This window comes from Schistocerca serialis, chromosome 2 (genome assembly GCF_023864345.2).
Source record: "Schistocerca serialis cubense isolate TAMUIC-IGC-003099 chromosome 2, iqSchSeri2.2, whole genome shotgun sequence".
In the NCBI taxonomy this organism is placed as follows: domain Eukaryota; kingdom Metazoa; phylum Arthropoda; class Insecta; order Orthoptera; family Acrididae; genus Schistocerca; species Schistocerca serialis.
The window spans coordinates 853,919,676-854,208,033 of NC_064639.1; the positions used below are offsets into that span (position 1 = coordinate 853,919,676).

The following is a 288,358-nucleotide window of genomic DNA, read 5'->3' on the forward strand; positions in this document are numbered from 1 at the left end:
TATAATTATTGATACAGGAATTGTCACCCTTTTTGTAAAATGGTATGACAACTGTCTTTTTGAGACATAATGGAAAGGTTGCATCATTGAAAGTAGCAACAGTATCAAGCCTACCAAAGTAAAGCATTTCAGTTCCAGCAAACACAGTCTCGGGGTTTCTTGACTGTATAACACTATTTATACTTTCATTGAGGTTTCGGCTTTTTCCATAAACACACTTTTCCAACAGTTCAGGTTCTGAAAATAGGTTCTATCACCTCCATCACCGCATCAGGCAGACTATGCTTATGAGAGTACACTTTACCAATTAGCAATTCTTTGTTGTACTCACACCAACTGTTTTCTCCTTTGGGACACAAGTAATGATGGGAGCTTTCATCAACTGAAAAAGCGAAAGACTCTCTTTCTCACTTTCATTGCAATGGGCAGGTGTACCAGCAAGGTTAAGTTCATACACTTGGTTATTATTTTATTGTTTATGGTAAAACACCTACCTTTGTCTTCCCAAAATTTCTCCTTTTCTTAGAAGCTTCAAAGGATTTCTAGTCACTTTACGTTTACCTATGATTCTCCTTCAATAAAACAGAGACTTCAATGAACAGAATTTACTATGAACAATTACAGGATTACAAAAGAGTAAATAAACATGAAACATATGACAATTGAGTGAATGATATATATTTAAAAGTATCACAGGTTAGCCACAACACTTATTTTGTAACACTTATGTGTGATCTGAGGTTTTCCCGGCATTTGGAAATCTTGAAAATTGCTCAGATATTCAGCTGAGCGTCGTCGTCCAAAAGACAAGACATTTTGGCAAGCTGACTTCTTGCCATCTTCAGGATTTCCTGGAGTTCTATTTATTTATTTATTTAATTTATTTTCTTTGCAACACCCTCACAGATGGTGGCGGCTGTTTAGGACTCAACTCCTTCTCAGTCTGGGTTTAGTTGGGGCACCATTTATTTATTTCATGGGGGAGTCCTACCTACTTGGGTTGGTAGTGCTATTCTGCCTCTTGCCGTTTTGTTAGCAGTCTTTGCATAATTCTGTGTGGTGGAATTCCTCATTCTGGTATTCACCTTACAACTGGGGGAAATCAACAAAACCCCAGTCAGGATGGCGCTGGATTTTCTGTTCATGGCAAATTTCTCTTTTTGTTTTGTAGCTGTTACTGTCTTTTCGATAGACAGTCAGATTTCATGCAAATTTCTAAAGTTGGAGATCTGTTCTGTTGGTTGTTCTAGTGGTATGTAGACTTTATTCTGTTACTTATTGAGCTTGGTTCTTGGTTCTAGATTATTCGTACAATTGGGATTTGCTATACTGGCTGAATATGTATTCATATTACGATTTGGTTTCTTGGCTAACTCTATTCCTAAGCTCTGTAAGTGGGAAGATTGGTCAGGCCAGCTATGATGAGTCATTGCACTTCACTTCACTATTTTGTGGGGATGGGAGTTGTGTGTAGCACTTCATTTCACTGAATTCTTCTCTTTCTAACTTTTTAAATTAGCTCCTTATTGTTGGGGAACGTCCTTTGAAGTGAGTGTGCAATAAAGTCTGTGGGGTAAGGGCATCTGTATTTGGTTATTTTAAAGTCATAGATTGCCTACAGATCAGGTCTTTCATTATCCCTTCCCTACCTCCCCTGTTCAGTCCATATTTGACACTTTCGGGTGTTATCTTATCCAGGATTGGTCAGTATTGGTGTCCTCATAGGCTAGTTTGTTTGCCATGGTGTAGTGTAGCTTTCCTTCTAGCCTTAAGTTTTGGCAGTTGAATGCAGCAATACTGACATATTGTGCTTTGGAAGCTATACATAAGCAGGCAACATACTCAGGAATTGGTCTTACGAAAGTTCTATAAGTGTATAGCACTGCTTCTGGACTAGCACCCCTGAGTTTAGTACTGATTAGTTTCACTAGTTTCATCCTTCGTTTGGACTTTATTATCTCGTCTACGTGGTGTTTCCATGTCAGTGCTGAGTCGAGGGTCATCCCTAAATATTTGGGACTCTGGACAGGGTTCACATTCTTCTGTCACATAGTTATGGAGAGGTCATTTGGCTTTATCCTGGCACATTGTGTTAAATTTCTATGTCTGAATAGCAGCAGCTGGATTTTTGATGGATTGGGTTTGATATGCCATTTGGCCATTCATTGTTCTAGCTATGGGATGTATGATGCCGTTAGCTTTTCAGTTCCTCTACCGAATGTGCTGTACACCAGCAGGCAGTGTCATCTGCCTAGAGAGCGAAATGTTCGTTCCTCCTGTTAGAACATGGGATGTCTGCCGTGTACAGGCTGTAAAGCATGGGTGAGAGAACTGCTCCCTGCGCTACTCCTGCTGTGGGACAGCAGGATACCGCCACTGTTCTGTTGGTTATTATAGAGTTTGTGAGGTGTATAAAGTGTGGAGGGAAATTTTGCATGGCCATTTTGAATGCCAGTCCGCAGTGCCACACCTTGTCAAATGCTCGTTCGATGTTTAGGAATAGTGCCAGTATGCAATATGCTGTTTAGGCTGATTAGTCTAATGATAGGGTCCATTGTCGAGTGTTCTTGTTCAAAAAGGTTCAAATGGCTCTGAGCACTATGGGACTCAACTTCTGAGGTCATTAGTCACCTAGAACTTAGAACTAGTTAAACCTAACTAACCTAAGGACATATCACACATCCATGCCTGAGGCAGGATTCGAACCTGCGACCGTACCGGTCTCGTGGTTACAGACTGTAGCGCCTAGAACCGCACGGCCACTTAAGCCGGCGAGTGTTCTTGTCAGAATCCGGCTTGACCAGGTGAAAGAATTTTAAATTTGTTGATAAATTTGTGGATTCTGTTGTTTATGATTATTTCGAATGTCTTGCTTATTGCTGGGAGGAGCGAAATTTGGCAGTAGGAGAGGGTTGATTCAGTGGCTTGCCAGGTTTGTGAATCATAATAAGTTTTGGTTTCTATTCCTAGTTTAAGCACTGTGTTGAAGAGGCGGCTTAAGGTTGGAAGAGGGATGTGGGGCGGAGTAGCTGTAACCGTTTCCTGGTGATTTTGTCCCTGCCAGGTGCTACGTTCTCAAGATCTTCTTAGATTTTTATAGCGAACGCGCCATTGAATAGAGGATCAGTGGTGTGGATATGGACCTCCTTTAGGATCTCACTGAACACTTACGCCTTTTAGTGGGCATTGGCTGCAAGGCCTTGTGGGGCGACGAGAGTTGCGCTGGGAGGTTGCTGCCAGGAACTCCCGTTATTTGTCTGAATGTGCTCCAAAATTTTTCTGGCTCTCTGTGGTTTAGTTTGTCACATTCCCTTTGCCAGCAATCCCCCTCCAGCATTTCAGGTTTTCTTCAACAGAAGAGTTGAGCCTATTCCACTCAGTCTTTAAGGTAGGGTCGCCTGACCTTTTAAATTGCCTCAGCAGTTGTCTCTTTAGTTTTATAGTGGATAAGATGTTTTGCGGCATTGCCTCTGTTTTGTTCCTGATTGTATTGGTGGGGACAGCTTCCTCGATATCCAGCTCATATGCTGAAACTATTTGGTCATTAAAGTTGTGTAAGTCATCCACCGAGCTATTGTTCGTGGTGGGGAATTTTCCCTCTAGACTGTTGACGAATTTTTCCCACTTTGTTTTCTTATACATTTTGATAGTTTTTGGGACGTCAAATTTGAACTTTTTGGAGCCGAGAGCCGTGGTGTCGAATAGAAGGGGAATATGCTTGGGCCAACTCTGCAGGCAGTACAGTAATTCCCCAGGATGTCATTGCAAAAGATGTTGCCTGGCATGGAGGAGTCTACATGACTGATGTAGACAGGGGAGTCATTATGCAGCCACACTAATGGCGATTCATCAGTGAGTTCTTCCAGAGTCCTGCCTTTTGCTGTTGTGATTGTCGCCTAAGACTTGGCCTCTGGCGTTGAAGTCGCCCATTATGATGCATTTGCCATAGAATACTATACAGCTTATGAGTTCTGTGGGGAGAGGGTCGTTGGAGGGTGAATAAAAAGTCGCTACAGTTACTGTGCCGAGTTTTCGCGTGTCTATCCTTATGGCCACGACGTGAAGATGGTTGAAGTGCTCTTGGGAGATCAAGACATACTGCTGGAATATCCTTGTGGTGAAAGATTGCGGCTCCTCCAAGGATCGAACTAGTCTGCTGCGATCTGTGGCATATCATATTTTTTAGTTGTTGGATATGCTGGCCTGCTCTGACCTCTGTGATTCCTAAGATGTCGACCCATTCTTCGTCCACCAGGCCCTGTATCAGAGGCTGTTTCCTGTTGAACCTGCAAGCGTTTACGAGTGCAACAGTGACTGGTGACTACCTGACGCTAGTCACCATCTTGTTGCACAGTTCCTAGGCTGGAGGGGGAGGCGACTGTGGGTGTTACTCTTGGTTTGATTTTGGCGAGTAGTATGTGGCATTTGTTGTTTGGGACACTGACAACCATTTTCCTTCCGAAGAATTGCTCGGGAACTGAGGTCATGGCTTTTGTGATTAGCTCCTGTCTGTCTGGAAGGATGTTGTGGAGAGCAGTTGTGATTGCTCGCACCATGTCCTCCACGTGAATAAGTTCTTCAGTTGAGGTTTCTGGGAATTTCAACTTTAGTGCCTCTGCCTTGGGGGTATCAACACATTTGATTAGTTCTGTGGTTTGTAGTGATAGCAGCTGCTTTGGCCATTGGGGGCATGCGTGGGATACTGATAGGTGTTTACCCCCGCAGTTCGCGCACTTTTCTTCCTCAGCTTGGCATTCTTTGGCGTCTGGCACATTTGCTGCATTTTAGTTGGTTGTTGCAGGCGTCTGTGGAGTGGTCAAACTCTTAGCAACGATTGCACTGGGTGGGTTGGGCTACTCTGTGTGTACATAGTAGTGTAGATGCCCCAGTGGTCCCCGTCGCCTACGGTGGACTGGATGGCCGAGCGGTGACCTCTCCAGTTGTCAGGATGCTAGGAAATGACTGTGGGCGCGTCAGAGACGTCAAAGAAACATTATTAATTCATAACATCCTTATTCCTGCCGAGTACAACGTGGCTTGGTGATATCAACGACCTTCCCCGAGTCCTCGCTGACTCGCAGCGATGACACCAGCTCCGGGCACTTTGACATGCGTAATCATCTTTAATGCCCTTGTACGTGGTTCAATTGGTGACATCTTAGCAACAGATGCACCTCGCGACGTAGAAATATTTACAGCTGTTGTACCCACTGAAAACAAGTTTCCACTAAGTTCAACTGTACGACGTGAAAGATTAATTTTGGCATGGTGTTTATCGAGGAAATCCAGTCCGAGAATCACAGAATGCCCTTGTCCCACAGTTGGCAACACTTCCATTTGCTCTCCGAACTCTACAGTTCCAATCTTAAAAACGAGCTGTGTTGTACCCAATGATTGTAAGTCATTATTCCCTACTCCACGTAATCTATACCTAGTCTTCTCCTACCCACGAGGTCTAGACTAGCAACAGATACATGTGGCCCTGTATCAATCAAAAACTTACATCTGTTATTCCTTACAACACCCATCAAGCAACAATCCGTCTCAGTACTAGTTTTCACCAAACTTCTGTATACCGGGAATGTCTTCCGATGGACGAAACACTCCCGTTCCCGTTTTACGCCTTCTCCTGTTTATTCCCGTTACCATTTTGCTTACTACGACACTCATTCGCCTTGTGACCGTAGCGTTTACAAGCATAGCACTGCGGCTGTCTGCATTGAGACTCCACGTGACCTTTCCTCCCACAACGGTAACAATTCCTCTCCGACGCAAAGATGCGTTTATCATTGCGAACCCTTGTTGCAATGTCCATCTCCTGCTGATGCGTTGCAATACGCAGTGCTGCAGTTAAATCCCCAGGATTCTCCATCCTAACCCTACGAGAAAATTCTGCAGGAATTCCCCTGAGGAATACATCGAGGGCTCTGTTTTCTGCCTCTCGTAGTAACACACGATTCGCATCAGGATTACCTGATAATTCATAAGTCTGCGAATTAATTTTCCGTATCCTATCTGAAAAAGACTCCACTGTCTCATTGACCTTCTGTGTCAAATTAGCTAACTTCTCCCTAAAAAATCCTGCACTATTCTGCTTACCATATCTTTGTCGTAACCCATTTGCCAATTCTTCAAACGTGTTCGCCTTACTAAGCGTCTCATGGTACATCACGAATGTCTTGGCTTCCCCTGCAAGTCGCAAATTTGCCATACGTAACGTAGTTACGTCCAACCAATTGCTCATTGCAGCTGTGGCCAAAACATCGTTAATGAATGCTGTGACATCCTCTGTTGTTTTACCCTAGGAAGGCGTGATCAAGTTAGCTACTGAAGGATATATTGCAAGGTTGGACATTGTTACTGACTTGCACTCACTTGAACCCGTTTGCGACTCTTGCGCCGAACGCAAGGTCTCCATTTGCGTCATTAATTCTACATGACGTAACTTATGCTGCGCATTCTCTTCTAACAATTTTAAGACTTGCTCCGTCAGAGCAGCTGCACTCACTTCAGTACTAATGGATCTTGTTTCCGGCATGATTTGGGCAAATTACCAACAACTTACTCTATACTGAATTTACTCCTCAGAACAATAACTACACTATCTATTCAACTCCTTTGTCACAGTTGAGCGCTACACACAAGAAGACAAACAAGACTCACAATGCACAACTAAACAAAATTAATTCTTCCGCCTTGTTATTGCCCAGCGACACTCTCTACAACTGTGCGCTGCGTGACCAAACCGTCTACAAATTGAACATTCTACTGGTACAAACTTCGTGCATGGCTCCCCATGCCCCGTTTAATTACACACAGTACATCTGACTGGTACCAAGTACGTTTCCCAACTGTTTCCCTTAAACCCAGATAAATCTGCTGTTTCCGCAGGTCTCACAAAGTGCACTCCCAACAAAGAACGTGCATCCATAGTTATTAACAAAAATCGCCTCGTGCACTTACCACTACACCAAATCTGTAGGCGGTGGGCGCGAGGACTTCTGACACCAAATCTGTAGGCAGTGGGCGCGACCACTTCTGACACCAAATCTGTAGGTGGTCCCGGTCGCCTACAGCGGACTGGACGGCCGAATGGTGACCTCTCCAGTTGTCAGGATGCTAGGAAATGACTGTTGGCGCATCAGAGACGCCAAAGAAACATTATTAATTCATAACATCTTTATTCCTGCCGAGTACAATATGGCTTGGTGATATCAACGACCTTCCCCGAGGCCTCGCTGACTCGCAGTGAAGTCACAAGCTCCGGGCCGCATGTCTTGCTAGCGCAGCGCCGCGTGCTGTGACGTATCGGAGGAATGTCCTTACTTCGTACTTCAGCCGCGCGTGGCTGGTGGCATCTGGCTGGCCGGCCGGCTCTACGGCGGACAGCAGGTGGCCTCGGGTTGGGCACGAGAGGTGTTCTCGTAGTGCAGAGTGTACTCTATCCCACCCTGTCTTCTTCCCTACTCTTCCTGATGGCTCGCCCGCTGTGGACGGGCGGAACGGGCTGCAGTCCCCCAGCATCGTCGGGTCACCCTGTTGTGACGGCAGATGCACAGGGCCTAGGCCCCGCACAATCTCGACTACTGGTCGCTGATATAGTCAGCATTGGCGACGAGCGAGTCTGCCGCGATGTCTGCTAATCCTGAGTCAATGATTGACAGCGGCAGCAGAGAGGACCAGAGATGGTACAGTCCCGTCACGTCTGCTGCTGAATGGGCCGCCCTTACTGCAACATCTCCTTTGTAAAGATTAACATGTCGATCACCGAGCTGAGCGCTTCGCAGCGACCCAGTACACATCTAACTGCAAGGCTAACTGCGAGTGCGAGCCTTGTTGCTATCAAAGCTGGTGTATTTAAAGGAAGCACGAGCGATGTCCTGACGTCATGCTCGTTTGTAATGAACGCACTCGTTCCACTTATACTGCTGATTTATCTGTCGTACTCGCCCCTTAGGTGTTCTTGCGACTGAGTTACGTGTTGTTACGGCAGACTTATGCGAAGTTGTGAAATGCAGTACAGCTGATGCTATACCTCTGTCTTGCACTCTATGACAGTCTTCATCTAACACAAACCCGTGTGCTAAGCAATTCTCTCTCGCCTGTTGTGTGTAACCAGGCCATTGCCCCTGCGTGACGACACGTTCCATACATGTGCAATGCTCTTACCTCTTGGCTAACCTACTGCCTCTGGCTCTTGGCATAGACAACGAAACTTTGACAATATTCCACGTTTCCAACTCTTTACTATTCCGCAACACTACAGTAGTTAAACCTGAAGTGGTGGAGGATCAGATCGTCATGCGTGTATTGATCGTGTATAAATACTAGTATCATACTTTTTGGCTTGTTATCGCTTCAGCCAATGACTCTGGTCGCTTTGATAACGGAGTAGCCTTGGAGTTTCCATTCTTCCGTAACTTCGGCGCCCGAAACTTCGCCATCGACGTTTTTGATGACGACAGTTAGGATTGGAGAGCTTGTTTCCCTGGGTAGCCTAGCCTGGTTAGAACTTCGTGGTGGTAGCAGCCTTATGTGCGCCCCTGGAAAACTATTTTTGAGGAATTTCCGCTGTAGGTATTGCTTGAGGTCACTGTGAGCGTTTTTTATAATAGCATCACCCTTTCGCGTCGTGATGACATCGGTTATTTCTCCACCGAGAGCCGTCCTTTTTAGCTCAGATGCTACCTTGGTTCTGGAGATACCTTTTGGGAGGTTGTGTAGCACTACACTCGTGCATTCCTGGTTAGAGTTTTGGTTTGGGATTGTCTTTGTTTTGGTTGGAGTTGGTGGTCTGTTTTGGTATTTCCAGTTGTGGGAGATCGGTAGGGTTCCTTCTTCGGATGGATGGATGGAGTTGCTGCTGGCGACTTCGGCATATGACGCTTTTCTTACGCCATGTGTGGTGGAGAGAATGGGTGGAGCTATGTCGTCGACTTCATCCCTTTCATTAGTGGGGACGTTGGGATTGCTGATGTTTTCAGCTTGGATTGTAAGTGCCCGAGTTTTAGGGCCATTGGGTTTGGAATGCCTTTTGGTCTTGGACAACATGTCTTCAGTGTAGGGACATGTGTTTGAGTGGTGGATGAAGTTGTCTACCTATCTCCACCTGACTGCGGAGAATAGGCTGGTACCCTACTCTGTGCCTTTGCCTCGATGAATCCAGGCTTGTCCGACCACAGTCAGGGCCCTGACTCGCTAGATTCCTTACCTATCAGTCCCTGAATATGGCTGTCTAGAGATGTCACCCACTTCTATGTTCGCCCTAATTTCAGCAGTTATGCTTGCTGGAACTTGTAGGCAGGGCTGCTTTTTAGAGTTTACAGCAATGGCTGCATGGCTGTCGCGATGTGCCAACTTGCACCCTCATGCAGCGACACTGAGACTGGCAGCGGTAGCGGCAGAAGCAGCCACAGCTCACAAAGGCAGATGGGCAGGAACTACAGGGGCAGCAGCTGAAGCAATAGTGTGGCAACACACACACTCTAGCGGTAGTTTTGGAGCTACCTACACAGCTCCAATGGGGATGACAGCGGAGCAGAGTGCATAGACTTCACCTTCATGTGAACACAACAATGATCTGTTTGATCGATCTGATTGACCTCTGATGGATTATGGCTTTATATGAAGTTTACTCCCCTCCCGCAGCCTCTGTCTTGGCACTTCCGCATGGTCCATAGTCTGGTGGGGGTAGCTTGGCGCCAGGTGGTGGGGGAAGCACAGCGCCCCATGACAGATCGTGGACCACAGTTCTTTAGTGGCCATGGCTGCGTGCAGAACACTGCCGTTGTGGTGACAATGCATATTCTTCTTCAGGTGTCCTGACAGGAGCCGATTTTCATGTAGACTGTTGTTGTGTTTTAATCATGTTCAAGGCTGGATCCCAGGCCTTGCTTAACTGAAAACTGCTGTCATTATTTATTAGTTCGTCATGCAGCCTGATCTCCACTGCCTCTTTGAGGATACAGTTCCAGAAGGTGTTTGACAGCTGTAACATTTTTGTGCCGTCATAGTTCACGAATGTCCATGTGAGATGCAGTGCTCTGCCATGATGGACTTGGTCGGCTGTGCATTGTCTGTGCGGCGGTTATGACCACTGCATGTCTCCTGTACCATCCTGATGGTCCGGCCTACATATATTTTTCTGCACTGGCAAGGGATGTTGTAAACGCCCAGTTTCTGGCATCCTTAGTCATCCTTGCCTGATCCTAATTGTGGGGTCCCACCCACTCATCTCTTATAGGGTGCCTAAAGGATGCTGCTTTCTCGGACAGCTATACAACAATTCAAGCAAATCATATTAATGGTGTTTATTACATTAAAGTAGACTGAAAATACTTGACTTTGGTTTACAAGAACATGTTGCAAGCGATTGGCGACATGCAAACAATCAATGTCTTTCGCTGTTTACAATCTCCATGCAAGTAATGGATATGGATCACAAGTCTGGGTCTACTAGTGTCTGTCTTCTACTGTCCGCCAAGGCTGGCGGGAATGGCACTTATATTCTTTTCGTATAGAGGCCGCTCCTGTCGTGGTGCGGGCCAAGTCAGCGAGCTATTGGCTAACGTCATCTCACAGCCTTCTCTGCTCTTGCATTCTTCAGCTTCATGCTGTCGTTTGTAATTACACCGGAAACCCTAATAACGTCTTCATTTTGGCCACAGTGGGTACACCCATGCAGAACGTATTTCAAAAATATTTTAAAATAGTGGTTGTCTTCTGAACGGAGTAAAATATATATCAGTTGAAAGGGGGAAGTCTGTAGATTTTTAAAATCCAAAAAAAGTATAAGTTGAACATTTCATTGTTTGAACCTTCCTGGAGCCCCTTTAAGTGATTACTCTAGGAATATACTACAATCCCTTACGTATCGCTCACATATGGATCATGAGGATAATATTAGAATAATATTTCACACACAGAGGCATTCAAACAATCATTCTTCCTGCGCTCGATTCGTGAACAGAACAGGAAGATCTCTAATAACTGGTACCATGGGACGTACCTTCTGCCATGCACCTCGCGGTGGTTTGCAGAGTGTAGATGCAGACGCGGGAGGACGTCTTACTCGTTGACTGGGTGGTACATGTGGGATCATAGCCGCCTCAACTGCCGCAGCTCCAACTGGTGACGCGAAGTTTTCCAGCCAGTCAGCTTCGTAGGACTTTATTCAGTCTGGTCGCTCTGTGGATCCTACCACGGGTCACGTCATATTAGTGATGGGCTAAACTGCGATTTTCCGATATCAGTGATTTCTGTGAATGCTACTTTTCAGTATCTGTTATTCTTAACTGTGATTTGTCGCAGTTAAGAGTCGCAGTTAAGGAACCTAAGTCGCGTATCCCTCCGCCACTGCTATTTCTGCTACTTCCGCGATTTCTGTGACTTCTGCGATTTCTGTGACTTCTGCGATTTCTGTGACTCCTGCGATTTCTGCGACGTACCACCGTATGAAAAAGTTACATCTGTCCACACAGAAAATTGCATCTCAACAAACCTGTCGTTGGTAAGTATGTTTTACGTTTATTCTTCCGTTGGCTTTAATTTTGTATTAAAGAAACAACTGTGAAAATATTAATAGTGTAATTAATATGTAAGTAGCCGCACAGTACCGTAATAGTTCGTGTTTAGAAAATGAATTCTAACATATTGTTATGTTCATAGGTACCTGAACTACATTTCAATCACTCAGTAAAGTGATAATTCAAAATATCATTGTCAACAGATCTGAAGAAATTGCCAGTCTTTAGACCGTTTTCGTCAGACGAGAGGTTAGTTTCTAAGCGTTTTGATGGACTTAATTACTTCAGTGAGATCGTTCTTGCGAATGTGATATAGCAAATATTAGCAAATGTGATATAGCAAATATTAGCAATCTACTCTGTCAATTATATTGCTAGTAATTAGTGACAGCAAAAATTGTTTAATAATCCGCAGTTCTGACTGATTACTGGTTGCTGTACATATCTATCCACATCAAGGCTGTTGAGAGAGACTCGTGAAGATTCAAGACAGCTCTTAGAGGATTTGCAGTTTAAAAGTGAAATAATTATGAAATAAGTGTGTGACTGATTAAAGTGTTTTATTGAAGTTGTTGTGCTATTTTAAAGGAATAATAAATGTTAAATACATTGAGTGAATAATAAAAATCTCATTTTCCACATGTTAAGCCGTCCTATACCCGTAATTTTCCGCCACTTATTTATTGGTAAACACTTGTTGGATACCGACGTGCCGCCCCCCCCCCCTTTCTCCACAATCTTGGTGTGACACTGACCTGTAACATATCCCGAAGACTACAATATGCATTTTGAGGCTGTTGATATGAAAGTGGGAAGTACAGATCTTCCAGTTAAATCAGGAATAGCTTAAGTGCATTACTTGAAAGTGACACAGGAAAAGCTTACTTATGTAGGTGGTAGTAGTGTCGGCAAAAAGTTCTTGTGTGTGAAGTTGCCATGTAGAACACCAGGTGTAAAACTTTTCTCCCGAGTCTTGAACTGTGTCGGAACAAAAGTGAGGCATTCATATGACTGTTTTCATTTCTCTACTCTTATACAGATGTCTGAGTTCTGCTGTGTTAACATTGCAAAGTCCTGTAGGCATGTGGAGTATTAACCAAAACTGTCATATTGGAAGCAGAATCAAACACATTTGTTACGTTACTTGATATTTTCAGGAGAAAAAGGCAATGTTGCTTCTTATTAATATAATACATTCAGAGTCACAGCAGTATTTGACCAACCATAACTGATGCTGAATGTGCATGTCGTCATATAATATGAAGGGCTTATTTCAATAGTGGTACAAGTCCATTACCTACACTTTTCTGTCTATAATGCTTCTGAAATTAGTGATCCAAACAAACATAAATAAAGGTTCATCTCTAGCAAGAAGCCATATGCTTGAATATTTCTGGTATCTCAACTGCAGATTTTTCAGCACTCATTTAACTTTACGACTCTATATCTCAAAATTAACAAAAATGGACTTGTACCACTATTGAAATAAGCCCTTCATATGCACACACAGCACATCGATCTCGTGAGGCACAAGGCTCTCATAACGAAGTACGTACGTCGGTCAACAGATGACACTAGGAAAAGTGTGTTAACTGCGCTTTTTAGTTGCTACTTGCGACTCTTAGTTGCGATTTGTCACAGAAATCGCAGTTTGACTCGGTAGCGAGTAGCGTAGTATGAACTTTGCTCAACAGATGGCAGTGCTAACTGCGCTTTTTAGTGGCTACTTGCGACTCTTAGTTGCGACTTGTCACGGAAATCGCAGTTAGACTCTATAGCGTACCGCAGAGATGGGCGTAGTACGAACTTTGGCCAACAGATGCCACTGTTAACCGCGCTTTTTAGTTGCTACTTGCGACTCTTAGTTGCGACTTGTCACGGAAATCGCAGTTAGACTTCATAGCGTACCGCAGAGATGGACGTAGTACGAACTTCGGCCAACAGATGCCACTGTTAACAGCGCTTTTTAGTTGCTACTTGCGACTCCTAGTTGCGACTTGTCACTGAAATCGCAGAAAGCAGTGCTAAATTCGACCAATAGATGGCTCACGTCTTTGAATGTGAAATATTACTTGCGACTGCTAACTGTGACTGAAATCGCAGTTAGATTCTGTAAAGTTGCTACTGTGATATCTGTGACTTCTCAGTCACTGCGATTTCTAACAGATACGCGATTTCCTGCCCACCACTACGTCATATGTAATCTGTGGAAGAACGGAGGTGCTGGCGGTTCGACTTAAATGTGAAGATCATATGTTTACGTAAACACTAAACGAATGTTATCGGCGCTGATGTTGATAGATGTTGCTGATTACTGGGCGTGGTAGTGTTGTGTGTGAGAGATTCATTACATACGTTTATAGCATGTGTTGTGTTAAAGAGACAAATAATTTTTGAAGATGAGGACGCACACACAAGCTCTTACGTTAGGTATTCGGAATTATGATGTACGGTCGTTCAGTTTTCTCCGTAGTGTTCAGCATTTTGCTGTTCACGGAATTCACAGCTGCTACAATAACAGAGTACATCACGAAGATATATGCGGCGTCGAGAGCTGAAGTGTGCAATTTAGTTGACTGTTGCCATGCTTCTTGGGAATATGCAAATATTGATCGTGAGTATACCCCTCAGTGTACTTTTTTTGTCAACAGTTCTGTGCGATGTATGTATTCGTCATGCAACTGATATTGTTTCATTTAATTTCGCATGTAGGGACCAGATAGGTTATTTTTGTTCGCATTGAGCCAGTGTGCTGACAACGCCCCCCCCCCCCCCCTCCCCTCACACACACACACACACACACACACACACACACACACACACACTTCCTGCCCCATTTATTTTGTTGACTCATGCCACGCTTTGTGTTAAACTTGCATGATATAGCAATTTACATTTCCCACGTTAACATGGGGTTTTTTTTATTAAAATAATGAGATCTGCCGGCATCGCATTCACGCACATTTTTACACCAGAGATCGTAGGTAAACCGAACCACTTACACAAGTGAAATACACTTAATGCGCCTCTTTATTGAAACAACTTTGTGTTGTAGCAACCCGCCCCATCAGATTCGAAGCAGTTATGGTGTAGAATACGATACAATCCGACTTGTACGAACAGTGACGCTATCAGTCATATGGCGACTGTGCTGTTATGTAGTTACGTTTGTAGTAACTATTAAGCTACCTGGACCTCATGGAGAATATGGGGGTTTCGAACGGGTATGTACTTCGTAATGCTGCCTTCAAATTGAGAATATCAGACCACATTACGATAACAGTACTGTTCTTCAGCAACATAACGCATAACGCGACATGTAAACGTAAAAGAATACTGTAGTCACACATTCATTGGCTTCGCCAACTAACAGCAGCCAACTTCCGTCCTAACATAGACCTTGGGATACGCATCAGATCAGCCTACCAGCACAGCATTTGTTTAGTACTAATAGTGATGGTTGTCAAAGTAGAACAGTTATATTGAAAGCATCAGTTCAATGAATTAGAACATAACCATGTGTACAAAGCCTGAAAAAAATTTATTTTAAGAGTTCTTTTATTCAAATGATCACACCTGTCATCCCTGAATATTTGACCACACCTCCTGTGACACCCTCTATAGCTCAAATGAATTCCACTGCACCATAAAACTACAACTTCTTCCAAAAACTTGGCAAAACTAGCTCAGACAAAGTTCTCAATACCACAAAACTACAGTTTGCTGCAAATAGTGATATAAGAAAGTTCATTTGACCTATACTGCTAGAATAAAGCCCGTTATACAAATAATAATAATAATAACTTTCTGACTTACTCTTATTGAAAACCTAACTTGACGGAAAGAGCCAGAATAAACTCTGTGATACCTTACAATCTAAATTAATCACTAACTGTAATGAAAAGCAAAATCACAGATCCATAAAAAATTCCGTTAACATCAGTTTCCATATACAGTCAAAACGCAGTCATGTTCATAGATTAAACATACATACCATTCCTCTTACAAATGAAGTCTACAAAAGGGGTTACAGGCCACTTCTGTGCAGGACTGAGTGGTGACGGTGATGGCAAGAATGCTGGCCAATGGGAACTGAGGGAAACTAAGTTAACAAGTGAATCACTCTACTAGAATCCATGCAGCTATACTGCAATGCGATAATGTGAAAGCCATGCCGCTTCACAGCGTGAGGAAGCTGGAGACCAGCTGGCAGGTCCTGATGTCTGACCCCTGGAATGCTGAAGCCCGTGACCAGCTAGCAGCATGCAATTGTTAGGCGTGTTGGTCTGCATGCAGGTGGTGCCTGTAGTGCAGGAGACAACTGGAACACTTGCAGAAGATGCCAGCCTTATGGTGGGAAGTTCTGTCTATACAAGTGGCAGCGCAGATGCCATGGTGCCTGTACCAGCTTAGAAGGGAGAGAGGCTGTATCACCCTGCTCATGACTTGCTGCTCTCTGGGCAGGTGTCGAGCTGCTGCTGGAGTGAGCCTGGAAGGGGTCTATCGCTGAAAGGGCACCAAGTCCTGGAAGGACGCGTGGTGCCAGAAGTTGGTGTGGCAGTGGCTGCTGTCCAGGATCATAGATGCTGCTTGCTGCCCCACAGTGAGGCAGTGCCTGTTGTAGCCCCCTCCTCGTTTTGGGTCTGCTAGGCTTTGAATATCTCTACTAAAAATTGACGTTTGTATATACAGGGTAGTGGCTCATTTGTTGGCTGATGCACTGCTTCCACTCATTTTCCTGACAGCATTTCTACAGCCAATTGGTGAAGAAATCACTTGGCCCATCCTGTAAGACTCCTGTCTTACTGCTGTGCTGGCAGGTTTGGGGTGGTGGGCCTGGTCTGTCTCACAATGCGTAAACAGCCTTGTTGCTGTAACCAGCATGCTGACATCCTGCACTCACTGATTTCCCATGGCTTCTGCAGTGTTGCACTGCTACACTTCCACAGAACCATAAAAAAATAGTTACTCCCTGTGTGTGTGTGTGTGTGTGTGTGTGTGTGAGAGAGAGAGAGAGAGAGAGATATCACTGACTTTGGTAAGTAACTATTTTTTGATGGTATATATTGAATTCTTGAGCCAAACCTCCGTCCCCCACCCCACTGAAACGATTGCCAAACACTGTCACGGTGACAATGATACATATTCATCCCTTGACTGAGACACAGCAACGTTCTTTAACTTTCTGAATTCCCTGCAAACATGGCACTTGACATTCTTGGCCAGCAGACCATACAACTGGAGGAACTTTATTGTTGTCACAATACTGTCACCCATTATGTAAGCAACAACCTACTAGCAAATTTCTTCATCGCACCATAACTAATAACAAATACAAAACAAATCCGTAGCGAATAACTATTGACACTACGGTAACTCAGTAACAAATCTCCAAACACCCATTTCTTTAATACAAAACACTCTTTTCAAACACAATCCATTTTTGATATGCCACACAACAGTGCTGTCACATAACAAAACACACTTACATCATGAGTCAAATCTGGCAAATGGTACCACACATTTTGGTTGACGCCACTCTACAGAGAATCTTACTTTTGCTGATAAACTGAACTGTTCATTCAGTAATTCATTCTCTCGGTGTGTTCTTCAGGGATGTGGAAGAAGTCAGATTGTACCATAACAAGCAGAAACGGTCATAGCAGAATACTTTTGTGAAGTATACTAACAAATATTTGTGACAAATGCTAATCTACTTACACTGATAATTATAGGAATTGCTACTAGATTACTTTATGTGGTGTATGTATACATAAATATTTATTAGCATAATAGCTATTTTGAATTAAACCACAAATCTTCCTTTTACACTAATCAGCTGCTGTTGTTATTTAATCTTAAAACAAAGGCCATTATTTTTCAAAAACGTAAGAAAATTGTGTGGGCTTGGCAACTGATTGTAATAAATAAGTGCCATAATACCATTTATATAAGTACCATATGTAAATGTTACTGGAAAGGAAAATGTCTTATGAAACTGATAAAATTGCTTTTGCATTTGTGTGCTATAACTTCTTGTGTAGAAGAGGCTCTCAGTATTTTACTTGGATGTTGTCAGCCCTATGTCAAATTTTGCTAGCCATCACCATGATCTAAGAATTTGAGTTACATTGAATTCAGTAAATATTTGTTAAACTGCATCTAGTATGTTTCACAGTGATTATTGGTTTGAGCTGACTACTTCACTTTTCTTGGGTATGTTTATGAAATGATTACGGAAGTGTTCATTAATCTTTGGCCATAGGAACTGATCCTCTGTCTCCTCCCCCACCCCTTCTTCTTTCCCTCTCAGCCTAAGTCCACTCTCCCCCACCCCTGCTGACACCACCCACCACAGAGTTGTGTGTGTGTGTGTGTGTGTTTTTTTTTTTTTTTTTTTTTTAGGATGTTCCATTATCATTATATGATTGTTTTACATATGCTGTCATCTGTCATTTAGTAATGTTTGTAATCATCGTACCTTACAGTAGATACTTTCCTGTGTTTGAATTTTCAGAGTTGACAACTACATTGAAAAGCAGAGTGTATGGTCAGCATATTGCCATTGATTATATTACAAGTGCATTGAGAGGCCATATTAAGGGGAACAATGAGAAACCTTTGGTTATGAGTTTTCATGGTTTGCCAGGAGTAGGAAAGAATTTCATTGCTAATTTCATCAAGAAAAACTTATTTAAATATGGTGAGGAGGATTCCCACATCTATATGTTCTCTGGAAGACTCCACTTCAGAATTGAAAAACATGTAGAATTATACCAGGTAATGATCAGTAAAATAAATAATTCAGTGTTTTTCTGTAAGAGTTATTTATTTTTCATTGTCACTTGTGCAGAGAATGCTGAACAGCTGTATTGCTTGACTGACACAAAGATGTTCTTTGACATTATAGTGTAAATGTGATGATGTACTAGTTATATAGATATAATAGGTTTGACAAAAAAGAAACAATACTGTTGGTATTAGTAACGAACTAATTGTTATTGCATGTCGAGCTTCATGATCTTGAATTGTGCTCTTGCTGTGGAAAGTTTCATGAATATTGACGGACTTAGTGACAACAGATTAGCAATGTACTAGAGGCACACAGAAATAGAGTAACAAATGCAGATGGATAAAATATTCTTAGTTTTCAAGCCACGTCAGTTCCAACAAAATTCTCAAACTTTCTATGGCTAGCTCTGCCATCATCGTCAGAATTAAAACTACTGACTGCCGGGACTGGCGCTATTTCCCACTTAAATACGGCATAATGCATATCACTTCAGGCAGGGGGAGTTATCTTCTTAGTCTCTGATGTTATTGAATTTAGCATATGTTAAAATTCAGGAGTAAGTAAGAAACACACACTTTTTGTTTTCCCCAAAAAAATTCCTGCCCTGAGATACAGGCCTTCGAAGATGACACTGTGAACACCATTCTCAAGATGTGAATGTTGGAAAAATTTGTAAAATGCTGTATCTCTGTAACAGTTTTAGCTATTTTGTTAGAGTTTTTTTTTTTTTTTTTATTTGGAATATAATTGCTTTATGATAACATTGGTATCCTCCATTTTACTGTCGCCTTTTGAATTTTTTTTATAATTTAAAGATTTTTTTTTTTTTTTTTTGTAAAATGCCAGTCCAGAAAAGTTAGATTATTTTCTGCTGATTAGTACCACGTAGTACTATATTCTCTGTAAAGGAGAGCTTCCACTTTTAAGTTGAACAGTTTTTATTTTAAAAAATCGATTTTTTTTTTTTAACTTTCAAGTGTAATGTATATCTTCACTGAAGTTGTTTCTTACTAATTTCTTTGTTACAATGTTTATTTCTATTGTCTTTGTTGTAGTTATTTCTTATCACTTTCATTGTTGCAGGTATTTCCTAGACTTTGTAGTTCCTTGTCAGTTTCTTTGCCGTAGTTGTTCATTGCAGGTTTCTGTATTGTAGTTCTTCAGTGCTAATTTGTTTACTGAAGAGGCTTCTAAGAAATCTGAGACCATCCAGTGAGATCTGTGTTTTCGTGAGGAATTTGCCAGTTGACAGTTGTGATGTGTTTTGTGAAAAGGACTGTTCGAAATGGCTTCTGACTGGGGCCACAGGAGAGTGAAGTGTGCTGACTGCTTGCCATAAAAGAGCTATATATAAGCCAAACAGAAAAACAGACTTTGTTTAGGTTAGGAATAAGTGTTCTCATTTGAAGATTCTGTTACGAAGTGAAGGTGTTTGCAGTGACAACTTTTTGTGTTCTAAATGTTTCGTCAGAATAACAACAATGATAGTATATGAACAAGGTGAAGCCTCTGATGTTGCAGTGTTGCAGATGATGCAGATTTTCCATCAGAAGAGGAAGAATTAAATATCCTGAATCAGTCAACTACAGAGGTAGGTGTTACTCCTGTTAAGAAAGTGTGGTCAGTGAAGTTGAGTCATAAGCTCTATGCATCAAGAAAATGCAGAGAAATTAGTAAAGCTATGGATGAATATACTACAGCAAAACTGACCACACTCTTCAAAGTAGAAATTCCATCTTCAGAAGAAAATCAGCGAAAGCCCTCTTGCACCTCTTACCAGGAATTTTTCACAAATTTCAATTCAGTTGTTGAATATTGTGCATCCTTCAGAGAAAATATGCAAGTTTTAACTATTATTCCAGAGACATTTTCAAAGAAAATAGTTTTGAACCACATTCATGAATATCAAAGCATACGGTGGACAAATCAAGAAATGTGAGGTCTGTAAAAGGAATATTTGGAAGACGAGATCCCTATTATGGTCACCCTGTAGAAGCAGCTCAAGTTCAAATAGTGCAGTCATTTTATCTGGAAGATAAATGGGACTGTTCTCACCAGAGTGCCAACAAAAAAGACACTGGAACTGTAACAGTAGAAGGTCAAAAAGTTGCGAAAGTGAAGAGGTACATGACTTGCAGTATTAAAGAAACTTTTGCAATTTATAAGAGCAACTGTACAACTTCACCTATTGGAAGGTCAAAATTTTATGCACTACGACCTAAGTGGGTAGTTCCACACCCACCTAGAGATGTCGGTTTATGAGTGTTCAGTACAAATTTTGAACTTTGTGTGGTAACTGTGAAGAACTTACTGGAGCACGTGACATATGACACCTTGGTTTGACATGTGAAGTCATTAGTAGACTGTGATGTAAAGCGAGAGACTTGTTTGTCTCAAGAATGTCGTGACTGCCCTGGAAAGGGAGGACTGTCTTCACAGACACTTTGCCTGGAATATGTAGCAGATAACTCCGCAGAAATTACATATGCGACATTGGAGGCAAATAAACTAATTAAGAAATGTGTTGCCTTTGACACTTTCATTATGAACTTGGTAAATGGTCAGTGAAAGCAGTAATACACCAGCATCTGAAGAAATTGTAACAACACATTGCAGAAGTAAAAGGTTATGTACAGGCTGGAGAACAATGTTTAGTGCTTCACTGTGATTTTGCTGAGAACTGGTCTGTAATTCTCCCACAAGAAGTAGAAGGGCATCATTGTAGTAATGACCAGGTTTCAATTTTTACAGGAATGACAGATTTTCAAAACAAGACCACAAGGGTTGCAGTTATAAGTGATGACACAGGACGTGTCTCAGCACGTGCTTTGCTAGCAATGCACAAAATCCTTCAACTGCAAACAGGAACAGAGAAGATAATCTTTATTTCTGATGGTGCTCCTAGTCATTTTAAGAATCATTACTAGCCGTTTGAATTGAGTAAGTTGCTTGTGCCGACTGACTGGGTATACAGTGCCACTGGTCATGGGAAGGGGCCTCGGGATGGTGCAGGAGGCCTCCTGAGGCACCTTGCTACAAAACATAAGCTTTCCAGACCAAATACAGCTGTGGCTCAGAATGCTGAGGATTTTACGAGTCATAAAATCTTACACATCCACAGCCCTCATTCTTTTATCCAAAGAGGAAATCGAAGAATTCTATGAGCCAAAAAGAGAACAATGGTCCAAACAAACTACTCCTGTGAGAGGAATTCAGAAGACATTTTTGGACTCAAAGTGATGGACGAACTCATATTGCACACACTTTAAAGAGCAAGAAACAAGAAATTTTACTCATTCGGTCAACACCTCAGAAACAGCAGGATAATATTCAGATTCACAACCGGAGAAGGGGGATATGTGTGTGTGTGTGTGTGTGTGTGTGTGTGTGTGTGTGTGTGTGTGTGTGATAGTGACTGGTGGATTGCAGAGATTATAGACACCAGTTATGAGTTAAACGAAATTGTAGTGAACTTTATGCCACCACATGGACTAGCTGCCAGATATAGGTTTCCAGTTGAAGGACAGCAACAACGCCATCAGTGCTCATTTTCTATTCATAATGTTTTGAAGATTGTAATACTCCAGTTCCTATTGGTTCAATAGGAAGGTATCACTCTATATGAAAGGAAGATATTGAACCAATGGAACAAATTTTTAGTTCATTGACTGGCTAATTTCGGTACTAAACAGAGTGCACAGAAGTTGTATAAATTGAAACCTTTCAGTCTTTGGACCTTTCACATACATTTTGGAAATGCTTGAAAAATGAGTCTCTTACTCATCTTTGAAAACCAAAATTATGTTACATAAGGCTAGGTTTTGATTTTTATGAGCCTGTTATGCAATAATGTGGTAGTCGTTTATAAAACCTGTTCAACCTAAAAGTGGAAGCTCTCCTTTTCAGGGAATGTAGAACTATATGGTACTAATCAGCTGAAAAAAATCAAAATTTTATGGATTGGCATTTTTGAAAAAAAAAAAATTCCATAAATTATTTTAAAAAATTCATAATGCTATAGTAAAATAACTTTGACAGATAAATCCAAATGGAGGATTTCTTTGTAATGATAAAGCAATTACCTTTCAAAAAAAAGTCTAGAATTGTTCCAGCGATACAGCATTTTAAAATTTTTTCCAAAATTTGCATCTTCAAAATGGTATGCGCAGTGTCTTCTTTGGAGGGCTGTATCTTGGAGCAGAAATTTTTTTTGAGAAAACAAAAAAATGTGTGTTCCTTACTTAGTCCTTTATTTGAACATATGCTAAATTCAATAACATCCGAGACTATGAAGGTAAGATTTTTTCCTAGCCCAGCTGAATTGATATGGACTATGCCATACCAACAATTACGGTTGCTGGCACCAATCAGAGGGGGCCAAAATGACACATGCGTGGAAGGCGAGTTGGGCAGCTCATAGCAGCTCTGGCCCACTGCAGGTCTGAGTGATGTCAAGTGGCACGAGGGGCCGGCACTACGTTTGAAACTGCTGCTCCTGCCTCCTTACAAGCGTTAAGCATCAGCTGTTGCTTGCTTTCGACATCCAAAGCCCGCCCCCACACCTGACTCATTGTGTAGCCCTGGTCTCTGTTGAAGTTGTTGCTGTTCATTCTAATCTCAGCTGCCTCTTTTGTAACACAGTCAGAGTATGTTGATGCATGAGTCAAGACTATTGTGCTCTCAAACTGCATTTTGTGTGCGTTTTCGAAGCAGTGCTCAGCTATGACCAACTTGTCAAGCTCTCTTTGCTTAAAATGTCTCTTTCTTGGTACAATACTCTGCAACTGTGTGAATTTTCTGGCCTATATAGATGCTGCTGCACTCGCAAGGGACACTGTACTCACCGGGCACACGAAGACCTATGTTGTCTTTAACAGGGCACAACATATCTTGTATCTTGGGGGCGGGCTGGAACACTGGTTTCAATCCATGTCTCTGCAGTATAAGTCCTAACTTGCTGCTCATTGTCCCACAGTATGGCAGGAAAGCCACTGGCTTGGCTTCTTCTGCTGATCCACAAGGCATCCTTCTTTGGTGACACCTGAAAGCATTTGCAATTTCTCTTTCACTTTAGCCATTCTCCCTGAACATGTGCCTCAAGTGCTGCAATTCAGACTGGCTCTGTGTACTAATGTGTTCAGGACCACTTTCTTGTGCACAGAGTGGTGAAAACTACCAGTGTTCAAATATCGATCAGTGTGTGTTGGTTTCGTGTACACCGAATGACCAGGGTGGCCTCCTGCCTTCTGCTCAACTAAAACATCTAAGAATGGTCGCTTGAAATCCTTCTCCATCTCGAATATAAATTTAATGTTGGGATGGACACCGTTCATGTGATCCATGAACTGCTGCAGTGTACTTTCACCAAGAGGGCATATCAGGAAGTCCTTCAACAGAAGTAGGACACACACACACACGGACACACACACACACACATTGCCACTGTTGTCTCTGGGAACTAAGGCCCGAATGCATCAGAGAAGTGAGCAGCAGTGTAGCTGGGGTGGATTGTGGGGGATGGTTGGTTGGTTGTTTTGAGGAAGGAGACCAGACAGCAAGGTCATCGGTCTCATCGGATTAGGGAAGGACTGGGAAGGAAGTCGGCCGTGCCCTTTGAAAGGAACCATCCCGGCATTTGCCTGGAGTGATTTAGGGAACTCACGGAAAACCTAAATCAGGATGGCCGGACGCGGGATTGAACCGTCGTCCTCCCGAATGCGAGTCCAGTGTCTAACCGCTGTGCCACCTCGCTCGGTCATTGTGGTGAAGGGAGTAGCAGGGTAGGATGGGGAAAGATGGTATTGCAATGCTACCATCTAGCGACATGGTGGGTACATTAGGAGCGGCTTCAAGAGGCTGTGCTGGAGTGGGGAGGGGGGGGGGGGGAGAGGTGAAAGGAGAGTAGAGAAGTGGGAAGGAGACAATGTAGATGTGTTGGTGGGATGGAAGGTGTGTGAGGTAGTGGAATGGGAGCAGAGAAAGGACAGGCAGGTGGAGAATAGGAGTAGCTAAAGTTGAGACCAGGGGCATTATGGGAATGAAGGATATGTTTCAGGGAGAGTTTGCACCTGTTCATTTCAGAAAAAGCTGGTGCTGGTGAGAAGAATACAGATAGCACAGGCTATGATGCAGTTGTTGAAGTTGGTCTCATATTATTGTGTGTCATGCTTGGCAACTAGGCGATGCAGTTGTTTATTGGCCACAGCTTGGTGGTTGCCATTCAAGCAGACAGACAACTTGTTAATCATCATGCTCACATAGAAAGCAACACATTGATTGCAGCTCAGTTTATAGGTCACATGACAGCTTTCATTGGTAGCCGCACCTTTGATCGAGTAGGATGAGTAACAACGGGAGTGGTCCTTTGTGGTTGGATGGTGGGTATGTGGGAGGAGGCAGATGATTGCAGAGACAAGGCACAGGAGAGTAGTTTCTGACAAGGTTGGGAACATTATTTCCTTTTTGTGAGACCCTATCTATATTTGGAGGAGGACTGCTTTTCACCACAGATGTGCTGACCACAGGTGGCTCGGCTGTAAGTAAAGTACTTCTAGGTATGGAATGAGTGGCAACTGTTGAAGTGGAAATATTGGTTGTGGTTGGTAGATTTGATGTGGGCAGAGGTATTGGTGTCACCGTCCTTGAGGTGTTGGTCAAAATCAAGGAGGATGGTTTGTTGGGTTGAGGGGGACCAGGTGAAGTAAATGGTGGAGAAGGTGTTGAGTTTCTGGAGGAATGTTGATAGGGTGTCCAATCCCTTGGTCCAGATCACAAAGATGCCATCAATGAATCTGAAACAGGTGAGGGGTCTGGGATTCTGGATGGTTAGCGAGTGTTTTTCTAGATGCCCCCTGAATTGGTTGGCATAGGATGGTGCTATACAGGTGCCCATTGCCGTGCCCCAGATTTGTTTGTAGGCGATGCTGTCAAAGGAGAAGTAATTGTGGGTGAAGATATGGTTGGTAATTGTGACCAAAGAGGAGGTTTGGTTTAGAGTCAGTTGGTTGTTGGTAAAGGTAGTGTTCAGTGGCAGCAATACTATGGGCATTGGGGATATTGGTGTAGAGGAATGTGCATAAACAGTTATGAGCAGGGTATCACGCTATAAAGGAACAGGAACTGTGAAAAGTTGATGAAGGAAATGATTAATTTCTGTTATATAGGAGGATAGGTTACAGTAATAGACTGCAAGTGTTGGTCCATGAGAGCAGGGGTTCTCTCAGTGGGGCCACAGTAACTGTCCACAGTGGGTCGTCATGAGTGGTTGGTTTTACTTATGTACATTAGGAAGCATGTAGATGGTAGAAGTGTGGGGAGTGGTAGGGATGAGGAGATGGGCAGACTCAGGAGGGAGGTTCTGGGAAGGACCTAAGGATTTCTGAAGAGACTGAAGATTCTGTTGGTTTTGTGAAATGGGATTATTGTGGCAGGGTTTGTAGGTGGACGAATTTGTCAGCTGGCATTTGAAAACCATAGTGATGGAACATGTGTTGACGTATACGAGTATGAGGTCAGAATCAGTTTTTAGGTGGTGGATTGCAGTTCTTTCTGCAGATGTAAAGTTGGTAACCATATTGAGGGATTTGGGGCACGATGGTAAGTTTTGAGGTTCAGTAATTCTGGAATGTGAACGGGGTGTGGTTTGGGGCAGTGAGGGTTGATAACAGTTGGAAGGAGAGGTGAACTGAGTTAGGCAGGGTTCAATATTGGCTTTGGGTTGAGTGTGATTGGTTGGGTTGTTGGTGACAGTGTTTCCACTGTAGGGACCGGGAGAAGGAGACAAGGTCCTAAACAGGTCCAGCATACTATATTGTACATAGTACTGCTGCAGGTAAAAAAAGTACATTGTTAATATTCAAGAATCTTCAAACCATTTTGTACTAAAGAAATTGTTATGAATTTAAGAGATTCACAGTGAATGATTACTCCTCAAGCCACATTAACTATTATGTAGTTCATTATAGGAAACACTATTAGTTTCACACCATTACAAGTGCATTCTTGGGTGATGCAATGATTAGCCCTCAAACACCAGGAAGTTATGATGTTCCCATCGAAAATATTGATCCATTATAGCCTGTTGTCAATAGTAAAATTGGTATTAAGCCCCAAAAGCAATATGTTAGACTGAATGGATGGGATGGTTAGGCCATTAAGCAAGTGTGAAAACAGTGACTGTTTGTTATGCTGGTGCTACGGCCTGGTAATTGGCGGTGTTGTACTAGAAGCTCATCTTGGCAAACGTTCATACCAAGTTTGATACCATGAATCAGGTGATTCCCAAGGATTTTTTCCGAGGTGCCTTAATGAAAATCATGAAATAAGTAAAAGCATCCCATAATATGTGTTTGCTCTGGCAGAAATAGAACCAGTAAGGGAAACATCCATAACACAGCTGTTGTACGTCGCGTGCAGCTAAATTGTTCAAGACTCCATCAACCACAAGCAAACCATAACAGCTGCGCTGCAGATGTTTCCTGTAGTGGTTACACGTCTTCTGGGGCAAACACACATTGTATGATGCTTTTACTTATTTCATGCTTTTTATTAAGGCATCTCTGAAAAAAAATCCTTGGGAATCATATGGTTTACGATATCAAACATGGGATGAATTTTTGCCGAGATGAGCTTCCAGTACAACACCACCAATTACCATTCCGTAGCACTGGCATAACAAACAGTCATCATTTTCACAGTTGCTTAATGGTCTTGTCACCCCCCTGTGTTCAGTTTGACATTCACCTTCTGGTGCTTAATTCCAATTTTAATATTGACAACAGCCTATTATGGATCAACATTTTCCATTTGCAACAGAACTGTGGGACATCACAGCTTTCTGATAGTTTGAGGTCTCATCATTGCATCACCTGAGGATGCACCTGTAGTTATGTGAAACCAGCAGTGTTTCCAATAAAGAACTACATAGCAACTAAAGTGGCTTGAAGAGTCTTCATTCACTGTGAATCCCTTCAATTCCAGATTGCTTTTTTAGTACAAAATGGTTTGAAGATTCTGAAATATTAACAAAGTTTGGCTCGATTCCTGGCTGGGTTGGGGATTTTCTGTGCTCAGGATCTGGGTGTTTGTGCTGTCCTCATCATTTCATCATCATTCATGAAAGTGACTAGATTGGACTGTGTGAAGATTGGGATCTCATAGGGGCGTTGATGACAGCACAGTTGAGTGCCCCACAAACTAATCATCATAAACAACAACATTCAGCATGATTGAATGTGGGAGTGGGGCAAAAGATAAGGCCTTTGAAAGGGACTGATACTTCTGTGAGACTAGGGCTGTCGGAGGAAAGGCCGATAAATGTTTCATGTCTGTTTAGGTTCTGGGTTCTGTATTGTGGTGATAGGGAAGTAGTTTTGGAAGATGTGGTAACGTAGTACATCTTTGAGGCAGGGTTTGTTGTTCTATGAGAGGATGTGGGCAAGGTTGCACATGCTGCTTTATTTCCTGGAGGACAAGACTTTATTGGAGAGGAGTTATTGCAAAAAGGTTAGGGTCTGACTTACATGGTTTTGCAGGACTAGTTTGGTGAGGGCTTTGGACTGAGTAAATTGAACAGATGGAGGTCTTTGTGGAAAGAGAGGTTGCAGTCGGAGATGGATAATTTGACTGTCAAGCCATTTGGGAGGATTCCTTGAGGTAGGCAACAATGCAGGAACAGTATCTGGGGCTGGGTTCTGGCTAGGGGCAGAGAAACTTTTCTGTATTGGTGAAGATGCGTCCTAAAGTCCATAAACCCACCCATCCAAGATGCCCCAGAGTGGCCAATTACTGTACCTCCACAGAGAGAATTGCTGCTGTTATGTACCAACTCCTCTGTATGGACCTTTGAAAGCAGTCATGTGATTTACAAACTAAGGTGCAACCACTGTGCCACTTTCTACATAGGCTTCATGACTTTATAAAAAAAGTCAACCATTTCCTCCCCCGACTCTCCACAGTTCCTTCTCCTTTACCACATGGTCACCTGCTTGTCACTGGTGATGCCACAGCCCTCTGCACTAACATCCCCAGTGCTCGTAGCCTTGCCACTATTGAACACTACTTTTACCATCACCCAACTGACTCCAAAACTACAACCTCCTCCTTGATCACCATGACCAACCATATCCTCACCCACAATCACTTCTTCTTTGAAAGCACCACCTATAAACAAATCCATGGTACAGCATTGGCACCCACATGGCAACATTATGAGCCAATCTGGGGCTTCTAGACGAATCCTTGCTAACAACCCAGAATCCCAAACTCCTCACCTGATTCAAATTCATTGATGACATCTTTGTGATTGGGACTGAAGGTGAGGACACTATGCATGTATCCTCCAGAATCTCAATACCTTCTCCTCCATTTGTTTCACCTGGTCCTCCACACACCAACACACCACCTTCTTCAATATTGACCTCCACCTCAAGGATGGTAACATCAGTACCTCTATCCATATCAGATCTACCAACCACCAGCAATACATCCACTTCAATGGCTGCCAACCATTCCAAACCAAGAAGTCCCTTTCATACAGCCTAGCGAGTGTGATCGTCACATGGTTAGTGATGAGCAGTCCCTCTCCAAATATACCAAGGGTCTCACTGAAGCTTTCACAGAGGGAAATTACCCTCCTAATCTCATACAGAAACAGATCCCCCATGCCTTGTCTCTCCAGTCACCTACCACCTCCCACATACCTACTGTCTGGCCACAAGTGAGCACTCCTCTCATGACCCTATAAGTATCTTTTTGTCTTTAACTGCTACTGATGCTGAGGCATATCCATTCCAACCATCGGTCCCATATAACCATCAACTTCACTATGTCTAGCTATATCATACAGTAGTAGATGGTTTACAAGCTGCTGCTACAGCTGATGGTAATAGGGCTCGACCCAGCCCCACTGAAATGGGACTACCATTAGGGTCGCTTCATCCAGTCCCTGGGCCATAGCATCAGTTCACATCGGTGCACCACGTACCTAACCAACCACTAGGTATGGCTGTCTGTCTGCTGGACACTACATGTTAGTCTTTTATTTGCAAGGCAGTTGCTGCCACTTTGCAGAGGCAGCACTCAGCCGCCTCTTGTACTCAGACTGCTGGACCCAAGCGCACTGTTGTATGCTATGCTGGGATAAAAACTGCTGTCTGGGAGACTAAGCTGCCGTCATCAATCACTGTACAAGTTCTTACTACACAGAAAATGCCACCACAACTATTGGGGAGCTAGTTGTACACAAGTCACTGTCCTGCACCCACTATCATGAGACAACCATCGTAGCATTTAGTGGAGTCCACATCTCCAACACTATTACGTACTGAAAGTGCCGCTCTGTGGCCCTGGAGCAGCTATTGCCATTTAGTGGTAATTTATTATTCGCATCTATTGTGCCCCTTGTTAGGCTCCTATACGCAATCTCGTTTCCGATGCCCTACTCACCGCCATTTGCTACACTGCGAGTGGTGGCACTCATGTCATATGTGGCCTGGCCAACCGCAATGGTAACACGGCCTCCCCATTTATCCCAGACTCATGTCACTGCATATATTTCTTCCAACTCGTGTTATTCATGTGGCTCCCACTAGGGTTTTAGGAAACTCTGCCCATATTTTTCTTGATACAGTGGGCGGCAATTCACCAAAATTTTATCCAATGCTCTTTGTTCTGCCTCTTGCAGCTGTACTCTATCATTGCTTTCATTAAACTCATACATATTGACTTTAAGCTTTCTAATCCTGTTCATGAAATTTTCAGTGGACTCATCATGTTTTTGTGACACATTCTTTAATTGCTCCCTGTAATACCCACAGTTATTCTCCCCCCTTAATACCCACAGCTATCCCCCCCCCCCCCCCCCCCCCCGCCGCCCTCTTTCCCTCATATCACTGTACCAAGTCCGTCCTCAGAATTGGAAATGTCTAAGTGTCCCTCATGTACATTTTGGCATCTCCCATCAAACATATCTTGCCCACATGCACACATGCAACAACTGCTCCTCTGACCAACATCCCGACATCCTGGCACAACTTCTGTTAATAAGTTGTCTATAAATGTTAACATATCCTCTCCAGCCTTACCTGAAAACGGAGAAAGTAGGGTAGCAGTACTACTGCCTAGGATGGGTACTGACATAGCAGATGAGGGCCTAGTCTCTCTTCATGCATCTGACTGCTTATGCATCTCTGCATTGTGTGCCTGCATTTGTACCACCTTTTTCGGCAAAGTCGGAAAGGATTCTGTAATAGTAACCCACTCTACTGCTGGTTCAACCATTGCAAAGTCCATCCTCAATAAAAGGAAAAATATTATATGAAAGAAACCAACACCTTTATCAATCACATTTCTTGACACCGAACGCCACTATAATTCCTGTATCTGGCTGCCAACCATGTGCATTCTCTCCATTCACTGGCATATTGTCCACAAGTCATTGCAGATGATTGGGTACATGGAGCACAGTGCCCCCCACATTGCACTGCATACACGTAACTGAGTGCAAACTGCCATCTGTTCCTATATCGTACCACCTGAGATCACTGATTGAGTACCGTTCCAACAGTTGAACCAACCATCCGGCCCTCTCTTCCAGGTGAGTGGACATTGCATAACCAACACAATAACATGGGAAAAACTAAATAATAGTTTCGTACAAATGCATGCTCTCATAGTGGTATCCATCAATTAAATGTTCTCAGGTTTCAAGCTGTGTCAAGTCGTTAACTAGCCACGAGCTTTCAGCAAAGATCTCCTGTGCCATTGTCAAGTGGTTGACTGCCATGTGGATGCTGTTGTCATGTGCATATAGCTGCGCTGTTGCCAGTGACGTCTCTGGTGCTCAGTCCCGCACCATCTATAGTAATGTTTTGGTGGCATGACGACCACTCCGACTTCATCTCCTCAATCACAGAGTCCCATGTCGTACTCAGCTGCAATCCCCTTTTGATCTTTGTTTATTGCAATATCCCAGAAGCCGTTAGTCCATTTAATAATAGAAGTCTTGTCGAATGCAATTAGTGCCTATTTTCCAATGCATATTCTGCTGCAACTGCTTTTTAGAGATAGCTTAGGCAGAAACACCTTTCATGTTCTATGCAGCACTGTTCAATAGTGCAGATAGTCTGACATAAACCGCCCACACCCACATAGCATTTTGTACATGGGGGGCCTGAAGACTGTAGATTTTATGTCTCTTCAAGAGCCCTCTAATCTTCTCTGTTATTTAGCCACAAAATGGTAAAAATGCACTCTTCTTTGCCCCGCTGCGGGTCCGGGGCAAGAATAGGCCCGAGGTATTCCTGCCTGTCGTATGAGGCGACTAAAAGGAGTTTCAACCGTTTCGGCCTTCCATGTGATGGTCCCCCTTGGGGTTTGACCTCCATTTTTCAAAATTCTACAGAAGTACGAGCCTTTTGGGGAAGGACACCTTACGTGGTGTACCACTGGTCCTAAGTGCACTAAGACCTTGGCACTCAGCATTGCACCGGCGTTGTAACCATACCCACTATTCCTCAAATTGGGCCTAAACGCCTGATGGGTTGTCCAAGTTACGCCCATAGTGCATCTCCATCTGCACCAGCGATCATGATGGACTTTCCATGGCACCAGAAATCCAGCACGGTAGCCAGCCCGTTGTGGTGGGGTCGTCATGTACCCTCTAGGTTGTAGCCCCCTGACAACACAGGGATCGTACTGCCGATACCTGAGCTGCACCCTCCCCACGTCGGCCAAGGAGTAGATGCCCGTCTCCTTGGGGCATCAGGACTCCCGGCAAAAGTCATCCTGCCAGGTGGCCCTTGCTGCGGCTGGGTGGCGCCCGTGGGGAGAGCCCCTGGTCAGAGTGGATGGTATTGGGGCGGACGTTTCGCAGATGAAACGTCAACACGTATCAGGTCGCTCTGCGGCCGAGTCTTTCAAAAGAAAAGGTACCGTTTCTAGTTCTGGTTCTCCTGCTCTTTCCCCCTTGGCCACTCCATGGGAGGAGGGACAGGCCCGCCGGCTTGGGGCGAAGTACTTCCCCCGCTATTTGGTCTGTTCTCGAACCGATGGGGGGACATTCGCCACCTCCAAGCCCATGTTCTTTGTTCAGCACATTGAGGACATCTTCGGGGAAATCGAGGCTCTCAGCAAGATGCGTTCAGGGTCCGTTCTTATCAAGACCACCTCCGCCACACAGTCGGCGGCGCTCCAGGCGTGCGACCGCCTATGGGACATCCCAGTATCCATTGTCCCACATCTGGCACTAAATAGGACGCAGGGGGTTATTTTTCATTGTGACCTCCTGCTACAATCTGATGAGGAGCTCAGGGCCAACCTGGAGCGCCAAGGCGTGCATTTCGTCCGGCGAGTCCAGCGCGGCCCCAAAGACCGTCGCATCGACACCGGGGCCTTTATCCTCGCCTTCGAGGGGGACTTTCTCCCGGAGAAGGTAAAGGTGATGTGCTACCGGTGTGACGTGTGACCTTACGTCCTGCCTCCTATGCGCTGTTTTAGGTGTTAGCGCTTTGGGCACATGTCGCCACGGTGTGAGGCTGAGCCCCTTTGTGGCGATTGTGGACGTCCTCTTCGTGAGGAACATACATGCACCCCACCACCTCGGTGCAGCAATTGTCCTGGCGTCCACTCGCCTAGATCCTCAGACTGCCCCGCATATCAGAAGGAGAAGAAGATACAAGAAATCAAAACTTTGGATCGGCTCTCTTATTCTGAGGCCAGGAAGAAGTATGACCGCCTCCATCCCGTGCCATTGACCACTTCGTTTGCCTCAGTAGTGTCCACTCCTTCCGCGGTATCCTCACCCCTATCCTGTCCCCCCTCCACCTCCTCCGCCCATCCGGGGGCTCTGCCTCCGCCTCCCAAATCCCTCCCTTCCAAATCCTCCTCCCCTGTGGCCCCCACCCCCTCTGCCCCAGGGGCCACCCTTCCTCCTCCTCCTCCCCCCACGCCACCTGAGAAGCGATCCTCTTCTCAGGCGTCCATCGGGGAAACGTTCCGGACCCCAGCTTCCGAGGTCCGGCGTTCCAAAATGGACCCCGCGCGTGAGGACCTTCTTCGGGTCCAGCCCACCATCCCTGTGCCTCCTCGGCCTTCCAAGAAGGCCTCCAAGAAGAAGTCTCTATCCCCCTCTCCACCCCGGCGCGTTTCGTCTGACGCTCCATCTATGAGTCGCTGCTCCCGGCCATCCTCAGTTTCGCCGGGATGCGCTGCTGCCAGGCGCTCAGCTGGACTTTCGTCGGCAAATGATGCTGCCCCTCCTACACAACCAGGGACAGCGGCCGCAGCTGGCGACGAGTCGATGGAACCGGATCCGCCTCCCGTCGGTTGTAGCGTTGTTCCCTCGCAACCTGGCCCTCCGCGGCCGTCGAGGTGACCAGCTCTTCCCCCGTCTCGTTCCCCCAACTTTTTGACTAGCGATGGCGTTGTTTCATTGGAACATAAGAGGTATTCAATCTAATCGGGAGGAATTACAACTGCTCCTCCGCCTGCACTGTCCGCTCGTCCTTGGTCTCCAGGAAACCAAGTTGCGCCCGACTGACTGTATTGCCTTTACCCACTATACCTCGGAGCGGTATGACCTCACTCCTGTGGACGGTATCCCAGCTCATGGTGGGGTCATGTTGCTCGTTCGGGACGATGTCTATTACCATCCCATCCCATTGACCACCCCACTCCAAGCAATAGCTGTCCGCATTACTCTTTCTGCTTTTACTTTTTCAGTTTGTACCATCTACACTCCACCGTCATCTGCTGTTAGTTGGGCTGACATGATGTACCTGATCGTTCAGCTTCCCCCGCCATTTTTATTGTTTGGCGACTTCAATGCCCATCATCCCCTTTGGGGCTCTCCTGCATCCTGTCAAAGAGGCTCACTCTTGGCGGATGTCTTCAACCATCTCAATCTTGTCTGCCTCAATACCGGCGCCCCGACTTTCCTCTCGGACTCTACTCATACCTACTCCCACTTGGACCTCTCGATCTGTTCTACCACTCTTGCCCGTCGGTTCGAGTGGTATGTCCTTTCTGACACCTATTCGAGCGACCACTTCTCCTGTGTCGTTCGTCTCCTGCACCACACCCCATCCCCACGTCCTTCGAGCTGGAACATACTGAAAGCTGACTGGGGACTTTACTCCTCCCTGGCGACCTTTCCGGACCACGATTTTCCCAGTTGTGACAGTCAGGTCGATTACCTCACGGCTGTTATCATCAATGCTGCTGAATGTTCCATTCCTCGTACTACTTCTTCTTCACGTCGTGTTTCCGTCCCCTGGTGGAACGAGGCTTGTAGGGACGCTATCCGTGCTCGACGACGTGCTTTACGCACCTTTCGCCGCCATCCTACGTTGGCAAATTGTATTGAATACAAACGACTGCGAGCGCAATGCCGTAGAGTCATCAAAGACAGCAAAAAAGCTTATTGGGCCTCTTTCACCAGCTCCTTTAACAGTTTTACTCCCTCTTCCGTCGTTTGGGGTAGCCTGCGCCGGCTGTCGGGCATTAAGGCCCACTCCTCGGTACCTGGCCTGACCTCAGGTAATGAGGTCCTTGTTGATCCTGTGGCTGTCTCCAACGCCTTTGGCCACTTTTTCGCGGAGGTTTCAAGTTCCGCCCATTACCATCCTGCCTTCCTTCCCAGGAAAGAGGCAGAAGAGGCTCAGTGACCTTCCTTCCACTCGCTGAATCTGGAAACTTATAATGCCCCCTTTACTATGCGGGAACTCGAACGTGCGCTTGCCCTGTCCCGGTCCTCTGCTCCGGGGCCAGATGCCATTCACGTTCAGATGCTGGCACACCTTTCTCCGGCGGGCAAAAGCTTCCTTCTTCGTACCTACAATCGCGTCTGGGCCGAAGGTCAAGTCCCCATGCGTTGGCGTGACGCTGTTGTTGTTCCTATACCCAAACCCGCGAAGGATAGACACCTTCCTTCTAGTTACCGCCCCATTTCTCTTACAAGCTGTGTCTGTAAGGTGATGGAGCGCATGGTTAATGCTCGGTTAGTCTGGATTCTTGAATCTCGACGTTACTAATGTCCAATGCGGCTTTCGTCGCCGCCACTCCGCTGTTGACCACCTTGTGACCTTGTCGACATTCATCATGAACAACTTTTTGCGAAGGCACCAAACGGTAGCCGTGTTCTTCGACTTGGAGAAGGCTTATGATACCTGTTGGAGAGGAGGTATCCTCCGCACTATGCACAGGTGGGGCCTACGCTGTCGCCTGCCCCTTTTTATTGATTCCTTTTTAACGGATCAAAAGTTTAGGGTACGTGTGGGTTCCGTATTGTCCGACGTCTTCCTCCAGGAGAACGGAGTGCCTCAGGGCTCCGTCTTGAGCGTAGCCCTTTTTGCCATCGCGATCAATCCAATTATGGATTGCATTCCACCTAATGTCTCAGGCTCTCTCTTTGTCGATGACTTCGCGATCTACTGCAGTGCCCAGAGAACATGCCTCCTGGAGCGCTGCCTTCAGCGTTGTCTAGACAGCCTCTACTCATGGAGCGTGGCAAATGGCTTCCGGTTCTCTGAAGAGAAGACGGTTTGTATCAACTTTTGGCGATATAAAGCGTTCCTTCCGCCATCCTTACATCTCGGTCCCGTTCTTCTCCCATTCATGGACACAACTAAGTTTCTAGGGCTCACGTTGGACAGGAAACTGTGTTGGTCTCCACATGTCTCTTATTTGGCGGCCCGTTGTACACGTTCCCTTAATGTCCTCAGAGTTCTTAGTGGTTCATTTTGGGGAGCAGATCGCACTGTCCTGCTTCACTTGTATCGGTCCATAGTCTGATCGAAGCTGGATTATGGGAGCTTCGTCTACTCATCCGCTCGGCCATCCCTCTTACGCCGGCTCAACTCCATCCACCCTCGGGGGATACGTCTTGCGACCGGAGCCTTCTACACTAGTCCTGTCGAGAGTCTTTATGCTGAAGCTGCCGAGTTACCATTGACCTACCGGCACGACGTACTGCTGTGTCGGTATGCCTGCCGGCTGTTGTCTATGCCCGACCACCCCTCTTACAAGTCCTTCTTCGCTGATTCTCTTGACCGTCAGTACGGGTTGTATGTGTCTGCCCTGCTGCCCCCCGGAGTCCGCTTCCGTCGCCTGCTTCGACAATTGGATTTTGCCCTCCCTACCACCTTCAGAGAGGGTGAGAGCCCGACACCACCTTGGCTCCAGGCTCCGGTTCATATTTATCTCGACCTCAGCTCACTCCCGAAGGAGGGTACTCCAGCTGCAGTGTATTGCTCACCGTTTGTCGAACTTCGTGCTCGACTTGCCGGTCACACCTTTATTTACACCGATGGCTCCAAAACTGACGATGGTGTCAGCTGTGCCTTTGTCGTCGGGGCCGCCACCTTTAAATACCGGCTCCTCGACCAATGTTCCAGCTTTACGGCCGAGCTTTTTGCTCTCCATCAGGCCGTTCAGTATGCCCGCCGCCACCGCCATTCATCGTATGTACTCTGCTCTGACTCACTCAGTGCTCTTCAGAGCCTTGGAGCTCCCTATCCGGTCCATCCCTTGATCCAACGGATACAGCAGTCCCTCCATTCTTTCGCTGATAATGGTGGTTCTGTCAGCTTTCTGTGGGTTCCCGGACATGTAGGAGTGCCTGGGAATGAGACTGCGGATGTTGCAGCCAAGGCTGCAGTCGTCCTGCCTCGGCCAGCCTCCCATTGTGTCCCGTCATCTGACGTTCGTGCGGATGTATGTAAGAGGCTTGTGTCGTTGTGGTGGGATGCTTGGTCATCCCTCCAAGGAAACAAGCTCCGGGCAGTAAAACCGCTCCCAACTGCTTGGACAACATCCTCCCGACCATCTCGGCGTGAGGAGGTCCTTCTGACCAGGTTGCGGATTGGGCATTGCCGGTTTAGCCACCGCTATCTGCTCTCCGGTGACCCAGCCCCGCAGTGCCCTTGTGGTCAGGCATTAACAGTGCGCCATGTTTTATTGTCGTGTCCCCGTTATAGTCAATTTCGTGTTGTCCTGTCCCTGCCATCTACTTTACCGGATGTTTTAGCTGATGACGCTCGAGCAGCTGCTCGTATTCTGCGTTTTATAACTTTAACTGGCTTGTCCAAAGACATCTAACCTTTTTACTTATTTTATCTGCATCTTTGTCAGGTCCTTCTGGTGTCCCCCCCATCCCCTTGAGTTTTACCAGATTCCATGTGCTCTCACAACAGTGACTGGGCGCTAATGACCTCAGCAGAAAAAAAAAAAAAAAAAAAAAAAACCTCTTCTTTGTGTCCTATTCAGAGACCTTCTGTTTTCATGGCTTAGATGAAACTGCTTGTGCAATTTGAAGTCGCTTAGTTCCCTCAGCAGGTTTTTGGCATTGATACAGTTTCAGCTTGATGTATTAAGCTTCTCAGAACAGATCGTTTCTGCTGGGTAGTGGTAGCTGGTGCAGATACTGATCTGTGTGGGTGGAGTTCTGATAAACGCTATGACCAAGGTGCCCCTTGGATTTAAGGCAGACAAGGACTTCCAGCAATGGCAAGGAACCATCCTTTTCTACTTCCATCATGAATGTTACATGGTAGTCGATGTTGAAGTGTTCCAGGAACTCTTCCAACTTCTAATGTCTGTGAGGCCACATGACGAAGCTATCAGTGATGTAGCGATAAAAAAAAACAAAAAAACCCAAGGCTTTGCAAGAGTCATGACCAAGGCAATGTCCTTGAAATGCTTCATCAAGAGGTTGGCTACAGCTGACATTAATGAACTCTCCATCACGACACCTTTCATCTGGTTGAAATATTTTCCACCATGTAAAAAATATGATGACATCAGGTTATGTTTAAATAAATTTACAATGGTGTCCTCAAAGATCCGGGACAGCAAGTTTAGAGTCTGTGATGGGCACACATGTGAATAGGGAAAAAACATCAAAATTAACAATAATATCTCCTTCTTCAAGGAGTATATGTTTAATGCGATAGGTGACGTCTGCTGTATTCTTTATATGGTGTGCACAGTACCCTACATGGGTCAAGAAGAGGCTGGCCAAATGCTTTGCAAGTCTATAGGTTGGTGATCCCTGGTGCTTACTATAGGTCTTAAATGTGTGTCCTTATATACCTTTGGCAGATTGTAGACTGTGAGTGGTCTGTGTGCCTGAGGGAGGAGATTCCTGGCAATACTCTTCCAGTGATGACCATTTGAGAAACATTGAAGTCTTCCTTACTTGTCTGGATGTTCGGTCCCAAGGCAGTTTTTAGTATGTGTCATCCTCCAGCATCCATCAGATTTTCGCGTTGTAGTCAGTTTGTTCCATTGGAATGGCAGCATTGCCCTTGTAAGCTGGCAGGATGACAATGAGAGGATTGTTGTGGAGAGCACAGAGGCCATCTTGTTCAGTTCCAGTCATGTTTTGTGCTGGCAGTTTGGATTTAAAAAAAATACAGCTCGTATCTCTACGAATTTCTTGTGCTGTTTCACTGGGAAATGTGTGAATTGCTTGTTCAACACCACTTAATATGTCAGCAAAAGGGATGCTTTGTGGTGAAGGAGCAGAGTTAAGTCTCATCTTGCTTAGATGACAAACGCATCGAAGTTTCTTCCTGTCATGTTGATCACAGTATGTTACACAGTTTTTCATTCTGCCCCATGTCGTTGTTGTGAAAGCCAGCTGAATTTGCCTTTCTGCTCTGATGATGTCAATAACAGGTGAATGGCTGAAAGCTCATGGCCATTTGAGTCCAGCAGTTTCCTGGTGAAGTGTATTCTCTCCTGCAGCAGGGTGAAACTGGCACAGTGAAATATTACTCTGGTTACTGCAGTGTCAGTGTAATGGTTAATGATGACAAATCATGGGATAGTTTATTTCCACTCACTACGTTGAAATGAGGCTACCAATTATTGCTCTGTGATGTGCCACTCATTGTTATTAGCGCTTCTTCTGACACCAAATGTAATGGTGTTGGCAATTCAGACATCCATAGTAGTCAAGAAGGTTGCATGTGCACCAGAATGGCATTTGTGAAACTGTGGCTTGCATTCTATTAAGAGCTCATTCAGGATAAACATTCTTTTTTCAGTATTTCTTCCACACCGGCAGCATATGTGGTCTTTCAGTAGCAGTGTGCTACCTCAGCACATCTCGCTGCACAGCAGCGGGTGTGTACATTAGACAGCAGTTTGCTGTGGCCACACTCTGGTGAAGAAAACCCTGTCCTACCGGATATGCCACGCTATGTACAAGCACATGGTGCAGAGCAGCGCAGAATGGAGCAGAGTGTTCATATGTGCACAGTAATGATCAGGTGTGTGCATACGCACGCCATTAAAATTGGAAAACAAGGAACACTGCAGATCCATGCAGTTTGATGTCTACACTGTCTGTGCTGCGCTGCACCAAACCTCTTTTCTTAGTTTCGCGCAGTCTGTTTGGGTGTAACTGCGGACATCACCTGGCAAAAAGCAAGCTCATGCTGGTCTCCATCTAGTTACAAACAGCTGATGAGCCACACTGATGCCTGGTGCTGAGCCCAGAGTCAGTGTTGGACATTTAAACCCTAGGCATGGCCTCCATCTGGTGGCACTGACTTGAGATCTCAAGTAATTCAGTTGTAGCTGGGGGCTTACAGACTGCTGGCTAGCTGATACCACTGCTTGGTGAGGTGGATCTGCTGGATCCCACATCGGACTGACGGCTGGTGCAAAGACAGTTACTGTGTTGGCTAAAGTCAGAAGTCCAGGACATGGTCAAAATACAAGTACAAATGATGCTAATAGCTGATCAATGAGCATTTATAGTTGGTCTGGCCAGCAATGTTTTGATGGGAGCCTGCCTCCTGTCATGCGGGTAACTATGGAAGTGTAATGTTGTGCTGTGGCTTTTGGAAACCCCGTCCGCTGCTGTGACAAAGTGCTGTATTGAAGAATGCTGCAACAGCAGTGTTCTGTTGCCCAGCACCAGGATTTTGAAGGCAGGTCATCTGCACACCCGTTGAGGGGTTGTGAGATCTGGTATGTGGTTGATTGCTGCAACAGTGCATTGTAATGCATACCCAGAAGCAGATCACAATTTAATAATGATCAAGAGTGGGATGAAATTGAAGTTAATCATTAGGAAGAATCAGTGTGGAAAGAAGTAGAAAACTGTAGTGCTAAGGCATTATTAGGTGTGTTTGAAGTCGATTGAGGCTGTAGATACTGCTATAATGAATACCACTGTAGGTGATTCACAGATTGAGTCTAAAAGGACTTTACATCTTTGGAATGATATAGAAATTTTTCGAGATAACCTACAGAATTGGTAGATGTTTCATTTTGTAGCAAACAACCTCAGTTTTGATTCACGTAATGCGTCAGTACCCCATTCTGCCACTAGGAGCACCAGCATAGTGCACAGTTAAAATGGCTTCCTTCACTGGTGCGGAGTGTGCTTATTGTATATTTTGGTTTCATGAAATGAACTCTACAACAACTGTTCATGGTAAATTTTGCACCAGATGTGCTAAAGAACCTCCAAGCAGGCCTACAATTTACTCTTGGCACAAGAACTTTGTTGAGACAGGTTGTTCACAGATTACCAGGTCGTATGCGTGTTGATGATTACGTCGGACATGTTAGGGAGAGCTTTGTCTGCAGTCCACAAAAATCAATGTGACGTGCATCTCGTGAGACCAGCATTCCACAAAAGACTGTTTGGTGAGTGCTGCATAGATCTTGCAACCATAAAGGTTCACAGTGGCACAGCACATTAGTAATTCATATAAGGTTGCTCTTGGGGAATTCTGCATGGAAATGTTTCATTGGATAGGGATGAAGAGACATTCCTCAGTGCATTACTGATGCAAAGAAGGTTGCTTGTGGGGCATTCTATGCAGAAATATTGCATCGGAGAATGGGCAACAAGACATTCTTCAGATATGAGTCAATTTCATATCATTTGCATGGTGACCACCCACAACTGCAGAATATGGGACAGCAAACATCCACATGCAACCCTGGAACATGTTTGTGACAGCCCCAGAGTTAATGTGTATTGTGTCCTTAGCAGACTGAAAGTGTATGGCCCTTTCTTCTTCATGGACAAAACTGTCACTGGTATTGTATATCTGGATATGCTTGAAAACTTTTTAACTCCACAGATTGATGAAGGTGACTGAGCAAGACGGTGCACCACCTCATTTCACAGAAGTTTGAGGTTTCCTCGATAGCTTCCCAGGTCGATGGCTTGGTTGTGAAAGCCCAGTTGCATGGCCACATTGCTCCCCAGACATGACACCTTTGGATTTCTTTCTGTGGGGCTTGTTGAAAGACCATGTGTGTGTTCCTCCCCCTACCAAAGAATTTAGCCGACCTGAAAAATTGAGTCTACGCTGCCATTGCACAAGTTACACTCAATTAATTGCAAAAAGTCTGGGAAGAATTTGATTACTAGTGAGACATTTGCCACATCACAAATGGTAGTCACGTTGAACCAAAATGACACTTGACTTTTTTATGTGAAACTTGAGCTTTTTTGTTTTGTAAAGCCTCTTTGCCAGTTTTGTAATGGCCTTGTCACTTCTGCTGTGGAGGCCGAGTTGCCACTGTTATTAACGTAGGCCAAGTTTGTTAGTTTGTGAAATGGCGTCTGGCACAGTACATTGCTAAGACAATTTCTTCCTGCGATGGTTACACACCTATGCACCAGGGCCAGGTAACTGATTAGGAGAACGGAGGTTCTACAACACTCCAACAAATTAGTAACAAAGCTATACAAATGAGTTAACAAGGTTTACTTATCTTGGTTACTAGATGGGTAATGAATTCTGCAATACTGCTTGTAATATAACACAAAAAATGTCCTCAATGGCTAGGTGCAAATATTCATAGGTAAACTTCACAGTATGTAGCAAATGCAATTTACAACTGTATGTTCACTATATGACATTCCCTATCTAACTCAGCCCTGGATGATGATCTATAATCGAAGTGGGCAAGAGCTGCTCTTCTATCTTCAGAGTAGGCTACACCCTCAGCGCCGCCTGTGGAACTTGCGCAAGTGGCAAGTCCCTATGGCACTGGCACCAGCTCGCATCTTTGTGCATGTGGTGCTTTTGCCCTAGCTGTGTCTTGTTCAGACGACACAGCAGTTCGTTACAAAATGACACATCTACCGATTCTGTAAGTTATCTCAATAAATTTCTACATCATTCCAAAGCTATAAATTCCTCTTTGACTCATTTGTAGTTGAAGAGGAATGAACATCTCTGGACAGGGCAATCACAGAAGCTGAGATACATAAGTAGGCACAAAGAAAGCAACTGTGAAGAAACTTTGGGTAACAGAAGTAACACTTCAGTTGCTTGATGATGTATGGAAACACAAAAATATTCAGAAAAAGGGTATAAGACAGGGATGCAATCTTTTTCCATTACTATTCATTGAAGAAGCAATGACAGAAAGAAAAGAAAGGTTCAAGAGTGGGACTGAAATTCAGGGTGAAAGGATATCAGTGATAATGTTCACTGATGACACAGTTATCCTCAGTGACAGTGAAGAAAAATTATAGGACCTGCTGAAGAGAATGAACAGTCCAATACAGGGGTTGGCAACCATGAAATCCTCACTATCTACTATTGCCCACCAACATATCAAAGGGATGTGCTTCTTTTAAAAATGCAATTACTGTTACATTTTTAACTTTAGGGTACTGTAAAACAAGTATTTAACAATAATAGTTTCTTTCAAAACAAAAGAATTTTATTTCATAATATTTTACTAATATATTTTTATTTGCGTAACACAAGAGTTATCTTATATGTAATGTGGAACTTTAGTAGATGTTCTGTTAACAATGTCCTTGAGATTAGGTGTATAACTTGTTACACATTATCAAATACAGAAGTCCAGGTGTCCCTCAATCAACCTTGTTTTGTGCTTATTTTCAATAAACTTTGTATTTCAAAATACGGTCTCACAAATGTAAGTAGAAACAAACAAGATGTTTATCCTAAGTGCTACATTAACTGATGTAGGGTATTTTTCCTAAGGGCTGGGTTCTGCAACACTTTCAAGATACAAATTATTTTTAAAAGATGTTATTTAAAGTTCAACAGCTGCCCTATCTATGAAGAAACATTTTCAAAGGAAACAGATATACCAGTAATTCAAGGTTAGGCCAAGGGAAATATACAAACTGGGTTACCACTGAAATCTTTTTATAATCAGTAAACTGGCCATTGAAATCATCCCTGAAATTGGAGATCGTTGTTGCATGACATTCTCTATCATAAGGTATCCACTTTCCTCTGCTTGGGTGTTCTGAGTTGAAAAGTATCTTAATTTACATCTTTTATGGCAACACTCCCATAAATGCAATTTAGCAGTAAAATAATTTACTTCAGATATCACATCAGCAGTATGTTTGTCATTACCTTGAAATTTCAAATTTATCTCAGTAAGTTTTTCTGTTAGGTCAATTAAGAAAGCAAAATTTATACCCCAGAGAGGATCTTCAATATGAGCTAACAGAATATTCTCTTCTAGTTCTTGTAAAACAGTTTGATAACCAGTAAAAGACTGTGAAAAGGTTGAAGTACTATTTCTTTACTAAGCCAACACACTTCAGTCTGGAGTAGTAAATCTCCATTGTGCGGTTCCAGTTCATCTGCTATATCTTTGAAAAGTCTTCTTTGAAGAGAGTGAGACCTAATTTCATTGACTATCTTCACAACAGTTTTCATAGTTTCATTCAAATTTAAAAACTTTATACAATGAACTGCTAGTATAAAATATAGTGATACATTAAAAACTGTGGGAAACTTTCATCTCTTCAGCACTGAGCAAGAAAGCCAGTTTTAGAACCTCCTAAGGCTCGAGTGCCATCTGTGGTAATGTTTACAAACTTGTGGATAGGTATTCTCTCTCAGACAGGATGAATTGCTTCTTGGAAAATGCATATATTCATTGTACAAAAACTGGTAACTGAGCAGTGCTTGTTGCATCATCAGACTCATGTAATAGTATTGAAAAATAAAACACTCATCCAAGTCTGTCCTCAATTCAGAAGAAACATCATTAGATATTGTTTAAACTTATCTTGTGACTGTTCTTGACAAAAGTTGAAGGTATTCAACGGCAAACACTATTTCAAGACTCATTTTTAAAATTTTGAAACAACTCATCAGCAGCTTCTCGAAATGCTTCTTTTATGAATTCACTGTCTTCAAAGGGTTTTGCCAGTACATCTGAAACACGATAAGAAGCAAGAATGGCAGCAACACTTTTATCCAGCAGTTTTGTGAACTGATTTTGCTGAAAACTTAATTGATTTGTATGAAGGAAACTTGGCATTCACACAGTTTTGAAATGTCTCCCATGTTTATCTTTTTCACAAATACAATAGCAGCTTGACACAATAAACAAATGCCGTGCCTTTCTTTCTGATACAAAAAAAATTCATGTTGCTATTTTGAATGAAAATGATAAATTTTATGTTTCTTTGATACACCACTCATTATGCCTGAAATCGTTGCGCTGCATATTATATCCTTGATATAAGATTGCATTTGAAGATCTTATTCACAAAATCTCCCTGATGACCAAACATGATCTTTGAGATAACATTCACTTTGTTGTGGTGAATTGTGACAACATTCTCACAAAGTGTGTCATCGTGTATACATGCTCAGTGCTGACAGCAAACACAAATTATTTACAGCACTCTACCTCTCTCCGTTCCACACACTATTACAGTGCAAAAGTTGGTAGTGCACCACAACAGCATGTAACTCACGGACTTGTGGCCAACATCTCTAACTGGTTTTTGCAGATTGCCTGTAACTGCAATGTTGTCTTTCTGGATGGTTGGAGAGACAACACTGCTGTTACAGGTGATCTGCAAAAACCAGTTATAGATGTTGGCCACTGATACAGTGTGTATGTGGATGGTGTGAACCTTCTTGGCACCAGCTAAGGCCTGAAGATAGTGCATTGAAGTGCCAGAACTGGAGCCATACTATAAATGGCTTCATAAGGACAGCTGTAGGTGTTTCATTTTCTTACATAGTGGATGGCCGAAGTCTCCCAGACCTTCGATCACAAAGATGGACATACAAAAACTTCAGATGAGTAGGGTAGCAGCAAGTACTCTTGATGTATGGTTACTTTAGGCCTGTAACATTATCTTATTGTAATGGTAGCTTTATAAGATGAATCCCCAGATCCCCATGTACCGCAAGCAACTACCTTTTGCTGTAGCTGAGCAAACGTTGTCTGGCATTATGTTCTTGCTTCTCTGCCTTCCATGATTCACTTTTGTTGCACTGCCCTTCATCTACAGAGACTGCTATATTGATCCACTGCACCTTCAAAACAGGAAACTTAGTTTGCTGCAGTAGTTTATTTCAGTCAAAGGGTTGATATACTGATGAGCTCACTGTGACTGTAAGGGTTTAGCAAACCTACCTGACATTTATTTTTGTGTTTTTATGTTACTCTGTAAACGCTGTAAGTTATTCACAAAGCTACTATCACTTAACTGGCATCATGTGATGAGATAAATCTGTAAAATAATGCCCAGGATGGAATAATAACAATATGAGAAGGATAGATTGCTACTCAGCATATAGACAGGTTGTGTCACAGGCAGGCATAGTGAAAAAGACTGTTAAATTATTAAAGCTTTCAGACAGTCCTTCTGCAATAGAAAATACACCCACAGTCACTCAACCACAAAACACACAAACACACACACACACACACACACACACACACACACACACACACACACACACACAGATATGGCCACTGTATTGGATAACATCATATAACAAATAAATCACACTCTCCGCCAGGATTTCAGTTATATGTCATTGTGCTCTGAAATGAAGAATATCCTCCCCACCATCCTCCTCAGTCCCTACTCCAGCCCTATTCCCAACCCCTTGCCTCATGCTCATATCCCTGTAATAACCTAAATGTGAGATCTGTCCTACGCATCCTCCCATTACTACCTCCACACCTGTCACAGGCATCTCCTACTCTGTCAAAGGCAGGCCCATATGTGAAAGCAGCCATGTGATCTACCATTTAAGCTGCAAACACTGTGCTGCTTTCTATGTGGGCATAATAGTTAATGGTCTATCTGTCCACATGAGTGGCCACCACCAAACTTTAGCCAAGAGACAGCTGGACCACTAAGTTGCAGAACATGCCATCCAACATGAAGTGCTTCTCTTTAATGACTGCTTCACAGCCTGTGCCATCTGGATTCCTCCTACCAATACAAACTTTCCTAAATTGCCCTGCTCCCACTCCAGTACTGTGCACATCTATACCCCCAGCACACCTACAAGTCCTTTCCCCTATTCACCTACAACCACACCATACTCCACAAGCCACAGAATGGTGTATGGTACTTTTGTACCACTAACTGAGCCATCCAACCCTGTTCTACTCGAGAATAGTGCATGAGAAGAATGATGGTTGGTAAGGCTTTGTATTGGCTCTAATTTCTTGAATTTTCTTCTCGTTACCATTATGCAGTATGTAATATGTTGTCCAACTCTTCCTGGAAAGTTCTCCCTCAAAATTGTAATAGTAAATCTCTCTGTGAAGCACAATGCCTCTCCTGTAATGTCTGGCAATGGAGTTTGTTGAGCACCTCCGTAATGCTCTTGTGCCAGCTGAACAATCTCGTGACAAAATGCACTGCTCTTTGTTGGATCTTCTCTATCTCTTCCATCAGTCCTGTCCAGTAGGGATCCCAGGTCGATGAATAACACTCAAGAAATGGTTGAACAAGTGCCTTATAAGCTACTTCCTTTGTGGATGAGTTACATTTCCTTAAGATTCTTCCTTGAATCTGCACCAGCTATTTGTTTTATGTGGTCATTCGAACACTTAAGATTGCTTTGGATAGTTACTCCTAGATGTTTTATGGTAGATACTGTTTTCAGCAGTTTGTCATTAATAGTGTAACTGTACAGTAGTGGATTTCTTTTCCTGTTTATGCCAATACGTTACATTTATTTACATTCAGGGTCAGCTACCAGAGCCTGCACAATTCATCAATTCTGGGGAAGTCACTCTGCAAATGCATTACTATCTTTCGGTGTTGCTACTTTGTTATAGACAACTGCATCATCTGTGAACACCCTCAAAGCCTATCATACTTCCTTCAAATACTCCAGAAATTGCCTTTACATCTGTTGATTTTGTACCTTAAGAGCATATACAGGGCCTCCAAGGCCCTTGTATGTCTTCATTTTTTAAAAAAATTCTGTAATTTTTGTTTGATTTCAAACTGCTTTCCAGTACTCTTTCACTAATACTGTGACATTCCTCCTATCAAGTCTGAACAAGAAATCTTTTTAAGTTTTTTGTATAATTCAATATGTTTACCCATACACCTTGAATGCATAAGCAGGGCTTCAGAAGCCCTCACACATTTATAAATGTTCTTTAGCCTATATTGTCTTCAACATTTGTTTGGGAGCAGTTATTAATTCAACAATAACTGTAGTGGTACTTCCAGCAACAGGAGTGCCAACAGCAGCAGTAGCTGTAGTAGTAATAGTATAACTAAAAAATAATACACACTACTTTCACATATTGGCGATGTCGGTGTATTATTGATCTTTTTGCTATCAAATGTTTTATTATTGCATAGTATTGTTATCCTGTGCTGCTCTTGTCAGCCTCATTGTTACTGTAGTTTGTTTGTTGCTGCAAGGCCCATATTGTTAAGAGTATGACTCGTTTAGTGCTGCACAAGCTGCTGTTCAAGAGACATGCCTTTTGCTATGGCTTCGACATACAAAGCAAGAGAGTCAGTACGTGCAAATGCAGCTAATTTTGAAAGTGTTGTGGCTCAGTGGTTTGAAGATGATGATTCTTACGAGGAAGGAAATATTTTTGAAGATGCAAGTAGTGAAGAATCAGCGAACGAACCTGCAGATGTGAATACTGAGGCAGATGACAGTCCTTCCGATAATATTACTTCATCAGAGTCTGAAAATGAAGAGCCACTACAAAAAGGTATAGGAGACAACACATACATTAGTCGGAATGGAACGATTTGGAAATTAGATCCTCCTGCAACTTTTCGTACGCCTGTCCATAATATCGTAAAGCAGGTACCTGGTCCTGCCCGTGGTTTGAAAACCTGTAAACATAAGGATGCCTGGGACTATTTCATCTCCAAGTAAATACTAGAGGAAATCACCAACTGCACAAATATTTAAGGCAGAAGAGTGGCTGCTTTACGTGGTAAAACATGGAAAAACATTTCACTTGCTGAAATGGAGGGTTTTCTTGGTCTTTTACTGCTTTCTGGTGTTGCGAAGAGTTGGGAGAGTTGGGATGTCCTTATTAGAGAATTATTCTTGGATGAAAAGGCAAATCCTACATATAAGGCCACCGTATCAGTAAATAGAGTCGAGGATATAAGGAGAATGATTAGATTTGATGACAGGCATACCCGTGAAGCTCGATCTACAGATGGCAAACTTGCAGCTGTTCGCTACATATGGGAACTATTTCTTGACAAGTGTAGAAATAGAATGATTCCCAATGATTCGCTCACAGTTGACGAACAGGTAGTCCCATTCCGTGGAAGATGCATCTTCACACTCTAAACCAGCCAAGTATGGCATAAAAATATTTTGTTTGTGTGATGCTACATCTGCATATGCTTTAGACGGAATTGTTTACACGGGAAGGAAGCCCCATGAATCTATTCAGAAAAATCTTGGATAGAATCTGGTGAAAGATCTTGCTAAAAGCATTGAAGGATCATCAAAAAATATTACTGTTGACAACTTCTTTACTAGTGTGCAGCTGGCAGAAGAGATGCTTCAGAAGCAAATTACAGTGGTGGGAATAATCAAACAAAATAAACCAGAAATTCCTAATGAGATGAAACCATCTGCCTCAAGAGCGATTCATTCCTCTTTGTTTGCATTTAGAGGTGACATTACAATGGTGTTATGTTTCCAAAAAGAAAAAGTATGTAGTTCTCATGTAGTTCTCATTAGCACAATGCATCACGACAGAAACATTGATGAAACTTATGCAAAAAAGAAACCAGATATAATAAAGTTCTGTAATTCTACGAAGGGTGGAGAAGATCAAATGGTGCAGAAAATCCATTATTACACTTGCAAGAGACAAACAAAAAGATGGTCATTTGCATTATGGATGAATATGATGGATGTAGCAAGCAATGAACAGGGAAATTTTATTTTTCGCCCAACATCTGACATACCATAGTGGAAGAAGTGATAAAAGGCGTTTGTTCCTAAGAGATTTAGCAGAGGAAATGGTAAGACCACTACTGGAATTTCGTATTCAGATCCCTAATCTTCCAAAGAAAATCGTTGATGCCATGCAAAGATGTGGTGTTCAAAAGATGTCATATTGCCGAACCAACTGCATGTTTCAGGAAAGAGAAGAAGATACAATTATTGTCCATATAATAAACATAGGAAAAGTGCTATGACATGGATTAAGTGTAAAACCAACATCTGTAAGGAACACAGTGGCATTCTTTGTGCTTCTTGTTTGTCACATGTTGAAAACTAAGAAAAATGCTATTTTATGTGAACAATGAATAATAACTTTTTGTCAAAATATTGCCTATATACATAATATTGTGAATAATGAGTATGTTTTAATTGACGAAATTGGTTGTAATAAATGTTATAAAATGAAAACTGCAACTTATAAGTGAATTAATAAAATTATTTGTATATGTTATGTAAATGGATGTAACTAATAAAAATTCACTCTTAAGAGTTTTTTTCAAAAATTAATAAAATGTTAATCATGCCCACCAGATCCTGTTACGGTATCTTAGGAATCTTTCAATATGACAATAAATTTGACAGAAATAAATTTAACTCCAAAGAATGATTATAGGAAAAGAGGAAAATTTTTAATTAGGGCAGGGCCTTGGAGGCCCTGCATATGCATTCATGTGTGTTTTTGGCACCATGCATCCCGGGGTTAAGAGCGACATGTTGAGCTCTATCTGCATCTGCAAGTAAGTCTTGAATCCAGTCACAAATCAGCTCCAATACTTGATAAGCTGTTTTTTTTTTGTTTTTTTTTTTTTTGTTTGTCCCCGTCCCCCCCCCCCCCCTCCCCCCCGACTAAACGGAAGAGTGGGTCAAGTGCCTTTCTGAAGTCAAGGAACATGGCATCAACTTGAGTGCCATTGTCTACGGCACTGTGAATCTCATGGAGGAACAAAGTGAGCTGAGTTTCGCAGGATCTCTGTTTGTGGAATCGACGTTGATTTTTATAGAGGAGATTTTCATTCTCCAAGAACATGATTCTTGAATTAAAGCTTGTTCCATAATTCTACAATAGATTGATGTCAACGATGTATGTCTATAATTGTGTACATCTGTCCTACTGTCCCTTATAAAAATGGGAATGACCTGGGCATTCTTCCAGTTGCTAGGTATCCTTCATTGCTCAAGTGATGTATGATAAATCACTGCTAGAAGGGGAGCAAGTCCTTTTGCATAATTTTTGTGGACTCTTATAGGTATCTCATCTGGTCCTGACATATTTCCAATAATAAGCAATTTTAGTTGTTTTTCTATTCCGCAATTGAGTATCTCAATATCTGCCATTTCAATGTTCATACAATGATTGAAAGAAGGGACTGTTTTGCAATCTTCAGTGGTGAAACAATTTCAGAAGGCCGAATTCAATATTTCGGCCTTCTCTCTTATCTTCCATTTCAGTGCCAGTATGGCCACTGAGTGAGTGAATAGATGATTTTGACACACTTACTGATTTTACATAAGACCAAAGCCTCTTAGGGTTTGTACTCAGATCAGTTGACAAAGTTTTAATTTCAAAGTCATTGAACACTTCTGTCATTTATGCTTTGTTTAGCTTTTGTTTGTCAGCTAGGCTTTTACTTCTCTTGAATCAGAGATGAATTTCTCTTTGTTTACATAGCACTTTTCTAACGTGACTATTAAACCATGGTGGGTCTTTCCAATCCCTTAAGACCTTGCTCGGAACATATGTGTCGAGGTCATGTTGCTCAATTCCTTTCAATTTTTTCCATTTGTTTTCTACATCTTTGTCCTCATCACCGAATATTTGATGCTGACATCTCAGATACTCCGAAATTTGTATCCTGTGACTCTTGCTAAGCAAAAATATTTTTCTGCCTTTCTTAACATTCTTTGTAAGACCCATTGTCATAGATACTGTCATAGCCTTATGATCACAGATACCTTCCTCTGCGTTAACTGATTTGATAAGTTCAGGTCTGGTTGTTTCCAGGAGGTGTAAGAAATTACCCTCACAAGTTAGTTCTGTAACTATCTGCTCAAAGTAATTTTGGGACTGGACATCAAGAACAATGTCACATGAATCACTGTCTTTGGCACCAGTTTTGGTGCTCATTTTCCGATAGTCCTTTTTTTTGCCTATCTGTGAATCACACCCAAACCTCCAGATCTCAGACACTCAGATTTGTACCAAACACTGATTTAGTTCATGCTGTGTGCTGTCATCCAGTAGCAGATGTGTAAATGGTGATTAAAACTAACACCAGAACTACGAAGTATAGGAAAACCTTATCTGTGAGCTGCGAATGTCAAGATTATTGATAGATGAGTTGGTAGAGCGTCACATCATTGTACTAAAGGTCCCGCGTTCGAAACATACTAATGACAATTTTTATTTAACAGTTTACGCATGAAATTGCTGTATGGGAGTTTATGTGTGAAATTGTTATATGGGAGAACATTTTTTCTGACATCAGAAAGGACGTTTCGGAGTTTGTAGCACTGTTCTTTTGGCAGTCTGCTTTCACTTCATTAGTTGAAAGTAGCAAACCTATAGCATACATTTGTATAGATAACACCACATCTGTGTGTACAAATGTACTGTACAGGTTTGCTACTTTCAACTAATGAATCGAAAGCAGACTTGCAGAAGAAAAGTGCTACAAACTCCGAAACGTCCTTTTAGATGTCAGAAAAATGCTCTCCCGTATAACAATTTCATGCGTAAACTGTTGAAAAAAATTCGCCATCGGTGTGTTTTGAACTCGGGACCTTTAGTACAAAGATCTGATGCTCTACCAACTCACCTACCAGAGATCTTCCCATTTGCAGCTCACAGATGCGCTTTTCCTATACTCTGTAGTGCTGGGGTTACTTTTAATTACCATTTACAGATGTTCTGCTGGACGACAGCACACAGCACAAACTAAATTGGTGTTTTGATTGATACTCTATCGGCACACATCATTTGGTACCGATCTGAGTGTCTGACATCTAGATGTTTGGGTGTCAGCTTCTCCTTTAGATGGTGAGTACCAATTATCCTTTTCATAATATATGGGTATGGATGATATGATTGCTCAACAGAAATTAGGAAAACAATTGCAATGGCAAAAGAAGGATTCAAGAGGAAACAGAAATTACTTTGTGGACCACTAGGCAAAGATCTGAGGAAAAGACTTGCCAAATGTTACATCTGGAGGGTTGCACTGTATGGTGCGGACACCTGGACATTGAGGAAGGAAGATGAAAGAAGATTGAGGCACTAGAGGTATGGATATGGATAAGAATGGAATAAGTGAAATGGGAAGACCCAGTAAGGAATGAAGAAGTATTAAGAAGAGTTGGGGAAGAAAGAAACATGCTGAAAGTCATCTGAAAAAGAAAACGGAACTGGATTGGACATTGTTTGAGGGGAGACTGTTTATTGAAGGAAGGAATAGAAGGAATGGTGGAGGGAAGAAAGGGAAGAGGAAAAAGAAGATATCAAATGCTGGACAATATCAAAGGAGACAAATATTCAGAAATGAAAAGACTGACTGTGGACAGACAAAAGTGGAAGAGACTTAACCCATGACAAGACCTGCGTTAAGGCAGAACACCATACTACTACTACTACTACTACTACTACTACTTTTCATAATATTGTTACATTCCGACCTGGATTTTCCAATGTTTGATAAACTTCAGTAAGCGATACTAATTCTGGGATCTTTTCGTGGATGTTCCTACAGTTTTCTAAAATCGTATTAACCTTTTCTAACTCTGATCTGTGCAGGGATGAACACTCTCTGAGGCTATTGTGGCTAATTTATCAGGAAAATCTTTTTTGATCCCAAGGAAGGGTTTCTCTGATCTAAAAAAGCCCCTTGTGCACACCACATCTACTTTGCTATCTTAGTAACTGCTTCCTGTGTGTAGTGCACACCTGACATATTAAGATGCATACTACAATTCTGCTCCCGATAGCGGAATTCAAGAAATTCACATCCACTACCATCGCAGAGTCATCTGAACCTCTGGTTTAGATCTTTCACTTTGCTCCAAACCAGAGGACTGCAATCAATCCTGGGTGTACGGTGCTACAAATAAACAGCTTAGCCTGCACCTCACATGCAGTGCTGGTTGCCTCCACCAAATCAGCCATCTACTGAAAGGAGCCAAGGATGCCCTCAGAACTCAAGCAGCAGGTGTCATTCGTGCCACATGTGCCACTATGTGCAGCCGGTTGCACCCAGTGCAGTCGATAGCCGATGACAGGGCCTCCTCTGCATCGCTGATGAGTCCTCCCAGCAAACATACCAAGTGCACACTGGCAGTCCATTTCTCTCCTCCTCCTCACCCCTTCTCCCTCACTTTTTCCTGAGCACAGCTTCCTGATGCTTACCCTGTCCCCACCCTGTCCCTGCACACCCTGCTGGGCAGCATTAGCATCTTCCTCCACCTGTACACTACTGTCCCTCCCTCTTCCTGCCTCATGACTCCTGTTACCTCCACCACCCATCCCTGATTGTTGTCCTGTCAGACACAGTTGCAGTCAGGCTCTAGCACCCTGAAACAGTGACCATGTGTGTGGGATTGTGCTTGTATGGATGTGTGTGTTTTCTACTGCAGGAGGAGGACCTTGTTCAAAAGCTTTAATATTTTAGCAGTCTCTTTAATTGCACTTCTCTGTGACTCTATGGTAACTAGCAATATATCCTTTCCATATTATAGATACATAAAAAAACATTTTGTGTTTTTTTAGTGGAAGGTGAGAATTTTGAGTAACAGTTAACTTCTGTTTTCCATGTAGTGTTTTATTCAAAAGTACAGTTATTTATGATGTTTGCTGTACATAACATGGAGTTCAGTTTAATATCAGAAATTACATTTTCCTTGACAGTAAATTAATAGCTAATTACTCTTACAGACAAGTGAAAAGAAATGTCTGAATAATTCCATGTGTTGTGAGAGTTATGTAGAAGAAAATCCAAATTTGTAGGCATTGGACTTCACGATGACCTTTTGATAAAAACAACTCCCTACATATAGGCATAGAACATTTTGATTCCTAAGTGTATTATATTTGGTTTTATGGTATAAACATTATATTCTACAGGAGCAGTTAGCATCTTGGGTCAGAGGCAATGTGAGCAACTGTGCTGCATCACTATTTATTTTTGATGAAGTGGACAAAATACCACCAGGAGTATTAGATGGTATCAAACCTTACTTAGATTATCACAACAACATTGATGGAGTTGACTTCAGGTAAATTTTCTGTGCCATAGTAAGTAACACACTAAACTTCCTGTGGCTCAAGTTATATATAAATAAATGAACATGGTTGTCAAAGTAATATAGTATACTGTATTATGATGCACAGCATCTCTGATAGCAAGTAACATTTTTGTGTCTTGATTATTTTTGGAGTGCAGGAAATTGCTAAGTAGTATATGTGTCACATATAGTGTTCCACACACCGTTGCAGACGAATGTGAAGAAAATGTTGAGATCTCTCTGCCTTTCAACAAGGGGAGGCCACTGAATATGGTTAGTTTGACTGGAAGAGAATAATTTGGTTTGAGTGCCTTCTATCAACTTGATTCTAGTATCAGGTTAGGTTTATGTAGAAAGTTGTGTATCTGATACTTCAACTCTCTCCATTGATGTGGGGATTGACTTCTAATTGTACAGCCTTCAGTGTGTGGTGTTCTGTTGGTTATGTTGTTACTACTGTTGAACAATGAAAGAAGGCAATTTATGGAATGGCCCTTCTAAACCTCCGATGGTTCAAAGGCCCAGGCCCATGTAAAAATGAGCTGCGTGAAATTTAGACTCAGTAGGATAAGGGGATGGGGAATCTCTGACACTTCAAAATCAGAAAATCCACAAAAATAAAACCATCACCTTTGAAAAATATTGCTTCTGCATGTTACACATAGTTTGGGCAGACCGGCTATTGGAAGTGTTTACCTGCTGGTGACAGTAGGCTGTGCAGGCGAACCTCACCGAGCATATTGTGCCACATGTTGTGCCAAGTGCTTAGCTGTTAGCCATCAGTGCCAGCCATGTGTTGAGTTCTTCCTCTGCTCATCTCCACATTCCTCTTCGTCACCAACCACATGCCATTGATTTCTTTATTTGGCCCTCGTTCCAATCTGCTGGAAAGGACTGCCCATCGGTTTCAGCACTGGGCCGTCTTTTTCAGTAAATATTATTATGACATTTGTTACCACTCCACCATGCCTACCAGTGGGGCCTGATTCGTAGTTCTGTCAGCAGGAGGCTCTTGTGTTCGCATTAGATTATACCCCACAGTGAACCCTGTCAGGCCTTCCATTGACAGCACATGAATCCACAACCACCAAGGCGACTGATCTGTTTTTGTGGTGTACCATATTGGCGATCCGGTTGGGTTGGCCAGAGCAGGTCTCTTTGTGCAGGGATTGGGTGCAGCATATGATTTTCCTCCTACGTGATCAGCTCAACGTTGTCCAGGGGGTTGTCATGCTTGCCACAGAGAAGAAATGCTGTCTTGTCTTCAATTAACCAGCATTGCATCCTTGCCTACTCCAGTTGCTGCATGTGTCTCACAGGGGTATGACTCATATGAAGACACCGGTGTGATGTCAGGTCTACTGGCCAATGATTGATTGTGACAATGAACATCTGGTGCATTCTTGGAGGGCTTGTGCACAGAACCAGACTGCACTGGCATGCTAGTTCTCTCCTTGGCCAGTGTTGATCCACCATTGAGACAGAGTGCACATCAATTTTGCTGGCTCCTTTTTTGACCAGCATGTTGCTGTAGGTAGTTGATTCGTTATCCAGTTTTCCATACATAGCCAAGCTGTCCTCCGTGTCATCAACTGCTACAGTTTGCACATTGTTGGTAATTTTTGCCAACAAAGGTCAGCAGTTTGTCTCATGGAAGTTTGATGACTTTCATGGCATGTAATCTGGTTTTTAACCGTGATGGCTACCAGGTGTTGTGATGGGCCTGCAAAAATCGGAAGTTATTTGTGGTGAGTGCTGGTAGGGAGCAGCTGACCCACCACGCAAATAAACTATGCCCATACCCCATTTTGACATCACTGCCATGGTGTGCTGGTGTGCTAGGTGGCAGTTTCAGTCACAAAATTGTTCTTGGTGAGGGCTCCCACTTAAAGCGGTGTGATTCCCCATTGTGGCCCCTTCCTGCACTCCGCCATCCTGGATTTTAATCCACCCTCCTCCTCCTCCACCGCACCCCACCTTCCTTTGCCAGAAGAGGTGGCATAGCCTCCATTGCAGTCAGTGTACACCCCCAGCCCCCTCGCTGCCACAGCTTCCCTGCCTTTCTACTCTTCTGTCAGAACCATAGGCTTTGGCATTGCCTCCTTTGATGGCTGGTCTGCTGTCGGGTTCTCCAGGGGCCTCTTGGGTTCTGTGCTGGAGGTCACACTCAAGGCTGTTAATTTCTGGGGCTGTGTGGTTTTTTCAGGGAGAGGGTTTAGTAACCCCGTCAGACATCAAGATAGAGGCAGATGAGCTGGTGAGCTGGCATGGGTAGCACAGTAGCATAGTGCAGAAATCTGCCATGAAAGGCACATGCGACGCATAGTACGGGCAGACATGTTGGCGGAGGTGTTTAGGTGTGAGTGGCAGTAGGCTGTGCAGGCCAGTGCTTACTCAAGGTTCGTCCACCATGAACCTCACCTGTTATATCATGTCATGTGTTGTGCCATGTGCTTCGCCATTAGCTGTCTGCACCAACCGTGTGCTGAGTTCTTACCTTGCTCATTCTAAGTGGGGCCCAACACTCTGCTTCCAATAGATTGACTCGCGTGATGAATTCATTTCTCTCTTGCATGGTTCTGTTTCCTGGGTATAGTGGAGCACTCTCATGAAATGTAATGAAGCGGCCTTGTCATGCGTGTTCAGACACTAAACAACCCAACTCAGACCGCCACACTAGTGTGTCACCTTTGAGGGAACGTAGCAGGGTTGATGTTCAATGTCATGGCCTACAGTTTGTTTACTGGAGAAAATTATTTACTCATGTGGCACTCTCATGAAATAACTGGAAGCAAACTAATGTCTGTGAAATAAATATTAATTGTTCTTTTCCACAGGTTGTGGGTGTGTAAATTAACCATGTGTCACATTGCCACTCTACTTGTGTGGAGAGTGTTGGTTCATTGGGAAAAAGAATGAATTCTGATACAGTAATTGAAAACTGCATTCAAAAATTAGATCGGTGGTATCAACAATGGAGGCAAGTACAAAAACATGGTGAAAGACAGTTGACATTTTAAGCCAAAAAGAAACAGACTTTGTTCAAAAAGTTGAAGACTTTTTTTACACAGGCCAAGCTTATCCTTTAAATATCGTTACTATTTAGAAGAAAAACGGTTTTTGATCAATCAGCGGTTAAAATGACGGCCCCAGGCTTCATGAATGAAATTGATTGTCACCTCTTGAGAAAGAGAGAACAACATTTCAGTGAGCAGAGGTAGCTGGGAAGTGACGAGAGCAAATTAAGGTCATTTATTTATGGATATATAACAACTGTAAATGCATTGAAAATAAAAGAAAAGAAAAATTGACTACTCATTTAGTGTTGATAATTTTAATCATATTTTGTTCATAGTTTTTTTTCTCAGACCAACTTGTTGAATTGTGACATCAAGATCAAATAGCTTTGAATTGGAGTTACTTTATTTCAAGGAAAATTCACAAATATTGACTGATAACACTGTCTCAAAAATTCCATCACCGCAATTAAAAAAGAAAAGAGGATGTAAAGCAGTAATGACTCCCACACTTGCTGCTGACTTTGATAAATGTGGGATTGGTGACAGAGAAGCAATTCACATACCGACCATTTTGCAGGCAGCAAGCATTCTGCTCACAAGCCCTGGGAGGAAACATATGAGAAAAGGTCAATTTAAAGATAAGAAATTCCAGTAATTACTTGCGGCCGACTTTGATAAATGTGGGATGGTGACAGAGAAGCATTTCATATCATGGTAGCTACAATCAAAGTGCTAGATCAAGGTACTGACCATTTCACAGTCAGCAGGCATTCTGTTCAAAAGCCTTGGGAGGAAACACATGAGAAAGGGATACTAAAATAAAGAACCAATTTAAGGATAAATTGCATACTGTTAGCATAGTAAACTACTACCAGCAATAGCAGGTAACAATATGAGAAATACTTCATATGATTCTTTCAGATTGGATATGGGTGCTAATGACCTTTCTGCCATGCCCCCACATCACATCATCATCCAAATTGTGGCAGATTCTTGGCATGCCTTCATTGCAGTCTGTGACTAGAGTGGAACTGTTTACAGCTGTGTATGTAACTCTCATTGAATGTGGTCTTCAGTCTTATATTGAAGCATTAGTTGTTGACACAACAGCATCAATTATGTGAACTTTTAGAGGTATGCAGGTTTTGATTGAATTATTTTTTTTTAGAAAAATACCTTTTGTTCATACCTCGTGGGTAAAACCAGTCTCAAGTGTTTCTGAGGAAAAAATTGGCCGTAGAAACACAGGTCCAACTATCACAATCTTTCAAAGCATTCAAAGTACTTTGTGCTGAATTGACAATAGTTTCCTCAAAAATTGATGTTTTCTGAAATTTTACATCCAGCATGGTTTAAAAGATACAGAGAAATTTTTTTTATAATATCTACATCTACATCGATACTCCGCAAGCCACTGTACGGTGCATGGCAGAGGATACCCTTTACCCCCTATTAGTCATTTTCTTTCCTGTTCTACTCGCAAATAGAGCAAGGGATAAATGACTGTCTATATCCCTCCGTATGAGCCCTTACACTTTTTTTTTGTCCTTGTGCACAATGTGTGTTGGCAGCAGTAGAATTACTTGGCAGTCAGCTTCAGATGCCAGTTCTCTATGTTTTCTCAATAGTGTTTCTCAAGACGGACTTCACCTTCCCTCCAGGGATTCCCATTTGAGTTCCCGAAGCATCTCCATAACTTTTTCATGTTGTTCTAACTACTGGTAACAAATCTAGCAGCCCACCTCTAAATTGCTTTGATGTCTTCCTTCAATCCAACCTGGTATGGATCCCACTTACTCACACAGTATTCAAGAATAGGTCACACCGGCATCCTATATGTAGTCTCCTTTACAGGTGAACCACTCTTTCCTAAAATTTTCCCAACAAACTGAAGTTGATAATTCGCCATCCCTACCGCAGTTCTCACATGTGCGTTCCATTTTAGTGTAAAATACAGGGCTATTACAAATGATTGAAGCGATTTCATAAATTCACTGCAGCTCCATTCATTGACATATGGTTACGACACACTACAGATATGTAGAAAAACTCATAAAGTTTTGTTCGGTTGAAGCCGCACTTCAGGTTTCTGCCGCCAGAGCACTCGAGAGCGCAGTGAGACAAAATGGCGACAGGAGCCGAGAAAGCGTATGTCGTGCTTGAAATGAAATGCACTCACATCAGTCAGTCATAACAGTGCAACGACACTTCAGGACGAAGTTCAACAAAGATCCACCAACTGCTAACTCCATTCGGCGATGGTATGCGCAGTTTAAAGCTTCTGGATGCCTCTGTAAGGGGAAATCAACGGGTCGGCCTGCAGTGAGCAAAGAAATGGTTGAACGCGTGCGGGCAAGTTTCACGTGTAGCCCGCGGAAGTCGACGAATAAAGCAAGCAGGGAGCTAAACCTACCACAGCCGACGGTTTGGAAAATCTTACGGAAAAGGCTAAAGCAGAAGCCTTACCGTTTACAATTGCTACAAGCCCTGACACCCGATGACAAAGTCAAACGCTTTGAATTTTCGGCGTGGTTGCAACAGCTCATGGAAGAGGATGCGTTCAGAGCGAAACTTGTTTTCAGTGATGAAGCAACATTTTTTCTTAATGGTGAAGTGAACAGACACAATGTGCAGATCTGGGCGGTAGAGAATCTTCACGCATTCGTGTAGCAAATTCGCAATTCGCCAAAAGTTAACGTGTTTTGTGCAATCTCACAGTTTAAAGTTTACGGCCCCTTTTTCTTCTGCGAAAAAAAACGTTACAGGACACGTGTATCTGGACATGCTGGAAAATTGGCTCATGCCACAACTAGAGACCGACAGCACCGACTTCATCTTTCAACAGGATGGTGCTCCACCGCACTTCCATCATGATGTTCGGCATTTCTTAAACAGGAGATTGGAAAACCGATGGATCGGTTGTGGTGGAGATCATGATCAGCAATTCATGTCATGGCCTCCACGATCTCCCGACTTAACCCCATGCGATTTCTTTCTGTGGGGTTATGTGAAAGATTCAGTGTTTAAACCTCTTCTACCAAGAAACGTGCCAGAACTGCGAGCTCACATCAACGATGCTTTCGAACTCATTGATGGGGACATGCTGCGCCGAGTGGGGGAGGAACTTGATTATCGGCTTGATGTCTGCCGAATCACTAAAGGGGCACATATCGAACATTTGTGAATGCCTAAAAAGACGTTTTGACTTTTTGTATGTGTGTGCAAAGCATTGTGAAAATATCTCAAATAATAAAGTTATTGTAGAGCTGTGAAATCGCTTCAATCATTTGTAATAACCCTGTATGTAACAATAATGGTATAATAATAACAATAATGGAAATTTCCCCCCCCATTAACCATGGACCTTGCTGTTGGTGGGGAGGCTTGTGTGCCTCAACGATACAGATAGCCGTACCGTAGGTGCAACCACAACGGAGGGGTATCTGTTGAGAGGCCAGACAAATGTGTGGTTCCTGAAGAGGTGCAGCAACCTTTTCAGTAGTTGCAGGGGCAACAGTCTGGATGATTGACTGATCTGGCTTTGTAACACTAACCAAACCAGCCTTGCTGTGCTGGTACTGCGAATGGCTGAAAGCAAGGGGAAACTACAGCCGTAATTTTTCCCGAGGGTGTGCAGCTTTACTTTATGGTTAAATGATGATGGCGTCCTCTTGGGTAAAATTTTCTGGAGGTAAAATAGTTCCCCATTCGGATCTCCGGGCGGGGACTACTCAAGAGGATGTTGTTATCAGGAGAAAGAAAACTGGCGTTCTATGGATCGGAGCGTGGATTGTCAGATCCCTTAATCGGGTAGGTAGGTTAGAAAATGTAAAAAGGGAAATGGATAGGTTAAAGTTAGATATAGTGGGAATTAGTGAAGTTCGGTGGCAGGAGGAACAAGACTTTTGGTCAGGTGAATACGGGGTTATAAATACAAAATCAAATAGGGGTAATGCAGGAGTAGGTTTAATAATGAAGAAAAAAATAGGAGTGCGGGTAAGCTACTACTAACAGCATAGTGAACGCATTATTGTGGCCAAGATAGACACGAAGCCACGCCTACTACAGTAGTACAAGTTTATATGCCAATTAGCTCTGCAGATGACGAAGAAATTGATGAAATGTATGATGAGATAAAAGAAATTATTCAGATAGTGAAGGGAGACAAAAATTTAATAGTCATGGGTGACTGGAATTCGATAGTATGAAAAAGAGAGAAAAGGAAACATAGTAGATGAATATGGATTGGGTGTAAGAAATGAAAGAGGAAGCTGCCTGGTAAAATTTTGCACAGAGCTTAACTTAATCATAGCTAACACTTGGTTCAAGAATCATGAAAGAAGGTTATATACATGGAAGAAGCCTGGAGATCCTAGAAGGTATCAGATAGATTATATAATGGTAAGACAGAGATTTGGGAATCAGGTTTTAAATTGTAAGACATTTCCAGTGGCAGATGTGGACTCTGACTGCAATCTGTTGGTTATGAACTGTAGATTAAAACTGAAGAAACTGCAAAAAGGTGGGAATTTAAGGAGATGGGACCTGGATAAACTGACTGAACCAGAGGTTGTACAGAGTTTCAGGGAGGGCATAAGAGAACAATTGACGGGAATGGGGGAATGAAATACAGTAGAAGAAGAATAGATAGCTCTGAGGGATGAAGTAGTGAAGGCAGCAGAGGATCAAGTAGGTAAAAAGACGAGGGCTAGTAGAAATCCTTGGGTGACAGAAGAAATACTGAATTTAATTGATGAAAGGAGAAAATATAAAAATGCAGTAAATGAAGCAGGCAAAAAGTAATATAAACGTCTCAAAAATGAGATCGACAGGAAGTGCAAAATGGCTAAGCGGGGATGGCTAGAGGACAAATGTAAGGATGTAGAGACTTATCTCACCAGGGGTAAGATAGATACTGCCTACAGGAAAATTAGAGAGACCTTTGAAGAAAAGAGAACCACTTGTTTGAATAACAAGAGCTCAGATGGAAACCCAGTTCTAAGCAAAGAAGGGAAAGCAGAAAGGTGGAAGGAGTATATAGAGGGTCTATACAAGGGCGTTGTTCTTGAGGACAATATTATGGAAATGGAAGAGGATGTAGATGAAGATGAAATGGGAGATATGATACTGCGTGAAGAGTTTGACAGAGCACTGAAACACTTCAGTCGAAACAAGGCCCTTGAGTAGACAACATTCCATTAGAACTACTGATAGCCTTGGGAGAGTCAGCCCTGACAAAACTCTACCATCTGCTGAGTAAGATGTATGAGACAGGCGAAATACCCTCAGACTTCAAGAAGCATGTAATAATTCCAATCCCAAAGAAAACCTGTGTTGACAGATGTGAAAATTACCGAACTATCAGTTTAATAAGTCACAGCTGCAAAATACTGACACGAATTCTTTACAGATGAATGGAAAAACTGGTAGAAGCTGACCTCGGGGAAGATCAGTTTGGATTCCATAGAAATATTGGAACACATGGGGCAATACTGACCCTATGACTTATCTTAGAAGATAGATTAATGAAAGGCAAACCTACACTTCTAGCATTTGTAGACTTACATAAAGATTTTGACAATGTTGACTGGAATATTCTCTTTCAGATCCTGAAGGTGGCAGGGCTAAAATACAGGGAGCACTTCTAGCATTTGTAGACTTACATAAAGATTTTGACAATGTTGACTGGAATATTCTCTTTCAAATTCTGAAGGTGGCAAGGGTAAAATACAGGGAACGAAAGGCTATTTACAATTTTTACAGAAACCAGATGGCAGTTATAAGAGTCGAGGGGCATGAAAGGGAAGCAGTGGTTGGGAAGGGAGTGAGACAGGGTTGTAGCCTATCCCCGATGTTATTCAATCTGTATATTGAGCAAGCAGTAAAGGAAACAAAAGAAAAATTCGGAGTAGGTATTAAAATCCATGGAGAAGAAATAAAATTGTAATTCTGTCGGAGACAGCAAAGGACTTGGAAGAGCAGTTGAATGGAATGGTCAGTGTCTTGAAAGGAGGATATAAGATGAACATCAACAAAAGCAAAACGAGGATAATGGAATGTAGTCGAATTAAGTCGGGTGATGCTTAGGGAATTAGATTAGGAAATAAGACGCTTAAAGTAGTAAAAGAGTTTTGCTATTTGGGGAGCAAAATAACTGATGATGGTCGAAGTAGAGAGGATATAAAATGTAGACTGGCAATGGCAAGGAAAGCATTCCTGAAGAAGAGAAATTTGTTAACATCGAGTATAGATTTAAGTGTCAGGAAGTCATTTCTGAAAGTATTTGTATGGAGTGTAGCCATGTATGGAAGTGAAACATGGATGATAAATAGTTTAGACAATAAGAGAATGCCCCTTGGCTCTTATAACTACCCTCTGGTTTCTGTACAAATTGTAAATAGCCTTTCATTCCCTGTATTTGATCCCTGTCACCTTCAGAATTTGAAAGAGAGTTTTCCAGTCAATGCTGTCAAAAGCTTTCTCTGAATCTACAAATGCTAGAAACGTAGGTTTGCCTTTCCTTAATCCATCTTTTAAGATAAGTCGTAGGATCAGTATTGCCTCACATGTTCCAACATTTCTACAGAATCCAAACTGATCTTCCCCAAGGTCAGCTTCTACCAGTTTTTCCATTCGTCTGTAAAGAATTTGTGTTAGTATTTTGCAACCATGACTTACTGAACTCATAGTTTAGTAATTTTCACACCTGTCAACACCTACTGTCTTATGGATTGGAATTATTATATTCTTCTTGAAGTCTGAGGGTATTTCGCTCGTCACATACATCTTGCTCACCAGATGGTAGAGTTTTGTCATGGCTGGCTCTCCCAAGGCTGTCAGTACTTCTAATGGAATGTTGTCTACTCCTTTTGTTGTCTTTCAGTGCTCTGTTAAATTCTTCACTCAATATCATATATCCCATTTCATCTTCATCTCCGTCCTCTTCCATTTCCATAATATTGTCAAATTCTTCATGCAGTATCATATCTCCCATTTCATCTTCATCTGCATCCTCATCCATTTCCATAATATTGCCGTCAAGTACATCGCCCTTGTATAGATCCTCTATATACTCCTTCCTCCTTTCTGCTTTCCCTTCTTTGCTTAGAACAGGTTTTCCATCTGAGCTCTTGATATTCATACATATGGTTCTCTTTTCTCCCAAGGTCTCTTTAATTTTCCTGTTTTTGTTTATATGCAATGTTAGTTTGGTACATACGGTCCTATTGTAAACATTCCGGAAGGTTTCATTTGCTTCCTCTAACTGGAGTTCCTGTGTTTTTTTCAGTGACTATAATAATGCTTTCATCAACAGAGTGAACTTTTTTTCCCTGTGTTATACTATCTGGGAAGTCTATGATATATACTAAGAGCAGAAATGGACCCAATACACTACCCTGAGGAACACCTATGTTATATGTTTCTTATCTGACAATTGTTTTACTAAACAATACCAGAGAAGGAAAGTTGCTACTCACCATATAGCGGAGATGCTGAGTCGGGATAGGCACAACAAAAAGATTCACATAATTATAGCTTTCGGCCATTAAGGCCTTTGTCAGCAGTAGACACACATACACACATGCGCACATACAAACACTCACGCAACGCAACTTGCACACACGTCTGCAGTCCCAGAGAACTGAAACCACACTGCGTGTAGCAACACCAGTGCATGATGGGAGTGGCGACTGGGTGGAAGTAATGAGGAGGCTGGGGCGGGGAGGAGGAGGGATAGCATGGTGGGAGTGGCAGACAGTGAAGTGTTGCAGTTTAGACGGAGGGCAGGAGAGATTGTGCGGAGGGGGTAGGGGGGTATGTGGTGGAAACGAGAGAAATAAGAAGAAATTAAAAGACTGGATGTGGTGGTGAAATGACAGCTGTGTAGTGCTGGAATGGGAACAGGGAGGGAACTGGATGGGTGAGGACAGCGACTAATGAAAGTTGAGGCCAGGAGGGTTACGGGAACGTAGGATGTATTGCAGGGAAAGTTCCCACCTGCGCAATTCAGAAAAGCTGGTGTTGGCGGGAAGGGTCCATATGGCACAGGCTGTGAAGCAGTCATTGAGATGAGGGATATCGTGTTTGGCAGCGTGTTCAGCAACAGGGTGGTCCACCTGCTTTTTGGCCACAGTTTGTCGGTGGCCGTTCATGCGGACAGACAGCTTGTTGGTTGTCATGCCTACGCAGAGTGCAGCACAGTGGTTGCAGCTTAGCTTGTAAATCACATGACTGGTTTCACAGGTAGCCCTGCCTTTGATGGGATAGGCGATGTTAGTGACTGGGCTGGAGTCGGTGATGGTAGGAAGATGTATGGGACAGGTCTTGCATCTAGGTCTATTACAGGGGTATGAGCCATGAGGTAAGGGATTGGGAGCAGGGGTTGTGTAAGGGTGGATGAGTATATTGTGTAGGTTTGGTGGATGGCGGAATACCACAGTAGTAGGGGTGGGAAGGATAGTGGGCAGGACATTTCTCATTTCAGGGCGTGACAAGAAGTAATCGAAACCCTGGTGGAAAATGTAATTCAGTTGCTCCAGTCCCGGATGGTACTGAGTTACAAGGGGCATGCTCCTCTGTGGCCAGACTGTGGGACTTTGGGAGGTGGTGGGAGACTGGAAAGATAAGGCACGGAAGATTTGTTTTTGTACAAGGATGGGAGGATAATTACGGTCAGTGAAGGCTTCAGTGAGACCCTCGGTATATTTAAAGAGGGACGGCTCGTCACTGCAGATGCGACAACCATGGGTGGCTAGGCTGTACGGAAGGGACTTCTTGGTATTGAATGGATGGCAGCTGTCGGAGTGGAGGTATTGCTGGTGGTTAGTAGGTTTGATATAGATGGAGGCAGTGATGTAGCCATCTCTGAGGTAGAGATCAACATCTAGGAAGGTAGCTTGTTGGGTTGAGTAGGATCAGGTGAAGCAAATGGGGGAGAAGTTGCTGAGGTTCTGGAGGAATGTGAATAAGGTGTCCTCACCTTCAATCCAAATAGCAAAGATGTCATCAGTGAATCTGAACCAGGTGAGGGGTTTAGGATTCTGGGACTGATGACCTCACAAGTTAAGTCACATAGTGCTCAGAGCCATTTAGGATTCTGGGTTTTTAGGAAGGATTTCTCTAGATGGCTCATGAATAGATTAGCATAGGATGGTGCCATGCAAGTGCCCATAGCCGTACTGCAGATTTGTTTGTAGGCAATGCCTTTGAAGGAGAAGTAATTGTGGGTGAGGACACGGTTGGTCATGGAGACAGGAAGGAGGTTGCTGGTTTGGAATCCATAGGGCGTCTGGAATTTTTTTGTTTTGCCTGTGTCTATCATGACTCAGCATCTCCACTGTACGGTGAGTAGCAACTTTCCTTCTCTGGTATTGTTACATTCCATCCTGCATTTTCCATTGTTTGATTTAATTATTTTACTAAAAACGTATCATCAGCATCCTCTCATTTGCTATCCCTCATTCATCTTGTGCTTCTAGTTTGTTTATAGTATTGTATGATCAGCAGTATAAAAAGTCTTGGGCAAGTCTAAGAATATTCCTATAATACACTCATCCTGAAGATTAGACGGGTAGATCATATAACTAATGAGGAGGTATTGAATAGGATTGGGGAGAAGAGAAGTTTGTGGCACAACTTGACTAGAACAAGGGATCGGTTGGTAGGACATGTTCTGAGGCATCAAGGGATCAGCAATTTAGTATTGGATGGCAGCGTGGAGGGTAAAAATCGTAGAGGGAGACCAAGAGATGAACGCACTAAACAGATTCAGAAGGATGTAGGTTGGAGTAGGTACTGGGAGATGAAGAAGCTTGCACAGGATAGAGTAGCATGGAGAGGTGCATCAAACCAGTCTCAGGACTGATGACCACAACAACAACACCACACTCATCCTTGTTAAAAGCTACAAGTATCACTTCTGTGAACTCTGTAATGGCCAATATTGGGCTTCTGAAACTTAGCTGTGTTTTGTTAAATAGGTTGTATTTATTCATGTAACCCATTAGTCTATCTTTGATGATTAATTCTGCTATTTTTGACCATACAGACAGTAGTGAAACTGGTCTGTAGTTTTCAGTACTTGTCACATTACCTTTCTTTAGCAAGGGCACAGCCTATGTGTACTTTTGGTACTCTCAGAAAATACATGAACTGAAGGACTCATTTACTATATTTCTCAATGGGGCTTGCATGTTCTCTGTGCATGCCTTCAGAACAGAGAGGTATGATGATTTCTTATTTTTTAATTTCTGTTTTGCTGTTCAGGTTTCAAGCTCTGTTCTGGGAAGCATCATTTTACTTGCTGTGTAAGAAATTGCAGGTGCTGCATGTGTTTTAGGACAATTTAATTGCTACTTCTCTACAAAACTAGAGAAATATTCATGTACATAATTCAGCAGTTCCTGCAGATTTGCTGTTATTCTACCCCCATCTTTGATCTCTATCTTATTATACTTGTCTTGTCTGCTTTTTCCAGTTTCTGGTTTTATGACATCCCACTCTATTTTGCTTTTATTTTCTACACTATATGTTATATTGTCATTGAATGATTTTTTTGTAGCAAGTGTTTTTTTTAGTGCCCTTAATAGTATTCTAGCAACTGTGGATTATTGTAGTGCTTTTGTGAAGAATCCAGAAATTTATGTCTCGGAGGAATTTCTAATACCCGCATTTATGCACGTATTTTCTTTAGCTGCTGCTGTTGAAATGGCTTCTTGAATACTTTACAATTTTCTCTGTCAGTATCTTGAAACTGTATTAATTAAAATGGATAAGATTACAATTTTCTCTCCCAACATCTTGAATCCATGTTAATTAAAATGGATAAGATTAAGGGCTAATAATATAATTTCAAAGTAAATAATTCTGGAATATAAGTGATAGCAGTTAATAAAGAAGAGAAAGCCCAAGTCCAAATTTGCATACGTAGCAAACTATCGGAGCAAGTTGACGGAAATAAGATCAATGGGAATGGACAGAGCAAAGCATAAGTCAGAAGCAGAACTGATGATGCAGAAACTGCCTTCAGCAGGAGGGAGAGGAAGAAGTAGAAAATAGCTTCAAAAACCACCAGTCTTGAAATCAGTAAATGGTTACTAAAAGCCTATATTTGGACTGTGGCACATTATGGCTGTGAAATGTAGAGCCTGGAGACTTAGGAAGAGAAGAAACTAATTTCCTTTCATATGTGGTATTATAGGTGCAAGCTCAAAATAAAGTCGATTGACATGATTAGAAATCAAATGGTGTTTAACAGTGGGTAAGAAACGAAGGCTGTGAAATCAGTTGTGCAAGCTCAAAATAAAGTCGATTGACATGATTAGAAATCAAATGGTGTTTAACAGTGGGTGAGAAACGAAGGCTGTGAAATCAGTTGTCAAAAGAACAATGCAACTCATAGGCCATATAATGAAACATGAGATACTCCTGAATGCAATAATAGAGGGATATGTTAATGGAAAGAGACGAAAAAAGATCACAGCTAAGGCACATAGACCAAATTATTAAAGGTGTGGGACATAAGAGCTATGGAGAAGTAAGAAGTTGTTGGAAAGACATGAAGAGTGGATCTCTGATGTCAGCTTAATTGTTACCAGGAGTCATAACTATTGGTATAGAATCACCATTCATAATACTCAGCAATGTATTATACAACAAAACAAGGACAGTTGCCCTTTGTGCCATTATAAAGGGTGCCTCATACAGGACGCAACTTTTTAAATGCCCACAGTTTCTGTTTTAGTTAGTTGGTAGCACTGATTTTTGCAGAGTTATCATTTGTTTTCTTTGTGGTTAGTAATGGAGTGCTTCACACATAACAGCATGTTGTCATAGTGAAAACTTATTACAAATGCAGTGATTACTGTGCAGATACTGTTTGCAAACTCCATGGAACATTTGATCAACGTAATGCACTGAATAAGTTGACTGTGAAGAGACTGACTGCTAAATTTGAGAAAACCATTTCAGTTGTCATCATTAAATGCTCGGGGCATCTTCATGTTAATCAGTCTGTAGAAAACATCACCATTGTGAGTGATAATGTTGCTCTATGTACAGTGATACCTATTCTCCAACATTCACAATAATTAAAAAATCTAACCACAAGCGGTGACAGAACACACACACATAAAAGACTGTTGTAATTGGCAAGCTTTGGGAGCCAATGGCTCCTTCTTCATGCAGAAGGCTTGAAGGGGAAAGAAGAGGGGTGAAGGAAAAGAACTGGAGAGGTCTAGGATAAGGGGTAGATTTCAGGAAAGTCACCCAGAACCATGGGTCAGGGGAGACTTACCGTGTGGCATGAGAAGGAAAGACTGATTCTTGAGGACTGCATTGGATGAGATTTGAAAATTTGAGAGCTTAAAGGAGGAAGACAGGGTAATATGCAGCCAGAGATTACTGCTTAAACATCATGCATGAGTTAATAACAACGAAAAGCTAAGTGCATTGTACGTAACAGAGGTGGGAGGGGTCAGTGAAAAATAGATGGGAAAAACAATGAAAGATGTAGAAAACTAAAACAGAGTGAAGCAAAGAGTAGTTACAGTGAAGAAATGCTGAGAAGGAACAAATTAACATAAATTAAGTCTAGTTGGATGGCAAGTACGAAGGACATGTTGTAGTGCTAGTTCCCATCTGTGGAGTTCTGAGAAATTGGTGTCTGGGGGAAAAATCCAGATGGTGCGTGTGGTGAAACAGGTGTAGAGGTCCCGAATATCATGTTGTAGAGCATGCTCTGCAATAGGATATTGTGAGTTGCCAGTATACACGCCCTGCCTATGCCCTTTCATCCTAACTGATAATTTGGTGGTAGTCATGCCAGTGTAGAAGGTCAAACAATGTTTATGTAACAGCTGGTATATGACTTGTGTTGTTTCACAGGTGGCTCTCCCTTTGATAGTATATGTTTCGCCAGTTACCGAGCTGTTACAGGTGGTAGTAGGAAGGTGCATAGGGCAAGTCTTGCAGTGGGGACTGTCACAGGGGTAGGAGCCATAGGGTAGGGAGATAGATGCAGAAGGAACATAGGGTCTGACAAGAATACTGCGGAGATTGGGAGGGTGACGGAAAGCTATTCTAGATGTGGTGGGCAAAATTTCAGACAGAATGAATATGACACATGTCAAGAAATGGGGATCTTTTTGTTGTAGGGTGATAAATGCGCCCAGCTGCTAGATGGCATACGAGAACAACATTCCTCATCTCTTTAAGGATGAGCACATTTAAGTGCAGTGGAAGTTATTGCAAATAATAAGGAAAACATTCCATTGCAAAAATGTTCTAGTACATTTGTAGCACTGCTGATGGGGGTAGTGTTACTAGTAATATTAAAATTTATTTTTCCCAGAAACATTTGATACATTGAAGTGATATGCATGCTGTCATGGACAAATATTTAACCTGGCACACACTACAGAAACATTTGCTACTAAAAGCTAGCTCTCTCTCTCTCTCTCTCTCTCTCTCTCTCTCTCTCTCACTCACTCACACACACACACACACACACACACACACACACACACTCACTTTCTGTCTATGTCTGTCTTCCTGCCTGACTGTCTGTGCCTACATATCCATCCTCCCTTTGTTAGGTTTACTTTGCTGTAGTGGCCTAAATATAATGGAACTGAGATAGAGAAAACAGAACCTGAGACATTCTTATGCTTGCTTACCGTTTGGACACAATAAGGTGATCCTTCATGCAGTGGTTGTTGAGTACAGTGGGAGGTGTGGCTTGCCTCCTGCTATCTGGGTTTAGTGCTTACATGGGAGCATGGCTGGCATGAGCAGATGTATTGGAGCGCTTGGAGACAAATGGATATCTTACAAATAGTGCCAATTTTCTCCACTACTGGCAGCAGTAGTAAAAAGGGTCAGCTTATTGTGGCCAAATAGTACTAAGGGACGTTGTAGGAATTTCATGTACCTGCTAAGAGAGACCCATGCAATTTAGATAAAACATGTAGACATTATAATTATTTAGCTTCTCCTGCCTTATTTATTGACGGGACATATCATGTGTACTGTCACTTCGTAGTGTTCAGTGGGCACAATATTTTGGCAAGCAATCCTGTTACCAGTAACAAATGCATTGAAGAACTGACTTCCTGGGGACATGTGGGTGATCTTATTTCCACCCGCACGCGTGCACGCAGGCGCGCCCCCCCCCCCCCCCCCCCCACACACACACACACAGCTGCATTGCATATGCAGACCACACATTAAGGCGTGCATCAGCCAAGTCGGTGGCAAAGTTTGTGGTAGCAGCTGCAGATTTGATAAACACAACATAGCTGATGATGTTCCACCAATTTCAGGAGTCATCTCTTTGTCTTTGCTGAAGCCTTCCAAATAAGAACCGAAAACCAACTGTCAAACTGTGACCGCAGCTACATTCACAACAAATCCTTGAAACATGATCTCGGTATAATTAAGGAGGAGAATGAGGTACTCAGGAAACACAACAAGATGGCATCCGAGGCAGGTGGAGCAGGACTGCTGTCACCGATAAGTTCTGTGCAGCTGTCACTGCAAACACCACTGCCGACTTAACTGCCTCAACGCTTTGTGTAGTACACCTATGTGGCCTGTTCTGTTAGTGTTGTTATTTTGTGTGATCTCTTTCAATGTCAGTCAGCTTTATCTAATGTTTTTCCAGTAAATGGATTCCACCTCTAATGTGCAATACCATAATGTCTACAAAATATGCCTATATGCGTATAATAACCTCTTCATTGGAATCATAGTGTCTTTCACCCATCAGCTTTTTTATACGTGAGAGTAGCTCAAAGTCAGAAGATTGTAACTGGGCGAATAGAATGGATGTACACCCAATTTGTACTTAAAATCTCCCAGTTTTCCCATTTTTGCAGGCTTCTTTTGTTCAATATAATTGCCTTTTTTATGTACAGCATAAATTTAATATCAAATTGTATTGTATTGATAACCTAATGCCTTCTTTGAGGCTCATTTCTTGACTAGAATATTTTGCTGTTTTACAGGAATTCAGTTTTCATATTCATCTCTGACACTGGAAGTAAAGCAATTCTAGACAAGATGATAGATCTATATAATAATGGGAGTAAACGTGAGGAACTTAGCTTAAGTGATTTTGAAGAATTAATACGACTTGGTTCCTTCAATGAAAAAGGTAAAGTATTGCATTTATCATAAAAATTTAACAAATTTGAAAAAGTCTTTTATGTTCCATTGTTCCTGATTTCACGTTTAAAAATGTGAAGATAACTTTAAATATAGTGTAATTTTATCTACATGCATTTTTACATATGATAGTCTTTTGTGTCTTAGATAACAGAGTTAACATATCATTAAAACCACACTTATTAAGTGCTGCTGATCGATTGGAAGCTTCATTTGCAAAAATGCCAGAATACGTGTTTCTGCTTTGTGCCTCATAAATTTACTCAAATATAGTTTTGATATTGATTATTCTAGCTTTACTTATGGCGTGGACATATTATTGATGTAGCGTCAATTTTTGTAACACATTTAGCAGCAATTTGACTTTCTTGTTGGCTCCTGACAAGTGACGTTCTTTTCAGAAATTATGGAGGTCACTCTCATTGAAATATCAATAAAACAGGGCAATAAAAAAATTAAAAATTGAAAAATACCCTGACACAAAAAAACCTCTAAAAGTATTGCCCCTTCCTTTAAGTGTAATATAAGAGGTAATACTTTGATACCCAAGCATCGTCACATCGGAGGGATGGTTAAGGAAAAAAAATTATTGCTGGGTATAAGCCTCTTCTGGTTTACAGAAGATCAAAATTGTGCTTTCCAGAGATCGGATCACAACTGGTCAGTCACTAAAATGAACTAGCTCTTTTTCATGACTCAGCACTCACCACTCATTCACAAAAATAAGTGCCTTTTTAATTCAGGTCACTTAACCTGTATTTTTATCAGATTTGGTTCTATTTTGAAAGAACATGTAAAGAAGAGTAATAATTTTGTGTTACGTCCCTAGTAGTTGTCAGATATAAGTGTTTTAAAATTCATCTGCTGTAAAAATTATAAATATCACAACAAAATCGCAAATTTTTTTATGAAGTAGAAAAATTTTAAGAATGACGACTGATTCTTGTTGTATTTTGATACGTTCATTGGAAAAAATATATAAAAATTATAACAACTGTAATTGAAGTGTATCTGCAGTCATCACACAGTCAGTATTACCATATATGTTTCCATAAAGGAAAAATTAATCAGTATTGTCTTTGATCAATAAAATTTGACCCATTTTAGTCAATCTGAGTCTCTTTGTCTTCTTAGTGCACATTTGTCCTGCTTTTGAAAATATTCACTCACAGGCCACTGATGTTGCTGTGATACATAACATTATTAGAACCAGTTTATACAGCACTAGCCACAGCAATTTTCTTGTTTCCCACCAGTTTAAGGGACTGCTGTTTATAGGCAAATTTCCCTCCACTTAATATTTGTCCAGTTCAACAATTGCCGCACTTTCTGGGTTGTGACTTGCTTGAAGCTGAGTAATAGTTTCACTGAACTCCTCCTAGTTTGTAGTCTCATGTGTCACAGTGGTAACTAATTGAGAAATGAACTCTGTTTTTTCTTGTTGAACAACCAATGCAATATCCTTCATGTAGCCCTTCTGAAATGTTTTGTCTTCTGAACTGGGGGTCCAGTAATGTTGCCTGACTAATCAACTCATTGCTGAAGATAACCCCAAAGCACTCTGATAACCCATTAAGCAAATTATCAACCAATGACTCTATTTTTTGCAGATATTCTTTATTTCTATCTCTAAAAGATTTTAGATGCTATTCCAGTAATGTTGACAAGATTTTCATTTTTAAAAGTGAGAATGTTTTCTCTGAGGACACTTCTTTGGTTGCGTCATCTAAAACTTTCAAAATCCTCAAAGCCTGTGGCTCCCAGTCTGTACCTTTTAAGTTTAAGGTAATCAATTTTTCACCTAAAATTGTATGGTAAGAAATTATGGGTCCTTTACTTAAAGTAAATCTTTGCAACATTTCGTAAGTGTAGTTCCATCTGGTTCAGACATTTTGTTGCAGTTTCAGTTGATCTTTTTAAAATTTTCTTGCATTTCAGAAAGTTTGCTTAAAGCAAAAGGTCTCTCCTTAAGAGAGATAACAATTCACTTGACCTTGTCAATGGTTTTCCGTATGGACTTCTGAATTGTGTGTTGCACATTGAGGTTTAAAGAATGTGCAAAGTGTGGGATGTGGAAGTTTCAAAAGCATGGCAGTTAATTTCATATTTGACACATCTTCTGTTATTACGGAAGTGATTTTAAAATTGATATTGTATTTGGGATAACAGACTTTACTCAGTTTGAGAGGTTTTCTGCAGTGTGCCTGTCTTCGAAAAGTGTGCACTCTAAAAGACATGACTTTAGTTCACTCTTCTCATCTATGAAATGTGCAGTGAGTGCATAGAAACTAATGATATTTGCCCTCATCCATGTATCAGACGAAAGGCAGACTGCCTTTGGAGTGGTCAAGTCATTTTTAATTCTATCAAATAACTCATTATGCAAACTGGGCATTAGAGAGTTTGACAATGTTTTTTTGAGTTTGTAAATTGTAATTTGGGCAAAGCATAAAAAGATGTCAGTGAGGACTGTTCACGAGAAATGATTTCTCGAATTTCTGCATCGACTGATGGCGATCTTGATCAGCTTCCTGATCCACATCATTCCAGAGGTATTGTAGGATGCTTTGATGTTAGATATCTCCTCAGGTTTGATGATGAGCGAGAAGTCATGGCAATTATCTGCTGACAGCAGCAGCATTTTCCTTTTTCTTCCATTTCGGTAAAATGATACCAAACATCACTCGTAATTCTTATAGGTGAAGGCAATGTGGATGACATATTGTTGTGCAACACTGAAAAGTACGCTGCTAAAATTAAAATATTTACTATTAACATAGCCATTTTAAATTGTAAAAGCTTATAGCGAGAACAAATATACATGCAGCACATTCTGTAATCAGAAGTTGTAGAGTAGGTTGTAAAGTGATGTGATCTGTAGAATGTAGACCAACAATAGTTAAGCTTACATCTTATACGAAAAGGTCTGAAACAGTTATAGTGATTAAGAAACTAGTGAAGGCAAGACTGATAATATGCAAGGATTTCACTGCTGAAAGATAAAAATTTTGAATAATATGATATCTGAATGTGAGCTACATAGCATGTGAACAAGAGGTGTCAGGATGATGGTGTAGGCAAAGGCTGGAAAAAAGTATTGCAGATGAACTCTAAAGCCTGTGCTTTAGGAGCTATGAACTTTTCTATTCATGCAGCCACTAATTCTACCAGTGTGCCAGTATTGTTACTGTAGAACATAGTTGGCCATCACTTTCAACTCGTTTTGATGAACTCTGCCAAATATTTCAGAATATTGACGTCTGTGTCTTTCTTCTAATGAATGTGGACACCTGGCTCGAGCCAAGCATACTCTCCAGTTCCCTAAGTATAGACTCCCGAGATGAGCAGGTGCAGCAGTGGCTTACAAATGCTTTAACTTATTGCCAACCATGCTACTCACATCCATTACTAATGAAGACAAACAAGTCAAGTATATGTTCATAAATATCATACCCCTTAAGAAAATTTGCCTAATGTGCGTCCTCTACAGATCTCCAGAAGTAGGCGGGATAGAATGTTTCAAATGTGACCTTTCAAAATTTGATCCAACTTTGGAGCATACAAATAATACAAGGAACACTAACATAAATATTCTGCCCTTTCACTGTGAAGTTCAAGTGTGTAGTTTCTCCTTCAAATTAAAAGTATTCCAGCTTGCTAATGCAGCCTGTAGTCCGGTCCCCATACATATATTTGCCACAAAATCCACAAGCAAAGAAATTTGTTCCTGTAATGCCAGCTTACAACATAATATTCATATGCACGGAATAAACTGTGCCAACATACAGAGACTTTAAATGTATCAGTATGCTTGAACTTGCAGCAGAGGCACAAGAGATATTTGAGAGATGACTTCCATACAATACCTGGATGTGAAAGACCAACTCCATGGATTTACTACCAAAGTAACTCTATTACACAATAAATATGCTCCTTCAAAGATCAGAACCTGAAGAGAAAACCTGCACCTTGACTAACAAAAAAGTGAAAACAGTTCATGAATCTCAGAGACACTGCACATTGGGCTTACAGATAACCTCCTGTCCTTATCGAAAAGCTTCTGTGATCGAGGGAAGAGTAGGCAAAGTAGAAGCTGCAGCTGATCCCATTGTCCCAACCAAGGAACTGACCAAGTACTTGACTTTAATGATAACGTTTTTTGAACTGTAAACAAAACACAGACTTACTGATTACTTTGTGGAGGTAAATGATAGTAGTAGCAAAAAATTCTTTCTTGAGCTGACAACGTTGTCGAAAAATCCTTCAGCTCAGCATTTACTGTACAGGATGGAGTCACAGTCCAAATGGTCAAGCTTATTGTTAACCCATTACTGCTCATAATAACTACTGCTCCCTAGACCGCTAGCTCTTGCCTAGAGATCTAAATTCTAAGAAGAGTAGCTGGGGACATTCTGTCTGAGGGGAGAGTGAATGAAAACATCAGAAAAGAACTGAGAATGAAAAACATAACTGAGCGGATTAAAGAATACAGAAACAACTGGATAGATTATGTCGCAAGAATGGAAGACGACATATTACCAAAACTAGTGATAATTATTACCCAGTGGGCAGAAGAACTTTAGGAAGAGTGAGGAAAATCAACAATTTCAACCAAGAGGGTGTAACAGGCAAAGCTTTATATATGCAGAGGAAAGAAGAGATATCATTTTAAAAATATTATGACTTTTTAAGCAACTGATTTTAATAAGTTTTATAATTACATATAAAACTATGGTCTGATGTAAGAGGGGTCCTGAAGGCATTAACTTGTTCAGGTTAAATGAATAAATAAAAAATCAAACATAATATACAGGTTGTCCCAGAATGAATGGTCAATTTCAAGGTTATAACAGGAACGATCATTTGAATCAAAATACTTCATGTGGACATACACCCTATTGTAAATAGTTTCCAAGACAGATATTTAATCGACATTATTACTTATTTTCTTTATTATTGAGTACCTTGTCGTCTTTTACAATGTACCATAGTAGTTTAGATTAAGTCAAGACGAATAATTTGATGCAGGACACTTGGTCTATCAAGTCAGGAAATTGTCGCAAACTTGCTTATCTACACCTTGACACATGCACGTTGCACAAGATTTTCAGCATTCTCTTGTTTCTTCACACAACCTGTAACTCCTTGGAAAAAATGAATAGGACCTGTTTGAAGGAAATTTAATGTAGTTTAATTTTATACTGCAAGAAGTTTTCTCTAGAGGCTGTGGATTTCATGTTGTTTGAGAAAAATGTACAAAACTAATTTTAACTATGTCCCATCTCAGAAAACATTTGGAATAGAACATATGTCCATATTTAGTTTTTTGCTTCAAATGATCATTCCTGTCATATCTCTGAATATTGACCATTTCTCCTGAGATAACGTTTATATATGAGCTGTCATGTATGATTGAAAAATTGTGTGTTATACATACTGTTATATTTAGTATTCTCTACACCCAGAGTAATTAAAACCTTCATAAAGACTACCAACTTACCAACAACAACAACTATAAATGCAACAGACATAGAAGAAGACAAAATAATACACCTAACAAGCTCAGGCAATAAGAAAACAGAAGAGCAACAACACAAGAAGACGACAACTGGAACAAATCAAATAAGAACACAAAGAATAAAGAGCTGAACTCGGATGGAGAGGTGTTTGGTCAAGAAAGCAAGTTGCAAGCTGTATCACTTTGCCAACAACTATAAATGCAACAGACATAGAAGAAGACAAAATAATACACCTAACAAGCTCAGGCAATAAGAAAACAGAAGAGCAACAACACAAGAAGACGACAACTGGAACAAATCAAATAAGAACACAAAGAATAAAGAGCTGAACTCGGATGGAGAGGTGTTTGGTCAAGAAAGCAAGTTGCAAGCTGTATCACTTTGCCAAGAGCACAGAGAATGGAGTGACTACTCAAGTCGCCGTGTGGTCTGCTCCATGTAATCTTGTCTGCAGGAACTAGTTGCCTTGGTGGGGAGCAGTGAGCTAGTTTGCAGTCCGATCTGTAAGAGTGGTGGGGAGTTCTAAGCTAGAGAACTACCTTTCAATCTCATTCCTGAGAGTGTTTGGGAGAAGTGAGCTAGTGAAATGACCCAGGGTCTGATCAACGAGAGTGGTGCGGAGCCTGAGCTGTTGGGAGGGAAGTGATGTCTGGACTGCTTTGCGATACGCACTGACCCCACAGTGGCTGACGATTGCAGCTTTTATAATCTCTGGCAACACATTCCGAGTGTGGCGCTAAGTCAGAGGATAAGAAAGAACAACTCACTCAAAAGTATGTAAACATTTATTGAGATTCTGAAATCTCAGATATTCTTTTGAACTCAAGAGCAGAAACATCATGCTGGAAGTGTTTTCCGCATTAATGTTTTGTACTGAAGCACTTTCGTCTCATCTCCCCCCGGTAGCTGCACGGTCAACACGGCATATTCTGAAACAAAAGGGACTCAGGTTTGATTTCCAGTAGGGTCAAGGAATTTTATTTCACTCAGAGACTGGGCAAAGTGTCGTGTTTACTTTCATATCATCATAATTAGTATTACTGTTGAGATGGCTGAATGGGTACTGCCACCAGGCAATAAATCGAAAAAAAAAAATGGTGCTTTCTTTACTTTGTGTTTTCATGGAAGAGAAATGCTTTATGTACCAGCAAGAAATGCAAATTCACATGTGCATATGGTTTATGCATTTTTTGGAGCTTGGGAAACATTTTCTTAAGGATGTGAGGAGGGGTGCCATTGTAGCAGCCTAGAGTAGAATTTTCATCCCACTCATTACAGCCACCAGAGATGCATTTTGAAATCAGTTGAGCTACCATTCACTTTTTACAAATCATCCGTCATCCACTCTTTAGAAAGAATCAATTCAGGAACAGACTGCCCATTTCTATTCTGCTTGGTGTTATTCTTCCAGTCCTGCGCATCCTGCATTCACACATCACAACAGCTAGTGAAGTTACAATTACTTGTTATATAAAATATGAAAACAAATACGTCTTTAATTAGCCTAACATTGTTAATGAGTAGAGTTAGCTATTTATTTTATATCACATTTTTACATAATTACTTAAGTACTTAGTTTCATGCATTAATTTATCTTATGAGGCCTTGTTCCGCAATGGTTTGATGATAGTGAGCTAACTCACACTTCATTAAACCAAGAGTGCGTGCAGGCATGACCAAGTACAGTGACCTGAAGGGCAGTCGCGTGAGGGCAGGCATCGTTTGATGGGTGTGTCTATATTGCAAATTTTTCAGAGTAAGTTCATTTGGACTTGGACTCAGTGATTAGATATTGTTGTTTTGATATTTATCTACTTTGCCTAGGTAGCTTAGCTGTACTTAAGTGTCATACTTTATCATTTCTAGATTTTATTTTATTTATTTATTTATTTTTTAGTGCCCCAATGCGATGATACTTAGATCAAGATATTACTACTTATATTAAACTTAAAGGGTGCAATGCATAATTTTTTTTTTTTTTTTTTTTTGCATTGTAGAGGTTTTTGTCTTTTTTTCTTAAATTTTTAATTTAAGTTTTATTTCATGATTTTTATACTTTATGTTTCAATAGCAGACACAGTACAATCGACACTCTGTCCCCACGTTCACACAGATACTTTGCAGAGATTAGTATATGGATTAGTATGTAATTAGAACATGTTTAGCTAATGTAGATAACATGAGCAATAAGCAGTGTGGATGATTCTGAATCAATCACAAGAAAGTGGGCTGTCATTGCACTGTTTTGCAGTAGTTTGCATAAACTGTTTGGTAAAAATCATTTGATTTAGTACTGAGAGTAGACCTCAAAATACAACTACAAAAAAGTCTTTGAGAGCATATATTTATCTTTTACAGTTGAGTCACAGTCACCCTTTTTGTGCTTTGTAGGTGCTGAAACGGCCAACTTCAAAAAACAAAAATCATCATTGTTGATCAACTGTAAAAGATAAACATATATTCTCATGGATTTTTATTTGGATCTTTTTGAGCTCTATAATTCGGTACTATGTAACTTGGTGTAGCTCTTTACGTATTACGTAGTGGATATAAAGAGAGCATACTGGTGGAAAAATTTTTATTTACTTTAGCTGATGAAATTTAAATGGCTGCACAGACTTTCTTGGAATGTAGCTAAGAACCACTCTGATTAAACCAGCTTTTAAATTAAAATTAGCCCTTTCATTTGGGAGCTACAAAGCCACAGACAGATACACACATTAAACTTATAAGCGCTGTGTTTGCATTGGGGACTAAAAAACAGAAAAAGTAAAATACAATAAATTGAAGTGAGGAAAAGGTAGGAAAAAAGAAAATGGGCACAGAGAAGTATAATGGTAAACAGAGAAATAAATGAAGATTTACTATTTATTTATTTAATTTTGCAGGAAGCAATACAGCCATTATAATTGCATAAGTTAGAGATTACAATTAAAATTTTTAAGTGTATATTATTTGAGCTATTGGACCATTAATTTTGAAGTTGTCACTCGTTAAGGCCTTAATATTTGTTGGCTAGAAAATCTTAATTTTTGTGAGGTTTTCCTGCAGTTTATTTTGATGTGAAGCATATTTAGAACATCCCAAAATGATATGGTTAAGATCTGTCTTCTTCTGGATGTTTGCTGCATGTGAGACAGTCTATCACTCCAATGCTATAGAGGTATGCAGGGAAACATGCGTGTTTGTATCTTATTCTAATAATTGATGTCACATATCTCCTTGGGAGATTTTTCTGGCTGTACTATGGTTTTCTTGGTATAATGCTTTGCAATGAAGGGAACGAAAAGCCTTTTTTCTGCCGCAATATTTGCCGTCGCAGTTCACGTAGTACGAATGCCTCTCTTCATGAATCATGGAGAAAATCAGAACACTGGAGCTGTGTACATAGCGGGTTCCCTTCTTTGATACTGTCTTTCGTAAGACCAACTACTGCTTCATTATGCTAGATACTTGAGTGCTCATTTACCCCTATTAGGCAAACTGGTCTTTTTTTTATTTTTATTTTTTGTTTTCATTATTAATTCCACCACATCTTAAATACAGCTGTTATTAGCTTTCCACTTTGGATGCTATAAATACTCCAAAGAACTTCTGTTGTCAGTTAGAGTTAATGTTTTGTTCCTTTTTTCAGTTCAAAAATTAATTGCTTTTTTAATCACTATTACTTCTGCAGTGTAAATATTACTCAGTTGTGGTAATGGGAACTTCTCGTCTGTCTGCAACCTAAGGCAATAATATGCACAATAAACTCCCTCATGTGCTTTGGATCCAACAGTATATGAAAAAATCTGGCCATTGGCTTACCAGGTAATTTAGTACATCACTGTTAGCTCTAAACTCTTGACCCATTCTGACTGGCAGATAAAAAAACTTCAGATTGAAGGACAGGATGCTTAATTATGATGTATATTTGAAGCAGAAAATTTTTAGTATGTAGTTATGTGTAGATCTCTTTGGCTTCTATTAGAAAGGCAATAGTTGGTGATTACTTCATTTCTCTTAGGCACTGCTTAATAGCCCAAAATTTAAGTACATTTAGCTTTTATTATATAGTACCAGTACACATTTTGGGGTATTTAAACATACAAAAATTCCATAGCCCATTGTGTGTTAGACCATAAGATAAGATGATGAGAATCGTTCAGTTGGACTCCCTCTACACATGACTTACAGTGCATAAGACATTCAGAGCTTTTTCTGTTTTTGTAACAAAATGATTATCATGTTCAATTCAAGATAGTGCGCTATCCAGAACAAGCCCCAGCACCTTTGCTGATGTTCATACTTAAAAGATCCCGTGCTTACTATATTCATTGATTATCTTTGAAGATTTTGTATAAAGAAAATCACAGAACATTTTGAATGAACAAACTTAGAACTTTCCTCAGGGACCATTCAGGTAGTAGATCAGCTGCATATTTATCCATAAGCAGCACAGTTATAGGCTGATATATGCTGCATACATGCAGATATCATCTGTGTATTGTACCACATGTATAGTGGGGCCAAAAATGTTTTCCACATCTGCTGCAAATAAGCCTTATAAGAGGGGACTTGGAATAGTATATTGAAGTATTCCTTTCCACACTGAGAAGGGTAAGTGTAAACTGTTGTCTTGCTTCCAAATGTAAACAGTTCTATGGTGTAAATAATTTTGAAGAAAACGAAGACAAATATGTGGTACATATAAGTGGTCTAACTTTTGCAAAAGCAAGAAAACATCAACTGTCATGTGCTCTTGATATATCCAAGAATAAAGCTTTAAAATAACCTTTCTCATCAAAGGTTTTTTTGGTGTCCACCATCAGGATACTTAAATTGTCAGTGGTTCTCTCCGTTTCTGAAAGTCATATCGTGACATATGCAAAATATTATTATGTCCCAACCACCATGTGAAACATAATTTGAGCCGGCTGGTGTGACCGAGCGGTTCTGGGTGCTTTAGTCTGGAACTGCGTGTCCGCTACAGTCGCAGGTTCGAATCCTGCCTCGGGCATGGATGTGTCTGATGTCCTTAGGTTAGTTGGGTTTAAGTAGATCTAAGTTCTAGGGGACTGATGACCTCAGATGTTAAGTCCCATAGTGCTCAGAGCCATTTGAACCATTTTTGAGAATGCATTCAGATGTCTTTGCTAAGCATGATGATAAGGCAACTGGGCTATAGGCATTTGCTATTGAAGTATCTTTACTGGGCTTTAATACAGGTACAATAATTTGTGTGGTCTATTCTTGAGGAATTTCGCTTTGTGTCCAAATTGCATTAAAGACCTACAAGAGTTCAGTTTTTGCTGCTGTCGCTAAGGTTGGTATCGTAGGGCATTTTATTTAATCAATTCCAGGTGTAAGTAGAACATTTAAATAATACTTCTAATTCTTGGATTGTAATTGGTTTTGTAAATAATTCACTATATGCCTGTGATTTTTTGTGAATGCTGTTTTTAGACTGCAGTTTTTTATCTTTTTGGTGGTAGCAGTGCAATAATATCCACAAAGTCTTCAATCCAATAGTTTATAAATTTTGGTGGTAGAGTTTATTGCTGATTCTGCTTATCATTGCCCATACTTCTGAGAGAGGAGTATTTATTGCAATCCTTTTACAGTATTTTTCCAAGAAAATTTCTTTTGGACTTTGAGAAATTATTTAGCATTGGCATCCTCTTTCTTATAGTTGCAAAAATTTTCCCATGTACTGTTGCACATGTAGTGTGTAGTTTCCATATCATGGGGGAATTCTGAGTGTTAACGTATAGTTGCTCAATGTCAATTAGAATTTGCTATGTAGGTGCTCAGTGTAAATTAGTATTTGCTGATTTACATTGAGCAACTACAAGTTAACACTCAGAATTACCCCATGATATGGATTGAAATTTCAAATTTCTTGTTGCCTTCTTCTGAGGAATGTAGGCTGATGTGACTGCATTGAGCATATTTATGAATTTAATACAGTCATTATCACATCCTTCTGACAGGTCAGATGTACTAAATTCTCGAAAGACCATTGGTAACTCTTCCAGTTTGCTTTCCTTACATTCCATCTCAATTTTAGTTTGTGGATAACATCAATTAGGGAATTGTTTTCTGATACTTCAATTGGAAAGTGATCAGAGCCTTTTGGATATATGTTAACTTTCCATTCAAATGTATCTGCTAGTGATGCTGAACAAACAGATAAGTCGACAGCCAGTTTTGTCCGATGGGGCATAATAAGCAATGTCGGAGACCCATAACGTAGTTTAATGTAAAAGAACATAAACATATAAAACATAGTTCAATATAAATAAATTAAATTCATCTATTGGATCCAAAATGGCTTTTCTATAGGTGTCATTGATTTCACAGCCCCTTGAAGCATTATGAGCATTCAAGTCTCCTCACATTGTAAATGGTGGCTCTAACTGATTAAGTAATGAGCTGTTGCCATTTTTCGGGGTGCACTCAGCCTCGTGATGCCAATTGAGGAACTACTCGAATGAGTAGTAGCGGCTTCGGTCAAGAATACCGTCATAACGACTGGGAGAGCGGTGTGCTGACCCCACGCCCCTCGTATCCGCATCCTCCTTGGAGGATGACATGGCGGTCGGATGGTCTCGGTAGGCCACTTGTGGCCTGACGACCTAGTGCTTAAAAAAATTCTGTCATTGTCATTTTAGATCCTGACAGACAGTACACTGGGGTTATAGTTAAAACTTGCGATGATAAACATACTTTTGCTGCTACTGCCTGGAAGTTATGTATACTGGTAAGATCTATATACTGTGCAGCAAAAGCCACAGAGGATCTACTGTAATTTCTGTCTTGGCGGAGTACATCATATCCTTTAAACTTAATATTTATTTTTGGTTTGATCTCAACATTTTTCAGAAAAAGCTCATGCTCTGAAGCATCCTTGTTTGAGATTGATGAATGGGAGTTCCACTGTAAAATTTTCATTAACTATTATTTTCTTAACTTTATTAGATAAAATGCTAGCAGTTGCTTGTTATATAGCTGATAAGCCTATGATGCCATGTTTGGTGATAGGGCTTGTCTTCCTCAAGGCCGTGTGTTGGCACCACTGCTGTATAATATCTACACTAGTGACCAACCTGTCGGAACAGACACAAGATCTTTCATAATGCCGATGACACAGTGGTTGCAGCCTGAGGAATAACGTTTGAGGAGGTAGAAATGAAACTGATTGAAACCTTCAGAGATCTGGCAGAATACTATGACAATAACAACCTAAAGCCTATCCCATCCAAAACATAGGTCTGTTTATTTCACTTGAGGAATAGACAAGCTGGGGAAAAAACTGGAAGTAACTTGGAACAGGAAATCAACTGCAACACTGGGAAACCCCTACATACCTCGAAGTAAAGCTCGAGCGCACACTTACTTTCAAAGACCATTGGGAAAACAAGAAGCTCAAAGTCTGCAGCAGAAATAATATTACTCACAGGCTCACTAATAGCACACAGGGAGCTCAAAAAAATTTTCTACATACATGTACTCTGTTTGTATGTTTCTCTGTGGCAGAATATACTGCATCAATCTGGCAAAACTCTGCACACACCAGCTGTGTTGATACCGCTCTTAATGAGACAGGCCGCATGTTGCTTGCCTACAACCATATCCGGTTGACCAAATCTGCATTTTTTAGGCATTACACCTCTGGATATCACTCAAAGAACAGTGACAGAGGTTGAGAAAAAGAAATAGGAAAATTATTCCAGGCATCCCATGTTTGGAAGTGAAGCATCATGCCCTAGACTGAAGTCAAGCAAAAGAGATTTCTTCGAACAACTGCCGAATGGCACTATAATGAAACAAGGCAACTGGAAGTAATAACCAAAACCTAAAGGAAGAACCCACTGCTGGTTTCCAACTACCCTACGAGACATGGAAGACTTTGAACAGATTGCGAAGTAGAGTTATGCGATGCAAACAAAACTTGATGTGGTGGGGCCACATTATTAGAGATGCAACCTGTGAACATGGAAAACTTCAAGATAGTGAACTTCTCTTGGCCCACCTGAAGTTGCGTGAAGCCTGCACACTAGAGGACCTGGTTTCAGCTACAAAGTCTAATGTACATATTGTATTGTATTCTGCAAGTATGTAGCTGTAGATGTATTGTGTTGAATATGTAAATAACTGTACTGTACTGAGATAGACATGAAATTAATAAGTCCAAGAGCAGGTTCCCAAGTTTTTCAATAACTTGTATCTACTTGGCACATCTGAAAAAGAAGTACTGACTGTGTTTTCTTCCTTCTGATTAGGAAGTTTGACACTGTGGGGAATATAGATTTGCTGCAGCTGTTCCTAATGGTAGTCCACTTTGACAATGTACAGCTGAGGATCTTGATGCAGTAGAAGTCACTGGAGGTTTTATTTGTTGCTGAGGCTGCTTTTACATTGTGATCCTGTGTTGTGTGTTAGAAGGACTGGGTAAGCTTCCTCGTCTTCCCTCTGCCACTGAACCATCGCAACTTCAGTGTATGGCCTGCGAGTTACTAGATTCTTAACTTAAATATATAGAACGTTGAGCTCGGCAGAAGTTGTCTATATATGTTTCTGCTTCTTGTATTCTGGGCATCTCTTATGTATTAAGTTATGATTCCCTTTACAATGAACACAAAGATAGGATTTGGATATAGCACTCATCTGCTGAGTGATTGTCGCCAAAATTTTTAGTTTTCTGAGAACAACGTTGACTACTAATTTGCTCAAGTTGTAGACAGCTGAAACATTGTCTAACCGTTGCTACATATGAATTGGATAGATTCCTATTCACTATAAAGTTGACACATTGAGTTGCAGACAGGCTCAACGAAAAGACAGTACACAAGAGCTTTTGGCAAAAGCCTTCTTCACAAAAGGAAAACACTCATTCACACAAACCTGAGCAGTGAGAGATAGTTGCCATGTGTGAGGTTGGCTTGCGTGTGTGGCTGTGTGAGTGTTTTATTTTCTGAAGATCAGTTTGGCCAAAAGCTCATGTTACAGTCTTTTCGTCGTGCCTGTCTGCAATTCAGTGTGTCATCTGTATGGTGAGTAGCAATCTATCCTTATAATAATATTTTTGATAATCCAACTGTCACTTTCCACTGCTTGTTGTTGCTACATGTAGTTGGACTTGATTCTTCATCCTGTATATGCCTATGTATTCCGGCAGGTTCTGGGAATCATTAGGTCAAAGCACAGGTTTCGTATTAGAAGGATGGCCAAGAATTACCATTTGAAACATGCTTACTCATCCTTCTGATGCTGAGAACTTGTATTAGTGATTCTACGGCTTGTGTTAATTCATCATCATCATCATCATCATCATCAGAACAGATCAGATCAGTTACACTGTGCAGGGTTAATCTGTGAGTCAGAGTGGAGGTTAATAACTGTCAACTATTAAACAGCAGAAATTGCGTCAAGTTGCTTTCAGCTTGCATGGAAGTTAAGTCTATTCTAATCATATTTCTCCCTATAGATCTGATATCTGTTATGTTGCTTTGGCAGTCGCTTTCACTTGAAAAACAATTCTTCCCAATGCCATCAGATGCAAGTAGCCATCATTTCCAGCCATTCTCTCTACATGTCTGTGAAAAGGACCTGATGATTTGACTTTGTATCACTTACCCTTGTGTGCCTGTAAGTGCCCGTTTGTGTGTGTGCATGTGCATGTTGGGGGCACTCAGCAGTAGGATTATCAACATTTGATTGTACTTGGATTTCATATACAGAGATTGTGTGTCTGTTACTCTGTAACTAAATCAGCACTGCTGACCACAGGATGTGTTAAGGTCATTATTACATCAATTTTGGAGGACTTTTCATTAAGCAAAGCAGTATAACTGGTTTCTGGTTCCAGTGTTCCAAGTTATTGTAGTGCAGTACCTGTGGAGTCCCTTCATCAGTTTTATTCAGTAATTTCTTTGTTTTTGCATGCTGCTTGTCTTTCTTGTAGCTGTCTCAACAGATAAAGTTTCTATCGCTTGTGCCCTGACCCGCAATGTCGGCAGGTTTGACGTTGTTACAGTCAGATTTGGCATGGTTAGTTTGAACAGGTGGCCGGATGCCCTTCCTGCCGCCACCCTTTCCCCCCTCCGGGACGGAATCAGCGTACCCCAGCTGTCTGCGTCTAGTGTAACTCACGAAATAGTGTGATCGTGTTTCAAATATCTGCGAGTCGTGTAACTGAGGCGGAACGTGGGGACCAGCCTGATACTCACCTAGGGGGATGTGGCAAACCGCCTAAAACCACATCCAGGCTGGCCGGCACACCAGCCCTTTTCTTTAATCCGCCGGGCAGAATCGATCCGGGGCCTGCACGCCTACCCGAGTCCAGGAAGCAGCGCGTTAGCACTCTCAGCTAACCTGGTGGGTTTCAACAGATAAAGTTTGCTTTTCAATATACAGTTTGTGGCATAGAAATTCACATTCAAGGGCTCAGTCGCTTCATGGTTAATTCCCGCCAGGGGGCTCACAGTTCTTTCGTGAGTTCGTACGTGCTCACACGGGGCCCCAAGCTATTGCGGACATTCTTCCTACCCGAACTGCATTTCTTTCCTCGTGCCCCTCCCTCCCCATCCTTGCTCCTTCCCTTCTGTCCCCTCCTTCCCATCTCTCTTTAGGTGTTCTTCCTAATGCTGACCTGGTTTACTGTATTCCTTTAGGTTTTTGTTCCCTTTGCCTTTTCATCCTTCCATTTAGGTGTTTTTGGTCCCCATTTGGGATTTGTCCACCACTTCCACTATTCTCTCCATAACGTGAGCCACTTGAAGAAAAAACCCCTCTCTAGGATCTGTGGCATGGACTTCTCTTCCCCCTCCTTCCCCACTGTACCTCCCCCCACCCGCCTCCTACCCCGCTAGGTCACCAGCATGTGTAGCCACTCCAAGTGGTGGGGCTGTTATGTAACCATCTGGCTGAGCTGCCTGACAACAAGATATTGTATTTCTGATATCTGAGCTGTTACCTCCCCATTTATGCTTAGGAGTGGTTGCTTATTGTTCTGGAGCATTGGAACTCCTGGCAGTGGCTGCTGTGCCAGACAGCCCTTGCTGTAGCTGGGTGGTACATATGGGAAGAGTCCCTGATCGGAGTGGGTGGTATGAGGGTGGATGCATTGCGTATGAAACGTATTAAGCTCCAAAAAAACTGGTAGTTCTTACATGGCCATCTTTTTATTTGGTAATGGATCATTTAATGTTGCTTCTTATGACCCTTCCCCTGCCTACACCCTGGGAAGAGAGCCAGGCTCACTGGCATGGTGTGCACTAGAACTGACAGGGACACCATCACCACCACCAAGCTGTTATTTTTTGTGTAAAATATCGAGGACAAGTTTTGTGGAGTCTTTCAGTAAGATGTTGGGGTTGCGGTTGATCAGAACTTCTTTTGCCACCTTGTCTGCAGCCATTCTAGTTGTGACTATCTTGGCGACATCCAAGTGTCTGTTACTCATTTTTCATAGTGACCTTATCCTTCAAACTAATGAGCAACACCCAGCCAAACTAGAATGACTGGGCAGTCATTTTGTTTGGCATGTTCAGAAAGTTTGTGAGGACAGTCACATCGATACTGGTGCCTTTATTCTGGCATTTGAGAAGGTCAAGGTTATGTGTTATCAGTGTTATGTGAAGCCATATATCCCGCGACCACTGCAGTGTTTTCGTTGCTTGCATTGAGAGCATGTCTTCCCACTATGTGGCGGACCATCTATGCAGTGAAAGTAACACCCACTCCATGAAGGGAGTCCCTGTGTTCCGCCGCCCTTGTGTGTTAATCGCCACAATCATTACTCTCCACACTCATTAGATTCCCCAGTTTATAAGAAGATACAGGAGTATAAGTTCCTTATCATTTATCTTACACTGAGGCTTGTCAGAAATATGACCACCTTCACACCATGTTGATGACATCTAACGCCCTTTCCCTCTCCTCTGTCCTTCGTACCACAGACTTGCCCCCTGTCCCCAAAATTGAACAGTGAGAATCTCTTGTAAAATTTTTCAGTGAGGAAACTTCAAAAAATGTAAGGAACTCTCGCTCATCTAGAGTGTGACCTATTCTAAATGATACAGTAACTAAGTTATATCTTCTTTTCTTGTGTAATACCCTTTCGTTATTTACCATAGCAAATGTATTCTTCCAGAAAGAAGAGTCAGTAGCTCAAAGAATTCGTAGCATCCTAAACAAATTATTTACAGATTTGATTGTGAGATTTATCAGCCCGTGCGCACTACCTACTTCTGGTAGACAGCTGGAATTGAAATTTCAAAAAAAAACAAAAAAAAAAAAAAAAAAAAAAAAAAAAAAAAAAAAAAAATGGAAATGAGGGTATGGCATTGTGAGCTGGGAGTCCCCCATTTTGGGAAGTTCAGCTGCCAAGGACAAGTACTTATTGCATTCAACGCCACTTTGGGCGACTTGAGTGTCGGAAATGGGGATGAAATGACGACGAGGGCAACACAACACCCAGTCCCTGAGTGGAGAAAATCTCCTGCCTAGCCGGGAATCGAAACCGGGCCCCTTGCCATGGCATTCTGACGCGAAGCTCGAAAAATCTGTAGTTACAAAATTTTCTGAAGATGTCAGTAGATTTTTCATAGCTCATGTAGTTAAGAAAAAAAATTCCACTACATGATGACTTCTTAAAAAACTTCGAAGTTATAGGTGCTGGTAGGAAAAGAAAATCATTATTCTCAGTTGTGAAGCTGAGTGAGTTATTTCCTGATGTTCTGAATGATTGTGAAAAAAAAACTGTAAAATTTGAGTTTCAAGATACCAGTTTGGTGACTTTGGAATGGTTGAAGAAGAGAGAGATGCTACTGATGCTGCTTGGTATAAAATATCTGCTACATGTGGTACATCAGGCATTAAAGAAGTATCCATCACTAAGCAAGCTTATGCCTTCATTACTGGTTATTCCTCATAGTAACACTGCCTGTAAATAGAGTTCTTAGTATTGTTAGGAAAAAAGTTCTGAATTTCGATCTAGTTTGAATACAGGAACCTTGAGTGCTTTGATCACCAGTAAAATGAACCATCTATCTTCAGGAAGAGCATGTTACCAAAATAAGCACAGCCATTACCACCGCTATGCATGATCATTGTTGTCATGCTTGCAAGATCTTAATCGGCATCCATCCTCTGCTGTAGTTTCCTCCCTAGAGCCTTCTGTTTCTTTGTCACATGTGTGGGATACATCCACACACTCCCATGTTGTCAGCAGTTGTCTTCTATTCCAGACCTTGCCCTTGCAGGTGGCCTTTGTTCAGATTCATCAGTTCTTGCAGAACACCTCATGAGCCATTTTGTGATGGCATAGGCATTAGCCTCCTAGCCCGCCGTGTTCTTTGTCTGGAAACAGCGGTCTGAAGTTCCCCCCTTACATTTTACCCCTTGTCATATAGAATCCTACAGTGAACCTTTTACTGAATGGAACATTCTCTCTCTCCCTCTCTCTCTTTCTCCTTGCCCCCGATTCAGCCCCTCACCCCTATTCCATCCGCAACCAGTTGCTTCAGTGCCTCAATACTCCACAATCTTCTCCAGCTGTTTAACTGTCTTTGGCACCAAGGCATTTTCCTCTCTCATTCGAGAGACAGTATTGTGATCCTCTTCTTCAGCCCAGTAAGGATCCATTATCTCTTCATAGTTATCAGCCCATCAGTCTGACCAATGTTCCCTGCAAGTTACTTGAACAGATGGTGTTTCTTCAGCTCAGTTGGGTCCTTAAATCTCAGCAGCTTTTATCTCCTTATTAGTGTGACTTTCAGGAGGGACAGTCTTTGATTGATCATCTGCTTCAATTGGAAACTGCAGTCCGGCAAACCTTTTCTTGCTTCTGCCATCTTGTTGTGGTTTTCTTTAATCTTCGTAGGGCCTACAACACAGCTTGGTGCCATCACATCCTACTTATGCTCCATGAATGGCGTCTTTGGGAGCCCCTCCCACGTTTTGCCAGTTCCTGTCCCACCGGTTGTTCAGAGTTCTGGTTGGCACTGCTCTCAGTTCTCTGCAGACCCAGGAGAATGTGTTCCACAGAGCTTCATATTAAGTGTCCTTTTTTTCTCCTCAGTGTTCATGACTTGTGGCCTCTGCCAAACTGTTGGTCACCACTGCTCTATATGTGGATGATTTCTGTATTTGGGCTAGCTCCCACTTGATGGCCTCAGCAGAACAACTGCTCCAGGGTGCCATCTGACACACTTCTGCATCGACACTCTTATCTGGTTTACAATTCTCTTTCATTAAGTCGAGGGCAGTGCATTTCTGCCTCCATACTACAGTCCATCCTGATCTAGAGCTCTACCTTGATGCCCAACACCTGACCGTGGTCTCTTCAGTTCCATTTCCTTTTTGACTGCAAGCTTACTTGTTTGCCTCATATCCACCTTTTGAAGGTTGGCTGTTTTGATAAAACTCCATGTCCTTTGCTTCCATGCCTACACCTCTTGGGGTGCAAATCGTTAGACCCTTCTCTGCCTTTATCAGGCATTACTTCTTCTCGTCCGGATTATGATTGTTAAGTTTATGGATCAGCTGCTGTTTCCAACACTGCTCCTTTTGGACCCCATTCACCATTGTCGTATCTTTATAGCCACAAGTTCCTTTTGCTCTGGCACCATCAATAGTCTTTTGGTTTACGCTGGGATCCCTCCATTTTCAGTTTGGTGGTACTATCTCCTGGTTTCCTATGCCTTGACTATCCACTCTTCCCCTGCTCACCCCTCCTATTCTATTCTGTTTGCGGCTTCAGGACATCACCCAACTTCTGACCCCCCCCAGACCCCCCGCCCCACCCACCCCTCAGGTGGTTTTTTTTTCTTGGACTCCACCATGTTTCTCACCACCATGAAATTTCCATCTCCCCTCCTTGTCCTCTTGCTCACATTCTCTCCCTAGCAACCTACCCCCCCCCCCTTTCCCCTCAACTTGGCTGGTTCTTTGGCACTGGATTTAGGTGGATCTCTTCCGGGATCTGAAAGCCTCCATCACTCCAATGGTGTTTCGTTGTTTATGACACCCACTCTTATGGGAGTTTCAGGATGCCACTGGTTTTTATGGCGATGGTTCTAAATCCACCGAACATATGGGATATACCCTCTTGTCTTCTGTTGGCACAGAACACCATCACTTGCCTGCCATGTGTGGGATGTTTACTGCAGAATTTATGGCCATCTGTTGGGTCCTCTGCTTTATTGAACAGTCCTCCCTCACCCGAGTTCTGTTATGTACAGACTCAATAATGGCGTTTCGGCTCTCACTCAGTGTTTTTCCCACAAATGCTTGGTCTTTGCCATCCATGACCTTCTCGCTAATCTTGGCAATGCTGCTTGGTCAGTTTATTTTCTTTGGGTTCCCAGCCACATGGGTATCCTGAGTAATGAACTTGCCAATCATCTGGCTGGAGGCCGGCCACCTAGGGGCAGATTTGCAGATTTTCATCTAATCCCTTTTTGCCCAATTGTGGGCCAACTCTTTGGGGGGGGGGGGGGGGGGGGGCTACCTTTTCTGTCTAATAAACTTTGTGCAATCGAGGAGACTTCCACCACGCAGCGTTCTTCCCTCTGCCTCTCTCAGTGGGAATCTACCATCTTCTGCCATCTTTGTATCGGCAATACTAAGTTGACCCATGGGTTTTTTACTCCGCAGTGAGCTTCCTCCCCTTTGTAGTTGCAGTGTCACTCTCATAGTGTTCCACATTTTGCTGGACTACTCCTGTCTTTTGGGTCTTTGCACTAAATACACCTTCCTGGTTGTTAGTGGGTGACCCTTGCATGGTTATGTCTGTCCTCAGTTTTCTTCGCAAAAATTGTTTGTCCTTCCAGTTTTAAGTACGGAATTTTCCTCCCGAATTGGTGTCCCTTGGTTAGCATTGGCACTGGATATGGAGACCTTGGCCTTGCCTACACACTGGCCCGTTTCTCCCACCATTTTTCCTTATGTTTTGTCTGGTCTTTTGAGCAATTTTGTTTCCTCTTTTCTTGTGCTTCATTCCCCTGGTGTTGTCCCTGTTTTGTTATGATCATGCTATGGTGTGGAGATCTGGAAGGGATCAGTGGCTATGGTGGTGCCCCAACGTGTGTAGCATTTCTGGGGTGCCCCTGCTCCCCTCTCCCTCATGTTGTCTACTCTTCCTGCTTCCCCAACATTCCTTTCACCTCTTTGTTTTCCTGTTTTCTCTTCCACTTGACTGGACTCTGCTGTTCATGTTGTTCCTTCCTTGGTTTTTGCCACCTTATCTCAGGGGACTGATGACCTCGCAGTTTGGTCCCCTCCCCCAATCAATCAATCAACCAACCAACCGAAAATTCTGGTTAATTAGAGTACAGATTCACTTGCATTTGTGTACAATGTTTCCTGTCCACTGCCCATAATTTGAATGTTTACTATTTGTGGGAAACACCATAAAAACACTACTGCACAGTGCAATAATTGTTAAAATTTGAAAATTTATTTCACAAAAAGAGAACATATGGATTGATGAGAGGTTCTATTTCTATTTTACCTTGGTAGGTCAGAGATCAATAAATTAAGATTTTAAATAAAGTAGGGGAAAATGGAAGTCTTTGGAAGAGAATCAAAAGAGTCCAGTTGACAGAGCTTGGTACTGAGAACACATGATATCTTGTGCAACATGTACCACAACTGCAAGTATGTTCAGCAACAAGTGGATCATACTAATGCAAACATTTCCAAACTTTGGAGAGAGAAACTAGTTGTATGAAGCAACATCCAGTTCTGACTTTGTTGAGACACAGTTGCTCAAGAAACTACTTACCAGCATTTTCTCTCTACTGTATTTCATGTTACTTTTTATGAAGAAATGTTCAGTTCAAACAACTGGCTAATACTGAGATACTGTATGTTATTAGTAACCCTAGGAAGGTAAGTATAATGTTTGATGTGCTAAAGCATAGTTAAGAGTTTTGATTTTGGTATCTTTTGTATAGTTTGAATCTTTCCTAAATTAAATGAGGATATATCTCTCATTGTTAAATGTGTTTTTCTTTTAGGAGGCCTTCAGAAAAGTGACATCGTAAGCCGTTGTGTTATTGATCACTACATTCCTTTCCTACCACTGGAGGTGCAACATGTGAAAAACTGCATTAAAGATGCATTTCATAGAAAAGGTGCTCAGCAAGTTTCAGATGATGACATTCAGTAAGTCCGATGTGGTATTTAAAGAAAGATATCTGTGAACCTTCATCACTGTTTGGTTGACAGCTTGTATGATAATATCAGCAGCTTTTTAGATGTCAGTGTGTGAGAATATTACTTTAAATGATTAATGGAAAATCTCATATAAAGATATGAAACAAATACTAACAAAGAGATAGAGGGGCTGGCCAGTACTTAGCTCAGTACAGCCAATAGATACACAAAACAGAACAGAAAATTTACATTCCTAACTTTCAGAACTTTGTTCCTTCATCAGGGAGGAGAGAGGGGAAAGGAAGGGAAGAAGGGAAAGTGGATTCAGGATCCTTGCTACCCTCCCTGTTTTCCTTTCCCTGTTGCTTCATAACCTGGGTTGTGAGTAACTGAATCCACTTTCCCTTCTTCCCTTTCTTCCCCCTCTCTCCTCCATGATGAAGGAACAAAGTTCTGAAAGTTAGGAACGTAAATTTTCTGTTGTGTTTGTGTATCTATCGGCTGTACTGAGCTGAGGTAAGTACTGGCCAGCCCCTCTATCTCTTTGTTAGAATATTACTTTATCAGACATGTAACTGTTCACAGCAAGGGTGCAGAAACTGGTTCTAAGAGAGGATCAACAGTTGTGAATGTAAAAGGGTTATTAAACTTTGTCAATGATGGCCTTGCTAATTTGTTTCCTTGCATTTTACTTAAACTGACATAGGTAAATCAAAGGAAATAAATGTAAAGTTGAATAGTTTTCTTCATGGGATGTTGTTGTTGTTGTTGTTGTCTTCAGTCCTGAGACTGGTTTGAAGCAGCTCTCCATGCTACTCTATCCTGTGCAAGCTTCTTCATCTCCCAGTACCAACTGCAACCTACATCCTTCTGAATCTGCTTAGTGTAGTCATCTCTTGGTCTCCCTCTACGATTTTTGCCCTCCACGCTGCCCTCTAATACTAAATTGGTGATCCCTTGATGCCTCAGAACATGTCCTACCAACCGATCCCTTCTTCTGGTCAAGTTGTGCCACAAACTTCTCTTCTCCCCAATCCTATTCAATACTTCCTCATTAGTTATGTGATCTACCCATCTAATCTTCAGCATTCTTCTGTAGCACCACATTTCAAAAGCTTCTATTCTCTTCTTGTCCAAACTATTTATTGTCCATGTTTCACTTCCATACATAGCTACACTCCATACAAATACTTTCAGAAATGACTTCCTGACACTTAAATCTATACTCGATGTTAACAAATTTCTCTTCTTCAGAAACGCTTTCCTTGCCATTGCCAGTATACATTTTATATCCTCTCTACTTCGACCATCATCAGTTATTTTGCTCCCCAAATAGCAAAACTCCTTCACTACTTTAAGTGTCTCATTTCCTAATCTAATTCCCTCAGCATCACCCGACTTAATTCGACTACATTCCATTATCCTTGTTTTGCTTTTGTTGATGTTCATCTTATATCCTCCTTTCAAGATGCTATCCATTCCATTCAACTGCTCTTCCAAGTCCTTTGCTGTCTCTGACAGAATTACAATGTCATTGGCGAACCTCAAAGTTTTTATTTCTTCTCCATGGATTTTAATACCTACTCCGAATTTTTCTTTTGCTTCCTTTACTGCTTGCGCAATATACAGATTGAATAACATTGGGGAGAGGCTACAACCCTGTCTCACTCCCTTCCCAACAACTGCTTCCCTTTCATGTCCCTCGACTCTTATAACTGCCATCTGGTTTCTGTACAAATTGTAAATAGCCTTTCGCTCCCTGTATTTTACCCCTGCCACCTTTAGAATTTGAAAGAGAGTATTCCAGTTAACATTGTCAAAAGATTCCTCTAAGTCTACAAATGCTAGAAACTTAGGTTTGCCTTTCCTTAATCTTTCTTCTAAGGTAAGTTGTAGGGTCAGTATTGCCTCACGTGTTCCAGTATTTCTACGGAATCCAAACTGATCTTCCCCGAGGTCAGCTTCTACTAGTTTTTCCATTCGCCTGTAAAGAATTCGTGTTAGTATTTTGCAACTGTGGCTTATTAAACTGATAGTTCGGTAATTTTCACATCTGTCAACACCTGCTTTCTTTGGGACTGGAATTATTATGTTCTTCTTGAAGTCTGAGGGTATTTCGCCTGTTTCATACATTTTACTCACCAGATGGTAGAGTTTTGTCAGGACTGGCTCTCCCAAGGCCGTCAGTAGTTCCAATGGAATGTTGTCTACTCCGGGGGCCTTGTTTCGACTCATGTCTTTCAGTGCCTTGTCAAATTCTTCACGCAGTATCGTATCTCCCATTTCATCTTCATCTACATCCTCTTCCATTTCCATAATATTGTCCTCAAGTACGTCGCCCTTGTATAGACGCTCTATATACTCCTTCCACCTTTCTGCTTTCCCTTCTTTGCTTAGAATTGGGTTTCCATCTGAGCTCTTGATGTTCATACAAGTGGTTCTCTTATCCCCAAAGGTCTCTTTGATTTTCCTGTAGGCAGTATCTATCTTACCCCTAGTGAGATAAGTCTCTACATCCTTACATTTGTCCTCTAGCCATCCCTGCTTAGCCATTTTGCAGTTCCTGTCGATGTCATTTTTGAGATGTTTGTATTCCTTTTTGCCTGCTTCATTTACTGCATTTTTATATTTTCTCCTTTCATCAATTAAATTCAATATTTCTTCTGTTACCCAAGGATTTCTACTAGCCCTCGTCTTTTTACCTACTTGATTCTCTGCTGCCTTCACTACTTCATCCGTCAAAGCTACCCATTCTTCTTCTACTGTATTTCTTTCCCCCATTCCTGTCAATTGTTCCCTTATGCTCTCCCTGAAACTCTGTACAACCTCTGGTTCTTTCTGTTTATCCAGGTCCCATCTCCTTAAGTTCCCACCTTTTTGCAGTTTCTTCAGTTTTAATCTACAGTTCATAACCAACAGATCGCGGTCAGAGTCCACATCTGCCCCTGGAAATGTCTTACAATTTAAAACCTGGTTCCTAAATCTCTGTCTTACCATTATATAATCTATCTGATACCTTTTAGTATCTCCAGGGTTCTTCCATGTATACAACCTTCTTTCAAGATTCTTAAACCAAGTGTTAGCTATGATTAAGTTGTGCTCTGTGCAGAATTCTACCAGGTGGCTTCCTCTTTCATTTCTTAGCCCCAATCCATATTCACCTACTAAGTTTCCTTCTCTCCCTTTTCCTACTGATGAATTCCAGTCACCCATGACTATTAAATTTTCGTCACCCTTCACTATCTGAATAATTCCTTTTATTTCATCATACATTTCTTCAATTTCTTTGTCATCTGCAGAGCTAGTTGGCATATAAACTTGTACTACTGTAGTAGGTGTGGGCTTCGCATCTATCTTGGCCACAATAATACGTTCACTATTCTGTTTGTAGTAGCTTACTCGCATTCCTATTTTCCTATTCATTATTAAACCTACTCCTGCATTATCCCTATTTGATTTTGTGTTTATAACCCTGTAGTCACCTGACCAGAAGTCTTGTTCCTCCTGCCACCGAACTTCACTAATTCCCTCTATATCTAACTTTAACCTATCCATTTCCCTTTTTAAATTTTCTAACCTACCTACCCGATTAAGTGATCTGACATTCCACGCTCCGATCCGTAGAACGCCAGTTTTCTTTCTCCTGATAACAACATCCTCTTGAGTAGTCCCTGCCCGGAGATCCGAATGGGGGACTATTTTACCTCCAGAATATTTTACCCAAGAGGATGCCACCATCATTTAATCATACAGTAAAGCTACATGCCCTCGGGAAAAATTACGGCCGTAGTTTCCCCTTGCTTTCAGCCGTTCGCAGTACCAGCACAGCAAGGCCATTTTGGTTATTGTTACAAGGCCAGATCAGTCAATCATCCAGACTGTTGCCCTTGCAACTACTGAAAAGTCTGCTGCCCCTCTTCAGGAACCACATGTTTGTCTGGCCTCTCAACAGATACCCCTCCGTTATGGTTGCACCTACGGTACAGCTATCTGTATCGCTGAGGCACGCAAGCCTCCCCGCCAACGGCAAGGTCCATGGTTCATGGGATACCACAACCATATATTTGTTGAATATATGGCTGTAATGTTTCCACCTTGCTTGCTGCTTATTCGCCTTATTGAAACTTGAAAATTGGATAGTTTTGGCATTAAAGACATTTTTCGAGTGCAGTCTACAAAAAACAGAACAAAGATAGACCAATTTTATGTTTGGCTTACTGACAGACAAAAACATTTTACGAAAGACAGACCAAAAAATTCAATACTTACAGGTGCCAAAATGTAGTAATACACTGAGGGGAAAAAAATAAAAAATAAAAAAAGGTATAGGCATGTGTATTCAAATACAGAGATATGTAAACGGGCAGAATATGGCACTGCAGTCTGCAATGCCTATATAAGACAACAAGTGACTGACGACTGACGCAGTTGATAGAGTGGTTACTGCTTTTACGATGACAGGTTATCAAGATTTAAGTGAGTTTGAACGTGATGTTACAGTCAGTGTATGAGCGATGGGACACAGCATCTCCGAAGTAGTGAAGAAGTGGGGATTTTCCTGTACGACCATTTAACAAGTGTAGTGAATATCAGGAATCCAGTAAAACATCATATCTCCGTGGCCGTAAAAAGATCCTGCAAGAACGGGACCAACAACAACTGAAGAGAATCGTTCAATGTGACAGAAGTGTAACCCTTCCCCAGATTGCTGTAGACTTCAATGCTGGGCTGTCAACAAGTGTCAGTGTGTGAACATTCAACAATACTTCATCAATATGAGCTTTTGGAGGTGGAGGCCCACTTGTGTACCCTTGGTGACTGCATGACACAAAGCTTTACACCCACCTGGGCCCGTCAACACCGACATTGCACTGTTAATGGCTGGAGACATGTTGCCTGCTCATACGAGTCTCGTTTCAAATTGTATCAAGTAGATGGACGTGTACAAGTATGGAGACAACCTCATGAATCCATGGATTCTGCATGTTGGCAGGGGACTGTTCAGGCTGGTGGAGGCTCTGTAATTGTATGGGGTCTGTGCAGTTGGAGTGATATGGGACCCCTGATATGTCTAGATACGACTCTGACAGGTGACACATACGTAAGCATCGTGTCTGATCACCTGCACCCATTCATGTCTATTGTGTATTCCGACAGACTTCGGCAATTCCAGCAGGACAACGTGACACCCCACACATCCAGAATTGCTACAGAGTGGCTCCAGGCACACTCTTCTGAGTTTAAACACTTCTGCTGGCTACCAAACTCCCCAGACATGAACATTATTGGGCACATCTGGGATGCCTTGCAACGTGCTATTCAGAAGAGATCTCCAACTCGTCGTACTCTTACAGATTTATGAACAGCCCTGCAGGATTCTTGGTGTTAATTCCCTCCAGCACTACTTCAGACATTAGTCGAGTCCATGCCATATCATGTTGTGGCACTTCTGTGTTCTCGTAGGGGCCCTACTGGTGGCCCTACACATTATTAGGCAGATGTACCAGTTTCTGTGGCTCTCCAGTGTATTACCAGATTATTAAGCAGTGGACGTAACAATTTCGAGAACAAGTACATAAGTTGCTGACATCAAAATTAACAATGGAAGTCTACTGAGTTGGTTAAAAAATGGCCTACAGTGAAGGGATAATCTATATTGGAGCTGAGGTCCTCTTATGTTAAAAACGCTTCCATTATCTTATGCTCACGTCCCATCTAGCAGAATTATATTTTTAAATATTTTATGCCAAAGATGCAATAAAAAATTCCTTTCCCCTTCTCCTAAATTTCACCCCACTCTGCAGGCGCATTTGCTGCTTTGGAATGCTGTTTCTACTGGATATTTTTGATACACTTTTGTCCTTTTAATATGCCTATAATAACACAGATGAGGTATGTATATTTCTCTGATATATCTCTTGATGTATAGTCACACTGATTTAAGTAGCTGTATCGGTTTCCCTTGTAGACAGAACTGACAGTCAGTGTCTAAAAATGAAAGGGAGCATGTGCAGTACTTAAAACGTGGCATTAGTTTTGAGGAACTTTCTGTTTTTAATTTTGATGTTCCCATGTTATGTGCTCGCTCTTGGAACTGTTATATGAGCTCTTTAACAACTGTATATCACAACATTTTGGCACCTGCAAGTACAAAAATTTTTAAGTTGTTCTTTGGAAAATGTTTTTTGTATGTCAGTGAGCCAAGCATATACTTGCTGTATCTTTGTTATATTTGTAGACTGAACTTTGTCTTTCAGCAAATGTGTTTATGACAATGGTAGATTAGATTAGATTAGATTAGATTAATACTAGTTCCATGGATCATGAATACGATATTTCGTAATGATGTGGAACGAGTCGAATTTTCCAATACATGATATAATTAGGTTAATTTAACAACATACTTAAGTTAATATAACAACTTTATTTTTTTTGTGTTTTTTTATTTTTATTTTTTTTATTTTTTTAATATTTTTTTTCTTAATTTATATCTAAAAATTCCTCTATGGAGTAGAAGGAGTTGTCATTCAGAAATTCTTTTAATTTCTTCTTAAATACTTGTTGGTTATCTGTCAGACTTTTGATACTATTTGGTAAGTGACCAAAGACTTTAGTGCCAGTATAATTCACCCCTTTCTGTGCCAAAGTTAGATTTAATCTTGAATAGTGAAGATCATCCTTTCTCCTAGTATTGTAGTTATGCACACTGCTATTACTTTTGAATTGGGTTTGGTTGTTAATAACAAATTTCATAAGAGAGTATATATACTGAGAAGCTACTGTGAATATCCCTAGATCCTTAAATAAATGTCTGCAGGATGATCTTGGGTGGACTCCAGCTATTATTCTGATTACACGCTTCTGTGCAATGAATACTTTATTCCTCAGTGATGAATTACCCCAAAATATGATGCCATATGAAAGCAATGAGTGAAAATAGGCGTAGTAAGCTAATTTACTAAGATGTTTATCACCAAAATTTGCAATGACCCTTATTGCATAAGTAGCTGAACTCAAACGTTTCAGCAGATCATCAATGTGTTTCTTCCAATTTAATCTCTCATCAATGGACATACCTAAAAATTTGGAATATTCTACCTTAGCTATATGCTTCTGATTAAGGTCTATATTTATTAATGGCGTCATACCATTCACTGTACGGAACTGTATGTACTGTGTCTTATCAAAATTCAGTGAGAGTCCGTTTACAAGGAACCACTTAGTAATTTTCTGAAAGACAGTATTGACAATTTCATCAGTTAATTCTTGTTTCTCAGGTGTGATTACTATACTTGTATCATCAGCAAAGAGAACTAACTTTGCCTCTTCATGAATATAGAATGGCAAGTCATTAATATATAATAAGAACAACAAAGGACCCAAGACTGACCCTTGTGGTACCCCATTCTTGATAGTTCCCCAGTTTGAGGAATGTGCTGATCTTTGCATGTTACGAGAACTACTTATTTCAACTTTCTGCACTCTTCCAGTTAGGTACGAATTAAACCATTTGTGCACTGTCCCACTCATGCCACAATACTTGAGCTTGTCTAGCAGAATTTCGTGATTTACACAATCAAAAGCCTTTGAGAGATCACAAAAAATCCCAATGGGAGGTGTTCGGTTATTCAGATCATTCAAAATTTGACTGGTGAAAGCATATATGGCATTTTCTGTTGAAAAGCCTTTCTGGAAACCAAACTGACATTTTGTTAGTACTTCATTTTTACAGATATGTGAAGCTACTCTTGAATACATTACTTTCTCAAAAATTTTGGATAAAGCTGTTAGAAGGGAGATTGGACGGTAATTGTTGACATCAGATCCATCCCCCTTTTTATGCAAAGGTATAACAATAGCATATTTCAGTCTATCAGGGAAAATGCCCTGTTCCAGAGAGCTATTACACAGGTGGCTGAGAATCTTACTTATCTGTTGAGAACAAGCTTTTAGTATTTTGCTGGAAATGCCATCAATTCCATGTGAGTTTTTGCTTTTAAGCAAGTTTATTATTTTCCTAATTTCAGAGGGAGAAGTGGGTGAGATTTCAATTGTATCAAATTGCATAGGTATGGCCTCTTCCATTAACAGCCTAGCATCTTCTAATGAACACCTGGATCCTACTATATCCACAACATTTAGAAAATGATTATTAAAAATATTTTCAACTTCTGACTTTTTGTTCGTAAAGTTTTCATTCAATTTGTTGGTAATACTGTCTTCCTCTGCTCTTGGTTGACCTGTTTCTCTTTTAATAATATTCCAAATTGTTTTAATTTTATTATCAGAGTTGCTGATTTCAGACATGATACACATACTCCTGGATTTTTTAATAACTTTTCTTAATATAACACAGTAGTTTTTATAATTTTTGATAGTTTCTGGGTCACTACTCTTTCTTGCTGTCAGATACATTTCCCTTTTCCGGTTACAGGATATTTTTATACCCTTAGTAAGCCATGGTTTGTTACAAGGTTTCTTACGAGTATATTTAACTATTTTCTTGGGGAAGCAGTTTTCAAATGCATTTACAAAAATGTCATGAAATAAATTATATTTTAAATTGGCATCAGGTTCACGGTACACCTCATCCCAGTCTAACTGCTGTAGGCTTTCCCTGAAATTTGCAATTGTTAAATCGTTGACTGAACGTACTACTTTGGAGGACTGTTTAGTATTGCTGAATGGAGCTATGTCATATATTGTAACTAGCTGTGCACCATGATCAGAAAGACCATTCTCAACAGGCTGAGCATTTATCTGGTTAAACTTATCTTGGTCTATAAAGAAGTTATCTATCAGTGAGCTGCTATCCTTTACCACCCGAGTAGGAAAATCAATAACGGGTGTCAAATTGAAAGAACCGAGTAATACTTCAAGGTCATTTTTCCTATTACCCTCTTTCAGAGAATCTACATTGAAGTCCCCACAAATAATAATTTGCTTCCCCCTGTCTGACAGATAGCACAACAAGGAGTCCAAATTTTTCAGAAATAGATGAAAATTTCCTGATGGGGACCTATATACAGTTAAAATTATAAATGTGCCTTTATTTAATTTAAGCTCACAGGCACATGCTTCTATATGTTTCTCTACACAAAACTTTTTTGTTTCTATACTTTTTGCACAATGATAACTTTTGACATATATGGCAACTCCTCCTTTCTCCATATTTTCTCTCATTACATGTGCAGAGAGCTTTTAACCACTTACATTTACCTTATCCATATCAGTAACAATGTGATGCTCAGACAGGCATAGTATATCTATTTCATTCTCAGCTTCTAAATCTTCTAAACAAACCAGAAGCTCATCTACTTTATTCTTTAAACTCCCAATATTTTGATGAAATATACTTACATTATTTTTAATTATACTTTTATGAGAACCTTCCCTTATTCTAACATTTGCAGTGCTCTCTTGTCTGAGTTTCTCATTGTGCTTAGGCCTAGTTCCTATACCAGTGGTCACATGGTGTTCAGAGAGGCAGATTATGTCAACTGGGTTGGGTGACTTTAATTCATCAATGGAATTACCTAGGACTGAGATACAACTTGGTGGAGATAAAATTTCTGGTGATTGGTGAAAATTTATAATTGATAGCTGTGATTGGTGATCCAATGTGCTAGAATTGTGCTGTTTAATTTCTTTCCTAAACTGAAGATTTGTTTCAATCCTGACCTCTCGTAGAACTTGACATCTTTCTGTCTTACCTATCCTAAAAAAGGTGCTGCTCCAACACCTGTAACCACTGGTATTTTACCATTCATGGCAGTGCCTCCCCCCCTTAAATTTCCTGCTATTACCCCAGCCAGTTTCCCCTTCCCTTTCCTGTTGAGATGTAGGCCGTGCCTGGTATAGTCCCACCTACTAAGATAATCAACAGGAACCACACCAATATGAGCCCCCGCACCCGATCCAAGCAGCCGTTCCAACTCCAAATTAACTCTCCCAACAGAAGAGTTCAAATGAGGCCGGTCATGGCGTCTCAGGACAGATACAAATTCAACATTGGTGTGTCTCGATGCTGACGCAATCTTTACCAGGTCACACTCTATACTGTACCCAGGATCTCTGTCGATGCTGTTCCCTGGCCCTCCCACAATAACCAAGGTGTCTTCCCTGGTAAATCCTTTACAGAGTGAACCTAAATCGTCTGTCACCTGATCCAGACTAGCACTTGGTTTGAAAAAATTTGTGACCTGGTATTCTGGTCCTAATTCCTCCTGCAGAAGTTGGCCTACACCTCTGGCATGAGAACTGCCTAACAACAAAACTTTCTTCCTTTTCGATGACTTTCCTACATTCTTTTTCAATTTCCTATTGAAAGTTTGTTGTGTCCTGTCTACACCTACCTCTGCTTGAGGCTCATCAGTTTCTAACTGAAGCAACAGGTCAAACTTATTTTTGACATTCACCACAAAACTGTCAGACTTAGTTCTAGGCCTATTCCTTCTGCTACCTGTTGCCACTTCCCACCTCTCTTTGCCCTTCTCCCTCCTTAACCTGTCCAGATCATTCTTAGAGTTTGTCACTACATCAGCAATAAAAAAGAAGGTGTTTGTCACAATCATATAATGGTTTTTATGTGTGATTTAATTATTGATTATCATTGACAACAGTGAAGGTGTAAAGAGTTCAGAGTACTGCAAGAGAGGGTGAGGAGTTAACAAGATGTGAGACTGCATTGGTGGCTTGGGAATAAATAAACACAAATCTTTATACTGATCTCAGTCTTGGTGACATGACAAATTGCTTTTTAGAGTGGTTGGACAGTGACAGTTTGTTTGTCATCAACTGATAGCATTAAAATGTGCTGTCCATCTTGATACAAAATGTCTGAAATAATAAAGGGGGTGCATCACAGGTATTTTAAATGTACTTAGAAAATTTTTTAATTAATTAAATTTAAAAGTGCTAAGTGACAGGATTTACTCGACTGTAAGACAACGTGTTTGGTCAAATTTATGATTGGTATAGCGTATTTTGAATGTAGCTTTCAAGAATGTAGCTTCCAACATGACTGTTTTCAGATAAACATCACAATTTGAAACATTATTCCACATAGTATTATTGTGTGCTAAGTGTGTTTTGTATTTACTGACATGTTGGTGTTTCCTAAAGAGGAAGCTGGCCAAGATGTTCTTGTTTGACAACAAATGAGGGCTGGCAATGTGCTGTCTACTCATCCAGTTTGTTGCTTGAAGTTAGGTGCTGGAACTGCAAACTAAAAGCTGGGAACTTTCACATTAGCGATCTTGGTATGATGCTGGGAATTCAGTTTATCTGTTGAAAATCAAATAAAGAAATTCTGTTGACTCTGACAAAGTCCTCTGCTCCCCTGCTATCAGAGCCAGTTTAGAGGCTTTAGTCTAGGCCATCCACCCAGGGGACATAGGCCTGCATCAGATGCAGGTGATTGGGGAAGTACTCTCTGACTGCTCCTGGTGCCAGTATTTGTACTCTTCAGTGTTAATCACTGACAAATGCAACAACCAGTCTGAAACATATACTGCGGATGAAATTTTCTAGGCTTCTGTCCAAGTGGCCGTGTTGAAATTCCATGATGTTTTGATGAGTGTCCCTCTTTTCAACTTCTGATGAAGACTTCCCTGTGCCATTCCTCTGTGCTTACATAAGTTCACTACCTGACAAAAAAATGACGTACCCAACAGACTTGGTCGAATGTCACTTAACTTTGCACAGCAACACACGATTGAGAATTATATAAACATTTAGGGTTCCAATATGACAGGTAGTCAAGTGAAAATGAGACAGATGGAAGAAAGCGAGTCAACAGTTTACTCACTGTTTATTATTTCATATTAATCACCACAGCTGTTAATACACGTATCCCACTGTTAGCCAGGATGGTCATTGTCTTCATGGAAAAATGTTTGCAGTTGCTTACGGAACTATAGTTGTACAAGGCGTACACCTTTACATCCTAAGCAAACTGATGATTTACTTTCTTCCTGGCTCCAAAAATATGTAAAATGCATGGGGAGAGATAACGACTCTTTCAAGGATGTGAAATGACTTCCCATCTAAACTTCTGCAGCATACTCAAAACAATCTTGGCAACATGTGGGGAGGCTGGGAAGCCCTTTCCTCCATACAGTCCTGATCCCCACCATATAGGTGGTCTGGTGTCGCACCCTTGTACTTATATTCCTCATATGAATGTGTCAAATGGCCAGTGGTACATGTGTTCAACCTCCACTGTATATTGACTTGAACACTGTCATGATCAGTGGACCAATGAAAATTGAACATTAAACATTGTGTTGATTGAGTATTTGCCTGCTTAGTAGGTACCTTCATAATTGTAACTGAGAAACACAAAATTGTACCATTTTGCAGTATTAATTTATGGGCACCTTATGGAGTTTGAAAGAGCCCGTATCGTGAATCTCCATTTGGCCGGCTGGTCAAATTGTACAATATCGATATGTGTGCAGCATTAAGATGTGACAGCAGCCCAGTATTGGACCTCATGGGATCATGAAAGAAGGCATATTCATCTTCAAGGTTCTGATCTACCAAAAGGGAGGGTTACCGTACTGTGCACCTAGCACATTCTGATCCCTTCACATCTGAACCTGCCACAAGAAACCTAGTAACAGAAATTTTGCATCATTCTGTGTCATCCTACTCCACTGGTCAGAGACTACCAAGAGCTGGCCTAGGGAATTACTGTTCCATGCATTGGCTGCCATTAACATCACAAGACAAACAGCTGCATTTGGAGTGGTGCTGTGACCAGGAAGGATGCAGTGCTGATGAATGGCATTGCATTGTGTTCTGTGATGAATTGTGGTTCTGCACTACCCCGAGTGACCATCACGTGTGAGTATGGTGGCGATTTGTGGAGAGGTCCCTTTCTTATAATGTTTTCGAGAGACACAGTGTTGTTACTCCTTGCATCATTGTGTGGGGAACCATCAAGTATGACTACAGGTCACAAGTGGTACTGGGGGGTAAGGAACTCTGACAACACAGTGGTACCTCAAGGACATTCTGCACCCTCATTTAATACTTCTCATTTGACAGTATCTTGCTGCAATTTTTCAACAGGACAGTGCTTGTTCACACCTGGCATATGTCTCTATGAACTATCTGTGTGATGTTGGGATACCAACAGTTGTCTGCTAGCTTTCCTCAGGAGAGGAGCTTTGTGACACCCTACCCAATTGGATCACAACACATCCAGGCCCTAGGGCAGTGGTTCCCAACCACTGAATACAGTAACATATTAGCACCATCCTCTCCCCCCCCCCCTCCCCCCCACCCCCACCCCTCCTCCTCCCCACATCACCAACATTTATATGCGCTCGAGGCTAACTAAATTTCAGAACGAAAAATAATTTTTCTGTAAGCATGGATTCAACACGTGCCCTGCAGAAATACTGAGCCATGCTGCCTCCATAGTCATCCACAACTGAGAAAGGGTTGCCGGTGCAGGATTTTGTGCATGAACTGACTTCTCGATTGTGTCCCATGAATGTTCGATGGGATTCATGTCGGGCGATGTGGATAGCCTGATCATTCACTCAAATTGTCCAGAATGTTCTTCACACCAATCGCAAACATTTGTGATGGCCCAATGAAATGGTGCATTGTGATCATAAAAAATCCATTCATGTTTTGGAACCTGAAGTCCACGAATGGCTACAAATGTTTTCCAAGTACCCGAACATAACCATTTCCAGTTAGATCATCAGTTCAGTTGGACCAGAGGATCCATTCCGTGCCATCTAAACAAGCCCACAGCATTGTGGAACCACCTCCAGCTTGTACATGCCTCGTTGAAGACTTGGGTCCATGGCTTCGTGGTGCCTGCACCACACTCAAACCATACCATCAGCTCTCACCAACTAGCACTGGGACTCAGCTGACCAGGGCAAGATTTTCCTATCATCTACGGTCCAACCAACGTCATGAGTCCAGGAGAGGCACTGCAGGCAATGTTGTGCTGTTAGGAAAGGTACTCGCATCAGTCATCTGCTACCACAGCCCATTATGTCAAATTTTTCTGCACTGTGCTAATGGATATGTTCATTGTATGTAGCACTGACAGCTCTATGCAAACACCTCTGCTCTTGGTCATTAAGTGATGGTCTTCAGTCACTGCTGCATTGTTCATGGTGGGAGGTAATGTCTGTTATTCTCAGCACACAATTGACACTGCAGATATCAGAATATTGAATTCCCTAATGATTTTTGAAATGGAGTTGGCCTTCCGTCTAGCTCCAAGTACCATTCTGCATCCAAAATCTGTTAATTCCCCTCACGTAGCCATAATGACAACTCCGCCAATCCTCTGCCTTTTATATGTGGTATACATGATATTAGTGCCATCTGTATATGTGCATATCACTATCCAATAACTTTTATCATATCACTGTATGTAACAATTTCGCTGTCAGAGATGCATGGTACAAAGAATGTGTGTACTGTGTGGATCATGTGAGGAAGATGTTGTTCCTACATTCTTTTCACAAGCTGTTGCCTTCCATCACATTATGTCACTCGTTAACACTAGTATCTGAAAAAAATAGTTGTTGGTAACTTATGTAATCAATATTACTGTCTTACAGAATAATGGTAATAGTAATGATCTTTTAAAAACAATGTAGTTTCATTACCAAAATGCCGCCATGTTCTTTGTAAAGTTGACTTGATACTGTAATCACCAAAATAACATCACATACACTCTCAACATTTCCTCCACCCCTTGCTGTTTTGGATTGTGCTTCTGGTGGCAGATCTTCATGAGAAGTATCCCTTGTTTGCGACCAAAAGTTTTTTAACCTCTGAAATCACTCTCGGAGTCAGTAATCAGTGGCCAGCAGCACATGCGTCCAACCCCCACTGTATATTAACATAAACACTGTCATGACCAGTGAGCCAGTGGCTGATTGATTATTCCCCTGCTTGGTAGGCAACTTTGTAATTATAAATGATAACCACAAAATTTTGATGCTTTGCAGTATTAATTTATTTTGTTAACCAGTTTTTGTTTGTTTGTAAAGCCCCCAATAGACTATTATTTGGCCATTTTCATCCTTTAAATTATGTGTCAGTTGCAGACCTCCACAGGACATTAGTCAAATGTTGGTTGCTCATCATTTCATCTGGTTTTAGCCATAATCATCTGCCAGAAATACAGTGACACAGCTGTTGGATAACTCCCAACTGTGTGAGTGCAAAGCGTAATATCCTAAAATCTTGTGTAGGCTTGTTATATCACAAATTCTGCTTCAAAATGCGAGTCACCTTAACTGTTAATCACAAGTATTTCCAAAACTGTTTAAGATATCATAATTGTGTTTACACCCAGGTGCATTGTAAAAATGTTCTCAGTAAATTATGGCAGTATTAAATAAGGCTATAGTGATATCAACTTTCTTTTCTCAAAGGACCGTTTTGTAATTTCCACCGCTAGTATTAGTGGTCTAAAACCGATTCATTTAACAACATTAACATATTGCTCTCTGGAATTTGATGGACAGCTTTAAAGAAATTACAGTGCCTAAAATTTAATTTTTCTCTGTTTTGAATGTCAGGACTGATTGCTGTTTCATCAAAAAGTTTATGATGTAATGTGGAACTAATTTCTCACATTGTTAATGATTTCTTTGTATTGGTGTCTACAGCCTATACAAAATTCTTAAGTGGCACAAATCGCCTTTATTTGGCTTCAAGTATTGGGCAGAAGAGTGTGTGTGTGTGTGTGTGTGTGTCACACAGTTAACTGATTTATGCCTCCATTAACAGTTTCAAGTTATCAGTACATACAAATAAATTCAGAAAAATGCATGCGAAGTTCAAATTACAGTTGTAGCTGTACAGTCATTATTTGAACGCTGCTTTGCCAGCATCTGTGTGTAAGTAGTAGAGTACAGAAATGTACTGTTTACCGCTAATTGAATTTCAAAATGTGTAAAGGTAGCTGATACAATTGTGGATGTAATACAGATGTAATTTGGAATTTTAAGTGGATTTTTCAATATTATACCTACACATTGATGACTTGAAAATTACCATAGAGGCTGAAATCAGCTGATTGTGTGAGGTGTTTAGGTTTTTTTCTAGTAATAAACAGACGTTGCTTCAATTTTTGAAACAGAGGAATCATACACTACTTACTTAATTTTGGAGAGTAAGATGATGTCGCATTCATGTCCCTTTCAGATCTACAGTCCAGCAGCAGGTATGAGAACAGTTCTGTAACTCATGCTGATACGAGAAGAGACTACACATCATTTACTGAGGACTTCCCAACCATTCATCTGTGTGAAATCAAAATTACATTCTTAAATAGTTTCAAGAATATCTGAGGTTAATGGTTGAGGAAACACACCCGTTATGTTAGTGGATTTCTAATTTACACTGCTACTTCCAGACTGAATAGTAGCAGATTAGAAATTGTGGCTGTATGTTTGAAATATTAATTTTATTGAAACTATTAAATTGAAAATGGTTATTTTGGTGGATGTGGAATACCTTCTACATCGCAGAACATCATGAAAGTATTTCGTATTTAATATTTTCAGAACTGTTGCAATTTGGAACTTTTTGATGTGTGAAACAGACAGCTGGTGTCAAATGCTCAGTCAAACAGTGTGTTACACACTGTGAATTGGTGTAAAAACATGCAGGTCAAACGTAAAATGCAAAATAAATTAATTGCACATGTACCTGATATTTTTCATGCAATTGTAGTTCATTGTGTCTCATAGAACAAATTTAAATTCTTGATAGTAGACTAAGGTAAAATTTAGACCCTATTCTCTGTCAGTATTTCGTATTGTACTTTAGCGTAATTTCTGCCTGATATTGACTATGGTGATTTGTTTTATTCTAGTCTATTCCATTACATTGTGTTTGGAGGCATTGTTTTTAAAGTTAATTTACATATTTTCCTTTTTGCAGAGAAGTACTGCAGGATGTGACTTTTGGCCCAGAGAAAATGAAGTTGTTTTCAAAATCTGGTTGTAAAAGAATAGTGCAAAAGGTATCAGTTGTTTTAGAGAAGAAGAGACGGAAGTATGGAGACCTGTAACAGGAACGATGCCAATTTTTTAGAAGTATTTTGTTGTGAACTATTGTCTATATATTGCAAGACTTGCTTATTAATTGTTTATAATTTAACATAATTATTGAGACATGTTAATTGAACAAAAAGTCTGTGAACTTTGATATTCTATTTTTTCTGTTAAAATAAATTTCACAAAAACGTGCTTTCAGCATATTAATAGTTAATGACGTATTTTTAATATTACCTTGAATTATACTTTTGTGAGTTTGCAGCTTCAGGTGAGTATTATTTGTAAACTCATTCCCTGCTGTATTTCTGTAAAAATGTGAGTCAAATACGAATGTTGAAAATACTTGAGACAGAAAAGTGTATCCATTTATCACAGTGCCGGCTTAATTTCATGCCGGTACTGTAGCACTAACTAACTGCAGGAACCATATTCATCAATTCATACTCACATCTTTGTAACTGTATTATTTCATTTCCATTTGTATATTTTTATTTCATTAGTTTAAGCATTAGCAGATGCTATGAGCTTTTATTTTTGAATCATCATTTGGCCAACATGATAACATAACTCAAGACAATAAAACTACATGTCCTAGTTGATGTGTATTGGATACATTCACATTGTGAGACACAGCTGCTATGTAATGACAAATAATTAATTATTGCCCCATGTTATTTGCGGCGCCCTTCCCAAATGTTAACCCACTGAGGTTGCTATGACATAATATGTCAAGACTGTCAGCTTGTGGAGATCACCGCTATCTCAATTTGACCTCAGGTTGTGCAGAGCCAGTTTGCTGGTCACCCTAAGTTTTTTTTAAAGTTGCCCAAACAGGCTGGATAAGAGTTTCTACCTTCGTTACATTTTACATGAACAGAACACAGTACATGCACCTGTAAGTTTAATTATCTTTTTTAGACTGGCTGTGCATGAAATGAAATTTTTACAAAATATACTTACAATTACCTCCCAAATATTTGGCACTGTATTTATGACATACACAATTCTCCTAAATACTGGAGGAAACTCACCATTTTTGCTCACATTACATGCAGCTGTACAAGCTCCATCTAAAAAATTATTTAGCTTGCCTCTTATGGACACATCTGTCCATCATAAAACAGAAATAAAATTTTTGGATCAATACCTACTTAGGTTGTATAGATACTGAAACTGGGCAAGTGACAATGGTGTTCTTACTCTTATTGTGGGGAAAAATAAGGTAAGTAATCAGTATTCCAGGCTTTTATCATCGTTTGGTTTATTGCCAAGTGGAACTGAGAGTTGCCTGCCAATTTGGGCATTTTGTAGTACAGGCTCTCTCAAAACTGAGAGGCAGAATGTAGGGCCATATTTTGCGTCTGACTCATTATCCCATTGTTGATTACCAGGTACAGGTGGAAGAAATAATGAGAAAGCTAAGTTTTATCCTATTGTCATTCACTTTTAGGAAAAAGGAATATTTTGTAGCTGAATGCTTTCACTTCATCCTTTCTGGTGAATTCAACAAGACACAACACTGATAATTTTGAAGTTTGGATATCATAAAATCTGAACGGATAATTGTGTAGGATTCTGTTCTGACATTGCTACTGCGAGGATTGGACATAAAATGAGGTTGAAGCCATTTTAATGAGTTATTAACAATTTCTCACTCATAGCTGATTTATTTGAATAGTAAAGAATCACAAAAGCAGTGAAAATTAATTTTTTTTTTTTCCTGTGGGCTCTGGTACAAAAGAGTTTTTCCATCACTGTTCCAAATAAAGGGAACTGAGGGATCTGAGGATACAGTGAAAATTATGAAATCTATTTGTATCTATATGGTTTCTTGAAAATAACTGTCTTATCGGCACACAGGTTATGTTACATAACTTGCTTAAATAAATGTGTAGTGTACATATTTTATAATGTTCTAGGCGCTACAGTCTGGAATCGAGCGACCGCTACAGTCGCAGGTTCGAATCCTGCCTCGAGCATGGATGTGTGTGATGTCCTTAGGTTAGTTAGGTTTAAATAGTTCTAAGTTCTAGGCAACTGATGACCTCAGAAGTTATGTCACATAGTGCTCAGAGACATTTTTTGTTGTATGAGATCTGTTTTTTGTTATGGATTAATTTGTGTACACTGGTATTGAAAAATACTGTCCATTAAAGACAGCTGTCAAGTTACCAGTTGCAATCCAGAGTGTAGTTTTAAGTTCTCACAAAATAATTAACAAAACATAATATGTGTGCCCTTTTTTCAAAGTATCAGTCTCCGTAATTCTTAATTAGTAGAGGCTGAAGACCTCGGGCTGGTAGTGTTCTGTCTCCAGTCATGCCAGTCCTAGTAATCAATCAATGTCTGTACATGAAGTACATAAAAAAGGTGATAATATTTTGCACTTTTTATTATAATGTTTAGTCAAGATTAATGGTTTTAGTTTTATTAACTAGTTTCAGGTATTGCTGTCATCACATTCTGTTAAAATAAAATACAAACAGAGTATTAAGAACAAGCTACTTACTGCTGCCACCTAGGAGTGGCAGATACTTGCTTTTAAAATACGTGTTACACATTGTTGTCAGGAATAAAAACACTGATGGCTGGGGCTGGCATGGTTTTCCAATTATGTAGCCATGACTGCAGCCTCTGGCACCAATCAGAGAGGGCCGAAATGACGCATGCACAGAAGGCGAGATGGGTAGCTCACAGCATCTCCGGCCCACTGCAGGACTGATTGATGTCAGTCAGCACGAGTGGCTGGCATCATGTTTGAAACTGCTGTTCCTGCCTCCCTACAAGTGTCAAGCTTTTGGCATTGCTTCCTTTCAACATCCAAAACCCTCACCCACACCCTACAAAGTGTGTACCTCTGGTCTCCTGTTAAAATTGTTGCTGTTCATACTAATCCCAGATGCCTCTTTTGTAACAGAATCCCCAGTATGTTGATGCATGAGCCAAATCTCTCGTTTTTTCTAACTGTGTTTTCATCGATTTTCCAGGCAATGCTCAGCTTTGGCTGGCTTGCCAAGCTCCCTCTGTTTAATATGTCACTTGTACCTTGCACTCGGTATAATGCTCTGCAACTGTGCAAATTGTCTGACCTATATGGATGCTGCCACATTTGCAACGGACACCATACGCACCAGGTACATGTAGAGCTACGTTGTCTTTAAGAGGGTGCAGCATATCTGAAATCTTGGGGGCAGGCAGAACACTGGTCTCAGGCCATGTTTCTGTAGCACCTGTCCTAACCTGCTGCTTGTTGCCCAACAATATGGCAGGAAAGCATCCAACTTGACATCTTCTGTCGATTCACAAGGTGTCCTCCTTCAGTGGCACCTGAAAGCATTTGCAATGTCTCTCTCGCTGTGATCATTCTCTCTGAACACGTCTCAGTTGCTGCAATTCAGACTGTAGGTGGTCGTCAGAAATAACTTGTGCTCTATGTATTAATGTATTCAGGATCGCTTTCTTGTGAATTGGGTTGGATTGATTTGGGGGAAGAGACCAAACAGCGAGCTCATCAGTCTCATCGGATTAGGGAAGGCTGGGGAAGGAAGTCAGCTGTGCCCTGTCAAAGGAACCATCCCGGCATTTGCCTAAAGCGATTTAGGGAAATCGTGGAAAACCTAAATCAGGGTGGCTGGACGCGGGATTTTCTTGTGAACAGAGTGGTGAAAACTATCAACATTCAGGTATCGATCAGTGTAAGTCGTTTTCCTGTACACTGAAGGACTATGCCAGCCTCCTGCCTTCTGCTCAATTAAAACATCCAAGATCAGTATCTTGCCATTCTTCTCCATCTTGATGGTAAATTTAATGTTGGAATGGACACCGTTCATGTGATCGATGAACCGTTGCAGTGTATTTTCACCGTGAGGGCATATCAGGAAGGTTTCATTGGACGCAATGCTTTCGAGCTCAGAGCGTATTCCTGAAAGTGCTCCATGAAGAAATTTGTGACTGCCTGAGACAGTGGTGAGCGGATTGCTATGCCATCTGTCATTTAATAATACCCGCCATGGTCCAAGAAGTATGTTGTCATCAGAACATGACGAAACAACATGATGATTGCAGGTGAAACTGTTGCTGCGAAAGATCTAACGTGTTTTGTACTGGCACCTTTGTAAAAAGTGACACAATATCCAGACTAACCATTACCTCTTTTTGGTCTATTTTCATTTTCTTGAGTGTTTCAGCAAAGTTTAAAACATGGTGTTCACAATATGCCAGTTTTGGTGCTAATAATCCTGCAAGATGTTTTGCTTCCCCGTCTTCCTGATGATGGCCTGTTTCAGATCACGACTAGGCTCCCAGTATGCGTCATCTCCTAAAAAATGTAACACCTTCAGGTAGTAATCTTCAGTGTTTAGAATGACAGGTGCCTCTCATATTTAAACTGTTTGTGCGCTCTATTTTTGAGGCAGACGCCTACCTTTTGCCTAAAAATTATGAAGAAATCACTGAGAAAGCCTCACTCAGGCTGTGCAGTTACCAGACCAGTCCATTGAAGTATAAAATCTGAGTCTGGCATGCGTCTTTCTCACACCCCTGGAATTAGTCAAATTGCTGAATAATTTGGTGTTTTCCTTTAAGGAATAATTTTCCTTTGTGAGCCAGTTTTTTCACTCAAATTAATTTTGTGCTTCATTGGGATTAGTTGTTTTTATCCCATTGGGCATTATCAAGCAACACTATGTACAACTTTTATTTGCTTCCATTTCATAACACATTATGACTCATACACTGGTGAGGAAGAATCAACATATTGTCATCGATGTATATCTTGCAATCACATATGCAAAGTTCCATCAATGTCTTCTAGCACTGGTTGTTACAGGCATGGTTCCAGCTAATCAACATCTGTGGCAGCCACGAGAATTCTTGTTTATTACCATCAAGACTCTAAGGATAATAATATGAACCCTGGAATATGAAATAATCATTTTATGGCATAAAATATGCTTTACATGTGAAATGGTGGATACAACTTTTTCCTGCAGATCTTATAACAGGTGTACTGAACATTGGCAGTTTTCAGTTGCTGCTTTGCCAAAGTGTATTTCTTAACATGATACTTTTTGTTTGATTTTAGATTTTCTCAGCATGGAAAGATTTTGAATATTTCTCAGTTATTCAGTCTGGTGGCATCATCCAGAAGTAGCAATATTTCAGGAAGCTGACTTCTTGATATTTTCATGCTTTCCTAATGATGGATTATCTTCTGCTGGATGCCACCTTTATATCCCCTTCCCCTGCTGGAGGCCCCTAGCTAGTTGTCTATAGCTGTGAATGTGGTATAGTGGTGGCGAAAGCACATTGCTGTGGCACAATCTGGTGTCCTCAGACCTGCTGCCTCCAGCGCTAGACTGGGTCTGCCGGAGCTGTAACAACACTTCCTCATCCTCTGCAGTTGCTGTAACAAGAGTGGATTTCCACTCTGACTGCTGCTGTGTTTTGACCTTACTCAAGGCTACATCCTAAGCCTTGCATAACAGGCTGTATGTAATTAAAAATTGCTGTCTTTATTAGTTTTGTCACATTGCCAGATCTCTACAGCCTCTTTCAGAATACAGTCTAAGAAGGTGTTGGTATGTTGCAACAACTGCTGTCATAATTCGTGATGCGTATGGGAGATGCAGACCTCTGCAACAGCGGACTTTGTCAGTTCTTTGTTGTCAGTGTTGCATTTGCACTCAGTGCATCTCTCATGGACAGTCTCGCCTACATAAATTGTTATGCACTGGTGGGAGGTGGGCTATGCTCCCAGTTTTTGGAGTCCTAGATTGCCCTTGACTCACCTCAACAAGACTTTTGTCTTGGTCCGTGGGTGGAACACACAGTTGATGTTATGTTTCCAGAGTATTCTTCCTATTTTCTCTGTTGTGTTCCCAACTTTTGGGATAATTGCTGCCACAACAGGTGGCTCTTCATCCTTAGCAGGCTGTTTCCTCAGCATCTTAGGTCTTGTGGCACATTGTTTCCAGCAGTTGTTGTCACTGTTCATATGGAACACCCTTCTATAGGTGGTGAAATTCGGCTGCTAGCCTGTCTTGGTCCAAGATTTCACATGTTCTGTGCACTAGTGCTGTTTGGACACCTTGTTGTGAAGGAACATGACAGCTGTAGGCATGCTATACGAATCTGTTTGTGTGTTGCAAGAGGCCTCGTAGATGTGTCACCCATTCAGCCAGATTATGAATGCCTCAACTACATATTGAAAAAAGCACGAGGACTTGTGCACTTAAGACTCCAGGGCTGCTTCTGGAAATGCCTCCATAAACATATTGGCCACCAGTGCTGACAGTGGGCAGACTATCACCACTTCACCTGTTTGCTCATAGTAATTTCCATAGAATAGAAAGTCGGTTGACATAAGGACAAACTCAAACAGTTTATTAGTGCTGGCCTAAACTTGTCTACTGTAAGGCCTAGGTAGTCACAAAGTCCATGTTGAGTTCAGTCAAGAATGGTCTAAGATTCTCAAAATCAGGAGTATATCGCGTCTCCTGCCAGTTTGGGAAAATGTATGTAGGCCACAATGTCCAGACAGGAGAGATGCAAGGACCATAAATACCACACAGACAACAAATATCCGACAAAGTCCATTGTGGCAGAGCAGTGCTTTTCCCACAGACATGTCATGAATTATGACACCAAATTGCTACAATGGTCCAACACTTACTGGGATTGTTTACTAAAAGAGGCTGTAGAGCTCCAACTAGATGATGACATAATAAATAAAGACAGTGGTTTTCAGCCAAACAGGGCCTTGACCCAGCCTTGAGTGTGGGCAGAGCACAGCAGCAGAGTGCATGAATATCTGCTCCCATCACTGTAATTAAAGAGGACAAAGACTTGTTGTTGCCACAGTGCACACACTCACCTCTGTTGCTGGCGACAGTGGGACTGAGGACAAAGGATCATGCTCCAGTGATACACTTCTGCCACTTTTATGCCAATTCACAGACAGCTAGAGCCTGCTGGAGGGGGTGTTTAAAGACAGCATCCTGTGGAAGACAATCAATCATCAAGAACTCCTGAAGATGGGGAAAAGTCAGCTTGCCGGATGATGACACCTGGCTAAATACCCGAGAAATATTAAAAATATTTGTTTTACTAATGTGAAAGTTCACCAGCATCATATACAGAATACAAGCTTTCTGGATTTGTTCCAACATTTTATCTACCTCCATGAGAAATTTTAACATTTAATGAAGCTCAGTCTGTCGCTTCTACCCATGAGCAGCTCAACTCTTGTATATGTTCCCTGTTGATTTCGAATTTTGTCTGTATGTTCCAAGATGTTTACTATTCTCTATGTACTGACTGTACTCTCCAGCAACTAGCTGATATGCTGAGTTGGTCGACAAACAAAGACAAAAACATAATTAGTCAGTAATTCTTTAAGACACAGTATTGACCAAAAATATTACCCAGATGTTGAGACAAATTGCACACCTTTCCTCTCTTGTCCCATCAGGATGCTTCAAATATTCTGCTGTGAGTAGGCCTTCCGAAGGAAATAGTATTACAAGAAACAAGAGCATTTCTTACCTTTACTTAACTACACAGAAAAGAATAATATTTTTCAGAGGAAGAAATAAACAGTTTATAAATAAGCATTTACATCATGTGGCAACATTCTCATGTGTGCAATATTAATTAGAAGGTGTACATGTGTTATCACTTTTTTTTTTTTTTTTTTTTGCAATATTGAAGAAAGCTGTTACATAATCTAAAGCTTTATTTTTAAATCACTGTTTTTTTGTAACAACATGTATGAAAGTGCACCACTGTGCTAGAGTCAAAACTAAGTTTTTCTCTGTTTTTTTACAACTGCGGCATTGAAATGACAGATTTCACCTGGGAAAGGTGAAATTTCCTTAAAACTATGTATCCCTATTCAGAAACAGTAATTACAGGGCAACTAACTGGATGCCCTTGAGTGTACGTCATTTAGTGAATTGAGTGGATTCTTTGAAGACAACGAGATTGTTGCTCATGAAGGGATTCAAACATATAATCATAGACCCATAATACCACTATAAAGTCAGGAACAGAAGAGTAATGGAAGGAAAAACAGAACTTCAAGTATACTAGAGGAATGATCACTAGAGGAGCACATTGATAAATTATTTTTAGTTGGCTCTTGCATCTGGATAACCCAGAAGCTTTCCCTTTCCAAACATGGTCCTGTGTGGTGGTCAAAATAGCAAGTTCTATCATCAGATTGTTAAAAAATCAACAGAGAGTTGAGACATTCCACTAATCTTGCTGACTACAAATTGTTGATGTGGTTTCTTGCAAATTGCATCTAGGAAATAAGTTATTTTAACAGCAGTAGTGAAAATATTTTGGTGGCCCAGTGACTTGTACTGCTCTCCTGTAATGCAAGGCCTCTTATGTCTGCACTGTTGATCCTTGGTCCCTCGTCTGACGCATCAGAGTGTAGAACGTATATGAGGCATTTATAAGCTGCAACAGAACACACGCAGCAGTGAGAGATGTTTATGAGGAATACAGCAATATTTAAGTTCATTTGTTGTGGTTTTCAGTCTGACGACTGAATTAGTATAGGTGTCCACGCTAGTCTGTTCTGTGCAAATCTATTCATCTATGCATAACTACTACAACCTACATTCACTGTTTACAGTAGTCAACCCTTGGTCTCCCTCAGCAATATTTACCCCATCCTTTCTTCCATTAGCAAATTAACTATTCTTTGATGTGTCAGTATATGTCTTCTAAACCCTTATCTTCATTTAGTCAAGTTGTATCATTCCATTTAAAAAGTTCATTGAATGGTGTCATAAAACAAAGAAACACAAACGTACTAACAAAATACCTTTATTCGGCAACAAAGTAATGTCTACTTACTGTAACATGGTTGAAGGTAATCTGGATGTGAGCAGTTTTATACCAACACTGAATTAGGGGAAGCATTTATTTACGTATGATAGTTACATCGATAACTGTGGCAGTGCATCGCCTCCACACACATCGCATGGTGGCTTGTGGTGGAGTATACATGTTGATTAGATGTAGATGATATAATGCATTAGTTGCATGTAGCAAAAACTTATATTGAAGTTTGAAATTGCTGCTTGCTGGTTTCCACAACTGCTCACTCCCATTTAAATCATATGCTGAACATAAGCAGCAGCAGAAATGTTCCAGGTTGTCAGGCCAATCGAGACGACTGCTTTAGCTGCCTAATTATCATGGCTGAGGGCTGGTTGTACCACTGTGACCATGAGACAAAGGAGCAAAGCAAGCTATGGAAACATGTTGATTCACCAGGGCTTAAAAATGCGAGGACCTAACCATTATGAGACAAGGTGACGCTTAATGTTTTTTTTTTTGGGACTGCCAAGGGGGCTACTAACAGACGATGCGTTTAAGGGCCAAACAATCACAGAAGCACACTACTGAAATCTAAGGAAGAGGGAAGCTGTCCAAAGGACTGTTTTTGCTCCGTGACAACAGTGCAACTCATTCTGCAAAGGGCAGTCACACATATGCTGCTTCTGTGGGGCTTTCAAATTTTGCTCCCCCCTCCCCCATAACGATATTTTGGTAACAAGACACCCAGTGACTTCTTGGATGAAGAAACCATTGAATGGCATGTGTTTTCAGAATGAAGATACGATGGTTTTCAAGAGGAAGCATTTCCAGGACAGCCAAACTGCAGACTTCTACACTCAAGGTCTCTGTCATGTCATCTGTCATTCAGAAAATGTGTTGCATTGAAGAATGAATATGTGGACAGAACTAACATCGTCACCAACTCTCATGGTGGCAACTTGATTTTTTTTCCACACGTACACTATCAAGACATAGTCAACAACTTGGCCTTTTGTTGTATGGACAAAGGTAATAGGTGAAGCAAACATAAATTTCCTGGGCTTATCTCCATGGCAACATCTCAACAACCAGGAAGACAGATTTCATAAAAGAATAAATTTTCCTAAGGAATTAGGGGAATGATACATTCTTAATAGAGAAATCAACAACCTATTCCTTGAAAAAATGTTTTACAAGGCATGGCACATGCGATTAATCACCAACAGTCAGATAGTGGAAATTCGCAGTTCACCAAACAGAAGATGCTTCATGTGGCTGCATTGATTAGACAGAATTTGTAGTGATTGTGCATCAAGCTGTAGAACTGCTTCAACTCTTATAGTGATTACACTTAGGCATAATATCTTTGACATTGTTTATTCCTTGTTTTATTTAATTATTCTGTTATTGATTTTTCACATTGATGCACTCTCAGATTGCATTGAATGAACATGCTATGGAATGAATTTTGCCATAAAGTTAATTTATCATGAATCAGAACATTTTTGGTGACCTTGATGTGATTGTATGTGACAGCCAACATAAACTGATGTAGTATTCATACTGTGTCATTTCAAACATCAAGTGCAAATGGACTGTGCATCATCCACGAACTGCATTGTTGACATACTTTGAATATCAAGAGCTGATCAACAATGCCTTGCGCCATCTGTGTACCAAGGTTTCACGTCAGACCCAGCACCATCCCTTGACGAGCCCCTCAGCACTTCGGTTAATTGAGTCACTGTCAGCCCACCACCTTTTAGGCAGCGGAATCCCATTCTATGGTTTGCGTAACTATAAGAGTCACAGCTGATGAAACTAAAAGCTGTTTTACAATATACGTGTGACTCTCACAAGAAAGTCATTGTCTACTGCAGCACTCCATGTGATAGAACCACAAAAAAGCGTTTAAACGGGAAGTGTCTGTCACGTTGTCTACTTAACACATCTGCAGTGTTTGTTAACAATGTCCAGCATGTGAATTGTTGCTTTAGTTTACTTTTGAGTCTTTCGGGTATTTTGTGTCTCTTTCTAAGGGCACTACATTTATTTGTACTTTAGATGGTCACTATTGTTCTGGGTAACCACATGTGCCAGAACAAAGATGCAGAATGCAAGAGCAGAGAAGACGGTGAGGAAATGTCGGCCAGTGGTGCGTGGAATTGGACCGTGCCGTGCCAAGAGTGACACCTGGAAGAAGTAAATATAAATGCCACCGCTCCTAGCCATGGCTGTTCAGATCAGACCAGTCTGCAACGGACATTTGTGCTACACTATCAGATTGTTGTGATCCATACAAAGTGCATACTTGGACTTTGTGTATAGCAAGAACTTTACTGTTTTCATGTCGCCTCTCACTAGCGACATTTGCTGTAATTAAAGTTAAGTATTGTCAATTTGCTTTCTAGAAATAAAACTACTAATGTTATTTGTGTGAACTGTTGTATAGCATCCTGAGAACACATCATCCTTTAGGCGCCCTGTAAGCAACAAGTGGGCAAGACCCCACAACTGGCAACGAGGATGGGATAAACAAACTACGTGCCTGCCGGCCACGAACTTCTGTTTTTTGTTGCTGGCTCATTGATTCTCTCTTGTCTGTACTTTGCAGGGGTGCATATTGCTTTTAACTATTTCTTGTCATTATTACTAATAAGTGTTTTCGGGTGGGCATTGCCGAAAATTTCTTTGATTTTGTCTTTTGCCTTGTATATTTCTTTTGCACATGTTTCTTCCAACATGCCCACCAATCTTGTCCCACCCCCTGCTCAGGCGCCTCAGCTGCAAGTGTTAGATGCCACACAGCTAATGCAGATGTTTCGGTCTCAGATGAACCAGATTTCTACCCTGCTCAACACAGTACAGCAGCTACTCGCCAGCGCTGTGCACCCTACGGAATAAGCACTGCCTACTACAGCTGCTATAACACCTTTTCGATAGTTTCTTGAACAGGAAGAGGAACGGCTTGAGTGGCTCTCACAGTTTGAGGTGCAAGTCGGTGCCCACAATATACCAGGAACTGTGAAACTTTCTTATCTTATTATCAATGGTAGGAAGAGCAGTGTTCCGCCTCATTCAAAAACTTTTTCCTAATGCCCCTCTGATTGAACTGTCTTATGACCAAGTAGTAACATCACTAACAAACTATTATGATCAGCAAGTGAATGTGGTAGCAGCTTGGTATCAATTCTTCGATTGCAAAATGGTCCAAACAGACTTATCACAAGTGGGTAACAGATTTGCAAGGTATGAGAATGACATATGGCCTGTTAGGCTCCCCATGCCTGTCTAAAACTAACACACAACTCACAGCTTATAATGGACAAGACATTCCCATTCTCAGAACGTGTACTTTGTCTACTATGTATTGCTCGCATATGCAAACAGTGACTTTTACAGTGCTACAATCACGCAAGTCTTGATTCTTTTGATTTATTTGGCTTTAACATTCAGGATAATGTGTTGTCAGTGTCTGCATTCAATGCGAAAGACAGTGTAGCGAGGTTGCTAAAAGAATTACTGAAACTCTTTTCCTCCGAATAAAACTCGTGCACTGGTGGGGAGCGCCAAAAGATGATCTCAGTTTGAGGATGGCTGGCATGTACCAGATTCCGTATCAATGTGGCAAGTCGTATATTGGTCAGACGATGCGTACCGTCGAGGATCGATGCCGTCGCTGAACATTGTTTGTCAGAAAATCACGCTATGGAGTATGAACGCACGAGGATTCTGGTACAGATGTCGAGAAACTGGGACAGCGTTGTTAGAGAGGCCATCGAAACTCGCACCACTGACAACCTCATAAACCGTGACTGAGGCTATAATCTTAGCAAGGCTTGGGAACCAGCGATTGGGTTAATCAAGAGTAAATCAAGCAAACGTGTAGTTGTGACGACCACAGTGGACAGAGCCATCACTCCGACGTCATCTCAGACGCTGTCGCAATCTGTTCCATCCCACGACCATGGCGCAGGGCGCGGACAGCGGAGGGAGCGCGCCGCGGGTGGAGGGTATTTAAATCGGCTGCCGCCGTGACCGAACCCAGTTCCCTCTGAGCAGCCATAGCGTACGGATCTCCGTGCCGGCACATTCACAGGAGCTCAGTCCGTCAGTTCACCTGATGATGGCGACATGTATGATCGCCGAAATATTGTGCCCGTTGGACACTGTAGGCCGGCAGTACACTCGTGGATGTTTTGATTATCAAATATGCTGGGAGAAACTCAAGAATCACATCTTTTCTGAAGGTTTAGACCAAGCTCACATTTTTGTTGCACATATTACACTGAAAGACAATGCTCAGCTGAAATTTTGCCAGGCCAGAACTGTTCCCATTGCATTATGGGACAAAGTTGTGGCTGAACTTAAAGAATTGCTAGCCAGAGGGCAAGTCCACTGGTTTTGTTCTCCAAACCTTCAGGTCGCATTTGTGTCTTTGTTGACTTTAAATCTACAGTCAATCCACAAACTGTGATTGATACTTATCCATTGCCATGGTAAGAGGATCTCATGGACAGATTAGGCGCTGGGCGCTATTTTTCAAAAATTGATTTGCGTGACACCCATCTTCAAATACCGCTCCAAGAAGAATCTCAAACAGTGTGTGTAGTAAATACTCATTTGGGCCTGTTTAAATATTTGCTTTCGCCTTTTGGCAGTGCTTCTGCACCCGCCATTTCCCAACAGTATTTGGAACAGCTGACTGCACAAGTGCCAAACTGTTCAAACTATTTGGACGACATTGTAGTAGCAGGTTGTACACCTGAAGATCATGTTGCAAATTTCTGAGCTTTGTTTCATGTGTTGTCTGATGCAGGACTAAAGTGTAGACTGGACAAGTGTGAGTTTTTTAAACCTGAGTTGCAGTATCTTGGTCATGTCATAAACAGTCAAGGTGTACATCCCCTTCAGTCGCAATTGTTAGCCATACGAGATTTGCCAGTTCCTCACAATATCACAGAATTGCAGTCAGTTTCAGGGAAAATTAACTGTTATATTTGGTTCATGCCGAATGCTGCACAAATTGCAGCTCCATTGCATCCCTTTTGTTTGAACAGATGAGTGCCAAGTAGTTTTTCAAAAACTTAAAGATGCATTGCTCAGTGATTGTTGCTTAATTCACTTTGATCCTGACAAACCAGAGGTATTGCAAGTTACGGAATCGGTGCAGCACTTTCGCACATTATTGGTGGCAAAGACAGACCTACTGCTTTAGCATCAAAAGTGTTGTCCAAAGCTCAGTGTAACTATTCACAAACTGAAAAAGAGGCTTTGGCTATTGTGTATGGTGTCACCAATTTCACCACTATTTGTATGTCAGAAAACTACTTAGTAGTGGATCACAAGCCTTAGCAGTCATTGTTTTATCTGACGAAACTGGTTTCTTTATGAGCTGCTAAAAAATTGCAAAGATGGGTTTTTGTTGTTGTCTCAATACCAGTATGAGATTTTGTATCGTCCGACAGCTCAACATGATAATGCAGACGCACTTTCACCTCTTCCGATTGGCCCTGATATGTACTTTGATGCTTCTGCTGCATCTTATTGTCACATTGCTGCTCAGGATTCTGAATTGCTTCAGATTTTACCGCTGAACTATAAGAAAATTGCACACGCCATGGATGCCGATTCAGAATTTGAACATTCTGCTAAAAATTCGCACATCTTCGCCTCATTGCACAGCATAAGGAACTCTGTAGTGCACCAGTACTTTGCACATTGGCATAGCCTTGCTATACAGCAAGATGTCATTCTTGTTCAGAATGACAGTGGACAGTCACGTGTGTTGATCCCCCAAGCTTTGCAAAAAGAAGGGTTCCAGTTGCTTCACCAGGGACACTGGGGGATTGTTCGTACGAAACAGTTAGTGCATTGACATTGTACTTGTCATCATATGGACGCCCAAATTGAATAAATGATGCCACAGTATTACAAATGTGTGGAAAATCAGTCCGCTCTGCTAAAAGAAATGCTCTGCTCGGCCTAAGTCGCAATCGACATGGGAATGTGTGCACGTAGCCTTTGCGGGACCTTTTTGAAACACTCATTGGTTGATTGTGGTTGACTCATATAGCAAGTTTCCTTTTGCGATGTCCCTGAACTCGACAACGTTAATTGAAACATTCTGTGAGCGGAGTGGCATACTGCATCAAACTAGTGCATCGTGCCATTCACAGCTCAACAGTGAAGCAGAACCTTTTGTCTGAACATTCAAGCAGCAGATGGACAAACTTCACTCCCCACACACCATGGATCAAACATTGCAACTGTTTCTCATCTCATATCGCTTGCACCCGTGAGATGGACCATCGCCAGAGGAATTGCTTCACAGCTGCCACCATCGCACACTGCTCCACCCTCTTCAGCATCTGGTGCCACAGGAAGGCCGCAAGTATTGCTTCACATCATATGATATTATGTCTTACAGAATTTTTAGCGGCAGCAGACAGTGGGTACGAGACAAGATCGTCCGTCGTCTTGGCGCTTGCACGTATCTTCTATCAGGTCCAGATGGCTTTCAGCACCGCCATCAAAATCAACTTTGCCTCTGTCATGTACACAATGATCTTTCAGTCTCTTCCCCCAGATTCATGGGTCCAGAGGGCAGTGCGACTGCAGCAGTCGCCAGAGGGTGTCATCACGACACCGCTGGACTACCCCATGGAGACGGACCCTTCGTCTCCTCCACGTCCTCTCGTCCTACCAATGGAGCTGGACCCACCCATATCACAGCAGTTGCCGCCTTCTTCGTCTGGATGTGTTGACACCCCTGCAGTAACAGCTTCTGGCCCATCGAGGCACCTACACTCCTGCATTCCCACGGTGGTCGCACTCCATTACTTGACGCTGGTCCGTTGTTTGGGGGGGGAGGAATGTTCTGGCATAACCACAAGCGCTGGAACGAAGATGCGGAACAGAAGAGCATAGAAGGCAGTGAGGAAACATCGGCCAGTGGTGTGTGGAATAGGAACACGTTGCACCAAGAGCGACACCTGGAAAAAGTGAATATAAACGCCACTCCTGTTAGCCTCGGCCGCTCAGATCGGGCCAGTCTGCAACGGACATTTGTGCTACGCTATCTGATTGTCGTGATCCGTATGAGGAGCTTACTTGGACTTTGTGTACAGCAAGAACTTTACTGATTTCTTGTCGCCTCTCACTAGTGACATTTGCTGTAATTAAAATGAAGTATTGTCAATTTGCTTTCTAGAAATAAAACTACTAATTTTATTTGTTTGAATTGTTGTATAGCATTCTGAGAATGCAACCGTATAAGCAACCAATGAGTGGGCAAGACCCCACAGCTATAATGCTGCATTTAATTGTTTTCACACAGTTTCTATGAAACTATAAGTCACTCACATGTGTAAACACCCTCATTGTAAAAGCCACTTAAATACTTTCAGAAGACAAGGCTCAAAAGGATGGAAGAAAATGTCACCTTGGTCTTATTACCATAGCTGCAGCTTTCATTATAAAGTAAATATCAAAAGAAAGGTGCGGCAAAAATAGAAGCTGCTGCGTTTGACTGTGGCTTCAAAGAAGGGACGAGGAAAAGGACTGTTATTCCTTATTGATAAAGGAGTTGAGGCTGGAGGATCCACTACAGTTTAAAATTTTGTTTCGACAAGCTGTCATCATCCACTTCGCCTGAGAGAAGCAATTTCGCCAAGCAGAAAGCAAGACTTTAATTTTGTGTTTATAGTTTTTCATATGACTGTTTGTTCAACTATATTAGGTGACAGATGTCATATTTTATTACTTTCCAGGTGAACCGTTACATTGCGATTTCTGGTGACTGGCGAATCTTACAAGAGCTTGTCGTTTGCACATTCTATTTCAGTTTCGAGTCTGTCTAACCCAATAACAGGTGTATGGTGTGAAATCTGCAACTCTTTGAGGGATAAATATTTGAAGGTACTTGTTTCCTGTATTTCTGAATAAAAAAAGTGAGAACTTTCACTTCACTTCTTCTTTCTTATGAGCTCCAACAGCTGAAGAGGAATGGCTTAGAACAGCAGCAACATTTGATAAATTGTGTAACCGAGATAAAGCTTCAAATAATACTTACCGAAAATTGCAGATATTTCACGTGTTAACTTTTGTGATGTGAACAACCTGCTGTATTATATTTCACTGAGCAGGAGCGAGGTACACAGTTCACATAGGACTTCACGCCATTTGTCAGCTGTGCTCCCCACTTGGTCATCTGCCCATGGGCGAAGCACTTACATATGCATGAGAATAGGATCCATCCTATTCCGCTGTCTGGTGATCATAAGCATGAATCTTGTGCAAGTGGCCTCATCTACACGGTAGGTGCCGGCAGAAAGGTTGCATCATGGGTAATCTTGCAAGCTCATATGTCTCATGTGGAACAGGCATAAGTACAGTTATTTTGTCACTGCACTTAATGAAGACATGACTGTTGAGGTGCAGGCCTTACCACCGATACATGACTCAGAAGATTGCCGTGGTCACGCCGTCTATCACAGTCTGTGCCAAAATGCCTTGAGAACAGAGGAGTTAGGAGACCACTACGAACACTAGCAAGCAGTGATGTTAATGAAGACATTCTAAGGAACATCCGGCTGTCATGTCTCCTGCTGGATGCACAGAAGGTCCTCACAGCATGCGCCAGAGATCTTAATGCATCAGCGCAGGCTGTATGGTGGAGATGTACCTGACTGCAGTGGTAGCGACTGTTGGCTTTCCAGCAAATTCTCTTATAGTACCACTATAGATGCAGATCGCAGAGCTCACTGCATAACAGAATGAAGGTCTTCATTACTGGATGACTTGGCTGCTGGTAAACCTATCGAGGTATAAGGTCATGCTCCACGAAATTCTTCTGTTCCTAACGTTTAATCCGGAACTGCTCTGGACATATTCAGAGGCAGAGGAGCAAAGATGTCCAGTGCTGTTCTGGACAAAATGTTAGCAACAGAAGAGTTTTGTGGACCATGAACTGGCTCACTGCATAATTCACGGCACTGTGAACATGATATTCCTGTCATCAACCTCAATGATACTGCTCACTGCAGAATGTTTGGACCTCAGGCAAAGAAATGTATTCTGCCATGCAAGGTAGGAAACGTGACAGGAAGTCAGCAATGATGGAGACTGGCTTTCTGTACAGCAGCTGTTCACTGTTGATCACCGATCTCTATACCAAATTCCAGTTCTTGGTGGATACAAGTGCAGATGTGTCTGTTTATCCATCCACACATCTGCCTCTTTGTAGCTTTGCCACCCGCTGATCTACAATAAAGGCATTGGTCATCTGACACATGCACTAAACCTAGGCCAGCGTCATAATTTTGAGTAGCAATTTATCAAAGCAAATGTGACACACCCCATATGAGAAGCCAGCTTCCTGGTGTTTTATGACCCGCTACCCGACCTCAGACATTGTCGACTACTTGATACTACCATCAATCTGGCCAGTCAAGTAAGTGTATGTTGTATGGAGGGTACAGCTGTCCGGATGACCCTGGTAACTCCCATTCATAGAACTTCTTAAGCAGTTCCCGGAGATCAGAAGGCAGCTGCTGACACTAGCATCAGTACGCCATTCAACAGTGCTTTACATTCTTACCTCACCCCTTGACACTCAAGAAGCTGAAAGTAGCTAATCTTGTACAGGACATCTGCCAACCACCAAGCAGTGGCTGGGCCTCTCTGCTATACGTAGTGCTCAGAATGAACAATGGATGGCATCCTTGGGGTGATTATTGACAGCTAAAGGCAAGGACTATTACAGACTGCCACTCAGTACTGCACATCGAGGACTTTACTTTTAACACCTGTGGTAAGCATAACTTCTCCACCTTAGACTTGCTGACTGCATATTATCAGGTACTGGTAGCACCACAAGATATTGCTAAAACCGCTGTCCCCAATCCATTTGGCCTCTTTGAGTTTACAAGGATGTCATTCAGGTTGTGTAATGCCATTCAAACTATCCAGTGTTTCATGGATGAAGTGATGAGAGACTGGGACATCTGTTATGTGTACATTGGTGATGTGTAAGCTATGTCCAGTTCTGAAGCTGAACATCTGCGTGAGATATTCTCATGCCTTCATTTGCTTTACAACCCTTCTGAATGTGCCTTCACAGCTTCAGAAATCTACATCTTGGGCTACACAATTAAAGTCCATGGAATTTGGCTGCCATGAGACGAGATAGACATAATAGGTAATTATCCACAACTGGTGGTTGTTCATGAATTGCGGACATTTCTAGGCATTACCAACTTCTAATGTCACTGTGTGTGGAACCATGCATTGTTAGCTGCACCTCTGAATTATCTTCAACACTGTTCACACAGACCAAGTGACAGACTGCTGTACAATAATGAAGCAGAGACAGCTTTCAATAATGTAAAGACTGCCATCACCAAGGCCGTTCTGTTGGTACACCATGTTCTGTGATCACCGCTTGTGTTAATGGTTATGTGCCAGCAACAGTAATAAGTACCATGCTACAACAGCAGATAGATGATCTGTGACAACCTTTGGCACTCTGTAGTAAAAAACTACCTGCTTTACAGCAGAACTGGTCTGTGGCAGTGAACCGTATATGCAGTATGCTTCTATCAAGCAATTCAGATACGTGCTCGAAGCTTTGTCATTTGGACTTCATCGGACAGTTTACGAACAACATTGTCCATTGGAGGGAGTACTTAATGTACCAGCATTTGCTCTGGGATACCAGCAGATGCTCTCTCATGTTGAAGTGATCTCAAGTGCAATTGATTATGAGGCCTTTGCACAACAATCCAATGATGAACTGCAAGATGTATTGGCATGGCCATCTTAGTCTTCTGCTCTGTTGCAGTCAAGTGCCACCAAAAAATATGCTGTTGTACTGTGACGTTTCCACACTGAAGCCATGACCTTCATGACTCGCAGTTTATGACAGCAAGCAATTGCATTGCTGCGCAACCTGTTTCATCCTGGTGGATGTGCTACAGCATAGTTGATGGAAGGAAGTTGTGTGTCCTAACACAGACAAAGAATAAGACATTTTTCCACCAATACATAGCATGTCAGTGTAAAAAAAAATTGCTTGCCGCGTAAGTGCACTCATTGGTACATTCATTCCCCTAATCAATGATTTGAATGCATCAACATAGACATTACTGGATCATTGCCACCATCAGAAGGATGTACTTAATGTCATACCACCATAAACTGATTCACTGCCTGGCCGGATGCATTCCTTACATCCGAGAACACCGCCAACACTGTCGCAACTACATTCTTCCGAGGATGGATTGCCCATTTCAGCATACCATTGTACTTTTCCACCAACCAGGACGGGGAGCTCGAATCATATCTGTTCGAGACACTTGCCACCATGTCAAGCACAAAGCGCATCCAGACAGCTGCTTATCATTGGGTAGCGAATGGTTTCGAGGGTCAAAGCATCTCTTTAGTGTCCCAAGTCACACCATTGGACTGAGAGACTACCGACCATGCTACTGGGCATTCACACAACCATTGATGATTATATGAAAACAATCACAGCTGACCTAGTCTTTAGCCAACCAGCAAGATTACCTGGTGAGTTCCTCTGCAATGTACTGGAAACGATCCTTGATGCATAAGGCTTTGTCATCAAGCAATGCTCACAGATACGGCAACTTTTGCGTATTGCAATAAGAGAAGAAAAGACTCATAACCGATTCATCTTTGTCAATTTGTCGAACTGTAAACAAGTGTTCAATTGACGTTACGTGCTACACAAACCTCTGCAATCACCGTATGATCTACCTACTACAGCAGAGAAGATAAAAGGTTTAGAGGTGACATCATGGGAACACCAACAACAGTTTGCATTGACAGTCTAAAATCCGTCTTCAGTGCTGCTCCCACAGAGGCACAAAAGACATGTACCACACCACCTACAGACACCACAGAACCACCTGCCACCCATAACCGACAACCTGCCAAAGAAATAGTGTCCTACCCCTGATGGCTCCACAACAGCAACAGCAGTCGTCATGCAATCTGGACATCGCAGCAAGTTTAATTGCAAATATTGTTAGCACTAGGGAGGGGGAGTGATGTTGTGGTTGTGCATCAAGATGGGGAAGCGTGCAAGTCGTACAGTGATTAAACTTAGATGTAATATCTTTGACATTGTTTATCCCTCATTTTATATAATTATTCTGTTATTGATGTATTCTGAGATTGCATTGTTTGACATGCTATGCAATAAATGCTGCCTTAAATTAATTTCTCATGGGCTGTAACAAAGTGATCAAACATGCTGTAAATGAACAAAAATATTTATGAAGAACACTTTATTTGTAATGAATATTTCTTAATAAGAAAAACTTCTGACATTGAGTCAGTAAAATTGAAAGTTTATAGCTTAATCTCTTGAAAATTATAACATAATTTATGATATTGTATTTAATGCCTTGCTAAAATAAAGGTGTGAGGATCATAATGAATACTATGTTATTCGTTCTGTGCCATCAATCCATCATAATTTGATACATTTCTTTTCATATTAATGTCCCGTATTTGTGTCCTATGTGTAGCTCAAGGTTTTTGAATTCCAATGGTCTCAACAACATTCAACTGGATTAGGTGAATGCTGGGGACTACCACATCGTCTAGGCTGTGACTTTCTTCAGATGCCCACTTAGAACAATATCTTCCAATGGGAGAAAGTTAGAGGTGCAACAAAATTAAATCAAAACAAATCCTTGAATATTATACAAAAAGTTAAAGTTACAAATTGTGCAATTTTATCGAAAACCATATATTTAAGACAAATTCTGCCTATTCCTAAAGAAATATTCAAAAACTTTGTGAGTATAATTTAAAAATACATATGGCAAGGAAGTATTTCAGATTTTCCACTGGAATAATGTGGAAATTAGAACACAGGTGATACTTTTAAACTGATATATGGCGGGAAAATGTGGCATTGTTCCTTAAGAGGTGCCTGAAATTAGTGAGAACTACCCAGATACTATAACTTCTAAACTGATGAACAAATTAAATCCAGAAAGTACACAACATCCACAGTTGCCACAAGGTCTGGAAATCAGGGATTTCAAACATGTCAACGAAATATCAGGAAAATTTGAAAAAAACACGAAAAAATCTCGTTTTTGTGTCAGCAGATATAAATGGTTTGTTTACTGAGATGTCTCATGTGTCGTCACTGGGTGGGTGCAGCTGAGTATGTGTGCCACTTCCCTACTCCCTCATTCTTACTGCTTCTGTCTTCCTACCAGTTCCCTCAGCTTGCAGTCAGTGCTGCTGTCAGAGATTGTTGACACAGAAGTCATAGATGATTGTTATCTGTGAGTTGTGTCTGAGTGACTGTGTGTATGCTCTTGTTTTCTGACAAAGGCTCTCCATCTTCAGGCCACGAGTGGCCTACCGAGACCATCCGACCACCGTGTCATCCTCGGTAGAGGATGTGGATAGGAGGGGCGTGGGGTCAGCACACCGCTCTCCCGGTCATAAGATGGTATTCTTGACCAAAGCCACTACTATTCGATCGAGTAGCTCCTCAATTGGCATCACGAGTCTGAGTGCACCCTGAAAAATGGCAAAAGCGTGTGGCGGCCTGGATGGTCACCCACCCAAGTGCCGACAGCGCTTACTTCGGTGATCTCACAGGAACTGCTGTATCCACTGTGGCAAGGCCGTTGCCCTCTGACAAAGGCTATGGCAGAAAATTTAGTTGTGAGAGTGTGATTGTTTTCTACGTGCATCTCTGTGGCTCAGCGATCATCTTTATGGTGAATTGATACCTATCCTCATTTGTATTGGTTCTCAGAGGATATGCGCAGTTTATCTGTTGCACAGATTGATCAACATGGTCTCATTTCATCAACATGGTGTCTGTGACATGTGAATAGCTGGCCACGAGTGGACTTCCATGATGGGCCAAAACCGCAGGCCATTTCTCTGGGTATCTCTAACGGATCGGGCCTGTACTGAAGGCCTTCATTTCCCACTAATGTGCAAGCCCTGCCCATTGGATCTAGTTTCACCAATCTGCCTGCAGTCCGGGTCTATTTGAGTCTGGCATAATGCGGCGGATTTTTGTGGTTTATCCAAGGACCCAGGACTGCGGTGCTCCTTGGCAGCCCAGAGGCCACAGGCGATGGATTTCAGGAATTGCAACTGTCTCACTGTAAGTACATTGCACAGTGCAGCATTTCACAGACATTTTATTTATCCTAGTATATTTTGGCACTTAGAAAATAAATTATATATTAGAAAGAATGGACGATAAGAAGAAGATTATTGTGGCAGTGGCGCTTGGTCTGAGATGCCTTCTCACGGTTCTTGTGACTCCCGCCGTTCCTTGTGACTCCCGCCGTTCCTTGTTACTCCCGCCGTTAGAGGTTCGAGTCCTCTCTCGGGCATGGCTGTGTGTGTTGTCCATAGCGTAAGTTAGTTTAAGTTAAGATTAAGTAGTGTGTAAGCTTAGGGACCAATGACCTCAGCAGTTTGGTCCCACAAATTTCCAAAAATTGTGGCATTCCCTGGCAGTTTGCATGCTATGTACCCATATTTGTGTCGAAAGAAAAATCACACAATACCTGTAAAATAAAAGATATAACACAGTGACTAATAACTGACAATAACAAACACAGTAGAACTAACATTTTATTGGTGGTCACGTACAGTGCTGATGTGCACAATTCTTCCCTGCCTTGAACACTTATTTCAAGAGTCCTGCTTTTTCTGAGGTTGTTTCTGAAATCAGTGAAGATATTTTAAATCTGTCTTCCGACTCAAAGGAAATGCATGACAAATGTCACTAATGTGTTTCGTTTTATTGAAATAAAATAACAGTTTTCTTAATGAAATGCATAACATTTGCCTTGCTTTATCCATCTAAAAATAGTTCATCACAAAAGATTTTGATGTTAGTACTTAAGATTTTTGGTCACATGGGGAGAAATCTACCATGGGGGCCCTGCCTTTGCAACATCTTTTCCCTTTCATGCTGCGTGTCTATCCTCTTGCTATTCTTTTCCCCATCCCTTGGGGAACATGTCTGGGGTGTTTTTGGGAATGTTCTGCATTGTCTATAGCTGACATAAGAACAGTCTCACCACTTTTTCATTCCTGTTTCCTTTCTTCATTCACCTTCTCCTACCCTTCCTCTGCTTTGGCGTTTGAGGCTTCTCTTTTTTCTTCTTCCTCCCTGTGCGTGCCTGAAAGCGGGCCCACACATCTGACATGCAACAGGTGACGAGTAACATGTAATTCCCAGTCCTGTGTTGACAGGTAAGGATCACATATATTCCCTGATACAGACCAGGCCCAGGGAAGGGAGATTGCCTGAGCTGTTACCTTCCAAAACTGCTGACTGGTCTGTCTATCAGGTGTTTGGGAGGTGTGACCTGAGGTGTGAACAATCACCTAAGGCGGGTGCACCCTGTTGTGAAGGGGACCCCCAATTGGAAGGAGTGTGCCGTCGGAGATTCTGACAATCATGAGAGATTTTCTCACAATGAGCAAATTATCTTTACAATCAACATCTACAAAATGTAGACGGAAAGAGGCTAAAGATTCAAAGACCCTCCCAGCTGCCCCACAGTTCCTCGTGGTTTCATGAACTGAAGATGGTCAGTCCTTTGTAATGGTACATCCATTTATTATTCAGAAAGGTATTGTTTCAATTGACGGCCCTGTGAAATCCTGCTCTCGTTTATGGAAGGGCACTTTGCTTTTGGAGACTACTTCTGATTCTCAAGCACAACAATTGCTTGCCGCTTCACTTCTCCACAGCTGTCCTGTTCGTGTCGAGACCCACAGAACTCTGAATTCCTCCTGTGGTGTTATTTACACTAGGCTGCTCAATGGTCTGACTGAGGCCGAAATCCAAACATACCTCTCTGATCAGGGTATTATTGCCATCCACCGGGTGATGAAGAAGGTACATGCATCCTTAGTGCCCAGACTCTCTCTTTTTCTTACGTGTGATGGAGATGCTTCCATCCAAGATCAAAGCAGCCTATGAGGTTCTCACAGTCCGACCATACATTCTGAACCCAATGCATTGCCATCAATGTCATCGTTTCAACCACACTCAAATGTCTTATAAAAACCAGGCCAAATGGGACCCTGTGGTAGGGATGCACACGAGGGCGATTATCCACTTACTTCCTCCTGCTGTATCATCTGCAATGGCGACCATGCCACCTCCTCTCGAGATTGTCCCATGTATCTCAATGAGCAGGCTGTCCAGGAGATCTGCATAAAGAAAAAAGTTCCTTACCCTGTCGCTTGCAAGTTATTAGCTAGTCACAAACTTTGCATTGTACTGTCTGGCATGTATAGTACTGTTCTTGTTACATCTCGCTCCATGAAGGACATGGCCATGCAGACATGCAACTTCAAATTCAGCTCTGAGGTTGTGAAATCGCCCAGTGTTATAGTAGCATCACAGTCCCCTCTTCCAGCTGTAGAACAAGCCATCAAACTCTTGCTTCATGAGGCAAAGTCAATAGCTACACAACTGACAGGCCAGGAAGGACAGAAGGAGTATTCCAGTACAGAATTCCTACATTCCTCCAGCCAACCAACACTTGAGTCTTCCTGTGCTAATTGGAAAGGCTTGAAGAAGTTCCAAAAAGGCAAATGGTCTTCGCCTTTGCCAACTCAAAGATTCTCTTCGACTGTGTCGCCACATGATACCTTCATCTGGCCGTCCTCCCTGTCGCCTGTGCGCACCACCAACCATTTTTCTGCATTGGACTCCGTAGGCCGACAGCAGAAGAAAGCTGACACTTCAGTGGACCTCATGGAGCAGGATCCTCCTGCCTCTGTGCCCTGTAGCAGCGAGTCTTCGCAGAGTGGCACTCGGCAGCTGCCGACATGACACCCCTTCATTTTTTCCTCATCATGACTCTCCTCCAATGAAACTTTTGCGGCCTTTGATCCAATGAAGAGGATTTATGGCTGTTTGAATCAAAGCGTCCACTTGTACTCTGCCTTCAGGAAACAAAATAGTGTCTTCATGACCGCTTTGAGCTTTCGCATTTATTCCTGGTCCGTTCTAACCTTCCACCTGAGGTCGACATTCCATCTCATGGGGGAGCAGTGCTGCTCATACAGGATGACGTTCACAGTCAATCCATCTCCATGACTACCCGTTTTCAAGTTCGCCTTTTCCTTCATCACTTGACCTTTTCCCTTTGTACCATTTACATTCCTCTGTCATCCGATGTCACCAGGGCTGACGTCCTCCAGCTTATTGGACAGCTACCTCACCCATTTCTGCTCCTCACTGACTTTAATGCTCACCATTCCTGGAACTTGTCCGAGAGGTGCCCTCTTGGCTGACTTTCTTAATCAACTTTATATTTTCTGCCTTAACACAGGAGAACCCACATTCCTTTCAGACTCTTCACACACCTATTCTCATTTGGACCTATCCTTGTGCGCTGCACATCTTGCTCATCTCTCTAGTAGTCTGTTCTTCCTGACACCTACTCGAGCGACCATTTCCCATGTGTTATCCATCTGCTGACTCCTACCCCACTACCGCACACACCAAAATGGCAGCTTAATAAGACTGACTGGAGGCTTTACTCTTCCCTGGCGACCTTTGACAAACACGAGTGTTACAATGCCATCTTTACTATGAGGGAGCTAGATCGTGCTCTCACTTCATCCTGATCCTCTGCCCCAGGGCCAGACGTTGATCACGTTCAGATGTTGCAGTACCTTTTTCTTGTGGGCAAGCACATTCTGCTTAATATGTACAACCACATCTGGGAAGAGGGCACGTTAGCCACTGTCATACCCATACCTAAGCCCGGTAAGAACGAACAGCTTCCTTCTAGCCACCGTGCCACCTCTCACCAGCTGTGTTTGCAAGGTGATGGAACATATGACTCATGCCCAGCTGGTATGGTATGGTATGCCATACTATGCCTCCTTCTTCAATGACTCCTTTGTGGGTACGAACCCTTCACCACATTGGTTTCACGCGGTGGCCCATGTTCACCCTTGGCGTTCAACTGCTTCCTAAGGACACTACACCAGCCTCGTCCTTTTGCCTTCAGTTTCACGACCTTAGCACAGAACTTTGCGATAGTACCTTTGTGGACACTGACAGCTCTCAGACTGACTGTTGTGTCGGGTGTGCCTTCATCAATGGCGACGACGTTTTTTGGTATCGGCTTTCGGCACACTGCTCGGTATTTACAGCAGAGCTCTTTGCCCTGTATCAGGCCACGGAGTACATCCGGCGACACAGGCTTTTCAATTGTGTCATCTGCTCACTCTCTCTCAGCGCCCTTCAAAGCCTCTGTGCATTGTACACTGTCCATCCCTTAGTGCAATGGGTCCAGGAAAGCTTTCACTTGCTCACCCTTGCTGGAGCGACTGTGATGTTTATGTGGATTCCTGGTGGGTTGTTTTAGCGCCCTAAAACAAAACAAAACGAGGGAGAGATAAGGAAGTCCTTACAGTTTTTGTCAACTTATGTCTTTACTTACCATTGAGATCTCAAAATTAGTCAGGGAAAAATGCTAAAACTTATCTGGGAATCAGGGAAATATCAGGGAACTTCATTTGGTGAAACTTGTGGCAACCCTGACGTCTCACTAATATTGACAGGGTAGACCCTAAGTTAAAATACATAAGGTGCTTCTATCTAGAACTGAGTTAAAAGGAAAGTATTCTAAATGGGAAAAGCCTAAGGACGTGCACAAATATAATTGTAAACAAAAGAAAGTAAGAATGGAGTGGCACTAAGGCAGCTAAATAGAACTGGAAAATGTGAATAAAAAAGTTTTAACTACAGACATTCAAGTGAAGTGGTATCAAAGAGTGGAAAATTTTATTAGTACCAAATGAAAAATTACATGTAATTAAGTGATACAAATATACAGATGAGCCAAAAGATTACAAATGCTGCTCACTGTGAGACTGAATGTGAGCTGAGGGTGTTGCAGACTCATGATGCTGTAAGGAAAGTACACTGCCAGAAAAAAAATTTATAAACCAGGAAAGATGATGACACCTGCGGGATCGAGAGATAGAAGACATCACGATAATGGTTTCAACATCATCTGCTGACAGATAGTGTACTGGCATAGCAACCATATCGCCATCTGTGTCTACCCTTTAATAGGAAATGCTCATGGCCACAAGGCTCAGTGTGGTGCAAATGTGTGAAGAAAGCAGGCAGACATACTACTGAGAAGCACATGTGCTTCCTAGAGCCAACAGAGCTAATTTGAAAGGGGTCAAATTGTGCCCTTCTTAGTGGCAGGATGGTCCTTTTGGAGAATTGCCACACAAGATGTAAGTGCTGTGTCAGTCATGCAATGATGCCGATATGAATGGCCACATGAACATTCTGACACCCGTAGAAGAAGTTCTGGACATTAACGCAGCACAGATGCTCACAAGGATCGTCTTATTGTAAAGGGAGCAATGGGAGATCATACAGCTATCACAGCACAGATAAGAGGGCTTGTGAGCCCAGATGTGTGAACACAAACTGTTGCAAACTGGTTATTAGTATTTGGACCATGGGTGCATACACCTCTAGCCCATGTTCCACTCATGCGATGGTGTTGACATGCATGGTTCACCTGGCACCATCAAAGGATCACTTTGAAGATGGAGCAGTGCACTGTGGTCTTTAGTAATGAAATCGAATCTCCATTCGATCACATGTGGGATATGATAGAACGAGAAGTGACTCGTGCGACTTGTCAACCGACAGCTCTATGTAAACAGGTTGAGCAGATATGGCATGACATATCTCAGGACAGTATTCACAGTCCATATGATCAACTGGATGCCAGAGTCAGTGCCAACATTGCTGCACATGGAGGCTACATCACATAATAATGTGGGTGTTTTAGCAAATGTCAATAACTGGTACCTCAGAATCGCTTGTGCTTTTGATCTGTATGTGTGCTTTTGATCTGTATATGTAATCATTTCATGTCCCTCCATAAGCACTTTTGCAACAATAAATCTTAATGGTTTGGAAACCTCTAGAAGGGTGTACTGTTTTTCTTTTTTCCAGCAGTGGAGCAGAGACAGGTGGGGAAAGACCGTTCTAGTGACAATACGAGCTGCAAATGGGAAATCCATTGATGTAAGCAACTTTGACAGGGGGAAGAATGTTACAGCCCACTATCAGGAATCAAGATTCTCAGAAACAGCACAATTGGTCAGCTGTTCGTGTGCTACTGTCATGAACATCTTTGGAAAGTGATTGAAGGATAGTGAAACCATGAGTGGGTGACAAGGTGTTGGATGTCCAACTCTCATCACAGAATGTGGAGGCTGCCCACTCTGTAAAGGAGGATAGGCAGTGATCTGTGGCAGATCTGACAACAAAATACAGTACTGGTACAGGCACAAGCATTTTGGGGCACAGTGATCAGCCCATATTGTTGAACAAGGGTCTCTGCAGCAGACAACCCCTACATCTACCTATGTTGACCCAATGAGATAGTTAATTATGATTGCAGTGGGCACTGAGTCATTGACATTGGACTGTGGTTGAATGGAAATGTGTTGCTAGTCAGATGAGTCACATTTTTTGGTGCACCAGGTCAATGGCCATGTCCAGATATCTTGTCAACCAGGGAAATGACTACTCGAAACGTGCACTGTGGAACAGAGCTGTGCCAGTGGGTGCAGTATTATGTTTTGGGGGACATCAATCTGGACTTCATGGATCCTGTGGTAGTAATGGGAGGAAACTGTGAACCACATAAACATTATTGTGGAGCAGTTGTTCCAAGCCTTCATGCTTGACGTCTTCACTGATGGAGAATTTTAATGGCCTGTGACATAAGGCCATAATTATGTTGCAATAGTTAGAGAAGTATGATAGTGAACTCAAGATGTGTTAGGCACCGAATTTGCATGGTTTTAACCACTGCATACCAAAGGTGTACCGACATGCTAATATGCAGGTGATCTTTGTGTGTTAGCACTTCAGTGTGTGTAAACAATGCAACATTATCAACATATCAGACCACCATTTTATTTGTGAAGGATACCTGTTTATATCGGAGGAAGTTAAAAAAGAGGACAATACTTGTAAAAAGAATTGATTACAAAGAAATTGCCATTCTAAACTTAATCTGCCTGAAAGATTTTAGTCCTTTGCATCAAAAATTAAATCTATTTTATGGATGCTGAGGATTTTTTAATTACATAATAAACATAAAAGAAAAAAATGCTAAAAAATCTTCTTCCAAAAATATCTAATTAGGTAAATGTGTAAATAAGTAACAGTCCGAAAGAAATGTAGACACATGCAAAAGTAATGGATTATTGTTGCGAGTGGTCCTCAATCATAGAATTTTTATCTGTTACTTATTTCTTTCATCTCTGTGAATGTTGGTTAATATTAAAATGCTGAGTTTAGTCGTGGTTCAGAGTCCATGTGAATCTGTGGCTTCCGTACACCTGGATGGCTGTGCCAATTCCAAAGTCAGAGTACAAGAAGGATAAGACCTCCAATAGAACTGTGCCCAATAGTGCTCCATAGTGTCCAAATCAACCTTCACTTTGATGACAGAAACACATTTTTGTGAATCTAATCTCCTTGTGCATCCAAATGTTACTAGGTGCTAGATGCCACATTGATATGCACAGCTGGCTTGCACTTACTGTGACAAATGTGTCACGGTTGACAGGGTAGAACTTCCCCGCGGTGAGTCGTAGTGGCTTCTGTGCGTTGCACATTAGGATATGGAGCACCACGCTGATACGCCTGCTTGCACCCACCCACGCACTGCCATAGCCAGACACCGACAGCAACTCCTCCTGCAGGCACAGGTGCAAACAGTAAAGGGGGCAGTTGGAGGCACCAAAAGTACACAAATGAATGTTTTCTATAAGATTCTCCAGCCAAATTAGCAACTACATAATCCTGTGGCACATTGTCATGAAACTATCTTAAGACATCTGTGCTCTGAACTTTTTCTTGTACAATGTGAACTGTAGGGTCAGTCACAAACCACAATTACTACCTGTGGACATGAAATAGAGCTCAAGCGGTCTACTCGCTGATGTATGTGATTACATTGTGTCCGGGATGTACTACAGCAAAGCTCTTGCCACACCCATCTTTTTTCCCTTTCCTACGTGTCAGTGCTACAGCTTCTCTTACAATTATTGACAGAACTGGTGGATAGAAGACTAAAACTTTTAGTGAACAGATTTCTCTTAGCCTCATATTGCGCAGCTATATTTTGTAATGTTCGATTATTTAAGCCTACATAGGAAATAATTTTCGTAGTCATCAAATAAGCACCACTATGGGAACTAATTAAATGATCATAATTTTATTAAATAATTTATCAGTGACAAATACAGTACTTAACTGCAGCATTTGCGTTTATTTTTAGAATTAGACATCTCTATTATAAACCAAAGATTCACGAAAGTCAGAGATTTTATGCTTCCTATGTACATTGACTTTCATGCTTTAACCAATCCAGCTGGAACTGCTTCTTTTTCCATTATTTTTGCTGATACATATTTTATTTTCCTTACACACTGCTGACTGTTCAAACAGCAACATCATGAAGGCTGCTTGCAACGAACATTAAACTGGCATGAGATGTACTTACGTGCTTGGATATGCAAATGATTAGCATTTCAGCAGAACCACACATAACTCTGTATACTTTCTGTATACTAAGAAAGCTTACAGAGCTCAATTCTCGTTCAGAAATCGCATTTCAATATTGGTTGTTGATCAGGAGATTGTGCTATACCTCATGTAAGGAGGAGAGATGTTTGCTAGCAAGTGTCAAAATCCAACAGCGACAAGACCATGATCTATGAGAATGCAGTTTATCGTTCTGTGATACTGCTGTTCGTACTCGTTCTGGATAACAAGACAGTGGGGTCAGCAGAACCATACTCAACACCATGCAGGATCTCAGTGGACTCGAGCGACTAACGCCTGAGAGGACTGGGACATCATTCGCTCAGCTGTGCAAGATTATCAGGAAATGGATAAGTATCCACACGGAAAAGGCGACATGAACTAGAGCCCCAAGGCTGTCAGCCCAGAAACCATTTTGTACCTTCCCTTGACGTTGCAGACAGAGGTGCACAGACAGTGGTGAGCCTAATGATAACACGGGACACAGGAATATCATCATGTTTTCAATGGCATGGCATCGACTTTTCTGATGAAGTTGCACAAAGTTATTCTCAACATCTGTTACAAGAAGACTTCATGTTTTCTCAGATCTGACCTGAGCAGCATCCATGGCTTCAATCTACTGGATGATTCAAAATTCCTATCACACGCTTTTCAAGGTCATAGAGGGTACTTAGTAGATAAAGTTTTGACAAGGAATACATGTCTGAAAAGTAACGTTGGGGTATAAAATAAATTTGTTCGATCAGATCACTTTCAATCTTCCACTTCATGGTACGCACATAAGCTGAGAAAAGGGGTGCTGCTGTCAGTCTTCGTAGTAATTATAACGTCACATAACATCTTCATCAAAATGCAATGGCTGCGAGAAATTGGTATGTTTGAAATTGGAGGGTTGGTAGTGGTATTTCAGGGGCATGCTGAACTCTCAACTTAGAAGAGGATGTCCATCGTCACATAGAAGAGAATCCAAGCACAATTAGTCGAGTCATTGCCCATGCCATGCGCTCCTACAGCACACAGGTCAGAGCTCCGCTGCGTGCATACCAGGTTCTACATACCAGAGGTACATATCTGAACATAGGTGCCTTATAAGAACTTCATATACTACGGCCCCTCTACAACCAGAAAATTTTACGGAAAACTGTGCATTTTAGTTTCCACTAGTAGATTAGTTTTTCTCGCTTGATCAGTGTACTGTGGATTTTGTGTCAGGAAAGACGTGAGAAATTATTTGAAAAATCTTACAGAATAGTTTTATTTTCTGCTACACTGCATCTCAAAGCCTTTTACATTTTTTAATGAAATTGCATTAATATCTGTCACTGCAAGACAGTGCATGGTACGTATATGTTCCAGAAAGCTGCACTCGAAAATTCGATTTTTCAGGGGTCATATATCGGTTTTGTTGATTACACGAGATAAGGGGTTACTTGTTTTGGATATCCCTTGGCCTAGTGACCATTTGTATACCTGTCGGAAGAATGGGCGTATGCGTAGATATCCGACAGTACGGGGTCAAAATTTAAACGTTACACACTATCTCCAGCCCAAGCAAAGCAAATAGACTGGGTCTTTTGCATTAGATGTGGTCAAGGGGGGACTTTAGGCGGCTTACATGAGCACCATTTGTTCATGGGCAGACATGAGATACGACTTATTTTTGTGTTACAGAGGAGTCGCCATATTGTATGGCGCTAAACATCGCATTTGGTAGGTCTTCTTTCTCATAAAGTACACAGTACGAATATAAGTTGTTTCAAAGCCTCATAAAACTGATGATCTCTAAAATACGTCGTTTTAGCTACGATTTACTACAAAATGATTTTTGGTATATAGACGGAAGCGGCGAGTGAAAATTTATACAACAAAGTGACGGGAAACTACATATCGGTAGATAAAGGCTCCCAGTAGTTGATGTTTTTAGTGTTATAACGTGTGTGCTATGAAAGTACACCATTTCAGTGCTACAGTACAATGATGATCTATCAGAGGCCCTTGTTTTTCTGTACAATTTGCATATTAAATAGTATCAAACAATGACAATTGTAGATATAGTCTTTATACACTGTACCGGTTATGCCATATAGGGAACCTCTTTTGGCATGTGGAATCTGTAGTACAGCTGAAAGTGTCGCCGAGTTCTCGACATACGACGGTTTTGGGTGTTTATTATTCATTTAACAAAAGTGTTATCTAAAAAGTCGATGATATTTATTATAAATATTGTTTCCAGAATGAGATTTTCACTCTGCAGGGAGTGTGTGCTGATATGAAACTTCCTGGAAGATTAAAACTGTGTGCCCGACCGAGACTCGAACTCGGGACCTTTGCCTTTCGCGGGCAAGTGCTCTACCATCTGAGTTGAGAAGTACAGCTGTGAGGACGGGGTGTGAGTCTTGCTTTGGTAGCTCAGATGGTAGAGCACTTGCCCGCGAAAGGCAAAGGTCCCGGGTTCGAGTCTCGGTCGGGCACACAGTTTTAATCTGCCAGGAAGTTTTATAAATATTGTATTTGATCAGTGGAGTAGCTTGCCTTAGATGGGCCCTGTATCATATTTTCCTCACTTTTTTTTCGGCAAATTTCTTTTTAAGTCATCCTTAGGTGAAGACGATTTTAGTTTTTCGAGATTTTCTGCCTTATAGACAGCACTGACCAGTCTGAAAGCCATTCTTGGCTCATATGAGTCCTAAGACAGTTTTTTATGTTTTAATTTCTAAAAACTTCTTTCAGCTGTTGCAGTTGTTATAGCAAGAATCAAAAATAGGAAACATGCTGTTATTACCTCAGGAAACCTGGACAAAATGTTATTCAATTTAATCAATAATAATTCTGTGAGTTCCTTAATGGAATAGATTTTCTAAATTTCAGTTTTTAAGCACATTTTCAAAGAAATTAATTGTTCATACAGATCAAAAGACATGTCTTTACTGTGTGTAGCATTCAGTTTTCCCACTTTCTTTTTTATTAATTCACTTGAAAATGATAAGAGTTTCTCTGGTTGTAACACCTCGAATGTATTGTTAAGGTCACAGAGACTTTGAAATTTTTATTTAGTTTGAGAAATTAATGTATATAAACAGCAACAGCACACATTGACTTTGTATTACGATTCCAGGTCTGAAATTCTCTCATCTTGTGATAACTCCTCAAGATATTGGTTCGTCATCTTCCACCTTTTATTTTTGAAAACAGTTGTTACCCCCACTCTTTTACTAGGTCTCTGGACTCGTCTAGCAAACCATGTAATGAATTCTGATTTCTTATTTCGCTCAGTATATTCAAAACATTACTTAGTGAAATACTGGTTTTCTGTATGTCATTATTTTCATGTTGTAGATCCTTAGAAACAGGATCAATAATTTCAAATTATCAATTAGAAAAGGTTACAAGCACTAGAAAATCGTAGTTCTCTAAAATATTAATTATACTTTGACGTTTTTCACGCCGCTTTTTTTTTTTAGTGAAAATTAAATTTATCTGGTGCAAAGTTTTCATTATTAATGAATAATGTTTCTTTATAACTGATAAAGTAAAAGGGCAGACATTCTTAGCTTACTTTTATATTTTAAATATTTATCGCTACTCACCAATGACCAGCGTTTTAGACTATTGCCAAAAAGGGTATACATTTTTCCCAAATTATCGAAAAAATATGACACTTCAGGAACACGTTTGGCAGTATCGTTTAAAATTAAATTTAATGAGTGCCGCGCAATGAATATAATCGGCATTTGGCGCATGTTCGTTTATAAAGTTATTCTACCTCCATGATTGTCACCCTGCGCCCTACATTTGGACAGATCAATTCCATATTCTGTTATAGAATTAAAAATTTCAGTTTTAAGCCATTCTACATTACAATCAGCTACTGACGTAAATCCCAACAAGGACTCAGATATTTTTATTTCTTTAGGCACTCAATCACATTTTCTGCTATTGAGACATATCGAAGACTATAGATAGTTGGTCGGTTTTTGACAGGTCTTGAGTTGTATCCAAAATAATCACCAGAAGTGGAGCTTTCTTAATTTCTAAAACAGTATTTTCTCTAACTGTGGCAGCAAGTACCTTAACAATCTCATTTTGAATCATGGGACTTAAATAATTTGTTTCACCTTTTGGCTTTAAAATAAGTTCTTTTAATATAGGATCATAATTCGACAGTAAACGTAAAATTGACATGAAATTTCAAGGTAAATTGCATATAGCCAATGTAATCATGATATTAATAACATAATGCAATACATCTCGCCAGAAAGTAATTTTACTATTGATTACACTTTGCAGTAAAGTATCGATGGCATTACCTTGTAAACAAGTATTAAAAGATAGAGCAGCAAAATATGCTGTTGTGAGTTTTCGTGGTCAGATGCAAAATTGCTTCTAACTGAAACACTGTTAATCCATGTGGAGGAGTATTTTTTGCTTTGACCATCTCCAAACAACCAATGGAAGTGACAATATAGTTTGTTTAAAATATTAGAATAACATTTTTTACCATCGGTTTTGAAATATGAGTAATGATAGGATGAAAAACATCACTCTGCTTCTGGATCGTTTGGAAACGGTCATTGTGGTTTAAATGGGTCCAATTTAAAAATTATTTTTCGTTCGCATTCAGTAAGGCTGTCACCAAAATTTCTTCTATCTGACGAAGATATTTTACGAAATTCCTCAGGTGTTCCAGATGAATATAAAGATAAAATGAAGTAAAATTAATATTGAGAAAATTATTCAAAACTGTAGGGTTGAAAATGTTAATGAAACAAATCTTTAATTTTTTAAATTAATCTTTACACCAGGCCCAGCGAATCCAAATTGTTTCACAGGCCGCCTTGATGATGAGCAATGTCAATGCAAACCATATTTTATAGGTTGTTCGCTGCTGTGTGGGGGATGGGGGGAGGGGGGTGTATAAGGCGGATGAACAACGTTGAGATGGAACGAGTGAAATAAATAGAAGTAATTTGCGCCATCTTATTCAGAGCAAGCAACACACACACACACACACACACACACACACACACACACACACACACACCATTTTCCTGTCGTGTCGCACGACTGCTATGGTGGAGATTCGACGAATACAAGTGGAAGCACTTTCTTTGCAGAGTCATTGATATTCGTTTGTAAAGAATATGTCATTAAAGTAAGCCGGTTTTGACACAGACATTTCATGAGTAAGAGAAGAATGATATTTCAAATACGGTACTCATTAAACTTACACGATCCTGTTACGTGCGCTTGAGGCGTTAAAAAAGTAATAGATAATGTGCCAGGAAAACTTCTCTCTCCCATCTAGTAATATTGGAAGTTCATCTTACCGCTCAACAAAGCCATAAGAACAACAATAAAACATACACGGCGTAAATGATACTGCAGCACAAACCAAATGATCGTTGCATAGACTTGCTAATGTCTGCCGGCCGGAGTGGCCGAGCGGTTCTAGGCGCTACCATCTGGAACTGTGCGACCGCTACGGTCGCAGGTTCGAATCCTACCTCGGGCATGGATGTGTGTGATGTCCTTAGGTTACTTAGGTCTACGTAGTTCTAAGTTCTAGGGGACTGATGACCTCAGAAGTTAAGTCCCATAGTGCTCAGAGCCATTTGAACCATTTTTTTGCTAATGTCTCAAAGCAGTACGAAAAGTTCTAAGTATCACGGGCGAGATTCCTTCAGAACATAACGGGATAGTCAAAATGTGAGTAAGATAGTGGCTGGAACGAGTATTAGCAATGTGTTTGCAAAAAACAATCCACACGAACATCAATTTGCAATAGCTGCAAAACTGCAATGTGCGTTGACTGACCTCTTTGTATTTGTGCTCTTCCCATTCTTAATCCTCTGTGAGTTTGACGTATATCTAATGATGTTACTGTTCGTTCACGTTACACTTTTGCAAAGTATTACTTCTGTGCATATATTGTGGTGTTCCTGTCCTTCTTCGATATAAGATGTGCCTTTCTTTTCTTTGGTACCCTCTGCCACACACCGTCAGGTGGCTTGCAGAGTATGGATATAGATGTAGATGTATTTTTTCATACTCTCAATTAGTGGCAAATGAAAGTTGTAATAAATACTACTGAAGCATATTGACCTATGATGTTTTCCAAGGCGCATTAAGATTAGAAACAAATATTTATAGCATCTCAGTATCTCAGCCACTCTATGAAATTTTAACTCATTGCTGAGATACTAGTTACAGCGCTCCTAGCGGCAACCAACGCTAACTCGGCCGCCATGTTCTCCTTAGTCAAAACATTAGGAAAGCGTTACTGTTGTTTGTGTTGGAAGTGTGTCAGCTGTTGTGATATTACTGCAATATTTAACTTTTCTAGTTGACTTTTTTGTTACAAAATATAAAGTCAACATACCTGCAGTGTGTTCAGCGTTCAACTGCACAAATCGCAGCGATAAAACAACAAATATTTCATATTATAAGTAAGTATATTAGTACCGAAATACGACACACGTTTTTTTAATGTTTATTAAAGAGTCATTTGCATTGGCACTGTAATTATGCTTAAGACAAATGCAGGAAAGTAATTTATTTATCGTTGATTACAGATTTCCTTTAAAAGATAAGGAAATTACAAATAGATGGGTTATAAATATGAAGCGAGAAAACTGGTTTCCTACTACAGCCAGTTACCTCTGTTCAGCTCATTTTGAAGAGAAATATATGTACCACACAAATGTCCAGAGGCGCCTTTTGTCAAAAGCAGGACCTACTATCTTTAACTTTCCACCACATTTACAAAAGCAAGATAAAGTATTACGACCACAACCCAGAAAGCGATCTTTCGACAATTTGCAAGATAGTGCTGTTACAGTGACATCATTAGCACAAAGTAAGTCAATAATTTAATTTTACTCCGTGTTCTTATTACTTTGAATTACATACTTTCTATTATAATCTTATGGTGTAACTCTGTTATAAACTTATGATGTAACTGCATTTTTTCAGTGCCTGTCGGACCCACATCTGTTTCTGCTGACCACAATTACTGTCTACCAAGCCCTAAGAAGTTGAAAACACAATATAACAGAGTACAAGTAGAGGATGTGCGACTAAAGAAGCGGATAAAGCAAATGAAGCAACTTAGTGTACGACACAAAAGAAGAATAGTGCAGTTACAGACTTTAGTTGCTGGTTTGAGAAGAAGGCTGTGTAGTTCAGTTTCTGATATGTTAAACAGTGAACATGTAGTTGGTTTGTTGAAGGAGCTATTGGAACTTCAGTGCAGTGCTAAAGTATGCCATTATTCTCAGCAAATAAGGAAATTTGCCCTGACCCTACACTTTTATTCTGCCAAGGCATAGCGACAAAAATATCGCATTTCTGCGCCCGTTACTGTTTCTAATAGTTAACCACAGCATGTTTAGAAGTTTCACCGTAATATTCTGGTGGTACCTGCTCTAATTGTATTAATTTATGGGCAACAAGTAACGTTATAGTGGATGGACAGACTTATTTGAGTTGTCTTGTAGTGTTATCTACATCGAAAAGTTTAGCCATATTTCGACAAAAACATCCCTTTTTGCTGTCAGTGTACACTGAAATCACTGCTGTCTATTGCTTGTTTTAGAAAAAATAAAGCTAGTATGGGCTATTTCAAGTAAGTCAAACGCAGTTACAAGGGGACGGGACACAGCAGACGATTGCCTTGACTAAAGAAAACATGGCGGCCAGAACTTCAATTTGCTTCAAACATGGCGGACCTATAGCCACTCTATGAAATTTTAACTCGTTGGTTCTGGGCATGTTGTCAACATTAAACCAGGATTGTCACGTGATCTCGGGACTTCGCTGTGCCTGGGTGCTTTCTGCAGCGTTTGAAGTTTATAATACCAAGAGTTTTTGTTGTGTTTCACGGTTTGTTGATAGTGTAATAGCGATGGTGAATTACGTTGTTGCTACGGATGGAAAGAAAAATATGTGAAAGGTGGGATAGTAACTTTTCATGGGTACATTCCATATAGCTCTAATTATAGTTTTCATTTTAGTAAGAGACACTGTATACGTTTAAAAATTTCGAGACGCATTATAATTAAGACTTGATTCTGTAGACCTATTTTTCAACGATTTTATGGCTATATAATAGATATTACGGCTCGTACAAAAGCTTACAAACAATTGCTTCCTCTCGTAAATTTGCTAGTGGAACAGGAAAGGGAAAGGTTAGTTGTTTCAGTAAATACTATCCTCCATGCATTTATCAGTGACTTGTCAATTATGTATATAGATTACTCCTCTACTATTTATTTAATGAACTGGGAGCAAGTACTTAAAATGCGTTAAATAAATACCTCAAAGTGCCACCAGTAAGAAAAATTGTGCTTTAGGTCGCAAAAACGAGAAAATAAATACGCAGAAATACAAGAAAAAAGGACGAATTAGCAGGGATATGATCGCTAATGTGTGGTAAATTCGGTGTTTTTCGGACACTTGCGAAAGTACTAACGTACTGTCAAGTCGTTTTGCAGGACTATCACTGCAAAAATGTACTTCAGGCTCTGTAATACTATAAAATGCGGTATCATAACAAAAACTACCAAAAATCGATTGCATCTGAACTATGACACCTATCGCAAAGAAGCTGAATGTAATATCACTTGCCCTTAAAAGTTACGTAGCTGGTTTATTCCCGGTATCAAATGGATGCTGTTAAAATGTCTTCGCAACATATATAAATAATCCACGACACGTACGAAAAGAATCCGTCTGTACTAGGGATGTAGTGACATTCTAAATATACAGGGCGCTATACGAACAAACACACGACGTCCCGAAATCACGTGACCAGGCCGGCAATGTATGTTGACAACACAAAATCTGTTCTGCGCATGTGAGTGCTCACTCCAGAGATATTTACTCTATGGTTAAATGTACCGTACACGATGGTAATCGTGGCTCCCGACCTACAATACGTTAGAAACGAGTCAACAATGGGTAGTTAGCTATGTAGTTACATTTCTTGCATTTATTTTGGAAAAAATTACTGTAACATTGGAAGTTTGTATTAAAATGAAATTTAATTGCTCTTGGGACTGAAAAAAAAGTTAACTGACAAAATTTTCTATTAGAACTAATGTATTCCTGACTGGACCAAACTTTTTTCGCATTAACCACGAGTTCTTCTGGAGCGATTTTGCGCTAACGAGTTTAAACAGTAATGCCGTACTATACTGATTAAAATTTTTTAAATTAAATGTGTACCTAATAAAATATACGTTCATTGATTCTATTTTTCATCGCCCTTTCCACTCTAAGACTTGTTGGGTGGAGAGATGGAAACTGAATCTCAATGTAGACAAGTGTAATGTGCTGCGAATACATAGAAAGAAAGATCCTTTATCATTTAGCTACAATATAGCAGGTCAGCAACTGGAAGCAGTTAATTCCATAAATTATCTGGGAGTACGCATTAGGAGTGATTTAAAATGGAATGATCATATGAAGTTGATCGTCAGTAAAGCAGATGCCAGAAAGATTCATTGAAAGAATCTTAAGGAAATGCAATCCTAAAACAAAGGAAGTAGGTTACAGTACACTTGGTCGCCCATTGCTTAAATACTGCTCACCGGTGTGGGGTTGTACCAGATAGGGTTGATAGAAGAGATAGAGAAGATCCAACGGAGAGCAGCGTGCTTCGTTACAGGATCATTTAGTAATCACGAAAGCATTACGGAGATGATAGATAAACTCCAGTGGAAGACTCTACAAGAGAGACGCTCAGTAGCTCGGTACGGGCTTTTGTTGAAGTTTCGAGAACATACCTTCACCGAGGAGTCTTGCAGTATATTGCTACCTCCTACGTATGTGTCGCGAAGAGACCATGAGGATAAAATCAGAAAGATTAGAGCCCATACAGAGGCATACCGACAATCTTTCTTTCCACGAACATTACGAGACTGGAATAGAAGGGTTCCGATAGAGGTACTCAAGGTACCCTCCGCCACACACCGTCAGGTGGCTTGCGGAGTATGGATGTAGATGTAGATCTGTTCATGATATAAGCTCACTATTATAAATAAATTTAATGTATCAGCATCTTGTTAACTGTCTATGATAAATTTATTTAATTAATACACTGCACGAAACAGGTAAAATTGAACATCCATGAACATACACCTAATGTGCGAAAACTTGTGTATATAAAATTATGGAATGTGTTTTCTTATAAAGGTGTGTACTGCGTGTGTATAAATCTAGCGAACGCGCTGCTCGCATGAATTTACTTAGTGTAATTTGTTCGACTAGATAATAGACCAAGATGCAACTTTTCATATGCCGCTGCTCTCGAGCGATATGCATCTTATGTGCACCCTTAATCTAACCCTATGGCTTTTTACCATAATTCAAATAAAATTATGTATGTTGTACATTTCCGCGACGACGTGTGATGATACTTATGAGTCCTACGTTACACAGCGTACAATGCTGCATAACGTGACCTAAATTACACTGAAGAGCTAAAGAAACTGGTACACCTGTCTAATGCCACGTAGGACCCCGTGAGCACGTAGAAGTGCCGCAGCACAACGTGGCATGGACTCGAATAATGTCTGAAGTAGTGCTGGAGAGAACTGACACCATGAATCCTCTTCATAAATCCGTAAGAGTACAAGGTGGTGAAGATCTCTTCAGAACAGCACGTTGCAAGGCATTCCAGATATCCTCAGTAATGTTCATGTCTGGGGAGTTTGGTGGCTAGCGGAAGTCTTTAAGCTGAGAAGAGTGTTTCTGGAGCCACTCTGTAGCAATTCTGGACGTGTGGGGTGTCTCATGGTCCTGCTGGAATTGCCCAAGTTAGTCGTAATGCACAATGGACGTGAATGGATGCAGGCGATGAGACAGGTTGTTTACGTACTTGTCACCTGTCAGAGTCGTATCTAGACGTATCAGGGGTCCCATATCACTGCAACTGCACACACACCATACCATTACAGAGCCTGCACCAGCTTGAACAGTCCCCTGCTGATTCAGGGTCCTTGGATTCAAGAGATTGTCTCCACACTTGTACACGTCCAACCACTCTATACAATTTCAAACGAGACTCGTACAACCAGGCAACATGTTTCCAGTCGTCAACAGTCCAATGTCGGTGTGGACGGGCCTAGTCGAGGCGTAACGCTTTGTGTCGTGCAGTCATCAATGGTACACAAGTGGGCCTTCGACTCCGAAAGCCCGTATCGATGATGTTTCGTTGAACGGTTCACACATTGACACTTGTTGATGGCCCAGCATTGAAATCTGCAGCAATTTGCTGAAAGCTTGCACTTTCGTCACGTTGAACGATTCTCGTCAGCCGTCGTTGGTGTCGCTCTTGCAGTATCTTTTTCCGGCCGCGGCGATGTCGGAGATTTGATGTTTTACCGGATTTGAGATTCACAGTACACTCGTGAAATGGTCGTACGGCAAAATCCCCACTTCATCGCTGTCTCGGACATGATGTGTCCCATCGCTCGTGCACCGACTGTAACACCACGTTCAACCTCACTTAAACCTTCATAACCTGCCATTGTAGCAGCAGTAACCGATGTAACAAGTGCGCCAGACACATTGTCTTATATAGGCGTTGCCGACCGCAGCGCCGTATTCTACTTGTTTACATATCTCTTTATTTGTACATGCGTGCCTATATCAGTTTCTTTGGCTCTTCAGTGTATAAACAAGAAGTATTTTTTTCCGTAGAGACAGATAAGTTTTTAGTGCTTGCCATTACAAAATAAATCACTCACAGAATCTGCTTGCTGAAAAAATGAAGAAATTTTGGGCAATTTCCGTATAACTTCCTACTTCTGTTTATTTCAACTTTTAATATCTCCACCGGGGTAATCTTTCTTTCACTCATTTCTTTCACAATTAAACTTACTAACAAACAAATAATCACTAGATTTACAATGTTTGAACGTCATGAACTGCGTGCACAGACTGAAATAAACGCATGTAGCTCGGGGACCCCGTATCATTGATCAAAAAAATGGTTCAAATGGCTCTGAGCACTATGGGACTTAACATCTGAGGTCATCAGTCCCCTAGAACTTAGAACTACTTAAACCTAACTAACCTAAGGACATCACACACATCCATGCCCGAGGTAGGATTCGAACCTGCGACGTAGCGGTCGCGCGGTTCCAGACTGAAGCGCCTTTAACCGCGTGGCCACACTGGCCGGCCGTATCATTGATACGGCGCTCGCTACGCCCCTGTATTTTATGGTATTTTTTGTTGCAGAGGCCAACGACTGTAACGTTTCTCCAGCGGCCAAAAATCTTAATATGACTGCCAATCTATGTGTGACAGTAAAAACAAGTTACACACTTGAAGTTTTTGCTATTACGGAACTTTTTGTAAAATATATGTGCCTATCTCTGGGTTTGTGGACTGGTTCATGTTTGTATCTTGCCGGAAAATATATTTTTCAATGATGGTGAGCAGCTTTGAAAAAATCTCCGCTTCCGTCTGAATGAAATTACGAAACGAATCTCAGTCTTGAAATTTATGATGAGGTATGTTATTTCAGAGTGTCGGTAGTCAACGCAACATCGAGAATATGGATATTACACATGTATAAACTGGCATTAGATTAATTTTCATTATTCAATTTAAAATAGAAAATGGGATGAAAATTCAATTGAATTAATGAATACTTCTATGCTTTGCATGAAATCATAGCAATTTGTGAATCCCCAGCTAGATTCATGTACTTCTCATAAGCTTTTTTTTTATATGAATTTAAAAACTACAGTTCTGGGATACGCTTGTGTTCTTCGCTGTACAGGTTTTCTCATTCGATTTTGAAGAAACTATTCAAAAAAAAAAAAAAAGAACTAAATCTTATAGTCTGATATCACAACTTAATAGTGAACTGATTTTATTTTCGTTATTGCCCATAGTTATTGTGATATTTCTCAAATAAGTAAACCACTGTGCATACTTTGAAAAGATTGCAGTGAAGAATGTAGTCGCTGACCAGTTTACGTTTGGTGGGTTTTAGGACATTTGTTGCAGCGTATGAAATATAGTTAACATATAGGAATTGCTTTTAATGGTGGAAGGACAGTGACACCTCTTTCCAGTCCCAAGTAAATAAGTTAAATATATTGATGTTTCACCGCAACGATGTATGACGCGCAACACGCGCTCTATGCGGATTTGTGACTCGTGTTTCTCTTTGTATGTGGTCTATGAAGTCAGTTACAATCACACTCTAAGTTAATATTGCATTAAGAGTTATTTAATTTTAAAGTTAGAGGTACACATTCGCAGATTCAAGTGCGACCATACCTTGGTTTGTTGGGGCTAAGCTGGAGATATGGAGTAATTTTAATATTTTTAAACATGGAGATTTTACTTAGCCACAGAAAAATTCCAGTTCCGACCCTGTTAAGAACCTGCGTAATACCCACTATTAAATCACTTTCTTGAAGGAAAAACAACAACACTACATTCTTTTTCTTTCCATGAGAGCTGGGGTCTGTGGGGTGCTCCCCTCTTGCCATGGGTACGAATGCTCTTGGCATAGTTAGAGCAGACTTTCTGCCAGTGGCCTGACTAGGAAGTGTAAATTTAAATGTAGTTTTGGCAATTCGTGAAATCTTCTCGGGTGATCAGCCGAGTAAAGGCGTCGTCTTCTCGCAACGTTTCGAAGGGTTTCGTACCCATCATCTTCAAGCGAAGATGATGGGTACGAAACCCTTCGAAACGTTGCGAGAAGACGACGCCTTTACTCGGCTGATCACCCGAGAAGATTTCACGAATGGAATACGCCGAGAAAGTCTCAAATCACATTTAGTTTTGGCAACTTTTACAGTGAGTTAATGACCCGCCCCGGCGGATTAGTGTCGAGGTCCGGTTGTTTGCAACGGCACAAAGCCGCCAATTTTGCCCACTCGCAGAAAAAACAGGCTCGACCACATGCAGTGAGCGCAGTGTTTTCAAAACCTAGAAAAGATTCTGACAAAAGTAAAATTAAAATTGTGCCTCTTTCTACATCTACATCTATCTACATCTATACTCCGCGAGCCACCTTACGGCGTGTGGCGGAGGGTACTTATTGTACCACTATCTGATCCCCCCTTCCCTGTTCCATTCACGAATTGTGCGTGGGAAGAACGACTGCTTGTAAGTCTCCGTATTTGCTCTAATTTCTCGGATCTTTTCGTTGTGATCATTACGCGAGATATATGTGGGCGGTAGTAATATGTTGCCCATCTCTTCCCGGAATGTGCTCTCTCGTAATTTCGATAATAAACCTCTCCGTATTGCGTAACGCCTTTCTTGAAGTGTCCGCCACTGGAGCTTGTTCAGCATCTCCGTAACGCTCTCGCGCTGACTAAATGTCCCCATGACGAATCGCGCTGCTTTTCGCTGGATCATGTCTATCTCTTCTATTAATCCAACCTGGTAAGGGTCCCATACTGATGAGCAATACTCAGGAATCGGACGAACAAGCGTTTTGTAAGCTACTTCTTTCGTCGATGAGTCACATTTTCTTAGAATTCTTCCTATGAATCTCAACCTGGCGCCTGCTTTTCCCACTATTTGTTTTATGTGATCATTCCACTTCAGATCGCTCCGGATAGTAACTCCTAAGTATTTTACGGTCGTTGCCGCTTCAAATGATTTACCACCTATGGCATAATCGTACTGGAATGGATTTCTACCCCTATGTATGCGCATTATATTACATTTATCTACGTTTAGGGAAAGCTGCCAGCTGTCGCACCATGCATTAATCCTCTGCAGGTCCTCCTGGAGTACGTACGAGTCTTCTGATGTTGCTACTTTCTTGTAGACAACCGTGTCATCTGCAAATAGCCTCACGGAGCTACCGATGTTGTCAACTAAGTCATTTATGTATATTGTAAACAATAAAGGTCCTATCACGCTTCCCTGCGATACTCCCGAAATTACCTCTACATCTGCAGATTTTGAACCGTTAAGAATGACATGTTGTGTTCTTTCTTCTAGGAAATCCTGAATCCAATCACAAACCTGGTCCGATATTCCGTAAGCTCGTATTTTTTTCACTAAACGTAAGTGCGGAACCGTATCAAATGCCTTCCTGAAGTCCAGGAATACGGCATCAATCTGCTCGCCAGTGTCTACGGCACTGTGAATTTCTTGGGCAAATAGGGCGAGCTGAGTTTCACATGATCTCTGTTTGCGGAATCCATGTTGGTTATGATGAAGGAGATTTGTTTTATCTAAGAACGTCATAATACGAGAACACAAAACATGTTCCATTATTCTACAACAGATTGACGTAAGCGAAATAGGCCTATAATTCTTCGCATCTGATTTATGACCCTTCTTGAAAATGGGAATGACCTGCGCTTTCTTCCAGTCGCTAGGTACTTTACGTTCTTCCAGCGATTTACGATAAATTGCTGATAGAAAGGGGGCAAGTTCTTTAGCATAATCACTGTAGAATCTTAAGGGTATCTCGTCTGGTCCGGATGCTTTTCCGCTACTAAGTGATAGCAGTTGTTTTTCAATTCCGATATCGTTTATTTCAATATTTTCCATTTTGGCGTCCGTGCCACGGCTGAAGTCAGGGACCGTGTTACGATTTTCCGCAGTGAAACAGTTTCGGAACACTGAATTCAGTATTTCTGCCTTTCTTCGGTCGTCCTCTGTTTCGGTGCCATCGTGGTCAACGAGTGACTGAATAGGGGATTTAGATCCGCTTACCGATTTTACATATGACCAAAACTTTTTAGGGTTCTTGTTTAGATTGTTTGCCAATGTTTTATGTTCGAATTCGTTGAATGCTTCTCTCATTGCTCTCTTTACGCTCTTTTTCGCTTCGTTCAGCTTTTCCTTATCAGCTATGATTCGACTACTCTTAAACCTATGATGAAGCTTTCTTTGTTTCCGTAGTACCTTTCGTACATGATTGTTATACCACGGTGGATCTTTCCCCTCGCTTTGGACCTTAGTCGGTACGAACTTATCTAAGGCGTACTGGACGATGTTTCTGAATTTTTTCCATTTTTGTTCCACATCCTCTTCCTCAGAAATGAACGTTTGATGGTGGTCACTCAGATATTCTGCGATTTGTGCCCTATCACTCTTGTTAAGCAAATATATTTTCCTTCCTTTCTTGGCATTTCTTATTACACTTGTAGTCATTGATGCAACCACTGACTTATGATCACTGATACCCTCTTCTACATTCACGGAGTCGAAAAGTTCCGGTCTATTTGTTGCTATGAGGTCTAAAACGTTAGCTTCACGAGTTAGTTCTCTAACTATCTGCTCGAAGTAATTCTCGGACAAGGCAGTCAGGATAATGTCACAAGAGTCTCTGTCCCTGGCTCCAGTTCTGATTGTGTGACTTTCCCATTCTATACCTGGTAGATTGAAGTCTCCCCCTATTACAATAGTATGATCACGAAACTTCTTCACGACGTTCTGCAGGTTCTCTCTGAGGCGCTCAACTACTACGGTTGCTGATGCAGGTGGTCTATAGAAGCATCCGACTATCATATCTGACCCACCTTTGATACTTAACTTAACCCAGATTATTTCACATTCGCATTCGCTAATAACTTCACTGGATATTATTGAATTCTTTACTGCTATAAATACTCCTCCACCATTGGCGTTTATCCTATCCTTGCGGTATATATTCCATTCTGTGTCTAGGATTTCGTTACTGTTCACTTCCGGTTTTAACCAACTTTCCGTTCCTAATACTATATGCGCACTATTTCCTTCAATAAGAGATACTAATTCAGGAACCTTGCCCTGGATACTACTGCAGTTTACCAATATTACGTTAACTTTTCCTGTTTTTGGTCTCTGAGGACGGACGTTCTTTATCAACGATGATAATGTCCTCTCTGGTAAGCCGTCAGGTATTTTATCGTTTCGCCCAAGGGGGGGTCCCTCTAACCTAAAAAACCCCCGTGTGCACGCCACACGTACTCTGCTACCCTAGTAGCTGCTTCCGGTGTGTAGTGCACGCCTGACCTGTCTAGGGGGGCCCTACAGTTCTCCACCCAATAACGGAGGTCGATGAATTTGCAACCATTATAGTCGCAGAGTCGTCTGAGCCTCTGGTTTAGACCCTCCACACGGCTCCAAACCAGAGGACCGCGATCGACTCTGGGCACTATGCTGCAGATATTAAGCTCAGCTTGCACTCCGCGTGCGATGCTGGTTGTCTTCACCAAATCAGCCAGCCGCCGGAAGGAACCAAGGATGGCCTCAGAACCCAAGCGGCAGGCGTCATTCGTTCCGACATGTGCTACTATCTGCAGCCGGTCACACCCAGTGCGTTCAATAGCTGCCGGAAGGGCCTCCTCCACATTACGAACGAGACCCCCCGGCAAGCACACCGAGTGCACCCTGGCATTCTTCCCCGACCTACCCGCTATTTTCCTGAGGGGCTCCATAACCCGCCTAAAGTTGGAGCTCCCTATAACTAATAGGCCCGCCCTCTGTGACTGTCGGGACCTTGCCGGAGAATCGGCCACTGGCCCAACAGGCGAGGCATCCTGTGGTGGCTCGGAAACGATGTCATCACCACTAGGAAGCACCCCGTACCTGTTGGAAAGGGGTAAGGCAGCTGCCACGCGGCCAGATCCCACCTTCGCCTTTCGGCCAGGCACGCGCGAGCCCACCACTGTCCGCCATTCACCCTGGAGTGATGGCTGACCGGTAAGATGCTCACTGCCGGAAGACGCAGCGACATCAGGGGTTCCATGTGATTCCAAGGCCACCGAAGTAGGCATAGGTCTCACCACAGTTGCCCCAACGCCACTACGAGCCGACGCCTGCGCCTCGAGCTCGATGAGCCTAACAGACAAAGCCTCCACCTGCCCCCGAAGAGTGGCCAATTCTCCTTGCGTCCGCTCACAACAACCACAGTCCCTACACATGACTATGTTTACCCTACTCTATACGGTGACAAATTCCCAAGATAATCTTCTGATGAGCTACTCTGATAATCAAGAAACACTCACTGAAATACGAGACGCGAAAACTACGCTAGGTTTTCCCAGAAAAACTATTTAAAAGCTAAGCGCAGCAAATAAGTACAAAAACGCTTTATACAAACAGTACTCGCTGCTGCTGGTGCTCTCGCTCGCCCTAGTGCTGTGCAAAGACGTTCTAACAAACTATTTGCTTCATTACGAATCGCTCTCCGTCGTGTGAACTTTCAGTTAGACACAAGTGTCTCAGTAACTTTGCTTAATCGTGCCACGTACGAACAGCTAGGTTCACCACGCCTATCTAAATCTAGCAAGCACCTCACCTGCTTACAACGGGCAGGAAATTCCAGTGATTGGACAGTGTAGTTTGCCTGCCACTTAAAAATCTCACACTAGGGCAGTGAATTTTATTGTGTTGAAATCAAGAGAAAGTGAGAACATATTCGGTTTAGATGCCCATGATTTGTTTGAACTTAGCATCCAAGACAATGTATTTTCAGTGACTGCTTTTAGTTCAAAAGACTGCAGACAGCTTGCGTAAAGAATTTCCTGAACTCTTTTCAGAAGAAACGGGAAAAGCTAATAACTTTGTAGAGCATGTTACGTTGAAAGACAATGCCCAGGCCGGCCGGGGTGGCCAAGCGGTTCTAGGCGCTGCAGTCTGGAACCGCGCGACCGCTACGGTCGTTGGCTCGAATCCTGCTTCGGGCATGGATGTGTGTGATGTCCTTAGGTTAGTTAGGTTTCAGTAGTTCTAAGTTCTAGGGGACTGATGACCTCAGAAGTTAAGTCCCATAGTGCTCAGAGCCATTTGAACCAACAATGCCCAGCCTTAGTTTTTCCGGGCCCGCCGCGTTGCAATTGCTTTAAGAGACAAAGTAGCCAATGAATTGAAAGAACTGCAAGATAATGGTGTAATTGCTCCCATTCAAGGTAGTCAATGGGCAAGTCCTCTCGTTTTGTTGCCTACGGCTTCTGGTCGCATTCGCATTTGCGTTGACTTCAAGTCTGCAGTCAACCCACAGACAATAGTTGACACTTATCCACTACCCTGCCCTGAGGAACTCATGGACAGGCTTGGTGCAGGACGTTACTTTTCTAAGATAGATTTGTGTGATGCCTACTTGCAAATTCTATTGGATGAAGAATCATAGCCCGCATCTCGTGGTCGTGCGGTAGCGTTCTCGTTTCCCACGCCCGGGTTCCCGGGTACGATTCCCGGCGGGGTCAGGGATTTTCTCTGCCTCGTGATGGCTGGGTGTTGTGTGCTGTCCTTAGGTTAGTTAGGTTTAAGTAGTTCTAAGTTCTAGGGGACTGATGACCATAGCTGTTAAGTCCCATAGTGCTCAGAGCCAGCCATTTGAAGAATCAAAAAAAGCATTTGTTGTAAATACACACTTAGGACTGTCCACGTATTTGCATTTGTCCTTCAGCAGTGCTTCCGCACTCGTCATTTTTCAACGTTACTTGGAATAGCTGACCTCAAAAGTGGCGCTTTGTTCAGACTACCTTGACGATACTGTCGTCTCAGGTCGTGCACCACTGGAATACATTGCCAATCGGCGTAATCCTTTTTCCAGTGGTGTCAGAAGCAGGACTCAAGTGTCGACTCGAAAGGTGTGACTTTTTTCAAACTGAACTACAGCACTTAGGTCATGCGACGAATAGTCAGGGTGTGCACACACTCCAATCTTATTTGCTTGCAATCTGTGGCCTGCCTGATCCTCGCAATGTGTCTGAACTTCAGTCAGTGCTAGGCAAGGTGACATACTACATTCGGTTCATACCGAATGCCGTTCAGATCGTGGCTCCATTGCATCGCTTATCTTTTGGGTGTGGACTAAAGACTGTCGAGACGCATTTCAGAAAATCCACAATGCTATGCTTAGTGGCAGAAGTTTAGTGCATTTTGACCCTGCCAAACCTACGGAATCGGCGATGTGCTTTCACACAGAATTGGTGCACAAGACAGACCTATTGCTTTTGCCTCAAAGTTGTTAACTCAAACTCAGTGCCATTATTCTCAAATAGAAAAAGAGGCTCTCGCTGTTGCGTGTGGTGTGACCAAATTCCATCACTACCTGTATGGTCGCAAGTTCTTATTAGTGACAGACCACAAGCCTTTGCAGTCCTTGTTTCATTCGTCAAAGTTGGTTCCTACACGCACCGCTCAAAAATTGCAACAGTGAGCTTTGTTGCTTTTGCAGTATCAGTATGAAATTGTGTACAGACCTACGACAAATCATGGTAATGCAGACGCCATATCTCGCCTTCCGATTGGTCAAGACTCTGATTGAGATGCATCTGCCGCTTCTTGTTGCCAAATCGGTGTGCAGGGCTCTGAATTGCTGGAATCTTTTCCCTTGTACCACAGAAAAATTTTACAGCCCACGGAAGCAGACCCAGATCTCAAGATTTTGTTGCATTACATTCTCATGTCTTGGCCTCGCTCATTGAACAGCTCGGGGACAAAAAATTAAATCTTTGAGGTTTGTCAATGACATTTTAATTCTGTCAGAGACAGCAAAAGACTTGGAAGAGCGTTTGGAAGGAATGGGCAGTACCTTGAAAGGAAAGTATAACAAAAGCAAATGGAGTTAAATCAGGTGATTCTGAGGGAATTAGATTGGGAAACAAGACATTTAAAGCAATAGATGAGTTTTGGTATTTGGGCAGCAAAGTAACTGACGTTGGCCGAAATAGACAGGACATGAAATGTAGAATTGGAGTGGGAATCACTAAAACAAAAGAGTTTTTCGTTGCGACGGGATCTTCTCATGAAATTTCGGCCACCAGTTTTCTCCTCCCATTGCAAAAACATTGGCACCCAACTACAAAGGGAGAAACGATCATCACGATAAAATAAGAGAAATATGGGCTCGCACAGAAAAATTTAGTTGCTCGTTTTTCCCGCGCGCTGTTCGAGAGTGGAACAACAGAGAGACAGCTTGAAGGTGGTTCATTGAAGCCTCTCTCAGGCACCTTATTGTAAATAGCAAAGTAATCACGTAGACATAGATGTAGATATAGATTTAGACTGGCAATGGCAAGAAAAGCATTTCTGAAGAAGAGAAATTTGTTAACATCAAAAAGAGATTTAAGTGTCAGAAAGTCTTTTCTGGTTGGTTGGTTGGTTTGGGGAAGGAGACCAGACAGCGAGGTCATCGGTCTCATCGGATTAGGGAAGGACGGGGAAGGAAGTCGGCCGTGCCCTTTGAAAGGAACCATCCCGGCATTTTCCTGGAGCGATTTAGGGAAATCACGGAAAACCTAATCAGGATGGCCGGACGCGGGATTGAACTGTCGTCCTCCCGAATGCGAGTCCAGTATCTAACCACTGCGCCACCTCGCTCGGTAGTCTTTTCTGAAGGTATTTGCAATGTAGCTACAGGTGTGTATGGAAGTGACACTTGGACGAAAAACAGCTTAGACAAGAAGATAACAGAAGCTTTTGAAATGTTGTGCTGTTGAAGAATGCTGAAGATTATATGGGCAAATCACATAACTAATGAGGAGGTACTGAATGGAAGTGGGGAGACAAGAAATTTGTGGCACAACTTGACTATAAGAATGGATTGGTTGATAGGACACATTCTTTGACGTCAAGGGATCACCAGTTTAGTATTGGAGGGCAATGTGAGTGGTAAAAATCATAGAGGGTGACCAAGAGATGAATACAATTAGCAGATTCAATAAGATGTAGGTTGCAGTAGTTATTTGGAGATGAAGAGCCTTTTACAGAATAGAGTAGCATGGAGAGCTGAATCAAACCAGTCTTCGGACTGATGTCCATAACAGCAACAACAACAACAACAAGTACCATTTATACATGACCTCTGACGCCATTTGAATCCCTTCATCTGACAACAAATGTAAATCGTCCACTCTGAGAAGACTGTTGGAGCAGTGGCTGATGGGAGTCGCTGTTTCGATAGAAATCGAAACACTGTAAGACTTGGGACTGATATACGCTTGTTTTCGGTAGCTATCAATCCTAGCTTTCAGACAAAGAACCATTCAATAAATTTAACCCATTTCGAATTCTTTTACGTCAAAACTCCGCCTGTTAAGTCTGCTTTATATTCGCTTACGAGCACATAGATGCACTGATTTTTCGTTTTATTCTGTGCGTTTCCTTCGTTCGAGCACCACAGGCATTTCATCCCCAGAGGTCTGCGGGCAATGCCCTAGCCTAGCAACACCTTCGATGTGAGTCCGCTCGGGCACTAGTAGCGCGTACTCCCTGAGATCCTACGCTGCGGGGAACTTAACAGTTCCTTATTCGTTTAGTAGTCGTGGGATCACAATCAACGTGAGCAGCAATGTCGCTGAACAATAAATGGCGGTCTCAGTAGACCACAATTATGACGCTGTCAAATTACGACACGTGCTGATAGACGTTTCTCCTCACACGATGCATAACGCCATCTTCTCACACACAAATACGATTTCTCAACGAGAAACCCACTACGTTCTTATATAAAGAATGTACATGCTTACTGCCACCTAATTCGTGTGGTTCGCATGATAACCATTTGCATATCAACGTATGTGGTAAAGACGTGTCCAGAAAAATGTAGACACTCTCTGATAGTTATAATCTTTGGAACAAATTGACATATCATTGCAATTTTGCGCGGTAGTTTAGTCCATTGTTTCTCAACACATCTTGGCGCGTGTTTTCCTGCAGGTGACAGTGCAGCAATGTATGAAGTAAGATTGTCGTTTTGTGCAACGCAAGGCGTTATTGAAGTATTACTGAAAGTGCGAAAACATGATGGAGGCACAGCGACATTGGCGTAATATGTACAGAACTCAGCCACCAACACGTACAACAATTTATCGTATTCGGGATAAATCTGAAGCCGGCGACACTCTTCAGGAGGTGTATGAGAAAGGGTCTAACCGACCAGAAACATCAACAAGTCCAGCTTCAAGCGCTGATCCGTTGCGTCATTTCACTAGGTCACCTAAAAGATCTGTGAAGCAAGGTGCACGTGAGAGCGGACAAGACGACCGAGCATACGACAAATTCTGAAGATTGCAAAGCGGCAAGTGTGCTTTCCAAGATCGCTGTACGCTGTGAGCGAGGACGAATTGAAGGATGGAGTTCTGCGAGTGGTTTGTAGGCACGCTTTGAGAGGATGCACGGTTTGCAGGGATATTTAGCTGGTCTGGCGAGTCGCAGTTCAAACTGAACGCTACTATAAACCGCCACAATGCCAGGTACTGGTCTTCTGAAAATCCTCTCGTTCATGTGGACAAACATCTTAATCTACTGGGCGTTAATTTGTGGTGTGGTCTGTCGACGCGTGGTTTGATTGGCCATTCTTCTGTGAGGGTACCATAACAGGTGAGATGTATCATTGCACGTTGCAAATATAGAGATTTTGTCTGCCATCCGAGAGGTGTTTGGAAATGAAAGATTTTATCTATAACAATATGAGTCTCAGCCTCACTGCCACAGAGATGTCAGAGCCTACTTGGATAAAATCGACCTGGACAATGGATAGGACGAAGAGGAGCTGGTGAGTACCCATCACGGTTTCCAGAATTTACAGCTCTTGACTTCTACCTATGGAAGACCTTGAAAAATGAAGTTTATCAATAGAAGCCAGCTACACTGAACGAGCTACAAGAAACCATCGAGGCGTCCTGTGCAGCTGTCAAACTGGCAACACTGACAGCAGTACTTCGGTCAACAGTTCAGAGGCGTAGACGTTGTTCGGCTGATAATGGGGACAATTTGAACACATAAATAAATGTTATGTAATTTTGTTTCATTAGTACTATTAAAGAGCGTCTATATTTTTCTGGGGCCCTCTGTGTGTACTACATACCAATTTTACATTGTAGGATGCCGCCTTCATTGAGCTGCAGTCTTTATGTTCATGAGTGTATAGTCAACTCTAAGTACACGGTCTGAAAAAAAAAGTGATACACCCAGAAGGGAAAGGAGGAAACAAAATGATACTTCACGGACTGAGACTGTTGTGATATTATTTCAGTGATTACAAAATCGTGCCAAAATTACAAAGAACTTGGTAGAATGAGCCCACTTATCAGTATGACATTGCATCCGCTCTGGCCTGGATGCCTGCGCTGATTCAGTAGGGAAGGCTGTCGCAAAGTCATTGTATCCTCTCCTGAAGCAATCTGGCCCAAAACTGTTGTAATTGGTCCTTGATATCTTGGATACTGGCACTGAGCTGGTCCCACACATGTTCTATCAAGAACCGATCTGGGTATCCTGCTTCTCAGGCAAGTACCTCAACAACATACAGACAGTTCATGGACGCACATGCCACATGTAGATAAGTGTTCTACTGCTGAAAATAGAACCGTCATACAGTTACACGAGAGATAGCATATGAGCATTGAAGTTAGCCAATCATGTCGCTGTGCACGCAAATTCAAGTCACTCGTCAGGTACAATTAGTGTCAGTTGTTCTATTTGCATAGAAGATAGAGCACGAGACTGCTATGCCTTTGGCTCGGATCCTATCCTTATTATCGTCCCATGTCCAATTTTCTACCGTTCTCTGAACAAACAAGACGTTTGGCGACACTGTTTCTGGCAATTTACACGTGCAACTACCTGATTGGCTGACTTCAACTCTAATTAAATCAGAAACGGCGCAAAGGATTTTTTTCCCATAGCAACTCTTTGGACAACCTACGCTGCAACACCTTTACAAGTTTTTCAGACTGTATGTCCACAGAGCCTGGTGACAGCACTAAACATGAACAACCCTAATGCACTCTAATGGCCATTCTACCTACTATCATCTGATTCTTTGCATGCAGTATCTCCCAATGGTGTGTAAGTGTCTTCTGAGTGCTTCACTTTTTGTCAGGCAGCGTACATGCTGTAATGAACATTCTCAGTCGACGATTACTTTACTATAGTCAGCAGCATAATCACATTCTACATCACTGTTTTTTAAGTACATCTATATTTATAAAAATTGCACGTGGGATTTGATGTGCTGTATATTAAACCGTCTAATTACTGAGACAAAGCAGCTCGTCTTTACGCATTTCTAATCCCTTTTTCTGGTGGTATTACTATAACGATTGTGTTAATAGGGATACTCAATGAGTTACATAAGATTACGCAATGTTGGGCAATATGTTGACACTGGATTGTGTGTGAGAGAGAGGGTAGAGGCCGAAGTGGCCGTGCGGTTAAAGGCGCTGCAGCCTGGAACTGCATGACCGCTACGGTCGCAGGTTCGAATCCTGCCTCGGGCATGGATGTTTGTGATGTCCTTAGGTTAGTTAGGTTTAACTAGTTCTAAGTTCTAGGGGACTAATGACCTCAGCAGTTGAGTCCCATAGTGCTCAGAGCCATTTGAACCATTTGAGAGGGTAGATAAACCGGGGGCCAGAGAATGTCCTGTGTAGCGCCCCAGGTGATGTGGCACTACATCAGATATGTTAGATGAGGGCCATTGTTCGACCCCAGAAAGGAACATATATACAGACAACAAAATGGAGGGCTCTTATTGGCCCAAAACATAAGGAAGGATTTTGCTACCCTGTGTCAAGGAAACAAAGCAGCAATCAGGAATGGTCTGTGAGGGTGAGCGGTTACGTGTTGGGTGTAGACACCTTTGATCACGGTAGAAAACGCCTTATCAGTTAAATTGTGGGCCTTTTTAGAGTTTGTTGAATGTAACTGTCATTGTTTTGGCGCGATAAGTGAGTGTAAGAATGGCTCTGAGCACTATGGGACTTAACTTCTAAGGTCATCAGCCCCTAGAACTTAGAACTACTTAAACCTAACTAACCTAAGAACATCACACACATCCATGCCTGAGGCAGGATTCGAACCTGCGACCGTAGCGGTCGCGCGGTTCCAGACTGTAGCGTCTAGAACCGCTCGGCCACCTCGGCCGGCTGAGTGTAAGACCGTTGTAATCTACATACTGCACAGATGGACGATAAGTGATTGTGTAAACATTTTTTGTAAACCACCAGAAAGGGAATTACTAGAATTACAAATGGCATCCCTTCAAAATACGAGCGCGCTTTTATTCGACCATTAACTCCTCTCAGACTTCACATCATTCTACATCGTTAGAGCCATCCATTTAGGCTCTGAATCCGGCGGATTGGCGTTTCTACTGTGCAGAGGTGATAGCAACATCTGAAAGACGCAGGTAAGTATATTTCAGGTAGCTACAGCGAGATACAACGGACATACGTGTCTCCACCAGCAACTTGCCGAGTTCAGACAATCCACCATGAATAGGTTCTGTGACAGGTATTGCTAATGCAAGAGAATGTTGAGGTACGTAACATCACACATCTAAATAAGACAAGACTCTACACCGAGTTTCTCCGTCAGACATCTGACATCCAAATACTGATTCCCTTCGCTTCTTTACTGACGTTTACTTCGAATGAATTTATCTTTAATTCGTAATAGTTTGCTGATGTTCTATATGAAATACTGATGATTTGTGTTGGAATTCGTTTTAAGCACATAAAATCCTGAAGAAACGTGAAAATTGCTATAAATTCATTACGTTATTCAAATGCATGATCTAAAGCGTTGATTTTTATCCTTACCTGATAAACTATTTCATGTCCAGCCCAGCAGTAAATGAATATTTGAAATGCTGGCAATGGAAGGAAAATTAAACATTTCAGAGTTGAGTTTCCCTCAGGGTTCTGGAAGAAAAAAAATATAGCTACAAGATAAGACACACAGTGCTTAAAACATAAAATATCTGTTTTCTAATACGACACATGCTCATCAAAATCACTGCAAAGACTTATATTTAGAAGAATTATCTACTACCGTAGGAGCAATACACTTTTTCCATCCTTTTATTTACACAGGAGAACTTCACACTTGACAATTTTAGAGATTTTCGTGCAACTTTAATCCACTACATTCACAGTTCATGTAAACAAGTCCGCAAGAGAAATTATATCCATAACTTTATTATTCTGATGAAGGGTGATTACATCATACTAATATGTATACTATCTCCCTACATTATTTATAGATAAATTATATTTTCTTTTCTTTTGAAGTATTACTAAACGCAGATTTGCAGGTTTCATATGCGTGCAAAGTTTCCTCGACTCTCATTGTAACAAATGTGCAGTGTTAGAAGTTCATGGAGGGTAATCGAAAAGATCGGAACACAGAGAAATTAATTAAATACAATAAAGATGTTATAAAACTATATATATATATATATATATATATATATATATATATATAGTACGCAATATTGTATACATAAAGTCCAGGAACAATTTCAATTATTTATTGTACAAGAACTAAACATTGTACAGATTTTATGCATATTGTTTTTTAAAGAGAAACTCTGAAAGTTTTTTACAAACATTCTATATGCAAAAACCATGTGTGACCCGTCAGATGTCAAAACGGTAATTGAATTCTTGCTATACCCGTCCCAGCAGGGCATCGTCGACTGTGGCAGTCGCTTCCCATATTCTCTCCCGGAGCTTTGCTACATCACGTGGTAGAGGCGGTACATACACCAGATCTTTAATGTGTTCCCAAAGAAGAAAGTCACACGGAGTGAGATCTGGTGATCGGGGAGGCCATTTCATGAAACAGCTGTCCCCTTCTGTGGCACGGCCAATCAAACATCCATTGAACAGCTGTAGCACACTTGTTTTTGTCGAAGTCCAACACACAAAAGCTCGTTCCGCACCTGAACTCACCATGTTTGCGACTAGTGCTGATTATCGACAAATTACCAAACTACGCTGTGGCGGTATACATGAAAAAAAAAAAAAGAACCTGCAGGATTTCTCTTCAAAATGACAAATGTCTGATATCTGTACAATGTTTGGTTCTTGTGCAATAAATATTTGAAAATGTTTCCGGACTTCATGTACACCCTGTACATATAACCGATAATCGAAGGGGGGTCAACTTCTTAACTGGTTCACTAGAATGATAGAACAGTGCAGGGCATCACACGCTACTAAACTTTTGCCATGTGACTCGTGGTCGGAAACGAGAACTTTTGGTACATGAAATTTTATTTTGCATTCCGCTGTAGCCATCAAGTGAGATGGCTTGACATTAGTAGAAGAAACGTCCACGCGATGACTAAGTCATTAATGGCGGGGCGAAAGCCTTATTTGGAAATGAGGAGGAACGAAACTGGTCATGTTCCTTGCGAGGAAACCATCCCGGCATTCGCCTTAAGCAGTTTAGGGGAACCATGAGAAGCATAAATCTGAATGGCTGAGAAGGGATTTGAACCGCCTCCCCCCTCCCCCCCCCCCCTCATACTCCATGCTACCCCATCTTACCCTACAGAATTCGAATCCAGTGTGCTGACCACTAAACCACTTCACTCACTGACAAATATGACAGTGGAGTCCTGCTGTTGTTGTGGTGTTCAGTCCTGAGACTGGTTTGATGCAGTTCTCCATGCTACCCTATCCTTTGCAAATTTCTTCATCTCCCAGTACCTACTGCAACCTACACCCTTCTGAATCTGCTTAGTGTATTCACCTCTTGGTCTCCCTCTACGATTTTTACCCTCCACGCTGCCCTCCAATGCTAAATTTGTGATCTCTTGATGCCTCAGAACATGTCCTACCAACCGGTCCCTTCTTCTAGTCAAGTTGTGCCACAAACTCCTCTTCTCCCCAATTCTATTCAATACCTCCTCATTAGTTATGTGATCTACCTATCTAATCTTCAGCATTCTTCTGTAGCACCACATTTCGAAAGCTTCTATTCGCTTCCTGTCCAAATTATTTATCGTCCATGTTTCACTTCCATACATGGCTACAATCCATACAAATACTTTCAGAAAACGACTTCCTGACACTTAAATCTATACTCGATGTTAACAAATTTCTCTTCTTCAGAAACGCTTTCCTTGCCATTGCCAGTCTACATTTTATATCTTCTCTACTTCGACCATCATCAGTTATTTTGCTCCCCAAATATCAAAACTCCTTAACTATTTTAAGTGTCTCATTTCCTAATCTGATTCCCTCAGTATCGCCCGACTTAATTCGACTACATTCCATGACCCTCGTTTTGCTTTTGTTGATGTTCATCTTATATCCACTTTTCAAGACACTGTCCGTTCCGTTCAACTGCTCTTCCAAGTCCTTTGCTGTCTCTGACAGAATTACAATGTCATCGGCGAACCTCAAAGTTTTTATTTCTTCTCCATGGATTTTAATACCTACTCCGAATTTTTCTTTTGTTTCCTTTACTGCTTGCTCAATATACAGATTGAATAACACTGGGGAAAGGCTACAACCCTGTCTCACTCCCTTCCCATCCACTACTTCCCTTTCATGCCCCTCGACTCTTAAAACTGCCATCTGGTTTCTGTACAAATTGTAAATAGCCTTTCGCTCCCTGTATTTTACCCTTGCCAATTTGAAAGAGAGCATTCCAGTCAACATTGTCAAAAGCTTTCTCCAAGTCTACGAATGCTAGAAACGTAGGTTTTCCTTTCCTTAATCTGTTTTCTAAGATAAGTCATAGAGTCAGTATTGCCTCACGTGTTCCAACATTTCTACGGAATCCAAACTGATCTTCCCCGAGGTCGGCTTCTACCAGTTTTTCCATTCGCCTGTAAAGAATTTGTGTTAGTTATTTTGCAGCTGTGACTTATTACACTGATAGTTCAGTAATTTTCACATCTGTCAACACCTGCTTTCTTTGGGATTGGAATCATTATACTGGAATTATTATATCCTTCTTGAAGTCTGAGGGTATTTTGCCTGTCGCCGGCCGCGGTGGTCTCGCGGTTCTAGGCGTGCAGTCCGGAACCGCGCGACTGCTACGGTCGCAGGTTCGAATCCTGCCTCGGGCATGGATGTGTGTGATGTCCTTAGGTTAGTTAGGTTTAAGTAGTTCTAGGTTCTAGGGGACTGATGACCGCAGCTGTTAAGTCCCATAGTGCTCAGAGCCATTTGAACCATTTTGCCTGTCTCATACATCTTGCTCACCAGATGGTAGAGTTTTGTCAGGACTGGCTCTCCCAAGGCTGTCAGTAGTTCTAATGGAATGTTGTCTACTCCCGGGGCCTTGTTTCACTTAGGTCTTTCAGTACTCTGTCAAACTCTTCACACAGTATCATATCTCCCATTTCAACTTCATCTACATTCTCTTCCATTTCCATAATATTGTCCTCAAGTACATCGCCCTTGTATAGACCCTCTATATACTCCTTCCACCTTTCTGCTTTCCCTTCTTTGGTTAGAACTGGGTGTCCATCTGAGCTCTTGATATTCATACAAGTGGTTCTCTTTTCTCCAAAGGTCTCTTTAATTTTCCTGTAGGCATTATCTATCTTACCCCTAGTGATATAAGCCTCTACATCCTTACATTTGTCCTCTAGCTGTCCCTGCTCAGCCATTTTGCACTTCCTGTCGATCTCATTTTTGAGACATTTGTATTCCTTTTTGCCAGCTTCATTTACTGCATTTTTATATTTTCTCCTTTCATCAATTAAATTCAATATTTCTTCTGTTACCCAAGGAGTTCCACTAGCACTCGTCTTCTTACCTACTTGATCCTCTGCTGCCTTCACTACTTCATCCCTCAGAGCTACCCATTCTTCTTCTACTGTACGTCTTTCCTCCATTGCTGTCAATTGTTCCCTTATGCTCTCCCTGAAACTCTGTACAACCTCTGGTTTAGTCAGTTTATACAGGTCCCATCTCCTTAAATTCCCACCTTTTTGCAGTTTCTTTAGTTTTAATCTACAGTTCATAACCAATAGATTGTGGTCAGAGTCCACATCTGCCCCTGGAAATGTCTTACAATTTAATACTTGGTTCCTAAATCTCTGTCTTACTATTATATAATCTATCTGATACCTTTTAGTATCTCCAGGATTCTTCCATGTATACAACCTTCTTTTATGATTCTTGAACCAAGTGTTAGCTATGATTAAGTTATGCTCTGTGCAAAATTCTACCAGACGGCTTCCTCTTTCATTTCTTACCCCCGATCCATATTCACCTATGTTTCCTTCTCTCCCTTTTCCTACACTCGAATTCCAGTCACCCATGACTATTAAATTTTCATCTCCCTTCACTACCTGAATAATTTCTTTTATCTCATCATTGAGTCCTAAGTCTGCTAAATTCCTATGACACAGCGAAGAATTCTGATTAGCATGATGACAACTGGAAAGTGTGAACTTTACATAGATTTTCATTGAAATAAAATATATGGACAGTGATAAAACATTCTAACTACTAAAATTTTTAGCGATTGACGCACACAATGAGCTGAGGGATAGTTAACAGGGATTTCATATCGTAACCCCCCCACCAAAAAAAAGTAAAATAAAAAGTAAAAGGGCTGTACTAATCATTAATGTAAATAGATTATTATGAGCTTATTGACACTACAATAGTGAAGCCATAGTCACAGTATATGAATTTTTTTCTTTACAAAGAAAGGAAAAAAATTATATACTGGGACTGTGGCTTTACTATTGTAGTGTCAAATAAACTTTTAAATTATATTTTACTCACACTCCTTTATGACAATCATGTCAGTATATAGAAAAATAAGATTATTATGAGATGATTCCTGAAATTTTTACGATCAAATAGTATTCTATGATGTTTTAGGATTGCAGCTACATGACATCGACTTCTTGCCATGTTGATTCAGTCATCTTCAGGTGAATATTTTGCACTGGAGATTGCTCGTTCACATCGCTAACTTTATACTAGAAATCGCGCAGAGAGGCATGTGCCAAGGTAGCCCCTACCTTTGTCGAGATTCGTGCCCTCTTAAAATATTGCTCCATCTATGGCGAGCAGGCGTATGCATAATGGTGATACCACTTTCGTGATCTCTGTCAGAATGTGGGCTCAAGCAGTTAAAAGTCAGATCTAAAATTAATAACGTGTCAGTAATAGTAACGCCTTTGTGCCAAGGGGAACTGACCCAGCCTCTATACAACAGTTCAGAGGGTGACCCCGGTCCACTGAGGGTGCTCTGGTCATGCATTGAGCCAGTATGTGTGCGGGGGCAGATGACTTGTGACCGTCGTTTGCTGTGAGTGACCTACCGACCTCGCTGGAAAAATCTAGTACTGCGAGGACTGTTTACGCTCCATGCGCTTACCCTATCTGTCTTCGTGGTATATGTACTAGCGTCTAGTGGTAGCTAGCTATATGCAGGATGTAGAAGCGATGATTTTGTTTGATGTAGGATACGAATTGTGTGTTTACTACACTGAGACTATAAGTGGTGATGTATAGCCCAGTTGGAGATCTGTTTCATGCTGTAATATTCAGGTTTTCGTCGTCAGTGGCAGAGCAGTGTAATTGAGGAGGTGTGACCTGTAGACCACTTTTGCAGGGTTTAACTGTCAGTGCATTATGGCAATCTGTACAAAATAGTTCTGCCGCTGAAAGTCTAGCCTGCAGAAAAAAGTGGTGGACAGTGCTGCCACACCAGCACATCAGTAACTTGGCGGGTAAATTCAGTAAGAGTCAATCAGAATGCTCCATTCATTCACAAGACATCCTTTGTGCTGGGGCATAGGAGCCTCTACAGACTGATTCGAACAAGATGGGGGCAAGTTACCCTAGAGTAATGTGATGTCTTGTTCAAGTGTTCAAAGACAAGTTGAAGCACACCATCCATCTCTGGCGGGATGCTGTCCTTTGGATGCGGTGCCTCATCAGGACCATCAGGAAGAATGCATTCGGTGTTACTCTGGGCTATTTTCGTAAACAGGTCCTGTTAGGACAAATATTTCCATGGAGACAAGCTGAGACATTACGAAAGCTCCTACAACAAAAAAAGTGACCATTAACTATTTCTGCTGCAATTGACAATTTCTGAGAAGGGTTGATACATAATGGATGGGCTGTCTTTTTAGGATCTCTAGGAAGAATGCATCCTGTGTTATTCTGGGAAGCATTGCAAAAGATTCCTACAGCACATCCAGAGGGAGACTTGGATGTTATTTACATAGACATGAGTATAATACTGACATTTTAGCTGCACGTTCGAGGGTGAGTTGCTACATAAACATCTCACGACACCGCGTCAGCCCACATTGGGCATGTAAACACATGGGCGTGGCGAGACGCATCTCACATGTGGTACAGGCTGGACCAGTGTGCACACCTAACATATCCGGTCATCATTCCAGCTTGGATCTCTGTAGGGAAAAGTCTGCTGATATGTTGAGGTCGAATTTCTTAACGATAATTCGAAAGCATTTTTATGTGAAATAAGTGTTTGTGCACTGCATTATTTTCGGCTATTTAACGTTGTGTGTATGTTTGCATAGTGTTACACATGAATCATTTTTTTGACAGTTTTACGAGTAGTGAATGTGTCTGTGCAACAGTGTACTGCACTATTTTGTGAACAGATCTGTAGGTTGTGCAATGCATTATTTCGACTGTTTATAATTAGTGAGCATCTTTGCAGAGCGTTTTATAAGCATTATTTTGACAATTTACGAGGTTTTGCATGTCTGTACATCAGGTACTGGATTATTTCGGTAATTTACGGGTAGTTTGCAGGCCTGTAGGCTATGTATTGTGACATCAAGCACGTCAGGGCGAGTGTTTTGTATCAGTGTAATAAATAAATTATGTGAAATCTGTCCCTAAATAAATTGTTCCAGCTTCCCACTGAAAATAAATACACTCCTTCGTCTCCAGCAGCTGGACATAGAGTGAGTCCTTTTCCCACCATTTTTCCCCAGACTGCCGTTTTGGATTACATCATGGAAGGGATGATAGTGCCCTCTGATGGCGATACTATCTACTAGGTCAGTTGGACTCTGGACCTCATGGTGAAGACACTGGATGGAGCTACTGCCTACGACAACTCAAATTGTTTAAATAAACACTGCATGCAAAATAAAGACTTATGTCCATCCTATCCAGCAGCCCAGTACAGGCTGAGTACTTTTCTGCCAAGTCCATGGAAGAGGTGGTGGTGGGATGACTTAGGTTAGTGGAGGCAGCCCAATTGACCAATTTTCCCGCCAAAATTTGAACTTCCCTGCATGACGTCATTGCGACGTTGCCACATCTATTACTGCCATCTTGGATCTACCATCTTGAATAAATTTGGGAACAATGCAGAGTGGGGCCACGTCCTTGTTGCCCTAGTACTCATGAGCCATGATTAAGCAGTATCTCTATTAATCTGTTGTCATATATGGCCCATGCAAATGACTCAGATAAAAGAAACATACCGTTTCTACCAGATCTAACCCACTACCTATTCTGTTCCACACTAGCGCTCACTCACTTTGTCTTATTGTTGGTCTTTTCTACTCATAACCATGACCTGGACTCTACATCAGTTTTACCAACCCATATCCCATGTTTCGTATCATTCACTCTCCCACATTACATCCATTCTCAAACACTACCCGTCCTTCAACGTTGACCCCCGCCACTCCTGACTCCACCAGACCACTTAACCTCCCCATTCTTACAGAGTTCTCCTCTGGTGCAGATTATTCCCATTTTAGTGCAGCAAAGTGCTTCCTCATTTATTTCAGTGCTGTATTTCTATTACAATACATCTACATATACACGATTACTCTGTAGTTCACAATCAAGTCCCAGACAGACGATTCATCCAACCACCTTCAAGCCATTCCTGAACCGTTCCATTCTCGAACAGCGCGCGGTAAAAACGAACACTTAAATATTTTTATGCGAGCTGTGATTTCTCTTACTTTGTTATGATGATCGATCTCTCTATGCAGGTGGGCACCTACAAAATTTTTTCGCATTGGGAGAGGAAAGTTGGTGATTGAAATTTCATGAGAAGATCCTGCACAACAAAAAAACATCTTTGTTTTAATCATTGCCATCCTACCTCGTGTATCATATCGTGGCATTTCTTCCCTTATATCGCGATAACACAAAATGAGCTGATTTTCCTTGAATTTTTTCGGTGTCCTCCGTCAGTCCTATCTGATGCAGATCCCATACCGCGCTACAATACTCCAGAGAGGACGGACAAGTATAGTGCAGGCAGTCTCTTTATTAGACCTATTGCATTTTCTAAGTGTTCTACCAATAGATCGCAGTCTCTGGTTCGCTTTTTACAACAACATTATCTATGTGATCGTTACAATTTAAGTTATTCTTAATTGTAGTTCCTAAGTATTTAGTTGAATTCACTATCTTTAGATTTGTGTGATTTATTGTGTAACGGAAATTTAGCGGAATTCTTTTAGTACTCATGTGGATGACTTCACACTTTTCATTATTCAGAGTCAACTGCCACTTTTCGCACCACAGAGATAATAATTTAAATCATTTTGCAGTAGGTTTTGATCATCTGATGACTTTACATTATGTTAAATGACAAAATCATTTACAAGCAATCTAAGAGGACTTCTCAAATTGTCTCCTATGTCGTTTACGTAGATCAGGAATAGCAGAGGACCTATAACACTTCCTTTGATTCACGCCAGACATCACTTCTGTTTTATTCGATGACTTTCCGTCAGTTATTACGAACTGTGACCTTTTTGACAGGAAATCACGAATCCAGTCACACAGCTGAGACGATACTCCATAGGCACGTAATTTAATTAGAAGTCGCTTTTGAGTAACGGTGTCATGAGCGTTCTGGAAAACCGAGCGAGGTGGCGTAGAGGTTAGCACACTGGACTCGCATTCGTAAGGACGACGGTCAAAACCTGCGTCCAGCCATCCAGATTTAGGTTTTCCATGATTTCCCTAAATCGCTCCAGGTACATGCCAGGATGATTGTTTTGAAAGAGCATGGCCGATTTCCTTCCCCATCCTTGACACAATCTGAGCTTGTGCTCCGTCTCCAATGACCTCGATGTCGACGGGATTTTAAACCCAATCTTCCTTCCTTTCTCCCTTCTGGAAATCTTAAAATATGGAATCAGTTTGACATCTCTGTCCATAGCACTCATCACCTCATAAGAATGAATAGTTAGTTATGTTTCACAAGAACGATATTTCTGATTCCATGTTGGCTATTCGTCAATAAGTCGTTTCCTTCGTGGTAATGCATAATGTCTGAACACAGTATGTGTTCCAAAAATGGTTCAAATGGCTCTGAGCACTATGGGACTCAACTGCTGAGGTCATTAGTCCCCTAGAACTTAGAACCTAACTAACCTAAGGACATCACAAACATCCATGCCCGAGGCAGGATTCGAACCTGCGACCGTAGCGGTCTTGCGGTTCCAGACTGCAGCGCCTTTAACCGCACGGCCACTTCGGCCGGCTATGTGTTCCAAAATGGTACTGCAAACCGCCGTTAGTGATATTGGTTTGTAACTCAGCGGATTAATCCTATTTCCTTTCTAGGGTGTTGATGTGACCTGTGCAACTGTCCGCCCCGGTAGCTGAGTGGTCAGCGTGACAGACTGTCAATCCTAAGGGCCCGGGTTCGATTCCCGGCTGGGTCGGAGATTTTCTCCGCTCAGGGACTGGGTGTTGTGTTGTCCTAATCATCATCATTTCATCCCCATCGACGCGCAGGTCGCCGAAGTGGCGTCAAATCGAAAGACCTGCACCAGGCGAACGGTCTACCCGACGGGAGGCCCTAGCCACACGACATTTCCATACCTGTGCAACTTTCCAGTCTTTATGTACGGATCTTTCAACAAGCGAGCAGTTGTACATTATTGCTAGGTATGAATCTATTGTATTAGCATACTCTGAAAGTAACCTAACTGGTATACAATCTGGACCGGAGGCTTTATTAACTGCTTTAAGCTGCTTCGCTATGCCGAAGGTATCCACTTCTAAGTTACTCATGTTGGCAATGACGTTAATAATTTAGAAAAAAAATGTAAATATTTAATCTTCCATAATATTTTGAAATGATTTGTTTTTGTGTAAATACTAGTGGTTGAAGAGCTGCTTGTATGCCAGCCCACACTCACCCATGGGGGCGGGGCAATGAAAGAACAATAAAGGAAAATGACAGAAACTTGGAATTTCATTCCTGGGCCATGACGCATACAAAGCCCTAAACCGACCTATTTTCTCTTATGTTAATCTCACCTGCATTTCAGCATCACCAAAATTTTCTGTCTCCTTCTAAATCCTCAAATGTCGTGCTCTTCACTTCGCCTTCCATGTCTGCGTAGCTCCCTCAATCAAATCTTACGTCAACTACCTTCTTTCTCTCCTCTCTCACAGTGAATACCTTCGAGTTAGCTGCAGTTCCCATAAACATCCACGTAACCTTCGATCTACGCACTCTCTACATTCTTTCTATCCCAACTTTTATCACCTCTCTTTACATTACCACGAAATACGCCCAGAAATTACTTAGGCCTTCGGATTTATCGGAGTACTCGTTACTTCTTCATGTCAAGGCTCCTCTTCACGTTCCTATTCAAGAGCTTGGGTTGCTGTCCTCTTCCCCATAATTTCCATCCCACTGCCATTCCAATATACTCTCCCACAAAATCCTCGTCGCCTACTGCTCACTTCATTCTCAAGACCAACAAAGCCCATTTCTTATCCGTGCCTACTCTCTAATAGTCCCAAAATCGTGCTCCACCAACAATTCCCAACACCAGCTGAAGACATCAGTTTAAATTTCGTGATCATCATAAAATCGGCTGTCAGCCATTAAGAATAATTCATGAAAGTCATCGATATTTTCATTTGAAACCTTACGTAATTTAGTAGTTTTTCATGTCATTAATTTTTTTCCACCGTGCTCAGTCTCTAGGGATTGATCGATGGGAGGATACGGAACAAAAAAAGGTCTAACGAACTTATATCCAGAAATGCTAGAGACCATTTATTCAGTCCTACTTTGTCACAGAGACTGCGGTCTAATACGCGCTGTACCTATATATACATATTAAATCACCTGCATTCTGTTACAGAATGTAGGTGAACTAAATTCTGGATTTTCCCATAAGCTCAAAGGTGCAAAATTGTCTGTACTCTCGTCATTCATAAACAAACAAGCGTGTCTATAACTAATTTTATTATGATGGTTATTGTAACATTTCCCCTTTTGTCTTTAGTTTATTTTTAATTTGACTGTCGTATATGATCGTGAACTTGCGCATAATGTTCTCCCTCGATATGCTGACGCCCACAGAGATTAATTAGGATGTTTTCGTAATTTTCATCTCTGCAAGGCGCCATGTTCGTCTGCTGTGCGAAATTAAGAAAAAAGTTTCTCTTCTATGAATAAAACGAAATTCGACGTTTTGTGGCATGCTAAGCTCTCTTGTAGACCGATTAAAAATGACAACGTAGGATTACCTGACTTTGTGATTTAATTCAGATAAAAAATAAAAACATTTTCAGAGATCAGACACCTTACAGATTGTCGAGTGTAGCCTCAAAACCTTCCACCGCAAGAGTCACCAATGAACACGCAGTGCAATGATGTATTTTACGATGTTTTTGAAACATTTGTAAAATCTCAGTTAGCGTAAACGCAGTATCCAGTCATAACAGGTCTCTTTACTTGAACCTGTTATAAAATTTTACCATCATTTACACGTGTAACTTCCAGTTACCATTGACAATCCACTCTTCTCCCCCCCCCCCCCCCCCCTCCCGTCCCGTCCTCCTTATCTCTAAAACAACATCGTCCATTTGGTGTGTGATAGGGGAGGAAAAAATGAAACTTTCATCTAATGAAGCGGTTGCCTATGGGACAAACATAAACGTCCAAAATTGGAAAAATCTATTTCACGTTCTGAGGTAGTTAAAAAGTTTCAAAACTCGTTGGACCCATTTTAGTTCAGTGAAGTGGACGTTCAGACTCTGCAAACTTATGAACTTTTCTAGTTTCACCAATCCATTTTCATACATGGTACAAATGAGACAACACTCTCCTGCCTTTCATTTCTCTGCAGCGAATATGTCCGAAAACGATTTTCATTTTGGGGAAGTCTAAGCGTTTTCGCGCACTGCTCCTCAGCCCATCCAACCATTTGCTTTTTTTTGTTCCTTCTCATAGAGGAAAGTCACGTGAATTACATAAAAATGCTATCTGGTTTTTGTGCTCATAGTTGCGATATTCGCGTGATCATAGGGCATGTGTTAAAAGCGAAGAAAGACGATACTCATTTTCTTACGGACTGATAAGTTTAATTTCTTATACCGTTTGTAAGCCAAATTATACTGAAGGATGAATAAAAGAAAAAAAGAGGTGCACATTATTCATTTACAAAAAATAAAAACGTAAAAAATTGCAGTAGTTACATACACAGACTACATCACCCCATCGAAGGGCGAAAACGTAGAACTCACGTTATGTGATGCTGTTAACAAAACGTACATCGATTGGTTGTGTCGAAAAATTTGTTAGTTGATTAAAAGGAGACGATCACTTTAAAATGATTTAGTCTTCTCTTAAACTACACTATATTAGTAGCTAAACGTCTTACGGTCGCAGACAAGTTATTAGCAGTGTGCCCTGGATAATAGATACGTGTTGATTGAGAGATATACAGGGTGATTCACGAAGATATGCACATATTTTAATATGTTATTCTACAACTAAAACTAAAGAAAGAAGTTCATATAAACATAGGTTCGCAAATGTTTAGTTAAGGAGTTACGGCTAATAAAAGACTTTGCCTGAAATTTAGCAACTTCGCTAATATGAAGCCATCGCAAAACTGTACGAGGTTAAAGTAAAGCACGATTTCCATTTATTTTGTTGTTATTTGTCTGGTGAATCTAATAAAACACGCCCCAGACGTGTATCTGCAATAGCTTTCCAGAACATCCAGAGAAGCAAAGATTATTATACAAGTAAATTTGTTTACTTTCCATGAAGAATGTAGGAACGTTTATGTCATTGTTGGAAGCCGTTAGTGAGTTGAATGAGATGTTCACTCTGCAGCGGAGTGTGCGCTGATATGAAACTTCCTGGCAGATTAAAACTGTGTGCCCGACCGAGACTCGAACTCGGGACCTTTGCCTTTCGCGGGCAAGTGCTCTACCATCTGAGCTACCGAAGCACGACTCACGCCCGGTACTCACAGCTTTACTTCTGCCAGTACCTCGTCTCCTACCTTCCAAACTTTACAGAAGCTCTCCTGCGAACCTAGCAGAACTAGCACTCCTGAAAGAATGGATATTGCGGAGCCACAGCCTGGGGGATGTTTCCAGAATGAGATTTTCACTCTGCAGCGGAGTGTGCGCTGGTATGAAACTTCCTGGTAGATTAAAACTGTGTGCCCGACCGAGACTCGAACTCGGGACCTTTACCTTTCGCGGGCTTCTGTAAAGTTTGGAAGGTAGGAGACGAGGTACTGGCAGAAGTAAAGCTGTGAGTACCGGGCGTGAGTCGTGCTTCGGTAGCTTAGATGGTAGAGCACTTGCTCGCGAAAGGCAAAGGTCCCGAGTTCGAGTCTCGGTCGGTCACACAGTTTTAATCTGCCAGGAAGTTTCGTTAGTGAGTTGTTTCAGTCGTTTCCGAACCTCGAAACGAGTTAAATTTCTGTACTGTTCAGTGAACGAATATAATAACAACAGTGCATTTAAGTGAAACCACATAGTAACTGCTGTAGTTTGTAGATTATTTATGAAATAGGAATGCCTTTCAAATTTACGACAGAGCAATACGCCGATATAGTTTACTTATGGCAAATGTGGTGGTAATGCTACGGCTGCAGTTAACGAATACCGCGAACTTTATTCAACTCTGAGGACTCCGAATGCACGAACCATTAGTGAAGTATTTCGCATGCTACGGGAGACAGGTTCTCTACCTTGCATTCAAATCAGTACGAGCGCTCGATACGTGAAGACGATGATGAGGATATTATGGATGCTGTTCAACGTAGCCCGTGTACCAGTATACGAAAACTCTCAACGATCAGGAATTTCACAATCTAAGGTATAGCGTACACTGAAGTACAATAATCTGTACCCTTACCATAAACAAAAAGTGCATCATTTACATCTGGGAGATCCTGCCCTTGGCTTGGAGTTGTGCAGCTGGTTAAATACTAATCGGCAGTTACACAAATACATTTTACTTACTGATGAGGCACAGTTTACTCGAGATGGCATAAACAAATTACATAACGAGCACGTGTGGTCTGAAGCAAACCCACATGCAACTGTGCAACTCAAATTCCACCAGCGATTTAGCATAAATGTGTGGTGTGGTATAATCAACACACACTTTATTGAACCATTCATTTTCTCAGGACGTCTAATTGGCGAGAGACGTACTTACAATTCCTTCAAGAAGAAATGCCCCGCTTACTCGAAAATGTTCCACTTGCTACGCGATAGCAAATGTATTTTCAACATGACGGTGCTCCTCCACATTCCACCATCGGCGTTACTGCACATTTAAATGAACATTTTTCCCAGAAATGAATTGGTCGTGGTGTTACACGTCTGTGGCCATCCAGATCTTCCGATTTAACACCAATGGATTTTTGTGTATGGGTAGGGATGAAAGACATAGTTTATGAGGACGAAGTCAACACACGTGAGGCATTACTAGCTCGTATTATGAATACAATAGACGAAATTAAGAACAACCCTGTGAAACTGAAACGAGCAAAAAGATCTGTTCATACACGTGCAGCTAAATGCATTGAACTCGGTGGAGACATTTTTGAACATTTATTGTGATTGTATTGTGAAGTTGTATGTACATTACACAACCTCCTTAACACTCAGCTTTGTGTTTTCCTGTTTAACAAGAATTCACGTGTACTATGGTATTCATAAAAGCAGATTATCTGACACATTCATATTTTCAGTTGTTATTACCATCAGTTTTCCAAAATTAAATTCTCTACAAGTTCTGTTGAAAACTTTGTGCAGTTGTGTGGAATTTAAAGAACAAATTGGGCCAAGTAGTTAATAAATTTAAAATTTTACGAAATTACTTCTTTGCTTCTCTGGACGCAGGCCTACTGGAAAACTACTGCAGATACACTTCTGGGACATGTTTTATTAGATTCATCAGATCAATAACAACGAAATAAATGGAAATCGTACTTTAACCTCGTACAGTATTGCGATGGCTTCATATTAGCGAAGTTGCTAAATTTCAGGGAAAACCTTTTTTATCAGCCGTAACTCCATAACTAAAGATTTGTGGACCTATGTTTATATGAACTTCTTTCTTTAGTTTTAATTGTAGAATAACATATTAAAATATTTGCAGATGTTCGTGAATCACCCCGTATTATTCATCGCAACTTTTATTAATGAACAAATGTACTGAGGGACTGTGGTTAATAGGCCTATTCCAATCCCTTAAACAGGATTGTGCAAGATATTCGTGAATTCAAACCACAAATAATTTGTGTTACTTACTCTTTAAACTGCATCATTAATGAGATTCCCTACACGTTATGGAATGAAAGTAAGCAAACGATGTCTTTTCGTAGTTTTATACCATATACATCTGACAGCACTCATATGGCAAATCAATAATTGTTTACTCAATTTGGTAGCTCAGTGGTACATTTCTCGCAGCTAAATATACTATGAAACTATAATCTGGAAAATTTAGCTCTGTAGTCCTCTACTATCGGCTTGGGCACATATATTATACATTTTATCGGTGAAAGCCTCTTTCAGGTTTGAACTGCATGGAATGAGTTTTTCTTTTTCATTTCAGAGTTAATGACAGTGAATTTCCTAGAAACCGTTTAGTAACATACTCGAAAACATTATTGCCATTTATCACTATATTTGTGATATCTACAAACAAAACAAGTAGGCCTATTGAAACTTACTGGCACATTAAAACTGTGTACCGACCAGGTTCTAGTAAGTAAGTAAGTAAGTAACTTTCGCATCAGCGCATACACTACTGCAGAGTGAAAATTCATTCTGAAAACAAGTATTGTATCTGATAATATTACAGATGATAAACCAGTAATATATGAGACAGAAAGTGAGGGTCGTAAGCTGGAATGTGCAGGGTACTATGGATAATTCTTTGCTTTTGACGTTCTTTGTTACGTACAGAGAAATATGGCTTGAATCACTTTGCAAATTTTCATGTGACACCATAATACTGCGATCTACTTAGTCGAAAGCTATTGACAGATTACAGAATATATTGATAACTAGTAATTTATTGTGTAATGAATTAACTGCGTTCTCACTGTATGTGTAAACAACATTCTCAATATCAGAAACAATTTTAAATTTAAATTGTGACTTGGGTAATTTTTATTTGCAATTAGATATTTAAGAAGCTGCTTGAATATTATCGTTGCAAATATTTTGGAGAAAGCTGGAGAAAGATATATGGGACACGAACACAGTTGAAAAATTACGACAAACTGATGAACTGGTTTTGTACACAGAGTAAGACAAACTATAGATCGTCATTGAACATTGCCTGATAAACACTGAATTTATAAGTACTCTGATGAAAATGTTAATCAGTTAATGAAAAACCGCTGCATTTGCTGTTGAGAACTTTATTGAGTTCGCTACCGTTTTCAGCCTTTACATTAGGTCATTCTGAAATGGATCTAAAAACTGCCATCAAATGCTAAAAGTGCAGATCATGTGGATTTAAAATATTACATGCTCAATGACATCGTGAGAAACATAGACATCTCAAGATTATAAAAACCATTACATTACATTATAGTTACTCTTTGGTTTAAGAGGATTTATGTCTTGACGAATCTAGATTTCCAAATTGAATGTTTCACAAATAAAAGGTAAAAAATAGTTTTATAGATCGTGTTCAGAAGTACCCATGAATACACAGTGAATGAAGTTGGCCAAATTGTTGGTTTATCAACATGTACTGTCCAATGTATCTGCAAGGAATGGTGTACCGTTCAGAGCCCGGGGTCCCGGGTTCGATTCCCAGAGGGGTCAGGGGTTTTCCCTGCCTCGAGATGACTGGGTGTTGTATCGTCTTCATCATCATCATTCATCCCCATTATGGTCGGAGGAAGGGAATGGCAAACCACCTCTGCTAGGATCCTGCCTAGTCAGCGGTGCGGGTGTCCCGCATCGTCCATCTACGCTCCTCGGAGTATGGGACATCATCATCATCATATAATATAATACGTAATTCATATATATTATATAATACATATTATATATCTACATCTACATTTACATAGATACTCCGCAAGCCATAGTACGGTGCGTGGCGAGGGTACCCTGTACCATTGCCAGTTATTTTCTTCCCTGTTCCACTTGCAAATAGAGCGAGGGAAAAACGACTATCTGTATGCCTCTGTACGAGCCCTAATTTCTCGTATCTTATCTTCGTCGACCTTAGGCGCAATGTATGTTGGCGGCAATAGAATCGTTTGATAGTCAGCTTAAAATTCCGGTTCTCTAAATTTTCTCAGTAGTGATTCTCGAAAAGAGCGTCACTTTCCATCCAGGGATTCCCATTTGAGTTCCCGAAACATCTCCGTAACACTTACGTGTTGTTCGAACCTACTGGTAGCACATCTAGTAGCACGCTGCTTCGATGTCTTCTTTCAATCTTACCTGGTGCAGATTCCAAACACCCAAGCAGTACTCAAGAATAGGTCGCACCAGCATCCTATATGCGGTCTCCTTTACAGGTGAACAATCTTTCCTAAAATTCTCCCAATAAACCGAAATCGTCCGCAGCTCCTGGTCGTGCGGTAGCGTTCTCGCTTCCCGCGCCCGGGTTCCCGGGTTCGATTCCCGGCGGGGTCAGGGATTTTCTCTGCCTCGTGATGACTGGGTGTTGTGTGATGGCCTTAGGTTAATTAGGTTTAAGTAGTTCTAAGTTCTAGGGGACTGATGACGATAGATGTTAAGTCCCATAGTGCTCAGAGCCATTTTTGAATAAACCGAAGTCGACCATTCACCTTCCCCAACCACAGTTCTCACACGCTCGTTCCATCTCACATGGCTTTGCAACGTTGCGTCCAGATAGTTAAACGACTTGGCTCTTCCAAGCAGGACACTAGTTATACTGTATCCGAATATTATATGTTTGTTCTTCCTAATCATCCGCATTGTCTTACATTTTTACACATTTAGGACTAGCTTTCATTCGTTACATCAATTGGAAATTTTCTCTAAGTCATCTTTTATCTTCCTACAGTCGCTCAACATCGACACCTTACCGTACATCACGGCATCATCCAGTGGCGGTGGCAAGGGGGGGGAGGGGGCGGCTTAGGGGCTATAGCCCCCCCCCCCCCAATGGAGTAGCATATTACACTAGATAAAATGACTTCAGAAATCAGCGAATGTATTACTTCAACAGATTCAATCATTTTGTTTATAATTATGTTGGCGTATAGGTTGCAATGTATTTCAAACACATTTTAACAAAAGAATAAGAGTGGCAAATAGCTTACTATCTAAACCAATAAATATCATTTAAATGAGCGTCTCCCTCTTAAATTGCTGACCCCAGACAAAAACTTCGAAATCGCCGGACGTCTCGGTCAAATCGTATTATTTTCCCGGGCACACACATTCTGTAGACACGTTTTTACCCTGAACTCCAAAACAGTTACCAAAAACTACTTTAAGCAACACCACATTTTACCAATTTGTCGGTGGAGGATACCAACTCTCCTTTTGTTAAGTGATTATCCATTCCTCGGCCCCCTCCCCCCCCCCCCCCCCCGCCATTAGCTCCCCCCCCTCCCTCCCCCCGACCTACTTCTAGAATCGCCCATGGCTTCATCAGCAAACGACCGCAGATTGCTGCCGATTCTGTCCGCCATATCACTTATGTATATAGAGAGCAACAGCGGTCCTATGACACTTCCCTGGGGCACTGCTGACGATATCCTTGTCTCTGATAAACACTCGCCGTCGAGAACAACATACTGAGCTCTGTTATCTAAGAAGTCTTTGAGCCACTCACAAATCTGTGTACTTTCTCCAAATGCTCTTACCTTCGTTAACAGCCTGCAATGCGGTACCGTGTCAAATGCTTACCGGAAATCTAAAAATACGGAATCTGCCAGTTGTCCTTCATCCATAATTCGCAGTATATCTTGTGAAATAAATTATACATTATATATGATACCCTAAATGACAGGGACCATAAACGAGTGTCATGCCTTGTTGATGGCAATCAGTTTCAAACCCGACACGACTTTCTGCTATTAGTGAATGCAGGCCGGCCTCAAGCACTTTCCGAGCGAACATTTCGAAGGAAACTTCATGCAGTGTATGTTTCAAGCCGGGTACCTCGCAAAAGCCCATTTCTGACAATGACACATCAAGACGTACATCTACAGTGGGCCAAATAATGCAGAAACTGGACATTAGCTGATTCGAGGCGTATAGAGTAGTAAGACGCGTTATGGTTTTTTTCTCTCTTCAGATGATACAAGACGTCGAGTGCATGACGTCCCAACGAGGTGTTTAACCCACAGTGTGTGGAGGGTGAAGTTCAGACTAGAGGTGGATCAGTGATGTTTTTGAGAGTGTTTTTCGTGCCATGACTTGGGTTCACTCACTCAGGTTACCGTGAACATGATCCAAGAAGTTTACTTGAACATTCTCGGTGTTGCCCTCCCTTTTGTCTGCAGACACCCTGGACAACGGGATACTAACCTGACTGTTGCCCCCTCCCCACCCCCCCTCCCACCTATGTCAACGATATTCCGAGCCCCGTTTTTTGCCCTTCATGGCAAGCCATTCTGGGCTTACAATTCAGTCAAGATAATGCTGACTCGCACACGGCGAGAGTCTCTGCTGCTTGTCTTCGGCTTGCCAAACCCTACCTTGGCCAGTAAAGTCGTCAGATATTCCCAAACTGAAAAATTTGGAGGATTTTGGGCAGCGCCCTCGAATCAGCTCGGGATTTTGACAATTTAATGCGCCAGTCGGGCAGAATTTGGCATAATATCCATCAGGAGGATATCAAACAACTTTTTCAATAAATGCCAAGCCGAATAACTGCTTGCATAACGACCAGAGGCGGACCAATATGATATTGACTTGCTCAGTTTGTGAAGCCATTTCTCTTGAATAAATCATTCAGTTTTTCTGAAACTGTAGTCATTTGTTTGTACATGTACATCACATCTACTGATTTCCGTCCCATTGGATAATTTCTTTGTGATGCGGGACAGAGTTTGAACGGGTTCTAGTTGTGTTCTCCATTGGTCAGCTGGTAGAATCGGTGCAGTATTCAGATTTGTGGGTCATTTGGATGTGACAGAGTCTCGATGTTGAGTAGCATGGGAATGTTAGGGCAGACATTTCGTAGTGAAGGTTCTGGTCAACCACGTCTGACCACCAAAAGGTAGAACCACCATATTATACACCAAGCACATCATAACCCCATCACATCTGTGCTTCTGCCATCCAAGAACGAGTAAAGGATGCTCTGCACCATTTTGTGTCATCCTGCACCATTGTTCAGAGACTAGCAGCAGCTGACCTGGTGAATTACTGCCTCAAGCGTAGGCTGCAATAAACAGCTGCATTTGGAGATGTGCTGTGACTGGGATGCAAGGACTGCTAATGAACGGCATTGCATCACGACCATCATTTACGAGTATGGTGGCGACTGGGAGACAGGTCCTATTTTTCCAATGTTTTGAAGAGTCACAGTGGTGTTACTTCTGGCATCATGGTCCAGAGGGCCATCAGGTCAAGAGTGGTAGTGATTGAGGATACTCTGACCGCACAACAATACATCAAGGACATCATGCGTCCTCATGTGTTATCTCCCATCCGACATTATAGTGGTTCCATTTTTTAACAGGCTAGTGATCGTACACTCATAGCCTGTGTCTCTATGAATTGTCTGTGTAATGTTGAGTTACCCCTGTTACCAGAAAAAGATCCACAGACCTGTCCCCGACAGAACACGTATGGGACCAGCTCGGACGTCAACTCCGTCCCAGTGCTAACATCCATGATATCAAGTGCCAGTTACAACAGGTGTGTGGCAACTTGTTTCCGGAGAGGATAAAATAGCTTCATTACACCCTTTCAGAACGAATTACTGTGTGGGTACAGACCGAGGGGGTGTAACATCCTACTGATAAGTGGCCTCAAACTACCATGTTCTTTGTAAATTTGGTTCTATCCTGTAGTTATTGAAACAACGTCTCTCTCTTTCTCTCAAGCCGCGAAGTTTCATTTATTTTACTCCTACCCACTGGGTCGTTCCCTTTTTTTGCCCAGCAGTGTATATTGCGTCTAACCAGCTTGTTTCGATAACTGAGTCAAAACACCTAGACTGTTCCTTTGAACCTATTACAACAGTTATTCATGCATTTGAAAATATTTACGATTTCATAACATGGTGATTGCCATTTTGGACCTTTAATATTCAAATGAAAGTCTATAGAATTCTTCAACTACTCTGCAGTTTTTTATTTCGTACAACAAATGTATTCAAACTCTCTCAACATAGAAACAGGGTATAGAAAACAACACACTGGCGTAGGTGATTTGTTCCGTATTTATTGTAATGTCGTCGTGGCAAAAAATATTGAGCGTGTCACACTCTGCAACATTTTGGAAGCCTGTTTTAGCTGAAAGTCACGTTTTACATGTTATCGATAACACGAAGGGAGAGTAATTCATGTACTTTATTGGTAAGAAACTATAAAGAAACTGGAGTTGTTACTTACGAATGTGGCCTGGAACAAGGTGATGCACGCCCCTGATGCACTGCACATGAACTGCGTCATGGCCACAGGACTCATCACACGCTGCAGCTTCTTCAGTGAGCTGCAAACGATAGCAAGCACTTGTTAGGTGGTACTCATTCATCTATTCATAGCTGCCAGTACTAAGCAAGTAGTGCAGTGATGTGAAACCCTTTTTTCCCACCACGCTCTTCGTTTAAAATGCAAAACGAACATGTGTGGCTTTTATATACTACGCAGATTACTGGGGACCTGCTGACAACTGCTTGCCGAACGCCGATGTTCAACGCTCCGATTTAATTTTTTTTTAAACAGGAAACAAACTGACGCTTTCTGTTGACACTGCACGTCGCATGAAAGGCGTGATGAGCAGTAATTGTTTGCAATGACTCCAGCTGAGCAATGCAAAAACGAAATTACAAATATCTACCAAAACACAAGAAAAAATCCACCTGACGACTCTTAGGAGAGACACCCGGTATATTCACTGACGGAAAAAAAAACAACACGAAGAAGGAGTTGTGCAACATAAACGAAAGTTAGATGTGTTTCTACGTCTGAAAGACGATGTCTATTCAAATTTGCACCAGTCGCGTGAGAGAGCCGCTAGAACGCCACTAAGAGGATGTAAATCAGGTTTGCTGTAAATACACGCTTTAACTGTCGTGACCGTTAGTTACCTTTGAGATTGGACGCGGTGAGTTGATGTTAGTCAAGAATGCCTTTAACGCGACAAAAAACGCCATTATCAACATCTCACTGAGATGGAACGAGGTCGTGTTATAGGGCTACAAGAATCTGGATGTTCCTTCTGCGATATTAACGGAAAGACTTGGCAGGAATGTAGCCACTGTACATGACTGTTGGCAGCGGTGGTCACAAGAATTTATGGTAGCAAAAAGACCGAACTACGGACGGCCATGTGTGTCGCATCCCGGCACAGCCTCACTATACCAGAATGAAGTAAGTGCGAACTGCGAAGCGCAATCGGGACGTTAACGACAATGGGTTAGTTAAAAATTGCTGTCAACCTTTATATCGGAGATGAGAGGGAGAGAATCTCCTTGGTTTGAAGCAAATAAGTTTCCTGAAAATAGGTTACAGAATTGTAATAGGCAGAAAAGGCTGGTTAGTTTCTATCAAATTTATTCTCACATATACTTATGTGAGGTGTTGGACCATAAACCCCTTAGTAAAATTCAGTCTATTTATTCGGACTTGCTACTTCAAAGCTAATTACCGGCACATATAAGAAACAAGTACAAAGCAATCATTTGTTCTTGGTTAGCACTGGAATCTCTCTAAGTAATTGAGACAAAGACTGACAGCCTCTATTCAACACCATTCCAATGAAACTCTAAATATCCTACTTGACCTGCAGTTCCTGAGCGTCCACCAGAGTCTATCACCGTCTTCTCGTAGTTGAAGTCTTTATCAGCTGTATCGGCTGCTATGGGCCTACTCGACCCCGCTGGCACTGGCTCTGAATCTGCATCTGAATCTCTGCTTCTAGCTATTCTGCTGCCTGGCCTTTTATTTCGTTTCTCATGTACTTGTGTGCACAGAAGTTAATTTGTTTCACAAGACCCTTTCATTTCTAAGTGATCGGACTGCACAAGATGCCTGTGGTTCCTCCCAACACTCTTGTTTCTAATTGATCGGCTTGCACAAGAATGCCTTCGGTTGCACACGACACTTTCGTTTCTAGCTGCACACAACTTAATTTGGTTCCACCAGAGTCTTTTCTGCACATGACTGACTCTCTCTCTTGTTGTATTATCACCCTGGTGTTTGCGTCTTCCATTGCGCAAGTTTGATTCATGCTGCTTCCTCTGGCAGGAAGTCATACACTAAGTTATTTGATCAACAAGCCATAGTTGGCAGCCTCCGCCGCTTATCTTGTCCCTACGTCCTGGTGGACTATTTCTTAATGTCGGCTGGCTGTTTGCCTAAGGAGCCTGGACTCTTATTATCGTCACAAAAGCAAAAATAAAAATAAAAATTTTCTGCGGTCGCAACACATGGCACTACCAAGAGAGAAGATCAAAGTATTCGGTGTATGCCTCTGGCGCATCGTACTGCTTCAGCAGCAGCTGCCACCACAGTGACACAACGAACTGTTATAAATTCATTACTTCAAGGACAGCTCTGAGCCAGACTCCCTGTAGCGTGCTTTCCACTGACCCCGACCTACTGCCATTTGCGACTGCAGCGGTGTCAAGCGAAGACGCATTGGAGGGCAAGGTGGAGGTCTGTTGTGTTTTCCAATGAAAGGTGGTTCTGCCTCGGTACCAGTGATGGCTGAGTGTTAGTTAGTAGAAGGCCAGTTGGGCAGCAACCAACCTATCTGCATGCTGGACACCCTGGACCTACACCTAGAGTTGTGGTCTGGGGTGTGATTAGTACGATGGTAGAAGTACTCTCGTGGTTATCCCACGCACCCTAACTGCAAATTTCAAAGTCCATCTGGTGATTCGATCCGTTGCGTTGCCATCCATAAACATCTTACCAGGGATGTTTTCCAACATGATAAAGCTCGCCCACATATCGCTGTTGCAGCCAAATATGCTCTACAGGGTGTCGACATGTTGCCTTGGCCTACTCGGTCACCAGATCTGTCTCCAATCAAGAACGTATGGAGCATCATCGGACGACAACTCCAGCGTCACCCACAACCAGAATTCTTTATCCCTTTATTGATCGACCAAATGGAATGGGCTTGGAAGTCCTTCCCACAAACTGACATCCGGCACCTGTACTTTGCAAGCTTGCATTCAACGTTCTGGCGGTTATACCGGTTATTAAGTTACCAACACTTCACATTTACACTAGCTTATCTCGAGCATACATTAAGCTGTGATCTTCCGGTGTTAATCACTTAAATATGTTACCTGGACAAATGTATTCCAAAAATTTCGTTACTCTACATTAATTTTTTTTGGTGTTGTGATTTTGTTCCGTCAGCGTATTATTTTATCGATACAGTAAGCTCTAATGGTGAAGTAAGGTCTAAGCAAAATCTATAGCAGAAGACAGGGTCATAAAATGGAGGCCACGCCTTTTATATTTTCTAAGAACTAACGAGGAGAGCGTAAATGACCAACGCGAAGTTTGAATTACGCGTGCAAGCGTTTCTGGAATCTAATTAGACCGACAGTCAAAGATATGAAAAACGCGTAAAAGTGAATCAAAGTAAAATGGTACATTGTAAAGTAGTATAGAAATGTTGAGGGCCATCCTTAACATTGACATAGCTCCATTCAGCAATACTAAACAGTCCTCCAAAGTAGTACGTTCAGTCAACGATTTAACAATTGCAAATTTCAGGGAAAGCCTACAGCAGTTAGACTGGGATGAGGTGTACCGTGAACCTGATGCCAATTTAAAATATAATTTATTTCATGACATTTTTGTAAATGCATTTGAAAACTGCTTCCCCAAGAAAATAGTTAAATATACTCGTAAGAAACCTTGTAACATACCATGGCTTACTAAGGGTATAAAAATATCTTGTAACCGGAAAAGGGAAATGTATCTGACAGCAAGAAAGAGTAGTGACCCAGAAACTATCAAACATTATAAAAACTACTGTGTTATATTAAGAAAAGTTATTAAAAAATCCAGAAGTATGTGTATCATGTCTGAAATCAGCAACTCTGATAATAAAATTAAAACAATTTGGAATATTATTAAAAGAGAAACAGGTCAACCAAGAGCACAGGAAGACAGTATTACCATCAAATTGAATGAAAACTTTACGAACAAAAAGTCAGAAGTTGAAAACATTTTTAATAATCAATTTCCAAATGTTGTGGATATACACTCCTGGAAATGGAAAAAAGAACACATTGACACCGGTGTGTCAGACCCACCATACTTGCTCCGGACACTGCGAGAGGGCTGTACAAGCAATGATCACACGCACGGCACAGCGGACACACCAGGAACCGCGGTGTTGGCCGTCGAATGGCGCTAGCTGCGCAGCATTTGTGCACCGCCGCCGTCAGTGTCAGCCAGTTTGCCGTGGCATACGGAGCTCCATCGCAGTCTTTAACACTGGTAGCATGCCGCGACAGCGTGGACGTGAACCGTATGTGCAGTTGACGGACTTTGAGCGAGGGCGTATAGTGGGCATGCGGGAGGCCGGGTGGACGTACTGCCGAATTGCTCAACACGTGGGGCGTGAGGTCTCCACAGCACATCGATGTTGTCGCCAGTGGTCGGCGGAAGGTGCACGTGCCCGTCGACCTGGGACCGGACCGCAGCGACGCACGGATGCACGCCAAGACCGTAGGATCCTACGCAGTGCCGTAGGGGACCACACCGCCACTTCCCAGCAAATTAGGGACACTGTTGCTCCTGGGGTATCGGCGAGGACCATTCGCAACCGTCTCCATGAAGCTGGGCTACGGTCCCGCACACCGTTAGGCCGTCTTCCGCTCACGCCCCAACATCGTGCAGCCCGCCTCCAGTGGTGTAGCGACAGGCGTGAATGGAGGGACGAATGGAGACGTGTCGTCTTCAGCGATGAGAGTCGCTTCTGCCTTGGTGCCAATGATGGTCGTATGCGTGTTTGGCGCTGTGCAGGTGAGCGCCACAATCAGGACTGCATACGACCGAGGCACACAGGGCCAACACCCAGCATCATGGTGTGGGGAGCGATCTCCTACACTGGCCGTACACCACTGGTGATCGTCGAGGGGACACTGAATAGTGCACGGTACATCCAAACCGTCATCGAACCCATCGTTCTACCATTCCTAGACCGGCAAGGGAACTTGCTGTTCCAACAGGACAATGCACGTCCGCATGTATCCCGTGCCACCCAACGTGCTCTAGAAGGTGTAAGTCAACTACCCTGGCCAGCAAGATCTCCGGATCTGTCCCCCATTGAGCATGTTTGGGACTGGATGAAGCGTCGTCTCACGCGCTCTGCACGTCCAGCACGAAAACTGGTCCAACTGAGGCGCCAGGTGGAAATGGCATGGCAAGCCGTTCCACAGGACTACATCCAGCATCTCTACGATCGTCTCCATGGGAGAATAGCAGCCTGCATTGCTGCGAAAGGTGGATATACACTGTACTAGTGCCGACATTGTGCATGCTCTGTTGCCTGTGTCTATGTGCCTGTGGTTCTGTCAGTGTGATCATGTGATGTATCTGACCCCAGGAATGTGTCAATAAAGTTTCCCCTTCCTGGGACAATGAATTCACGGTGTTCTTATTTCAATTTCCAGGAGTGTAGTAGGATCCAGGTGTTCATCAGAAGATGCTAGGCTGTTAACGGAAGAGGTCATACCTACGCAATTTGATACAATTGAAATCTCACCCACTTCTCCCTCTGAAATTAGGAAAATAATAAACTTGCTTAAAAGCAAAAACTCACATGGAATTGATGGCATTTCCAGCAAAATACTAAAAGCTTGTTCTCAACAGATAAGTAAGATTCTCAGCCACCTGTGTAATAGCTCTCTGGAACAGGGCATTTTCCCTGATAGACTGAAATATGCTATTGTTATACCTTTGCATAAAAAGGGGGATAGATCTGATGTCAACAATTACCGTCCAATCTCCCTTCTAACAGCTTTATCCAAAATTTTTGAGAAAGTAATGTATTCAAGAGTAGCTTCACATATCTGTAAAAATAAAGTACTAACAAAATGTCAGTTTGGTTTCCAGAAAGGTTTTTCAACAGAAAATGCCATATATGCTTTCACCAATCAAATTTTGAATTATCTGAATAACCGAACACCACCCATTGGTGGTATGCTATTGTTATACCTTTGCATAAAAAGGGGGATAGATCTGATGTCAACAATTACCGTCCAATCTCCCTTCTAACAGCTTTATCCAAAATTTTTGAGAAAGTAATGTATTCAAGAGTAGCTTCACATATCTGTAAAAATAAAGTACTAACAAAATGTCAGTTTGGTTTCCAGAAAGGTTTTTCAACAGAAAATGCCATATATGCTTTCACCAATCAAATTTTGAATTATCTGAATAACCGAACACCACCCATTGGGATTTTTTGTGATCTCTCAAAGGCTTTTGATTGTGTAAATGATTGTATCGTGGCGGCTGCAGTGTAACACGTGTTAAGTTCGGCTCGCGAAATTTAGTTGATTTCGAAGGTGTTCTCGCAGGTGGTGCTGTCTAGTACAAGTGGAAATCGTGTAAACAACAGTGTTCTGTGCAGTAGTGCTATTTTTTTTCTGTGCTCCGCCAATATCTTCGAGAAAATGGTAAACACAAGAGTGAACAGCAGCGCGTCCAGCAGCGGGGAAGCCGCAGGTGCGGCGGGTCTGCTCTTGGGGGAAGGTGCAGCCGCGGCTCCCGGTGTAGCGGAGCTGGTCCGCTCTGAGGTAAACGCTGCGCTTCGCGATAAAAACAATCTCGATCTGATAGCAGGCACTATATCAGATACTGTAACGACAGCAGTATTGGCCAAAATGCGTGAAACTGTTGAGGCCAATACTGCCGAAATTACAGCACTAAAAAAGTCGGTGTCTGAATACGAGAAAAAGACACGAGAGTTAGAAGTGAAACTATCTGCCGCAACAGACGAGCTAGAACAGTACCAAAGGCGAAATAGTCTACGACTGTTTGGAGTAGCAGAAAATAAGGAAGAAGACACAGACAACCTGCTTATAGAGGTTGCGCGTGAAAAATTAGGTGTTGAAGTGACCAAGGCAGACATTGACAGGAGCCATCGGGTGGGACGAAAACTACCAGGTGCTACCAAACCTCGTCCAATAATAATTAAATTTCTCTCGTACCGGAAAAGGGCAGAGATCTTTACCCAGAAGACGAAGTTACCAAGGACAGGGCTTACAATAAGGGAAGATCTGACACACGAACGGCTAAAGATTTTAAACAGTGCCATATCCCATTTCGGTCTTCAGAATGTGTGGACTCAGGATGGCAGAGTAATCATTAAGACAGCAGCTGGAAAGAAGACAGTCACAAACATGACAGAACTGAATAGTATTAAGTGAAGCTACTCGAGCCAAAAGTGCAAACTTAACACCATTTGCAAATTGTAACAGCCCTATACTCAGATATAGTCTTGTAACTGTATTAACTTTTCAATTATAGCCATATTTGTACCTTCAACTAATTGTTTTTGTAACTATATTAACTTTTCACTATTTTTTTGTGTCTGTAGCTCTAACCATTACTTAATTTTAGTTACTGCTAATACTTTTTTCATTTTCTCAGTTTATTCTCTTCCATTCTGTAATAGTTCTATTGCAATTATTAGTCTCTCCTTTAGTTCATTAATCACCCATCTCTTTGGTTTAAATTGTTCATAACAAAAATCACCATCAGTATCACTTTAGCAAATTTCAATCTAATTGTAGCTTCCTACGATAATCACTACCAGTATCACTTTAGTAAATTTCAATTTAATTCTAGCTTCCTACGATAATCTATTAATTATTAAGCTTACTTCTCTCTGCTGGCAGCATCGGCCTCTTAAATCACTCCCCTTTCCCTTACTTCCACCCTAACCTGTTTCAAATACGCTAATTACATTTCTCCTCTTACGACATAGGATACACAGTGACACACAGCCGTCACTATTATTGGTCATATTCTCCTTGCACCGAATACCACTAATCCATTTTCTATACTCCCGCAACCTCAGGAAATCTCTTGCAGTCGCCTTTCTTTCGGCACTTGCGGAGTCACAAACAGGGCGCACAAAATCTCGGACACCCCTGTGTTATGTCACTTGGCGGAAGCACTGGCCAGTGCCCCTCGCGGCAGGTAGTGCCTAACAAAGGGACAAACCAGTCTGCCACCCTACTCCAGGCTGCTCAGCGGAACGCGTCAGAGCTTTTAGCAGCTCACTGCAACATCCAGTCTTTACCTGCACATTACGAAGAACTTAGCCCGCTCTTCAACCAACTAAACTACCACGTAATCCTCTTATCCGAAACGTGGTTGAAACCACACATATCCTCTGCATCTATTCATCTCCCAGGGTACACATTTCTTAGGGCAGACAGATCAAAAAAGCGAGGTGGCGGGGTCGGCGCATATATACGAACAGATCTCAAAGCGAAAGTCTTATGTACGTCAAATCCTGCTGAAGAAAAAGAGGCTGCATTCATGTTCATTGAAATAAATATACAAAGTCGGAAATTCTTGACTGGCGTCGTGTACAAGCCGCCAAAAATAAACTCAATGAGTTCCTTCCAGTCGGAATTACATTCACTCCAGTGTCAATACGAACATGTCATCGTAATGGGTGACTTGAACGTAGACCTGCTAAGAGACACTCCGTCCGCAATAAACCTAAGAAGATTGTTTAGTTGCAATAGCATGAACATTCTTCCATTACAACCTACACACCATACGGCGCACAGTCATACTCTTATAGACGTAATCGCAACGAAACAGACTGACAAAGTAAGAGATGTTGGTCAAACATCGGCCCCTGGCCTCTCAGCACATGATGTAATATTCCTGGCCTACTATGTGCAGCCCCCGAGGATCAAATCGCGTTACATAACTTGTAGGAACATGAAACATATTGACCTTGACGCTCTAACAGCCGATTGCTCAGAAATCTCATGGCATCAAATAATCAGAGAATCTACAATCGACAGCAAAATTAATGAACTTGGTGATAAACTCACTGCCCCCTATGACAAATATGCACCTGTGCGCACAATCCATGTAAGAAAATCTCCTGCTCCATGGCTGACAGCTGAATTACGTCAAATGATGACTAATAGGGATGCTGCCCACAGGCGTTTCAAGGCAGATCCGAAACCCGAGCGTTTCGAAGAATACAGAAAGCTACGGAACAGAGTGAAACAATGCATTCGCAATGCTAAAATCGGGCACGCTCGCTCCCTTGTATGCAGCGATCTGACGCCCACGACTCTATGGAAGAATCTCTGTAGCTTGGGGGTCGGAAAGGCAAAATCGGAAACTACTTTTCATGTGTCAGCTAACGAATTAAATGAATTCTTCTCTGCACCTCTGAATACCAGCACGGCTGATAATTACCGTCCACAAGAATCCCCAAACAGGATAACTAACAATGATAGCTTCCACCTAAAACATGTAACAACAAATACGGCAAGAAAAGCAATAATGAGAATCTCTTCTGATGCTATAGGCAACGACAGTATCGGTACAACCATGATTAAGAATGTTGCCGATATCTTAGTACCTGTCTTAACTGACATATTTAATTTTTCCCTCGTGAACAGAATATACCCCACTGCATGGAAAAGAAGCATAATTCGACCCATCCCTAAGATCGAAAACCCGCAACTGCCTAGTGATTACCGACCAATTAGCATACTGCCTGCTGTTTCCAAAGCACTCGAATATATTGTTCATGACCAAATCACTGAACACTTGCATGAATTCAGCCTATATGACAAATTTCAATCCGGTTTCCGTAAACATCACAGCACAAACACTGCTCTAATTAAAGTCACAGATGACCTGAGGCAACAATATTGACGCTATTGGACTTCAGCAAAGCTTTTGACACTGTTAACTTTGACATATTGCTCAGAAAAATGCAACAGCTTAATTTCTCTGATAGTGCAATGAGATGGTTTGAAAGCTACTTAAAAGACAGACAGCAATGTGTTGTCTGCGTAAATGAAAAATCTTCCTGGAAACATGTTTCCTCGGGAGTGCCACAAGGATCAGTCTTAGGACCACTTTTGTTTTCCTTATATGTCAACGATATTTCGTCGGTTCTGTCCTCCTGTAAATATCATTTCTATGCCGACGACCTCCAGCTCTACCTAAGTGTCAGACCTGAAGACATAAACACTGCAATCGCTCAGATGAATGATGATCTGTCTTCGGTAGTGACATGGGCGAAAAGCCTGGGGCTTAAACTAAATGCAAAAAAGACGCAAGTAATCTTAATAGCCCATCAGAAATTAATAAGTTCAGATTTCCGCTAACGGCTACCTCCTATTCTGCTCGACGGTACTCCAATACCATATCAGAAAACAGTGAAGAACTTGGGTGTAACTTTGGATGAGCATCTCAACTGGGTGGAGAATACAGTCGCAGTGTGCCGAAAGACGTCTGCTTGTCTCTATGCTCTCAAAAAGTTTCGGAACATATTTCCACAGGACTTGAAACGCCAGCTCGTGCAAGCACTCGTTCTACCCAACCTCCACTATTGTGATGTGATTCAACAAGGCACGAGTAGTGAAAACAAAAGACGGCTAGAGCTAACCATGAATGCCTGTGTGCGTTACACCTGCAACATTCGCCAATATGATCATGTTAGTGCTTCATACTCCGAGCTAAAGTGGCTGCGGCCGGACAAATTGCATGACTACCACACTCTATGTCTACTTCACAGACTTCTCGTCGCGCAAGCACCCCAGTACCTTGCTTCAGAGATTAAAAACCTGTCATGCCATCATAATCGAAACACGAGGTCACTCTTATTTGGTATCCTAACTGTGCCCACTCACAAAACAAAAACTTTTGCAAACTCCTTCTCAGTTGCCGCTGTCCGCCTCTGGAACAAACTGCCCCTTACCTTGCGCAAAATTCAATCTCCTGCTGCTTTTAAGAAGAAGTTGAAGCATTTCCTACTATCATCCTCATAAAGTTCTCCACAAAATTAATGTACCAGGCCAATCCTCTCATCTGTCAAATAGCAAAGCTAGCGTCTCCTATCTTGCTCCTGAGATGCCTTCCCCTTCATCTATCTCTATTAGCCAGGCAATCTTCTTTTCCTTTATATTTCCTTAATTATGTTTCATCATGTCTATTCTTCTCCTCCCTTCACCATGAGTCTCCCTCATACTCCCTGCTGCCAGCACTCCTATCTAAAATTTGTCTCTTCAATAATGTCTAATTATAACAGTACTTATGATCTACAAATATAAACTCTATATGTATGTATTTTTCCAGGTGTACCTTTCTAATTGTTTATTTCACTTTTTGTACTAGATGTAGTTTAACATGCCTACTAAAACGTATGAATGTAAAATAAGTAGAATGCCTGGTTAGATGTAAGAGAGGGCCTGATGGCCCTAATCTTGCCAGGTTAGTGAATAAATAAATAAATAAATCATAAAATTCTGCTAGACAAGCTCAAGTATTGTGGCATGAGTGGGACAGTGCACAAATGGTTTAATTCGTACCTAACTGGAAGAGTGCAGAAAGTTGAAATAAGTAGTTCTCATAATATGCAAAGATCAGCACATTCCTCAAACTGGGGAACTATCAAGAATGGGGTTCCACAAGGGTCAGTCTTGGGTCTTTTGTTGTTCTTAATATATATTAATGACTTGTCATTCTATATTCATGAAGAGGCAGAGTTAGTTCTCTTTGCTGATGATACAAGTATAGTAATCACACCTGACAAACAAGAATTAACTGATGAAATTGTCAATACTGTCTTTCAGAAAATTACTAAGTGGTTCCTTGTAAATGGACTCTCACTGAATTTTGATAAGATACAGTACATACAGTTCTGTACTGTGAATGGTATGACACCATTAATAAATATAGACCTTAATCAGAAGCATATAGCTAAGGTAGAATATTCCAAATTTTTAGGTGTGTCCATTGATGAGCGATTAAATTGGAAGAAACACATTGATGATCTGCTGAAATGTTTGAGTTCAGCTACTTATGCAATAAGGGTCATTGCAAATTTTGGTGATAAACATCTTAGTAAATTAGCTTACTACGCCTATTTTCACTCATTGCTTTCATATGGCATCATATTTTGGGGTAATTCATCACTGAGGAATAAAGTATTTATTGCACAAAAGCGTGTAATCAGAATAATAGCTGGAGTCCACCCAAGATCATCCTGCAGACATTTATTTAAGGATCTAGGGATATTCACAGTAGCTTCTCAGTATATATACTCTCTTATGAAATTTGTTATTAACAACCAAACCCAATTCAAAAGTAATAGCAGTGTGCATAACTACAATACTAGGAGAAAGGATGATCTTCACTATTCAAGATTAAATCTAACTTTGGCACAGAAAGGGGTGAATTATACTGGCACTAAAGTCTTTGGTCACTTACCAAATAGTGATAAAAGTCTGACAGATAACCAACAAGTATTTAAGAAGAAATTAAAAGAATTTCTGAATGACAACTCCTTCTACTCCTTAGAGGAATTTTTAGATATAAATTAAGAAAAAAAACAAAAAAAATTAAAAAATAAATAAATAATAAAAAAATAAAATAAATAAAATAAAAACACAAAAAAATAAAAAAGTTGTTATATTAACTGAAGTATGTTGTTAAATTAACTTAATTATGTCATGCATTGGAAAATTTGACTCATTTCACATCATTATGAAATATCGTATTCATGATCCATGGAACTAGTACTAATCTAATCTAATCTAATCTAATCTTGTTTGTGCTGCAGTAAGGCGCTTGCTCAAATTAATTTTGTATTGTGCTGAGTCATAGATTAATTTTTGAGATTGTTATACTTTATTATTGCAAAAGCTGTTCAAGCAAATTTTAATATCAAATGCAGAAACAAATCAGACATTTTCAATTTGTATTTTGTTTCGTTAATGCTACCAGCAATCAAACAGTCAATGATAACTCATGTTAAGTTCCCTCAATTTGCAGGTGAACAATGTTAAGTACTCACTGACGAATTTTTCTGATTAAAATGTTTGGTAGAATTTACCATTTTAAAGTGTGTGCTGTAGCAACATACTTGAAAACAAGGACATTCTTGGATAAAACAGTCACATTGCATGTACCCGAAAGTAGTCAGGTAAAGAGACAGCAGAGACATTTTGTTTGTCTGGGTTGCATACATTTAGCGGCAACCATACATTCAGGGGTAAATTATTCCCCTTCTCCTCCCCTTAACCTGTTTTTATGCTAATTGATTTATGATCCCATGCCGTCGATTTGTCACACCCTGGAGATAATCTGTCCTTCTGGGAAACTCCCCCACCCCTCCCCAACATCTCCTCCTCCCCACCCTTTGGGAAAAGGGACACTTTCTCTTTGTCACCTTTTCCCAATTCAGTTCTGAGCCTCTTTCCCCCCTCCTGGGAAATCCCTCACCTCCCCCACTCCTTCTCACCCCTCTCCCATATGGAAATTGGTGGGAAAAAGACTCAGTTGTTACTGGAAAGGAAGAATCAAATGATACGAAATTCAGATCAGTGTTCAATTCAATTAGCATATCCTTTATTTCATCAGTTTGAGGAAGAGAGGGCTCCCCCACTTGAGTAGAGCTCACATGTGCACCCCACACCACCACTTCCTATGATGTAATAATTGTAAGCACTGAGGGATGGAATGAAGTGCAGTATATTGGCTGCTATTTTGAGTCACCTACGCATGTGTCAGCTGGCTACATCGTGGAGTAACAAGCAAGCAAATCTGCATGCTGCAGATGTCAAACCCCTCCCAATATCTTAATTACAGATCGCGATATTAAATACCATTGCCCATGGATCACTTTGAAATTCCAATCCCAGAAAACCGCCTTTGTTCACTCTCAAGTGGCTAGAACTTGTTGTAACACACATGCCTCAAACCCATATACTGAGGTGATGTGCCTATGCACCTCAGGGATTAAGCGTTAGATTTGCCACTCTTAGCCTACTAAATACTTCGGCCAGTCGTTCCACATGATCTTCTACACTCCTGGAAATGGAAAAAGAACACATTGACACCGATGTGTCAGACCCACCATACTTGCTCCGGACACTGCGAGAGGGCTGTACAAGCAATGATCACACGCACGGCACAGCGGACACACCAGGAACCGCGGTGTTGGCCGTGGAATGGCGCTAGCTGCGCAGCATTTGTGCACCGCCGCCGTCAGTGTCAGCCAGTTTGCCGTGGCATACGGAGCTCCATCGCAGTCTTTAACACTGGTAGCATACCGCGACAGCGTGGACGTGAACCGTATGTGCAGTTGACGGACATTGAGCGAGGGCGTATAGTGGGCATGCGGGAGGCCAGGTGGACGTACCGCCGAATTGCTCAACACGTGGGGCGTGAGGTCTCCACAGTACATCGATGTTGTCGCCAGTGGTCGGCGGAAGGTGCACGTGCCCGTCGACCTGGGACCGGACCGCAGCGACGCACGGATGCACGCCAAGACCGTAGGATCCTACGCAGTGCCGTAGGGGACCACACCGCCACTTCCCAGCAAATTAGGGACACTGTTGCTCCTGGGGTATCGGCGAGGACCATTCGCAACCGTCTCCATGAAGCTGGGATACGGTCCCGCACACCGTTAGGCCGTCTTCCGCTCACGCCCCAACATCGTGCAGCCCGCCTCCAGTGGTGTCGCGACAGGCGTGAATGGAGGGACGAATGGAGACGTGTCGTCTTCAGCGATGAGAGTCGCTTCTGCCTTGGTGCCAATGATGGTCGTATGCGTGTTTGGCGCCGTGCAGGTGAGCGCCACAATCAGGACTGCATACGACCGAGGCACACAGGGCCAACACCCAGCATCATGGTGTGGGGAGCGATCTCCTACACTGGCCGTACACCACTGGTGATCGTCGAGGGGACACTGAATAGTGCACGGTACATCCAAACCGTCATCGAACCCATCGTTCTACCATTCCTAGACCGGCAAGGGAACTTGCTGTTCCAACAGGACAATGCACGTCCGCATGTATCCCGTGCCACCCAACGTGCTCTAGAAGGTGTAAGTCAACTACCCTGGCCAGCAAGATCTCCGGATCTGTCCCCCATTGAGCATGTTTGGGACTGGATGAAGCGTCGTCTCACGCGCTCTGCACGTCCAGCACGAAAACTGGTCCAACTGAGGCGCCAGGTGGAAATGGCATGGCAAGCCGTTCCACAGGACTACATCCAGCATCTCTACGATCGTCTCCATGGGAGAATAGCAGCCTGCATTGCTGCTAAAGGTGGATTACACTGTACTAGTGCCGACATTGTGCATGCTCTGTTGCCTGTGTCTATGTGCCTGTGGTTCTGTCAGTGTGATCATGTGATGTATCTGACCCCAGGAATGTGTCAATAAAGTTTCCCCTTCCTGGGACAATGAATTCACGGTGTTCTTATTTCAATTTCCAGGAGTGTATATTACGCGGAAAAGTAACAGTATCATCGAGGTATACCACAGCAATCTTCGGTTTCAGTCCCCGAAGCACACCATCTAACGGACGCTGGAAAGTAGCAGGAGCGTTTTTCAATCCAAATGGCATTCTGCGATACTGAAAGTGACCAAGGCTTGTTGTAAAGGCCGTCTTCGGTCTATCCTCGGGACTTACTTCTATCTGATGGTACCCACTCTTTAGATGTAGTGTCGAAAAATATTTACACCGACCTAGGTTGTCCAATGTTTCCGTGATGTTCGGTATTGGATACGCATCTGTTACAGTTCGTGCATTCAAAAAACGATAGTCACAACAAAACCTACACTTTTAGGTACCGTCCAGTGACTTCTTAGGGACTACCACTATGTTGGCAGACCACGGGCTTTCACTGTTCTCTATAATACCGTCCCTTAGCTGTTGATTAATAAATTCTTCCACTAGTGGTTGTAGGTGTTTCGCTATCCTGTATGGTTTTCTATAGACCAGCGGACTATCGCCAGTCGGTGCACGGTGCTGTGTAATAGGAGTTGCTAGTAATGGACCTTCTGAATTAAACAAATCTAAATACTCTAATAACAAAGCCTCCATAGCTTCCAATCACCATTCTTCAAATGACGAATCTTATCACTATAATCACCTTGGGATTCACCTATATCCTCATCGTCGAGTATTTCCAAACTTGCTACCACTAAACCCTTTGGGAGATCCACTTCATCTGCCCCAAAATTATCTACACTGACCTGAATCATCAGTTCCCCATTTATATCTGTTACGCGGGCAACGCTCCTCCTAATTAAACAATGCATTTCATCCAATGCTTTATTGCTCTGCAGTGGCTCCACCACACATAGTCTCTGCTGTGGTACATCGGTACCTACTGGCAGCCAAACTAACTTCCCTGTACCCGAAGGCACTTTGACATGCGTAATCATCTTTAATGCCCTTGTACGCGGTTCAATTGGTGACATCTTAGCAATGGATGCGCCTCGCGACGTAGAATCATTTACAGCTGTTGTACCCATTGAAAACAAGTTTCCACTAAGTTCAACCGTACGCTGTGAAAGACTAATTTTGGCATGGTGTTTATCGAGGAAGTCCAGTCCGAGAATCACAGAATACCCTTGTCCCACAGTTGCCAACACTTCCATTTGCTCTCCGAACTCTACAGTTCCAATCTTAAAAACGAGGTGTGTTGTACCCAATGATTGCAACTCATTATTCCCTACTCCACGTAATCTATATCTAGGAGTACCCATTCTGTGAAAACCAAATATTAATAGCGCTTTCCATTTCTTCAATATTTGCGGTGCAACAATTAGGTGATCCACCCTTGTATATTTTAATCTGTAGTATGTCACTACTTCTCAGTTTGATGATTCGCAAACATTTAGAAAACCTTCGCTCACTTTCACATTATAACACTACACACAGATAGTTGGGGTGGACATATTCTATCTCAGTGGAAGAGGGTAGGGATAACCAGATGGCAATAGGAGTGGAATCCGGCTACTCCTTAAACTAGCCATGCCAAACCCGTTAATAACCATGTCTACCCTGCACTGACGCGAGACAAACGCACAAGAAAAAGGAATTGTATCGGACGCTGCCTGAGTAGTCATGTCTGAAGGCCACAAAGGAAAAAAAAAAAAAACGAAAAGAAAAATGAACTCATTTGAAGTTAACACGCAGCCCCTGACGGCACTATTGTTGTATAGTTTAGTCTGCAGTGATGTCGACGCTTCAGAGGAAACTTTCTGATAAGTGAAACTGTATGCCTGGCTAGCACCTTCACATTTTACAGACATCGTTATTACCAACCGAAAACAACGCGGACGCTTCTCGGGCTCGCTTAGAGCTTGAGCAGTCCATACCCCTCTCCTGGTATTCTGCAGATCCCAACTTCGATAAAACGGAACGACGGCAGACTAGAGTTTAGGGTCCCGTCGACATCGAGGTCATTAGAGGCGGAGCACAAGCTCGGAATGTTTCAGAGACGTTGAAGAAACTCGGATGTGCCCTTCAAAACAACCATACCTTCATTTGCCTGGTGCTATTTAGGGCAATTACGGAAAATCTATATCTGGATGATCGGACCTGGATGTGAACCGTCTCCCTTCCGATTGCGAGTTCAGTGTGCTAAGCACTGCGCCACCTCACTCGATTCAAGCATTGAGTCGAGCTAATGGCGGTGCCCGAATGGCTCAGATGGCAATAAAGTTGCAAAGATGCATTTCCCACAACTGCTTTCGTAGCTCTGAATGGGTTTCCCAGCATAGAGATGATTGTGTCTCAGTGGTGCAACTCCAGTCTACAGATCAGAGGTCTGTAAGTGGGTTACGTTCCCTTCTATACTGCTAAGGGGCACACATGCCTAAGCGGTGTACTTCTTAAGAAAAATGACAATAAAAGACAGGGCGTACGGAAGAGCCGCGCAAGTTGTTTCTAACATAAACTGAAGAGTCAAAGAAACTGGTACACCTGCCTAATACCGTGTGGGGCCCCGCGAGCACGCAGAATTTCCGCATCACATCGTGGCATGGACTCGACTAATGTCTGAAGTAGTGCTGGAGGGAAATGACACCATGAATCGTGCAGGGCTGTCCATAAATTCTGGACGTGAGGGTTGTCGCATTGTCCTGCTGGAATTTCCCGTCGGAATACACAAGGGATCCAGGTGATTAGACAGGTTGTTTACGTACGTGTCACCTGTCAGAGTCGTATCCAGACGTATCAGGATTTCCATATCACTCCAACTGTACACGTCCCACACTATTACAGAGCCTCCACCATCTAGAACAATTCCCTGCTGACATGCAGGATCCATGGATTCGTGAGCTTGTCTCCATACACGTACACGTACAGCCGCTCGATACAATTTCAAACGAGACTCGTCCGACTAGGCAACATGTTTCCATTCATCAACAGTCCAATGTCGGTGTTGACGGGCCCAGGTGAGGAGTAAAGCTTTGTGTCGTGTGGCCATCAAGGGTACACGAATGGTTCTTTGGCTCCGAAAGCCCATATGGTGTTTTGTTGAATGGTTCGCACGCTGACACTTGGTGATGGCCTACCACTGAAATCTGCAGCAATTTGAGGAAGGGTTGCACTTCTGCCACGATTCTCGTCAGTCGTCGTTGGTTCTGTTCTTACAGGATCTTTTTCCGGCCACAGCGATGTCGGAAATTTGATGTTTTACCGGATTCCTGATATTCACGGTACACTTGTGAAATGGTCGTACTTGAAAATCCCCATTTCATCGCTGCCTCATAATGGGTCCCATCGCTCGTGCGCCGACTATAACACCACGTTCAAACTCACTTAAATCTTGATAAGTTGCCATTGTCGCAGCAGTAACCAATCTAACAACTGCGCCAGATACTTGTTGTCTTATATTGGCGTTGCCGACCGCAGCGCCGTATTCTGCCTGTTTACATATCTCTGTATTTGAATACACATACCTATACCAATTTCTTTGGCGCTTCTGTGTATTAATCTAAAAGATAACCACAATAGTAAAATTCAACGAAGTAATACCTCTTAATCAAGGAGGACCCTCGCTCGGGGTGGAGACTGGATCGGGCGGACAATGAATGGCTTACAGTCTGCGTTCGGCATCGACTGGCGGCGCTGGAAATCCCGCTTCAACGGCGCGCTTGACGGCAAAAGGGTGCTGAATTCGAAAAATGGTTCAAATGGCTCTAAGCACTATGGGACTTAACATCTGAGGTCATCAGTCCCCTAGACTTAGAACTACGTAAACCTAACTAACCTAAGGACATCACACACATCCATTCCCGAGGCAGGATTCGAACCTGCAACTGTAGCAGCAGCACGGTTCCGGACTGAAGGGCCTACAACCGCTCGGCCACAGCAGCCGGCAGGGTGCAGAAACTACTGGGGATAGAATAGTAATAAAACCGCCTGATACTCCTTACTTTACTTTACTTTTTCGTGTCCGGAGATTTGTTTCAAAGCCTTTCAGCCCAATGTCGGGTCAAGTCCAATGTTTCTCTCTTCTCAAGCCATAGTTCGTCAAGGGTACACCTAGTGGGACAGATGGTACACTGTAGAAGGTGTTCCATATCCTGAACTTCACCACAGTCGCATTTGTTGTCGCCTTCGTCCTTGAAGCCCCATTTGACTAGGTTTGCTTTAACTGGTGGTACGCCTGTTCTAATGCGGTTCAGTGTTCTCCAAATCTTCCAGCTTGATGTACTGCCGCTGGGTATTTCTCGTGAGGCAGGGTAGTCCTTCGGAGGCTCGTTCAATTCACTAGTGAGAAATCTCTTGCGGGATTTAAGTCTGCTACGTCCGCATGAAGAACAATGCAGCGGGTGGCGCTCGTCGAAAATATGTTTAAATTTTTCTGTATGTTCGTGCGCGATTCTTCGGGATTCAGGAGATGAGAATCCAGCTGCTTTGTATATTTTCCCAAGTGGAGTGGGTTTCATGCATCCTGTTGTTAGCCTGCATGTTTAATTAAGGACTGTAGTGACTTTTTTGGCATGTGTGGGTCGGGACCATACAGGGCATGCATATTCTGCCGTGGAGAAGCAAAGTGCTTGAGCAGTTGTTCGTAATACAGTTGGACTAGCTCCCGATTTACTATTCGTCAGTTTTCTTAAAATATTGTTCCTGGCAGCAACTTTTTGGCAGATTTTTTCACAGTGATATCTGTACGTCAGTGATCTATCCAGCACGACACCAAGGTATGTTGGTTTGTCCGTATGGTCCAGTTTGTTGACATTCCAGGTGACGTTCAGCTTCCTGTTTGCCTGTTTTGTGCGGAGGTGGAAAGCGCTAACCTGTGTCTTAGATGGATTTGGTTTGAGGGAGTTCTCTTTATAGTATTCAGACATTACGTGTAGCGAGCTTTCTAATTTCCCTTCTACTTCCTCGAAGCTATTTCCTTGCGCTGTAATGACCAGATCATCGGCATACAAGAAGTGAGTAGTACGTTCCGGTGTTGGTTGATCATTGGTGTATAGGTTAAATAGTAGGGGGGCCAGCACACTTCCCTGGGCGAGACCGTTCTTTTGTCGACGCCATCGGCTTTTTTTTCCGTCCAGCATTACATAGAACTGTCTGTTTTGCAGCAGAGATTCAATGATCCTTAAATGTACAGTACAGTTTTTCCATGAGATTTCTGTGGTTGACGGTGTCGTATGCAGAACTTAAATCCAACAATGCTGCACCTGTTATTTGTTTGTTTTCAAACCCTTCAAAAAAATGGTTCAAATGGCTCTGAGCACTATGGGGCTCAACTGCTGTGGTCATCAGTCCCCTAGAACTTAGAACTACTTAAACCTAACTAACCTAAGGACATCACACACACCCATGCCCGAGGCAGGATTCGAGCCTGCGACCGTAGCGGCAGCGCGGTTCCGGACTGGAGCGCCTAGAACCGCACGGCCACGGCGGCCGGCTTCAAACCCTTCCTCTATGTGTTCTGTGAGTACTAGGATTTGACTGGTGCATGATTTCCCGGGTCTGAATCCAGCCTGTTGGGGAATGAGCTTTTGGTCTGCGATATTTGCTATGCGGTTTGGGATTATTCGTTCGTACAGTTTGTACAGATGGTACAGGAGTGCTATTGGGCGTTAGTTGTTCGGTTGACCTGCGTCTTTCCCAGGTTTGAGTAGCGCCACTACCTTTGATTTCCTCCACATCTTTGGGATCTTACACGTTTTTAAGCAATGATTAAAGAGCTGCAGGATCCATTGCTTGGCACTAGGTCCGAGCTGTTTGATCTGTCCCACGCATATATCGTCGACTCCCGCTGCTTTACCGTTTTTCATTGAGTTCATTCCATGATTAAGATCTTTCATGGTAAATGGTATTTCGAACATGCTTGACCCTTGACTCCGAATTCTGCTGATATTCATTTTCTGATACTCCTGGCGCGCACCGCACTTCACCGCACTGTTTGCACTATACTGCGCGAAGTAATCCAATTGCTGATACCGGGAGGACGAACCGGGCGTCCAGCATCAGGCTTTCTACACCCGCAGTCAATAGAAGCACTTCGAGGAGACACAACTCGAGAAGGCGGCGTGCAAAAACATGGTAACACTCCTCTTTTTAACGAACTGCGACAGAACACTGACACCGAGCGCGGGATAAGAGATCTGCAGCTTGCGTATACCACGGCAAAACGCGCTGAGCGGGCGAGCTGCCGAGAGCACGGCAGGGGGTGCTCCCTTGTCGGAGCGGCGCAAGAGGCTGCCCGCGCGACGGTTCGGCGTGCCTCGCGTCCGGAAAACCTGGCCACCTAAGTTCTCCCTCCGGCGGAAGGGACCCACGAGGGTGTTGGGGGGCTGGTTTCCGGTCTACGCAGCCCGTCATCTGCTGCTACAGATGGAGGCGATGGAAGGAGTCGCCACAGTGCTTCTCGGTAATGTCCTTGACGCCGATGTGACGCTGACTCTAACTTCGCTTTCTTCTCTTTATCTTAAACTAGAAATCTGTATTTGCCGGTGTTCTTGAAGAAAGGAGAGACATGCAAACCGTAGCTCAAGGAGTGTAAGTAATGAGACCATTTTACAAGAAACAGGATCACCTTTATCACTATTCTCTCACAATTCGGAAATATTAAAAAAATTGGCCTACGTAAAGTGGTGGACACTATGTTCACTGGACAAACTATTAGCCATCCCTAAGAGACATCGCGCTAATACCCACCTCCGTGGTCGACGTCGCTAACGAACACCAGTGCGTTGGCTTTCGACTCGGAGATACGCCTGTTCGAGTCCTGGCGGTAGGTGAAATTTTCAGTGCCAGTGTTTGGCCAGTCAGAGCAGGAGAGGTGGTGGCGTAAGGTTGCCGATCGTCGGACTTGGCGCCAATGTCCTGGATTAAACTCCAAACCTCTCCACAGTGTCTCATGAAATGAGGGTGTGTGGCATTGTTGATGGTGAATCGTGTGTCGGGTGGAGACGTGAAGTTCGGCGGTTCCCTTGGTGGCATTCGAGAGGATTGGGATACGTGACCCCGCTGAGTTGCACCCTCTCCCTTCTTCCATGAAACAAGTGAGTAAGGCGTAATGTTGATTTTATTATTAATTGTTCAATATGAGCACCGGAGACGTCGACGATATACTGTACAGCGCCAGATTTGCACCTGGTGTCCAAAATTGGAATCAATTTTGTTTTCCAGAGTAATTCGGCTCCGCATTACTGCATTAGCGTATCTACTAAGTTTCGCTGCCATACGATAATTACAATCTACACTGGACCTCCGTCAATAGCTGCACTTCAGTTACGACGAAGTAGGACATAATTAAGTTTATACGGTAACCCTATACCATTGCTTCCCAACCTTTCCGAGACCATTACCACTTAGTGCAATCAGATATTAGCTAGAACCGCCCTTTCCATTCTTGTCTACCATACCACCATTATCAACCATCTACATTAGCGCGTAACTAATCTTCCTTTGAGCGATTCAACTTCTAAATGACGAAATATAAAAGATATTTAGTGTTTGTAACTGTTTCATTAAACCATGACCTAACGAGCCGTTGAGACAGTTGATACTTCTTATTCCTAACACCGCTTTTTTATAGAACGATGAAGCAATTTTCACTGTATCGCAATTGCTACCTACAACACCATCTCGGAAAAGAAAGTTAACTACCCACATTGAGGGTAGACACTTGTTATAAAACATGCTTGCTGTGCACTACTTCTCTCCCTAGCGACACTTCCTTTATCCACACCCTGCACCCCCTTTTAAAACTAACCAAATTAAAATACGAGCGTAAACTTCTTGCTTGAAAACCATTTGTTTGTTGGATTCTTTACTTCTGAATAGGCAAAAATTGGAGAGCTGCAGGCTGTGAGTACATTGTGTATGAAGACTAAAGCTAATAATAATAGAATTAATAACAGTAATACAGGGTAGGCCCTACAGCAGAGTGAGCCGGCCTGTGTGGCCGATCGGTTCTAGGCGCTACAGTCTGGAACCGCGCGACCGCTACGGACGCAGGTTCGAATCTTGCCTCGGGCATGGATGTGTGTGGTGTCCTTAGGTTAGTTACATTGAAGTAGTTCTAAGTTCTAGGGGACTGATGACCTCAGATGTTAAGTCCCATAGTGCTCAGAGCCAGCCCTACAGCAGCGGAGTAACCATTATATACACACATCAAAAAAAGTTTTGCATCACCTCGGTTCCGAGAGTTCCGGAACCTGTACAGAAAATTGGAATGGAGATCAACATAAACATCATTTCCGCCATTTTTATTGCTCGTGAAAATCACACATTGCATGTTGTACCACCATACAGCGAGACCTTCAAAGGTGGTGGTCCAGATTACTGTACCTCTAATACCCAGTAGCACGTCCTCTTGCATTGATGCATGCCTGTATTCGTCGTGGCATACTATCCACAAGTTCATCAAGGCACTGTTGTTCCAGATTGTCCCACTCCTCAACGGCGACTCGGCGTAGATCCCTCAGAGTGATTCATGGCTCACGTCGTCCATAAACAGCCCTTTTCGATCTGTCCCAGGCATGTTCGATAGGGTTCATGTCTGGAGAACATGTTGGCCTCTCTAGTCGAGCGATGTCGTTATCCTGAAGGAATACATTCACAAGATGTGCACGATGGTGGCGCGAATTGTCGCCCATGAAGACGAACGTCTCGCCAATATGCTGCCGACATGGTTGCACTATCGGTCGGAGGACGGCATTCGCATATCGTACAGCCGTTACGGTGCCTTACATGACCACCAGCGGCGTCCGTCGGCCCCACATAATGCCATCCCAAAACAGCAGGGAACCTCCACCTTGCTGCACTCGCTGGACAGTGTGTCTAAGGCGTCCAACCTGACCGGGTTGCCGCCAAACACGTCGCCGACAAGTGTCTAGTTGAAGGCATATGCGAGACTCATCGGTGAAGATAACGTGATGCCAATCCTGAGTGGTCCATTCGGCATGTTGTTGGGCCCATCTGTAGCGCTATGCATCGTGACGTGGTTGCAAAGATGGACCTCGCCATGGATGTCGGTAGTGAAGTTGCGTATCATGCAGCCTATTGCGCACAGTTTGAGTCGTAACATGACGTATTGTGGTTGCACGAAAAGCATTATTCAACATGGTGGCGTTGCTCTCAGGATTCCTCCGAGGCATAATACGTAGGTAGCGGTCATACACTGCAGTAGTAGCCCTTGGGCGCCGTGAGCGAGGAATGTCATCGACAGTTCCTGTCTCTCTATATCTCCTCCATGTCCGAACAACATCGTTTTGGTTCACTCCGAGACGCCTGGACATTTCCCTTGTTGAGAGCCCTTCCTGGCCCAAGTAATAATGCGGACGCTATCGAACCGCGGTATTGACCGTCTAGGCATGGTTGAACCACATACAACACGAGCCGTGTACCTCCTTCCTCGTGGAATGACTGGAACTGATCGGCTGTCTGACCCCCTTCGTCTAATAGGCGCTCCTCATGCGTGGCTGTTTACATCTTTGGGCGGGTTTAGTGACATCTCTGAACAGTCAAAGGGACTGTGACTGTGATACAATATCCACAGTCAACGTCTATCTTCAGGAGCTCTGGGAACCGGGCTGCTGCAAAACTTTTTTCATGTGTATAGTTAATGTTGTGTTGCGCTGTCAGTTAGTTCTTTTATTGTTGCGAAATGAATAATGAAAGAATTTCAGGTCTATTGTAGGAACTATATACATATCAGAAAAGACATTTTAATGAGATATTTACGTATATGAGATATGTAAGTCTCCATTTTACTGTCGTAGATGCATAATAAGAAATATATAGAGGATCAAAAATTATTGAACTATATGAAATAAAATTGTCATAACTTCTGAACGGTTTGCTTTAAGACGTTCAAATTGCGCGGTTGGTTGCAGGGCATGATGGGAATTAGTATGCGCATGCGAACGCGCCTTATTGTTGTAAACCGACTTCCATTTGAATGCGTTCGTCAATAAGCAAAACTGGCGTATTTGGGGACTGAAAATACGCGTTTCGCACTCGAAAAGTCTCCTCGCCTTCAGCGGGTGACTGTATGGTGTGCGGCGTCCAATCACGCGATAATCTGAGCGACATTCCTTGATGGCACGGTGACTATCGAATGGTACCTGAAGGTTTTGGAAGATGATTTGATTCCCATTATCCAAAGTGCCACTGATTTCCACAAGATGTGGTTCATGCAAGACAGAGCTCGATCACATCGAAGTAGGAGAGTGTTCGGTGTCCTGGAAGAGCACTTTGGGGACCGCATTCTGGCTGTGGGGTACCCAGGCCATTTTCTCCGGATCTGAACACATGCGACTCCTTTTTGAGGGGCTATAGTAAAGACAATGTGTACAGCACTAACCCTAAAAACCATTGCTGAGCTGAAAACAGCCATTTAGGAGGTCATCGACAACATCGATATTCCGACACTTCAGTGGGTCGTGCAGAATTTCGCTCTTTGTCTGCACCACATCATCGCCAATGATGGCTGGCATATCGAAAATGCCATAACCTAAATCCGGATACCTGTAGTGATGTTTACATGTAAAGTGTGTCGACGCCGTAGTTTGTAACTAATTTACTTTTTTTTTATAGTTCAGTAATTGTCACCCTGTGTGTAGTGGATGGACTATGTGAGGAAAATGTTGTTCACAAATTCGTTTCAGAAGCTGTATTCTCAACCACAATGCTTCTCACGTTATGCTGGTATTTAAAAAACTGTATTTTTGGTAATTTATGTAATCAGTATTACAGTCTCACGTATTAGCGATTACAGAAATAGCTTTTAAAGATTATTTAGTTTCGTGACCGAAACTCCATATCCCTTAGAAGTTTCCGTTTTACGCCTCAGGAGGTAATTATCCCCAGGTAAGGGACTACTGCCTTAGACCGTGAGTTTTACTAGCACCTTCCGGCTTTTTGAGGACGATGAAGACTTAAGCAACTATTGTACTTTTGACACTTGCCTTAGAATGTGTTGATGTGTCTTGATACAATTACGTAGTTCTTCATACATGTCTCGCCGTCGTCTGTCACAGCTGAATGGCCGCTTTTGCGGATTGACAAATCCCCGCATAATCTGGCGATCCAATACAGCTCCGTAGTCGTCATGTGGTGGATCTTCACCTAAATTAGATAGGCGTTCATTGAGGATTTTGAGCTGCGCAGCCACGTGAACCATGCTCGTGACGAAGAACATGTCCAGCCCGACGCTGATTATATTCCAGAAGAACATGCAGTAAACTTGCACCACGTAGATGGCAACATACAGAGGAAAAATATTCGTCACACTTTCGCGCAAGTTGACGAACGGCAGTAGGCGTTCCTCTGAACCGAAGGCCCGAAGAATGAGAGGCATGAAGAACCACGTGGGGCCCAAAATATTGAGGTACACGAGGGGGCCGAACGTCAGCCACAAGCCCTTCCGGTACGCGCCGGTGAAGATTGACATCAGCTTAGCGTCGTTCTCGCAGTACGGCCATTGTTCCCTGGCGACGTCACGCAGGATCGAGACGAGCTCGCGGTAGCCCCGCACGTCACGGGAGAAGTAGATCAGCTTGATGTAGCCACCGAGCAGCGTGAACGTGTTGACGTACGTGAGCATGATCTCGTCGACGTCGCCCCACAGGTCGTACGTGAGCCAGATGCCCATGGCGATGGTGGCGCTCTGGCAGAAGTAGATGGTGGCGGTGTAGAGCGGGAACAGCCGGCGCAGGCCGCGCCGCTCGCTCGGGGGCCACGCCCCGCCCAGCGTCAGCAGCTTCACGTTGTGCCGCAGCACGTCGTCTGCGCGCACCCCTGTAGTCGGGCCACGTCCGCTCTTCAGTTCTGCCATTGGCGTGCTCTGCTCCCTATACAGAAAAGGAAGGGTCACCGGATACACATCTGTATTATCTGTGCAGTCAACATCAAACGTCTACAAGAAGGGTAGTACACTACTGGCCATTAGAATTGCTACACCGAGAAGAAATGCAGATGATAAACGGGTATTCATTGGACAAATATATTATACTAGAACTGACATGTGATTACATTTTCACGCAATTTGGGTGCATAGATCCTGAGATATCAGTACCCAGAACAACCACCTCTGGCCGTAATGACGGCCTTGATACGCCTGGGCATTGAGTCAAACAGAGCTTGGATGGCATGTACAGGTACAGCTGCCCATGCAGCTTCAACACGATACCACAGTTCATCAAGAGTACTGACTGGCGTATTGTGACGAGCCAGTTGCTCAGCCATTATTGACCAGACGTTTTCAATTGGTGAGAGATCTGGAGAATGTGTTGGCCAGGGAAGTAGTCAAACATTTTCTGTATCCTCTATATACTGTGTAACAAATGCAAATTTCTATGAATGAGTATTGATTCTCAGTTGAAGTGGTGTGAACACACAAAGGTTCTTGCAAACAGAATGTCAGCAACATGTTATGACCCTAGAATCCTATCATTAGTGTGTAATATGCAGTGTCTTTTAGTTACATATTATTCATATTTACACTCAGTTCTTAGCTATGGCATTCTTTTTGGGAAACAAACGCACATAAATGAACACAATTTTCAAACTCCAGAAAAAAGCCATAAGAATAATAACCAAAAATACTAATCGAGGTCATTGTAATACTCTGTTCAAAACACAGGGGATTTTAAGTGCTCCATGTGATTGCATTTACCAGTCAGTTGTACATATCAAAAATAACATTCATAATTACTGCATAAACAGCTCTGTCCATGACCATGCAACAAGAGATAGACTCAAATTACATTTACCAAAAAAAAAAAAAACATGAAACTCAAAACAGCATTTTCTACCAAGAAATAAAACTTTACAATAAATTACAAAAAAGAAATTAAACAAATTGCAAAAATACACTTATTTAAAAGGGCAGCTAAGAAGTACCTGTTATGCAATTCATTTTATACATTAAAGGATTACTTAGATAAAACAGAGTAGGGCTATGATAAAAAAATGTTATACAAATTAATAATAATAAAAATGATCATGAAACATACAATATTCCACATAACACCTTCTCTTTATGTTTTTTTCCTTCTTTTTTCCTTTTTAGAAATACTTACCCCCAAGCTATGCGTAGCACAATACTAACACCTCTTCCTCTTTCTGAGCTCAACACCCCACTGATTATAGAGGGATGCTGTCTCAGTTTTTCAGGATGGCAAATGGGAAGTTGCAGTACAGAAAATGGCCCAGAGATCACCAGTGTGTGTGTGTGTGTGTGTGTGTGTGTGTGTGTGTGTGTGTGTGTGTGTGTGTGTAGTGAGTGCAGTGTCATGAGACAATGTGTGTATAGTGTGGCTGATAGTGAGATATGAGTGAACATTGTGGCATTACATTATTTAATAAGTTATTTGTAAAAAAAAGTATTATGTACCAGGAGTAAATCTAATGATTGTCTCTAACTAGAAGTCTCTAAATATATGTGTATACGAGTTAGCTTATTTTAAATTGATCTAAACTTGTAAATACTTTGACATGTCCTATATCCTTGCAAAAAGAGATCTACAGGTTAATATAAGCTACTACTACTGCTAAATTCATATAGTACTGATGTTTCATAATACTATAGATTAAAGAAAAAAAAATTTATTCCTAGTGTACTTAATTGCAGTTAACCTTCTTCGCTGTTGTTACTAATGTACCATATAGCTCATGTCTGAGGGAGAGAGAGAGAGAGAGAGAGAGAGAGAGAGAGAGAGAGAGAGAGAGAGTGTAAATAATTTGTATGCAAGCGTTTCATTCTCGTGTATTTATTATTAATATCCATTGAACTTAACAACATTGTTATTATTATTAATGTTTAGTAATTTTCTTCAGATCTCATCACATCATTTTTACGGGATGTCACAATAGCAGATGTAGATGACGACCTTATTCCCTCAGGTTCATTCTCGTGTATTTATTATTAATATCCATTGAACTTAACAACATTGTTATTATTATTAATGTTGTTTAGTAATTTTCTTCAGATCTCATCACATCATTTTTACGGGACGTCACAATAGCAGATGTAGATGACGACCTTATTCCCTCAGGTCCATTATCTTGACCTTCAGCAGCATCTAAAATATGGAGACACTACATATGAAACCTTCAGATACAGAACTCTGACAGACTGCAGCTGATTTGACACCTACATTTATCTGAACACATCTGTTAATAAGTTGACAACACTGTTTCATTGTCTGAATTTATTTCAAGCATTTGTGGGGATAAAACTGATACAAACACCATCAAATCTATATGGTGGTTCTGTCATTACATATTAATAATTAAACTAAAGTTGAATAGCGTTAACAGGATATGTCAATGACTCTTTCTTGCGACAGATCTTTACAAGTGCATCGTGAATGAGCAGAAGTTGGATAATTTCTGGTCAAACAATACCTCCTGTCTCACTCTTCTTGCTAAATTTACAGTAAGTTACGGTAGGTTCAAGCCAAATTTATAAAACAGATTACAGTTTGAAATGTTTAGTTTGATATCTCATAAAATATTTAATGTTGGACACAAATGAAACGTTGAGAAATATGATATAATTGCATTTAAATGATTGGGACTTTTCTGGTCGAGATATTCAGATATTTTGAATAGACATCTTAAGCAGCTAGGAAATTCTATGATTACAAAATCAAAGAAATAATATCAGCTATGGAGGCTCTGTATTCTCAGGGTGCCTGAACAGATTGGGTTGGGTTGATTTGGGGAAGGGGAGCAAACTGCGAGGTCATTGGTGTCATCGGATTATGGAAGGATGGGGAAGGAAGTCGACCGTGCCCTTTCAAAGGAACCATCCCGGCATTTGCCTGAAGCGATTTAGGGAAATCACGGAAAACCAAAATCAGGATGGCTGGACGCGGGGGCGAACCGTCGTTCTCCCGAATGCGCGTGAACGGAGACGATAGGGTTTGTAGATATGTCAGATGTGGCTTTAGGGCTTTGAATGTCCTGCGGATAAGTTTTCCTCGTGAGCCATGTGATGTGATAGCAGTGGGTTACATCTGCCACTGTGGTAGGAGACCGTCTTTCGCTGGTGGCAAATGAGCATTGTGTGGTATCTGCGTCCCTCTGGTAAGATTGAGCTTGTGAGACAGACTGTCTTCTCCCACTCTGTTAGCGGATGAGCTTTAGAGAGAGTGGGTAACATCTGAGAAAGTGAGAGAAGTTGTCTACCTCTGGTAGCGGTCGAGCACATGAGGGAACGGTCTCACTGTGTTTGCAGTTGATCACTAGAGAAAGGCTGTTTTGCGTCCCTCTGATAGTGGTTGAGAATACGAGAAGGTCTGTTTCCCTCTGGTACTGGATGAGCATATGGGAGAGGCTGTCTCCCTATGGTAGCGGTTGAGCATATCAGATGTACTCTCTCTCTCTCTCTCTCTCTGGTAGTGACTGTGAATGTGAGACTATCGTGAGATCTACAGACTTCAGTTGAACTAGGCAGAATGAGAAGGAATTTTAGTATGAATGAGAACAATAGGGGATAATATTCAGCATAGTAGGTGAGGTGTCACAAAATTGCACCTGTCCAATTTGTCTCTGCAGTACCCAGGCGTTGGATTTTTTGAACGAATGTGGACTTTCTCGACGGTTCGTCCATGCTTTTTAAAGGCACGCACAGTCTTTGACACAAAACCGGCTGCCGACCAGCTGCTGCTGAGAGTCGTCCACTTGCGAACTCAATAAAACTTGCCACTTATCAAAATTGTAAGTCTGGCCATTTCACGATCTGTAGGACAAGGAGGTTTCTGGAGGAAATGTTAGCTTCGGCTCAAGCTGTCAGAGTGCTGTATCTGCTTGTGATATAGTGGTAAACATCGCGCAATGTAGACACAGACTCAGAAGTTCGAATGTACTTCTTCTTTTATTTTTTAAACTGCATTTCTGATGTCTGCTTAAGGTATTTATCCGTTGAACCTCAAAGATAATTTGTTATACTTTAAAACCCATCAGTAACAGCAAAACATTTCCAGAAAGAGCTCGTGGCTACATCAAGATCATGCTCGAGAGTTTCGTCTCCCTGTAGGCGCCACTAATCATTAGGCACCAGTCACCTTCCACCTTATAAATACTGTCATCCGATCAGATGATCATTACACTGTGCATCGTGGGCACTTTTCTACTCTCACAACGATAAGCGTAAATTTATTTCTTATTGTAGTTAGATTTTCTGTGCGAAATAGTTTCGATAAATCGACTAAAAACACTGCGCAGTTACACAATACATGTAGGTAGCTATGGCTGTATTTCTCAATTGTTCATTTTCTTAGTTGGAGTTCTACTATTTGTCTTGCAGTTACATATCGATCTGTTCATACTGGAATCGTGTGAAGATTGTTTAAGCATTATAAAATAGAGTCCCAACGGAGAAAAGGTCTAACATTTTCGACATGTTATTTACTTTAGGTTTAATAGAGGGGTTCAGGTAGTGCAGGCAGCTCAAAATATTTGTGTCAGGTGTGATGCGAGTGCTATATGACGACAGGTCAGTTAAGAATTTTCTGGCATGAATGATTTTTCACATTCGTTAAGTCTCAATAACTGCCGTAGGTGGTGAACTGTGACCATCTAACCTTCGTGCAACATCTGCTTCTAACAGACAAAGCACCGTAACGAAAAATGACTAAGGAAAGGATGCCCTTAAAATACTACTACAGAGATAGCTCAAGAAACACATTGGTTGGCGAAGTATATTCTTCCTGCTGGTATTATAACTGAATATTAGCAACAATGCAGAATATGTTTGGCAATTCTGTGACCATCGAGTACTTTTTGAGTGGCACAGAAATATCATGCCGAATTCATTCACTTGATAAGGAAGAAATTCCACAAAATCCTCTCGTTAAACGAGAAATTACAGATATGGGAAATGGTGATGGTTAGCAAGAATTTTTTTGTCTTACTTAGTTTTAGAGTAATTAAATAAACTTTGGAATCGTATATAGCAAGTGTGTACGTAAATAAGCCTAACGATCAACAAAACATGCTTGAATCACGTCATAATACTTTACATTAAAAATAGAATAAACTAAAAGTAACTGATAGCGGTGCAAATAAAAACATTTTAGTAAATTAAATTCTGTATCTTGTGTTCTTTCTTTGGAAATGCATCTGTCCTTTTCATTAAATAAGATTATTCTTTAATGAGATATAAACTTCAGTGTATTTTTTCGTAAAGACTCTCCATAGGGGTGCCTGGTCTATGAAGTGTCGGAAAAAAATACTGGGAAAACCACGAGATGGTTTTGTGAGGTGCTTTATAAAACTTTCCGTAATTTTATTTTTGGCTGCAATTGATGACGAGCACGCCGTAATACCGCTAGGTGCCCCCCCCCCCCCCCCTCCCCATCTATCCTGCTTGAATCACTGTGGCTGAGATGAGTGATTTGGTTAGCTGTTGGTAAACATTTTCTAACATCGTGTTTCCGTGAATTTGTGGCTTTGCGGTGACTTACTTAAAAGTGCAGCGTTTCTACAGACAGTTTTGTTTTGAGTTGGGAAAACTACTGCAGTAACGCATCAAAAGTTGAAGAAAGCGTTTGGAGACAACATATTAGGTCACACAGAGACCTAGGACTGGTATAAGAGGTTCAAAAACGGAGCAACATCGACTGATAATGACGACCGTTCTGGTCGGTCGTCAGCTGCCATACCATCATGAAATGTTCAGAAAGTTTGGAGTCTAATTCTGCAAGATTGTAGACAGCTTTTTGAGGCCTCTGCAACACCTTGGGAATAAGTTAAATCTCTGCGTATTCTGTCAGAAAGATTGAGTATTAACATTTCTATGAAGCTAACTTTTGTGCAGTTTTATAAGAGAGAGGGAAAGTGTAAAAAATGCGAATGCAGCAAAAGAAAAGCGGTGTCCTAAAAGCCGGAAAATCGTTAAGGGTGAAAGGGCAACCACGTTCCTTCCGATTTCATCCTCCGCTAACAGCGAGGATATAATCTACCGACTTCAGAACATGTAAAAAAGAGGAAGACACATCACTGACAACTGATGATCCTTTGTAAATAAAAGCGAAACGCGTCTGGTGTAAAAACGCTCTTAAATTGCAGTTAGCTTGCTACGGAAAAAATAAATAATAATAGAAATAAATGTTTATTTTCCGATTCCTTGAGATAGAAAACTTCCTGAAGAACGGTTTAATGGACGATGGGTTGATGACAGCAAACAGCCAAGGCCAACTTGGATATGTAGAGCAGAAGATTGTAATGTTTGACTGGTGTAGGGATGATGATAATTGTTCCTTATCAGATGTATTGACAACAATTTTGCTTTTTAATTTAAGGTTGAATAACAAGCAAACTGTTTTTGTTCTACCGATTTTTGTTTATTTCAAACTAGCTTGAACGACTGACTAGCGTCCACATGGGACACCAGGTCTTACATAACCAAACATTATAAGCAAAGATAAAACACAGTTGAACGGAATGTTGTGCACTAAACTTGTTTTTGAACGTTGTAAGTTACACTTTGCACCATGAACAATATTAAATGCGATAAATAATTAAACTGCACAACATTACAGTACTACAGGTTATATGGTTTTAATGCTGAAGTTTATGAGGTCGTGAGATAAGTTGAGAAACTGTCGAACTGAGCACTCATTTATCTTGTGTATCGAACACATTTTTTAATATCGTAAATTAAACTTTACATAACAGACAATATTAAACACAGTAACTAATAAAATACGAGATACCCTTAAGATTCTACAGTGATTATGCTAAAGAACTTGCCCCCTTTCTATCAGCAATTTATCGTAGATCGCTGGAAGAACGTAAAGTACCTAGCGACTGGAAGAAAGCGCAGGTCGTTCCCATTTTCACGAAGGGTCATAAAACAGATGCGAATAATTATAGGCCTATTTCGCTTACGTCAATCTGTTGTAGAATAATGGAACATGTTTTGTGTTCTCGTATTATGACGTTCTTAGATAATACAAATCTCCTTCATCATAACCAACATGGATTCCGCAAACAGAGATCATGTGAAACTCAGCTCGCCCTATTTGCCCAAGAAATTCACAGTGCCGTAGACACTGGCGAGCAGATTGATGCCGTATTCCTGGACTTCAGGAAGGCATTTGATACGGTTCCGCACTTACGTTTAGTGAAAAAAATACGAGCTTACGGAATATCGGACCAGGTTTGTGATTGGATTCAGGATTTCCTAGAAGAAAGAACACAACATGTCATTCTTAACGGTTCAAAATCTGCAGATGTAGAGGTAATTTCGGGAGTATCGCAGGGAAGCGTGATAGGACCTTTATTGTTTACAATATACATAAATGACTTAGTTGACAACATCGGTAGCTCCGTGAGGCTATTTGCAGATGACACGGTTGTCTACAAGAAAGTAGCAACATCAGAAGACTCGTACGTACTCCAGGAGGACCTGCAGAGGATTAATGCATGGTGCGACAGCTGGCAGCTTTCCCTAAACGTAGATAAATGTAATATAATGCGCATACATAGGGGTAGAAATCCATTCCAGTACGATTATGCCATAGGTGGTAAATCATTTGAAGCGGCAACGACCGTAAAATACTTAGGAGTTACTATCCGGAGCGATCTGAAGTGGAATGATCACATAAAACAAATAGTGGGAAAAGCAGGCGCCAGGTTGAGATTCATAGGAAGAATTCTAAGAAAATGTGACTCATCGACGAAAGAAGTAGCTTACAAAACGCTTGTTCGTCCGATTCTTGAGTATTGCTCATCAGTATGGGACCCTTACCAGGTTGGATTAATAGAAGAGATAGACATGATCCAGCGAAAAGCAGCGCGATTCGTCATGGGGACATTTAGTCAGCGCGAGAGCGTTACGGAGATGCTGAACAAGCTCCAGTGGCGGACACTTCAAGAAAGGCGTTACGCAATACGGAGAGGTTTATTATCGAAATTACGAGAGAGCACATTCCGGGAAGAGATGGGCAACATATTACTACCGCCCACATATATCTCGCGTAATGATCACAACGAAAAGATCCGAGAAATTAGAGCAAATACGGAGACTTACAAGCAGTCGTTCTTCCCACGCACAATTCGTGAATGGAACAGGGAAGGGGGGATCAGATAGTGGTACAATAAGTACCCTCCGCCACACACCGTAAGGTGGCTCGCGGAGTATAGATGTAGATGTAGATACACAATATTGCAGTATTACAAGTCATATGGTTATGAAGCTTATAACCTATCAAAAACTATAGCATCTTAACTATATAACATTTGACACTGCAATATTGTGTACTTTATTATTTACTGTGTTTAATATTGTCTGTTACATAAAGTTTGATTTCTAATGTTAAAAAATATGTTTGGTGCCCAACATAAATGAAGAGTGCTTAGTTAGAAGTTTCCAAATCAATGTCATGAGCTCATGAACTTAAGTATTATATCCACATAACCTATAATACTATAATATTGTGTAGTTTAATTTTTGTTGCATCTAATATTATTCATTGCATAAAGTGTAATTTACAATGTAAAAGAAACAACTTTGGTGGACAACATTCTGTACAAGTGAATTGAATCTTCACTTATAATGTTTAGTTATGTGAGAACTAGTGTCCCATGTGGACGCTGGTCAGTTGCTTCTTGAAGATGGCTCAATAAGCCAAAAACTTATTTGAAATAAACAAAAATCAGAAGAACAACAACAGTTTACTCGTTATTGGACATTAATTATGGAATACTTCTATCAAGAAGTGACAAAGAATTCATAAATAAGATTTTGCTTTTATTTCCAAGCGTTTGTAGTTCAGGCTTATCGTTAAATTCTAGAGGAAAGGTTCGTCACTTCGCTAATGAGGCACATGAAGTAATGGAGAGTAATATTCACAGAACAACTTATTTCACATTTCATTACTGTTATTCACAGAACTCAAATTTCGATTTATTAGTCTTTGAATTGTGTCCATGTTCCATCGTATCATGGTTTGTATTGTTTTGGTCTTGGTAACTTGTTCCACCTACATCAAATTCAGCAATAGAAGGCACTAACACCATGTGGTTCACCTGCAAGTGAGAAACGGAGCGAAATATCGAAGATGAAACGACCAGAACAATGCAATGCTGTGAAATTTCCTGACTTTATCGACAGTCATGGTCTCTCACAATAAGCTTGCCTCTGGTTTTTATCAAATAAGCTAGCTGGACACAACCAAAGATCTGTTTCACAGCTTCCACCTGACAGAACTTTATTCGCACCTTCCAGACTCTTCGTAAGCCCTCTTTCACACCTTGCACGGGCACACTACTGGCCATTAAAATTGCTACACCAAGAAGAAATGCAGATGATAAACGGGTATTCATTGGACAAATATATTATACTAGAACTGTCATACGATTACATTTTCCCCCAGTTTGGGTGCATAGGTCAAGAACAACCACCTCTGGCCATAATAACGGCCATGATACGCCAGCGCATTGAGTCAAACAGAGCTTGGATGACGCGTACAGGTACTACTTCCCACGCAGGTTCAACACGATACCACAGTTCATCAAGGGTAGTGACTGGCGTATTGTGACGAGCCAGTTGCTCGGCCACCATTGACCAGACGTTTTCAATTGGTGAGAGCTCTGGAGAGTTGCCGGCCAGGGCAGCAGTCGAACATTTTCTGTACCCAGAAAGGCTCGTACAGGACCTGCAACATGCGGTCGTGCATTATCCTGCTGAAATGTAGGGTTTCGCAGGGATCGAATGAAGGGTAGAGCCACGGGTCGTAACACATCTGAAATGGAACGTCCACTGTTCAAAGTGCCGTCAATGTGAACGAGAGGTGACCGAGACGTGTAACCAATGGCACCCCATACCATCACGCCAGTATGGCGAAGACGAATACACGCTTCCAATGTACGTTCACCGCGATGTCGCCAAACGCAGATGCGACCGTCATGATGCTGTAAACAGAACCTGGATTCATCCGAAAAAATGACGTTTTGCCATTCGTGCACCCAGATTCGTCGTTGAGTACACCACCGCAGGCACTCCTGTCTGTGATGAAGCGTCAAGGGTAACCGCAGCCATGGTCTCCGAGCTGATAGTCCATGCTGCTGCAAACGTCGTCGAACTGTTCGTGCAGATGGTTGTTGTCTTGTAAACGTCCCCATCTGTTGAGTGAGGGATCGAGACGTGGCTGCACGATCCGCTACAGCCATGCGGATAAGATGCCTGTCATCTCGACTGCTAGTGATACGAGGCCGTTGGGATCCAGCACCGCGTTCCGTATTACCCTCCTGAACCCACCGATTCCATATTCTGCTAACAGTCATTGGATCTCGACCAATGCGAGCAGCAATGTCGCGATACGATAAACCGCCATCGAGATAGGCTACAATCCGACCTTTATCAAAGTCGGAAACGTGATGGTACGCATTTCTCCTCCTTACACGAGGTATCACAACAACGTTTCGCCAGGCAACGCCAGTCAACTGCTGTTTGTGTATGAGAAATCGGTTGGAAACTTTCCTTATGTCAGCACGTTGTAGGTGTCGCCACCGGCGCCAATCTTGTGTGAATGCTCTGAAAAGCTAATCATTTGCATATCACAGCAGCTTCTTCCTGTCGGTTAAATTTCGCGTCTGTAGGACGTCATCTTCGTGGTGTAGCAATTTTAATGACCAGCAGTGTAGTACTCCTGAAGATGTTGCGTTGGACTGATGGGAAACTATTTAGAGCTCCTGGACGTGCTATTCTGTTGTCTCAAAGACCAGCATCTGAGCAGGCACACTTTTGCACTGTAATTTAGGTCGCTTCTCCTTCTGTGTATTTTATAAGCAGTCCAGTAAAGTTCCATAATGAGAGACAGCCACCAGTTTACTAAATCATCATTCAAAATGTTTCCCGGAAAGTCACGAAAAGATTCACTACACTCTTTCCACCAGCACAAGGATTTTCTATTTTTTCAGTGCCCTTTCCTATTTTGATATCTCAAGTTTACTCGGCATGATCAACGAATGGTGTGCCTTGCGGGTACAGCTGGGTTACAACCGCGTCAGTAGTTCAAATATTCGTGCATAAAATTGAATCAACAACTCGACTGTACATCCGAAAGTAGCTTTCTGATTACTTCAATTTCCTGCATTGTATTTCTTGCTTTAATTCATACTTTGGTGGTTATTCGCAATAATTTAACAATTAAATCTTTTTTTAGTTTACCTGTTTGGATGTTTGGTGGATCACACTTGCTACAACTCGGTATGATACGGAATACGCCAGTAGTCTTACAAGTACCATTCATTTTCTCCGTGGAATCATTGTCACAAGCCGACCACTTACAGTACTGGCTTTTTACTTTAATCTTAATTTTCAATAATCAAACCATTCAGAGGCATTATTTACTCAGGTATTCATCTGCGGAACGAAGAGGATGACAACTAGAAAGCTCGGTAGGATCATTTTTCTCATAACTTGAGGAAGTCATAAAGATTCAGGCCTGATCCAGAAAATTATGTAAATTCTGTGGTGCTAGTAAAGAGTATCTCTTGTAAATACATCTGAAGAGGCTATAGAGAAATGTACTTGTATGAACTTGCCAAAGAGTCGAAAGTGCTCTTTAAGAGGTATAAACAGCTTTCGAAAATGATCCATTCTCAGAAGAAATAATACAAACAGAAGAAAAACTTGTCCAAGCCATATCAGCATCACGAATAGAAAAGATGGTGTAATGTCATCGAACGTTTGGATATGAAACGTAATGGTAGACAAGACTTGAAATTATTAATAATTCGCAACGGTGATCCTACAGTTTCACCCTCAGGAGTGAATAAAGTCACTCCCGAGCAAATATCACACCAACTGCTGTTGAATTTCATAAGCTCGAGAACATCAAAAGCAACGAAACTTGAACGGTGTGAAGAGGAGAATGATCATCTTAGCACTTCATCCAAAGATAAAGAACAGAGAACTACTATTCATCTGATGATAAGTAACAGAGCTGCAGTCTTAGATGACTTGTGATAGGAACAAATAAAGAACTTAGCCCCTGTGTTTATCCCTTGGATCCTGAAATATGCTAGAATGTTAATCTGAAAGATCTGGCGCAAGACAAAAGTAGTGGTATTGTTTAACTCAGGCAAAGCACCGAATAACGGCAAAATCTTCAGACGTTTACCAGGTCTGTGCCATATGTTTGAAAATCTGGAGAGAAAAGTTTAGAGTAGGCGACGTACTAGACATAATCATAAGTTAACCCAACACATGGAGGAAAGGTCTGAAAGAAAGCGCCGGCCGCGGTGGTCTAGCGGTTCTAGGCGCGCAGTCCGGAACCGCGCGACTGCTACGGTCGCAGGTTCGAATCCTGCCTCGGGCATGGATGTGTGTGATGTCCTTAGGTTAGTTAGGTTTAAGTAGTTCTAAGTTCTAGGGGACTGATGACCACAGTAGTTAAGTCCCATAGTGCTCAGAGCCATTTTTTTGAAAGAAAGCATATTACAGAAATTGTTTTTGTCGATCTTACGGCTGCTTATGACTCCGTGAATCATAACAAACTAACAAAGTAGCTATATACAACAACTAAGGACTAGCGACTGACGCAGTTTATCCAGTGTCTGCTTAAGAACAGACAATTTTTTGTGGCAAATGACAAAAAGAGAGTAGTGGCTCCGATATTATCCATATCACGTATTATATATATTATCCATATAACGTATATACCAAAGACCAGTCATTCAACACTGTATGTTACAGCTGTCGCAGCTCAAAGAGAACCCAAGCTAACGTCTTACTATGTACTACGATGATGGCTACTTGAAACCAAGTCCGGTAAAACTCAAGTGTTTGCGTTGACATAAGCAATAAGGTGGCAAGAAGTAAGTTGAACATCACCTGGAAAGGAGGCAATTTAAACCACTATGTTCACTTCCAATACGCAGGGTTAAAATTTGATCATGCCTTGACTTACAGACAACACTTTATAGACACCAAGCAGGAGGTATGAACCAGGAACAATCTCGTCCACAAGCTGACAAAGACTACGTGTGGAGCGCGGTCCAGCACCCTCCCACATTCGCTCTTTCTTTGTTTTTCTCTACTGCGGGATAAGCCGCTTCAGTCTGGAGGGACTCTTCACATGCTAATCAAGTTGATGTGGCACTTCGTGAGAGAGGCCGCTTAGTCACACGGTGCCTAAGACCCACTCTAGTCTATAATATCCTTCCAGTCTTGGGAGTGGCATCTCCAGGTGTAAGAATACAGGTAGCGGCAGAGCCTGAAAAGAAAAAGCGGGAAACAGACCCAACGCATCCATTGGTTGGAGCTCATGCTGATCCATCAAGACAAATCCAGAAAAAGATTCCTCCTTACAAGAGCACCAATTCCAACGTCAACAGAAACACGCCGAATTGAGCTACAGGGAACAACGTCTCCTGAAGGATTATGGACAGCAGAAGAGAAGCTACCATCAGGCTGCCATCTCCAGCACGAAACTTAAACGACCCTCAGTGGATTGAGAACAGGGGTGACAAGGTACAAGACTGCTTCGGAGAAGGGGAATATCACTGATGATCTCTGTGAACGGGGGCAAGGTAGAGCTCTGAACACTTGTTGGTTTGCAGTAACCTGAGTGAACCCTGTGACATGGAAGACTTGTTTGCAGCGATTGTCCGTGCCGTTCTGGCTGCTGAACGTTGCACTCAAAACACGTGAAACTCTCTCTGTCATTAATGTTAGATTGTAATTTCAGGTTATATTGTGTTTTAGTGTTTTTTGCACTCGTATAAGTAAAAAGCAGAAATAATTTCAATTTGTTTTAAAAACTGTTTTCACTATCTGCTTTTCTTTGCAAAAATTCCTTGCCGCTTTTTGTGATGGAGAAAAGTTAAACTGTGTACGGAGGGTGCCATTTTTTCCCAATTCTGATATTTACTAATGTTAACTACTTTACAAATTGTGACCGGTTCTCCATAACAGAGTATGCGTATTGTGAGGCTGTTGTTAATATAAACAATTTCTTGAAACAATTGTCTATATGATATTCGAGAATGTAAACAAGAAATCCTTCCAGGCCGCCGCCGTGCAATGAATACTTTGTATCTATGTATGGAATTGCCTCATAAAATTATTTCTTCGTAAGTAGGACACTATTGATGCTGTTGCACTTCCGATTTGTGGCCTAATATTATCTGCTGCAGACAGTAAATTTTTGCGTTCTTCTGACTTACAGCGTTATCAGGCTGTTATTTCATTAATTCACAATTTGTGAATCCATTTCATGAGACAATTATCTACCAATGTTTCGTACATTATAGTACAGACTCAGAAAGAGTTGCTGTGCAGTACTAGAAGCACCTATCAGCCAACCGATTAATTTGCTGTTACGAACGGCTTCGCTGCATAAATGGCAACAGAATTTAATACAATATCTGGTGTATCAAACAGAATCGAGTGGGATACTTGTAAAAAATTAATAAATAAAAAGTAAAAGAATATAAAAACTTTTCTGTCTTTAGTGCAACTCTACCTCACACTTCGTAAAAAGCAGATCTGCAAGATATCAGTGGGCAGTTATAACAATAAAGGAGTAACTTAAGTTCTACGAGGGTCTGATTTCTTACTGTGAAATGTGAGAGCAGCAGGAGAGACAAGCGAGATGAGATACGTAGGTCACTTCCAGGCGTTCAGGAGCCAAATGGCTGACAGCTTGAGCAGACAGTGCTCTTCTCTTTAAACAACGGAAGCTTTGCCGTCTTGTGTCCACAATGCGATCAAAAGCAGTAATGACAATATTTTCTGGACTGTGATTGATCTCCTATTAGTCAGCGGCGACAAACGATTTTCTTCACTGCACAGCCGCTCAGGCGCCGAAATTTCCCTCGCCTTCCTATCGCGTGACACTTTCGCCGAATCCCTTCACAGCAGATATGGCATTCCCTTTTAAACACAAAAGGCAGAAATAGAGTGCCCGCAATGCTCTGGATGTGAAGTCATCTGTAATTAAATTGAAAGTTTCTCGAGAAATGCTCTGCGTTTCATTTATTCACGTCAGGATCCAAATTAGCTGTTTCTATTCGTTCATCACGATAACGTCGACAGTTTCGGTTCTACACACAAGAGAAATTTTATCTAAATGAATAAAATATTCTGTCTCTGATTCTAAGCACGCCTGAGTGTGGTTGTTGTGGTGCAGGTTTAACTGTATTAAGTTTCAAATATGAAATTTGTTTTCAATATCAAACAATAAAAATTATTTTCTGGAGTTATTATCACGAGTTATCAAAATCTTTAATGCTCTCGGGATACTGTAAGTCTCCAGAGAGTGTGGAACACATTTCGATAACACGAAAGAACATCCATTACATTTCGGCTGCGTAGCCGCAGGAACTTCATTTCTCTACAGCTGTTTCGGCCATCTTCCGAATGAGCTGATGGACTGAACGAAGGACTGAAACTCATATAGGCACTTCCAGTAAGACGACTTTGGTTCGCTGCGATGCCACTCGGAGCGTTGCATATTTATCAACCCTTCATCATCTCGTTTAAATACGTTGCTAGTATTCTGCTCGTTGCTCGCTCGCATCCGTTACATTGGATGGAGTAAATAATTCCATATTCGTTTTTGTTTCATAGAAGACAGACTCTGGTTTCACTGCATGGTGTTCTGTGGACTAATGCACATTTCTTCCTGCTTCTTGAACTGCTCGACTGAATTGTGTTCAAAGTATATTGCGTGTATCCTACTTTATCTTTCTCCACATCCGTTTCTCGTACTTTCTCGCGTTTAATGGACAACTCCATGTTAGCAGCTTTGGGCCGAATTTGTATTCAATAAATAACACGACGTCTTGTCATAGAATGAGTGTGTAATTCTGCTTTGAATGAGTTTGGTTCTTGCCACTGAATATGATCTGTAGGCTTAGTGACTGAAGCATTCTCCCTTGAAAATGCTAAAAATCCGACAGTAGTTACACAAATGTGTTCACACCTTATTAATAGGTACTATGAACAATACATTTCAGCAGAAATCAGTGTACTAGAGTCATCCTCCCACTCCAATGAAAATTTGGAAGCAAATATACACAAACTACTTAAATTTTAAAAAAATTATTAAAAAACCTTTTACAGCCTGGACAGTTAATTTACATTAAACAATTAAAGCATGATGACTAGTTTCGAGTGTGGGTAACAACCATTTTCAGATAGTTCAAATCGTAAATGCAGGTGAATATGTATTGAACATAATCAGTTGTGTACATCATGCAAGAATATGCTTTCTTATTAAAAAACAACCCGACTAAGACTATATTGATGGTTTTCTGCATCTGAAAGATGAAGCATCTTCAAATTTAGCGTCAATCGCATCGCATAATAGTGGCGCTAGTAGTGCCACTATGAGGATGCAAATCAGATTTGAATTAAATACACGCTGTAGCGGTCGTGAGCGTTAGTTACCTTTACGATTGGAGGTGGTTAGTTGATGGTGGCCCAGAATGCCTTTAAGGTGACAAAGACGCCGTTATCAACATCTCACTGAGTTTGAATGGGGTCGTGCCATAACATGGCTACGAGAACCTGGAAGTTCCTTCTGCAACACCGCGGAAAGATTTCTTAGGAATGTAGCCACTCTACATGATTGTTGGTAGTAGCGGTTGCCAAGAGAATGTACGGTCGCAAGAAGACCGGGCACTACCGAGGGGGAAGATCATAGCGTTCGACGTGGGTCTATGGCTCTGGTGCATTGTACTGCATCTGCAACAGCAGTTGGCACCACAGTGACACAATGGTTACAAATCGCTTACTTAAAGACAGCTCCTAGCCAGACGCCATATAGTGTGCACTCCACTGGCCCCAAATCACCGCCATGTGCGACGTCAGTGGTCTCAAGCGAGAGTTCATTGGAGGGCAGGGTGGATGTCCGTTGTGCTATCTGATGAAAGCTGGGTCTGCGTCGGTGCTAGTGATGGCCGTGTGTTGGTTAGAAGGATGCCAGTTGAGGCCTTGCAAACCAACTTGTCTGCATGCTAGACATACTCGGCCTACACATCGAGTTATGGTCTAGAGTGCGACTTTACACTCTGACCGCAAATTTGTTCGTCAGTCTGGTGATTCGACCTGCTGTACCGCCATTCATAAACAGAATTTCAGTGGGTGTTTTCCAACAAAATGAGGCACGATCTTATGCCGCTGTTGTAGCCCAACGCGCTCTACAGTATGTTGACGCGTTACCTTGGCCTGGTCGATCACCTGATGATTCACCAGTCGACCATATATGTGACATAATCAGTCTGATAACGACAACTCCAGCGTCATCCACAAACAGATTAACCTTCCTAGTACTGATTGACCAAGTGCAACAGACTTGGAACTCCAGCCCAAAAACTGACAGCTGGCATCTGTACATCACAACGAATGCACGTTTGCACGCTTGCATTCAGCATTCTGACGGTTACATTGGTTATTAATGTACCAACATTTCACATTTGCAATGCCTTATCTCACGCTTACATTACACTGTGATCTTGCAATGTTCATCACTTAAATATATTAGCTAGACAAATGTGTTCTCGAAATTTCGTTGATCTACAGTAATTATTTTTTGGTGTTGCGATTTTTTCCGTTAATGTGTACAAGTAATACAAGAAAGTACGTGTTTTTATAACTGCATGTACTGGATGACTGATGCAATTTTACTTATGCAAGTGCCCTGCCCCCGCCCCCCTCTTTTTTACTTGTATCTTGCAATATTACAGATTCCGATCCGGTTCGCCTTGATGATGCATTTAAACATCAGTATTATATTAGTTTGCTTGTTTATTTTATGAATGCATGTTTTTGCTTGATGTTCCCTACTGATACTGTTCAATACATATTCACTTGCATTTACGATTTCATCGATCTGAATATGGTTGTCACACATAACCGAAACTAGTCACCCTGTTTTAATTGTCTAATGTAAACCGAGGCCTAGGTAGATAAAGTTTTTGGAAAACTTTTTTTTTAATTTGAATAATTTACGTTAAGACCGCTGTCCTCATTCCTGATAATTTCAGGTTTCACAAATATACAGGGTGAGTCACCTAACGTTACCGCTGGATATATTTCGTAAACCACATCAAATACTGACGAACCGATTCGACAGACCGAACGTGAGGAGAGAGGCTAGTGTAATTGTGTAATACAAACCATACAAAAATGCACGGAAGTATGTTTTTTAACACAAACCTACGTTTTTCTAAATGGAACCACGTTTGTTTTGTTAGCACATCTGAACATATAAACAAATACGTAATCAGTGCCGTTTGTTGCATTGTAAAATGTTAATTACATCCGGAGATATTGCAACCTAAAGTTGACGCTTGGAACCTCCGACGTTCAGCTGCGTGTTGTAACAAACACGGGGCCGGCCGCGGTGGTCTAGCGGTTCTAGGCGCTCAGTCCGGAACCGCGGGACTGCTACGGTCGCAGGTTCGAATCCTGCCTCGGGCATGGATGTGTGTGATGTCCTCAGGTTAGTTAGGTTTAAGTAGTTCTAAGTTCTAGGGGACTGATGACCACAGATGTTAAGTCCCATAGTGCCCAGAGCCAACAAACACGGGCCACGGTCGGCGGGCAGCATCTGCAGGGACATGTTTACGATGACGACCGTGTTTACGAGTGTGGCTGTAGTGCACTATTGTGGTTTGGTCTAGCTGTCGCAGTGTCCGCATGTAGCGCTTGCTGCTATTGTTATTCTGCATTCGTCTCCGCACGCAGACCAACTGTTGTATACCGTGTTACCAGACGTCTGTGATAGTGTAGTGTTGTAGGAACTGTGACCATGGTGTATTCGAACTCTGAAAAGGCGGAGATGATACTCATCTCTGGCGAGTGTTGACGAAATGCAGCTGAAGCCTGCAGGGTGTATGCAGAACGGTACCCGGACAGAGAGCATCCAACGTGCCGCACACTGCAAAACATCTACCGCCAACTGTATGCAACAGGTATGGTCGTAGCACGCAAACGGGTCCGTAACAGGCCCGTCACAGGAGAAGCGGGTGCAGTTGGTGTGTTAGCTGCTGTTGCCATGAACTCACACATGAGTACACGGGACATTGCGAGAGCCGGTGGACTGAGTCAAAGTAGTGTCATGCGCATACTGCATCGTCACCGCTTTCACCCGTTTCATGTGTCGCTACATCAGCAATTACATGGTGATGACTTTAATCATCGAGTGCAATTCTGTCAATGGGAATTAGCAGAGAATGCGTTGCAGTTCTACCTGTTTACCGATGAAGCAGGTTTCACAAACCACGGGGCAGTGAATCTACGGAACATGCATTACTGGTCCGTGGACAATCCTCGGTAGACAGGTAGAGCGACAGCGACCGTGGACTGTAATTGTATGGTGCGGAATCATTGGCGACCACCTCATTGGTCCTCACTTCATTGCAGGGGCCCAAACAGCTGCAACATACATCGCGTTTCTTCAGAATGATCTGCCAAGTTGCTCGAAAATGTCCCACTGGAAACGCGTCGACGTATGTGCTATCAGCATGATGGTGCACCTGCACATTCCGCAATTAACACTAAGTTGACCCATGACAGGATGTTCGACGGGCGTTTCATAGGACGTGGAGGACGCATAAATTGGCCAGCCCGTTCTCCTGATGTTACACCTCTGGACTTCTTTCTGTGGAGTACGTTAAAGGAGAATGTGTACCGTGATGTGCCTACAACCCCAGAGGATATGAAACAACGTATTGTGGCAGCCTGCGGCGACATTACACCAGATGTACTGCGGCGTGTACGACATTCATTACGCCAGAGATTGCAATCGTGTGCGGCAAATGATGGCCAACACATTGCACATCTATTGGCCTGACATGTCGGGACACACTATTCCACTCCGTAATTGCAAACGGAAACCACGTGTGTACGTATACCTCACCCCTCATGGTAATGTACATGTGCGTCAGTGAAAAAGACCAATAAAAAGGTGTTAGCATGTGGACGTAATGTGCTGTTCCAGTCTCTTCTGTACCTAAGGTCCATCACCGTTCCCTTTGGATCCCTACGTAATTCGGTGCTCTCCGATACACACGATCGAACAGCGGAGGAGTGGTACTGAAGCGTCAACTTTAGGTTACAATATCTCCGGATGTAATTAACATTTTACAATGCAACAAACGACACTGATTACGTATTTGTTTATATGTTCAGATGTGCTAACAAAACTAACGGGGTTCCATTTAAAAAAACGTAGGTTTGTGTTAAAAAACATACTCCCGTGCATTTTTTTATGGTTTGTATTAAGCAATTACACTAGCCTCTCTCCTCACGTTCGGTCTGTGGAATTGATTCGTCAGTATTTGATGCGGTTTACGAAATATATCCAGTGGTAATGTTAGGTGACTCACCCTGTACACACCTTCATGTTGGCATCATTGTACGCACTAGTGAATTCTGTGCAACTAGATTTTACTAAATTCAGTAGCAATCATTATCGTGCAAGTACGTTCACAATGCACCATACAATCATCTGTACAAACATTACACTCTGATGCAGAATACTTTTGTCGCATAATAGTACATTGCAAATAACTACGTATTCTGTCACCAAGAGTACAAGACATACTCGGTGGCAGGAAGCAACATGATTTAAAGCAAAGTTACGAACTCATTCCGTGGCAAGCTGAAATAAAGTTGAATAAATTCCGTCAAAACATATTAACATGAAATTCTCTATTAAATGCGAGGGAGTGCGGAAAACGAAGGTGAACAGAAATAAAGCAGAATACACATAATATATTTACAACGCCATTACATCGAGCAATTCACGTACGAATTCATAATTGGGAACAAATGTAAGTGAAACCTTAGATCACCATGCGAGGAAAACAGCTTGCGTTTTATATGAAACAAAAACAAACGAGGAATCATTTAGTCCATGCAATATTATAGAAATGAGGAAAAATCAGGAGGAACACAAACAACATACTTGAATGCAATTCACAGAGTGCAGTGCACACAAGAAGTCGTACTCAGGCACAGTGTGATGAAATCAGCTTTTGTGTCATGTCATGTCACCTGTTTTTAGGTTTTGAAATGTGATAATATGCAATTATTTCCAGTTGACAATGGCCAAAAGATCACAAATTGTAATATTGGATTTTACGGATGTATGATTTTACTGTCAAAAGGCGACCACGATGTAATTTACCAACATTTTTCGTCACAGCGAACCCCAGCTACGAGAAATTAATCTGGATATTTGCTTGATATTTCTGGAATATATTCCTTTGCAAAGTCACAGAAACGTTTCCAGTCGCGCACTTTAGCACTTGAATAGGAGCGCGCACTCATAAATTATGAATTAAAGATATTGTCATAGAATAGTCGTATTTCGAAAAGGAAAAACACAGATTTCTATGCTTCCCGTATTCGAAGTTCACTGCCAGGCCACTATGAGTGCTGCTGTTACTCCCTCTTCCCATGTCGCAACATACACTGTACACTTCTTATACTGGTACGAAATTAGAATTATATTAATACCATCAGCTGCTGATGGGCGTTGATATATATCAACGGGGGGAGGTGAAAATGTGTGTCCCGACTGGGGCTCGAACCCGGGATCTCTTGCTTACATGGCAGACGCTCTATCCATTTCTATTTATTTATTTGTGTCTCATTTTGTTCGCTTTCGTTCGTTGCATCTGCTCGGGGCGGACGTCGTAAGAAACCCGTTTAAGTTCGTTGTTGATCGGTTAACTCAGTTTTTTTATTATAGAGGTCTGCAAACCCTTTGACCTCGCACGCTGAGCTACCGTGCCGGCTCCATCTTGGGCCTCAGAGGATAATGCGACTGCAGGGACTGTCTCGCGCACTCCTCCCATGAGACCCACATTCTCACCTTGTATTGCCCTCAGTGGCTCAGATGGATAGTGTGGTGTCACCGCCAGACACCACACTTGCTAGGTGGTAGCCTTTAAATCGGCCGCGGTCCGTTAGTATACGTCGGACCCGCGTGTCGCCACTGTCAGTGATTGCAGACCGAGCGCCGCCACACGGCAGGTCTAGAGAGACTTCCTAGCACTCGCCCCAGTTGTACAGCCGACTTTGCTAGCGATGGTTCACTGACAAATTACGCTCTCATTTGCCGAGACGATAGTTAGCATAGCCTTCAGCTATGACAATTGCTACGACCTAGCAAGGCGCCATTATCATTTGCTATTTATCTTGTGATGCATGTACCGTCAGACCGATGTTCACCAATTATGGATTAAAGTTAAGTATTTCAACAGCTATGTACTTTATTTGCTAGACTCAAATCCTTTAACTGTTCCAGACCTCACGCCAGCCTGCGTGAGCTTAAACGCGTGCCTTTCGGCTTCAACTCCTAGTGGCTTGGCTGTCTTGCCAAGTCACAACAGATAGAGCGTCTGCCATTTAAGCAGGAGATCCCGGGTTCGAGTCCCGGTCGGGGCACACATTTTCACCTCTCCCCGTTGACATATATCAACGCCCGTCAGCAGCTTAAGGTATTAATATAATTCTAATTTCGTTCTAGACGGCTGCAGGTCATCAATGGTGTCTGTTCTTTCGGACATGTCCCAGAAATGCTGTGGAACGGAATTATTCTGCTGCACGATAACACCCGCCCCCACATTGCCAATCGGACGAAGGCTGCGCTTCAGCGATTTGTTTGTGGGAACTTTACAGCATCCTCCATAGAGCCCGGATGTTTTGACACCTTTGGCGGCTTGCGTGAAGTTCAGTTTTGGACGGACAAAGAAGTGCGAGAGTGGGTGCTGTTGTGCATCCGTCAGCGGCCGACCGCGTTGACGAGACAGGAATTGCTCGCCTCGTCCCTCAGCAGGAATAGTGTCTTAATGCGTGTGGTGATTACTTCTGAATGGAACCGTTTCAAGGCCCAGTCGTGGTGGATGTTCGGTTTTCATTTGACTGCTCCTTATACATTTCATTCTCTTTCTGGAAAAGTGGAGTGGGCCTTTCAAGAGCTGACTCATTGTAGAGAGCAAGACCACTTATTTTTTCCAAATGCCAGGCGAGCTGCAAATGGTGCAGAGGAGGTCACTATAGGGAAGATTTTGGAAGGAATTTCTGGTTTCATAAATCATGTTACATCCAAGGGAGAAATTCCGAAAACCGTGGTCGGAACAGGGGAACTGGAGCTCTTTTTAATTAACTTCTTGGACGATACCTTCCCGACAAAATTGTGATGGCATCGTGCATATTACCGGTATCTGTATTTGTGTGTATTTATCCATTCATGATGCCGAGAATCCAGTTCATTGTAACTGAAAGAGATGTTAAAATCATTTTGTTTTATAAACATAACATTTGATTACTCCTGTTCAATACAGATTATAACAGAGTGAATCTGTGGTGATATGTAGTGAAAATGTAGTGATTTATTATTTGTGTGTATATATTTAGGCTTGTGATATGTTTATATGTGTCGATTATTTGTTTGGTGTGTTACGATCTGCAGTGGTATTCAGCAGCGAACTCGTCCAATGGAGAGTGGCTATACTCTTCGGGCAAGTGGCTGGAGTCTACTGAGGAGACACTGTTCAATGTAGGTCGTAAACAGTTATGAGACCTTCCAATTAATCTGTATCAGCGATCTAAATTAGTGCTGTGTCAGTATACTGGTGTTTTATGATATAAATTGGTAGATATACAACACAGTTTACATTAGCTAAGTGTGCAAAACTATTAGTGGTTTATTAGGTTATCAGCATCAGAAACGGGCTGTAACATTCATTTATAATTTGACTACCATTTCAGACTATGCATTATACTATTACTCACAACAAATAATAACAGTTATTATGTACAGAAGGAAACACTTTAGCACCATTTGACTGTGCAGTTTTTTAACTACATAAATGACTTGCGGCCGCGCGCAGTGGACGCGCGGTTCGATGCGCCATGTCACGGATTGCGCGGTCTCTCCCGTCGGAGGTACGAGTTCTCCCTTGGGCATGGGTGTGTGTGTGTGTGTGTGTTGTTCTTAGCATCAGTTAGTTTAAGTAGTGTGTATGTCTAGGGACTGTTGACCTCAGCAGTTTGGTCCTTTGGGAATTAACACACATTTGAACGTTTTTCAATGACTTTCGAGGATGAAATTACAATGAAATGAACACCCTTAGCTGGTTACAGGCGTTGACATACGTCAACGGGGACAGATGAAAATGTTTGCCCCGACCGGGACTCAAACACGGGATCTCCTGCTTACTTGGCCGACGCTCTATCCATCTTTTTTTTTTTTTTTTTAATCTCATCTTGTTCGCTTTTGTTCGTTGCATGTGTTCGGTGCGGACGTCGTAAGACATCCGTTTAAGTTCGTTGTTGATCGATTAGCTCAGTTTTTTTTATTACAGAGGGCTACTAACCCTCTGACCGAACACGCTGAGCTACCGTGCCGGCATCCATCTGAGCCACTGAGAACACAGTGGATAGCGCGACTGCAGGGATTTATCTCTGGCACGCCTCCTGCGAAACCCACTTTCTCAACCTATTCATAGTGCCCCTGCCCATTATACTCATTACTCGCGGCGCGTTGCCGATTCCCTTAAGAGTTCGGGCACTGTTTGTGCATTCGCACAGAAGATGAAAATGGTCAAGTGGCCGGTGAGCCTTAACTATATGTATACTAAGATGGTATCTGTTCTTTCGGGCATTTCGAGGATGGTTGACAACTGCAAAACGATACTGATACGACTACCTAACGAAGTTTTTCTAACTCTACCACTGTGATTCAGACTACACATTGCCGGTATGTGTAAACCAATACTTCCTTTTATAATGGAATAGCATTACTCAAAAATTCCTAGGCTGACAAAATCAAAAATAAAAGAAAGCAGTTATAAGTGGAGATCAGTACAAGGTGGATCAAAATCCCATAGCTCAGTGATGGACAAAAACTCTGAAATAAAATACTGACTCATACATTCTCTGCCATCACATTTGTAACTTCATTTCCAATACACGGAAAAAAATTATAATACAAAATAAATAGAATAAACGAACTTGATGTTTTGCAGTTGTAGTTGACGAATTGCAATGTTGAAAAACATGTAATGACTACAAAAAGCTACAAAATTACCTGGCAGTTGTTTAAATCAAAGAATTTCGAATAAATATAGCGATTGCTTTGTGGATGTTATCTAGAATATTGTCAACATTAAGCTAGTTATTGTTATTACATAAAGAGACATGAGTAATCGGCATAGGAAATGGACTTCAACTATGGACAATGAATACCGAGACACATCTTCAGTTTCATTATGCTGTATTTGAAATGAAACTACTTTCAGTGAGTGCCAGAAGTATACAATCTTAACAGCTAAAATTCACTATTCCTATCCAACTCTCATCGTTATGTAGTTCGACACTTCTCTCTTGTGTTGGTGAAAATGTCCAGACCCAGCTGGCCACATAGGTATAGGGATTATTAGACCCTTGCCTGATGATCACTATACGAGTACAGGGCCAACTGGAACCTGTGTTTGCTTCACATCTGAAAGTGGCGAGCCCAGTTTTGCGCGCAGACGAACGCTATGTCTAAGGTAGGATTAGTCAACTTCCTACATCCTCTCTCTTGATGCACGCATGTCTTTTTAAGACAGGATATGTCTGCAACTGATAATCGTGGCCACGCTCTTATGTTTCGTAAAGATAAGTTATGCATAATATGAACTGTTTCAGATTCATTGTGCACTGCAACATAGTTATTAATTTAAATGGTAGTTTAAAACAAATAACCACGTTACTTCTGTAGGATAATACCTGTAAAACACGAAAGTTCCGACAGGTGGTGTTTTAGTTCATATCTAGGCTCTAGCACCCATGGAGTTACAATTTACAGACAATAATACAGCCTTAACGAATCATCGAAAAAAGAATTAAAATTTCGTCGTGGGTAATATCGCTACTCGTCTGCTGGATTTTATCTTGTGAATTAGTTGGAAATTACAAGGCGAAATATCCTTAGCAGATGCACGATTTGTGTATTTATGACATTTGTCAAGCAATAGGATTTTTTAAAGTTAACGACAATTTTCCAAATTGCAAAATGCGTCGTTCATGTCCAATATCAATACTGACTGCATTACGTGATTTAGTTTGCATCACATTGTCATCCACTACGTGTGTGGAGCGATCAGAAGTTTCTGTGCGAAAGCATCCAGGTCCAGAATCGGCATGCCAATCAGACAATATCTCCGTTAGCACTGAGGCAAACACATCACCGACACACCACGTTGAAGATATCCGTTTGGCAAAACACCCTGTCCCGCTGTTTGGAAAAGTTCGTAACTGCCTGCTGCACGTCCTCGTCCAACAGAAATCGTCGACCCTTCAAGGCCTTTTCTAGGGACCGAATTAGTGATAATCGCATGGGAAGAGATCAGGGATATAGGGCGGATGCTCGAGTGCCTCTGACTTGAACTGATGTAACTTATGCGTTACGACATTTTCGGCATGGGGACGAGCGTTATCATGTAGCAGTAGCACCTCTTCTCGCAGTTTTACCATTCGAAAACGGTGGCTTTCTACAGGCATGTCACCCCGGATGTCTATCGGGATTTGTCCTTCGGCAGCCAAGAACTTAATAAAAGCACGCTGCTCCTGCTTGGACGCATTCGGTAATAACGTCACCATAGATTACGTTTCCGCATTTACCGCACGTGTGCCGGAAAGACACGAATGTAAAACTAATTCCTTGTCTATATGTTGGTGCATGTACGGTATACCCGTATCAGAGTAGCCTACGTTGCATTAAAGCTACACCAACACCCTCAAATGAAAACTCCTTATATAAGTTAAGGCACTATCCTCGCATCAAAGCATACAGCTGCTTACAGAAAAATCATGGACATCTAGAGATTGTTGTCACAATAGTACATATACAACTGAATTTACTCCGACGAAGGCCTTCTGATGTATACCCTCCCATGGAAGCCAACGTATTCAGAAGGTCTCGTCGCAGTATTACTTCAGAACATTTATTAGTATATTTGTAAGATATTTCACCGTCTTTTCCTCAATAATCTAGAAGAACCGTATTGGTTACCATTTACCATGACACAGTGCCGTGATGTCCACGCAAATATTTTTACTTCAGATGCTCACTGCGTGTATAATAAGGTGTTGGCTGTTTGATATGTAGAATAAACACAATAAAAATAAATTAATAGCCGGGTCTACGATGCAATAAAAAACTTTAGCCGGGGTTGACTGGGTATTTTACATTCGATGACAGTTCTTCGCGTGATCCTTTCGTGGCGTATTTTCCCTCAAACTCCCTAATTCTCTTTATTCTAGAGAGCACGAATCTTGTGGCCTTGTTTCTCACCACAACCGTAATTACTGAAAGTACGTCCAGCGACACTGATTTCCGAGTATAACGTCTCTTTTAATTTATTTATTCATGACGAAATGCAGTTAATTATTCTCTATGTGGTTCGCACCAATAGCTCAAATATTTTTGCTTGCACTTCGCTCTGCCTTTTCATCGAGACATCGATCTGAAATAACGTATTCATTTTAAGGAGTTCAGGCCCGATTCTGATCAAAGATTTCTATATTCACAATCAGGCTAAACTTTTAATGCCTTCTCTTAACCGTGAGCAAATCCGAAAATTTCTGTGCTTTAGCAGAAGCCTCGTCTTCGTTGTCCTCAGTGATATTTCTCTCGCTTACACTCTGCTAGAGCACATTTATGCTAACAAATATCTTTATTTTCTTAGTATTTTAATATATTTTACTTCATTGTATTTGTAAAACTTATTTGTAAATTGTCAATCTTTGTATAAGAAAGATACCTATAAGAAGGAGACAACTATCCATCGAGAAGTAAACTCAGAAGCCATTGCTTTACAGGGACAACAATATGAGAATGACACGTTATGTAGTGGAATTTTATTCTAAAATTGATTGAAAAATATACACAAGTACACAAAACGGCTTCATATCAATATGATTTAACCGTGTTGTGGTGTCTAACCGTTTTCGTATGCGTAATCCTTCGTACAATACACTCACTACATTGTCAAGTGAGCGTATGTATTCACCTGGGAGCGTCATACATCACTTGCGGTCGGAGGGCGTGAACCATTCTCCAGAGAAACGAAGCTTAAAGCGATCTCACAGTAGCGGAGAGCTGTGGTAGTCCAGCCAGCTGGTGTTGAAAACAGACGTTTTCGTAACAAAATAGCGGATGTTTATTCCTCAGTGTTTCAGTACTTTTTTAGGGCGTGGATCCGAATTTCATATTTTTTTCCTTGTGGGAAGGCGGTTTCGCAATGATATAAAATTAAAAATTTTCGCACTTTTTTCAATTTTTCGTTTGTATCTCGAAAAGTATATTTTTGAATATGATCACACTGTACAAAGTTAGACAAAATTTTCTCAGTGCTACTAAGGTTTGATTTTCTGACGAGCGGTATTGGCGCTGGGGTTTGCAGTAAAGCATTGATTTTTGGCCCTTCTGAGAAAGCGTCAAAAACGCCTAACGCCACCTACAACTCGAAAAATATATTCGTTATCGACAAGAATCCCTACGCCACGAAAGAAGTACATTAAATGACCTGCAAGAAACGTCTATAACATTAAGTAATCTCATAAGAGGGGAAAGAGCATAGCGAGAATTACGAAAAATGTCTTCTGTGTCCTACAGTCAACGATCCACCTGTCTATCTCTCAGCGGCATTATACGAGGATAAGTCAAAATTATCCACGATGTACCTATACACATTTATTGCAGCAGAAGTAGCACACGTAAGTTAACATCATTTTTTAATGTAGTCCACTTGTTTTCAACGCACTTGGCCCATAGTTCCACGAGCATCTTGATGCCCTCAGAAAAGTAGGCTTTTGGCTGAGCAGCGAACCAAACCACGCATGCACCACGTCCCTCACTTCTAGGACAAGATGAATCGACGGCCCTTTAATGCCTCTTAGAATGGACCAAACAAACGGTAGTCGGAAGGTGCAACATCATGACTACACTCCTGGAAATTGAAATAAGAGCACCGTGAATTCATTGTCCCAGGAAGGGGAAACTTTATTGACACATTCCTGGGGTCAGATACATCACATGATCACACTGACAGAACCACAGGCACATAGACACAGGCAACAGAGCATGCACAATGTCGGCACTAGTACAGTGTATATCCACCTTTCGCTGCAATGCAGGCTGCTATTCTCCCATGGAGACGATCGTAGAGATGCTGGATGTAGTCCTGTGGAACGGCTTGCCATGCCATTTCCACCTGGCGCCTCAGTTGGACCAGCGTTCGTGCTGGACGTGCAGACCGCGTGAGACGACGCTTCATCCAGTCCCAAACATGCTCAATGGGGGACAGATCCGGAGATCTTGCTGGCCAGGGTAGTTGACTTACACCTTCTAGAGCACGTTGGGTGGCACGGGATACATGCGGACGTGCATTGTCCTGTTGGAACAGCAAGTTCCCTTGCCGGTCTAGGAATGGTAGAACGATGGGTTCGATGACGGTTTGGATGTACCGTGCACTATTCAGTGTCCCCTCGACGATCACCATGGTGTACGGCCAGTGTAGGAGATCGCTCCCCACACCATGATGCCGGGTGTTGGCCCTGTGTGCCTCGGTCGTATGCAGTCCTGATTGTGGCGCTCACCTGCACGGCGCCAAACACGCATACGACCATCATTGGCACCAAGGCAGAAGCGACTCTCATCGCTGACGACGACACGTCTCCATTCGTCCCTCCATTCACGCCTGTCGCGACACCACTGGAGGCGGGCAGCACGATGTTGGGGCGTGAGCGGAAGACGGCCTAACGGTGTGCGGGACCGTAGCCCAGCTTCATGGAGACGGTTGCGAATGGTCCTCGCCGATACCCCAGGAGCAACAGTGTCCCTAATTTGCTGGGAAATGGCGGTGCGGTCCCCTACGGCACTGCGTAGGATCCTACGGTCTTGGCGTGCATCCGTGCGTCGCTGCGGTCCGGTCCCAGGTCGACGGGCACGTGCACCTTCCGCCGACCACTGGCGACAACATCGATGTACTGTGGAGACCTCACGCCCCACGTGTTGAGCAATTCGGCGGTACGTCCACCCGGCCTCCCGCATGCCCTCTATACGCCCTCGCTCAAAGTCCGTCAACTGCACATACGGTTCACGTCCACGCTGTCGCGGCATGCTACCAGTGTTAAAGACTGCGATGGAGCTCCGTATGGCACGGCAAACTGGCTGACACTGACGGCGGCGGTGCACAAATGCTGCGCAGCTAGCGCCATTCGACGGCCAACACCGCGGTTCCTGGTGTGTCCGCTGTGCCGTGCGTGTGATCATTGCTTGTACAGCCCTCTCGCAGTGTCCGGAGCAAGTATGGTGGGTCTGACACACCGGTGTCAATGCGTTCTTTTTTCCATTTCCAGGAGTGTATATGGAGGATGAGGCATTACTTCAAACTGGAGTGTGCGGAGCGTTTCAGCAGTGTGGGCAGCAGTATGTGGGCAGGCATTATCCTGTAACAAAACATCTTTCCACAGTTGTCCTCGGCGTATGCTTCGAATTGCAGGCCTTTGTCACTCAGCATTTCACTGTAGCGCGCACTGTTTATTGTTGGGCCACTCTCCTGATAATGTTCCAGCACTGGGAATTGTACTGCCCAAAAAAAGGTAAGCATCGGTTTTCCTGCGGATCGTTGGGTTCTGAACTTTTTCCTGCTAGGCGATCGTGGATGTTTCCATTCCATACTCTGCCGTTTAGTCTCCAGCTCGTAATAGTGGACCCAAGTTTCGTCATCAGTTTTGCCCAAGAAACAACCTAACAGAGACGAGTAAAAAGACTGCGCACACGCCATTGCAGTGGGTTGATGTGCACGTACTATTTCTTCACCCCATCCGCCAGTCGACCCGACCGTGTAATTCGTTAATAACAACGACATTAGCAACTCTGATATGCTAAATGTTGACCGGTTCGATTTTTCAGTGCTCTTAACAGCTAACTAGTCATCACACTAAGTAATAAGATTATGCCTCTAAAGCCTTAACGGTACGAGACTGTTGAAAACTGTTCCATCAGTGGTGACTCGATCGATATGCTTTGTCCTAGCAAGTTCTTGTCTAACAGGACTAACTGCGTAACTATGATAAATCTGCTCACAATCTCAACCAATAACGTATTTTTTACAGCTCAACATATAGTTATCGTCCGTTGCTAAGACAACCAGCCTTATTAGCACTTACTATTGATCGGGTAACGCCCATTTCCAAACACTTCGCGCAAACATCACTCATTTTGACGTCACACGTAATACCGACGACCGCATGATCTGGTATCGACTTTGTGACAAGGAAGAATACGAATATTATTGCTCCTCGATTCAGTCGCAGCAATTTAAGCTGTTGTCTTAGGTTCCGGCCTAACCGCACACTCGGAAATCGCTACATATTCGGAAATTAAGAGCCATGTATTTGTGACAAGAAAGAATAAATTTTATTGCAGCTCGTTTTAGTTGCAGTATTTAGAGCTGTACTCTTAGGTTCCCGCCTGAAAACACACTCGGAAATCGCTACACATTGGTAAATAAACAGCGAAATACTTGTGACAAGGAAGAACTGGAATATTAACGCCCCTCGTTTCACTCGCAGTAACCTCTTAGGTTACTGCCTAACCACACACGTAGAAATCGCAACATATTCTGAAACAAAGAGTCTCATATCTGTGAGAAGATGCCTCGGGTATGGATGTGTGTGATGTCCTTAGGTTAGTTAGGTTTAAGTAGTTCTAAATTCTAGGGGACTGATGACCTAAGAAGTAAGGTCCCACAGTGCTCAGACCAATTTGAACCATATCTTGTTTATCATATTTCCTCTTGAAGACTTACATCGCTAATGCGTTATATTAAGTGACATTTAATCATAACGGTGACATGTCTGTGACAAATTTTCTGTGTTCCACAACTAAAACAGCATACTGCAAATTATAAAACAATCATGTTTCATGCTTAATTTATAAATTATTGACGATAATAACTCGGTCCTGAGAGAGCCCTCTTATATGTAGGCATTAATCGCCGATAAATCATTATGTGACACTTTATTATAGCAATAATTATAAAAAAAATCATTCCAAGAATGACGTCTATTTGTGAATCTCCGGTACCTGCGCATAAAGTCTTGTGACGGGACAGTATCGAGCGCAAGCAAAAGTCGATAGTCGATTATGCAGTCGTCGATACTGCATGTGACGTCAAAATGTCGTCACGTTTGCAAGAAGTGGTGTGAAATGAGCATTACCCCAACTAATCAGTCATGAGCGCAGCTGTGTAACTAATATCTCTGAGCTGACGGTACGTCTGTGTCAAAAATTTCGGCATTCTCTACTTTTGAAAACTATAGCTCACATAAAAAAGCATTTAATATCCTTTCAAAATTGATAGTGAATGTCCGTCCCTGGCAGCTGAGTGATCAGCGCGACGGAATGTCATACCTAACGGACCGAGTTCGATTCCCGGCTGGGTCGGAAATTTGCTCCGCTCGGGGACTGGGTGTTATGTTGTCCTTATCATCATCATTTCATCCCCATCGACACGCAAGTCACCTGAGTGGCGTCAACTCGAAATACTTGGACCAGGCTAACGGTCTACCCGACGGGAGGCCCTAGCCACACGGCATTTCCATTTCCATTGATAGTGCATGTTAATACTGCCTCCAAAACCCAGAATCACTTCATGGAACGTCATCAGTGTCGAAAACTGTTACTTTAGCACCTATTCATGGCATGTACTCGTACGTTTCCTATCTTGTTTATCACATTGCTTCTTGAAGGCTTGCATCGCCACTTCCCTTTTTCTCAATCTCTCTCAGATAATGATTCGGCTTCTGGTCGATAACATGATCTGGATAAGATTTAAACACGACGAGAATCTGGCACAAACAAATAACTTCTCAACACAGGTTTTAAATTTCCGCCAATAACATCCTCTGTTCAGTTTTTATTGGTTATTCGTAATACATCCGTGTCATCAATGTAATGACAGAAACTCTGGTTGCGCACACATATGAGTGCGTCTTATTGCTGTGAAGACAATCATGCAACAAGTGATACACGAATTAAGATCATACAAACCTTTTCATCTTTGAAACTTCCTGGCAGATTAAAACTGTGTGCCCGACCGAGACTCGAACTCGGGACGTTTGCCTTTCGCGGGCAATTGCTCTACCATCTGAGCTACCGAAGCACGACTCACGCCCGGTACTCACAGCTTTACTTCTGCCAGTACCTCGTCTCCTACCTTCCAAACTTTACAGAAGCTCTCCTGCGAAACTTGCAGAACTAGGACTCCTGAAAGAAAGGATATTGCGGAGACATGGTTTAGCCACAGCCTGGGGGATGTTTCCAGAATTAGATTTTCACTCTGCAGCGGAGTGTGCGCTGATATGAAACTTCCTGGCAGATTAAAACTGTGTGCCCGACCGAGACTCGAACTCGGGACCTTTGCCTTTCGCGGGCAAGTGCTCTACCATCTGAGCTACCGCAGCACGACTCACGCCCGGTACTCACAGCTTTACTTCTGCCAGTACCTCGTCTCCTACCTTCCAAACTTTACAGAAGCTCTCCTGCGAAACTTGCAGAACTAGCACTCCTGGGAGCAGTTTTAATCTGCCAGCAAGTTTCATATCAGTGTCCATCTCCTCCTCTTTCCTTTGTCCATCCCTTCGTGCCCCTCTATCTCTGTACATCTCCTCCTCTTCCCTAACTCTGCCTGTTTCTTCCTCCCTTCTGTATACACATTTCTTCCCCCCCCCCCCCCCCCCCCTGTCTCTGACCACCGCCTCCTCTTCCCTTTCTCTGATCAGTTCCCCCTCCCACACTCTCTGTCCATCTGCTCTTCCCCCATGTCTGTGTCCATCTCTTCCTTTCCCGTTACTGTCTGTTGATCTCCTCCTGCCTGTTCTAAAATTATCATCCCCACACTAATAGGAAGTTGCTGATTCTTACCCCTACAGTATATCTTTCCAGGTAGGAAGGAATACTTGCATCTGTACCAAATGTGGTTGGGGCTTAAGAGAAGCTTTTTACCTGTGACTCTGTCCACGTATGTACGTGTCACAACTACATCATACATTTTTAACATATGTCACACATATTGTACAAATGTTCCATCTGTGTCTCTATTGGAATTCGGCTTGCAGTTTCGCTTTCTTGCAGCTTAATTGTTTATGATGTCATATCTCCTGAACTATGTGCCTTACAATGATATAATTTTGCATGTACATCCAGTGTTATATGTGGTTACTCCCTGCTAAATGTGTCGCGAATAGAGTTAGTAGCAAAGAAATAATAAATTTGAATGTCATGAATGATGCGCCGGGTTTTTCATGCATTTCGGTGTTATGGCGTTAAATCTCCTGTACTATGTGTCGTACAATGCTATAATTTTGCTGGTACCTTTAGTGGTATATGTGAATACTGCATGCAAATATGTCACGAATGTAGTGAGAAGTAAACAAGTAATAAATTAATACGGCATGTATAATGCAACAGTTTTTCATGCATCTCAGAGTTTATGACATCATATTTCCTGTACTATGTGTCGTACGATGATATACTTTTGCAAGTACATTCGGTGGTATATGTGGATACTGTCTGCGAAATGTGTTCCGAGTAAAGTTAGTAGCAAAGTAGTAACCATTTAAACGCCATCACTGATGTGGCAGTTTTTCGCGCATCTCAGTGTTTATGACGTCATGTCTCCTGAATTATGGATAGTAAAACGATATAATTTTGCTGGTACATTTAGTGGTATATGTGAATGCTGCGTGCAAAATGTGCTGCGAATACAGTGAATAGTAAAGAAGTAATAAATTAAAACGACATGTCTTATGCGATAGTTTTACTGCATGAACAGAGAAAATACAGTAACGGATAAACCTCTTTTCTATCATTATTTTGTGAGGGCTGTAAGTGAGAGAAACTAGCGTGAAGGTTTGAAATTGCGAGTAAAGTTTGTTGCACGTCAGTAAGCGCTCTCATTTTCAAATACTGAATGAATATACATAGTTGGCTATTTGTGTACCAAGTTTGGTTGAAATCCGTCATGCCTAACACTACATTGTCAGGAGTGGAGTGTTGTGATTTGTCCGCCTTTACAGCTTTGTTGCCATATGCTCACTGCAGGAAAGATGGAGGCCAGCGCAAGCTGCATTTTCAGTGTTCCCATGCGATTTAGTGTGATGTCAGACTTCCGTAGAGGGGTTGCATTGACTTGTGTTTTGTAGAGAGGGTAATGGAGGAAAAAGGGTCTCAACTGGTCGTTGTGCATTAAGGGCGACAAGACATTCGAAACTATACTAAAATTGTAGCGAACGTACTGAAATTTTTATTTCTTACCTGGCTAAGAGTGAAGAAGCCAGGAATAATTCAAATTTTGCTCAGATTTATAAACTGATAGCAAAACTTCGTATTATTTCCGAATCGATTGTTTTCTTATTAACATAGCAGTAACATCCAGATATGAGCACGTACTTTCATCTTCCACGAAAGGGGTGCAAACGAAAACTGAAATCTACGGAATTTGACGATTCGAGAAGTACCGGTAATACCGTTCTTCGACTTCCCCGCTTACTAGCCTTTCGGCTCAGAATGTGTAATGACGGACGAAAATTTTGAATGGAATGCTGGACATCGCAGCACCAAGAGCGAAGTTTTTGTGTACAATGCACTTATTGTGTGCTGACAACAGTAGTCTTGTAGTACACTTCGACACGATCAAATGTCTACAGTTACCTTTGCGTTGCTTATATCGACGATTTGAATGATGTGTGCGGTGACGAACAGTCCGTAACGGTTGCAAATCAAAAAGTATCAAGAGGTAGGGATAATATCTGTCGAACCATTGAGACTAAAGTGCTGGCTGTAGCGCACGGAATCTCTCGTAAATAAGTTGCTTTCACGGGTGACACGATGCAATAATGATCTCAGGTGTTACCAAAATTAATTGTATAGTTTTTTTAACAACTTTCTCGTTGGAAGTTTCTCCACGGTCCAACAGGTTGTAAACTCACCAGTGACGACATTTTTCGTTACACAAGCGAAACAATTTCACACCTCATACAATATTTAATTTTTTTTATCTCGGAATATTTTTATATTTTCAAGGAAAAAAATGTACTCATACATACATAAACCTATAGAATGCTCCATACTACCACCTCTGGAAGTTGTCTACCCTACAATCTTAACAACAGCAGAACCGGTACAGGTAATCCACTCTCAAAGACATCAGACCAATTTCCGCTACTAACTTTCGACTTGGTCGTTTCCAGGCCAGAAGCTCTTACCCCAAATTGATACATTTGCGCTTCTCCATCATCTCTGAAAGTTTGAAAAATCATTACGGGAACCCCCTGTATGTACCACATTTGGGAATGACTGTCTCTACGCTGTACATTCAAGAATGCACGTTACTTCCGTTTGAAATTTATACCATAACAGCTGATCGGTGCGAGTCGCGCACGCTCGTGAATTTTCACCACTGGAAGACAAGAAAACATTCTACCTCTCACATCCTCTAACACTGCAGTGTCTGCACCGCTTATCACTATGTCCCTGAAGTAAGCGGCCGAATTCACCAACTTCAATTAAAACTAAGTACATCTTAAAACATTGCTGCCTCTGCAAGTATTTTTGTTGCTAAGGAAAAAACTACGCTCTTAAGACGTTCCTAGGGTCGTTTCGTACTTATCCGGCTGCTGGGCAACCGGCGCCGGTACACGGGCGTCGGGAGGCTGTATTGTATTGTATTGAATGTTAACCGGGGACCTAGAAACGACGGAGAGGCTCCGTCCCCGCCGCAGCCGCAGTGGTCCACAACCCCACGACGACTACCGCAGTCCGCTTCACCCCTTCGCCGCCCCACACCGAACCCAAGGTTATTGTGCGGTTCGGCCCCCGATGGACCCCCCAGGGAACGTCTCACACCAGACGGGTGTAGCCCCTATGTTTGCGTGGTAGAGTAATGGTGGTGTACGCATACGTGGAGAGCTGTCAGGAGGCTGAGTTAACCTGTCTTCTAGCTATAATGTATCGTAGATCCCACGACACAAAAAACCGTGCTCAGTTATTGGAAAAAGGCGCAGTTCATACCCGTCTACAACAAGGGTAGTAGAAGTGACCCACAAACCTACCAATATCCCTGGCATCGATTTGTTGTGGAATCTTAGAACATGTTCTGAGCTGAGATATAATGAGGTATCTTGAACAGAATAACCTTCTCAATGCCAATCAGCATGATCTTCGAAAACATCGATCATGTGAAGCCCAACTCGCACTTTTCTCACATGACATGCTGAAAGCTTTTAATCAACACTGTCAGGTAGATGGTATATTTCTTGATTTCCGAAAAGCATGTGACTCAGTACCGCACCTACGATTATTGTCAAAAGTACGATCGTATGGGCTATCAATTGAAATTTGTGACTGGATTGAGGACTTTTGGTAGGAAGGACCCAACATATTATCTTGGATGGAGAGTCATCGTCAGATGTCAGTAGTAACTTTAGGTGTGCCCCAGGGAAATGTGTTGGAACACTTGCTGTTCATGTTGTATATAAATGACCTGGCAGACAATATTAATAGTAAAATCGCGCTTTTTGCAGACGATGCAGAGATGTGTAGTGAGGTACTATCTGAGAGAAGCTGCACAAATATGCAGTTAGATCTTGATAAGATTTCAATGTGGTGCAGAGAGAACTTGCCCTAAATGTTCAGAAAAGTAAATTTTTGCGCTTCACAAAACGAGAAAACGTAGTATCCTATGACTATATTATCGACGAGCCACTGTTGGAATCGGCCAAATTAAACAATTACCTGAGTGTAACACTTTGTAGGGATATGAAATGGAACGCTCACATGGGTTCAGTCGTGAGTAAATCAGATGGTAGGCTTTGGTTTATTGGTAGAATACTGGAGAAATACAATCAGTCTACAAAGGAAATTGCTTACAAATCAATTGATCAATAGTGTGGGTCCCATACCAGACAGGACTAACAAGGCATATTGAACAAACTGTACGGAAACCACCGTTTGGGATAGGAAAAGTCGGTTGTGGTGCAATATTTCTGAGTGTACAAATTACAGACAGGCACGGGCCTCTTTAAAGTGAGTTACGCTCACCAGCAGTTGTGAAGTAAAATAGAGGTCATAGGGGCGTAGAACTGCCAGAAAAAGTACACGCAGCGGTTTGCAGTCACAGGCAGAAGGGGCCCACTGGCCAACCTAAGTGTTATGAGTACGTGATGCAGAGTGGCGCCTTTAGCAACACAGAGGTGCACAGCCGCATATAAATAGGTGCCGGTTCACTAACAAAGCACTCAAGTGTGGCAGCTCTCCTGCATGGCGGGCTGTGTCACACTACCGGCTACACACAGCAGCAGATACGGTGCCAGCATTCCAATCCACAGCCGGTTGCTGGTTCGACCCTCTGAGGCTGACGCAGGATCCGTAGCCAGCCAGCGGCGGGCCACTCCACAGCTTGCTACCACAGGCAGTCGTCTTGGCTCCCAACAACCACCGGAGACATCCAGGGCGAGGGCCGCAGATTCAGCTGCTGGATCCCTGGCGCTTGTCACTGCGACCCAAGTCACGCCGGTGGGGACGCACGGTGCAGGCCACCTTACAGTTGTCAGCAGGTGGCACTGAGGCAGCGTAGGGCGAAGGCTGCTGATTCAGCTGCCGGTGTAGCTCTGACGTTGTCATATCAATGCGGCCTTACAAGGCCGACACATTAACAGAGCGTTTGATGGGTCGCTGAGTGGCGTCCTCAGCATTGCAGGACCCGGTGACGGAGACTGAGGGGAACGTGGCACTGTAGGTGGAAACAATAAATGACTTGGAAAGCTTGGACGAGTCTTAATATGGTGCCTTCTACCTCTTCCTGCTACATTTGGTGCTCCTGTGTCAGAAGTTACCACTATATTTGACGTCAGAATAGCGGACGTCGTCTGTACAAAACGACGTTCGAGCCCATCGCCTGCATTACAGTCACAAGATATGGTGAGTTTTGACCTGTTTTCTTTTGAGTGTTGGACGTTTTCTTCCTTTTTTGAATGTGAGGTGTGTTGGAACCAGAAGGACAAAGATTTTGTTGGAAACGGTAGCGCAGTTGACAGTAGACAATATGCAGTTGAGGAATGAATTAACATCTAGAAGTGAGCGGGAAAACGTATCGAATCAGTCGTTGTTTCCTAGGATGCCGCAGCAGGAGATTAATCCAGCTGCTGTGAGTTTGATTATTCCGTTTTCTGGCAAGACATCTGAGGATGTGCGTTCGTTTGTGGAGGACTTGGAAACTTCAGCTGTGATGAATCGTTGGTCGGATGAACAGTTGTTACATGTCGCCAAGATTAGATTAACGGGTGAAGTGAAGACTTATGCAAGGTGTTCTGAGGCCTTAAGTAAGGTGAGACAGTTTAAGCAGTTGAAGGAGGGGCTTTTACAGAGGTACAAGAAACAGAATAGCACTCGGTACTTCAGGGAGAGGTTGAGTGCAATGACGAAGAGCAGGGGGAGACAGTAGAGAAATTTGCGGACAGAATAAGAGGAATTAACGAGTTGGGTCAGAGCGATGAAGCGAATGGTGTTCTGTTGCAAGAGGCCGAGCAAAGGGCACTTGATGTATTTTTGAGGGGGTTACCTGTGCATACATCGCGGAAAGTGCATGAAGGGACTCTGAAAGATTTTTATTCGGCCATTCAGCTGGCAATCCAGTGTGTGGAAATAGATGTGGCAATGGGGATACATGATAGACATACAGTGTTTACAGTGGGTATAAAATGTTATAAGTGTGGTCGTATGGGACATGTGCAGAGTCAGTGTGCCCAGTCACCGAGGAATAGAGGAAGAGGTGGAAATCAGCAGCGTGGAGGATGGAGAAGTGGATTTAGTAGAGGCGGACAATCGTTAAACGGCAGAGGGGGCCCAAGACCCACCTAAGGGGGCTCTCGTTTAATTTCAATGCCACAAATACGTATGCAGAAGTGGAATGAACAGTGGTAGGATCCATAGGAACTAAAAAGTTTAAAATTTTGATGGACACAGGGGCGCAAGTGTCAGTAGCTACTAAGAGTTTAATGGGATGAAGGAAGTTAGACCCACCACGTTATGGGTTGCGTGGAGTGGGGGATAAGGAGGTCACACCTTTAGGTTCAGTGACAGTTGACTTTGGCATAGGGAAAGTCCGATTTGATGCATGCATGGAGGGCTACGACATGATCCTAGGAGTAGATTTCTTGCATCAACATCATGCCAAAATTGACCTTGGACAACGAACTGTGGAACTTGATGGAATGTTATTTCAGCTAGGGGATTTATTTATTTATTTAGCGTATGGCAAGTACAAATCACGTTTATAGAGAAATAAGCTGCTACAATAACTTTATAAGTTTGGCACTAAAAACAAGACATAAAGAATTAAATAAAGTTGTGTCATGAACAACATTTATGTAATTACAAATTAACATTTAGGTTTTTAATATATTGAACTGCACTTCGAGTCGCATCCAGGAAGTCCGTTTTTTGACCTGAGCAGGCTCTCAGAGGGCACTCTGCAATGATGTGCCAGATCGTCTGCTTCTCAGCGCCGCAGTCACACTTTGGGGATGGTGCTCTTCCCCATTTGTGTAGAGAGTCCGCACATCGACCGTGGCCCGTCCTGATCCTGTTGAGGATGGTCCAGATTTTACGTGGTAAGCCAAAGCCTGGAGGTCTGTTTGACGGTTTCAGTAAGGTGTTTACCTGTGGTGGTGCTGGTTCTTCCCATTCCACTTTCCAGCATTCTTCAAGACAGAAACCATTTTCGTCCAAATCTTTGGCCCTTATAAGAGGTGGATGTCTAGAGCGCAATCTATCTCTGTCAATGCCATTGCTGAAAGCGTGAATCGGAAGTTGCGGGTTGTCTTGTATTTTTTAAATTCTCTGAGAAGCGCATGTTCTCTTCGTAAGTGAGGCGGCGGTATGTGGCTCAGTACAGGTATCCAGTGAATGGGGGTTGATTTTATTGTACCTGATATAATCCTCATAGTTTGGTTCAGTACTGTGTCCACCATCTTGGTGTGAGCGCTCTTTAGCCAAACAGGGGAACAGTACTCTGCCGCAGAGTAGACAAGTCCCAAAGCAGAGCATCGCAAGGTAGAGGCGGAGGAGCCCCAGCTGGTACCACATAGTTTCTGAATGATATTGTTCCTAGTACGGATTTTTGCAGCAGTGTTGATGAGGTGTTGTTTGTAGCTCAGGGTTCTATCTAATGTCACTCCCAGGTATTTTGGATTTTTATTATAAGGCAGAATATTGTTATCAAAATATATCTTAAGGCGTCTGTTAGCCAATTTATTATTCAGGTGGGAACACATAGCCTCAGTTTTAGTTAGACTAGGTTGTAGTCTCCATTCACGAAAGTGCGTTCCCAGCAAGGACAAGTCGCTTGTCAGGACAGTCTCAGTATGGTCCATATCTCGATGTTGTGTAGCTATGGCCCAGTCATCTGCATATCCAAACTTTTCAGATTTAGTATTAGGCATATCGTCTATATACATGCTGAAAAGTAGCGGTGCCAGGACTGATCCTTGGGGCAAGCCATTATTGAGCTTCATTGTTTTGCTCCTATAATTTCCAAGTATCACCTGGAATGGTCTGTTGCAGAGCATCTCGTTGGTAAGGTTAGCCATTTTCAAACATGGCATGATACGGAGTAGCTAGTAAATCAGGCCTTGCCTCCATACAGTATCATAAGCCGTTGTCAGGTCTATAAATACCACGGATGTTCTTTCTTGTCTTTGGAAGCCTGCCTCGATGTAGGAAGGACTTGATCTGTGCAGCTCCTGTTTGGCCGGAAGCCTGCTTGTTCCACAGGGATACACTTTAGGATATCTGGACTTATTCTGTTACATATAAGTCTCTCCAGTAGTTTGTAGATCATGCTAAGAAGGGTAATTTGGCGGTAGCTGTTTGGTTGCTCATTCGGTTTACCTGGTTTCAGTATCGCTATGATTTTTGCTTTCTTAAGGGTATTTGGTATTCTTCCAGTTTCCATCATGCTGGAGAAGAACTGTGTAAGCTATAATTTTGCAAATTTAACCCAGTGAATCAGAAACTCTGGATGAATTCCATCAAAACCTGGGTCTTTCCGTGGCTTGATGTCTCTCAGAGCCAGTGTTATCTCTTCGATTGAGAAGGGCTGCGAGTGTAGTGAATTGTTTCCTACTAAAGATTTCAGCTTTTTAAGTTCCTTTTTAACTTTTATGGTATGAGCTCGATCCCCTGGAGCTCTAGAGGTTTTACTGATGTGCGCTGCAACTGTGTTTGGAGAAATAGAGCTGGTTGGTCGTTGGTTCCTGCTACTGCCACCAAGCTTCCGAAGTAGCGACCACGCCTTTCTGCTTGATTTTGTGAAGTCCATTTCCTCAACAGTCTCTATCCATTTAGTGCGCCTGGCAGCGTCCAGACTGTGCAATAAGTCATCTGCAATCTCCCTATCCCCATGCTCTAGGAACTGTTTATAGAGGCGCTCACTCTCTTCGTTTCACCCCGGCACGTATTCTTTTCTAAACCCCCGGGGAATGCTGTTCTTAGCTGAGCTGATGACTGATTCCACAAATCTTTTGTAATTTTTATAAGTTGGAGGTATCCATCCAAGGCGTTTATCCAGTTTTTCTGAGAAAGTAGCCCAGTCCGCTTTCCCAAAGTTCCATCTGGGCCGAGGATACGAGGAAATTAGGGGGATAGTAAGGCCTATTTCTATGAGCACCGGACGATGTTGAGAGTGAGGGAAATACCCAAGTATTCTGCGGGAGGCTGGTGTAGGTTTGTTATTAGTGTCAGCCATAACAAAGCATAGATCAGGGTGGGTTTCAGTTCCCCATGCAGCTGACTTAAATGTACTTTGGTCTTTGGCGTCAGAGATTAGCTGTGTATTGCAATCTTCAGCCCATTTCACCAAGTCTTCACCATTCTGGTCAGATGTGCGGTATTTCCACAGTTCGTGGTGGCTGTTGAAGTCACCCACATATATTGTGGGGTGAGGCAGGGGTTGTAGAACTTGTGGAGGCCACAAGTGACCCGGAGGTTTGTAGATGTTGTTTACTGTTAGTTCACCTACTTTTACAGTAACTTCGTGGATATCATATGTGGTAGATGTAGAAATAAGGACTGTATCCTCTATGTCCTTTCTAACGTACGTTGCTGTACCACAATGCCTGTGATGTGAAGCACCTATCAGGTCATAGCCCGTTATTTTACCTCTTGATCTTAGCTGCTCATCGTTTTCTGTATGGGTCTCCTGGATTGCAACTATGTCAATGTTGTACAATGTTAAAATTTTATGCATGTATTGGCATTTGGATTTACTTATGCCTTCAATATTAAGTTGGCAGACTCGTACGATCGGTCCGAGCTGTCTAATCAAGTTGCCCTCAGAAGGACACTCAGCATTCCGTTTTCTGTGAGTCATCGTGGTTTGATTATGACCAGGAGATCGTTTACCGATTGCCTGGTTGCCAGTATGGTGCTACTTCATTTAGCGTTACCCAGGGTGCACGTGTAGTTTTCAACTACGGACGCGAATTAGTTTTACACCCCAGCTAGGGGAAACTGTTGTCGGTGCAGAGCTGTCGTGAGGGGCGTTCAAAGTAATGAAAAAAAACCAACTGAACCACGTACATTAGCATTAAGGCTTAATTTACATGAATGTGTGTCTGGTGTCGCCGGGAAGTCGCTTTGGGTAACTGTGGAGTCGAATCTACCTGTGGGTACAGTATGTTTTATTAAACCATTGGAGGATAATGAAGTTTTGGCTCCATTGGGTTGTTTTGTGAAACATAGTATTGTACGCGTACAGGAGGGGAACGACGGGCGATTAATTCCCGTGAACGTGGATAATTTAAGCGGTGTAGACGCGAATTTGAGAAAAGGAGTTTTAGTAGCAAATTTGGATGTGCCAGATGATGGTGTTCAAGAGGTAGGCGAAGTGATCAATCACTAACTGCGATAGAACTGCACTACGTGACAAAATTAAGCATTTGAACGGAGGAGAAATAAGCATGTGGAAGAATTATTGTGAGAATTTAAGGATTTGTTTTTCCAGCAAGGGCTGTTGCCAGCAACTCCGTTAGTTCAACATAGGATACCAACAGGGAATGAAGCACCTGTTTACCGTAAACCATACAGAATACCGAGGTATTTGCAGCCGATTGTGGAGGATTTCATTGATCAGCAGCTTGTGGACGGTATTATAGAGCATAGTAATAGTTTCTGGGGAGCGGGCATCGTCGTTGTGCCTAAAAAATCTGTGTATGGAACTAAGAAATACAGGTTTTGTTGTGACTACCGATACCTCAATAATAAGACAGTACCCTATTCCAAACATAGCGGAGACTTTGGATCACTTAGGGCAGTGCCAGCATTTTTCTACGATGGATTTGATAAGTGGTTATTATCAATTAGAGGTGGCTCCAGAGGATCGTCCAAAAACTGCGTTCTCCACTCATGGAGGCCATTACCAGTACATCAGAATGCCATTCGGTTTGAAAACGCTCCGGCAACGTTTCAAAGGTTGTTAGACAGTGCCTTGAGAGGTTTGAAACCACGGCAGTGTCTTGTCTATTTGGATGACATTATGGAGTTTTCAAGTAGTATGGAACAACATAGACAGCAGTTAAGGGAAGTCTTTATGAGGTTAAGAGTAGCTCGTTTGACGTTGAGCCTGGAGAAGTGTCATTTTTGCATTAGAAGAAGAAAAATATTTGGGTCATATTATCAGTAAAGATGGAGTGCGAACAGATCCGAGTTGGTACAGGCTGTAAGGGATTTTCGGGAACCGGAACTTGCAATTTATGTCGAAATTTCGTGAAGGGTTTTGCAGATTTAGCACAGCCGTTGACGCGATTGTTACAGAAGGGTGTGAAATTTGAGTAGACAGAAGAGTGTCAGAAAGCGTTTGACAAACTGAATGAAGTGCTAACATCAAGTCCGGTTCTTGTGTTTCCATATTTTAAACAGGAGTTTATACTAGCATGTGATGCATCGAATCAAGCATTGGGGTGTGTTCTTTGTCAGGAAATCGATGGGATAGAACATCCTGTAGCGTAAGCGTCTTGGCAGTTGAATGCAGCAGAGAGGAATTACTCAACAACAGAAAGGGAGATGCTTAGCGTAATCTATGGAATCATATGTTTTAAATGTTATTTATATGAGAGAAGATTTCGGGTAGTGACAAATCATGCTGCATTGAAGTGGTTGTTGAGGTTGCAGGATCCTTCCACTAGACTCCCTAGATGGGCTGTGAGGCTTAGTGAATTCGATTACAAGGTGGTGCACAATCCTGGGAAGAAGAACGGTAATGCGGATGCACTAAGTAGGAAGGTGGCAAAAGTAGAAGTCATGGGTTATGACCTAGCGGTATAGCAAGAATTACAGGATGCGGACAACGATTGTAAATTGTATCGGACACAGCCACAATTTAATATGTACGACAGTCTTATGTGCAGGGAAACGAAGTTAGGACCAGAGATAGTAGTGCAAGTGAAGCTGAGGGATAAAGTTTTAAAGAAAGCACATGATCACATGTTATCTGAACATGGAGGGTATAGAGCGAAGTATAGGGGAGTGGCGGTGAAGTGTTGGTGGAGAGGGAGGAAAGTAGATGTGGATCAGTATGTCAAGAATTGTATACCATGTGCGCAGAGAGCAGATTTGAGTTGGAAACAGATACAGCTACAACGACTGCCAGAAGCGACATGTCCAGTCTCTATGTTGGGTTCAAAATGGTTCAAATGGCTCTGAGCACTATGGGACTTAACATCTTAGATCATCAGTCCCCTAGAACTTAGAACTACTTAAACCTAACTAACCTAAGGACATCACACACATCCATGCCCGAGGCAGGATTCGAACCTGCGACAGTAGCGGCCTCGCGGTTCCAAACTGACGCGCCTAGAACCGCTCGGCCACACTGGCCGGCCTCTATGTTGGGGATTGATGTCTTAGGACCTTTCAGGCGAACACCATCGGGGAACAAATTCGTTCTGACAATAACAGACCATTTTTCGAGGTATGTGGAGATGGTGGCTATGCCAAATCAACAGGCAGCAATGGTCACGCAAGCATTAGTAAACAACTGGATTTTGAAGTTTAGTGTACTGGAGACAATAATTACTGACCAAGGGACCAACTTCATGTCCGATTTAATGAAGGAACTGTGTAAATTGTTGAATGTAAAGAAGTTGAGGACGAGCGCGTTGCATCCACAGGCATCGGAAGGACAGAACGGGTACACAGAACAATCGGGAAGATGCTGAGTTTTTATGTGGATTCTCATCACCGTCAGTGGGACGAGTATTTGAAGCATATTGTATGCGTGTACAATGCAAAAGTCCATACCAATACCAGTTTGTATCCGTATGAGGTGGTGTACGGGCGAAAAATGCCGTCACCATTTGATTTAGTGAAGCTGCAGAAAGGAAGCACTGGTGAATATGTACGTCAATTCGCAAGAAGAATTCAGAATCTTTGTAAACAGATAAAAAAGGCGAATACAAAGGCTTTGGAAAGGCAAGAAGACTGAGTGAAGCGGAAAGGAAGTTTACAGCAGTATAGAGTAGGGCACTGGATAATGCTATCCGGCCCCTATACGCCAAAAGGGAAAACGAAGTTCATCACGAGGTATCAAGGGCCATACCAAGTTGTTGAAACAACATCCCCCATTAATGTTAAGCTTCAGCTGCCATCTAGAACAACAATAGTACACATTGGGCGGTTGCGGCCATTTAATGATTGTCTGGATGTGATTCCAGGCATGTCACGGGAAGGGAAGAGTAAGAAAGAGAGAGTGGAAAAAGATGTTAAGCGCAGGGAAAACCAGGGAGTACAGGATGAATTACCGTATGCTTTGTGATCCAGAAAGTAGTGGAATATTTGTAGTTTTTTTCTTTCTTGTTATGTATCATTGGGTTTGCATAGATTAATTAGGCATTGTATTTTCATATGTTGTATGTGTTTTCGAGTATTGTAAGCCTCCTAGGGACAGCAGTCTTTTTGAAGAGGGAGGAAGGGTGATGGTGATCCCTGTCCTCAGGTCACTGAAGTGGGGAGCGTCGAGCAATTTTGTAGAAGTAAAAACTGAGGAGGTATTGCTGATCTAGGCAGTTAACAGCCGGTACACCGAGATGACAAGTGAAGAATTACGGAGCTGCCATAGAGGACAGCCAAGCACCAATCTGGACACGTGCACAGTGCAGTTATTTTTAGCCAGGAGGGAAGAAATAGACTGTCCAAGGGACATCATGGAGCCAAAATTGAGCTTGCAATGGGTCAGGATGCATTGGATCTTCTCCACCTACGAAAAATTAATAGTAATATCAAGTTGTTTTGAGCAGGGAGTATTTGCCGAAGAGAAACGTATACAGCTCGAGGGGAGCGGAATTTTAATCAATGGAACTGCGTGTAACATAATAGGACCAACCTCCCATCTGCCAGCATCAATATCAGGAGTCACACAGTTGAATGTTACACAGCCACAGCTGCACTGGCCAGACGCAACTTTAGAGTTTTCGCCAAATCAGGATCTGACCTTGTTAAATCAAACTCTGGAGTCAGGTCTGTTGAGATCCGTAAACCATTTCATTTCAGAGCAAGAGGGGTGCAAATCAGCCAAACAGCTTGTGCAGTATGTCGCTCAGTACAGGGAAAGGCAACGGCAAATAACGATCATTTTGAGCACCTCTGTGCAAAGTGTCTTCGCAGCCTTAACTCTGTTATGTGTTGTTTCCATCCTGATCAGACGGAGAGCCAATTCCAAGAGGTAACCAAGGGTAGTCCAAGTCACAGTGGATTGGATACCGAGAGCGTGAGAAGAGTAGGTAAGGGGTTGATCGAGTAATGGCCGTCCAGTAACGAATTTTTACATTTTGCTTAATTTCATGTGTTTTAAGAGGCACTAGACCAGGGATTCCCAAAGTGACCGATATCGACCCCAAGGGTCGATTTCCTAGGGGTCGACATAAACGAAAACTGATTTTGGGGGTCGACGAGGTCTAAAAATCGATCCCAATGAAATTAACACAAGTTCTTATTTAAAACTTTCAAGATAGGTAGGTACTGTATTGTTTATGTTGTGTTACGTGTACTAAGAATAATTAATATTTTTGTAGGAAATAGCATTGTCGTAGTAATGTAAAGTCTCAACTTCGTACAAGATGAAAAACTCGGCAAGTCTGTGTGGACAAGTTTGTGCAAGATAATGAGTTCGAGCGTACGTCTTTCTGGCGCGTTTTGACTTGCTCTCTATTTGAAGCTTACGCGATTTAACACGAACGAATTCATGTTCAAGTCCAAACATGTTCCTGATATTTTGCTATTTAACGAGCTTGCACTTAGGTTGAAAGTTCATTTGCGTTTTGAAATTCGTTGGCCCTTGAACGATAATAACTCATATAAGTACTCATTTATTTCAAGAGATTGCAGAGTTATTACACAGCTAAATTAAGTGAAGAAAAGTGACTGAAAAAGAGGTAAACACAACGTACAACATATTTTAAATAGGTAGGTTTAAAAGTATTTGTAAAAATTACTTACACTTAAGTTGTTAAGTAGGTAGGTACCTAAACTTTGAAGTGTTCAGTTTGCTTTAGTTTTCGTTCTTATGCTGATAGGTACCTACTTACCTAATACGAATTTTCTATACCTAATTACCTACTATAGTTACTTACCTAATATAAGTATCCAAGTTTATCAATGAGTAAGTCAGTAATACCTAATAAGAATCCAGTACCTGGGTGTGATAAAAATAAGATAGTGTGCAAATTTAACAGTTTATTATTGTTTTTTATTTAGGTAGTTTTTATTTGCAGGATTACTGAGAGTTTTATGATGGCGGACAAGAAAAAGAAATGTAGACAATACAGTTTGGACTACTTGAAGTTCGGATTTATTGCATCTCCATCAAATCAACACTAGCCGATGTGTCTCATATGTGAAAAAGTATTCAGTAACGATGCCATGAAGCCTTCAAAAATGGATGACCACTTATCAAGAGTACATGCTGCCGAAAAAAGTAAGCCCTTGTCATCTTTTCAAGCACTTAAAGAAAAACTAGACAAAAGGTCATCCGTAAGATCGATGTTTGCGTCATCATCTATTAAAGACGATGATGGTTTACGAGCGTCCTATAACATATCTTCACTAATAGTGAAGATGGGGAAACCCCAACAATTGGAGAGCAGCTTATCTTACCAGCCATTGTGGAGGTCCTTAACAATGTATTGCACAAACCCGCACATGATATTTTAAAGAGAATACCTTTGAGCAATGACACCGTTCAGAGACGCATAGACGAGATGGACGCGATGTGGAAAACATTTTATGCAAGTTCTTACAGACCGACAGACTCTCTCCAGTTGGACGAGTCTACATTTCCCAGCAATGAAGCTCTGTTGTTAGGATATGTTCGATTTATCAAAGATGAAAATATGTGCCAAGAACTGCTTTTTGCTACGTATTTAGAGACTGATACCAGAGGAGAATCGATTTTCCAGGCCGTGGAACGTTTTATTTTGACAAAGCTATTCCATGGAAGAACATTGTTTCTGTTTCGACTGATGGTGCACCGTCTATGGTTAGTCGTCATCGTGGTTTTATAGCTCACTTAAAGCGACAACTGCCTGATGTACTGGTCATTCACTGTGTGATTCACAGGCGGCATTTGGTAGCAAAAAAGCTGAGTCCTAGAGTGCATAAGTCTTCACAATATGTAATAAATGCTATCAACAAGATTCGAAGCAATTCTTTGAACTCTCGGTTATTTGCTCAGCTATGTGAGGAAAACGACGAAGTCTTTACACAATTACTTCTGCACAATGAAGTTCGCTGTCTATCAAGAGGCTCTTGCTTAGAAAGATTTTCAGTCATTTTTGAATCTGTGTTGGAGTTTTTACAAGAAAAAGATCCGAATTTGAAAGAAAATCTGAACAATTGTAAAACAGACATTCATTACTTGACTGATATCTTTGGAATGTTCAACAAAGTTAATTTGCAACTGCAGGGTGACGACCTTAACGTGATTAAAACAAAATCAATAATATCGGCCTTCGTGGGTAAACTAATCCATTATAAACAAAATTTAGGCAGAAAAGAATATTTGCAGTTTCCGCATTTGTCAAAATTACCAGAAATGCTTCAAGATGATGACATTTTATTATATGTCACTCACTTGGACGCATTACACAAGGATTTTACGGAGAGGATCTTTTAAATTTACAAATTCCTCAATGGATAATAAATCCGTACAATACCACAGGCATAGAAGAAGCCAATGTGATAATGCAAGAAGAGCTGATTACCACCAGCACAGACGAAGAGCTTAAGCAGAAGTTCAACCAAGGCTATCAGAAGTTCTGGTTGCAATGCAACATTGAGACACAGTATCCTACATTGTGGAACATTGCTGAAAAATACCTTATCGCTTTTCCATCATCATACCTAGTTGAAAAAAAGCTTCAGTGTGGTAACAAACATTTTGGCGAAACAAAGAAACCGTTTGAAAATCAACGAACATGGAGATTTAAGGCTGCAACTCACCAATATTGAATCGGATGTAGCTAGATTGGTAGGCACTCACCAGGTTCATCCATCACACTGAATGTTTTATTTTCTCTTTGCGAATTAATACTTTTTTAAATATAATTTCCTACCTACTTAAGATTCTTTAAGTACTTAATTTGTAATTATCATTATAAATTAAACTTGATATTTACTGAATTGTATGTCTTTATTTTGTTAAATTTTGATGAGAAAATGAAGTCAACTTTACTCACTTAAGCAAGTGCAAAGTTTTCCAGTTCATACCTTAGTACCTAGGTATTTTGTATCAATAGGAAAAATCTAAAGATAGGCCCCCTTATTCATAATAGTCTGCTAACTTAAAGCATTGCTAATTCTCACTCTGTCTTCTTCTATTGACCTAAGTCAGAATGAAAAATAACACTCTACAGCAGCTGTTTTAAGTTAGCGGACCATTATGAATAAGGGGGTTGATCTTAAAAGTAGGTAATTTGGCCATGGGGGTCTGAGGTAACAGTTCATTTTCGAAAAGGGGTCACTTGTCCAAAATAGTTTGGCGATCCCTGCACTAGACCACATTTAAGTTTCCTAAATGTAAGGAAATATGTCATAGGTGCCGAGCCAAACAATTTAAGAGTTCGTTAAAGGTCGACCCGGGGACCGGGTCTTTCTGAAGGGGAGAATAATGTAGCAGCACTACCGTTTGGGATAGGAAAAGTCAGTTTTGGTGCTATATATCTGAGCGTACAAGTTACAGACAGGCACGGGCCTCTTTAAAGTGAGTTACGCTCACCAGCAGTTGCGAAGTAAAATAGAGGTCACAGGGACATAGAACTGCCGGAAAAAGAACACACAGCAGTTTGCATGGCGCAAGTCACAGGCAGAAGGGGCCCACTGGCCAACCTAAGTGTCATGAGTATGTGACTCGGAGTGGCGTGTTCAGCACAACAGAGGTGCACAGCCGCATATAAATAGGTGCTGGTTCACTAACAAAGCATTCAAGTGTAGCAGCTCTCCTGGACGGTGGGACGTGTCACACCACCGTCTACACACAGCAGCAGATGGAGTGCCAGCATTCCAATCCACAGCAGGTTGCTGGTTCGACCCTCTGAGGCTGACACAGGGTCCGTAGCCAGCCAGTGGCGGGCCACTCCATCGCTCACGACCACATACAGTCGTCTTGGCTCCCAACACCCACTGGAGACATCCAGGGTGAGGGCCGCATATTCAGCTGCTGGATCCCAGGCGCTTGTTGTTGCTGCAACGCAAGTCACGCCGGTGGGGACGCACGGTGCAGGCCACCTTGCAGTTGTCAGGAGGTGGCGCTGAGGCAGCATAGGACGAAGGCTGCTGAGTCAGCTGCCGGCACAGCCCTGACGTTGTCATATCAATGCGGCTGTACAAGGCCGACACATTAACAGAGCGTTTGATGGGTCGCTGAGTGGCGTCCTCAGCATTGCAGGACCCAGTGATGCAGACTGAGGGGAACGAGGCACTGTAGTTGGAAACAATAAATCACTTGGAAAGCTCGGACGAGTCTTAATACAGTGCGTTCTACCTCTTGCCGCTACATTTGGTGCTTCTGTCACATTCGGTGTCAGAAGTTGCCACTATAATATACAGAGAAGGACAGCACAGGCTTGTTTAATCCATGGAAGAATGTCACAGAAATACTGAAGGAACTGAACTGGAAGACTTTTGAAGATAGACATAAACTATCCTGAGAATGTCTATTAATAATATTTCAAGAACGGGCCTTAAATGGAATATAGTACAACCCCCTACATATCACTTACATAGGGTTCGTGAGAATAAGCTTAGAATAATTACTGTATGCACAGAGGCATTCAAACTATTGTTCTTCCTGTTCTCCATATATGAGTGGAACAGGAAGAAACTCAAATAACTGGCACAATGGGATGTATCATCTGCCGTCACCTCACTGTAGTTTGCAGGGTATAGATATTGATGTAGATGTGAATGTTGATGTAGACTGGATGAACGTGGTGCTGTATACTATTACCTGTATTGTAATATAAAAAAGGAAACACCTTCCTGATGTTCAGGAACAATTAGTCGCAGAACATCAGGAAAGTGTCATTTTGATATTATTGACTTGTACTGTTAAGCATTGATGGATAATTCAATTAATTGTATTTCTTTAGGTGATCCTATTATTTCGACCATAATCTGCTCTTGTACATTGATGTTGCCATAGTTGTTTTTTAAGACAGAATGTCATTGGTAACTGACCGTGCTGCTCTATTTACTTTTTACTTATTGCCCCTTTGGTATTCTGTAATAAAGAAGAACGAATGTATAACATCAGTTGATCTATTTCTAAACATTTTCTTTGCATTATGTTTGATTGTAGATTTGCTGCCCTGAAGGGGGCTCAAATTTTATACATAACATGCCTAGTAAAATCAGTGTGATGTTTACTTAATTTGTTTTTAACAACAATTCATAACTATCTGAAACGGAATTCAGAGTGTCACAAAAATAATTCAGATCTATACGGGAGTAATTTTTGTAGGTTTATAAAAACTGCTACACTTGCCTGTTTTGAAATAAAAGACTATAGGGGAATTGCTTAGTTAAAGATCTATTTCCTATGTTAGAATTTTTTTGGGGATCGGTGGCTACACTATGCCAATACTCGTGTTAATAGACTGTGACAAGACGACATAAAAACCGATTACTTCACATGACCACTTTGTGTGTTGCAAAAGTTCGTGCAGCTAGATGTACTGGGATAGTAATTCTGTATGTTCTGTATATTTGTCACCAGTATTTGAGTCATGCAGAAACAGAATAGCACAGTTAATGTGTTTCCAATATATACATTTCTGAAAAAAGAGAGGGATGGCTCCATGATCTTTGTTTCTGTGTGAATGCACAAATATCGTCTGAACTTCTATGGGAATCAGTATTTGCAAGTACTGAGATTAATGGACGAGGTACACTGGATTGTAGTGTGCGGTATGTTGGGAATCTGAGTTGGTCAGGGACCAAGCCCTGATAGCAAAAGCGATTAAGGCGCATGAGAAGCGGTAAATTCGGGTATCCTGTGACTATAATATCAATGAATTACTGTTGGAATCAGCCAACTCATATATTTACCTGGGTGTAACACTTTGTAGGAATATGAAGTGGAATGATCACATAGGTTCAGTCACGCGTAAAGCAGGTATTAGTCTTCAGTTTATTGGTAGAATACTGGGAAGTGCAATCAATCTACAAAAGAAATTGCATACAATTCACTTGTGCGACAGTTTCTAGAATACTGCTCAAGTGTGAGGGACTGCTACCAGAGAGGACTAACAGGGGATACTGAACATATACAGAGTAAAGCACCAAAAATACTCACAGGTTTATTTAATCCATGGGAGAGTGTCACAGATATACTGAAGGAACTGAACTGGAAGACTCTTGAAGATAATCATAGACTACCTCGAGAAAGTCTATTAACCAAGTTTCAAGAACCAGCTTTAAATGATTACTCTAGGACTATACTACAACCCCCTAACCATCGCTCACAAAGGCGTCGTGAAGATAAGATTAAAATAATTACTACGTGCATAGAGGCATTGAAACAACCATTCTTATCTCGCTCCGTACGTGAATGGAACAGGAAGAAACCCTGATAACTGGTACAATGGGACGTACCCTATGTGATGCACCTCACCGTAGTCTGCAGAGTATAGATGTTGATGTAGATGCTGTGGCCACTTACAATGGATTTGATGGGCTGGCTCAACACAAAGATGGCCACAGTCCTTGCATCTTGGGAGGTGGAAGGCTTGTCTGTTTCATACAGTATCTCGTAGCAACTCTTCCTTGTGTCAGCGTGGCAGGTGTCCTGCCTGTCTCATTCATTGTCTAGGGCGAGCTGGGCATCTCACGTGTCCGATATACACTGAGATGACGAAAGTCAGAGAGATTCGTCCTAACATCCTGTTGGACCTCCTTTTACTCAGCGTAGTGCAGCAGCTCCATGTAGCATGGACTCAACAAGTCCTTGGAAGTCTCTTGCAGAAATATTGAGCCAAACTGTCTCTATAGCAGTTTACAAATGCAATGTGGCCGGTGTAGGATTTTGTACACGCGCTAACCTCTAGGTTAAGTTCCATAAATGTTCGATGGAATTCATGTCGGCCGATCTAGGTGGGCAAATTATTCGCTCGAACTGTCCAGACTGTGCTTCAAACCATTCGCAAACAACTGTGGCCCAGTCACAGGACATCGATGTTTGGGAGTATGAAGTAATGATCTCATTTGGTTCAGTTGGACCAGAGGATCCAGTCTACTCCACGTAAACACAGCCCACACGATTATGGTGTCACTACCAGCTTGCACAGTGCCTTGTTGACAACTTGGGTCCATTGCTTCGTGTGGTCTGCATCGCACTCGAACCCTACCTTCAGCTCTTACCAACGGAAATCGGGGCTCATCTGAACAGGCCACGGTTTTCCAGTCGTCTATGGTCCAACCAATATGGTCACGAGCCCAGGAGGGACGCTGCAGGCGATGTCTTGCTGTTAGCAAAGGCACTCGTGTTGGTTGTCAGCTATGATAGCCCATTAACGCCAAATTTCGCCTCACTCTTCTAACAGATACGTCCGTCCTAGGTCCCATGTGGAATTCCGCGGTTATTTCGAACAGTATAAGCAGTATTCTTTGTCTGTTAGTACTGACAACTCTATGCAGATGCCGCTGCACTCTATCGTTAATTGAATGCCATCGTCCACTGCCTTGACTGTGGTGAGAGACAATACCTCAAATTTAATACTCTCGACAAACTCTTGACACTGTGGACTTCGGAATATCGAATTCCCTAACGATTTCCGAAATGGAATGGCCCATGCGTCTAGCTACAACTTTGTCCGCCATCGTAGCTGAGCAGACAGCACGCTGGCTTATCATGCCAGGCGACCCGGGCTCTATTCTCGGCTGGATTGGAGATTTTCTCCGCTCAGTGACTGGGTGTTCGTGTCGTCTTCGTCATCATCATTTCATCCTCATCGACGCGCAAGTCGCCGTCGTGGTGTCACCTCAAAAAACTTGCACCAGGCTATCAGGACTACCTGCCAGGAGGCCTTAGTCACACGACATTTCATTTCATTTTCAGCTACAGCTACCATTCCGCGTTCAAAGTCTGTTAATTCCTGTCGGAAATCTTTTCACATGAATCACCCGAATACAAGTGACAGCCCTACCAACGCACTGTCGTTTTATAGCTTGAGTACGCGAAACTACCACCATCTGTATCTGGGCATATAGTTTTCCCATGACTTTTGTCACCTAAGAGTATCAATGCTCATACTCTGCTGACCACTAAAACTGCAATACCGGGAAGACAGTATGAAACAAACATCGAACCGGCATAAAGTGCACTTCGTGGTTAAGTAACCAAACGGTTAACATTTCAGTACACTTGCGCAAAATAGGTAGGCGAAGTGCCATCTACATCCTGTGGTCGAAAAACAGTCTGAAAATTTTGTAAGGGTGTTTCACGGTAATTGTATTGGGATATAATTGTAAAAAATCGATACGTTGTGTCGTCTCTGAGTTAATTAGCATTAAAGTTAGTCAATAAAACCGCTTCGCGTGTAAATCTGAGCAACCCGGCAGATACAAATAGTTTCAGTCGTTCTCACAGAGTAGATGATAGCGCACGAGACTGCTCTGTGTTTGGCTCGAACTGTAGAGAGGGTTTTCGGCTGTCACAGCGGCCACCACGTTCCCCAGGTCTCTCGCCCATCGAAAACATATCATCATATGCTGCCAAGAGACAGGCAAGTCCCAACTCGCCAAACACAATTACTGAATTGAAACAACACGGCGTTATGTACTTACATCTGTCATCCTATCTCATTTCCATTTTATGCTCAGGCGGATCGAACCATTGTTGCTGCCAGAGTTGGCAGTTGTGTGGACTACATTTGGCACCCTGCATACTCTCATTCCATCTCCTGACGTACTTAATCAGGTAGGCTATTCTTTCTATTGTACTATACATGTACAATAAGCAAAATTTAGTCATTTGCTACCCACTCCGACGCGGCAGTTTTAATCTCTAGTAGTGTAGTTTCAATGGAAAATCAAGACTATTTATTCCTTAGTGAATCGACAATCTGTTTGTAGTGTGTGTGATTGCACATTCTTCGCCAGTCGTGACTTTGAAATATACAAGTGTTTTATAGTTCGTCCCCCGATATCTTTAATTGTAGTACAGAACTATTAGATATTGCACTCTCGAGTTATGGTCAGTAAGATGTGTTTAACTTCATACTTCATACCGTACATTTCATATTAAAGTGTTGCTGTGTGCCTTGCAGATAACTCTTCGACTTGGCAGCTGTGTGCAGCTGGGCTATGTTTTGCTGGAACATTGCAATATTAAGCGAATCCAAGACAGTTTGCAACTTGTAGCTGGACTCGTCAACAGGGTGTAATGTTATGAACGTAACCACAAACAGGTTTGAAGTGCTTCATTTCGGTATAAATGTGTACACATAGAAACATCCGATGTGGGAAATTAAAACACTTTGTTTGTGTTAAATGGTAAAACGTAATTTAGTAATACGAAACAAGCATAATCTAAGCACCTCCGTTGAAGGTGCAAAGAATTGCCTGCCTAAAAGTATTGGAAGTGTTTGCCAGATGGGACAGAAAAACAGGTCGAAGTAGCTGTGGGAACACAAGAGTGGAGGAATACGTCAAAGTGCTTTGTCACTAAAATAAAAACGAAAATTTCAAATAAAGTTCATTAAGCAGCAAACAGCAAGAAATCTTCAAACGTGAAACAGACCCCCGGTATTATTTATCTATTTTATGATAGCTGTGGGAGATACTTGGCTAAGATTAAGAAAAAGGAAGGAAAAACATGAAATATTTTCGAAGTAGGAAAGAAGGAGTTCATTGCAAGAGGTTACGAAATTAGCAGTTATAGTCATCTTGAAGACAAAACTGCTTGCATGATTTTAACTGGAGCAAAGGATGTTTACAAAAATGAAGCACAGTTTGCTTTTAGATCATTAGGGAAATGATTAGGAAAGGCCAAAATATGAATTAATTATCTCATGATGGTATCCTGTGTAAATACTAATAATTATTATTATTATATTATTATTATAATAGTAATTTTATTGTCATTCAGCCATTACAACAATATAACTGTTAATTCAAAGAAAACAAGAGCCTTGTCATTAATACTACAAAATTATATTACATTTGAAATAATCATTTATGTCATAGAATGGGTGAGCAATTAGCTATTTGTACAGTTTTTGCTTGAATGCTTGTTCAGGTAGTTCTTGTACATATTGTGGAAGCTTATTAAATAATTTCTGCCCCATCAGTTCATAACTGTTAAGTGAGTTTGACAGTCTGTGGTAAGGAGTATAAATGCATCTACTCGTTCTTGTGTTGTAGAAACATATATTTTCTTTATGTTTTGCTTCCAGTAACTTCTTTCTTGTGTGGAGTAAAACATAGTAAATATATAGGTTTATCACAGTCATGGTTTTTTGTTCACAGAAAAATGGTTTGCAGTGTGCTTTATATGGAGAACCAGTAATTTTTCTTTTGTAGTATTAGGATGTCATGCACAGAACTTGAGTTCCCCCATAAAATAATACCATATGTTAGGATGCTTTGGAAAAATGCAAAATACGATGTTCTAACATAATTTCGAGGTACACAGTCCACAAGTCGCCATAGCAAATACATCACACTAGACAATTTACCGCTACTACATTGTACATGTTGACCTCAGGATAATTTTTCATCTATATTATCCCTAAAAACTTAACACAAGTTGCATCATCTGAAGGAGGCTTGTCTTTTAGACTAAAAACCATCTGCTGCGTTTTGTTATCATTCAGTAGGAAGCCATTTGCTTTAAATCAGTAGGATGCTTGAGTGATTGTCTCTGCAACACAAGCTTTGAGGCTACTAAAATCATTACTACAATGAAGGAAAGTTGTATCATCTGCATATAGTACTGCCATGGACTCGAAGAATGATGGCAGATCATTAATCATTATTAGGAACATAAAAGGCCCCAGTACAGATCCCTGTGGTACACCTTTTTTAACTAATTCAATAGTGGACTTTTCTTCACTTACACAAGCAGCTGAAACAGACTGAAACAAACAGCAATCTCCTAAAAAAGTATGGAGAGTTTTCAGCAACATAATGCACATTAAAATCAGTTACTCAAACCAGGAAAGACTTCACTTACTTCATGAGGCGTACAGAAACGGAAAAGGTAAAGCAGCTGTGTGCTGTTTAATATTATTTCAGAACTTTAGTCCAGCCTCCATTAATAGCGCCATTAAATGAATTGGGAAAAGTGTGCCTAGTCCAGCATCTACTAAATGTAGAAAGAGAATCAACTGCAAAATTGTTTTTATTCAGTCTCTCATTATCTTATGCACAAAAGCTTGTGATATATACTTTTAATAATAAAGTTTAGTCGTAAAGTATATACTTAAATTTGTCTCTATTCATTATATCAATCCTACTTGTTATAAAAATTTAAATGACATGTATATGCAAGGTGTAAAACCACAGGTAAAAGATTTACTGTTCAATATCTTGTGTGTAATATTTGCATTGAAAAAGGGGTTTATATGGGCAAATAAATAAACATCAAATGATGTAGCAAACTCTGGTATGGCAGCGAAACCAGGCAGAGTCAGGACATGCTTCATCATCCACAAATAACACATCTATGATTGCAGTAAAAGCAGAAGTACTTTCAAGTCCTGTTTCAGTGTCCCTCCTGTCATCTTCAGTGCTGCTTCCAGTTTTCATCACAGTAGATACAACTACAAGTAACTGCACATCACCATGTTGCAGGAAGTGGCCACAGTGTTCCTTTATGGTGGCGCCAGAGAATGGTATTGTTCGATGCTTGTAAAACATTTCTCTGGAAAGAAAGTCACAATTGTAGTTCTGCCAAATGTAAAATGCCAAGTGCAGGTGTCGAATTGTCTTTTTGGAGTTTTAATATTCTTCATTGAAATGCCCAAATCCTTAACAAATAAGCTGGCTGTCATGGACTATCTCTAAGACTTTTTTGACATAGGTGGTATTTGTCTTACAGAACACTGTTTAAAATATGAGGGGAAAGATTTATACTGCCCCAAAGGGTACACTATAGGCAACAAGTATTATATAATAGTATATAATTTAAGACTGATTATGCCTGTCAGCATTCAATCTGGAGCATAGTTCCCCTTTTAAAATTCCTCCATGATCCACTATTCAGTGCTAACATTGGTGCCTCGTCTGATTTTAAGCCTATTACTTCAAAATCATTCTTTACCGAATCAAGGTACCTTCTCCTTGGTCTACCCCCACTCCTCCTACCCTCTACTGCTGAACCGATGAGTCTCGTGGGTAACCGTGCTTCTCCCATGCGTGTAACATGACCCCACCATCTAAGCCTGTTCGCCGTGACTGCTACATCTATAGAATTCATTCCCAGTTTTTCTTTGATTTCCTCATTGTGGACACCCTCCTGCCATTGTTCCCATCTACTCGTACCTGCAATCATCCTAGCTACTTTCATATCCGTAGCCTCAACCTTATTGATAAGGTAACCTGAATCCACCCAGCTTTCGCTCCCATACAACAAAGTTGATCAAAAGATTGAACGGTGCACAGATAACGTAGTCTTGGCACTGACTTCCTTCTTGCAGAAGAGAGTAGATCGTAGCTGAGCGCTCACTGCATTAGCTTTGCTACACTTCGCCTCCAATTCTTTCACTATGTTGCCATCCTGTGAGAATATGCATCCTAAGTACTTGAAACCGTCCACCTGTTATAACTTTGTTCCTCCTATTTGGTACTCAATCCGTTTATATCTCTTTCCCACTGACATTACTTTCGTTTTGGAGATGCTAATCTTCATACCATAGTCCTTACATTTCTGATCTAGCTCTGAAATATTACTTTGCAAACTTTCAACCGAATCTGCCATCACAACTAAGTAATCCGCATATGCGAGACTGCTTATCTGGTGTTCACATATCTTAATCTCACCCAGCCAGTCTATTGTTTTCAACATATGATCCATAAATAATATGAACAACAGTGGAGACAGGTTGCAGCCTAGTCTTGCCGCTGAAACTACTCTGAACCATGAACTCAATTTAATGTCAACTCTAACTGCTGCCTGACTATCTATGTAAAGACCTTTAATTGCTTGCAAAAGTTTGCCTCCTATTCCATAATCTCGTAGAACAGACAATAACTTCCTCCTAGGAACCCGGTCATATGGCTTTTCTAGATCTATAAGGCATAGATACAATTCCCTGTTCCACTTGTAACACTTCTCCATTATTTGCCATAAGCTAAAGATCTGGTCCTGACAACCTCTAAGAGGCCTAAACCCACACTGATTTTCATCCAGTTTGTCCTCAACTAATACTCACACTTTCCTTTCAACAATACCTGAGAAGATTTTACCCACAACGCTGATTAAAGAGATACCTCTGTAGTTGTTACAATCTTTTCTGTTTCCATGTTTAAAGACTGGTGTGATTACTGCTTTCGTCCAGTTTGATGGAACCTGTCCCGACTCCCACGCCATTTCAATTATCCTGTGTAGCCATTTAAGACCTGACATTCCACTGTATTTGATGAGCTCCGACTTAATTTCATCCACCCCAGCCGCTTTATTGCACTGCAATCTATTGACCATTATCTCCACTTCCTCAAATGTGATCCTATTTCCATCATCATTCCTATCCCATTGTACATCGAAATCTGAAACATTACTGGTCGTATTTTCACCTACATTGAGCAACTCTTCAAAATATTCCCTCCACCTGCCCAAGGCATCAACAGGATTCACCAGCAGTTTTCTTGACCTGTCCAAAATACTTGTCATTTCCTTCTTACCTCCCTTTCGAAGACTGCTAATTACACTCCAGAATGGTTTTCCAGCAGCTTGACCCAAAGTCTCCAGGTCAGGTCCATATGTAGGAGGATAAGAGTGGAGAAACTTCAGGATAAGGAAATCAGGCACAAGTACATAACAGTGATCTCAGAAAGGTACCAGTTAGTTGAATGTAGTCAATTACAGTCATTGGAAAAGGAATGGACAAGGTACAGGGACACAGTACTCGAAGTGGCTGAAGAATGTCTTGGAACAGTAGCGTGTAAAGGTAGGATGAAGCAAGCAGCTTGGTGGAATGACACAGTCAAGGCAGCCTGTAAAAGGAAAAAGAAGGCGTATCAAAAATGGCTATATACTGCAACTCAGGTAGACGGAGAAAGCTATCTTGAAGAAAGTATTACTCAGCGATCAGAACTCATGACAGATGTGTGATCTATCTGTACATGGAGATTAGTTTAGAACATTTAGGGAAAGTGAATGCTTTCTCAGGAGAAATGCTTTGTTACACGAATATTAGATTTAAATGTCAGAGATAGAACTCTTTATTCAGCACAGACAGGAGACTACTAAGAAGTTGATATTGTCGACATGATAATGTTCGCTTGTGAGACTATCCATTCATATACACTGATGTCCAATGTTAAAGCAACAAAAGGAAATTTTGCAAGGTTGCATTTATTTTACCACAAAACAGTATAAACAGGTGATAGTAAAGTAGAAACAATGTAAAGAACACGGAACGTAAGCAACTGCAGCATGCATAACGGTAGACAAAATCTTTCTACGTTTTTTCCAACTTAACGTATGTGCACACACATTCCGACAACTGGCTAATGTACAGGGTGATTCAAAAAGAATACCACAACTTTAGGAATTTAAAACTCTGCAATGACAAAAGGCAGAGCTAAGCACTATTTGTCGGCGAATTAAGGGAGCTATAAAGTTTCATTTAGTTGTACATTTGTTCGCTTGAGGCGCTGTTGACTAGGTGTCAGCGTCAGTTGATGCTAAGATGGCGACCGCTCAACAGAAAGCTTTTTGTGTTATTGAGTATGGCAGAAGTGAATCGACGACAGTTGTTCAGCGTGCATTTCGAACGAAGTATGGTGTTAAACCTCCTGATAGGTGGTGTATTAAACGTTGGTATAAACAGTTTACAGAGAATGGGTGTTTGTGCAAAGGGAAAAGTTCTGGACGGCCGAGAACGAGTGATGAAAATGTAGCACGCATCCAGCAAGCATTTGTTCGAAGCCCAGGAAAATCGACTCGCAGAGCTAGCAGAGAGCTGCAAATTCCACAATCAACTGTATGGAGAGTCCTACGAAAAAGGTTAGTTATGAAGCCTTATCGTCTGAAATTGGTTCAAGCACTGTCTGCAGCTGATAAGATTAAAAGAATCGATTTCTGTGATTTTATCCTTGTTCAAATGGAAACAGATGAATCTTTCGTTTCAAAGATTTAGTGATGAAGCAACTTTCCACACTAACGGGAAAGTCAACCGTCACAATGTCTGTATATGGGGCACTGAGAATCCGCGGGAAACAACTCAGTATGAACGTGACTCGCCTAAGGTGAACGTTTTCTGTGCCATTTCAGCCAATAAAGTTTTTGGTCCCTTTTTCTTCGAAGGTGCTACTCTAACTGGACTACAGTATCTGGAGATGTTAGAGAATTGGCTGTTCCCTCAGCTTGAACAAGAAGCACAACAATTCATATTTCAGCAGGATGGAGCGCCACCACATTGGCACTTATCTGTCCGTAACTACGTACCTGAACGTCAACTACCCGAGGCGATGGATCGGCCGCCAGGCAGCCCGTGACAGAGCACTTCATCACTGGCCTCCAAGAAGCCCTGATCTTACCCCCTGCGATTTTTTCTTATGGGGGTATGTTAAGGATATGGTGTTTCGGCCACCTCTCCCAGCCACCATTGATGATTTGAAACGAGAAATAACAGCAGCTATCCAAACTGTTACGCCTGATATGCTACAGAGAGTGTGGAACGAGTTGGAGTATCGGGTTGATATTGCTCGAGTGTCTGGAGGGGGCCATATTGAACATCTCTGAACTTGTTTTTGAGTGAAAAAAAACCTTTATAAATACTCTTTGTAATGATGTATAACAGAATGTTATATTATGTTTCTTTCATTAAATACACATTTTTAAAGTTGTGGTATTCTTTTTGAATCACCCTGTACTCAATATGGGGTGTGACCACCTCTGGCAGCAGTACAGGCCTCACAACGATGGAGCATGCTGTGAATGATGTCATCAGTCTCATGTTGATGCAATAACGCCTGTTCTTCCCGCACAGCTGCTTACAGTCTTGGAGAGTGGTTGGTGGATGCTGATGTGATGCAAGCCATCTCCCTAGCGCATCCCATACATGCTCTATGGGATTCAACCCGGGAGATCGAGCAGGCCACCCCATGTGTGCAGCATCTTCCATTTTCAAGAAAACATAAAACACCTATGCTGTATGGGGTCGAGCATTATCGTACATCAATACAAAGGCTGAGCCCACCACACCTGGCAACAGCCGCAAATGAAGTACCAAGTTCTCATCACAATAAATGAAAACAATTAAACCTTGCCATTCACCTGTAAAACTTCATGAAGAGGGGGTTCGAGTGGTAAACATAATTCCTACCTACACCATTAGGGATACTCCTTGATATTGGTCTCTTTCCACAATGTTTGCGTCCCGAAATCACGTTCGACGTTCCCTCCAGATAAAAATCAACCGTGAATCACTCTCCAGGCTAAATCAGGACTCATCTGTGAAAACAACATTGGTCCACTGTTCGACCGTCCAGGTGGCATGTTGATGACTCCACTCAAGACGTTCTCTTCTGTGAAGACGTGTCAGAGGTAGACATACAGAAAGTCTCCAACAATAAAGGCCTCTCTGTTGAAGCCTTCTTCACATCGTTTGCCTCAATGCAACCGTTCAGTGGATGCTGCTAGCTCACATGTCAGTTGCTGTGCAGTACTAAGGCGGTATTGTCGTTTCCTTACAGCCAAATAACGGTCCTCCCTTCTGAAGTGACACGTGGTCGTCACTGCCCTGGTATCTGGGATACAGTTTCGGTCTCTGTAATCAATCGCCACAGCCGAGAAACCACAGAACGGTTCACATTAAGCCATCAGGCAGCATCAGTTTGCGACTGTCCTGCTTCCTTTCTTTCTATGGCCCTCCACTGCAGAGAGTCTTGTAGGCATCTTCTCTGTGCCATACTGCACCGTCTATAATTGTGTACACAGGGATTGTGGATGTGGGGCTACCCAGCAAACACTACTTCGTTTCATAGATGCTCTGACGTCATCGTTGGCATGGTTGTCCGTTGACTGGAATGCCATGTTCCGTGCAGTACACGATTGTATGGACATCTGGTTGACGGTTTGTATGATTATATCGCGAATTAGACACAGAACAGGGTGATACCGGATTGTTGCTTTAATTCTGGACACCAGTGTAGTTGTAGGATAGTTATATCTGGTAATTTCAATTTAAAGTTTCAGTTATCCACTAACTGACCATCCAGGCCGCCATGCGCTGTTGCCATTTTTTGGGGTACACTCAGCGTCGTGATGCCAGTTGAGGAGCTGCTTGACCGAATAGTAGCGGCTTCAGTCAAGGATACCATTTTACGATCGGGAGAGCAGTGTGCTGACCCCACGATTCTGCTATCTGCATCCTCCACTCCACTGAGGATGACACGGCGGTCGGATGGTCCCGGTAGGCCACTCGTGGCCTCACGATGGAGTGGAGTTATCCATTAATTATACTTTGTTTGAAAATAATATAGTCAACTCTTTTAGGCATTACATTTCAATCACTGCAATAATGAGGTCACAACTGAAAGATACAGATATCTGTATACACAACCAGCCTTTTCCCAATGTATAAGTTCGATACATATATTCGACACTATAGTAAGGAAGATTATTGAAATGTCCAGATGTATGTGTATTATACCCAAGATTAGCATCACTGACAATAAAATTAAAACAATTTGAGATACTGTAGATGGAGAAACAGGGCAACCAAGAGCACAGGAAGACTCTATTACCATCAAAGTGAGTGAAACGTTTATTAACAAAAAGTCAGAATGTGAAAAATTCTTAATAATTATTTTGTAAATGTTGTGGAGAAAATGGGATCCAAATATTCATCGTAAAAAGCAAGACTATACACGTAAGAAGATATTCCTATGCACTTTATAAAACTAAAATTCCACCTACCTCTCCTTCTGAAGTTAAAAAAAGAAAACACTCGCTCAGAAGAAAAGCTCACATGAAATTGATAGCGTTTCCAACAGGATACTAAAACCTTGTTTCCAATATATAAACAAGATTGTCAGCCACATATGTAACAGCTCACTGAAACAGACCATTTTTTTCTGATAGACTGAAGTATGTTATTGTTAAATCATTGCATAAAAAGGGGGAGAGGTATGATGCCAACATCTACTGCTCGATCTCACTTCTGACTGCTTTATCCAAAATTCTTGAAAAGTAATGTGTTCAAGACTTCCTTAGCACATTTATAAAAATAAAGCACTAGCAATATGTCAATGTGGCTCACAGGAAGCTTTCCAACAGAAAATATGGTATATTCTTTCACAGATCAAATATTAAATGCTCTGAATAACTGGAGATCACCAGGATTTTTTGGAATGTCTTAAAGGGTTTTGGACAGCACAAATGCTGCACTTCAAATTTAACTGGAAGAGAGCAGAAGGTTGAAGTAAACAGTTCATTAATAAACGAAAATCAGGAGATTTTGCAAACTAGGGACGTATCAAGAAAGGGGTCCCACAGGGTTCAGTCTTTCATCCCTTACTCTTCTTAATATACAGGGTGTCCAGTTTCAAAATGACATCAAATTTGAATAGCATATTATTGATGTATGGAAAAACATCAGAGAATCTGTAAGGTTCGTAACATAAATGGGGCGAGCTGCAATTGACATATTAGGCCAAAAACCGCATAAAAAGCAAACTGACATCGGATTTTTATTGTCTTGGGGCCAAAAATTGCATAAAGAGCAAAATGACATTGGTCTCTGTCAGGAGACTGGCGCAAGTCATGCTCAATATACTATCCACCATCTTCTACCACAAGTTGAAGTAGGGAAACTGCATGTTCCACTACAGACTGGAGTGTATTGAGGGTAACGTTCAGAATCCATTGCACAATGTGTGCTTTCAGTTCAGCTACGTTCGTAATTAGAGCAGTGAAAAAAAAAAAACTTTCAGATTATCCCACAGCCAGCTGTCACACGGATTAAGATCAGGTGATCTGGATGGTCAGGCTGTAGGGAAATGATGGCTAATAATTCTAGCATTTCCAAAATACTACTGCAGCAGCCGCCTCACTGGCTGTGCAATGTGCAGAAGAGCGCCATCATACTTAAATGATGTTGCCCACACATGTCAACGACCTAGCTGCAGTGGTAACACCAGTTTCCATCATATCACCAAAGTTCAGTGCTGTTGGGCTTTGTTAGATCTTGGATGGATCACACTCCACATCTCTCGGATGCTGTTGGCAAGTGCAGTGCACTCAGCCCTTGTGGGGTCAATTGACAAGCTACTTGATTCATAAGTAGCGGTTCTGATCATATAAACTGACAATGGCTGGAAGAGTGGTGTGCTCACCATAAGCCCCTCCATATACAAATCCAGTGATGCCTATCAGCAGAGGATGACACAGAAGTGCGTTGGTACCATTGGATTTTACAAGGCCTGTTCGGACATAGCTACCCACACATTCTGTTGTATCCTGCTTACTCTTCAAATATGGGGTGCCTAGGAAACCTGCTTTCCTGGACCACTGGAGAAGAATTCAAACAAATCGTATTAAAGAGTTTTATTGCAGAAAGTAAATGACAATACTTAACTTTGAGAATGTACAACGATGTGTCCCAAGCAAAAGGCTACATGTGACATAAGAAATCTCTTTAGTATACAGGGTGTTTCACTAAATGTGTTTGCCTCTAAGTTACGAAATAATAGGCGCCGGAAATATTTATTGCGGTAGGTCACCATTAGAAAAGTTACATGTCTGCAAAGCTATGAACACAGTTTATTGTGTTATTATCCGAAGAGTTACAGCAAAAAGATACAATTTTTTAAATGGAACAATAGTTGTTTCTATAATGCACTGGAATCAGTAACACCAGTTGTGTTTACATCAATTTAAAATACATTTCTATCACTTTTAGTTTGGGAGCTACAACCCTTCAAAGTTTCAGAGTCAGATACCACACATGCTACACATAATGCAATGCGGCCGAGTTGTAACATCGCCAAAGCTTCTCGCTCCGTGGAGCGAGAAGCTTCCTCGATGCGCTGTTAGACTGCCGACTGTCACTGCACACGGCCATATACCCTTCAGTTCGAGCCACACAAACGGGGCTCAATATACCACAGTTACTGACATCGGATCAAGATGGCATACACGTACAACGAGTACATTGACATGCTGCTGATGCTAGGCAAGTGCCGACATGATGCCACTGAAGCAGTCATGGCATATGCCGTGAGATATCCTAGGCGAAAAGCTGCAGCAGCCATTACGTTCTTATGTGCCAAACAATGACTTTGGGAAACAGGCAGCTTGGTAATGCACCACAATAACAGATGAAGAACTGCAAGAAGTGAGGAGATGGAGGTGTTTGTTTTAGCTGCAGTACACCATAATCCTAATGTCAGCTTATGAGCCATTGCTGCAGTCGCTGGTGTCAGTCTCACATCTGTGTGTGGCATACAATACATGGCCACAGGTTTCACCCGTACCACCTGTCACTGACCCAGGAGCTGCATGGGAATGATTTCCATGTGAGAGTTACATTCTGTGAATGGGCCATGCGTAATTTCATGCTGGAGTCTTTACAAGGTGTTATGTTCTCTGATGAGTCCACGTTCACAAATTATGGTGCAGGGAATCGCCATAATGTGCACTACTGGGCCGCAGACAATCCTCAGTGGTTATGACCTATCGACTGTCAACATAGGTGATCAATTAATGT

At 42.0% G+C, this 288,358-nt stretch overlaps 2 protein-coding genes across 3 annotated transcripts; one reads left to right on the forward strand and one right to left on the reverse strand.

Moving 5' to 3' along the window:
* The first annotated feature begins 13,702 nt into the window (after nucleotides 1–13,702).
* On the forward strand, nucleotides 13,703–112,959 carry LOC126458153 (torsin-1B-like). Of its 2 annotated transcripts, XM_050095014.1 has the most exons (6): nucleotides 13,703–14,139; nucleotides 18,043–18,305; nucleotides 54,682–54,833; nucleotides 72,868–73,016; nucleotides 95,553–95,700; nucleotides 112,630–112,959. In XM_050095014.1, exons 1-6 carry the CDS (start codon nucleotides 13,968–13,970, stop codon nucleotides 112,757–112,759), a joined length of 1,014 nt encoding a protein of 337 aa, XP_049950971.1. In that variant the 5' UTR covers nucleotides 13,703–13,967; the 3' UTR covers nucleotides 112,760–112,959. The 2 variants fall into 2 exon arrangements, with proteins under 2 accessions (XP_049950971.1, XP_049950972.1); XM_050095015.1 differs by lacking the exon at nucleotides 18,043–18,305 and having other exon boundaries at nucleotides 14,013–14,139.
* A 7,559-nt stretch (nucleotides 112,960–120,518) lies between these two features.
* LOC126456465 (odorant receptor Or2-like) lies at nucleotides 120,519–219,673 on the reverse strand. Its single transcript, XM_050092216.1, has 5 exons — nucleotides 218,805–219,673; nucleotides 192,764–192,863; nucleotides 170,775–170,876; nucleotides 143,232–143,387; nucleotides 120,519–121,211 (listed from the first exon to the last, which is right to left on the reverse strand). The coding sequence occupies exons 1-5, from the start codon at nucleotides 219,671–219,673 to the stop codon at nucleotides 121,137–121,139; spliced, it is 1,302 nt and encodes a 433-aa protein (XP_049948173.1). The 3' UTR covers nucleotides 120,519–121,136.
* Between the last annotated feature and the right edge of the window lie 68,685 nt (nucleotides 219,674–288,358).

Bases quoted from the DNA above. Each gene is read 5' to 3' on its own strand.
- LOC126456465 (XM_050092216.1), bottom strand. From the start codon at position 219,673: ATGGCAGAACTGAAGAGCGGACGTGGCCCGACTACAGGGGTGCGCGCA. The intron at 192,864-218,804 runs GCAAGTGTCAAA...TATCGTTTGCAG, and splicing joins ACACATCAACACATTCTAAG to CTCACTGAAGAAGCTGCAGC. The intron at 143,388-170,774 runs GTAAGGATAAAA...CTGTGCCTGCAG, and splicing joins GACATGAAATAGTTTATCAG to GAGGAGTTGCTGTCGGTGTC.
- LOC126458153 (XM_050095014.1), top strand. From the start codon at position 13,968: ATGATGTACGGTCGTTCAGTTTTCTCCGTAGTGTTCAGCATTTTGCTG. The intron at 14,140-18,042 runs GTGAGTATACCC...TTGAATTTTCAG, and splicing joins GGAATATGCAAATATTGATC to AGTTGACAACTACATTGAAA. The intron at 95,701-112,629 runs GTAAGTCCGATG...TCCTTTTTGCAG, and splicing joins GTTTCAGATGATGACATTCA to AGAAGTACTGCAGGATGTGA.